Source organism: Paramormyrops kingsleyae, chromosome 2 (assembly GCF_048594095.1).
Source record: "Paramormyrops kingsleyae isolate MSU_618 chromosome 2, PKINGS_0.4, whole genome shotgun sequence".
NCBI lineage: Eukaryota > Metazoa > Chordata > Actinopteri > Osteoglossiformes > Mormyridae > Paramormyrops > Paramormyrops kingsleyae.
The window spans coordinates 22,409,660-22,694,640 of NC_132798.1; the positions used below are offsets into that span (position 1 = coordinate 22,409,660).

The 284,981-nt window shown below is 44.3% G+C and overlaps 10 protein-coding genes and 2 long non-coding RNA genes across 34 annotated transcripts; 9 read left to right on the forward strand and 3 right to left on the reverse strand.

Moving 5' to 3' along the window:
• Positions 1–11,303: 11,303 nt before the first annotated feature.
• Positions 11,304–15,110, reverse strand: rmi1 (RMI1, RecQ mediated genome instability 1, homolog (S. cerevisiae)). 2 transcript variants are annotated; one of them, XM_023803063.2, is made up of 2 exons: positions 14,811–15,110; positions 11,304–14,249 (listed from the first exon to the last, which is right to left on the reverse strand). In XM_023803063.2, the coding sequence occupies exon 2, from the start codon at positions 14,208–14,210 to the stop codon at positions 12,633–12,635; it is 1,578 nt and encodes a 525-aa protein (XP_023658831.2). In that variant the 5' UTR covers positions 14,211–14,249; positions 14,811–15,110; the 3' UTR covers positions 11,304–12,632. The 2 variants fall into 2 exon arrangements, with proteins under 2 accessions (XP_023658831.2, XP_023658830.2); XM_023803062.2 differs by having other exon boundaries at positions 14,535–15,109.
• Positions 15,111–15,182: 72 nt separating this feature from the next.
• Positions 15,183–26,964, forward strand: hnrnpk (heterogeneous nuclear ribonucleoprotein K). 4 transcript variants are annotated; one of them, XM_023803064.2, is made up of 17 exons: positions 15,183–15,293; positions 16,465–16,534; positions 16,628–16,739; positions 17,244–17,341; positions 17,419–17,475; positions 18,510–18,553; positions 19,558–19,630; positions 19,737–19,850; positions 21,003–21,131; positions 22,251–22,555; positions 22,897–22,950; positions 23,246–23,285; positions 24,557–24,572; positions 24,834–24,866; positions 24,973–25,040; positions 25,119–25,288; positions 25,919–26,964. In XM_023803064.2, exons 3-17 carry the CDS (start codon positions 16,679–16,681, stop codon positions 25,947–25,949), a joined length of 1,293 nt encoding a protein of 430 aa, XP_023658832.1. In that variant the 5' UTR covers positions 15,183–15,293; positions 16,465–16,534; positions 16,628–16,678; the 3' UTR covers positions 25,950–26,964. The 4 variants fall into 4 exon arrangements, with proteins under 4 accessions (XP_023658832.1, XP_023658834.1, XP_023658833.1 ...); XM_023803066.2 differs by lacking the exon at positions 15,183–15,293 and adding an exon at positions 15,312–15,390; XM_023803065.2 differs by lacking the exon at positions 15,183–15,293 and adding an exon at positions 15,351–15,480.
• A 132-nt stretch (positions 26,965–27,096) lies between these two features.
• On the forward strand, positions 27,097–30,965 carry qng1 (Q-nucleotide N-glycosylase 1). 3 transcript variants are annotated; one of them, XM_023803069.2, is made up of 5 exons: positions 27,097–27,704; positions 28,881–29,237; positions 29,443–29,699; positions 30,027–30,222; positions 30,601–30,965. In XM_023803069.2, exons 2-5 carry the CDS (start codon positions 28,901–28,903, stop codon positions 30,831–30,833), a joined length of 1,023 nt encoding a protein of 340 aa, XP_023658837.2. In that variant the 5' UTR covers positions 27,097–27,704; positions 28,881–28,900; the 3' UTR covers positions 30,834–30,965. The 3 variants fall into 3 exon arrangements, with proteins under 3 accessions (XP_023658837.2, XP_023658838.2, XP_023658839.2); XM_023803070.2 differs by having other exon boundaries at positions 27,097–27,669; XM_023803071.2 differs by lacking the exon at positions 27,097–27,704 and adding an exon at positions 27,714–28,769.
• A 223-nt stretch (positions 30,966–31,188) lies between these two features.
• LOC111839293 (kinesin-like protein KIF27) lies at positions 31,189–45,797 on the forward strand. 4 transcript variants are annotated; one of them, XM_023803060.2, is made up of 16 exons: positions 31,189–32,011; positions 32,360–32,560; positions 32,731–33,623; positions 33,820–33,963; positions 34,279–34,479; positions 34,613–34,791; positions 34,961–35,079; positions 35,525–35,725; positions 36,256–36,389; positions 36,529–36,708; positions 37,010–37,120; positions 37,844–38,020; positions 38,103–38,318; positions 40,597–40,803; positions 44,487–44,685; positions 44,822–45,797. In XM_023803060.2, the coding sequence occupies exons 1-16, from the start codon at positions 31,714–31,716 to the stop codon at positions 45,229–45,231; spliced, it is 3,870 nt and encodes a 1,289-aa protein (XP_023658828.2). In that variant the 5' UTR covers positions 31,189–31,713; the 3' UTR covers positions 45,232–45,797. The 4 variants fall into 4 exon arrangements, with proteins under 4 accessions (XP_023658828.2, XP_023658829.2, XP_023658826.2 ...); XM_023803061.2 differs by having other exon boundaries at positions 36,541–36,708; XM_023803058.2 differs by having other exon boundaries at positions 31,191–32,011; positions 36,523–36,708.
• Positions 45,798–48,547: 2,750 nt separating this feature from the next.
• On the forward strand, positions 48,548–58,535 carry gkap1 (G kinase anchoring protein 1). 3 transcript variants are annotated; one of them, XM_023803161.2, is made up of 14 exons: positions 48,549–48,660; positions 48,794–48,858; positions 49,432–49,460; positions 52,346–52,581; positions 52,906–53,064; positions 53,214–53,291; positions 54,915–55,035; positions 55,169–55,197; positions 55,276–55,428; positions 55,637–55,723; positions 56,945–57,008; positions 57,313–57,383; positions 57,467–57,547; positions 58,110–58,535. In XM_023803161.2, the coding sequence occupies exons 4-14, from the start codon at positions 52,354–52,356 to the stop codon at positions 58,137–58,139; spliced, it is 1,101 nt and encodes a 366-aa protein (XP_023658929.1). In that variant the 5' UTR covers positions 48,549–48,660; positions 48,794–48,858; positions 49,432–49,460; positions 52,346–52,353; the 3' UTR covers positions 58,140–58,535. The 3 variants fall into 3 exon arrangements, with proteins under 3 accessions (XP_023658931.1, XP_023658929.1, XP_023658930.1); XM_023803163.2 differs by lacking the exon at positions 49,432–49,460 and having other exon boundaries at positions 48,548–48,660; XM_023803162.2 differs by having other exon boundaries at positions 48,585–48,858.
• A 775-nt stretch (positions 58,536–59,310) lies between these two features.
• Positions 59,311–70,610, forward strand: LOC111839300 (ubiquilin-1). Its single transcript, XM_023803078.2, has 11 exons — positions 59,311–59,836; positions 64,326–64,477; positions 65,357–65,469; positions 66,362–66,624; positions 67,079–67,237; positions 67,552–67,753; positions 67,861–68,003; positions 68,185–68,268; positions 68,413–68,528; positions 68,950–69,124; positions 69,363–70,610. The coding sequence occupies exons 1-11, from the start codon at positions 59,717–59,719 to the stop codon at positions 69,513–69,515; spliced, it is 1,680 nt and encodes a 559-aa protein (XP_023658846.2). The 5' UTR covers positions 59,311–59,716; the 3' UTR covers positions 69,516–70,610.
• A 708-nt stretch (positions 70,611–71,318) lies between these two features.
• On the reverse strand, positions 71,319–74,121 carry LOC140585403 (uncharacterized). Of its 3 annotated transcripts, none has more exons than XR_011987374.1 (3): positions 73,666–74,121; positions 72,493–73,572; positions 71,319–72,303 (listed from the first exon to the last, which is right to left on the reverse strand). It is a non-coding gene; the product is annotated as an uncharacterized lncRNA (long non-coding RNA). The 3 variants fall into 3 exon arrangements; XR_011987380.1 differs by having other exon boundaries at positions 72,493–72,588; positions 72,895–74,121; XR_011987368.1 differs by having other exon boundaries at positions 72,493–74,121.
• A 2,726-nt stretch (positions 74,122–76,847) lies between these two features.
• LOC111839237 (uncharacterized) lies at positions 76,848–80,071 on the forward strand. The gene is made up of 3 exons (XR_002837064.2): positions 76,848–77,156; positions 79,502–79,538; positions 79,942–80,071. It is a non-coding gene; the product is annotated as an uncharacterized lncRNA (long non-coding RNA).
• LOC111839236 (IDNK gluconokinase) lies at positions 78,557–83,254 on the reverse strand. Its single transcript, XM_023802942.2, has 5 exons — positions 83,124–83,254; positions 82,722–82,752; positions 82,564–82,650; positions 82,309–82,352; positions 78,557–80,207 (listed from the first exon to the last, which is right to left on the reverse strand). Exons 1-5 carry the CDS (start codon positions 83,180–83,182, stop codon positions 79,865–79,867), a joined length of 564 nt encoding a protein of 187 aa, XP_023658710.2. The 5' UTR covers positions 83,183–83,254; the 3' UTR covers positions 78,557–79,864.
• On the forward strand, positions 82,646–146,177 carry frmd3 (FERM domain containing 3). 7 transcript variants are annotated; one of them, XM_023802936.2, is made up of 17 exons: positions 82,646–82,792; positions 84,175–84,302; positions 113,350–113,454; positions 115,781–115,823; positions 119,559–119,637; positions 127,167–127,264; positions 128,350–128,473; positions 129,799–129,886; positions 132,360–132,448; positions 133,043–133,106; positions 133,459–133,494; positions 135,008–135,096; positions 135,983–136,057; positions 136,403–136,471; positions 137,770–137,894; positions 139,365–139,412; positions 142,326–146,177. In XM_023802936.2, the coding sequence occupies exons 2-17, from the start codon at positions 84,198–84,200 to the stop codon at positions 142,973–142,975; spliced, it is 1,887 nt and encodes a 628-aa protein (XP_023658704.1). In that variant the 5' UTR covers positions 82,646–82,792; positions 84,175–84,197; the 3' UTR covers positions 142,976–146,177. The 7 variants fall into 7 exon arrangements, with proteins under 7 accessions (XP_023658704.1, XP_023658709.2, XP_072564126.1 ...); XM_023802941.2 differs by lacking the exon at positions 84,175–84,302; XM_072708025.1 differs by lacking the exons at positions 84,175–84,302; positions 139,365–139,412.
• A 394-nt stretch (positions 146,178–146,571) lies between these two features.
• On the forward strand, positions 146,572–163,332 carry LOC111839173 (uncharacterized). Its single transcript, XM_023802832.2, has 15 exons — positions 146,572–146,616; positions 148,032–150,120; positions 150,832–150,934; positions 153,201–153,283; positions 155,090–155,158; positions 155,352–155,413; positions 155,596–155,740; positions 157,751–157,914; positions 158,843–158,997; positions 159,303–159,380; positions 160,004–160,193; positions 160,467–160,594; positions 160,842–160,958; positions 161,923–162,030; positions 162,614–163,332. The coding sequence occupies exons 1-15, from the start codon at positions 146,590–146,592 to the stop codon at positions 162,768–162,770; spliced, it is 3,675 nt and encodes a 1,224-aa protein (XP_023658600.2). The 5' UTR covers positions 146,572–146,589; the 3' UTR covers positions 162,771–163,332.
• rasef (RAS and EF-hand domain containing) lies at positions 162,680–179,772 on the forward strand. 4 transcript variants are annotated; one of them, XM_072708030.1, is made up of 18 exons: positions 162,680–162,728; positions 165,080–165,392; positions 168,269–168,415; positions 168,641–168,731; positions 171,871–171,966; positions 172,249–172,326; positions 172,409–172,524; positions 173,021–173,089; positions 173,503–173,587; positions 174,630–174,712; positions 175,244–175,454; positions 176,126–176,260; positions 176,921–177,068; positions 177,339–177,420; positions 177,669–177,783; positions 177,995–178,114; positions 178,848–178,924; positions 179,175–179,772. In XM_072708030.1, the coding sequence occupies exons 2-18, from the start codon at positions 165,103–165,105 to the stop codon at positions 179,278–179,280; spliced, it is 2,049 nt and encodes a 682-aa protein (XP_072564131.1). In that variant the 5' UTR covers positions 162,680–162,728; positions 165,080–165,102; the 3' UTR covers positions 179,281–179,772. The 4 variants fall into 4 exon arrangements, with proteins under 4 accessions (XP_072564131.1, XP_072564128.1, XP_072564130.1 ...); XM_072708027.1 differs by lacking the exon at positions 162,680–162,728 and adding an exon at positions 164,535–164,825; XM_072708029.1 differs by lacking the exon at positions 162,680–162,728 and adding an exon at positions 164,747–164,825 and having other exon boundaries at positions 165,076–165,392.
• The last annotated feature ends 105,209 nt before the right edge of the window (positions 179,773–284,981 follow it).

The following is a 284,981-nucleotide window of genomic DNA, read 5'->3' on the forward strand; positions in this document are numbered from 1 at the left end:
CTGATTCCTTGACTTATAGACACCGCATCTCTCTTTCTATGTCCTCTTCCGCAAGGGCTGTGTTTTTTTCTCCTTCGCGTACATTCTGCTTTCATGCATTGCAAACGAGCAGAACAGGTGCAATTTTCCGGAACCCACATGACCCAGGTCAGACTTGCTGGCCACTCCCCGCGTGCATAATATCGCGTGTTCCATGTTACACACAGATTGTATGTTCTCAGGCATCAAAACATTCAGGTTGCTCTGTTGTCATGGTAAACCATGGGGTTTTCATTTTTGAGGGTGCTTTGGCTTTACCTTCAGTATAGGTCATAAATCAGACATCTACGCTTAGTGGCCAGTTTATTAGGTACATCTGCTTGCTAATGCAAACAGCAGATCATTCGGCTGCAGCTGAATACATACGATATGCAGACAGGGTCAAGAGGTTCAGCATTATAATAGCTCGAGCGTATTATCCAAGCCATTCTGAACTTGGTGGTTGCAGCATCTCAGAAGCAGTCACCCTCCTGGCATTTTCATACACTACAGTGTCTAAAGGTTGCAGGGAATGGTGCAGTAAACAAAAAGCATCAGCAAGCGGTAGATTTGTGTGCCAAAATATCTTGTTAATGAGAGAAGTCAGAGGAGAATGGCCAGAATTGTTAAAGCTGCCAGGTAGGCAACAATTGCAAAAATAACAGCTCAGTGCAGAAAGCCTTCGCTGAATGTACAATTCGCCGAAACTCATAGTGCTTCTGGAGGCAAAAGTAGGTCCTACTCAGAACTATGTGTACTGAATAGAGTGGTCACAGAGTGGTGGCCCTGGAGGTGTGTTTTTGTGATCTGGCCATGTGGGTTTACACATTTAGCGTATCTGGCTTTCTCCTACTGGGAGTTTAATGTCATGTGCATTTGAAGAGCACTGTTAGAGTTCTCCTGGTCCTCAATTTTTTTTTTTTTTTAATGAACATCATTGTACTAAAAGGCCATTACCGGCTGAGATCAATGTAATTATTAGCTCTTGTTGTTATTATTTTATTTATTTATTTGTTATTCACTGAAATATGTTCAGCTAATGCTCTCCCCTAATACCTCACCCCTTTGTATCCATATAGAAATCAATTATTTCATCAACATGAAAATTGTTTGGTATAATGCATTACCCACCTATGAATGCAATGCTAAGAGGACATCAGTAATTCTGAGATTTCTTTCGTCCGCAATTTTAAATAATTCTGATTTATTACTCTACTTCTTCAAGACATGGGCATCTTGATTAATTGATGATTGAAGCCAAAGTCTTAATGAAATGAATTACCTACATTATTTTGAAGACCTCTTGAGTATGATTTCCAGAGAAGGAGACTGGTGCCCATTACAGTGGGAGTGCTTGCTTTTTACTACATTAGAGGAGAAGAAGAGAAAGAGGGACCTTAGCAGATGAGAGGAAGAGGACAGAAAGTACAGACAAAACCTTTCTCTCTTGGATAGATCGCACCTTCACAGTTGCTATGGTCTCCTCAAGTGTTTACATCCTTCTTTGCAAGTGAAACAGGAGCAGAGCATGTTAATTCACCTCTTTGCTCCTCAGGAAGTGCTGACACCTAGACTAACATTTGACCATCAAGGGAGGACAAGAGCACTTGGCATTATTTACATCCCTGAAGAAAAACAAGGATGACCATGCCAGCAGGGTCCTTCATATCCCAACTTATTCTTTCAAACTGAGACAAACATGTTGGACTAGATGCTTGATTTGTTATTCTGATATTGACTTGGGCTGTTTTCGAGTTGGGGTGCCGGCTAATTTCTTTCTTAGCACTTAGATACATATTCCAGCATGAATGCACAGAGTTGAGAGCACCAGGGTTTTCATGTATTCGATTCCGAGGAAACCAGTAGTAAGACAAAAAAGCATGCAGTTGAGATGACGATAGAGAGGGTTGCATGGCGTCTCAGTGGGTAGCACTGTTACCTCACACATTCAGACAGGGTCCCAGTCATGTCTCCCAGGGGGGCTTCCCTTGAATATTTCTCTAACCTCACACGTCCTCTTTTTCTGCCTCAGCTTAGGTCTCAAAACCTTACTATGCTCCCGTGGCCTATTTTAGAGGTCATCTAAAAAAACCACCATCTGAGGTCTTGTTTTTTTGTTACTTGTGACCCCCTTTCTTAACTAGCCCAGTACGAGGTGAAAACTGCAAAACTGGCAACCCTGCTGCCTATTGACCTATTCTACTTGGGATAGGCTCCACCCCCAGCCCCCAGCCCCCCTCCCCATACTCTATACTGGATATGTGTTGCAGAAGATGGATGTGTGATCACAGAGAAGGAGGTGCCGTTATCTTCACAGAGACTTCGCTGACACAGCCTTGTATTATTATTTAAATATATATTTGAGTTTTCCTTACTTTTACTTACTACATTTTAAGGAGTACGTTTGGAGGTATTGATGGCCCTTTAAAACTAAGCAAATGAGGTTAACAAGGATTTCTTTGATTGTTCCAGCACGCACCTAGAAGCACTGCTTTTTTCAGACAGTTTCAGCCAGTAAAATTGCCACAGATACTGCTGAATTCCTTTCAAGACCATGCATTCCCCCAAAACATTGATTTATCCCTTGCATGAAGTACTATTAAAGACCTTCTGCCATCTTTGTAATCTGTAGGTTTAAGAGTATTGAGACCACCCTACCATCCACAGATTGATAGCCTTGTAGAACATTTTTGGTAATATGGTCTAACACAACAGTTAAGAACATAAGAGTTGAACATAACAGTTTAGCATAACAGTTAAACATGCCTTTTTAATATAACAGTTAGACGCATTATTATTATTATTATTATTATTATTAGTAGTATTATTAGAGGATATTGGGGTACTGAGGAATGGTTTTCTTGTGTTGGTTATGCATGTGGGATGACATCATGTGTATGACATCTTAAAGATTTTCTTTGTAAAGCAGAAGGGTTGTTTTGGTAAGGACATACCTGTACATGTGGAACAATCTGCCAATTATAAAAAATTGTGAGATTTAAGTACGTGATAAAATGTGATTACGTTTTTGGTTGTGCCAAAGGGGTTTATATGGAGTCAGTGTTGTGTCTTTTCACCGAAACCGGATGCGGTCAGAATTTTTACGAAAAGAGGAAAAATAAAATATGAAATGAAATGCTGAATTGCAGACAATTTGTGAAATCGTGTCCATCTGGATATGACGAAAGGCTCATAATTAGGCATATATATATATATATCCAGCCTGCACTGTCAGTGAGAAAACGATTAGCGCTAACAGATGATGTCCCTTCAAAGCCATGTACACCAACCATAGTGCCATCTATGAAGCCCATGTAGTAATCATACAATGATGAGTTAAAAGGCACCAGATCAAAATCACAGCTTAATGCCACAATCTACCGTTTTCAGCCATTGTGGAAAAAATCACCCCGTAAGCCTGTTTTGGTCACAGAACGTTTTATTTTCATCCTTGTTTTCAGTCATGCAGCAACAGGAAATTTCTTATAGGTTAGGCCTAATATCTGTATTAGACATAAGATTTGAAAAAATGAAGCTTTAAAGCAGAGCTATTTTTTGCAGATATTGTAGATATCTGTCCTGACAAAATGTGTGACTGGATGAAATGGCCTTTACATTATCGCTGTAGATTGTACGTCACTCAGGCCATTATTGACCTGTTAGTTTCAGTTAACTCTCTGAGTGTTTAAGCCTGAGTTCCTGAACTGGAGTTATAAGAAGCGACACACCAGAAACAAAGCTGGTTTGTAATCTAAAAGCACGCGTCAAAACAGGAGTGTCCAGTCACGGAGAATTCTGCATAAAACTTGACCAGCAACAAGCTGTAACTCAATAAGTCAAAAGATCTAACCATGTACGTTCAAATAGTCTAATCCTTTTCCAAATCCTTTTCTGCTTCCATAATTAATAACCCCAGGCTTTTTAACCCTCAGCCTGCTACGTAACTGAGATCAACCTAACCTCTCCCTTTGAATTGAGTCGGTGGTTAATTTGAAATACCATTTACCCTGAAAAACTGCAGCTTGGTTTAATGTTGAAGGGGGTTTAATGGTGAAGGGTGACGTACCGGCTAAAGGTTCCACCCAATGATGTGATCAAAGGACAGTTCCTTCTACTCACTAGCTAACTGTTTTGCACGATTATTGCCTCTGGGAATTTCAATCATTTTAGGACATTTTGATACAAGAATATAGAAATATTTTCTTGTTACCCAGAAGTAGCACTTTGCGTATTGCATAAATAGATTTCACTCTAAGATGCAAACAGAAAAGTGGAATGAGGCATTTAGGACATGGCATTCATCTTCAGAAAACCGTTTATAATATTTTCATGTGTGCTATTTGAGACACATATATTGTTTGATGTGGATGTTTCATCTTGACAAGTACAACAGTTTAATGGATCTTCCAGTGGAAGTGGTTAACCATCCATTTTTATTTAAAAATACCATCACCGGGAAAGCAAACTTTAGCCAGTTGGAAACAGATGCCTTAAGGAGGTAGTTTATTTCTTACTCTAAACTGCTTGGAAAAATCTTCAGGCTGACTTGTATCCTATACTGACTGGATAAGCAGTATGGAAAATGCATGGATGAAATATACAGACCATAAATGTCTCCAAGGAATACATGATTTTATCAGGGGAAAGATTACTGTAACTTCTGGTTAATGCAAACATGGACGCAGAGCAACAGCACACGTTCCCTTATTAGCAGAATCTCACAAAGGCAGCTAGAAACAAAATATTTTCATCGACATAGAAATTTACAACACCATGTTTCACCTAAAGAATAAATATGGCAGCACTTTCAGTGAAACTGTGCCTTTTATTTCACATTTTCTCAGGACACTGATGCAGCTTGGTTTGGTTTATTTAGAAAATTAAGGAGGGAAACAATAAAGGCAATAAATAACATACAAAATGTGTCAATGTGTGAACATTACTAGCATTGCCTTTTTTGTTTAAACATTAAAAATGACAAATACAAACAAAAGAGCCAATGGCCAACAAATTAATAAATAATTAATCACACATAGGAAATCATTTAAAAATTTAGAAATTACATTTCTTAGGCAATCTGGATCTATATACCATCTAATAATCACCTTAAATCACTGTTTCCCAATGCAGAAACCCAGCTCCTGAGCTGGGAGGGAGCTAAAGTGTGGACTGTCTAGCAGGGACTCGGAGGGAGCAAAAACATGGACTGCCCATGGGTCCCCGAGGACTGGATTGGCAAACACTGCCCTAAATGATTTCGCATGAAGACAACTTTTTTGTAGGAGGACCAAGTGACAGATGTTAGTGCACTAAACCAAGGTCACAGTACCACTGTGCTGTTATTTGTTTTAATTGAAATACAGCTGCTTTGTACATGGAGATTTTCTTAGCACTTAGATACATTGTATGGAAATAAAGAGATTGTATGGAATAAACTCCTTTTGCATTTTTGACATTAGTACCTTTGTAACTGTAAGTGAAAATGTTGCATTGTACTACTCACAATATTTACATATTTGTGCATTAGTTGAGTGTATAGGCATACTTGACAAGGCACCATCCATCCATCCATCCATCTACTCAGTACAGGATTGTCAGTAAAGTTTAATTCAGACAAATAGTTTGTCTGGAAATGTCAGTTTTTCAGATTCACTGTTATGTGAAAAATTAAGTGTAATTTCTGGCTTTACAGGGTCAAAGGGAAACCCCACTGTGCAGCCCTTGATGTGCGTCTACAGTATGTGACAATATATGCATAAAAACGAGGTGAAAATATCTGGGAAAGGGCTGGAAGTTTAAAGTAGTGTTTCTCAAACCAGTTATTTTGGGGATAATTAATTAAATATATCACTAAACAGAGGTTCTGTGTAATCAGTGCCAGTCAGCCCATTAGGGGACACAGGTGGCTGCCTTCTGAAGGGGTGCCGACTTAACAGCCGCCAGCACTATCCCCCAGCAAGCTTCGCTGCCGGCACCCACCCCTGGCCATGGGTGCAAGGAATATGTCGGGCGTGGGGGGGGTGAGGCTTAGCCAGGGCTCTGTATGGGCTTTGACCATGTCTTGAAATTGCACGTCCTGATTGATACAGAGAAGAGAGCCCTAACCTCTTGGAAATGTTGACGTTAAGAAATAGCATCTTCCACATAGTGTGCTGCTTTAAATTGACCAGCTGGCATTGACTAAGAAACAAAAGAAAACAAAAAAAAAACTTTTCATCACCATTGCAGCACAAGCGGCCAAAAGCAGGGAAGTCATTTTGAGTGACGCCGATTAGACTGCCAGTCAAATGACCTTTGTCAAGCCTAATTTCTCCCTCTCTACGCTCTTCCCTTCCTCTATTTCCTGATTACATGGTTTTCCTTTCAGGCTGTGGCCTTTTCACTCATATCCTCCTTCATGAATAAAAAGCATTAAGGAAGCCCATAAACACACTTAAATGCCCTGCTTTGCATTCAAAGCAGATGACTTACACGCGGTCTCTGTGTTATTTGTTTTCCGTGGAGGAGAAACGTGGGGAACGAGCCGCCTGCGGGGTAAGCGTTAGATTAGCAATGTGCATGCGTCGGAAACATCTCTCTCCGGCGAGGCGCTCGTTAAGCCCCCTGGATCCGACCTGTGTACAAGGTGCACACATATGCTGCTGTTAGCCTCATTGCACCACCAGGGTCACTCATTGGATGGCTGGCTGACTGTCAATCAATGCAGCAAAAAAAAATAAAAAATTACACACACAATTGCAATTAGCAAATACTGACCCCAGTCTACAGGCCAAACCTTTTATTCTTCAGGTCTCTGTTCTTATTAATAACCACTTATTTTTTTCTTTCTTGTTTAATTCGGAACGATATTAGGCTAGAGCCATTAAAACTATTCAGGGACCGAAGCTGTTGTCAGGAACGGAAATGGGGTTTTACAATTTGATCAAATTACACTCCAATGGGCATAAAAGAATGATGGATTCAATTCTGCTGACAGCCAGTGCCCGTGAAAAGTGGAGACCAGACTGTTCTTTTCCTTTTGAGCTGGCATTGAAATACATTTCTTCTGCAGAATATGTTCAAATTGATAATTATTTCATATAGAGTAAATGAACCCTGCTACAGTAACAGGTCAAAAGAGACGGCAGGGTTTTTTCAAAAACCCATTGTGAACTTGTCATCCTTTATTCTCTCTTTCGAGGTAATAGCCTCTTAACTCCTCCTGAGCTCGTCTGTGGAAGGAGGCACCAAATGCATTTGCTCTGTAGTTCTCACAGTTTCTCAGCAAATCAGCCCAAGCTCGCCACCTCTGAATGAAAGTTCCCCAAAAGGGCCGTCAGTGCATTATGCTGCCTTGCCTCATGTTTTGTTGCTTTAAAGCTCCTTGTCATGACACTTACTAGCATTTGTTATATACAAAACCTACACCGTGCAGCCAAAGCAGAAAGCGAGCAGTAAATACAGTATGTTATGTGAAACAAAAATGGAATAACTCACCGTATTTCTTATCGGTGAACCTAAATATAAGTGCACAAATTTATGCTAATGAGCCACAGAGTTTTTGAGTGGCGTCCTTCCGTATACATTAAAAGTGACTGGTGTGATTTCATGGTAAAAAAAAAGCCCATTTCCACAGCTGCTCGGTTACACAGAATTTCACAGGCACAAGAATGAGGAACTTAAAAAGCGAATCCAAGATAAAAATCATTGTAAACCCTCTCTGAACAAAGCCTACTCCAGCCAGAGAGGGAGGCGAACGACAGAAGCAGGGATATCCCCCCCAGTTTGAACAGCTAAGTGACGAAAGATATTGACGCTGACAAAACAGCATTCAGTCGCTGAAACTTGCATCAGTCAACAACATCCAGAAGGCTTCACAAAAGTATTTTGCTGGGGAGGGCGCCAGCACAGAGATGACACCTTAGCGATGCTACAAAAAATGTGTCAAAATGTAACCACATGAAAGCAAGCTGGATAGTTCTGTGCTAAACACCAAGCGTCATACTTGTAAAGGCTCAACAGAGCACATCAGCAGCACTTCATGTCGCTCAAATGAAAAGCTTGTTAGGATTGAAGGAAAATGGATGGAGCAGAGGACAGGGAAACACTGAAGGAAAATATGCTTTTTGTTAGCGGCATGGTAATTCAATACTCAAGGCTGAAGATACATTGAAGTGGCTCACAGATGACAAACGAAATAGCTCTGGAGTGACCCCTCCACCTTCACGTATGGATTTTCCTTAAGATTCTGCAGAAAGACTTGAACTGCCCCGTGTCCCCTGAGCATCTTGCAAAAACCAGAAAGGGCAAAAATCACACCGAACATAAAGACTGAAGCAAAAAAAGACCCGTGGCTTCAGTTTCTGATAGGGAAAAGGCCAAGTCGGGAGGCAAGAATGCAATCAGCTTTTCATTTTGTCCCTTATACATCAGCAAAAAATAACCCCCCCATTTAGAAATCTTCAGTTCAGTTAAAAAAAACCTGCTTGCAATAACTTCCAGTTCCAAAATCTGGACACTGTATAAGGACTGAATAATTCAGAAGGGCAACAGACATCACTCACAGAAACGGCTTCAGAGAGAATGTGGTGTAACTCAGACAAAATGCACCTCAAAATCAGCACAACATTGTTGTATCTCTTCTTATTCTAAGTTCATGTTCTCTCTAATTTTCTTAGTAGGCACTGCTATTGAAAACAGCTCATCTAGCTTAGTCATTCTCTTAATATGAACAGGATATTTTAGTGAAGCTGTTCTGATTTTTATCCATCCATTCTCCCATCACTTAGCACTCAGGACAAGACACGGGGGGGGGGGGGGGGACCCTGGATGCAACACCATACCATTGCAGGGCTCACATACGTACACAGAACTGCCCATTTTGCGTGAGTCTCCCCATCTGCTAAATGCAAATCTTTGAATTGCAGGCGCAAATTTGAGAGAACATGCAAATTCCTCACGCGCCCTGTGTGGCCAGCATTTACCCCATTTACTTTCCTATGGGGGAGACTATCAATGAAAACAAAATTCAAGGGGTTAAACACAGCTCACTGGAGTTAATTATCATACTGTAAATATGATTTTAGACTCATTTTATCACATTAAACAATATCAATTTCAGATCATCAGTGACACAGCTGAGCTAATAATTGATAATTGGGACATCACAATTAAATATTTATGTAATTTATCGACTGGAATATGCCATTCTGTACAGCTTATATAAGAATACAGGCCTGTTTTTTGTGAATCCAGGAGTAAAAAGGAAAAAAAAAAAGAAAACAGAAATTCAATGTAAGTTGTTTAATCACCACGAGAGAACAGCTCACATTTTGAGTAAGAGCCTGACTAAGTCACATGCAAGGGTGTATCTGACAGCCGTGAGGTGAGTATACGTTCTTGTTTTGTGCAGGGAGGACTCTGAAGCAGGGAAGCAATACACTACAATAAGCAACAAAGCATTGAACGTGAAATTTGCTAAAAGCAACGGTGCAACACAGTCACTGCAAACACATTTTGCATGTAGGATGTAACACGTTCACGCTATTTACATACAAGTTCAGCATCATCATACAAAGTATGACCCTTTCAGTATGGGTTAGATGGATGTGAGGAAATGCTATGAGGACAGGAAAGGCACAGTAATTTTGATCATTATTAACATTAAGCAATTAGCTTTAGAAAGATATGATACACTGACAAAATCTCCCAAACAGGCTGTTCAGCTGGACAGGTAAAAGCAGACTAATGGTTTTCCGCAGAAAAAGCACGAGCAGAGCCTCTCGTGTAAACATGCAGGAAATAGGTGCGCTTATAGCTGTTCTCGTTTCTTTAATCTAGACAGACAGATTTGGCTGAACAGACAACTACAAAGTTCAGTTATATTTCATGACCAGGCGCAAGCTTCCCTATTAGATGGCTAAAATCACATAAATTAGCCTTATTCATCAGCAAATTGGCCTGCGATCATTTTTTTCGGAGGATAGACCTGCAGAAAGTCCGCATCACATCATGCCGTGTATGCAACGGAAGCAAAACATCTGCCCTAAAAAGAACAGACCTTCATACCAGGATTCAGCTGAAAGCACAGTGATGAACAAAACACATGCCATGCTCTTCATCGCAATAAATAAGATAATTACCTAGACCTAGTTTCGTAGGGCCAGTTTTCCAAGTTACTTCTCCTTAATAGCTGTCATCCCCATGCGGGGAAAAATGAATCATGGAACCTAGCAAGAAAGTCCATTTGGAGAACTAGATGAAAGATAGCATTAGTGAATTTTCATTACCCTCTGCATTATACCACATAAAGAAGGGTTACAGAGATTAGTTTAGATGGCCAATGTATGCTTTTCAAAAAACCAAACACAAAAAAAATACGTTGAGAAATTAGCACAGTACTCTCCCCACTTGAGCTTACAATTTCGAAATATTTGCCCCCGAGTTAAATACCCCTTTTAGCTCTCACTCTGATTAGGAACTACAATCTCTAAAACAAGAGGCACATAAATTATTTTTAAAAAATGGCATCAATTAGGGGCCTTGAGTAGTTCCACTACTTCTGTAAGAATTTATTAAATTACACGTTTACAATTTCCCAAACAATGTTCTTCTCCGAATGCCAGAAAACTGCATAACAATCAGATTCCTTCCTGCTACGACTAAGAGCTGCTTTTAGTAAACACCATAATAAAGCATAACTCTGCCTTTGATTTTACAGTGCTTTTACGAACCACCATTTTGAACAATTTAATAAAAATGCAGAAACTTAGATTACCATTTCATATTAAATGAAAAATTAAGATCACGTTTGAGGAGGAAGCACAGTGCTGTGGTGCATTGTTATTGCATCACACCTCTGGGAGCAGGGTTCAAGTCTCCATCATGACTCCACGTGTGGAGACTGTGGACTTTGCGTTCCCTCCCTGTGTCATCATGGGGCTTCCTCTGGGTATTCTGGCTTTTCCCCCCACAGTAGAAAAACACACCAAGGATAACTGGAGTTTCCAAATTGCCCATAGGTGTGCATGTTAGTGTGCCCTGTGACGGGTTGGTGCCCCATCCTGGGCTGTTCCCTGCCTTGTGCCCATAGGCTCTGGACCCACCTGTGACTCTGAATAGGACAAGCAGTTTCAGAAGATGGATGGATCACATTTGAGTCCTAATAATTCTCTGGTAGTAGAACTATTGTTAATTGGAAACAACTAATTTCATTCCACCGATTTGCATTTTAAGTGTTTTTTTAAATGCCTGCCGTAATTGTGCCTTAAGCATTTGTTCTAAAATAATATTATGAGAAACAGAAGTTATATTTAATTAACATTTTATTATATAATGTTGTGTAAAAGCATACACTTAAATGTATTCCAGTAGATATGTTTAACAACATGCAGTGCAACGCATGCAAACTATGTACAAGGATGTGTATTGCAGTGACGGCAGTAAAACCATTATGCACTGTATTTCCTTGGCGACTTCTTCCCGGAGACCTGCTGAGTAACCCCAGTCTGCTTTTTCCATGTCCATCTGGGGATATAATTTTACAAGATTATGTGCTCTCACTACCTACCATTAGCCGCTCTTAAACACGGGGCAGGTAATTACCGAATAACAGAGTAATGAAATGCAACGCAGGTTACTAATTAAGATGTTGAACTTGATTAACAAATAATGAATTCAGACAGCGGATTCTAGTGCACAGGCACAGCTCTGCATGTCAATGAAGAGCGGCAGCATGGCTGCCCCAGAAGCATATCAGAAGGCAGACGGCCACTGGGGTCTGCGGCAGACATCTTCAGGGATAAGAGCTACGACAAAGCCGTGGAGGCACTGTGGTAACTCATCAACCGGCATATACCCCGACTAATTTTGCCATATTGCAGCTGCTGATTTATTAAAAGCTGATAGAAATGGGGAAAAAAAATGCAAAACAATGAGGTAGATTGGTAATTACCTTAAGCCAGCAAGAAAAAGCAAGATACAAAACATAAACATCAGTAATAATTCCAGAATACACTACCAAAATTTGCAAGACTACTGTAATATGACGTGACTAATCACTACGCAGCAAAAGTATGTATGTGTGTGTGTGTGTGTGTGTGTGTGTGTGTCGGGGGGGGGGGGGGGGATTCTTAAATTACAATTCTTAAATCAGCAGTAATCCATTCAAAATATCAAAAAATGTGTAACTGTATAATTAACAAGATGTTGTATTTACAAGCATTAGGCTGAGACCTTCTACACCTCTTCACGACGTCAGATAGTTTAGCTTCCATCATTTAATTACGGGAGTCCCTGAAGTGGCCACTCATACATGTGCAGAGTAATCAAAGCAATGCCCATTCAACCAGGGCCTCCCACTCTAAACAGAACAGACCTTGTGTATGAAAAGACAAACTCTGGCAAAATCAAACAATGAAAGTGTCTTGATGCATTTGTCCATCATTCACTGGTGCATCCAATTATTATTGCTCAATTACTTTTATTTTACAAACATCTTAACTTCTCACACTATTTATTGGTTATCGTCAAAGATCATACTTTAAAAACTGAATACAAATTTCAGTTATGCAAAGCCATCCCACGTGGCATACAATGAGTTAAAACCGAAGCCCATCTTATTAGATATGGGTGTTTTATGACTTCATCCTGTTCTTCACGCGATTCTCCAAGGCCCTGCTGTCTTGCGAGGAGGCCTCCTCTACCCTGATCACCTCCGCCTTTGCAGTGACAGAGTCGTACTCCACCGTCATGAGACAGCACATGTCGACTAGCTCCTTTTGGCAATACTGCAGCCCCGCAGTCACCTTTTTGCGCTGCTCTGGGTCCTTCTTTAAAGCATTCGACTGTGCGACCGAAAAGCCGATTAGACTGGCAAGAACACAGTCTGACAGATCGGCGTCCAAGTAATGGGAGCCGTCAGAAATGGTGACTCTCACCTGCCACTTTCCAGTGCTTTTCCGGAGGCTTCCCAAGAGTGTAATTATAAAAGCTTTCACTCTCACCACTTTAACTCCGGGAGTTTTATCCGCCCGCAGAACCGAGAGGTAAGTGAAAGGCGGTGAATCCAGGCCGACATCAACAGTATGGGGCATCCAATCTACAAAGGCATTTTCGGTAAAAGTGTTACTTTGCTCGCCGGTTCTGTCAGTCGGCGTACCTGAAGTATACGTTGACGCTGTAGCGGACGCAGGGTTGATGCAAGCCTGCCCAGTACTAGCTGCAAAGGTGGTGTCAGAAAATGGTTCATCATCAAACTCCTCAAAAGGAATATCAAAGTCTTCATCCAGAAGCTCCACTTGTGGGCAGTCGGCTGCTGACTCGACTGTTGTTCCTGACACTGAACCCTCCACTGACGAGACTCCCAGGTGTGAGCTATAGCTCTCTAAGGAAGGCACTTGGCCTGTTCCACTAGCAGCTCTGCTCCGGCTGCCGTACCCGCTTTCTGCAGTCACTTCCACACTCATCTGATGCTCTTCTCCTAAGCCAGCAAGAAGCTCCTCATCACTCAGGGTCTCTTCAGCACGACGTGGTTCGACCCCCTGCTCGCCATTTTCCTGAGGGCGTTCTCCCGGCAGGTGGAGTAAGCGGCACAGCACGTTGCCCTGGGAATTCTGCTCCAGCAAGTCCTCCACTTCTCCTCCAATCACTTTCACGTTCTCGGGCTTAAGGAGGAGCACACCGAGGCGACAGGCCACCGTTCCCTGAAGCAGGATCTTGGTGCCAGGATGGAGATTAACGTTCAGGAACGGTATTGGCTGGTACTCCATCCCCTCCAGGTTTTGAACCCCGTCAGTGAGCCGCAGCAGCAGCATGCGCGTTGGTTTCGACTCCCAGGCCCTCTGGGTGGCCTGCGTGTCAGCTGACACCGTGTCATTGGAGCATTCTTTTCCCTTCCACTGCTGCAGCTGGCTGTAGGCTGGCTGGCTGATGTCCAGCACAGAATCCATCTGAAGGCAATAGAAGCCGCTCACCTCCGTCTTCAGCACCACTGAGGCACGGTCAGGAAGAGTAGGATAGGAAAGGTCACGGAGGTCTGTGAGCAGCCACTGCTCCAGGACCTGCTGGTTTACTTCATTCTGGGACAAACGGGAGCTTCTGCTCTCCCCCTGGATCCAGTCCACACAGGCTTCCAGCCAAGAAAATGGCACCTGAATGTGCCAGGTGGATTTCAGCCATGCCTGAGCCCTCTGTACCATGCTCAGAGTGTCCATCTTCCGGTTTCACAGCACGTGATTTTTTGGGATCGATAACTGGATAACAAAAAAAAACCGGTACGCTCAGACTTTAATGAAGCACAATCTTTCTTCAAAAGTAAAAAAACTTCGACAATTAATATTCATACCATGTATGCAGCTTTTCTTACCCAGATATTTTTTTTCTGGGAAGGACATGTTTAATAATTTAACATACGACATAAACGACAAATACCAGACGAGAAATTAGCCTCGATGTGCAATTCATTAAATGCTGGTCAAATTCTAAATAATTTATAAAGACACCACAGTTATTATCTCTGGAGATGACCGATCTCGTACCTGTTTACGAGGCGTCGTGATGATACTGCTTGTCTTTTATATATATGATCGACAGTAGCCAGCTAACCGTGCATTTAATTATCATTTTGTGCCCAGTTGATATAAAATGAAAACATAAAATCTGTTGACAGATAACATGTCAGATGTTTTGCCCGTTTCTAATAGCAAAGTAAGTCGTCAATTTCTAACATCGCAGGAGTTGTTTACAAATACAGAGGAGTGATAATAACTACATGCACAATTTTTAAAGTAACAGAACTTAAATGAGACACTCACTACAACGCCACACTTCAACGCACGTAGTCTGGCGCCAAAGAGAACCGAAATAACGCGAGATTAAAGTCTGAGAGGCGTTACCACATTTTCTTATAGTAACCGCAAGTAAAATATCACTTCCAGCAGTTCGATAATGGTAGTTCTAAGGCAATGCTTTTCCCATCTGAGTTATGTAATGCAGCGAGTCAACGAAAATAATGTACAAAAGTACGTACACGAAGATCTAAATTGACTACCGTTTAAGAGTCCACCAAACTATAATTCAAATTTCCCTTTACTCATGTTTTCGATAATTGGTTGGTTGCTTTGAGTGACATGGGCTTCGTCCAATAATCTTCCAGGTTCGCCAGCAAGTTGCGAAATTTAGCCAATCAGAAAACAAATATACGCAATCGAGGCGAATGTATGCCCAGAATCAAGGTTGTACGTGCGCGATTTGGCTTATAGTTGGTTCGAGGACGGCAGATCGGGGTCTGCGAGCAGGTTAGTAGTATGCACTCTGCAACTTCATAAGACAAAGCCTATGGAAAAATTAATGAGGAATGTCCAGTCGAACGGGCCTTTTAGAATGCATTCCCTGGTAACAGCATTCTCTTAAAAATAATTACATCTTTCGAGGCGGATGACTAACCATTCTCCATCATGATAAAATTCTCGCCAGCTAGAAACGGTATGCACGAGACGCCATAACAGCCAGTCGGAGTACGCTGTGCCTGCTCCTTTATAAAGACGTTATTGCTGAATGATGTGCCGAGAGTACGAACACATTAAAATTACACGCGCCGAGTTGTTAAATACGCAGCAGGTTTAGCCGACGTATTGAAAAATCTGCGCAAGCAGTCGGCGGGCCTCCTGTGTGTAGCCGGGGATCGTCCCTCTTACTTTCGGTTTATATAAAGCGATCGAATGGCTTTCCCCCCGACTCGACCCGACTGATTTTTCACTTTGGAAATTGTAAAAGCGAAGTTCGCTCACTTTTGATGCCATACAGGGACGCTTAGGATCAGCGTTTGAGTGTCGCCACTTTTGTTTGCGAATAGCTTGGGCCTAGCGGACCGTGGTCCAAAACACCAGGAGTACGCTTTGTGGCCGCCAGAGTTCACCCGAACCCCCATTAGTCTGCATTATTCGGAGGGATGTGGGAGAATAGGTTTTAGTTAACGCGTCAATAAAACAATGCGTTGGCTTAAAAACGCAGATATGGCCAGTTTGCTCGGATCCATGTATCCATTTTATTAGCCGATTAGATAGACTAGTCACGGGATTGTCGTTTTAGTGGTTCCTCTTGGATTGTAATGGTAGAAATCTCGTGGGGAAAACCATTTAAACCTATAGGTTGCTTTTATACTAATTATCACTCACTACACGTTCACTGTCTGTCTGACACATCCACACACAGTGGTCGGTGATAGAGTAGATCGGTTTATTTGCCAGCTACAATTTTCAATGCGGCACCGATATTCAGAAGCAGAATCGATTAGAGCCGCTATTGTACTTTGCGATGTGAATGACCTCTGCAACAGGTAACCTATTGAGGTTTCCAGTACGAAACCATGGCGAAAGATGCTGTGGTTTTATTACCTTGAGAGAAAGCATAGTACACTAGAACACGGTGAATCTGAATGTGTCGTGATGATTTGATTGTCTCCAATAGGTTTTAATCGGATCTTTTGAAGACCTTTAACTCCGCCCTCGGCACGCCCATTTAAACAAGATAAATAGTGGTAAGCAAGCAGCGTCGCTCCAGTCTCCTAAAATGTAGTGAATTTCGTCAGGGGCTCGACATCCGCGGCGTCTTTACCGATGCTCTCCCACAGCAGGCTGACGGAGAGAGGAGTCCGGTTTCATATCAGAGCTGCTGCGAGACGATGGAGACTGAAATCGAACAGCAGGAAGAGGAGAGCACTTTCAGCAACACTGAAACAAACGGTGAGTCCCAGTGCATTTTTCTTTCACCTATAAAATCTTAATCAAATGGAGTCTTATAAAATTTTAACGTGGTTCTGTGGAAATGTCTAATTATATATTGGGGGAGGAATTAGATTTTTTTATATTTATGTAAATTTTCCTTTCTGAATAACGATTGTGGTTTTTAATTGTACAAGTGATTATATGCTTATATTATTTGCCCACACAAAATAATTCTGGCAATTTCTATCCTTTTATTCTGGTTATTAGGCTTTCTTAAGTCTTACAATTTCTTTGGCATTATTATTTCAGCACATTAACAGTATCCTGTGTTTTGATGCAGAGTAGCTGAATGCAGAGTAAATGAACTGCAGCGAAAATTCGCTTTGTAGACATTAATACTTCTATAGGCTGAGAAATGTCCATCACTGTGAATCGCCAAAGCTGTAGCTGCGTCAGTGGTGAGGTGGGCTGCCGCACGCACGTTGTTAGTATCCTTTGTCATGTAACGAGGCCGGTCCACAGGAAAGCGTCCAGCTGAGGACATGGACGAGAAGCAGGCGTTCAAACGCTCCCGCAACACGGACGAGATGGTGGAGCTGCGCATCCTTCTACAGAGCAAAGTGAGCGGCCGAGCCCTCCCCGGTGGCCACAAGCCTGGGCAGCGGCGTTTTAAATGTGACTGTTTCCCTCTTCGCAGAACGCAGGAGCTGTGATCGGGAAGGGCGGCAAAAACATCAAGGCACTGCGCACGGATGTAAGTATCTTGGGCCTGATTTTAGTTTTCTTTGACTTTTCGTTATTGGTATTATTGTCACTTTGTGTCCCTCCCCAGGATTGGGTTTGCAGGGTTGTGGGGTCCCTTAACAATCCCCTTAACAGACACTATTGCCCCAGTATCCAGTCAAACAAGATAATTTTACATTCACACTCATTGTCGGCTTGGCGTTAAACTTTTGAAATTAAGTTTTTGTTCTGTGACTTTTTCCCCTAATCTAGTTGTTAGAATATCCCACACAAAATGTTGCGAAACCTAATTCTGAATGACATCTCCACCATTCTCATGAAGAGGAATCCTCTTAAGTGAGAAGTTTTGACATCAAACTCATATGTGTAATATCTTTTCCTTGGACAGTGCTGGGGATAAAGAACAGGCTCCCGCATGCTTGTGCTGTGCACTTAGTCTGTGTACATCCTGAAATTTTTTCCCCCCAAGTTGTCCGATATGTTTAAGTTAATTCAATTTCCCTTTATGCTAGTACTGACAATGGCTCCTGTGGGTGGGGGTCATTTAACGACCGTGACCAGTTCCTTTGCCGCAAGCCTTGTCCTTATAGCCCACACTAGTGCAAAGAGTTAATAGTTGTCTCTGCCCTTGAGCAAAACGACAGTCTCTCTACAATTGGTGCTTCATCAGTCCATTATGAAATGTCTGTGTACACAACAGCAGTAAACGATCCTTGTGCATTCTTCAACAGCCTAAAGTTTCTCTTTGGAATCGTAGTGCTGAGTATAGCTTGTATTCAATTAAAATGTATTCCTTCTCCCCCTCTTCCCTCTCCTTTTTTTTTTTATTTATTTTTGGCCACCTTCCTCCGTTGCCCATGTACTGGATCGACATGCCCCTCCTGCGTTGCCCACCTTGACGTTGGCCCAACATCCGCCCCTGAACGCCCACCTGACACCCCGGTTGGCCATACCCATAAATGTGCCCCTCCCCAAACGGGCGCCTTACATGACAACTTGTGATTGATTGCCCTTGCCCAATGCCAACCTCCACGACCAATGCAGTACAATGCCAGTGTATCAGTCCCAGACAGCAGTGGCCCTGAGCGGTATGTCCCACCAGTTATTGCCTCACTGCCTGATTAGAACAGCCGACAAATGTCTTTTATAACCTGCCTTATGTTTCAGTTGAGTTACAGTATCCCCTTTTCGAAAATGGTGTTACTGTTCTGTTTTGATTTTTCTGTCTTACTCCCGCCCCCTCCCCTCCCCCCCCATCGAGTCTTTTGATTTTGAGCTTTTTTGTCGAAAGTTTACATATGTGCGACAGCCCGCGCAGGAAGACTATTTTGAATGGAAGGAGCGCAGCTTGCCGTGTCATGTGTCCTTCTGTGTTAATAATCATGAGTTTTTTGGGGGAAATCTCTCTCGCTCTGTCCTTGTGGCCCTCCTTGTCCTCGCCCACATCGCTGTCCATGACGTAAGATGCCGCTAGCGCTCTGCCCACTCACTCATTAGTCCTGCCATCTTACTTTCTCCCGTGCTGCATTCCTGTTCCGTTTCTCACGGGCTCCATCAGTCAGACGTCTGTCTACCAATCTCTCATGGCCTTGCTTCTGTCTGCCAGCTCTAAAGTGTCTTCCACCTGCATACCTTCCTGCTTCCCTTTGATTTTGTTCCTCCCCCCTTCCCTGTGAGAGGGCGTGCTAGTGTCACCATTGCGATGGCCCAAAACCCCGCCCTGCCCCCACCCCTCCTAATTGCCGGTGGAGGGATAGGACTGGAACTTTCAAATTCTGCTCTGTCAGCCGTATGATTTCTTTTTTTTTTTGCCCACTTAAGCCCTTCCAAGTTGCCCATCGTCCAAGGCCTGTCATTCGTTTTGTCAGATTTGAGTTAAGGCAGGTGCATGTTGCTAACTCATGCAGTGTATCAGTCCAGTGCTGTTGGGAAACCCCAAAGAGTCTCATCCTTCCAGAATGTTTAGACTTCTCCTTTGCCTTTGATTAGTTTTTTGTGTTTGAAAGATTTTCTTTTTTTCTTTCCTTTTTTTTTTTTTTTTAAATTTCCACTTCTTTGGCAATTGCATGGGGGAATGTCCTGGTATGTTAAGGATTCTGAGCATCAGCGCCGACATTGAGACCGTGGGAGAAATCTTGCTGAAGATCATCCCCACGTTGGAAGAGGTGAGGCTGGGGGGCGCGCCCACCCGGGGTGGTCTGCAGATGGGAGCAGCGTGGCTCTGTGTGAGTGCGCAGTGCATGGGATTGATTCTCCTTCTGGTTCCGACAGTACCAGCATTATAAAGGGATTGACTTTGACTGTGAGCTGAGGCTCCTGATCCACCAGAGTCTGGCTGGGAGCATCATCGGGGTGAAAGGTGCCAAAATCAAGGAACTGCGGGAGGTGAGGTGCCATCTCTGTGCTGGAAATGCTGTTTGTCGTGGGGTTGAGGGGAGTTCTTTTGTGTGAGATCACATGCTTCCTTTGCCACTTACTAGACGATTGCATTCATTAATGCTCAGTAGACTGACACAGGACAGATGTGCACAGAATTTGTCTCCATGCCAACTTTTACAAAAGGGTCAGTCGCATGACAAGAGTGAAGTGCTGCAGTGAAACTGGTTTTTGAACAGGTGGAGAGCTACAGTCAGGAAAACAGTTTTGGATACTGGTTATAGTGCGTGTTTGTGGAGCAGCCAGTCTGACCAAATAGAGAGGGCCTTTAATTATTATTAACTGTTAATTAGCTCATATTTGGCATTGATCGGTCAGGCACTCCATGACTGGTTTGGGCCCCGGCCTATTCCTGTTCCCCGTTTCCTATCGAAAGGTGTTGAGCTGGCCACTGCCAGGTTCAGATTATTTGAGAATTCAGTAATCGGAGTGTTCTGTATGCAGTCAGCTGGTGTCCCGTAATTTTCATGTTAAATGCATCTGTATTATGCATGGTGGTGTGCAGAACTGGCCAAAAAGATTAATACTACTGTTAAGAGTTAAATCCTTTCATTAGATTTAGACACTTGGTAGAAACGGTTGTCGCAAGTATCTCAAACTGTGTATCCAGTCTTTTGAGCCATTTCAAAAGGGGCACTTTGTAATTGGAACTGGCTCCTGACTTCTTGGTAGGGTTAGGGTGTGTTTGAACCATGTTCATTAGCGGGTTGCATGTGCACTGGGTGTAAGTTCTAGAATGTTTGGCTAGGCAAGACAGTCCCTTATTTCTTCTGGTAATTAGGTTTCCAGTGAAACAGCATAGTCAGGACCCCACAGCATTCTCATAAGTTCAGTTTTTTTCTCTATTTCTCTCCCCCTCCCCCTTTCTGTGCTGCTTATCTTTCATGACATTAGAAGCGGACAGTTTGCTCAGCTGCTAATGACTAATCACTGCTAACGATGTCTTCTGGTGCCCCGTGATGGTCTCGCAGGCGAAGTAGTGCATGTCACTCATTAGCGTATGCTAATGAATGAGGGTGCAGGTGACCTCGCACACGTCGCTTCCCCATGGGGGAGTGGGCACTGCACTCAGACCTTTCTCTTTTTGCCATCTGCCTCCAGAATACCCAGACCACCATCAAACTGTTCCAGGAGTGCTGCCCTCACTCCACGGACCGTGTGGTTTTGGTCGGAGGCAAGCCAGACCGCGTCGTTGAGTGCATCAAGATCATGCTGGAGCTGATCGCCGAGGTGGGTCAGGCCGTGTCTGTACCGTCAGTCACATAGCTGTAAGACCAGTGTGTGTCAACCTGCAGTCTGGCAGCTCTGTTTCTCCAGTGAATAGCAGTCCGATTAAGGACATTGCAGGTTTCTGATTGAACACATTTAAAAGCCATCGTGTACATATTGCATTTGACTGTGGATGCAGATGGTCACGGTCGGCACACGTGTAGAGCTTTATGAAGGGTTTTGAAGTTACTACTAGGTTTGGTTGATATTAAAGTGATGTGGTATAGTGTGGTATCTTGAAATCAAAACAACTCAGAATTTTATCGCCATGATTTCAAAATGGCGAAATATCATTGCTTATGAAAATGCTGTCAAAATACCATAGATCATGGTGCAAAGTACTTTTATAGGGAAACTTAATTGGGTGGAGACAGCAGATCTTTGTTTCTATGCTGATCTGTTACTTTACCGACTCTACACTGTGTAAAGTCATTGCTGACTTAAAAAATACTTTTTTTTTTAAAAGAAGCATTTGCCCTTTAAACCCTGTGTTTTGGCCCAGCTAATCAATTAGTTGATTGCTTGATCACATGCTTAATCGATTATCAAATTGATTTTTTTACAGCCCTAGTGCAATGTTAGGTTTATCACTGACAATGAGATCACTGTAAGCTTTGCGCAGAGTCAAATTTTTGTGAACTTACATGGTCAATAAAGCTCATCCTGAGTGTAGTTTAAATTTCCAATTAACACTCAACACTGCATCATGGAGTGTTGTGTGTCCCTCATGCATAAGTCCATATATAAATGCAGTAGTGCATACATTTTCTCTCATTTTGCAGGGGCAGCATTTATCCCTCTAGCAGTTTGACACATTTTATACCTGAACTGGGATGAATTAGACTTCTTATCAATATGTTTAACATTCCACCTGAGATATTGCCTCTTTACCATGAGTTAAAACTTGATGAATTTGATGAGCGGGGCATTAATTTATGCCCGATACATAAATGTCCATATAATTGTTTTTGCCTTGCTGATATCCTCCAGTATTCCTGCAAGATTCCATTTTCCAATGTAAATTTGTGGATTTTTCAGCAGTTTAGCTTTTCCTCATTTTTTTTTTCTCCACCGACACAGGCTCCTATTAAAGGGCGGGCTCAGCCGTATGACCCCAACTTCTATGACGAGACGTATGACTACGGCGGCTTCACCATGTTTGAGGAACGCGGCCGAAGGCCCATGGGTTTCCCTATGCGCGGACGCGGTGGGTTCGACCGCCTGCCCCCTGGCCGCGGAGGCCGTCCTATGCCCCCCGCCCGCCGGGACTACGATGACATGAGCCCTCGCCGTGTGCCGCCCCCACCCCCTCCAGTGAGGGGGGGCAGAGTTGGGAGCAGGGCTCGCAATCTCCCTCTGCCTCCACCCCCGCCCCCTAGAGGAGGGTAAGAAAATTTGCCCTTGTCAAAATCTTGTTAGCTCTTGCATGTACTGTAGACCCACCTTCATGTAGAATGTATTACGCATGCAGCATGTTAAAAAGGACGTTTTAAAGTATACTTACCATTTAATTACATTTTGAGCTTCTTATTGGCTCACTGTGGCTTCTGTGACCTTTTGCAGTGAGCGGGGGCAGTCGTTTCCTCCTGTGCTGAAATTAGTCTGTTAGTGCTGCTGATTGTATCACTGCTTCTCTGATCAGCTGTCACACTGACCCGCAAGTGTGGAGTCTTGATACGAGATGCACACTGCTGATTGCTGATTTCACTTTTGAACTCGCTCGCAGAGACGACCAGTATGGCTACGACAGTTATCATGGCAGTGCAGACGACAGACCAAGGTTGGTGGTTTTTCCATTCACAAGCCTTGGAAGCTGCCGTTTCAATAGTCTGCTTCTTTTTTTTTTTCCTGCACGACTGAAGAATATTTACTGCTCAGAACTGTTGTACAACTTGCATTTTATGGATATTGTCTTGGTGGGAATTATTGCCCACCCAAGTAGGTCTGCCTCAGTAAGAGTAACACTTATGTTGATCATTGTGTCTCCCGGGCTGACTTTGAATCATTTAATTGGGAGCAATTTCTGTAAGTTGTGTTAACACCACCCCCCCACCCACCCCCCCTTGTCCGAGTAGTGATCGAAGAGGGAGACCCAGTGACCGCTACGACAGCATGGTGAGTGATCTGCTGGTAACTGAGGGCTAACTAGATGGCTGTTGATTTAAAGGTGTTATTGAATTGACTAACTTTACAATTGCATTTTTGAAATGGTGCTTGTGGGAGCAGTTTCATCGTTTTAATTACTGAATATCTTTTGTTCACGTATTCCAAGTAAAGATTGTGGAAGCTGCTTTTTTGCAGTAGACCCTTGTCTTAGCCTTGATTTTGAAGTATGTTGCACAAGACTGCAGCCCTAATTGAACCTAACTGAATTTTTGCAAAAGGCACTTGGGCACACTATCAGCGTATAGTATTGTCTGGAAGATCGGACTGTATGAAGTGGGTCATTCTGGGAACTGGGCATATACTGAGTGGGCACGGAGCTGAAGTAGTCTCCTGCCTTGCGAGTGGAGACCATCCAATCAGATGCTGGGAATCAGGGCTCACGTCAATGAGAACAGATTCCCATCTGCTGTTATTGAGGAGTCTAGAGAAGCCCAAGAAGCGAGAGTCCTGCCCAGTTTTTTTTAGAACAATGCAGCCCAAATACAGCCCCTTTGCCCAGTCTATTCAGGAGAGCCCACCCTGCTCCCCTTCCCCAATGGGGTCTCTTTTGTAGTGGTCACTCACAGTACTGATGGCTCTCCTTCCCCTCCTAGGTAACAGTCACTGGATGTGAACCAATTATCTGACTCTGCAAAGAGGCACAATTACCCACGAGTCCTTTGTGATCTAATTAAACTGCATTTTAAATTCACCAAAGGGGAAAAAAATAGTTATTCAGGATTTGTTGCGGTTAAAATATAATGCATACCTATGAAAGAGGTAGTCAAGTACAAATTTGAGCACTTATTTTCAGTTTCCTTCAGAATGTGAAGGGGGGTGAAGCCCTGCTGACAGGCAGATGGCCGATTCTGCAGTCTGCTGCACTTTCACCAGGCAGGCTGTGGCTGCCGCTTGGCATTGCTAGGCAACAGATTTCTGATTTGTCCAGGGTAACAAGAAGCCAAATGAATACGTAGGTGAAAGCCATTAAGCAGTCCGATGAATGCCAGGCGCGTAGAGACGCTGGCCCTGGGGGAAGGCTGAGAGCCCCCTTATTAAGTTTCTGAAAATAAATTTAACGTGCTTATAGGCTTTAAGATGCACAAACAGCATCTCATCAGGCTTTGTTTACTTGAGGGTTTTTTTTTTTTGAAGCAGAAGTCCATGCATGCCATGTTGTTTAACGGAGTTTCTCCCTCTCTGTCTCTGTCTCTCTCTCTCTCTCTCTGTGGACCATGCAGAGTGGTGGTGGATATGGTGAGTTGTGCTTCAGCATCTTCTAAATTAAATACTTTAATTAATGGGACCATGTGTTCATGAAGGAAGGAACAGAAGCTTCAGTTCAGTCAACCTTTTCCAAAGGTTAACTCGTGGATGCTGTTTGCCAGAATGAGCTTTTTTATGTCACCCATCTCCCACTCAAAGGTTTTTATCCTTTTCCTTGTTTGCCAAAGCTGATTGATGTAGTTTTCATCTCTTTCCCCCCCGCCCCCCCATCTCCTCCTGTTGATGATGCAGATAACAGTTCGTCCTGGGAGCCGTTCCAGTCTGGTGAGTCATCCATGTAATTTCCAGTGTAAACGGCAGACTGAGGGAACAAATGGCTCGTCATACGAATGTCATTTGTGTGACCGTGTAAATGCTTCTTCTCTCCCAGGTGGGCGTGGGTCCTACGGTGACATAGCGGGACCTGTCATCACCACACAAGTGACAATCCCCAAAGACGTGAGTATATAACCGGGAGAGTGAGCACCCCCTTCAGCTGCATCCGGGGATAACGGTGTGCTGTTCCACTCACCATAGCTGGCGGGATCGATCATTGGGAAAGGTGGCCAGAGAATTAAGCAGATCCGTCATGAGTCTGGAGCGTCTATCAAGATAGATGAACCTCTTGAGGGTTCTGAAGATCGCATCATTACCATCACAGGCACACAGGACCAGATCCAAAATGCACAGTACCTATTGCAGAATAGGCAAGTGCTAGACGCCTTGTATGAGTGATTTGTATCTTTGCCAAACCAGTCTTTATCTCCTCCACTATTTTTTTATTTTTTGTTTTTTTGCCCCCCACCCCCCTTACCACTCTGTTTTAAACATTCCTTTAATGTCTTTGCTAGTGTTTACTAACCTCTTCCTTCTCTATTCTGGGGAAAAACTTCAGCTTTCTCCCTTGTGAAATTGCTGTGTGGTTTTTTTTTTTTTTTTTTTTCCCCAAAAAAAAAAAAAACTCGTTTTTAAACGATTTGATATGATAATTCGATGGAAAAGAACTTTGAGCACATGACGTGGGGAAAACGGGCCTGGTTCTGTGTGGAAGACTAGTGATTTTGTTGTTTTCAGTCCGATAAATTGACAACAAATCACAGTCTGCCATACGGCACAGGCATCGCCTCATCTGGGCCCAAACCGCGAAGCAGCATTTCACTCTACTAACCCCTGATAACAGCCCGCCCCCCCTCCTTCCCTCCCAGCTCCCTCCCTTACGGAAGACAGGACTAACGCTTTGAAATCTCCTGCTTGCTCTCTTTGGTTCTCTCTGATTGACTCTTGTGAATTCTCTCCTGTTTTATTTTTTTATTTTTTTTTTTACTGTTTTATTACAGTGTGAAGCAGTACTCTGGTCGGTTCTTCTAAAGGAGGAGAGTAAGATGGAAAACCGCCCTGCTTGTTATGACCCTGCTTCTGTTTAATGAGCCAACATTCCTCTGCTTTAGATAGTTGTTTTGTATTCAGGGCTCTGCCTCGATCTCATGTCCCCCTCCCCCCTTTTAACTCTCTGAACTTCAGCTAAATGTGTGGAGTTTCACAAAGAGGACAGTATCCCCCCCCCCCTCCCTTTTTTTTTTCTTCCCCTCCGTTTTGGATTTTGCCTCCTGCTGTCATTCCCTGTAAGTTGTGACTGACCTGTACCGTGTTCTCTTAAGTAGGTTAGACCCATCTGAACACTGTGTGAGCAGCGCGGCTGCTGCCGGCGGACTAAAGCCCAGCATGCCTTCAGTACAGTGAGCAGGACGTAATGTGTTAGAGGAGGAGCCCGACTCTTAAAGCCGAATGCAGGCGATCGTGCTTCCTTACGACTCTTTTCCTGGCAGTGTCTGAGACGAGGGGGCTGTATAAATGTAAATATACAGTGATTGTTTCTATGAATTTTATAAAATTTGAAATTTCCTTCCAAATTTGTCTTTGGTGCATCATAATCCAGTGTACTGATTGGACCAAATGGGGTTTGACATGGGCGGGCGGGTGGGTATTGCATCCAGACGCATTGCTTTGTATAAGGATGGAATACATTTTGCTGTTCACCTGTCTTTTTTTTTTTTTTTTTTTTTTAAATCTATGAATAGAAATATTTGTGCGTTGGGGGGGTATATCCCCCCCAACCCCCATTTCATTGTATGACTAAAATCTGAACTAAATCCGTTAACGAAACTCAAACTAGTTTTCTACATTTTATTTAAGCATTTTTAAACGTCTAGAATGTCCATTTGTGATTCAGGGAGCTAAACGTCTAGAGTGTTTATTTGTGATTCAGGGAGCAGCGTAGCCATCAGAGTGCCACATGTCCCATATGTTTGCAGAAGTTGACATTCCTTCTGAAACCCTGTTCAGTTTGCTGTCCGTGAGTAATAAAGTGAAATGCTACCTTTTACTCCACGTGCTTTCTTGGAACGCCGCGGCCATGCTTGACGGAGGCCATTTGTCCATGTTTCTGACGACATGCAGGATCTGTTAAATGTGCATCGCGATTGTTTGGCCGATGAGGTTTTAATTCTGTCCTTTGACAGGGTTATTCACGCAATGGGATAAATACTCAAACCTCCCTCCTTCCCCCAAGTCCAAAAAGCCCACCCCTCTCTCTGGAGGGAATTATTAAAGCATTATTATTTGCTCTAGAAATTACAGCAGTTTGTCACAGGTTAGATAAATGGCAAAACCTGTTATCTTGCTTACATAAGGTGGTTACATTTATCTTTGCGATCGTGGACCTTGCGTATTTTCACCCGGTAAAGGATAATGTTAAAATTAATGCTACCCACCTACACGTTGGTGGGCTTATGCCTTGTGCTCACTTCGGCTAACGGACAAAAATATTTAAGCTGAAAACAATCCAAATGTGAATAGAATTGGAATTTGGAAACTAACGTGGATAAATATTACACGCTTGGATATTTTCTAATGTCACAGTTACATGTACAGTCCGCTGTATATGTAGTACCGGCGATATCGGCACAATAAGGTCGTTTTCCATACCTCAGTTGGTACAGCACCTTGTTTACATGGGCGCAGTCCTAGCGGATGTTGATTGGCTAGAAGAGTGGCGACCCGGATGTGATATCGCAGCGGGTCGCAGGAGGTAAGTGTGGTGGGTGCAGGGCAGTCTCTCTTCAGGTACGGCAGCTGTTTTTGGATGCTTCTAGTCTTATACGCGGGAAAAACAAACAAGTTCTGTTCCTTTAAGTGTAACGACCATCGGCTTTTACTGTAGTGTAATAAATGAAATGCAGCTTTAAAAGGATTGCTTGACGTCCCATGAGCGTTTGTGTTAAACTTTGTCCATTTCGTTACACAGAAGCGTTCTAACACGGCTGGGTCTCTAAAGACCGCATATTACTGGGCTTTTCCGAAGTGTCATGACGTCGGTCCTAAATCTCTGCTTGTATATTTACTGCCTCCTGCTCAGCTGCGTGTTCTGGAAGCTGCTTACTTATGCGGTGTTAAAATGGCTAAAAACCATTTTCATGAGAAAAAAAATCACGAGGGAATATATACATATGCATCCCATAACACGAAGTTTGCGGACTTTTAGAAGTATTTATGTTTAATATACAAATAATGGACACTAATGCAGCAGCTTCCTTGACTGCACAAAGGTTAAGATCAGGTTGTTCTATAGAAGATAAGGGACCATAAGGACGGCTAATGCTTCTCTAACATCGTATATATGTGTTTTACTGACCTAAATGCCATTTGATAGTTACAAATAGAGTTTGTTTCCAATATATACAAGAAAGGTTTGGCCATACACTACTGGAATTATCAATGCAGGTGTATTTCTCTGTTCACGTGGGAAGAAGTCTTCGAAATACTATGGTCCTGTTCACGTCTGGTTGTAAAATGCGTCTTAGTCGATCGGATCACAAGGCAACGACCACCAAGACACATCGTGATCCGATCACTCGGACCACATCCCGAAGTGGTTTGGCACGCATTTGACCATATGTCTATTGTAGCATAAACGATGCATCCCTGACAGAGATATCACAATAATTTACCTAGCGGAGGTAGCGTAGGGAGTAAAGAAATCTGAACGCTAGTGGTCAGGTGCCCACCTTGGAGAAGCATGATAAAATGGGTATAAATGACGATGTGTATTGACTGTCCACTTGCAATCCGATTGACCAAGACCCAGTATAAAACCAAGTATATACCATGCATTTGTCTATTCTCTCTGAGGTAAGACTTTTAATAATTAAATTGTAAAACTACCACCAAATGTAAAATGGTCGTTTGTTTGCATCATCTGATTTATTAAATCTCATTACTGCCATCTTATGTTCTTATAAGGGTATACCCAAGTTGGACCAATGGATGTCCCTTTGCCTCCCAGAGATTCCGGGCGGTTTGTTGCAGAAAGGAGTCAAGATGTGTCCATTGAAGAAGAAGGCGTGAGGAAGATAGCAGAGATGCTGTATGCAATACGTGGGTCTCAAGGTTTTGCTCTGCAAAGCCTGAAGATGATGAATGCATTAACCCCGTCTTGGAGCACAGACCAGGCTATTCACTGGGTGTTTGTTGTGGACACCATGAACTTCTCTTTCTGGCACCCCATTGGGGAGAAGCCCTGCACCATTACCTATCAGGACAAAACCTACAGTGGTTACATGGCTTTGTGTGCAGCCATCACCAGGGCTATGGCGGAAGGTGATTGGAACCAATCAGAAAGAAGCTGATCTTCCATTTTTTCTGCGCTGTATGTGGCTGTCTGCCCTCACCATAGTGACCTAGGTCATGGTTTCTCCAGCTGGCCCTTGGGGACCATCTGGGGGTCTCTACAGACCAGTTTGAGAAACACTGCCCTAGGTGACAATGATCATAATCTTCAGTGGTCTGCTTTGACTTCCCTTAGACATCCCCATCACGGAGGCCTCGTACATGGCCAGCGTGACTCTGGATGAACTGAAGCAGATCCTGCGATCTGACAATGAGACACCCATGCCCATGATCGAAGAGAGGCACCGTGTCCTAAACGAGGCTGGGAAGGTGCTGCTGCAGTTCGGGGGCTCTGTCCGCAGCTTCATGGCGAAAGGTGAAAATGATGCAGAGGAGCTCATCAAACACATTGTGGAAAGCTTGCCATCATACAGAGATGAGGTGGTATTTGAGGTAAGTGCTTCCAGATACCAACATGATACCAGTAGGTTTGCTCGGGTATCATGAGTATTGTGATATTTGAGCTTGTCATAGTTTCATGTTCCTACTTTTTGCTTGGTGTTCCCACAACTTGCACTATGTACTTGTTAGGCGCCATCTTAGTCTCTCAGAGGCATATGGAAGTCCGCCACTATTATCACTATTATTACAGTTAAGTCAGAGCACCCTCTGCAGGGACTTAAGTAGAACCCTAACCCACCATATGGTGTTAAACTAGATAATTATTATTTGTCTTTTTATTTAAACAATCATCCTGTTTTTTTTTTTTGTATCCATTAGGGTAAAAAATTGGCCTTCTATAAAAGAGCCCAGATCCTTGTGGCCGATTTCTGTGTCATAATGGAGGCCAGAGGAGAAACCTGCATACCGAACATGCACCATCTAACCATGTTTGCAGACTACAGGGTCCCTCAGGCCCTTGTCCACCTGGGAGCGCTGCGGTACTCCGACTCCCTCATGACCACGCTCAAAGAGGGTATGGCCCCCCTGTCTGACCTCTGGTTTTTGTAAAGTGATACCTGAGGCTCAGCAAAACTCCAGATGAGAATCTTCATTTCAGAACTAGAGGTGCCTTGGAGATTTCCTCACCACCCCGTCCAAGCATAATTACCCCCTTATGTTAAGTGATTGGCTTTTGCTTTGTGCCTCTTTATCATGCATTCTCTAATAGTGACATGTTTATCACTTATTGTGGCTTACAATTGGCTTCACAATATTTCAATGTTACACAGTGTGTGTGAGAGAGAGAGATGGCCTGTCATTTTGACCTGTATTAATGCTATGTGTGCTTGTGTTCGTGTCTGTGTTGCAGACCATGTACAGGCTATGACTTTATTCTCTTTTCCCACACCAGGGTTACAGCTTCCCTCAGGAGACAGAAGAGAAGTGGAGATTCGAGGCTGTTCCATTTGGTGTGTGGAGAAGATCAGGACCCACTTGTGGAGTCTCATAGAGCAGAGTGAGGGGAAATCAAATGAGGACATTAATTCTGCTGTCATCGACTTCTTTCTGTGGTCATATGCCAAAGAGCACCACATGCAGATGGCGCACATTCCCATTCATCTCACTCGCTGCATTTATTACTGACAGACGCTGGCCTGCTGTCATAACACTGCCTTCATTACAAACAGACCCCAGATGGCTGCTAAGAACCTCCCCTCTAATTCCTTGGATTATGATCCATTTGCTCTTAGAATAAAACGTCTGAAAAGTTGGAAATGTGTCTTGTCTTTATTCTTTGAAGTATTTCATCGTAGATATCAGTGTGTACAGTGATGACAAGGTGAGCTCGTATAAATAGTCTGCATGTAAATAGTCTTTCAAAAATTCCTTTGCTGAGACCGCTGAAGACCTATCAACATCGGTAGCTCTAGAAAATGACTCTAAAATCGACAGCGTGGGGGCGCTGCGGTACTTTTTAAAAAATTCTTCTGAAAGTTCCGTCTTGGACAGAGAGGAAGCGCTCTTCTTGGCTATTCGGGCATTCGGGGGTTGCTAAGAGACAGGAACAACAAAAGCCTCGAGTTACACCGAAGAAAGTATGTTATAGCTTAACTACTGGCTATTTACAGTTAAATAACATTAAAGACTAGTAATATGAGTTGTTTTATTTAGAACTCCAAGTAACGAAGGCAATTAACAATATGATTTCTTTCAAAATGACAGTCATTGATCCGACAATACATCGTCGTTTGTAATAAATCGGTTATTGCAAGTTAACGACATCAGAAAACCGTAGACATGTGGCCGCTTGCAGCGCAGGAAAAATACGCCATGCAGAAAGGCAATGTCTTTCGTTTGACCACAAAACTTCTACAAGTTAGCTGGTAAATTAGGCAGATGTCATGGTGAGTTATTGGGGATTTTCAGCAAACCAGTTGATCTGTGGATTTCTGCCAAAATTCTGATTCCGGCGTTCTGTCATTCTGTAAAATAAACTCGAACTTTCTGAATAATAACTCGAATCATGGGGGAAATGAAGGTAAAGGTAGCGGTGCGAATAAGACCTTTGCTACCGAAAGAGATCCTGCACAACCAGCAGGTGTGCGTTCGTGTGGTGCCAAACACTCCGCAGGTCATTCTCGGGAATGACCGCACCTTCACCTTTGACTTCACCTTCGGACCCAAGTCCCAACAGGATCAAGTTTACTCCACTTGCGTTAAACCGCTGGTCACCTCTCTAATGGACGGCTATAACGTCACCGTCTTCGCTTACGGACAGACTGGGTCTGGAAAAACGTACACAATCGGAGGGAGCAACATTGGTGAGTAATTAAACAAATAATGTCTCATTGAGTAGATCATTGCAAAAGACCGAATAACGTTGAAGGTTTTAAAGACGAGTGTTGTGTTAATGCTGACTATGTCTAATTTCACTATGACATAGACCTGAATGCCTGTTTGCATAATTGCATCAAATAATCCATACAGTATGTCATTCTTTCAACTGCTTATGCAATCCAGGATTGAACAGATTAATGTAAAATAAATAAATAATACCAATACAATGAAAAATATTGGTCCAATGTTACAATATCCACAAAGCTGTGTTGATTATATTTCATTGTTTATTTGTATTCTGATCCTTGACATTGGATGGATTTTCTCCCAAGCTTCCTCTACAGAAAGCGAGAGAGGGATCATCCCTCGTGCCATTCAGGACATCTTTCAACACATTGCAGAGAAGCACAACTCAGACTTCACAGTGAAGGCCTCTTACATCGAGGTTTATAAGGAAGAGCTGAGGGATCTTCTGGAGCTGGACACATCTTCAAAAGACATGCACATCCGAGAAGATGAGAAAGGCAATACTGGTAAGACAAGCAATGAATCAGCATCGTGGTGGGATGGTAGCTGAGTCTGGTCTTATATATTGAAAAATGGCACGAATCCTTATTGAGAAATCACGGTTTGTTCTTGTTTGTTTTTTACATTGGTGATAGGGGTAGTAATGAGAGTGAGGTTGTTTTCTTGTTTTTGTCAGTGTTAGTGGGAGCACGGGAGAATCTGGTGGAATCTGTGGATGAGCTGATGAGTGTACTGCAGGCAGGGAACGCTACACGTCACGCAGGGCCCACCCGCGTCAACGACGACTCCAGCCGCTCCCATGCAGTCTTCACCATCTTCCTGACGCGGCACGACCCTGATGACGGCCGCACCGTGTCCTCCAAATTCCACCTGGTGGACCTGGCGGGATCAGAGCGGGCTGGCAGGATGGGCAACACGGGTCAGCGCCTTCAGGAGTCGGCCCTGATTAATAGTGGGCTGCTGGCGCTGGGTAATGTCATCCGTGCCCTGGGCGACCCACGCAGACGTACACGGCACGTGCCCTACCGCGACGCCAAGGTAACCCGGCTGCTGAAGGACTCACTGGGAGGCAACGCCCAGACGCTGGTGGTCACCTGCGTCAGCCCCTCATCCCACAGCCTCCACGAAACACTCAGCTCACTCAAGTTCGCTAACCGTGCCCGAGCCATCCTCAACCTGCCCGTGGTGAACCAGCACCTAGACCAGGAGCGGTTGGGGCAGCTGGAAATGGAGGTGCAGACACTACGTGAAGCTCTGCGAGATGGGGGGCGCACGCGCCCACCAGGGGGGTCCGAGCGGGCTGATGATCTGGCCAGGTGCCAGCAGGAGCTTCTCAAGTTCCGCAGACTTGCTCAGGGGGCTGTCCAGCTCCTGCTAGATCTCCAGGACTCCGGCTCGAATGGCGCCTTAAGTTCCACGCATAGTCGGCTCCTGCAGGAGTGGCTGCAAGTGTACAAGGAGGCGCAGAACCAGAAGTCCACCTCAGTGACTGGATCTCTGGAGAACACAGCAGTAGAGCCTTATCACATCACTATCCTGCAGCTCAGACGAGAGCTCAAAAAGTGTCAGGTACTTGTACCTCTGAGTGTTTATGGGCAGGTGTGTCTGGCTGGCTGGTGGTATTTGTGGGTCACTATTGTGATGGATGAACATGAAAGAGGAAAAGGTGGTAATGGGATTTAAGGAGTAATAACTAACGCTATATTTCATTGGTTTTTTAACTACTCAGTTTTTCTTCTGCTATGAAATCTTATCCTGCTTCTAGGATTCTCTGGCCATGGATGAACAGATCTTCTCCCAGAAAGAGTCACAGCTGGAGGTGCTGCAAGCTGAAATGAAACGACTGGAGCAGCAGAGCCAGGCATACCAGAAGTCCCTGCAGGAGGAGAGGAACAGGAGTCGCCTACAGGTGAGATTAACTTATAGGTGAGCTTAACAGCTCCTTGAGAGGGTGACAACTGGGGCATTGTGACCGATGTTTGAGTTTGACATTAGGCTTATGGAAGACCAGCCAGGCAGAGTTGTCAACATGTAGTAGATGAGATGCATAGATGGCAGAAGACCAGTAATATAGACAACCTGGTTGTAGTTATTGGATCACGGTCAGCAGTTCATTAAAAGATAATGGGATGGACATCAAATATTAGCTAAATGACGTTTTACAATATTGAACCTTATTGTGGTGCTGACTTATTAAAAATATTACATATTACTGATTTTTCAGAATGAGAAACTTGAGGAACAGCAGTTGTTGATCGATCGTCTAAGAAACGACCTTATGGCCTCCAGGACCAGGACATGCACCTCTGAGGCGTCAGTGGATGTCGGGGGCTCTGACCCTGCTGCATGGAGGCCGTATAGTGTGCCTTTGCTTAGTCAGCCACAGAGAGACTCGTGTGGCCATGACAAAGCTGGAAATAGAAAGGTAGGACCTTCCTTTACACCTGCAGATTTAGAACTTCAGCAGTTGATAAGATTAAGGGGGGAGACAGACAGGAGGCATTTCTGTCCCGAATGTATCTTCACGAGGAAGTGTGAGCTGATGTTTGTGTGTGTAGGTGCAGACCAGTCCACCAGCGTACTCCCTCGAGAGAGTTATGGCGGCCTTCAAGACCCGCAGCCAGCTGCTGTTGGCCCAGATCGAAGAGAAAGATGAGGTTCTGGCCCAGGACATTGGCTCTGATAGTGATGAGGAGGAAGATGACACAAAGGAAAAAGAACAGATCAAAGGTCTCAAGTAAGATTGCCAGGGAAGTGAGCCATTGTTCTCAATATACCTACTTTCTGTAGGGCTGTGAGATGGTACTGGAATACTTATGCTACAGGAAATTTGTGAATTACTTTCATTTGTATGAGAGTCTGAGTTTGAGCATCCAGTCACGACTGAGCCTCTGTCTCTGTGGCAGACGTGCGATGAACCGCACCTGGACCCGCCGGCTTAGCCCAGATGTGGCCTCTAGGAACAGGCCAGAGAGGCCATTGCCTCCTCGGTGGGACGCCCCTCCCCAAGTCCTACCCCCTGCAGGTGCTTTTACTTATTTCGTTTATATAGCCCCATCCTTCTGCAGTTCCTCTCCAGGCTTTCTATTTTGCTGTTTTGGGCACAGAAGTAGCCATGGAATAACAATGTGTCCACATCATCGGTGACATTTACCGCGTGACATCAGACGTGGACAAATATAACCCACTAATTTGGTTAATTCATTGGCTTTGTTTTGGCTTGACTGGGGACTGCTTGAGAGTATAAGGTAAATACCATTTATAATTTATAATTCTTGTGTTGGATGGATGGATGGATGGGTTGGTTTCTGGCATCATTTCTGTGCCGGCCAACCCAGTGCCATTTAATGTCTACCAAGCAGACTAACCAACTATGTCAGCAAACGCTACTGGTATACCGCAGGTGCTGTCCCCTAAAACAATGGTGACTTCACGTATGTCTCATCTTGGCCCTACCCATTGTCCTGTAGCAGACTACGATGCGAATGGCATTGGGCCTTGCAATGGCCTGCAGGCCACAGAGGAGCATGCCCTGAAGAGCACTGAAGCTATAAACCTGCAATGCTTGAGGGAGGCGGAGCTACGGTATGACCGTGCCCACCTGAGGATCAAGGAGCTTGCCCTCAACATCCGATTGAAGGAGGAGCTTATAAAGGAGCTAGTGAAAACTGGTACAGTACAAGCCTCTCAATCCGTCAGTGTACCCCTTATAATCTGTCACATACTTTTATATAGCATGCTTACACAAAGTAAGTCAAGCAGTCAAAATGTAGGATGATTTAGAAGCTGACGCATTTCTACATCGTAAGTCTTGCATAACAATATAAATGCTTACATACAAGTTCAAATGAATAACAAGTTTATACTTAGGGTTGCACATAACTGGTATGCAACTATGAAGCTGTGCAGCAATTTCTTATTGTATCAACACAGATATGTATTTATTGCGCTATGAATGAGTTCTTGTGTACTAGATATGTGCATCCCTGATTATAACTTCTAATAATGCGAGCTTGCATGTGTAATAACACACCTTATATGTTAGAAGTTGTTTGTTTGTATAAACGTGTAGCCAAGTCTGTGTGTTTCTGAGTTTTTCTACTATTGACCAGCGTGTATGTAGGTGAATTGTTCACTAGATGGTGGAGGAGAAAGAGGGATGAGTACGCTTGTGTATGTGAGTCATTTGTTTATGACCTAGGGAGCGATGCCCAAGCTGTGAACAGACATTATGCAATGAAGATCTCCCAGCTGGAGCAGGAGATCGAGCAGAGCAAGAGCGAGAGGAGAAATGTCAAGGAGGAGCAGGAGAACTTCCAGAGCCCCTCAATGAAGGTGAGCCATCCAACGGGTGCCAGCGGGGTGGAGCAGCTGTACCCGTGTCCCTCCTGAAGGAGGAGCTCTGAGTCTGTACCATTGTCCCTCCTGAAGGAGGAGCTCTCTGTTTAATTCTCTGTCCCTTGTAAAGGAGCAGTGTTTGCCACAGGCACTGGTGGCCCTGTCCTGGCAGACGGAGCGCAGCAGAGTGGACCTGGAGCGCAGCGTGGAGCTTATGAGGGAGCAGAGTGATGATCTGCGGCAGCAGCTGGTGGAGGAAGTGGAGAGGAAGAGGAGTCTGCAAGCACGCATCTCCAAGGACAAGCAGAAGATCAGGGTGAGAGATCATGGAGCACTGAAGGGCACCTGGCCTGAAGATACTCCCCTACTTTGTTTGTACTGTATAAAAGCACTTCTTTGATATTCTTCTGTCAGTATAAGTAACTCAGAGGGTATCACTCGCATCGCCAAGGCTGGGGATTCACGTTGCATGTTTTTCCTGTGTTGTGTGACCTTCTCCTGGGTACTTCAGTTTCCTCCCACAGAATCTTGTGGCGATTAAGTGTACTATCCAAATAAAGTGGCATAAAGTGCACATCCGTTGGCCTTGTTTGAATGTCTGCCGATAAACATCGTAGGAGCTCCAGCAGAGACACGGAGAGCTGGGGAGTGGAAACGCCAGGGAGGACACGGCTAGCTGTGACATGCAGCAGCACAGAACCAGCACTGCCAGCAACGTGCAGGAGCAGGTACGCAGTACCATGCTTTAAATCACCATTTCCTGGTGAGAATCAGCGGACAGGAAACCCAAGAACCTTGGGTAAGAAACAGGTTATATGCCTGTTGTGTAATAATTTGAACAACAAAGTTTTACAGAATCAAGTGAAGTGTAAAGTAGTCCAAGGCTAGACTTCTCCTGTTATATGAAAACATTTTAATTGGGTGTTTTATTTTAAACAATAAGTGGAGAGATTGTCCAGTGGTTTCTTTGTAATAGCATACCCCCCGACAATGCATTTAGGCTGTTTTCTGTGGTGTGAAGAACTTTTCCTGAATAAAACAAAGTTATGTTAGTGATAGCTGGATCGCTACACTTGTGGTATCATCTTGTAATTTGTTGGTTGGGTCTCAGAGTTGCCAACTCTCACATACCTGGCGTGACACACACGCTTTCAGTCCCTCACACTCACACAAGAAATCATGTGGCAAATCTATATTATTCCATTATAAATCTAAAATTAGCTACATCAAAAGCATTGGGTAGTTTGCAAACCTTACAGACTATTTACAAGGTAATGAAACTGTTACATACATGTAAATGCGTGTGCAGACTTTTCTCAAAATGAAAATCTAACTCTGGCCAGCTGACCAAGGTTGGCAACCCTGGGGTCTTCGCATAGATCCTCTGCTTGGGCAGTTCTAAGGCTACACCTCGCATACCAGAGCAGTAGATTGACTTCTCTTTGTCACAGAGACTAGAGGAGCAGCAACACTGGCTGGACCAGGCAGAGGAGAAGGTACTGCAGCAGAGGCAGACCCTGGCTGAGCTCCAGGAGGAGTTGAGTCAGAGGAAGCATATAGTCAGCTGCAGAGAAGCCTTCAGTCAAGAGAGGAGCCACCTCGAGATGAAGAAACTTCACTCCAGCCAGGTGAGATGCATTGTGGAGGCATTAGCGTGGAGTCCTTCTGGCCATAGCGGCAGTAATGCAGCACCTCCCCCTCTGTGATCAGGCCCTGAACAGGGACCTGCTGCGTCTGTCGACACGGCTGGCTGCCATGGACCAGGAACTGCAGGAGAAGACCGTGCAGCTGCAGTCCACATCTGTGGAGGTCAGGGCCTCCTTGTCCCAGGAGCTGGGTGGCCTGCAGCAGGAGAGGGAGCTGCTTCGTAGGAGGAGGGACAGCCTGGAGCAGAAGCTGAGAGATGGCAGCGTGCTTACCGTCGAGGTAAGGCTTGACCTTACCTCGTACTTCGTACTTTGGTACTTCGAGAAAGTACAAAAAGTCCGGTACTTCAAGGTGTTGGTTTTCTTTGCCGTAAAAACTGATAGCGGTGCCGAATGGCATCACAATGCGAAGCACAGTGTTAATACCAACATTGCATGTTATGCACATGCAATTCTTACTTTGCTAGTCAGCTAAATTAAAATAAAGTTGTTTTTTTTTTTACTTTCAATCCTATACGGAGATAATAGTGCAGAGGATTAAAGTTTTGCAAAAAAAAATATTTTTTTTATATATGGAATATGGAATCCTGAAATCTTTTGGCCTTTTTAAATGGAGCCTGATGCCTTTTCAGTGCCCCTCCTATAGTTACGACATTCCTCCCGCTATGTTGTACATTCATATACCTGCTTAATTTAGTCATGATTGGTCTTCACTAGCTGGCACACCATTATGATCTTTCATGCATCAAGGACTTTTGGGGTGTATGAGCAATACATGTATATTTAAATTCCACTGTGATTCCACTGTTCCCCTTTCCCACACTTTATCTGCCCGGATGAAGGCTTCATTTGCTTACTGTGTGTATTATGAAGATTTCTGTAACATGGCTGGGGGGCCTCACCCCTTTAGGATTTGAGGTTTGCATTTGGAAGTTCTCACTGCGTTGCTGGTATCTTTCTTGTACCCTGTTCTCCCTTCCCATACAGCCAGTCATAGTATCCCCTTCCCATACAGCCAGCCATAGTATCCCCTTCCCATTCATTCACCACAGTATCTCCTTCTCATACAGTCAGCCATAGTAATCCCCTTCCCATACAGCCAGCCATATTATCCCCTTCCCATGCATTCAGCTATAGTATCCCCTTCCCATACAGTCAGCCATAGTATCCCCTTTCTATTCAGCCAGCCATAGTATCCCCTTCCCATACAGCCAGCCATAGTATCCCCTTCTCATGCATTCAGCTATAGTATCCCCTTCCCATACAATCAGCCATAGTATCTGCTTCCCATACAGCCAGTCATAGTATCCCCTATCTATTCAGCCAGCCATAGTATCCCCTATCTATTCAGCCAGCCATAGTATCCCCTATCTATTCAGCCAGCCATAGTATCCCCTTCCTGTGCATTCAGCCATAGTATCACCTTCCTATGCATTCAGCCATAGTATCCCTTTCCCATACAGTCAGCAGTCACTTCATTTTGCTCATGTCAGCCAGATACCATGTGCTGACCCCCACACACATGCACTCACACACACTCAGATATCAAGCTTTTGGATGTCTCTGTGTGCCACATTGACCAGCACCCCCCCCCCCCCCAACTGCTTAACTGCTTTCCCCAGGCCAATCCCGTCATCCTGAAGCGCCCACTCAGCTTGGCTTTCCGCCATCTCCGCACTGGCTAGTGGGATGCTCAGATAGCTCCTCACCCTGCCAAGACACACAAACCTAAAGGGTGCTGTGAGGGCTTCACTCCAGCTTGCACTGCCCCACTGTCAGGAGCCACAAAGGAGTTACTTGCCTATCTGGAAAAACACAGGCTGGCTAGGTTTCTGTTGAATTCAGACATTTTCACCCTTGTTTTTAAGAGAAATGAGTTTTGCTTTTGGCTGAGTGGCCCTGCTTGCTCACCTCCAGTGTGTTCAAACCCTCATGATAGCCCCCCAGACCTTTTTCCCCACCACTTGCACCACCCCTCCCCTGTTTTGCACATTTGGTCTTCAGTCATGATTTACTGTCTGTATATATGTCCCAGATGCTTACTGGAAAACACAGATTCAGGAGATGTTCAGCTTTGTCTCTGATGGCTCCAGTAAACGCCACCGGCTATTTCATAGCTTATTTGCCACAGTTTTGCCTGCTTGTGTGCAGACAGTGACTCCAGCCATCTGCTGTTTTTTTTCTCTCTGAAGATCCAGTATGGTTGAGTGTATGAAATAATTTATATTGACATTTCTGGGAAGGACGTGGTTCAACTTTATTCCATTTTATAACCTGCAGTAAAAACTAAAAAGTTTAGACCTGTGGTAGGTAGCTGCACTTTGACCTGGTTCTCATTCTTCCTCCGGTATTTATTACCTAATTAAAGTTGTTATTGGGATAGAGAGTCACATGTTATGCCTTTCTAACTTTAGATAGACTGTCTATGTAAGGATGCTTTTTGAAGGTAGTGTCATTGGGGACATGCAGGCCCAGGACAGCCAAGCCCTGGGCCATCATGGATTTAAAAACATGGAGAAATCAGGTCAGCCGTGCCTGCGATGCCTTTGGCTCCACAGGAAGAGCACACATTCTTCCAGCTGGAGGAGGGATTGGAGGCTCTGGATGCTGCCATCGAGTACAAAAACCACATGATCAAGAGCGCTAAGAAACTGCTGAAGGAGTCGTCACAGACGATCTGCTCCAGCGAGGAGAGCATCATGGGAAAGCTGGGGACATTGTCCTATGCAGAGGTCAAGACCCTGCTACTGAAGTATTTCAACAAGGTGGGTGCTGTTGATTGTAGTTGACCTGCAGGAGGTCATATTTATGCATTAATCACTTCCAGTGCTGTCCTCTTACCTGCCGTATATACCATAAAGAACTTCCTGGAATCCCAGGCATGGTCACCTTTATACTTGAATGAGGTATGTTTCCTTACCCTGAAGTTAGAGGCCCGTCTCCTGACCACATTGCCTGGCCATTGGGGCGATGGCAGAGTAATACACTCTCACAGAAGACTGGTGCTAAATGCTAACTCCCTGCCCTTCAAAAGTCGGACACAGCATGCTGTATAAAAGCAGGTGTTTCTGGGCATTTGCAGAAGTATGGTCAAAATGTTTTTCTGTGGCTTGGAATTCACAGGTAGCTTTGTTTTCTTTAGTCACCTTTAAATGAAAAAAGCTGCCGTCCTTCAAGGTAAACATGTATTCCTGTATGGCTGGAATATGCGGAATTTAACTTGACGAGACTGCAGAGGGAATTCAGTGTATGTCACAGTATGTGGAGACTGGGGCTTCGCTCTTGGTACCTTTTGAATGTGAGTCTTAAATGTTTCCACGGAGGCTCGGCGTCGGTGCTGCAGGCGTCGCAGGTTTGGGTCACACCCCAAGTTATTTCCAGAATCTTCCACTTGGGATAATCTATCTAACACGAAGAGAAAGTTCAGTAGCCTACCGAAGAGCTGTAATGTAAAACTCTATACCTAAATAGTATAAGCAAAAAATAATGATGTTGGGTATTACAGCTAACAGCAGTTATTTTAATCTGGGTGAGATAATCCATGTTTGTACTCTAATAGACAATCAGGTGTAAAGTGAAATCACATATATTTAAAATTACATTGTAAATTACAGTTATTTACTTTTTTGCATTGAACCTCCTCCATCCATAATAATCCCGTAACCACTGGTGGACATGCGGGGGGGTCCAGACAAGCAGCATTTTCAGATGAGGATGATCTCCATCCCCACGGGTGTTTTCACATCGTTTACACATGTGTTTCCATACATACTGAAACAAGCGAAAACCTGTGTGATGTGGCTATTAGCCTACACTGGGCGTGCCCGCATCGACGCGGTGATCGGTGAATTAGTTTCTTTTTGTGCAAATACACAGCAGTCAATTTAAAAAGTCTCCGGTTGTGGGGCCTGAAAACTTTAGGGTAATGTGGACAAAGGTAAAACAGGAGACTAATGTCTGCATTTTAAAAAGAAACCGTATCAGTGTGGATGTACCCTCATACTAGCAGCGGAGCTAAAATCACCCTCAGGACAGACAGACAGACAGACCAGGGGGGAGGACACTTGTAGGGGATTCCTAACTGTCATCGCCAGGCAGCCAGGCAGACCAGGGGGGGACCGACAGACAGACAGACCAGGGAAGGACCGACAGACAGACAGACCAGGGGAGGACCGACAGACAGACAGACCAACCAGGGGAGGACCGACAGGCAGACCGACCAGGGGAGGACCCTTGCAGGGGATTTCTAACAGTACCCCCTGTGCGAGCTCCGCCTCTGAGCAGGATCTAATGTTACTCTAGCTGAGATAGCCAAAGTGCTTTACACTCACTCCCCTTTTGTAGCTAGCTAGTACTGCGATCACAAGTTTATCTGCATGCATGAACCCACTGAAGGGGAGGGATGAGAATGGAAAAAGGACGTGTGCTGAATGTGGGGGCGGGACTTGGGGGGTGACATTGCTTTCTGATTTGTTGGGTATCTCGATGGCATATGTTGGAAGGAACGCCAGGGTGTAGCACACGGAAAAAAAAACTTGCTTGACATTATTATGTATAAAATTGACAAAACAGGTTTATTCATTAAACAAAATGCTGTACCAGATTGTTCTGGCCCAATTTAATCACCCTTCATGGGAGATGATGTGCTCTATAGAGAAAAAAAAGGTGATGAAGTGTCTTAATGAGTGCCCTAGTAGAGTGAATGTGATGCAGTGCCCTATAAGGTGACCTTACAGTGGTCTAAGCGGCCCCTTTGGGTGCCCTTCCAATGGAAAAGGGTGCCGTTATGAAGTGCCCTTCTAGTGGAGTGAATGTGATGCAGTGCCCTATAAGGTGACCTTACAGTGGTCTAAGCGGCCCCTTTGGATGCCCTTCCAATGGAAAAGGGTGCCGTTATGAAGTGCCCTTCTAGTGGAGTGAATGTGATGCAGTGCCCTATAAGGTGCCCCTACAGTGGTCTAAGCGGCCCCTTTGGATGCCCTTCCAATGGAAAAGGGTGCTGTTATGAAGTGCCTTTCTAGTGGAGTGAATGTGATGCAGTGCCCTATAAGGTGACCTTACAGTGGTCTAAGCGGCCCCTTTGGATGCCCTTCCAATGGAAAAGGGTGCCGTTATGAAGTGCCCTTCTAGTGGAGTGAATGTGATGCAGTGCCCTATAAGGTGCCCTTACAGTGGTCTAAGCGGCCCCTTTGGATGCCCTTCCAAGGGAAAAGGGTGCTGTTATGAAGTGCCCTTCTAGTGGAGTGAATGTGATGCAGTGCCCTATAAGGTGCCCTTACAGTGGTCTAAGCGGCCCCTTTGGATGCCCTTCCAAGGGAAAAGGGTGCTGTTATGAAGTGCCCTTCTAGTGGAGTGAATGTGATGCAGTGCCCTATAAGGTGCCCTTACAGTGGTCTAAGCGGCCCCTTTGGATGCCCTTCCAAGGGAAAAGGGTGCTGTTATGAAGTGCCCTTCTAGTGGAGTGAATGTGATGCAGTGCCCTATAAGGTGCCCTTACAGTGGTCTAAGCGGCCCCTTTGGATGCCCTTCCAAGGGAAAAGGGTGCTGTTATGAAGTGCCCTTCTAGTGGAGTGAATGTGATGCAGTGCCCTATAAGGTGCCCTTACAGTGGTCTAAGCGGCCCCTTTGGATGCCCTTCCAAGGGAAAAGGGTGCTGTTATGAAGTGCCCTTCTAGTGGAGTGAATGTGATGCAGTGCCCTATAAGGTGCCCTTACAGTGGTCTAAGCGGCCCCTTTGGATGCCCTTCCAAGGGAAAAGGGTGCTGTTATGAAGTGCCCTTCTAGTGGAGTGAATGTGATGCAGTGCCCTATAAGGTGCCCTTACAGTGGTCTAAGCGGCCCCTTTGGATGCCCTTCCAAGGGAAAAGGGTGCCGTTATGAAGTGCCCTTCTTGCAGTGGGAATGTGATGCCCTTCAGGGTGCCCTTCTAAGTCAGAAAACACAATGTTTTCCGCTTCCCTTGTAACGGGGAGAAAAATATCTCTGACGACTTCCATTCCTGTGAAAGAAGTGAGATATGGTGCCCCACTATGAGATGCAGTTTCTGGTACATGCAAGAAAAGCAGGTGAACACCCTCTAGGTGTTCCTATGTGTAAGAAAATGTGACATCTAGCCTCTTCATCTTAATCAGGGATGAAGAATGCTTCACCATACATAGTGTACCATTCTATTAGTGGGAGGTGGGCATGTCATACTATAGGTGCCCTTTTTATTTTCTCACCCCTGCCTTGTCAAACACATATCTACATACAGTATATACCTGTATGTATCTAACTTAGAAAAGTAAGAACTGCCTCAGTATTCTGTTCCTCTTTAGTGTGATGTCACAGGTTTAGGGAGGGGGTGTAGATGGTTTGCCCTGTTCAGTTTCCTCCTACATTTTCGGTTGACTAGGGTGCAACATCCATTCTGGATCTGAGTCTCCTTTTCAATTCTCCTCCTTCCTAGGTGGTGAATCTTCGAGAGGCTGAACGAAGGTTGCAGCTGCGCTGCGAAGAACTGGAGCTGCAGGCCAACGAGCAGGAAGGTGTGGTCAGAGAGCTGGAGAGTGCTCTGCAGCGCCTCACCCTGGAGACCGACCGCCAGCTCACGGAGCAGCAGAGGCAGCACCAGCACAGCATGCAGCTTCTCCTGCAGGATTTCAAAGGTGAGGCCAGTTGTGAACATTCTGCCTGCATTGCTTTGTCTGTACTGACCAGTGGGAACCTTAATGGGACTTACTGGGATCTTGTACGCAAATCTTTTGCCCCTTAAAGTTAATCATAACCGCTCTTTGTATTCAGAGGATCAGAGCAGCAAACCAGGTGAGAACATGAAGGCAAAAGAGGAGAAGATCCAGCAACTGGAGAAGGATCTCTTCTTCTACAAGATGACAAGCCGTGAGCTGAGAAGGAAGCTGAAGGAGCTGGTGACAGACTCCCAGTCCCAGGCCAACCTCCCCGGCGAAGGGCGGCATCCCAGGCCAGCTGCTGACAGCCCGTCTAGGGTGTCTAAGGAGAGCAGAGGTGATGTGATTCCCGGCGTCCAGCTGCGGGGGCGCCCTGAAGGAGACGGAGGCAGAGGTGGGTGGGTGCGCGTTGGCTCGCAGGCGGAGCTGCTTCCATCGTGCCTGTCCAGTAGGCAAACCAGGCTGAAAGCTAGTGCTGGATCCTTCCAGGAAGACTCTATTGAGTTGTCCCGAAAAACCGACTGACCCAGTCTTGCCTAGAAGGTGTCCAGTGAGCAGTCGGTCAATTCTGGTTTGTAAGATGAGCTGTTTGATGTCCTAACTGTTGACCATGCACTTATATTTATGTAAATGTGAGCATAACCAGTATCATTAGCCTGTTTGTGCCACTAGTCTCTGGATGTTCTGCTAACAAGACTCATCTCCATGATGGAAGTCAGGTCAGTCACATGTTTTGCTTATACAGAGCTCCCAAGAATTTACTTCAACCAGGAGATACAAACTCTCACGGTCCCTCAAGCCACCGACACTCTTTCCAGGCCCATTACTGCTGTACCTAGCAGTGATTCGGTTAGGTTAACTCTTGCCCTCAATATTCTTCAGATCATAATCAAAATTGTATAATCTTTTATAATCTTTCTGTTTTTCCTCTGATGTTGATTTTTATTTATGAGGACATAATATTCTATGTGAGATTACTTTTCTAATTTAATGTGGCTGTACATATTGTTTCTTTAATTTATGCTATTTACATTTATACTTTTTGTAGAACTCATGTTCTTATAAAATAAACGAGTTGTGTTGTTAAAGCATGGTTGAGTACCCCTTCCCTCACCCCCATGGGGGTGAACACCATCACTCAGCCTTTAGCAAGCATCTTTTTTACACTCCACCTACTGAAGGATTCATTGATCAAGATCACATGCTAGAAGCCGCATTGTGTATTTCTCTCTAATCCCTGTATACACTCAGTATCAACAGAGAGGTGGAGGACCTAGAGTTCAGGTTGGGTTCTCCTGTGTCAAGAAGGGCTGTACTCTGATCAGCCATAACATGAAAAGCACCTGCATAATATTGTGTAGGTCATGCTTGTGCCGTCGAAACAGTTCTGAGACATGCACTCCAGTCCTGTACGGTGCGAGATGGGGGCTCCGTGGGTCTGACGTCCCATAGATGCTTGATTGGATGGAGATCTGGGGAATTTGGAGGCCAAATCAACACCATGAAAACTTTTACATATTTCTCAAGCCATTCCTGAGCAGTTTTTGCAGTGTGACAAGGTGTATTATCCTGTTGAAAGAGGCTCCGGCCATCGGGGAATACCGTTGCCTCATGAAGGGGTGTACTTAGTCTGCAACAATGTTTAGGTAGGTGGTACGTGTGAAAGTAACACACACATGAATGTCAAAACCCAAAGCTTCCCAGAAGAACAGAGTATGACACAGTCTCTGCTGACTTCCCTTCTTGCCATAGTGTATCCTGGTGCCCTCTCTTCCCTTGATAAATGATACGCACACAGACCCTGCTGTCCAAATGATGTAACAGAAAACAAATTTCATCAGACCAAGTTCTGACACTCACATGCCCATTGTAGGTGCTTTCGGTGGTGAACAGGGGTCAGCATGGGCACTATGACCGGTCTGCAGCTGCACAGCCCCATACACAGCAGGCTGCACTGCACTGTCTGTTCTGACACCTTTCTATCATAGTCAGCATTAACTTTTTCAGATATTCATGCTACGATAGCTCTCCTGTGGGATCGGGCCAGATGGGCTAGCTTTCATTCTCCACACGCATCATTGAGCTTTGGGTGCCCAAGACCCCCTAGCTGGTTCACCGATTAGCCTTTTCTGAACCACTTTCGTCAGGTACTGACCACTGCATACTGGGAACACCGCACAAGACCTGCAGTATTAGAGAAAATCTAACTGACACATCATCACAATTTGGCCCTTGTCAAAGTCGCTCAGACGCTTAAGCATGCCCATTTTTTACAGCTTCCACCACATCAACTTCAAGAACTGATTGTTCACTTGCCTAATATATAATGGCACCCTTGACAGATGTCATTGTAATGAGATAATCAGTGTTAATCACTTCACCTGTCAGTGTTTTTAATGTTATGGCTGATCAGTGTATGTGTGCTAGTTAAACTGTAACTGCAAGGACAGTAATTATGGGCCCATTGGGACCCACATACAATTATCTGCCCTGTATTCATGCCCCTTTGGTAAATAAAACATATTTTCTGGGTCAGAACCTAAACTTCTAAGTCCCCTCCATCAGTTACCCAGTCTTTATGGTATCATTCACAGGTTTTGTTGATTTCTTCTTGCCAAATAATGTTTTACATTCTCAGTAACAGGAAAATTCAGCAAACTTCTAAAACTGCTTTGCTAATTAACTTCCACTGTTTTTATATTGCGCTCATTCCGGCACAATCACCCAAAGCAGGTCTCAAAGATTTACCACCAGCGTTTGAGATTACAAAACCACAAGCAGGCAAAAAACAGGAACACAAGACAGAAGATCGACAACAGTGATGCCAGTCTTTATGTGGAGAGTGAATAAAGCTGCCGATTGACAAAGGAATGGAGATTTCATTGGTCTATTGGAGTGGAGAAGTTTGCAATAAAATGGTGGCGACTTAAAACACAAAGAAGCTATGAATTTGGAATCACGTAGTAAATTTAAAAAACTTGATTTCACTTCATACCACTTCAAGATTCAGACTATCTGGGACAAAAATCTAAATCAGTATCAAAATGTACCTTTATTTAAGATAAAATATTGGTCATTGTATTTCAACATTATTATTATTACATTATTTTATTTAAAATAATATTGTGCCAAATTTATTTAAGGCGTAAAGGGAAAATGCATAAAGATGAAGTGTGTTTGACATTTTACTCAAAGTGAGAAAATAGTATATCCCACTAAACTTACCTGTGGTGCTGAAGTTCCTCCCCAAGCACTCAAAATAACATGCATTCAAAATAACAGAGATGAGAGATGCGTAGAATGTCCAAGCCACCTGTCTTGCAAGTCTGTGTGTATATTTGTATACACCCTGTATGATGTATTTTCTCATTTGATTTGTCGCTTTAATTTAATATCTCTACATTAATCAGTAGCACAATAAAAAATGAGAGGAATTGTAATTCTATGAGGGGGGTAAATGTAATCAGCCAGTGAACAGCATAAAAACATTTGAAAAACAAAGGATAATTCCCTTCAGTTTCTGAAGTTGACGTGGGTGTTGATATAGGATATCTCACTGAAACTATAACCAGCAGGGTGAAAATATTCCGAAAGGGTGACATGACAGCTTCTCTTGCTGACTATTTTATACTTTGAAATAATATTAAATATAATGTTTGCATCCCTTCTTATATTCGTTGAGACATAATTTGTCCATATCATTTTATGGTGATCTTCCCGACAAATAATTACACAATGACATAATGATATACTTTTCTTCGTATTTTATTCTTAGTTTGCACAGCTCTCTTCGCCTTTTCCATTTATCTTCAGGCTCTTTAAGAACATGCCCCTCGTAACTATAGAGGCGAAGCACATGATCGTTGGGCAAACTGCTCTAGTTCTGAAAATCCCTCGCTGGTTTCTTTAGCCGCAATCTCCAGATTTGGAAGTTAGGTCTCACTTGTTAGACTGGTAGGCCTATATTTACTGTGCGATGTCTTTATCTGCGTATAATGAGGCAATTTCAAGTACAAAGAATTGCCTCCGTAATTCACATGTGTAATTATAAATAGAATGGTGACACTCGATCTTTTTGTACTTCAAGGCTGCCGTAGCTTCGCTGATTTTCTGACGTGACGAGGAGGCAACCGAGAGTACTTGACCAGCAAGGTAAACGGGCTCAAGTGGCTTTTAAATATAATGTTTATTACAATTTTAACACTCAGCGACTCATAATGCAATATTAGTACAATTCGATAATTCCGTTAATCTAAAATTTTATTCTCTTTGTAGTGTAATTGTCATTTACTGTACTTATTTTAGCTTGCTAACGAGTTAGCCTCGGGCATTAGAATCGCTGTTAAAATAAACATTCATGCGGGATCTTGAAGGTGTTGTAGTTGTGAATGTTTTTTTGTCTTCTTTTGCTATTGTTGGATGACAAGAAAGTATTTTATTTATGTAGCTACGCTGCTCCTTAAAACGTAATCAGTGAGAAAGATTGTGGGACAAATGTGTCCAAAGAAAGGGGTTCGGTGACTTATCAAGCTTGCTGTAGCTACTTCATTTCTAAAAAAAAAAAAAAAACTTTATTCTTCTGAATGCGATGTAACGATTACTAAAAAAACAAACTCCTATGTATTACGTGTTGATAAATGTAAACTGTGCACCTAGTTGTTAATACGGAAATGGTGGTGAAGTCATTCATTCCCACAATATATAAATTATTTTCCTTCATTTCAGTTACGCAAAAGGAGCTGCAATATTTTTAGGTATGTAAAACTTATAATCATATAACGCACGCTAACGTTCAAAAGTTTAGAATCACTATGGAATTTCATTTTTCAAAGAAGTGATACCTTTTTTTTATCAGTGATATTGAAATATAGCTAAGACATTATTAATGTGGCAAATGACTGTTACTGCCTTAAATAACTGATTTATAATTATTTACATATGACCACAAAGACCTATTTTCAACAGGCATTACTCCAGTCTCCTAATGGTAACTCAGCTCTTCCTTAATTAATCATATCCAAATGCTAATTGGTTATTAAACCTGAGTAACTGTTGGCACAGCTGAAACCTGTTATATTAAATAAAATATTGCTGAAGTCTTCCCTTGTGTTTCAAGATACTGGAATTCCTAGGATTCAATTGTGGCCAAAATGAAACCGCTTTCGTAAGAAACGGATCAGTCTATTGTACGAAATGAAGATTTTCACATGTATCAGACTGCCAAGAAACTTTCTTAAAAGTACAGGGTAAACTGGATCTAACCAGGATGGCAAAAAAAGTAGAAAGCCTAGATGCACAACTGCACAATAGGGTCCGGAGTACATCAGCATTTGTAGTCTTGAGAAACAGATGCCTTGCAGGCCCTGATTCAGCTGCTTTCTTAAACGGTACATATGACATTCCAGTGTCATCTATAAGAATGAAAAAGGAACTCCGGGTTGCTGGCTTTGGAGTTTCCAAGAAAAGCCATATCTTAAATATCCTCCTGAGACCCCACCCATTCATTTATGTCCATTGTAGTGGACATTTTATTTTTGCATCTATCTTTTCACTGATGTAAGGAAATGTATTTATTCCTGTTGTACACTAAAGAGGACATGCTGTGAAATTAAAAATAACAATAAATTTGAAAAAATCTAAATTGTAAGACGTCTTATTTCCTCCAAAGACAAATAACCTAAAATTGAAGGACACTTTTTTTCCTTGGGTCTGAGGAGGATATGGCAAATACAAAGAAAAGGTTAAAATTGGCAGAAGGACACGGACATTACATGGTGGGTAACTGGATGTAAAAGTATAATGGATGGATGATAGGTCAGCACTCCATCCTGGGTAATTCCCTGCCTTGTGCCTGTAACATCCATGGTAGGCTGCAGACCCCTGTGACTCTGCATAGGACAAGTGGGTACAAAAAATGCATAGGTAGGCAGAGTCAAAGCTTGCGGTGTTTGGATCTAAGAGGATAACAACAGACAGAGCAAATAAATAAATGCTGGAGAACCGCTTGATGCCTTCCATCAAGCATGGCACAGGAAACGTAATGGTATGGGGCTGCTTTGGAGCTGCAATGGTGGAGATTCACACAGAGTGCAAGGAATAATGAACCAGAAAGGTTATAGCTGTATTTTACATCAGGCCATCCCATGTGGCCAGCAGCTTATTGGTGCAAATTTCATCATGTAGATTGATGGTTCTAAGCTATGCAGAAGTTGGTCCCAGAGACTGGATTTTATAGTAGCTTCTGTGTAGTTAAGCTACTTTTGTTACGTAACTTGGTACATTTCTCTGATGTGTAGCTTTCATGTACCACAGATATATTTAATTGAATAACTAGTAACTTGGCTTATTACATTTTTTTTTAAGTAGCTTGTTCAACACTGGACATGATCACTAGATCTCAACCCTGTCAAACTCATCTAGGATGAGCTTCACCATAAGGTCAGAGGAAAAGTGCCCTAAAAACCAGTCACATCTCTGGAAAGAGCTAAGGGAGGCGTGGGTTGAAATTTCTTCAAGATAATGACCTTGAATTCCCATGGTCTGCAAAGTTGTAATTGCTGCAAATGGAGAATTCTTTGATGAATGTCAATTTGTTTAATGAATATAGTTATGAAATAATATATTGTCAGTTTATGATCTAATGCTACATTGGTGATTAACAGTAATAGTTTTTAAAACAGGAATGTTTATGGGTTCCCAAACTTTTGAATGTTAGAGTATATTACCAGCTCCTAACAAAACGAGGCTGTTTGTCAGATCACAACATAACAAATACATACTCTTAATTTTAATTTGTATGTATAGTTTTGTATGTTTTAAAATAGCCTTCTGTTCAATTACATGTACATTTTAAAAAATAACTTTTAAATTTTTAAATGTCAGTGTTTTTTGTTTGCTTTTATTAAGTGTATTGATTGTGCAGTCTTGGGGTTCAGTTTTTTCTGTTTTCACTTGTAAGTCAAGCATAACACTGCATTTAAGAACTTAAATCTGAATTTTAAAATCAGATCTGAATATTGAGTTTTTGCAGGACAACATAGCATATCTGTGATTACTTAACTGACAGTCAGTGTCATCTGAATCACCATTTGAATTTATTTTTAAATATAATTCATTTAAATTGCTAGTGTTTAAAAATAAACCTTTATCTAAATATATCCCCTGTCTAAAAATGATTTCCTTTGGGTGTATTTTGAAATAGAATTTTCTAAATGTATACTAATTTACTGGCAATTATAGAATTATTGCTGAATTTTAAGTTGAATAGTTAGTCAGTCACTATATAATTTCACCAAGGTGTATATCTTCTCCTCCTCATCTAAGTGAAATAGCATTGTCCTTTTTGCAGTAATGGTTACCTTGGATTGACCTATCAGTATTTACTTGGTGATTCTTGCCTTAAATTGGCAGTGAAACTGGTGAGCTCTGCAAATCATCAGTGTCTGCTGAATGCAGTTCTGCTTTTATTTAGTATTTTGCCACAAATTTAGCAAACAGTAGTGTGTTGGGATATCTATACTTTTTGATCTGTAATCTCTGATTTCTCATTAGCCATTATTGTTTTTTTTCCTCTCTCTCAAACGACAGTTTGGTTAAGTTGTGTGTTTTCCACTGGTGTACTCCACCCATACTCATCCAGGTACCGACATGGCATCTGCTGTGATCTCAGTTCCCACGACGACCTCGCGCTTCGCACTGCTGCAGGTCGACAGCGACTCTGATTCCGACTCTGAAGCATGCAAGAACAAGGCTGCCCAGGATTCCGGCAAGAGCCGGGCCGGGAAGGCCTCGGGGGGCAAGTCTGGCCAGGGCAGTGAGAAGAAGAAGGACAAAAAGAGGAAGAAGAAAGAACAGCAGCATAGTGAGGCTAATGAGGTATGGCTGACGGCCTTCTGTCAGAATATACATGCTGAATTAGAAGTGGAATAAGGCCTGACCAAAATGAATGTTGGTGAGATGAGTGAAGGGCATAAGTGACAGATCCCAACTCTCTAGTGCATTTATTGGCCCAGATAAACCAAAAGCCCACTTCTGACAGTCCTGTTTCCACCCACATAAGTGCTGAGAGCTGTCTACTAGGGTGCCAAGATGAGAAGTGGTACTTCACCCGAGTAACAATCCTGTACTCACTCCTTCGCCCTTTGTGCACTGTCAAGGGCTGCTAACTAGCTAACAGGTCTTTTCTCCTGTGGTTGACAGCTGAGGAACTTGGCCTTCAAGAAGCTCCCCCAGAAGTCGAGTGTGCCTCAGCCGGCGCCGACCCTGCAGAGCGTGGCCAGCGAACTGCTTCACCCTTCCGCTGGCGAGCAGGAGGCCCCACAGGAGAACTGGCAGCAGTGGAAGCAAAGAGACGAGGTGGTAGGTCCTGGGAAGCTTAGCCTCTGGGACCTCTGCAGGCCTCTGCAGCCTTGTGCATCTGCCGGAGGCGGGGCGGAGCTTGGCGAATGCCCTGCCTCCCACAGCAGAGCTGCCACCTCACCCATTGCTCTCTTTTGTGTCTATCCCAGTTAACAAGTGAACTTTATGAAGCAGATCTGGAAAAGGCCTTAATTCTGAGCAAGCTGGAGTATGAGGAGCACAAAAAGGTACCATTCCCAGTGGACCCGCCGTGGTTTCTGTTCCACAGCATCTCGTGTGAACAGTAATTGGACCTGCCTAGTTAAGTTTTTAATTCCATACAGTACACATGTTATAATGCTGTTTAATTACATGTGCAATAGGGGTATGAAGCATTAATGGCCCCAAGGCCATTCGATTTGATTATTGAAAGATTCATTTCATACATCCGATTTGATGCAATCTTTAATTTCTATGACAATTCATTTGGGTTAATTGATTATTTGAATATTTTGATAACCTAAATTCACACTTTTTTTTTTTTTTTTTTTTTTAAACTTCACTGACATTAATATTACAAAGAAACTGGTCCCAGAGCTTTTTTTTAAAAATAATTAAACTGGGAGAACAAGCCAGTGTAAATTGTCAAAAAGCCAACAACTGAACTGTACAGGAATAAAACAAAGTAAATAATTGCATGCATTATAAACTTGTCGCAGGCCAGTACGTCGAGAATGAGGTGGTGAATAAATAAAATGACATAATCCCTCATCCTCTATTACAGAAACGGCTGATCATCCAATCTCCATTATTTAATTAGTTCTGTCTTTAGCTATGTTACTGCTGACTTTCATTATTGATGAAATTTAAATATCGACTAAGATTAATACATTGGACTGATGCCGATCTCTTGATTGTTAATGAATATCGGCCAATACCAATTTTTATACCAGGAAATGTTGCATCTAACATTACTTCTTGCTTATCTAGTTCGCTGCCTCAGAAGTTTGACCCCTGCTTGCGCGGATAGCAGACAGACTTTTTTGCATTATAAAAAAAAGCATCATAGTGCAAAGATGATCTTAACCATTAGAGAGAGAGATCTGTGCTACCAAACGGGGGAGTTTCCTGAAAGCACTGTAGTGCGAAGATCATCACCGTACCACTAAAATACCACCCGGTAGCACTTCCTTTATGAGTATTATTGACCCATGACCTCTTCCCTGCCATCCTGCATTTGCAGTTTCACATGCCGGAACTGTTACTTTGATGAGTGTTAAAGTTAGAGTGTCTTTAAAGAGGATTTTGCCCCCAAACATTAAATTGCCACCTAAATAATCGATTCATCTTTATGCCCCTATTATGAAAACTAAAAATAAATTATTGTTACTTGAAGTATTCCCTGCCTTGTCCCAGTTCTGATTCCATGATCATTAACTGAAGCGCACGGTCAGAGTGCCTACATCACCTGGTGGCCAGCAGAGTCTTAAGTACCATCTGTTTGGCCGGTTGTGGAGTTGGAGGACCAGGTCCTGGATCTGCAGTGAGCTATGAAGCCTGAGTAGCCCCAAGGTCTCACGTGGCATGCGTTTTGTTTGGCCCTCCCATATTTGCACTCCTAAAGCATGATTGCCGTATGGAGCTGCAGTGTAAACTGGGTTGTATTTATTCACACTTTCAAGTTCCCCCGACCAATACAGGCTTTCAATAGACGTAAATGTTTTCATTCTAATGGTTTTGATTTGAACATCTAGGATAGCTTCTTGGAAGCTCATACTTTAGCTGGTTTAAGTGTGTGCTTGTATTTTCCTCTCTTTTTTTGAATGCCCCAGTCTGTGGTATTGGTGTTTTTATAAAGGCTTTATTTACAGGAATATGAAAATACTGAAAATACCAAAGGGGGAAGCAAGAGGGATAAAAGAAAAAATCAGCAGGGCAAGGACAAGCGACTCACGGTGTCTCTGAAGGACTTCCAGACTGAGGGAAGCTTTGGTGAGCTGAGTCGTCGCCTTACATGCTTTGTCTACTACGTAAATTCCTTTATTCAGAGTGGCTCACACTGCTGACAGGATTACGTATTTGTGGCATCTGAAATCTGAACACGAATTTGCAATTTTTATTTTAGATCAGCTTAGCAGGAGACAAGAAAAAGAGGTGAGTACAACGGGTCATGGCATATTATTTTAAGAAGAATATGACTGAGCAATGACAGTGTTCACCACCACCCCCCAGGAGCCGAAACCTGTGCATCCTGCGTCTCATGATGACAGGTTCTTCAACAAGCTGGAGGACGATGTCAGCAAAATCGTACTGAGGGAGAAGCGACGGGAGCAGTTCAGCAATAGCGGCAGTATGGAGGTCACCACCTCAGTGGAGTATGAGCCAGTAAGGGTTCCCAATGTAGGAGACCAGAACGTGGCGAGTAGGTCCAATTTGACTAATGCAGACTTGGCACTATTGTTCCAGTCTCAGAATAAATATGTCTGTATGTCTTTCATTGCTACTTAAGCCTTCAACCTTAAACCCCAGGGCAGTCAGTGATGCATTGTGTTCAGCAATTGATGTTAAGCCTAAACCATTATCCCTTTTTTAGGATGTAAGAGCTGAACAGCTAAAATATGAACTTGAAAAGAAAGACTTGGAAATTGAAAAGTTAAAGAAGGTCATTTCCCAGTGGGAGGTAAGGTTTCAGGACCACAGAAGCCTGCATGCTTTCCTCACCACATTCTCTGTACCCAACCCAATTTTCAGCTTTTATCTTTTAGATATAATAACAAAAGTTCAGCTTTGTTCCCACCAGTGTGTGGGAAAGGTCTTGTGTCCATGAGGATCTCCAGGAAAGCCACTATCCCTATTGTGCACGATCCTTTGGGTGCAATGTTTACATTACTCTTCTGTTACTCAAAATGGCTGTCTGAAATAACATTCAGGTAGAAACAGCACCATGTAGTTGTCATGCATAAATAAGCCTATTTTTAAAAATTTGAATAAGAACAAGAATCCTTTCCCTGCTGTGCTTGCCATGGTAGCTAGCATATACCAAATGCTGCATTGTATGTTTTGTACTGTAATACAATTGGGGAAAATACTTAGTGTTACCAGAACAAATAGGCTAAACATGTCAAAGAATTTTCAAATGATTCCATGTGCAAATTTGTACGTGGAGTTTAGTCGGCATACACCCCAGAAATCTGCTTGAACCACAGCTAGTCTGAACAGTGTCCCTTCAGATCCTTATGTCTTTAAAAAAAATAATTATCTAAAAAAAAAAAAAAGGCATTAAAATATCATTAAAGGCATTAAAAAAATCTTGCTACTATTACATTTGTGTCATTCATTAGTCAGTCACGAATAAATGATTGCTGTTGGTTTCACTTATGCTTACGTGGGCGGGATGGAGCTTCACATAACTAGCATGTTACCCAGTATGTAATATTATCCATCACTTTTCAGTAGAGGAAAGTGCAAATTCAATGAAAACTGGTTGGGTGACCCCAGTGGGGGTGACATGGTTGAAACCTGTTAATGATGATGAATATGAGACTTACTGTACAATGTGCATGAAGTTCTTCAAACTTTTGGAAGAACAATTGGCACAATTGGAATTAAGCTATGGAATCTGCATATGGGAAACATGAAACGGCCATCAATCTAAAGTAATGGATGCCATTACATGCTTTTCTTGCCATTATAGTTATTGATATAGTTATTGTGAAACTGACTTTAAGAAGTCATTAAAGACATTGAACTTGCCTAAACCTGCAGGTACCCTGGTACATTCTCCTCAGGCATTATGCAGCCCGAAGCACTACTCTGTATTCTTACTGGAAAAGATGTCTGATTTCCTGAGTGTGGTGGTGAGGTGAATGGGAAGGTCATCTCTTCATTCTGCTGTTTTCAGGTGAAATATAAAGAAGTGAGGGCAAGAAATACTCAGTTACTAAAGATGCTTCAGCAAGGAGAGAGTGAGTATAATGGCACCCGTGTAATGTCCTAAAGTATAAACATACAGCATATTTTCATGCTCTATGCACTTACATCACAATGGAAGTATTCATTTGAAGCAATATGCCATGTTTTAATGTCAATTAAATAAGGTCTAGTTAAGATCATATATACTTATTTTCTTAAGGACTTCCTAAGTATAATTTTACTTGGTGTGAAAAAAATTATTTGCAGATTGTTAAAAACATATGGTCTGATTGTTGCTCGATGTTACTAGTTCTGTATTTCACTGTAACTGGCTTTGGCTGAATCTTGTGTTTTTAGTGAAAGATAAGGCAGACATTCTTCTGCAAGTTGAAGAACTTTTGAAAATAAAGGAGGAGTTGTCTGCACAGGTATGTGTTCATTAGCTGTATGGTTGGTACACTCCATTTGTTTTTAAAAACAGATGAACACAGATTTATTTTTTGTTATTAAGGTATCATTATTGCACGCCTCCCTCGAACAAGAAAAGTCCAAAGTAAAAGGCCTACAGTCTGAGCAGCCAAAACACCATCAGGTATCGTACAAGTTCATTCCATGTTCTGTTTTCATGAATGGCTTTCTAGCATGGTGAGTGGGTGTGTATTCAGTTTTCACTCTTCAGATAGTAGGGTGATTGAAGGGAAAGTAACTGTCAGACTTTTCTGCATGTAAATTGGTCTTTTTTTTTGGTAATCAAGGCATCTAAAGTTAATTCAGAGTTTAGTATTGATTTGTTGTACAGAATCTGACTGTAATTTTCAGTAAAATATTAGCAAACTGATTTGATATACACCTCTTCCTCGATGTTGGTGCACTTCCTGTCTGAATTTATCATGCATTTCTCAGGCAGTTTGCAGCTAAGCATCCTTGAGAAAGGCCCTTAACCACAATTGCTCCAGGGACACTGGCAGAGTCTGCTCTCTGATCCTTACTTGTGTGTCTCTCGGGATAAAAGCATTTGCTAATTAAGTACATGTAGTATATCTGACAATATTCTACATTTCTTCAACTTTAAATGTGTGTTTGAACTGAAAGTATCATTCTACTGAAATGATTCAGGAAATGACTTGCTGAATATTTTTGTTTCGTTTATGCAGGGAAATAAGAAGGGGCAAAAAACCCTCTGAATCACCTCTTCAGGATATTCTCCTTTTCCCTGCCAGAACTTCTACTCTGTCAGGCTTGCCCCAGAGTGTAGAACAGGGCTACATGAGGATGCTGGGCCAGTGGCAGTCGGCCTTGTCCCTCAGTGCTGCCAGCCAGTGCATTAACTTCTGACTTGCTGCAGTGTTCTTTTTTTAAATGGCTGATCTAATTAAATATTTTTTTCCTAATCTTTATTAGTGATGTGTTTCTTCTCTAATCGATGATCAGTCTAAGCCATTGGCACTTGTATTCCTTTTTGTTCTCAAGTTTTGTATTTACCTTCAGGTTTCAGTTTGTTCTATTGCAATGTAAAATCTTGTATAATTATTATTTTTTTCCTTTCCCCTCCCCAAGATAAACTACTTTTCCAGTGTAAATTCTGTAGTTTCGAAGTGTGACTTTTTATTGTGGGGTTAGAACAGTAAGAACCTATGGATTGAAATGCTCAACAACATGTATTAGGTTAGTCCATGAAGTCGTCTTCAGTTAGCTACACTAAAGCAGCTTGCTTCACCTGGAGCTCAGTCAGGTTAAGCCTCTGACATAAACCAATTATCCATGTATTCTCCAAACCTCCTCCAGGCAGTTATGCCCCGACAGAAGCTGCCATTTGACTGAATAAGTATTGATGAGCACTGGTGTTGGCTGAAGCCATCAGGCTGCAGATGCTTCTGGCTTAATGCCAGGATACACTAAATCCTCTGTTTAGTTTATCAGGTAAAAAGATACACTAACAAATTCTATAGATTTATTGGAATCTGTGACTGAGTCTTATCACTGGTAAGTTGGGGGTAATGTGTGGCTCAACTAGTTTGGATTCTACCTGTTATTGGAAGGTCACTGATTCAGATCCTGCAGCTGACACACTAATACCCTTAAACTCCAGCTCCTGGGGAACTGCACACTGGTCAATTTGCACTAAGAACTGCAATTCAGAAGCACTTCATGTGGATTTTTTGACAAGCCTTAATACCTAAAATTAAGTTCACTGTGGATTTTCCAGTCAAATTAATACTCTGGTAACACTATAAATATCTGTACTAAATTTCCCGCAAAAGGGGTGGTTGCCGACACCGAGCGTCCACCGGGCTTCTCACGAAGGAAGTCGCGAGCCCAGTCTTCATTTCAACGCATGCGCAAAGCCCACGAGCGGGAGGGGCGGGAAACGTGGCCCTCGATTCTAGCAACTTCCTTCAGTACCTACGTCACTTTTAGTCGGTGGACCTATAGATAGACGAGAAGGTCTTGTTGTGCAAAGCACGCCGGGTTTTTTTATTTTTTATTTTATTTTATTTTAGTTTTGGACGAAATCCATAAACCAGTAAAACGTCAGTCGTCCAGACTCGCTAGCGAAGTTACCGCTGTGTTTTTCTTACCCATGATGCCCCGTTCGGGGTCGCAATCAGGAAGTACTAAATTGAAGTGATCAGTTTCGCAGAGAGTCAGCCGTAGCTTACGAAATTTGCTGCTTTAAACGCTTTATTCGGTCAACACTTCTCGTTAGGTCGGTCGGCAGAGGTTTATAAACTACATAAACACACACGCACAGGTTACGGAGATGGCGGACAGTGCGGAGACTCCGGAGCCCTCATCTGATCCCAAAATCATCAAAGTGACAGTAAAAACTCCGAAGGAGAAGGAAGAGTTTGCCGTGCCCGAAAACAGCACCATCAAACAGGTCAGTGTCGGCGGTATCGTGCCGGTCACTCATAACCGTAGACTTACCTTTTATGCGTAGGCGTGACAGCAGTGCTTTCGCCTGAAGAAACCGGTTTATTCTACTAAAATAAATAATGCATTTTGGGAGACATGCTGAGCGGTCACACGCCTCCTTGGCTGCCGGTTTAAAGAGACGGGCGGACGCCTATTCAAAACCCGCCTGCGTTTGTCTCGATTGGCTTTAAACTGCTTTTACATACTGAGATTGTCAGATTTCTGTAACCGGTACAAACTGCCAGGTAACGTTCTGGTTTGACCTCGATTTTCTTGTACCCTAGACTGTCACTTTTATCGATCATCGATAACCCGCCCTCTTGCTTGTATGAACCACCTGGTGTCCTATTGGAAATTCCCAAGTTCAGCCGCAATTTCTAGCTCTGCCGTTCAATTATCCAAGTGTATGTGTGTGTGTGTATATATATATATATATATATATATATATATATATATATATATATATATATATATATATATATATATATATAAAGAAGCATATTTATTACTGCGGACGTTGTGGAAAGCTGAAGCTGGGTACGATATTGCTGACTGTGCAAACGACATTACAGATTGTGTGTTAAAGGAGGAGCTCATGTGATGTAGAATGAGGCTGCTGTTACCCCAGCAAAAATCCGAAGACTTCGCGGGGGCCATGGGTTATTCAACAGTTACGGCGCCGTAACTGGAACTGCTTAAAATTTTATCAGCTGTGTTCGGTAATTTGAGCTGCATTTTTAATGAAAAACATCTTGTGAAATAATCTGGGTTTTTTGTGTATTTTCTGAGTAGTAACATCAATTGAATCCGCAGTTACTTAACAGTTGTCAATGCAGTGTTCCCTGTAACCAAGGGCCTAACTTTGGGTTGAGCATTGTCTGAGTCGTTTTGGTCTCCACCCATTTAAGGGGGTCCAGGGGGTTGTATTGGCTGGTTTTGATTATTGTGGGGGTTACAACCCCCCCGATCCCCCCATAATTTACACCCATACCTGTAACTGACCATAGACTAAGACAGGGGAGGGGAACGTGTTACGTGGAGGGCCGGTGTGAATGCAGGGGTTTGGGACCTCTCAATCAGCCACTAATAAAACCGTGGTTCTCAACTCCAGTCCTGGGGACCCTCTGTTATTGACTGATTGAGAGGCCATCCCAAAACCCCACACTAGCCCTCCATGGAACTGGTTGCCCACCTCTGGACTAAGAGATATGAGTCTGTGCTGGAGCCTGCTTAGTCCCTTCAGAGCTGACCGTTACGGAGCGTGATACTTACAATGGAAAAGCACATTGGATATCTAGTAACTCTGTATCAATTAAAAATGTTTGGTGATGTCATGACGAGTGCTGTCATACAGTGATGTGTCATTACAGTCCTTCTCCGTTACGTACCTTGGTTTATCAAGGGCAAGACATTCTTGTTCTCCCCTGGGAGTTTGGTGTCACCCAGCATGATCGTGTACCGTGTACAGTCTGTGGCACTCTGCGCATCAGTGATATTGAGCTTTACCTGTGCACAGACTGCTGGCCAATAAAAACCCCTTAGGTAGGTACAAGTACACACACCTAAGCTGTGGTTAATGACTGTTTTATGAAGTTGAAGGGCCTTCTTTGACAAGGCTTTTTTTCTTCTTAGTGAGAAGGTAGCATGTGATTGTAAGACGAGACACTAGTTTCAGTTTGTTGGGTAAAGGCTATCCTGCACCTACTTAGTTTAGGATGGCTAGGTACAGCTCTTATCCATCTCTTTGTGTAAACTCACAGCATCATCGCATTTTCACAAGTCCATCCTTACACCATACAGCTGGTCAGTCCAGAGAAGCTCAGGATAACCCTGCCTCTCTGCTGCTTTTGGTAAGAATGCCAGCGCTTACCTGCTTCCACATGTTTGCGTTTCTCAGAGCACACGTGGGAGTTTATCTGTGCCTCTGTCACTTGTGCTCAAGCAGCATGTGTTTGGACTTCTTGTACCATTACCAGGTTGTACGTCTATCCTCTTATTTATTCCAGATGTACAGAATTTCGATGTTTTTTTTAAGCACCGTCCAAATCCTGCTGCAAGAAATCTTCTGTCACTAAAACTGACAGACATGCTGTTGTGCTGACAATATTGATTCTTTTTTTTCCCCTCCCTCCTTGGTTATCTGTGGTAACCTTTCAGCTATAACAAACAGTGGTTTTATTGTGCTGATTATTATTTTTGGTTGTCGGAACAAAACGTCCCTCATCAGTTCAATGTTTTGTTTAAGAAAATATGTAAGAAACCATTGCTCCCCCCCCAAAAAAAAAAACATTGACCTGGCAATTTTAATGAGTATTTGATTTGCCATTCTGGTGGGATACTAGTAACTTATCTGTTTGTCACAACGCAGTTTGAAATGCATTTTCAGGCTAAACCCTGTCTAATGGAATTTGTTGTGGCTGTGAGAATCTTGCGTTATCATGGTCAGAAGAGGGCTTTCCATAATGAAATGTTGTATCCATGATGGAGGGGACAAGCTCTGAATCAATAGATGGGAACATTAGGTGACCATGTCCATGTAATGGTTTTGCACCTAGAGAGAGACTGACTAGAAGGCAATGTGTGTTGTAGAGAAACTGTCCATTGCTTGTCTATCCTTGGAATTATTGGAAATTCATAAAATAGTGGTTTCAAATACCCTTAATTTGTTGTTGCTCAGTATAGGGCTGCAACAACTAATTGATAACGTTGATAATATTTCATAAAAATAGTTGACAGCGAATCTTGTCATTCATTAGTTGCATTCTTGCGGTTTGTATATAATAACATCACCACGTAGTAACTTTAACGTTGATATGTTAAGCCTAGTTCATACATCACTTTTACGTGTGCCGTTACTGTTGTGGGCTTGTGTAGATGCTACATTTGTCTGTGGATGCAGACTGTTAGTCGGCACATACGCGCAGCAGTGATATTCTGCCAGACCAGCAGAGGGCAGATGTATTGCAACAAATACAAGCAGTGTAGTGAAATGGGTAAACTTTTATGAACAATTTTAAAGTTACCAGGTTTGAGCAGTTTCACAGTAACACGGAATACTGTGGCATTTTGAAAAAATCTTGGTGGGAAAACTATCTGGGACCCAACCAAGTTTTCAAAATGCTGGGATAGCGTTGCTGTTGAATATACCGTATCTTTTGGCATAAAGTACAATTGTTAGCAAGGTATATATGGCACAGACAGTGGATCTTTGTTTCTATGCCATTTTGTTGCTTTTAAATAGTGATTCTACACTGCATAAAATTTTTATTACAACTATGACTTAAATTCCTCTTGATGTTTTTTAAGCACTTTTCTTTAAATAGCTTTTATGATAAGCTATTTCATTCTGATTTTAGGTTGCCTTTTCAAGAACTGGCCAGGGACAACAGATGAAAATTACCCTGCAGAACTAATTCTGACTCATTTACAGTCTCTCTTTGTATTGATCAATGGTGCACTATCCCTGTAAAATAAATACTTAAAATTAATCCTGTGTTTTGGCCCAACTAACGGATTGGTTGATCACCATGATCACATGATTGATTACAAAATAATTATTTTTTGCAGCCCTAGCTCAGTATACTTTGGATGGTTAATTTGTCTAATGTTGTATTTTTCAATTTATCTTTGTTGAATTTAGAATATATCTTAAATTATTTTTGCTTTCGAACTCCTTGCACTGTAGGTACCATGAATTCTTTACACTTTCACTGGCTATTATCGTATTATCTCATTTATACAGAAAGGAGTCTTAACAGAAGCTGCTCAGGAAGTATGAAATTGGGTGCTTGTGTTCTGGCATGTGGTAAACAAGGCAACAGTTTTGTTCCTCCCATGAGTTCATGGCCTTGGTAACTGCTTGAGAAGAAATCCTTGTTGTTAGCCCCCAGAGGATCTGTGAACAACCAGAAGTTCTTTCTGAAGATGAATATGAAGATGATGAGGTGGACTGTATCTTTCATTTTGGTCTTCATGTCAAGCTGCAGGGCTTTCATCTTTCATGGGTGCTTGAACTTTGCTGTGTTCTGTTTGACCTCAAACTTACAGTATATGTCAATGTGTGCAGGTTAAATTCTTTATTGCTAAAAGAAGTGACATTTCTCTGTACCTTTATTGTCATTTTATTATTTGGAAAATACTGGTCTGAAAGTTTGCATACTTCATAATGGATGTGGTGTGGTGGGGATCCACTCAGTAGCAGTCTGGAGACCCTGGACTCTCTCACAGTGAGACTGAGCCGTTTCTCTTCTCCATCGGGATGGACCATACACATGTGGGTTAACCTGACCTCAAACAAAAACTGTGTGAGAACTGACCTTGTCATAATCTGTTTTTTTTTTTTTTAAGTTAACAAAATGTTATGGAACAGTTTTGAAAGTGTTTTGCCATGTGCTCCTGCATTTATACAGTTCAGTGGTTTGACAGCTGTCCCTCTTTTACCCTGCGTTCTGCAGTTTAAAGAGGAAATCTCCAAGCGCTTCAAGACACAGACCGAGCAGCTCGTGCTTATATTTGCTGGAAAGATCCTGAAAGACGGCGACCTGCTAACTCAGCATGGCATCCACGATGGGCTGACTGTCCACCTGGTCATCAAGACGCAGAGCAGGTAGCCTCGTCTTGAAAGATCAAGGCTGGGTCAACAGCAACACCACACGCACACCTGCATACAAATCTGGTAAATAGGCATAGCTGTGGAAAAGTTGCATACAGGGTTACGTTATGGTGGTATGTACACTATACGATAGGGACAGGCCCTAATGTATTATTTTAGTCTCAGAAAGGTGTGGGGCACAGATACATTAGCATAAAGAGTAGAGATTTGATATGTTACATGAATCCAGAATAGTGGCAGAATGCAGGGACCATTTCATAAATACATTCCCAAACCCTAGGAAGAGGGTGGGAAGGCGAGTCCCAAAATAACCCCACAGGCAGTGGCTGCATTTCTTGGAGCGTGTCTGTTACAGTTCCTTCATGATGTGGGCTCTAAATATAAGGACCACATAACCCAAAATGCACATTCACCATCTTTGTGCTGTTTTAATGAGGCGTTCAGCAGCAGGGAACGTGTCAGAGGAGCGATCATAATAGAATTTAGGCTTTCTCTTTGCTGGCTCTATCCCGAACGGGTGCCTTTGCCAGGTGTGAATGTGCCAGAGGTAGTCTCTGGCCTTGTAGGTGGAGGACGTGGGCCAGTGGCAGGAGCCCGTGTTGAACTGACCCATTTTCGGCTGCTGCTGCATCGTGCAGCCTGTTTCCTTCACGGCAGTGAGGTTATTTCATAAATGCCCGATTGAGAATTGTGCCATTTCCCCACTCAGACTCTGTCTTTCGGGGTCTGCCTGATCTGATAGGCGCTCTCAGAGAGTGATAAAACACTTGCCTAGTCTGAGCCAATCTGATTGAGCAAATGGAAAGCAAGTTTCTCTAGGCAAATAATGAGGATCAGATCGATTGACAGCTGTATTCTCCTGTCCCTGTGAAGGTCCCAGGAACCTTCTGCTCCTCCCCCTAGCAGCAGTGCATCTGTATCCATGGAGACTGGAAACGCAACAACCACCACAGCCCCCACTCCTTCCAGCAACCCCCTTAGTCTGGGTAAGATATGAAGTGCCTGCATCAGACTCTTCTGTTCCTGTTTTCAACGGGACACCCACCCTCTCTGCCGCAGGTTTAACCCTTTACCCATGAGGTCACTAAAGGTATGGTCACACTAGCGTGAAAAAACATTCACCCCTCGTTCATTTCCACTCTAGCTGCTCGACAGGACAGGCAGAAAATTCTTTTCAGGAGTGTGACGAATTTGTGGAGCGTTTTCGCTCAGAGTTCATTTAAAGGAACTTTGACCCGCAAGTTTGAATTGCTAAACCAATCCGATGTATAATGGGTGGAGTTGACTCCTCAAGTTCATAGAAGTGCAGTGGAGGACTTTTTATTTTATGTGCATTGCATAGTTATGACAAAGTTTTTTTTTTTTTTTTTTTTTTTTTTTTTTTTTTTTTTTAATGTAACTATTGGAGAAAAACACAATTGAAAAATTGAGAAATTTTTTAGACAGCTAACGTGTACTTGTGCACCCGTCATGTCAATCCCTATTTATAACACACCGCTAGCTAGCATGCTTCTCACGTATCTTTCCATACAGTATTTTCAAAAGTAACACTATTCATCCATTAATTGAAAATACCACGGTATTCCAAACTATCCAGCCACGCCCATTTTCACTTGACTTTGTGAAGACCCTTTTTTGTGCTTGTGTGACCATACCTTAAGGATGAGTTATTCATGTGTAGAAACCTTTGCCTGTCTAAATTTCTCTAGATACCAAGGACTCCACATGCTTTTAAAACGTTCATTGATTTTGAAGAAGTCACTGAGGATGCCTGCAGATGTCTTCTGTGTCTTACCATTGGCCTGAGTCGGGCCACAGGGTGTGCTGCGTATGACCGGGCTGGCTTCATGAGGTTAGCTCTGTCCTGCCGTCCTTCAGGTGGCCTCAGTGGGCTCGGTGGTCTTGGCAGCTTGGGCATGAGCTCGGCAAACTTCTCAGAGCTCCAGAGCCAGATGCAGAGGCAGCTGATGTCCAACCCAGAGATGATGGCTCAGATCATGGAGAACCCCCTGGTCCAGAACATGCTCTCCAACCCAGACCTTATGCGGCAGCTCATCATGGCCAACCCCCAGATGCAGCAGCTCATCCAGCGCAACCCTGAGATCAGCCACATGCTTAACAACCCTGATATCATGAGACAGGTAAACCGCCTACCACCTGCAGCTGAGTTTGCTGGGCGCATTCACCCGGAGCTCTTGGGTTTGTAGCATGAACTGTAAGGGAATGTATATAGATGAGCTTAACTCTTAAGCTCCCAAAGCATGATCAGTTGTTCTCAACCCTGCTCTTTGCTGCTGGGATATGTGCAGGTTTTTCAGCGTACCCAAATGCTTCAGCTCTCAATTGACGTGGTTCCTATGCTAATTGAACCAATCTAGCCTTCTCTCTCAGAACTGGTGTTAGCGGTTTAAAGAGAGCTGGGAAACCTGCACACACGCCACGGCCTGCCAGGATGGGGAGTGAGAACCACTGGTATGTGAGGCATGTTAGAGAGATTTGACATGTTGACTCACTCCTGAATGCTGAGACAGATTATGTATAGCATAGCCCTACAGGTCAGCATGAGCACTAATAATACGTTCCATGCCTTACCAGACCCTTGAGCTGGCACGGAATCCAGCCATGATGCAGGAGATGATGCGGAACCAGGACAGGGCGCTGAGCAACCTGGAGAGCATCCCTGGGGGCTACAACGCCCTCCGCAGGATGTATACAGACATACAGGAGCCCATGCTGAACGCGGCACAGGAGCAGGTCTGACACGCGCTCCCTTACAAACACGTTTGGTGTAAGGTTAGGGACCAAATTGCCTGCCTGAATTAGCCCGAGTTATTGTTGGTTATCCTCCCGGTGTTATGCTCAGGGCCACTTTGACTTTCAGTACTGGGTAGGACCCACTTTTGCCACTATATCTGCTTCAAGGGTAAACAAGATGTAGGTCTGAAAAAGCCTTTCTGCACACTTCTGTTTTGCTTAGCTATTATTTGTGCACTTGTGGCCTTCCTCTTAAGCGAGTCTGGCAATTCTTCTTTAACTTCTGATCTCTTAACATCATCTTTGTTGCCTAGTTTGGTGGGAACCCTTTTGCATCGCTGGTCAACAACTCCTCAAGTGGATCTCAACCGTCTCGCACAGAGAACCGGGACCCCTTACCCAACCCCTGGGCCCCAGCCGCTGCCTCGGCCAGCAGCACGCCCCCCCCTACTGCTGCGCCCCCCCCTGCCGCTGCACCGGCCAGCACCACGGCCATCTTGGGACCTGCAATGGGAGGTACATCAACAACCCTACCTTATAAAGCTTTTAAAAAGATTCTGTGCGTGGCATCGGAAACCCCCATTTATGCACCGAAATAAACTTTGTGTCGTATCTGCACCCAGCGGGGATGTTCAATACGCCGGGAATGCAGAGCCTCTTGCAGCAAATCACGGACAACCCACAGCTGATGCAGAACATGCTGTCTGCTCCGTACATGCGGAGCCTGATGAGCAGCCTAAGCCAGAACCCGGACCTTGCAGCCCAGGTGACGATGTTTCACATTGTCTTTGTATTTGTACGTAGACGGTCTCCTCCCTGCTGTCACCATCGCATTTACTCCAGTATTGTGTAATGCGCTCCTGCGTGAGTCCCGTATGCGCATGTGCTTGGAGCAGCAGAGGCTCTTCCCAGTGGCAGTGGTTGGTTACTTGGCAGGTGTTTTTCAGATGATTCTGAACAATCCCCTGTTTGCCGGAAACCCCCAACTACAGCAGCAGATGAGACAGCAGCTCCCTGTCTTCCTACAGCAGGTAATTGTTCCCGAACCATGAAAATCTCCCTCTGGAGGCCAGACGCCTTCTGCTCCACGCCAGCCGGCACGTCGTTGGCACGTGTGCGGGCAGGCTGTGCTGTGATTCCTTTCATTTTTCTCTTTCTGCCGCTGCGCCTTCTAGATGCAGAATCCCGAGATGCTGTCGGCGATGTCGAACCCGCGCGCCATGCAGGCTCTGCTGCAGATCCAGCAGGGGCTGCAGACGCTGGCCACTGAGGTACCAGGCTTCATGCCCGGGTGAGCCAGACAGTCGTGTGCTGTCCCTTGTTTGCTTCCCCAAAGCCAATACAATACGATACGCAGGTATTGAATTTGGACCCGACTGTTATTGTTGCTAGTGGTCCTTGTATAATGAGTTACTCTTAATGCATTCTTAAGCTGTGTTCAGCACTGTACTGAATACCCTGAAGTACTGGTGCACTGTGGAAGATACAAAAACTGTGGTTCTGGGAGCATTATTAATACTACAGGACCCTTATCGGTACGAAAGTGATCCAGCTGAATGGACTTTGCAGAGTGTGCTTCTTTAGACAGCTATAAATGATCTGTCCCATTATGCACTGTCTTTCACTGTTAAATGCAGTGGGTGGTGCTATAGCCTGCTTAGAAGCGTGCCACCTGTCCTCTAATGTCCGTGGTGGTTGCATTTTCCTATCAGGCTGGGAATGGGGCCCCTGAGCGCAGTCCTGGGAGGAGCTGTAGGCACAGCTGGCAACCCTGCATCAGCCCCCGCCTCAGCAGACCCGGGCAGCTCTCAGGCCGGAGCTGAAGCCAGTCGACAGCAGCAGTTTGTGCAGCAGATGTTGCAGGCCCTGGCAAGCACCAGCTCCCAGGTAAGGCGTGGGGTCCACCTGTCCCTATAATCAGTACAGCTTACCAGTGGGTGCGTATGTTTACCGATTACAATGTTCTCCCTCCTTGTCACAAAGCTGTATTTCCAGCCTGCAGCCCATATTGTTTGGAGACCACTGGAATAGCACCGAAGGCTGTATTCCTGGCATCATCAGTGACAGAGCCATTATATGGATGGATGGATGGACCCTTGACATAACACCTCTGTCTCCACTGTAGGTCCAGAGTCCAGAGGTCCGTTTCCAGCAGCAGTTAGACCAACTGAACGCCATGGGCTTCCTGAACCGCGAGGCTAACCTCCAGGCCCTCATTGCCACCGGGGGTGACGTCAATGCGGCCATCGAGCGACTGCTAGGCTCTCAGCCTTCATAGCCCCTGCCTCTGACTAATTTCACTTATTTTTTTGGATAATAACAGCTGCTCAGTCTCTGCAATACTGGTTTTCCAGCACCTCCACCCCTCAAAGTCACGATGCGTCTGTCCACTTGCATACCCAGATCTACACCCTTGTGAAAACTTTTGTGGTTGTTAATGAGCATTGGGCTGTAGTCTCTCATCCGGCTGGGGTCTGTCTGCCTGCCTCCTCACTCACTGCGTACAAACTGGCTGCATGAACCCAACCATAAAACCAAGGACTCGTGATTTTATTTGTCTGCCGTGTTTCCATTTCCGGTGTCTGCTCTCAGGCTTAATACAGTGGACCGACACGCTCCGCTTTGTAGCCTTTGGTAGGTTATATTCTGGGAAAAAAAGAAAAAAACAACAGAAAGTGGCTACCGCAGATTACTGCTGGCACTCATGAAGCTTCAGATTCCAACTGAATAGTTGAAGACTGTTTAGTTTAACGCTGATGTTTAGGTCCAGAAGCTCCAAAAATAGATTAGTTTGAGGTCATTAGCAGCAAAAAGATCATTTTAAAAAGTTCGATGTGCATCATATGAGGGAAGAATTCCAGCCTTTGATTGAAGGTCCCGTTAAAAGTCCCACGGGAAGATGAAATGTGTTTGTACATAAATGGCTGCATTCATATAGCCTGACAGTGACAGTCGTATGAGGAATTATATCCATTTTCCAGAACACCTGGTAAGAGGCTCACTTGTGTGTGAGTACTACTGCTTATCTGTTCATCATTGTAATTATCTAATGATTTAAGACAATTTGGGGGAAAAAACACTTCTGTTGGTGCGTGTGTGGTGATCATCCCATTATTTACAAAAGCCTCTGTTAAAAAAAAAGAATATTTGATCACAGCACACAATTCAGTTTTTAATCATTAGCCAATTTCTTCTGTGCACAAGTGAAATCTTAAAGCTATTTTGGGGGTGGCCATATAGATTGAAACTTACTAATGTGAAAAAGAAGAATAATTGCATACGTGTTACAGGCAATGAAGTTGTGTAAGTATGACTGCATTTGAGAAATTGTACAGAATAAACGGGACCTATCCCCACTGCGTGTACAGCGGAAGCTGCGTGGTGTCTGTCCTTCCGCCAGATGGCAGTAAACCAAACAAAATATGTCTATATTGAAAACGACATTGTCGCAATCCTGTACTAGATCAGCGGTTGTAAGATGGACAGAAATGTCGTTGTTCTGTTTTTTAAAACTAGCAACAATAATATCAACTTTAACGGAGACGGACCATTTATTCCCTAGATGTGGAATTTTTTGTTTGATGTCAGTGGACTGTATGTGTAGCTAGTCTGTCACCACTGCAGCCTGCTAATTTATGTGAGACCAATTTCAGCATCATAAACATAGACTGATTTCGCCATTCGAACTTTATCTGCCCCCCGGGGCGATAGGACCATAGGCAGCTGCCTTTATCTGCCCCTCTCTACAAGCTAAATACTCAGTATTTTTCACGCGATTGCAAACATGGTCATATTTAGTGGTACTAGTGACAGGCACACCCATATATACACGCATTTTAAAGTGCCTGAAATCCACACTGTAAAAAAAAAAAGTTGAGTTAACTTAAAATAATAAGGCAACCTATCACAAGCACTTTTATGAGTTAACTGAACAAACAGAGTCTGAAGACAAAGCAACTCAAAGTATTTTGTTAAAATCCTTAGTTCTCACAACATAAATATATTTGTTTACCTAACAGGTTGATCTATTATGTATTCATGATTATTTTCATAATTAGAATTTAATAAACCACAAAACAAATTTCTCTCTTTTTTTTAATAGTTTGTCCGAACACATTACAATACAGTCTACCATATGCCATACACGTCTTCTGCATTAGGCATGTTTGTAGAAAAATAGTACAGAAATGTTAATCATTGGAAAATTTGTAAATTATAAAAACTACCACTTTTTTCAACATAAATTGAAAGATGAGCTCCAAAAAAGTAATATTTTGCCCAAAAACCCAAAACAAACAAAAGTAAAAGCATCCGAGCAAAACCTCGAACCACAGTGTATAAAGCATTCTTATTCGGCAGAACAGCAAAGTACATAAAATCCAAAACAAGTATACGTCAAAATATACTAGATTCAAACACTGCATAAAGAATTTTGTATTATTTTGGCAGATCAACATTGAGAATACATTAACATCTCATCTGAATAAACCTCAAACCTTAGTAAAGTATGATTCATATACTGTATAGCATGAACTATTTTACTGCATGTAAGTGTATCTGAAAAAAAATAGCTTGTACCGCTACAGCCAGATAAAAACAAAAAACAAAACTCAAAGATTCAGTATTCTTTAAGGGTGCAAAGATTGAACCAAATTATACATTGTAATAAATCAGTATGTACTACTAAATTTTGATTGCAAAGATCATTGTCCCATTTGCCATAGCTCCAATAACATCCGCAAAATGGTCAGCTACAACAATTTTGATTTTAGTGACTGGACTCTCGCAGAGCAGGTATCACCAAGATCCATAAAGATTTTCTGAATGACTTCAAAAGTATATTTCAGTTCTTTTGGGTATTCCATATTGAGTGCATACAAGAGACCGAACAAGTAAGCAAAGGCTTCAGGCAGATCTGGAATTTCCTGAAGAACAATGGCCTCTTCCAGGATTATTGCATGGTTGATCACAGTGGCCAGTGAAGCAGGAGTGCCAACATCATCTTCAACCACAGTGAGGATTCTGATCTTTACACCTCTGGTGCTGCGGTCTTCAGGGTCAACGTCCTAGGAGATTAAGTGATAGGAGGGGGCATTAATTGACATGTAAACATAATTACTTATTGTTATTAGGGTTTGAGCAATGGTGGTGCTTGCAGCCCTAATTATTATTTTTATAATGTGCAAAGAAAATGAACAAATGTAATACTAAGCATGCTAACAAATTACAAATAAGGTATGAAAAGGGCAACTTACCAGACACATCTTGAGCAAGAAAGCCGAATTTTCACGCAGAATGAGTGGCAGTCCCTCAAGAGCTGCTCTTTTTCGGTGAGTGACAATATCACTGGCCTGAAAAAAAAAGAAAGTTTACAAAGGGAGCAGATGCTTTACCGCCTTATAAGTCTTATGGATTAAATGGATCTCAAATTGAGAGTAAAAAGGATCATTTGTGATTAATTGCACAGTGCTTTCACAGTGGGGAACAATTATATAGTTTATAATTATTATACAATTATTCCTAAAATTCACCAGTTCAATTAGATTCCCACACAACACAGACGAAAGATATGCAAACTTGCTTTAATTACCCTATTCAGGAAGGTACTTCAGTATTTTAAATATGTGTATTGTATATTAAAGAATCTTAAAGAGTACCTGGTCATCCAGCTTGTCCAAAAGTGTCTTCATTTCTGGACTACTAATTTGCAAAAACTTTTTTTTCCAGCCATTTCACATATTTAAAATGTGATTTCCAGCTAGCGAACTGTCTTGAGGTAAGTTAAGTTGGCCTGGATAGCCAGCGCCACAATACAATTTATTGGCCGTTTAGTCGAGGTAACCGAACGTCTCAAGTGATGTATATTGCCTGAATGTCACACGATGTTCTTGATATACTTAGTTCTCACTGTCTGTTCCACTGTTAAAACCGTTAAGAATACGCGCAACGTTTAAACAGTGCCGACAGGCATCCGGATAGACAGGACTTAAAGTTAACGTTATATTCCTTGTTTTGCAAATGCATATGACTAGCAAACGTCACGTTGAACTCATTGCAATACTCATGTATTTTTTTTTTCAATAAATAAATGACAAATTCGCTGTTCAAACATAAGCATTCAAAAGTCTAAATTAGTTAAAAAGCTAACATAACCCCGCAAGCAGCTACATTCGAATAGATAGTTATTTTGGGACACCAACATCCAAGCTTACACGTCAAATAATATAACTTTAAGTTAGATGATAATAAAAAAAGATTAATACATAACTTACCTATGATTTGGCAGAAATGCTGGACTGCTTTGAACCAGCACGCTGTTTCAAATCAACACTACACTAGTAAAACAGATTATGTAGTTAGCTTGGTAGCACATCACATATTAAATGAAAAAAAAAAGTTATTCGATCATGAAAATGATTGACACTCACCTGTAACTCGGCAGAAACAAGTGAATTGTTGGCACGATGCTGCCCTTTCACTAATCCCCGCAGTTGAAGTTTCATATTACCATGCGATTGGGCCAACAAGACGCAAACGCACGCTTTAACGCAAAACTAACATTTTAATGTAAGTTCAACAAAACATTTTTAGTATTATGCAGTTTTTTAACATTGAAGCAACATATTTGTTGAATAAACTAAGTATTATTTCTGAATATTTCAAACAAAAATATCTTAGTTCAGTTTACTTTTAAAACTTTATCTAGATAACTTTTCATAAGTTGGCTTTTTTACAGTGCAGAGCGGTTCACATATCATTTTTAAATTCGCAAGTAATGATATCGAAACGTTCACTGATGATCCGGAGGTCAGTTGGAAGGTCTCTTGGGGAGCCAGTCTGCTACGCTGGAGAGTATTGATTTAGGTCTCCTTGTTCAATCAGAAATTTCCGCTTTTCATCAGGGTTGGGGCCATTCCGCAATGCATTGATCAATTCCAGTCCAAATCTGGAAATGGAACTAGAGTTGGAAGTTTAATCTCCCTGAAATTCAAATTCAACTCCAATTCCCTTCCCTGTAGTTTTTTTTCCAATCCCAGCTCCAGTTCCATTTCCTGATTTGGACTGGAATTGATCAATGCATTCCGGAATGGCCCCAACCCTGCTTTTCATATAACTGCCCGAAGACACATTAATATACATCACTCATTCTCATAACTTAAAAGTAACTTTGAAAGCATCGTTAAGTCCTATATTAGGAATCGATCAATACTAACTTCATAAACAGCCAGCTGACCACATATTGAAACTATACATCATTGATTCAATTATTTGACAGCGGGGCTGCCAACTGTGATCAGCTGGCTGGCGTGAGATTTTCAATTTAGACAAGTCTGCATGCGTTTTTAGGTGTAACAGTTTTATTTCCTTGCAAATATATTTTGTAGGCTTTGCGAACTGCCCCATCGCTTTTGATGTAGCCAATTTTATAATGGAATAATACAGATTTGCCGGAAGATTTCCTGTGTGAGCGTGAGATTTAAAATGCGTGTCGCGCTAGATGCGTGAGAGCTGGCACCCCTGTGACAGAAACGGAACTAAATATGATGCATTTGAACTTTACTGACTGATGTAATAGTTTTTAAATTACTCAAACGATGATTACAAAGAGGACAATACACGGTTTATCGCCAACTATGAAAAAGCCGGCTGCCTTCAACGTTTTGCATTTGATGCATCCTATCCTTGGATCGGGAACCTTTATTTAAAAGAATTCACATCTCTTGGTCCAGCATAACTGGACATTTTCCCTCACTTAAATGTCATTTAATTGCGGGAAAATGTCCAGTTATGCTGGACCAAGAGATGTGATTTTATTGGTGGTATTTAGAAAGTGTCAAAATACTGAATTAACGATCAATTATCAGCACAATCCAAGTTCTAACAAGCTGACTCAACCAACTGGACGAATGACAGTATTGTTATTATTATTCAATTACGGTCAAATACAAGAAATTAAAGGCAAAAGTCCTACATTCCTCCTGAAGCAATCCAAAGAATTCTGAGAGAGGTAAAAAGCCCATTTATTTTAAGCCCATAGCAGTAAGACTGAATATTTCAAAGAAATACCAGTAGTATCATTTACAATATATTCTTCTCTGGCTGATGTACATCAGTCCTGGTCATTTTCTGATTTACTTTTTCGCTCTTTCTTCACGGCTGCTGCTCATGTCTGAATGCAGTGATTTAAAAATCCATGAAATGCTTTATAACTGCGTTCAGTGAGATTTCTATATTCATTTACCTTGCTGCGTTCTTACCTTTTAACTCATCTCTCCTTTCTACACATTTTTAATCACCAAGGACATCACTGGAAAAATATGTTGGTTCATAATGTTCTGAGGACACAAATTCTTATGTCTTGATTAGGCATACTATTTCAACAAATAATTTTCAATAAGTACACAATACATAGTTATAATACGAAATAGAGTAAAAGCATGTATTGACTTTTAAATGCGATGTGTATATATAACACTTCTGTGTGCCATTCAGACACTTAGCATAATTCTTCAGACCCTCCAAACCTTTAGGAAGATCCCCTGCATCTTTCTTACTCTAGACCACAGGCTGGTCAATGGCTAATGCTGCTGTAACGGGCATCATGGGCTGGTGTTAGTCTCCTCATCATTAACTTTAATGATGAAGGAATAAACCATGCACTCTCTAGCATACCTTGCAAAGTGAGGCTGTAGGACCTTCATATGGAATGATGAGAATATCAAACAGATATGTTCATTATGCCTTTATGATGTAATTACAGGGCACACATATCTTTCTGATTCCATATTGTGTCTCTTAATCACACAAACAAGCTTCATCCCAAAGGCTTTATTGATTTGTCACACCTCTGTTGACATTTGACTGGTAATCCTTTGAAGGAGAGCTAATCAAAAGACCCTTTTCTCTCCTGCTTGACGCAGAAGACACCACTCAGCAAGGCTTCCCCACTGCTCCTCAATGAATTGTCACCATTTTATTCCTACCACGAGTGTAGGATGATCTTTCTCTCCCCATTCAGGACAAATCATGTATGATCCCTGATCAGCTGTCATGGCACAAAGTGCCTGGACTCCACTAATACATTCATTTCTTCTAAGAACTATCTTCTGGGTTTAATTTTGAAGAAACTGTCCTGTTTTTCCATAATGTTTGACATCATAGCATAGACTCCATTGATTTGTTTGTACAATCATGGACCTCCAGGTTATTATTTTTTTTTTTATACCTGCATACTGTATGTATAATGAACTTCTTCAGTAAAGAGCATACAGAAGTAAGCACATGGTGAAATAACTCATTTGTTAAACAACTGCTTTAGGGAACTTAGTGGAATCCTGATCTGTAACTGATAAAAGCATTCCTCTTGGAACAGTGGATGAGGAGCTGAAAGAGTCAGTAAGGTCTGAGGCCAGCATCTCATCAACGTCTTCATATCATCATCATCATCATCATCATCATCATCATCATCACCACCATCACCATCAGTCTGTCCCAGGCAGTACTAAGCATAAAGGACACCCGGGCTGGATACCAGTCCATCAAAAATACTCTCCCCTGCTTTAGATTATTGACTTGAGATTTTCTCCTGCTTATTGTAATATTTCTTACCATTATGCTCTGTGGTAATCATGATCGTGGCTTATCCCTTACTAGGGAATGGCTCACAAATGCAGTGACTACATGGCTTATTAGATACTTTCATGTTATTCCAGCTATAAATTACTACCCTTGATGCAGTAGGTCTACATCCAGCTATTCGTCCAGTACAGGATCACATTCATTGGCCACTGGTGGATGCAGTTTTTGGGGAGACAAACAAACTGAAGCAGCACTTCATAGCACATTCGCTGGCTGCTGGATTTGCAAATCGGGTCAGTCCGCTCCGGATAACGCTTTATATCAGAGGTCTCCAACGCAGGTAAGTATCAGGGACAGGTGCGGCTCATCAGAAGCCAGGTAGGATGGAAAACCTATTGAAAATTAGCTCTCCAGAACTGGAGCTGGCAATCCCTGCTTTATATCATGATTGGTGGGCAACTGGTTGATTGTGATCGGCAAAAATTACCAAGGGGGACTCTCCGACCCTGTTGGCAGCAAAACTTACCGTCACGATTTGGTATTTTCCTTGCAAAAGTAGCTGTGATTGTGAAAAAAGGTTGGGCATCCGTGACCTATAGGGTAGCAGCAAACTGCAGTGTCAGCATGGAACACAGTTATAACCTCAGAACGCCATTGAATCACTGACCCTTGACGATAAACAACTAAGGAGAACAAACTACTGCAAAATCCGGGCATGAAACGCAGGGCAAAAAGCATATATTACAATAAATGAATACATCTCTCCATTGACTGATATTTTTGCCTCTTAGTTTGTCTGAAAACCTTTCATTAAAATTAAAATTCAATGCCAGCCAGCAGCTATTCACCTTGACCATAACCTTTGTGTTTTATTTGCTCATTTTCATTTTGCATTGAAATGATATGGTATTGTACATGAACTCTAACACTGCTTTCCGACATTCAATGTCAGCCCAACATGCTGTCTTCTCTCTAATGCCAGAGCACTGCTGTTAGTATATGGAGGACCAGCTGACATACACAGGTTTTACATATTTATGACAGGCTAAAGGAGCAATGAAAAGGCGGGAGCCTGCTCTCTGAGATATTACCACATGCTCGGCCCTGATTGGTTTACGTTTTAAAATTTTGCTGTTAAAGGTTGATTGATCTTGAGCACGTGCAATTTACTGAGATGGAAAGCAATGTAGTTAGGCTCCAGATAGGCTGCTGGTAGATTACCGTTTGAACTTGGAATCCTTTAATGGTGACTTTTACGGCACTGTGGCCGGACACCTGCCGTGTTTGAATTCCACCTCCACTGTGTGTGTGGAGTTTGCATGTTCTCAATCTGTCATTGGAATTTCCTGTCACAATTCCAAGATATAGTTAGGATATTTGGTGTCTCTAATTTGCCCATAGTGTATGATTGTGTGTGCATGTACCCTCTGGTTGACTGGCATCACATCCAGACTGTACCCCAGCCTTGTGCCCAGCCAAAGGTGGAAAGTTCAGGTTCAGAACCAAGATTTTGTTCCAACCAACCAGTTCTCTGTGACCATTTTCCATAATCATTAATAAAATGTATGGTAATGGTGAGACTGCTTTCTATCGCAGGAAGCTCAGGGCATGAGACAAGGCCGCAGGAACATGATCACACACCACAGATGATTCAGAGACACTGATTCACCTAACTGCATGTTTGTAGACTGCAAACACCGAGCTAGAGATGGGAATCAAATGCAGCCCTGGAGGTGTCACTATGCGGCATTTCACTGTATTACCAGTGAACCATTTATTTTGCGAAATGATATCATCCACTCCATCTATGCATGTTGCAAAAATAATAATAATATATATATACACACACATCATTTATGAGCCATGATGAATCTTGCCAACCAGGCCGTATCCAGGATAAGTTTTGCCAGCCCACATGACCACTGGCCCACCTGGAACCTGCAGGGTAATGCCAGATGGCCAGTCCAGTCAGGCATTATTGTACAACACAGATATAAATATTACTTTGCAAAACCAATCACAGCTAAAACAGGGCTGTACTTCCTCATTATATAATTTCATCCACTGGAGCACCTGTCCCGGGCTACTGGTAAATTTGATAAATTGCAAACATTACAGGTATCTCTACGAAGATTTGTTTAAATTGTACCGGAACATACAGGGCGTTGTGTGGCTCTGCAGGCTAGGAGTTTGTGTCTGTGTTTGGAAGGCTGCTAGTGTGAATCCGGAGTGATGTCACCACTGGGGCCTTAACCCCAGCTGCTACAGGGGCTGGCTGACTCGGCTTCCTAAATTCTGCATTGCTCTGGATAAAAGCAGCTCCCAAATCATGTAAATAAACATGCATTTTTAATATAATTGTATATTATATATTGATTTGTGACATCATTAGATTAAATGTGTAGTATCATTGTGTTGTTATAAGATGACCAAATGCCAAATAATTTCATTTTTGGACTAATACTGAAATACAAAACCAGTTAATCTTTTTGTAATACAGAGGTGGCATAGCAACCTTGTTTTACATGAACCCAAACCTTCAACCCACTTTTCAAAATGTAAACTGTAGTTCTGCATACTTGTTCTATTTGTACTGCTAATAGAAAACTAATTGATTATTCCAAAGTTGATGGGGACTCATCAGTATTTAATGCATGAGTATGATCAACTCTATCTGTGTCACAGGTGACTCCAGACTGTCAGCCATGACACATCTAACATGGTAAGAGAAGACAACTTTAGCGCAGAGTTCGTACTGCTGCCTTAGTTAACCAAACTATGATTTCAATGAAAGGGCAATTAAAAATGTACGGCATGTACTGCTGTTATACCTTCATAATACATTCCTTATGGTTGTCAGATTTAAAAAAATAATTATGGGAACCCTGTTAAGTGTGACATCACTGTAGCTTGTTTCTGATTGGTGCTCATCCTCATTGAAACAGGACACATCCAAAAACACTGCTTTTCTTTGCAATCACCAGCCAAAAAAAATCCCATAATTGCAGGCAGGCCATTTCTTGTGAGTGCCGTGCTTCTTGTACCTCTCTATGTTTGCAGACGAGCTGAAATGATCCTCTCTATCTGAGAGGAGACTTCAGGGATGCTTTTTTCAATGTCCACAGCAAAAGCATTCTCTACATCCGTGGGGGGCTCCAGTGCATCAAACTGAGACCTCAGCAGATCAGCGGACATGAAATGGTCCCTCCGTGCCGACAGCCGCTGGTGTATGAGCTGAAAGTCACCGTGGAGGAAGGCGAAGCAGACCCTGTCCACCATCTCATGCTGACACGCTCGAGGTTGGGGAGCGGATCCAAACAAGAGCATCTGTCTGTAGCTTTTCTTCAGCGCGGAGCATATTACAATGCTATTGGCCCCGGATGAAAGTTCTCTGTGCAACAAATCGAAAAATATACATGATTACAAATCTTTTATTCTACTATTACTTGTTATAATGGTTCTACTACTATTAAGTGTTTTAACAGTGCACCTAAATTATTTTCAAACACCTTTTAAGTAAATCTTTCAGTGAAACAATGTATCACAGACTACTAAATCATAATTAAAGTTATGATTACAACACCAAAGTCCTGAAAATTCAAAGGTATTTACAACCAACCAGAAGATTAAGGATTTGTCAAACCATGTTGACATTGTTACATGACTGCACTGTGTAAGCACTTCACGTTAAGCTTTATTACCAACACAGGAGATACAAAGAATCCCACGATAGCTTCAGCTACAGTAATTATAATCAGGCAGTAATGTGGACGCCAACAAGGGGAAAGCTCTGTGCAAAAGAAGGTTTTCAATGTGACTCATGGCTCCCGGAGGTACACAGGGAGGGCCAGGGTGAGGACTCAGAGCAGTTTAAAAAACCCCAGGCTAAGAACAATGTCCTGACAGTATGTTTTTCTTCTCCCTAATAAAATGTCCTTCAACGTTTGTCCCTTGAAACAACTTTGTAAGTCACATTGGATACAACAGTCTGCTTAACGAGTAAACAATAATGTAGCTCTGCATCTAGGTGCTTGCGAGGACATTGATAGGTCAGTGCCTGTGTGCACCACACCTATCCAGCATGAAGTGAAGAACAGCCACCTCCCCCGTGTCATCGCTAGGACAGGAAGTTCCTTAGCTCCTAGAGACATTATTAAACACAAAATCCTCATGCGCCACTTTTCTCATATTTGAAGGTCAGTTGAATGGCCACCCAAACCACCGTCAAAGCATAGCTCCTGAATGCTACGATTTGGCACCAGAAAGTGTACCGAGCATCAGCGTCTTGGTTCAGGCACTGCTCTTGACGGCATAGTGATGTTAGTAGTTTTAGATTTACAGAGGATGTCCCCTACTATGCAAGCAATCAGTCTTAGAAATCTTCCTTCCAACTCCTAATAATTCCAAAGCTGCTTGGCTAGAGGTGTTTAAGAAGCTATAACAGCTTTCTGACTAAATTGCTTCTTAGTAGTGAAAGATTTACACATTGCCCACAATATACGTTGGAGATCAAAATTAGAGAACAATAAATGAGCACGTGATTTTCCTGAAATACTGTTAATCTTCATTGATAGTGTCTTGCATGAAAATTGTGGGCTGACTGGGGGACGTTCACAGAGAAGGAAGCACATGTTGCTGCAGGAAGTTCTTATAAACATTTGGAGTCACCCACCATGTGGCTGTATTACAGGCCCAACTCCTGCTGCAGAAAACATCCTCCAAACCATGACGCTTCCTCCTCCTTCCATCCTACCTGACGACTTTACGCACTTTGGTTCAGTCTTTCAGTCCAGACTGCCTTCAATGGCGAGACACTGTATGTTGAGTCAGATCCTTACCCTGTTCAGCACTGAACTGGTGGGCAATTCCAGCAGCAGTGTTGAACCGATTCCCCACAGTGAGGCTTGGCATTATCCTGTCCTCTCGTGCATTTATGTAACGTGGACGACCAGCATTTTTGGAGGACATAAAAGAATTAGCGTCATCGATAGACTGCAATACTCTAGAAATCACAGACTTGGAACGACCAGCTTCTCTAACAGTGTCTGAAAGCGTTATCTCTATGGCCATCATATGAACAACCTGCTGTCACCTTAGAGCGCCTTGCCATCCTGCAAAGTAATTAGGACTGCTGCCAGATAAATAGGACTTGTCAGATAATCAAGGAAATTATCACCAGGTACTAGATTAACACCATTACCTGGGAGGTATCTCAGATGGTACTCTAATTTTGATCAAAGCTCTTCCAATTTCTCATTTAAATGTTTTTATATTGTGCTTCAGAATATATTTCAATTAGAAATATACTTTAAACACTGTCCTTCTATTCCAGTTAGGATACTCCAAATAAGTATGAGCAGTGCTTTTGAAAATTTGTAAACTATAGGTTGTTCTCTAATTTTGATGTCCACTGTGCTTCTAGTTTTTGCAGTAAGGACTTTCTGCACAGACAGCTTGAAATGATATTTACATATAATACAAATATATGTTACCTTTGGATTATGTCATGCAGTTGTAGCAACCACGGAGTCCTGTCCTACCGACACAAATCAGCAGTGTGAGATAAAATGCTTTTATAGGTCCCAGTCCTCCCAGTTTAATTAGAGATTTTGTATCTGATCAGGTGGTCGGACTAATTAAGTCATTGCTTGATTAAATACTGCCTTCTATATTCCTACTTCAAAGGCCATAACAATAAATACTTGATATGAGGTACTTAGTGAAGATGAAGAGAAAGTATTCTACACCTGGTCGGTAAGAGGTTCACCGCGGGACATTTTTTCTATGTTTTCTTTGGGGTGATATTCATCTCCTTCATATAAGGTCCATCCAAGCTGCAGAGACACAGATATGAGTACAGGAATTACGAATAACCACCGAATTCATTTTCTGACAGTTGAAATACCTTGTCTGAGATGTATTTCCCCACTGAGGACCTGCATCAAAGAACGCAACATGAAAGTTACACAGATGGAGGTAAATGCTACGCAACCTTTTGTTACTTGCTGGATGCCTACAGGCGCTCGTTTGTAGACAGATTGCAATTTGTTGTAGCTATGTTTGCAAACTGTAATTTTTGCAAATAGTAGCCTAAACATCAGCTATAACATTTTGATTAAAACAACTGCGTTAAAAAAATACGTAACAGACGGTAACGTTGAGATAAATGTCACCATAGTTAATGGAAACGGTAACTAATACATTACAGGTAGATCCCCTCCTCCTTAAAACTAACGTATTAAAATTTCGGAGGGCGACCTTATTGCAATCATGTCGTTTCTGTTACTTAGATAAATCGCCAACCTACTTCCCAGTCCCGGAAACTCCCATTATAACAAGTATCATTTTCCTAAACGTAGGGCACATGCAGCAGAGCCGCAATAGCAGACACGCGTCGCAGCAGCAAACATGGCAGCTCTGGTGCGACACTTAATGACGCAAAATCTAGAAGCAGCCGCTTTCTATTTAAAGCTGCAGCACACGCCTCTGGGGACATACATGTGTGTGCATTTTCAATTCTATGATTTATAACCTAAAACAATCGTTTTCAGTTATGTTTCTTAAACTGAAATAGTTTGAATCCGATCAGGATTTGGATTCATATTCGCGGAGGATATTTTGTGGGAGGACAAAGATAAAGGCATTTGTATTTAGCACTCAAACCGTTTGTAAAATTAGTAATTCGGATGGTGGCCGATCATCTCCCGTGAACAAGCATATTCGCATGATTTCATCCGTGCCCCCGTATATAGTACAGTATGGAGCAAACAACGACCCCCCGCCGTACCACCACAAGGGTCTGTGCGTGTCGATGGAGGGCACCTTACCTAAAAGAAGCGGAATTATTTGGCTGCGGAAAGAAAATGAAAATGATGTACAGTTTGTAGCTGTATGTAACAGAGTCATATGCTATATTTTATATGTTAATTGAATTAATAAAGCTATTTGAAATAATTGACTTATGATCCTCCACCCCACATTGGCAAATGCAATCAGCCGCAGAATTATTTAATTGAATTTCTGCTTTGGCATAATTCCCGGGGCATTAGTCCGTAGATCCCGTACCTTAAGTATCTTCTGAATTTAGAAAATGCTGGTGTCAGAGAACCATGTGTTTCAGGAATAAGTGAACGGGAAGCAAACGGACACTTTTCGTCTCTCGTCGAGGAAAGATAAGACCGATAGATAGGTACTGTATATACATAGGCAAGCGGACAGAGGGAGGGAATGAGTGAGCGAGAGAGGGAGTGAGCTTTCCCAGTCCAGAAAGAAGGCAAGGCTGCTTTCTCTCCCTTGCAATTTCACAGAGCGCTACCTCTACCCTTGCCTGTGACCGATGGCGTTGCTTTGTCATGTAGAATAGGAAAAGAAGGAAAGAAGAATGAAAATGCTCCGATTCCGCACTTCAAGCGTCCGATCCTTAAATCAGGAGATCCAGTGTACAGTGAGGCTGCTGGACGATTCGGAGATCTCATGCAGCATCCAGGTACTAGCATGTGTTTTATGTGATTTTCCCAAAGACATCCCTTTTAAGTATTGTTAGCGTGGCCTTTGAAACACCAGATGGGAGTTTCATTAAAAAAATACTGTGGACATCATGCTTGCTGACTGTTTGTAACCGCTGATCGTTGACAGTGAGCAGTGTAGCCGATGAGGGAACTTGATATTTCATAGACATCGCATTTGTTTTTTTTAGTAACTGTAGCTTATAAGTGTAATGAAATTCATTGATTTGTTGTCATAAAATTATCCGATTTGCAAAAAAAAAAAGAAAAGAAAAGAAAAAATGCGCTAAGAAACTTAGTCTGATATGTGTTCGACCACAATTAAATAATTCAATGATCAGAAACATTAATAATGATGCCAATATTTGCTAAAAAAAAATATTCGTTATGTTCTCGTGGCCGTAATTGTACATAGTGTTTTCAGGCCAAACTTAAATTTTAAAATATCTTACTTTTGAAGGAGATGATATGAAATCAATCAATCAATCAATCAATCTATCTATCTATCTATCTATCTATCTATCTATCTATCTATCTATCTATCTATCTATCTAATTTCACTGAAAGCTTAAGTTAGAAAAACTGATGGCTCTACAAACGAGTATGATGGTAATGTTTTGACCAAGGACCAAACGCTTATAATGGTGGTAGGGATTGGTTTAAAAGCAGTGAGGTTAATAAGTCGTGCAGTGATGTTGTGCTGGGATTAAGAAGTGAGTTTAAGTTTCTAAGCCGTAAACTGGGTGCAGTAAATGGGGCAGACGATATAAACTGTTTTGATACAATTGAAACCTTTATATTGATTGTTATGTGTTTGAAAAATAAGAAAAAAAACAAACAAATGAAAGATTGAGTATGACAGAAGAAAGAGTAAGATAATAGGACAAAATGCATGTGCCAAAGTGTGAGCATTTGGAATAAGTAGGCTATTTTGACTGCCATTGTTGTCCCAAAAGGCTAAGCGCGCTTCTTATAAGCAAAGTCAGGAAATATCGAATTAAGTGTCACAGCTGTTTTCATCGGGGTAATAATTTCATTATTCCAGGACTGAGATCAGATATTCCCGTATGATAACTAGTTACCGTTGAATCAGGGGATAGAGATGTCATGCTCCAAGCAGATTTAAAGTATATAATTCTGGATTTAACAAGATGTATGACCTCTGGGGCCTGAGCATAATGGACATAAGGTAGAATTAGATGCGCTCATTAGCAGTGTTGCCAACCATTGAAATTTTGCTCTCTGGTGAGATATCTGTGAGATTCTACTATATTTTCTAAAATTAGGAGTATGAACTTGGGGGGGGGGGGTTGTGAAGAGGGGGTGCTCTACGATCGCCATGTGACGTGTACAGACCAGGATAACTCCACACTTCTCCTCCCTCTGGCGAGAGTAGCTGTCTGCACATATCAGGCGGATTATGGCCTCCAGAGGGGACCGTTTAACAAACACATTCAAGGATGGTGGGTTGATGACCGATCCCCCCACCCCCAGTGCCCTGGTGTTCTTGCTTGATGTTGCGTCTGTTCATCAGTGGGCTCCACATGAGCCCGAGGGAATCGGTCTGGCCCGGCACCACCGGGAAGCCCCCCGGCCATTAGCCTCAAAAGACATTAGCACACTGACTCCTGCTTATTTACAGTTTTTCTCAATTTCTTTGGAGCATTTTGCAAATGACAAATAACATTTGCAAAACAACAAGCGTAATCCGCACACCACAGTGCCACTTCTGCACAGCAGAACATCATTTCCCATTGTTATACAGTGCTGTGTGGCGATTGTCTTGTTTTGAGATCTGAAGACGTTACGTGTACATGCCAGTGCTTCCTCTTGTCAGTGAACTTTACATACTATAATGTAGAGCCTTGCAATATTGAAAATGGTGTCTTTGCCATGACATGGAGTATCAGTTTGCTAATGAAAATGACCAGTCAATGACTAATGGAAAAGTGGGAACCAACTATGATTCAGGGGCTTAACACATGCTGGTAATATATCTAAGCATTTTGATGCTCATGGATACAAAGAGGCAGATTGTACTTTTCATTTTGTGGCACTGACTAATTCATTGGTGGAATTATTTGCTTTTGAGACATGAGCTAATTGTTTTGGGTAAATACAGCCTTTTGCAGCTAAACCAGAGTTTTGTCTGTATGCAGGAACTGTGTTGAGAAATGCTCTTATAGTCTTGAAGATGTTAAGTATGTTTCATGAAATGTGCCAAAGCGATCGAGAAAAAGTGTAATGGAGAAAGCTCCGTTTATTCATGCACCTTTTCAGGCCTTAATGCTATATTTATACACAAATGGGTTCCAATTTATATTTTAAGGTAATCTTCAAAGATGACAAACTCTTACGGATCACTATGGGCTTTTTATTTGATGTTGCTGTGGCTGTTCTGAAAGATTAAAGATTTAAAGGCTGCTGTGTACTGCGTAGTGATGGAGAGGCGCAGTGCTGGCCGTTTTAGTGCAGTTTTGCTGTTGAGATGCTCCTTTGCTGAAATTGGGATATAGGGTCAGGGTCAGGTCACAGAGGGATGGCTCACTATGAGCCTCCCTGTGTGTGTGTGTGTGTGTGGTAGGTCACTGTCCCTAGGCTGTGCCCTGCTGATGACACACACCCGCGAGTGTGAGATAGCACAGCAAGTACAGTCAGGCCCTGTCCACACAGTCCACACCTGGCGGGTGCCAAAGGGGACCCTGGAGCTCCTCTGCTGTCACACATGCTTCCCTTCGGGCTCAGAGGGCCCCCCGGGTAGAGCCCCCCAGCCTCCAGCTGGGCAGAGCCACGTGTCTGCAGCATCGTAACGTGCACTTTGGGTCGCAGGTTTAGGCGACATGGGCCAAATGACGCTGAGTGGCTGCTCAGTGCTCTGCCAAAACACCAAGGTTGCCCCCCCCTTCAGATTGAAAATGCATCGCAGCTATTTAGGCCAGTAATTAATTAACAACACTGACAATTAGCACACCATTGCAGCTAGGAGTTATCTTTGTTTTCTCGCTTAGTTCCTGTAGCTCAACAACCAGAGCTTTGTGCTAATAGAAGGCCATTGGTTTACAGGGGACTCACATAAATTGTAACCCTTCCCTCTACTGTATGTCTCTTTGGATAAAAGCCTCAGATAAATAAATTCCATGTAAAATGTTTCTTGAGAACAAATTAGTAAAATTACTAATAATTATATATTTAAGTGATTAATGAAGCGTGGGAGGAACCTTTTGTTGAGAGATTGAAAACTGCCTGTAGGATCGGTTGTAGTTCCCTATAAGGTATATTGTATTGCATTCATTTTGCTCGAATAACTGACCCTTCTTTGTTTTAATAAGTACATATTGTTTTCAGACAAGTGTTACAAGCCTATGGACTGTAAAATTTACATGTGAAGAAAAGTGGTTATTATTATGATCTGACTGTTAACACCCGCTGTGTTTTCTCATCAGTCATCAGTTTTCTGCTTTTTCAAAAATCACTTGCATGATTTTTTTTACGAGTTCTCCACATGTCTTTTGAGATCCACACGACTCCTTGATGCCCTGAAAAGGTAAAGATACTCGCAGGAGATCAGAAGATAGCACACCTTCCTGTCGCTCAGATTCTCCCGCATTATCTTCCACAGTATTCTGGTACAGCGAATTCGTGGAGTGGGTAGTTTATTTTTAACAATCGACCACACTGAAACACACACTGCAACACACACACAAACACAGACACAGATATATGCATGCGCCCGCTCACACAAACACAAACACACACAGACACACACACACACACAGACATTTGTATTCATATCTTTGTCGGGACCGTCAGTTCATTTCTTTGGGGAAAACTCTAATCCCAACATGACGACCCTAACCCCTACCCAGCCCTAACCGTAAGCATAAGTAACCAAACACAATATGGGACGTTTAGTTTTTTTGTGGCATCCACAGATTTTGGGGGGCAGTGGTTAGCACTGCTGTCTCACACTACTGGGACCTGGCTCCATGTGTGTGGAGTTTGCCTGTTCTCCCCGTGTCATCGTGGGGTTTCCTCCAGGTGCTCCAGTTCCCCCCCCCCCCCCCCCCCCCCACAGTCCAAAAACATACTGAGGATAATTGGAGTTGCCAAATTGTCCATAGGTGTGCGTGTGAGTGTGCCCTGTGATCGGTTGGTCCCCGCCTCCTGGGTTGTTCCTGTCTGTAGCTTCCGGGATAGACTCTGGACACCCCCGGACCCTGAATAGGACAAGTGCTTATAGCAAATGGATGGAATCACAAATTTCTATAAAACCTGAAAAATATGGTCAAAATAAGTTCAAAAGTCAAAATAGAAAGTTTTTATGACAAGGTGGGCACATTTGTTATCCACAATGTAATATATACATGACTACACACACACACACACACACACACACACACTAATGGCAGCAGCAGGACTACTGAGAAAGATGAAAATGAATGAAAGCACCAGTGAGCACTTTCATCCTTGTGCACACATGCTTTGCACTGCTGGCAGACTCACCCCATGCACAGGTACATGGACACGCAGATAATCGGCAGACCTTGACTGCCCTCACATGCCATGTTGGGACTGTGTACCTGGTCTGGCTCATACAGACACTCCTCTTCCCTTTCTGCATGGGCTGGTATAGCCTTATCTGTCCGCGTGGCAGTCCTCCAGGAGAATACTTATTCCACCTACAGATGCAGACCTGCTAGTAGTAACACCAGGAATGCAACAAGCGGGGGAATGTGTAATGGTCTTCGTAACAGAGAAGTCTGCCCCTTTAAACGGGTGTTTACATCACTTGCCTTCGTAAACCGAGTGCACATGTATAAGCACATTTGTAATGCATACATTGGACATACCACACATCTGTGTTGCGTTCATGTGCTCATACAGCACATCAAACTCAAACTGATCGCAGGCGTACATTCTCAAACCCTCTTGCATGTTTTTGCATGTTCAAATGTATGCATTTCAAATCGTTCCCTGGACGAACGTTCTTTAATGTGTCGATTTTGCAAAAGCCTCCCCATCATTCATTTTCAGTATTTCAAAGCAGGAAAATCCCTTTGGAAAGAGCTGATGTCTTTCATCATGGCAATTATTTAAGGGTCGGTAACAATTTGCTAACGGCAGACAGTCTACCTCGCAGCCTCACCGCTCCCGTCACGGGGACTCGATAGTGATTGGCTTCCTGTAGTTACGCCATTTACTCTGTTATGCATTCCCTGAACGTCGAAGGGCCAGAGGCCTCACCCGGAGCAGCTTTAAACACTTATTACTGCTGTGGGCCCTTTTTCCAGCTCTCTGTGGTGTGGATGCAGACACTGAAGCCAGCTTGTGTATCCGCAGGCCACAGAGCACCTAACTCACCTGAGTCCCAGGTGCTGCAGACACATTCCTGCATCCTGCTGTCTGAGACTTTGTACACATATGCTTCCCAGTGCACCCATGCCCTTAATAACACTTTTTATTGAGTTCAGCTTATTAATTTGACTCAGACTCATTACCCTACATGGCTTCTTGATTCATGTCCCTAATTTTGACTTCTGTCACTCTGACTTTGAATGTGTAGTTTTATTTATTCAGGGTTTTTTTTTTTTTTTTTACTGTCAGCAAAAAAAATGTTTAAAAGTGGGGGAATGTTTAGTTTTCTGTCATTGCGACCTTTGTTTGCTTTGGATTGGGAAAGAACTCTTATTTATGCACTGAAATGAAGAACAATTTATATAAATATGTCCAAAAGCAGGAAGGATATGCTTCCCGCTGTGACTGACCCATGAAATGTTAAACCATGGGTGCTGTTGAAACAGACGATGAGCTTTTTAAATCAAAAATGAATCAGGCACGTTGAGATTCAGGCCCAGATTTCTGGACTGGAATAGATTCAGTCAGAATTGACTTCTCATCTGCTGGCTAACCGATAACACCAAACAAACAAGCGGGATTTTACCGGCTGCCTTGTTTGTTTGGTTTAGTGTAGCGCTGTGATTCATAGAAAGAAAGCACCGGAACGGTTTTTCCTGAGGGAAGCCTGGAGAGAATACGCCTGTGAGTCTGAGGCTTAATCAATAATGGCCTTCTCTGCCCTTTAATACACTAGTGCTTGTTCCTTCATCTTCACGGGTGGCCTTGTAGACTGAACCCTGAGTAATGTAGAGAAAAAGCAGCTACACCGTGATGATGTGCTGTCCCCACCATATGTCTGCATCACGCCGCCCAGAGGTAGCCATGGCAGAAATGGACCTCTGAAGGCCTGACGGGGGGGCAATGCAGCACTCTGTCAGTCACGCCTTTGACTATGGGCAAAGGTCATGGGATCGAGTGGTATTTATTTTTATTGTGTAGTTTCAGTGATAGGTGAAAGCCAAGCTGTGTTTGTATATAATGTAGCAAGATTGTTACTAAAAAGGTTACTAGCTGCCATTATCCAGACAATCTGGCGTCATTGTAATTGCAGTTTAAAATATTTAACGGCGGTAATTAAAAATAGAGGGCGGAACTCTGCTGCCGTCAGTGAGCGCTTTGTATTGTTTTTCTGCCTGTGTTTTGTAGGCTAAAGACAAAAGGCGAAAATCATATGAATCTTATTAATATAAAGTCATCTAACTGGCAGGCGGAGCTGGAGTCGCGGAAACATCCGGATGCTGCTGTCCCCATCAATATAACGACACTGTTATTCTACTCCAGAAAAAAAAAGCTGTGAGTTATTGCTTCATAACTTGCAGTAAATAAAAACGTAATTAATGCTGTCTGCTGTTGGCCTAACCTGACCCCAGCCTCTGGATCGTCAGGTCAATGTGCTCCTAACTCCATTGGGCTTAATCAAAATTTATAGCTATTTCAGCTCCGGGTGGGTTTGACAGGGACTGGAGGGTCTGTTGGCTCGGGGCCTCCCATGTTCGGGATGAGAGTCTGGGCACGTTGCCAGCTTCCATCCTCTTGTTCTGGCTCTTTTTGTTCATCTGTGTGGTTTTTGTTCGCCGTACACCTGCGCGGTGTGAATGTGTCCACACTGAGATGAAAGAGAGCTCAATTCTGGCTGCCAAACCTCGTCGGTGGGGTTCGTGCAGATGGGGAAGACAGGGAGAGACGTGAGTGAGAGCGAGAGAAACTGGATTGAGTCCACGGCCCTGAACGAGTGGTCCTGCCCTCCCATGTCAGCACAGCAGCATAGACACATCCCCAACACCAGCCTCCACTGAGTCCTCCACGTAGGCATGCTCACCACCGGCCCCCCATCGCTTAAGCGCCCTCCCCTGCCACTCGTACATTGCTCTGCTTGTGAGCGCGCCGTTCTGGCCAGCTGTCTTTGCCCGACAGTCATATAGCCTGTGTCGTTTAGCCCCGTGTTGTATAGCTCCGTGTTGTTTAGCCCCATGCCGTTTAGCCCTGTTTCATTTAACCCTGTGTAGTTTAGCCCCGTGTCGTTTAGCGCCGTGTCATTTAGCCTCGTGTCGTTTAGCTCAGTGTAGTTTAGCCCCGTGTCGTTTAGCCCAGTGTCGTTTAGCTCAGTGTTGTTTGGTCCCGTGTCGTTTAGCTCAGTGTTGTTTAGCCCCGTGTCGTTTAGCCCAGTGTCGTTTAGCGCCGTGTCATTTAGCCCTGTTTCATTTAGCCCAGTGTCATTTAGCGCCGTGTCATTTAGCCCTGTTTCATTTAGCTCAGTGTCGTTTATCCCTGTGTCGTTTAGCCCCGTGGTGTTTAGGGCCATTTTGTTTAGCCCTGTGTCGTTTAGCTCAGTGTTGTTTAGCCCTGTGTCATTTAGCCCCGTTTCGTAAAGCTGCGCGTCGTTTAGCCTCGTGTCATTTAGCACCATTTCGTTTAGCCCCGTGTCATTTAGCCCCGTTTCATTTAGATCTGTGTCGTTTAGCTCAGTGGCGTTTAGCCCTGTGATATCTGGAGGAGCAACCCCAGAGTATCTCTGCTTGCAGCAGCTCAGACTCCGTGTCTTGCAGGTCATCACAGGACAGGGGTAACACTGATATTAATACGGGTGCAGCCCGTGCGGGAACATGGAGTCACAGAGGGGCTGATTTCATTGTAGACTTGTGCAGGTTGAACACATCACTTTTACAAGGGAATTTATGGGGAATAGCTGCTATCATTTAACGCTTTGAAAAGCTCAGAGCACAGCTCGGGCGAACACTGATTGTCCTGCATTGCACTCTGGGACTCCTTAGATGATCGATATTATACCCTGTTCGTCATTAGATTTTCCCTGCATATTATTGGGTGTCTATTCTCACTGTCTCACTGTTTGCAACTTCAGCTTCCCATTAATTTTTTTTTGTCTTTATGCCAGTTCTTTTGTTTCACACCACGGAGATTTCAAATTCAAAGTGACGTTCACATTCAAATACAAATTGAACAGCTTTTTAAAATTATAGAACATATATTTTATTAAAAACAGAAGCGAACACAGATGACAACAGCACTGTCATTTAAATGCTAAGACACTGTGGAGAGGAGTAGTGGTGAAGTTAATGCACTGAGAAGCAAAACATGGGTTTTGGAGTAGCGTTCTTAGACAGGACTGGACTTACTTGAGAACAAACAGAAGTTATGGAAGCTCTCTGTGGGGCTGGTGTCCCTTTGGTGTTACCTGTTCTGTCTGGGCCGACACACCTGTGACAACTGAGTGACTGCTGCAGTGCTGCCAAAACACTGCTTACACATGATCAACAGAAACAGCTTCGGAATGTACATAACGGAGACTGACAGACTGACAGACAGCCTGGGAGAGAGACAGACTGACTAGAAGACAGACAGATGGAAAGACAGAGAGACAAATGGACTGGAAGACAGGCAGACAGACAGACAGACTTGGAGACAGATTGAGAGACACAGACTGGGAGACAGATTGAGAGACACAGACTGGGAGACAGACAAGCAGACTGGAAGACAGAAAGACTGAGAGACAGACAGACTGGGAGAAAGACAGACAAAGTGATTGGAAGATAGACAGACATCTAGGCTGACCTCTTCTGCTGCAGTCCTGTCCTTTTCTGCCGTAAGGAATGATTCTACAGACGTTCGCTCCCAATATTCTAGAACGACAACCTGACCCTCAAATTACCTCTGCACTTGGGGTATTTTTGTTACTGTGCAGTGTTACGTTACTGGTATCGTTCTAATTTTTTCTATTTATATGATCCAGATGCCACACTCATGTTTCGTGAGGCTTTGCACTCTCCTGTTTAAGCCTATAAATAGCTATATTGCTATTTATATCCCTAATTCTGATGTCCTTTGATTTTTTTTTAAAGATGACTTTGCAGGGCCGTTTTGTTGGACTTCAAAGTGCAGTTAGGGTGAAGGATAAAGGAACTGACCCTGTATTTAAGGACTAAGGCTATTGAGGAGTTTTTTTTTTCTCAATTTTGTGACACGGACACGTAAAGTATCAACCTGTGACTGGACAGACAGCTTTGGGCATGTGTGTGTGTGTGGAAAAAAATTGGGTGTGAAGAGGTCATGTGACCTTGACAGTGATCACGCACCCAGTAGGCAGCTAAAAGACAAAATAATCATCGCCGGTGAGGGTGAAGGGAAGTGCTGATCTGTGCATTTGTTCACAGAATCAGCTTCTCCTCGCAGACCAAAGTGGAATCTTGGCCCGCTGTTTGTTGTTAAAGCTGAGCTGTCTCCACACACAGCCTATACACATCTCCACATCTCCCAGAAAATGAGCTCACACATTCACACTTCCTCACTCTGCCCGGCCTCCTCAATGAATGTTCACACTCCTTACTACATGCACGCTGCTATAGATAGAAACCTTATCAGTGGAGTATTTTCTATAATCATGTATAGTGGTAGGATCTCTCAAAATGAACGACTAGAGATGCACCTGCTTCAATATATACTGTAAATTGTTTACCTGTGTAAAATGTGTCTTTGTGCAGTTTAGCCTGTGATATGTATTTGTGTGTATGTATCCACTCACATGGTATGGCAAATGATTATCAAAAGCAACCCAGAATTAGGGGTTATTTTCCGCCATCTGTGGTAGATGTAAATACTGTGAGCTCCTGGGAGTGGGGGACCAAAAAGGATTCGACCACTGGGTCACATTTGAGTTGCTCACATTTAGGTGTCACATTTAGGTGCCACTGGGTCCCAGCTTACAGCAGGCTGCCCCGATACCTGCCTGATGACACAGCGGAACAAGGACCCTTCCTAGATATGCTCTTTGTGCTCTTTCTCACAGACTGTGTGTGACTCATGCACTATGGGGCATGAGAAATAACATGCCTCTTAAAGAGGAGAAAGAGACGCAGAAGCATAAGCGCAAGAGCAGCGAGCGACAGGTTATAATCCCCGAGGAAGTACTTCATGAAATCCAGCATCCCTGCTTCTATCCATCCATTCATCCGTCCATCTTCCAGCCACTTATCCCATCTGGGATTTCACCGGGGGGCTGGAGCCTGTCCCAGGCTGCGTAGGGCATGGGGGAGGGCAATTTGCTACACCGGATGCTGGTCCATCGCAGCGCCCACACACACACACACACACACTACGGGCACATTGGTGATGTCAGTTCACCTAACCGCATGTCTTTGGCATTCATATTCATTAACTTACGGGCAACTTTGTTAGCCATGAAGCCAAATGGAGGTAATCAGACGTGCAGCTGAATCAGCAGTAAACGATGGATGATATATGCTTCAATCTTTGATTTCATATGCTTCAGTGCGAGTGGCCCTGTAATTATTTAACTGTAAAATGTAATTAGGTAAAGTGAGCCTGCTCTCTCGTTGCATTGAGTGGATCTGGGTTTGCTTCTGTAGAGTCTAGAGTCAAGCAGCAAGCATAAGCTGATGGCCGACGTCGGTTTCTAATGTGTCCTGCTGGTTTCCACGGAGATGCTTTTTGGATGCTTTACACAGGGCTTTTAAGTCGGTTATATTCCCGTCTGCCGCTTAATGGACAGTGATTCAACCGGCAGCCCTGGATGGAGGCAGGAAGTCAGCTTTCCTGGAGAGCGGGACTTCCAGAGGCCGGTCTCAAGAGGAGGGGGGAGGAGGTGCTGTTTATGAAGCCTGATGGAGCCTTTAGGAAAAGCAAGGGGGTTGTTCTCGCTTTCCATTTGTTCATTCAGCCTGATATCTGAAGAGTCATGGTGTCAGGTGATGCCCAGGCCAGTGTAGCTCCCAAGTGAGAGCTGATGCATGCTGATGCATGAGTGTCTGGTGTGAGGTAGAAGGGATGATGCCCATGCAGATAAAGGCCGCCCGCTTCAAGCATTCATCAGTCAAGAGGCATTCTGAGTGATTATTATCATGATCATTATGCTTTGTTAAGGGTGACCCTCTTCAGTGTCATGGACTTAAATACATCCGATTATAGCAAAATGCATTTCAGAGGAATGGGCCGTGGTCATCAATATTCATGCATGCTTTATTTATCGCAGCTGCGTGCCAAGCTGTGTGCACAAGCGCGTGCATGCGATGCAGCTATTTGGCTGGCAGACCAGAGGGCGCAGCAGATCTTTGAATTATCCCGGCCTTTGATGTGGCTCCAACTTAGCGGCGTTTGTCGTTTTTTTGTCACGCTGGTATCCCAGGGACGCGGGCGCTGGGCTGTGTTTGTGTTTCAGCAGCCGATGGAGGAGGTTTTGGGGATTAGCTGGTCGCATGTCATCTCGATCGCGGCTTCTTAAGAGAAGCATGGGAGTGAATGGGAAGGCCTCAAAAATCTGTGCGTGCAGATTACCAAAATATGATGCGATGTGCCAAAATGTCATGTGATGTGCCAAAATGTGATGTGATAAAATGTGATGAGATGTTTTCACAGTGATGTTTACCTTCTTCTTGTTCCTTGCCCTCCATCTTTGCTACATTTCCCAGCACAAAGAGTCACGTTACTTTTTCGAAATGGCTCACTCATTCTTTGGGCTGGCATATTTTCATCTACAGTTATTTCTATTATTTCTTTGCCAGCTTGCCACCGGGGGAGATGCTGCTCAGCTCCCCGTGTCTGGAGGAAGCGACACAGAGATGCTTACACAGATGCATGCTGGGAGAATGTCTGCCCACACTCTAACTCCAGCTGATAGCTTGTTGAATAAAACAAAGGCTTCTGATTAAGATCAATGATTTAATGTGTGGCTGACTCGTCCCCGCTGGGGTCAGAATGCCAAAAAAGTATAGTTATTTTGGTGAGACAGTAAATTATTATGTGCTGAAATATTTATTTAGTAACTATTCATGTACATTGAAGGCTGCCAGTCAGCTTTCCCGGAGAACGGGACTTCTTGATGGGTTTGACATCATGTGTCCTTTTGTGCATCAAAGCCAGGAACAGCTTTGGCATAAAAGACCATTTCTGCATGTTGTTTTTCATTAAATACCTGCTGTTTGAGCGGCCCAGCTCCCGGAAAATGGACGATGGTCCTGATTTGTAACTTTTTACTGCTGTATTTGATTTCAGCTCAAGTGATGTTTTGCGCTCATGCGTTGCAACTATGCAAAGTAGATTTAAAAGCATTTGCTGTGTGAAAGACATGGTATTACTCATCTCCTAAAGCGTGCTGAGGTATTTTCCTGTCCCTCCATAAGCCTCTTTCACTTTGCTTCTGTGCAGCTCAGATAAAAGGTCCCAGCTCTGTTCTCCGTTCCTTCATTGTCTCTCCCTCTCTAAGAAGGCTGATCTCTCGCACGGGGAGTGAGATGTTCACCTTGTAGATGACCTGCATGCGATGGATTACAGAGTGCCTCAGATTAGCTCTGGATCATAGACCACTAATTTATGTTCCCAGTGCTTCATTGGTCCTCATCACTGAATGGCTTTTAATTGTTTTTTTTTTTTTTTTTTTGTATTACCCATGTTAAACAAGGTCATTGTACGACTCCCACTGACAGACAGAGTTGGCTCAGTAGGAGTACGCAGGACCACGACGGTACAAGATGTTCAGCAGGAATGTAGATGAACTCATATATATTGTCATTTATTTAGGAAGCTCATTTAAAAAATAGATGAGGAGAGAATGACTTCAGGCACTGTATGAAAATGTAGAGTTCTGTTATTGTATTTTGACTGGATTAAAACATGTCATTAAAATACAGGAGGAAGACCATGCAGAGGCCAGTGGGGGAGTGTGTTCAGGGAGAGGAGATGTGGCTATGAGGCCAAAATAGAGGGCAGCAATGGTTTCATCTGTCACACTGGTAATGGATTCCTACACTGGCTCTTCAAGCAGGCATAAATAGCTTGCCAACTACCTAAGACCTGTTTAATTATGTAGCAAAATTAATGTCAACGCACTTCCTCTGTCACACAGAGTGTCGGCCTTATAAGAACAGCCACATCGCTCTGTGCTGCTCGACTCTCCACAGGGATATTATTGTTCAGGAAAACAAAAACAAACTATAAGAGAACAATAAAATGACATACAAAAATAAAATAAAGTACAATTAAACAAAAACTATAAATATTGCTTCAGAAACTAGCAGACTACTCTCAGTTACTGTTTTGAAATAGTATTTAGCTAAAATGATGATTGTGATGACGACTGTGAGACGTAATGCTACGCAGGGAAGCATTTGTAAGAAGTCAGCACTAAAATTCAAGTCGCACTAAGTTCCTGCAGTGTGGAAATATTTCAAAGTGGTAAATGAAAGCAGCCAAACACTGTTTCATGAGACAGTAGCAACAGAGCCACCCGGAACATGCTTTGCCCAGTTTGATTAAATTACTACATAAAGTGCACTGTGTATTCCTGTAGGATTCTCTAAAGATCAGGCTGCTCAATCTGTCCCTAGAAATAAAGTTACTCAAACTTCACCTGAAAGTAAAATACATAAAAACTAAATAGAAATATACATTTTAAATTTTAACTTCTAAAAACTAACAAAGCCACATTGAAAAGTAACTTAAAATAAATCGGATTTCAGAGTCCTGAACGACTTGTACCTTTAAAGTAAGCTTTGCAACACTTCTAAATGTGTTCTCATAGTGCCGTTGTGTTCTGTCGTTCATTATTTATTGTTGCTAGTCGTTAGCCGCTGTACTTATACTCTTTTTTTATTTTACACAGTGAGCTTCAGGAAACACATGACTAAGAGTTTCTTTGAACCTTGAGTCTTGACTCAGTTAGCTAGCAGGGTCTTTGTTCTCTGTGGTTCAGCGATGACCTCCTGACTGGTATGCCGCCAAATTGCACGGTGTCAATGAAGAGTGTCGAGACCATTATTATAACAGAAAGGTTAAGCGTGGTAATTACAGCAAGGAAGCTGGCTGTACACTAATCAAATGACAACTTTACATGGGCCAAGCTCTGTTTTGTCAGGGGAAAAAATCACTTTGGAGAGATTATGTTTCCGTGCTCTGGAAAATGTTTCAAGGACTTCAATTACATTTTGTGTTTGGGTGAATGATTTTCAGGCCCATTCCCACCACCTGCACACAATCCTAGTCCAAATGAAGAAAGTTGTTGATCTGAGCAATACTGAACTGATATGGGCCGATCCTGAGGGAGGGGTGACAGCAGATGTCTGACCACTAGAGGGAGCATGCACCGGTGAGACACCTGCCAGGAGACATCTGGGGAACCCAGTGTCCTCCAGAAAAAATGAAAAACACAAATACAAACAGATAGAAAACGCAGCTGTAATGCTAGGGGAGCCCAAACTCTGCTGTCTTTCCTCCTGGCTGACGGTGTTTACCCAGAATCCCCGTGGGAGCCCCTCACAGCCTGGCCACCCGGGGCCCCATGCACTCATACGGCCCCTGCAGGAGGGCCTGCTTAGCTTCAGGCTGGGCTTCTGGCTGTGCGTGGGCTGCACCGCTCCTGTTGCTGTTGCTGTTTGTTCGATTCATCTTCTTGGACCTGCTCGCTGTGTACCCTCTGGGTAAACTAGTAACATTTTCACGGACTTACCTATGGTTTAAAAATATACCACAAATCCTATTCATAAACGATAATGATCACTAGTAAACACCAAAACCAGCTTTCTATTACTATCAAAGAGATATTTACTGTGTTCCCTAGTCATGTCACATCTCCCTCCATTGGAATCATTTAAGAGTCCCAATCCAGTATTTGTATTTTTATATACCAGCCACCAGCACAGACTTCCAGTACATTAACCTAAGTAAAACTGCATAGGAAAACCAGCCGTGCTGCTGTATTCCTTTAATCATTTATTATAATAATATACCAAAGTAATCAAGTGAGTTTAAAAATTGAATATGGAGTTAAAACTATCCAAAGCTAAAACATAGTTCTACTTAGAACTTAGAAGAGCGACTTTAACATGCACAAAAACAAATAAAGATAGGTACTAAGAATCTGGGGAAGCCTACATTCTCTATTACTAACCTGGGCTGCTCATACAATGCAGAATCCAATTACCCAGTCTGTGATTTTTTTTGCCATGTCACTGTCTCAAGGAGGCTTTCACCCCAGTGTTTCTCTGACTGACCCAAGCACTGCTCCCCGGGCGCTGAATTAGCTGCCCCCTGCTATGTCACAATGTCACTTACGGGTTAAATGCAGAGGACACATTTTGTTGTTGTGCACTGGTGTGTCACAAATGATCACTGATCACCAAATTCTAAATTCTGTGAGCATCAGTGCCGGTGCAGTTATATTAAATATGACCATGTGCTATTCCCACCGATGGGGTGAAAATGTTTAATTTCATAATAGGATTTGAACAAAAAATATCACTGATCTGATATGGCCCCTTAAAGCACGTGGTGCAGATCCTCGGCCAGCTACCTCAGACATCCACTATTTCCATGTATATCCACCCGTCGTGTACATTAAACCCCTGTCTTTCTAAGTGGCTCGATGTTCCAAGCAGAACTCGGTTTCCTCAGCTGCCATCTCTCCGTGCCTTTGTGTGAGGGAGGGTGTTCTCCGCTGTCACTGTTCCCCAAACCTTCCCCAAATAACCAGAGTCACCTGAGGACGCTCCTGAGAAATCCGTGAGACACCGGGAAATGGTTCCTGGATGCGAGACATTTATTTTTGGAAGGTGTAACCCAATACATTATATTAGATATATACTTACACTGGCTAGCTTAGCACAAGTGAAACAGCACACCTGTTTCTGGGTGCAGTGAAGCAGTTACTGCACTGTCATGGAAATGTTTGGACTGCTGTAGTATTAGGTGTGGTGAGGTATGAAAACAAACACAGGTACCGTGAGTTGCCGATGGGGCCTGGAATTAACGTCCACCAATCAACAAAAGGGGTCCAAGGTGACATTTCTAAGTGGTGGCAGAATTCCTTGTCATGTCCCCGTTAGTGGGGATGTCCTGGTGTGGGAGGGGGTGTGCGTGGGGGTGCTTTTCATCAGCGGCTGGTAGGTGCGTGCAGGTTGGTTCGGGGACCTCCTCCTCGCTTGGCTGTGGCTAGTTAAGCGAGCGGAGCGTGAGACCAGCTGTCCACAACCCAGCTACTGAACTTTGATAGGGGGCCACAGTCCCTGGTCCTGTAGCACATACAGGGCCACCTGTCAGGTGGGGGCGCCGTAACTGAGCAGGAGTCCCAGTCCCACAGCCCGTGACATTGTGATAATAACTATACTACCGCTATGATTGCTGCTATTACCAATCTAAAGAATAGCTAAGCTAGTCTTTCCCAATCCGGTCCTTGGGGACCCACGGACAGTTGGCATTTTTGCTCTCTACCTACTGTTGCAGGGAGCTTGGAGGGAGCAAAAACATGGACCGACTGTGGGTCCCCGAGGACTGGACTGGGAAACACTGCACTACAGGGTCACAGCAAGCCAGCTTGGGATCAACCCAGAACGGATGGCAGTAAATCGCACAGCATACGCGCACAAAGGAGAACAGCCGGTTTTTTTAGTGGGTTTTTCAACTGCAGGAGGAAATTTGCATAATGTGGGAAGAACACGCGGACTCCACAAACACAACGGAGGTGGGATTGAATTCCTTAGCCCTGGAGGTGATCTGCTGTACTTTGATTCACACTTTAGGGTGAAGCTTTATTGTGTATCTGTGCCACCAAACACTTTAGTCTTCCTATGGAGCAAAACAAAGCTCAGGAAATGCTTGTTCAGTATTGCTGGCAATGTGTCTATGTTATAGTCTTATATTTCCAAGTTCCAGGTAGATCTCTGTTCCTTCTTCTGCCTTCCAGCCATGCTGCCATGCCCTAGGGTGAAGGTGGGGGCATCTTCCATGCTGCTGTCACTGTTTATTGGACTCTTGGTGCTTTAAACCTTCCCCAAATAATCAGAGTCACCTGAGGACACAGTAAGCAGAGGATCAGTGAGATATCAGGAAATGTTTTCCGGATGTTATTTTTGGAAGACAGTAACCCAGTACATTGTTTTGGGTTAGGATCAAAAGAAAGTGCAAGAAATGCCCGTTCAGTGTTCCTGGCATTCGTACTGTAGTGTGGGAAGTAGCACGGTGGCCAAAGATGTGGCAAGGTTATTGGGTCATATCCCGGGGGGGGGGGGGGGGTGGCTTGCTGGCTTCCCAGGTATTTAACCTGCTTTTGCTGCTGTAAAGTGTCGTTTTAAAATGGGCACAGTTCTATACTGCTTTGGTAAAAGGGTCAGCAGTACCATGAAATGAGATATCGCCTTTTTTCCACCAACCACATCTAAAAATATATTAATACCCAGGATACAAATGACTATGTTTCAGGAATGATTAACTTTATTCTTGCAATGCATTATTGATTCATTGATTAATTGCTTTTAATTTTAACTGTTAGCAATCAATAATGTTCCTCGCTACATTTGGGGTTGATCACTTGGAAACGTCTGCTAACTTCCAGTATTCCTATTGCTCTGGTGGTTTGACTTTTAAATGTTATTGGCTGATAATAGTAGTGCATTTCTGGTTTACCAGATTTTGACCTCCTGGACAGTATAGGACCTAAAACAAAAATCTCTTTATTCAAACCCACTACTCGTACTCCTATAATGTCATATAAATACATAGAAATGTCACGGATTCTAGAGAAAGACCTGATTTCTTGCAACTGAAAACTGTTTTGAGCTCCATCTGCATTTCTGAGCCTCTAAACTGGGAGCTGTGGAACAGATCAAAGATGCAACTGTCTCCGGGCATAGTTCAAAGCCCACCATTGGTGGAAAATCTTACAAATTGTGAATTTATCTTTTCAGGCAATTAGCTGCTATCAAACAGACAACCTACATTGTGATACCTCCAAGTGTAGCTGGTTCTCATGGACTCCAGAGAAAAGAGATGGAAGTTTGTTTCTTGTTGATCTCAATGCTTTTGCATTATTTAGTCAACAACAGTTGTCCTGAAAAAGTAAACGGCACCATGTGCTGGTCCTTTAAAACAGTCTAACACTGAAAGCATACCTTGTTACTATGGTGAAAAAGTAGTTATCCCAGGTCACATGGTTATGTGATGCATAGCCGAGATGAAGCAAAAGATGGAATTTGTGTCCAGTGGATGTTTTTATCTACATCCCTCCATTCGTTCATTTTATGTGCTTTATGCTGAATGAAAATGCTGCCTTGTAGGGGCAGCGCAAACATCGGAGTGTGTGGTTTGTTCACGACCTTATTCACGGGACGCAAAGAGGCGTCTCCTCTATGTACACATGTCATCCACTTCCCCATAAATCAACCGTTCAAGGCCAGGGGCAGGGTGATGGAGAGGTGAAGTAGTGAAGAGGTGCAGTGAAGAGGTAGGAGTAACCTGTGGAGGCAGAGGTGATGCCTCCCCTTGTCCATCATATTGAAAGCACACTAGATGCACAGAGACAGACAGAGGGATACACGCTACAGTAAGTGAGGCAGCCCAGACTATGTGCCTTACAAAATCGCAAACCCATTCAGAAGATCTCTACAAACTTTTCAGTATGGCTTTGATCCAATGAAAAAAATTAACAGGTTTCTGCGATTAATCACAATTAATCACACCTAACATTACAACTTATAGTCATAAATATTTATATATTAAATTAATGTAAAATTAACACAAAGGGGAGTATATATGGGTCATTCTCATGATTTCATTACTGTAACATATAAAATTTCTCTAATTTTTAATTTTTATTTCATTAGTTTCATTTCAAGAACTGTTGATTTTGCCTCTTGGGTAATTAATCAGTTTTGTTATATTACCATTTACAGTAAAAGCTCGGATTGGGAGCATAATTCGTTCTGGAAACGTGCTCGTAATCCAAAGCACTCATATATCAAAGCAAATTTTCCCTTTAGAAATAATGGAAACTCAGATAATTTGTTCCACACCCCAAAAATATTCATATAAAAATGATTAATATAAAATATAAAGTAAAAATACATAAAACAAATTAACCTGCACTTTACCTTTGAACAGAATCATGGATGGTGTGAGGGAAACAAGAGATAGTGAAGAGGAGAGTCATTTTGTAGGAAGACTTTCACTATAACTAACGGAATCACTGTTATCTGTTGGCTCACTGGAATCTTTTTCTTTTTGTGCGAATTAAACAAGGAACCTATCCAATGACAGCCGCTTTTGCCTCCTTTTCGATTCCGAAAGGTGACATTGCATTGTCGTTAAACAGATTCATCGCTCGCACTGCTACGCCCTTATTCAAGTGGTGCTTTTCTACTAAATTTTGACTATACGAGTGAGGCACGCCGACTGAGACCGAGCATGGGAGACGTCGACTGAGACCGAGCATGGGAGACGTCGACTGAGACCGAGCATGGGAGACGTCGACTGAGACCGAGCATGGGAGACGATTACCCACAATCTCGCAGCGAGAGAGAGAAGAACCATCGGCTCAGTTGTGATCACGTGACGCTCGGTAGACAAAGCGTATACGTAATACTTGTATTGCAAGACCTCGCTCGTTTATCAAGTTAACATTTATTTAAAACTTTTGCTTGTCTTACAAAACACTCGCAATCCGAGGTTTGACTGTATTTTTTTTCTGCCACTTCCCCTCTCACGAACCTGTGTGCCGTGTCTCAGGATGATGGGACATGCCCCTGGATTTGCTGGCAACCTGGTTGAAATAAAACAGGGAAGGGAGTACAGTCGGTCGGCATGACTGGGCTGGGCGATAAATGCTTTTCCAGAGAAAAGTTAATGGCAGGCCGGTCAGGGACCAGTAATCTGCGTCCACATCAGCAAGTTGGCGGTGAGTGGGCGGCCGGGGAGGGGCTGTGGGGTGCTGCATTTTACAGCTTGAGTTATTATGGGGGCCGCAGTGGGGCATGGCAGGGATGGGGGTGAGCGGCACCTTCCTGTAATTCTGCATGGGCTACTGCTCTCTCATTCACATGTGATTAAGCTTTGTATAGCATTGCAACTTTTTGTAACAATGACACTTTGCCCGCTACAAAGCATTTTCATTGTTAACCCTCACAGTGCGTCCAGGATTCTCAGGTTGGAGTGTGAGTCTCGATAGATTTCGTGACAAAAAATGACTAGTTTCTAGAATCTTCTTTATTAAAGACCGGATAGGCAAGAAGGGAGGTGGTGTTGCAGTATACGTAAAAGAAAACTTGCAGGCAAGGGAACTCACTGATAAAAATAAAAATTCAGAAGCTGTATGGATCAAACTTGATGCTAAAGATTCAAATGGCCTAATTGTCGGGGTTTGTTATAGGGCACCTAATGTAGCTGTAGAGGAAAGCAGAATATTATATGATGATATCAGGATTATGAGTAATAAAAATGATGTGGTGGTTATGGGTGATTTTAATTTACCTGGGATACAGTGGGACACAGTCTCTGGCTCTTCTGTAAATGAACTTGAGATGGTGGAATTAGTACAGGATTGTTTTTTTACTCAGTTTGTTAATACTCCTACCAGGGGAGAAGCCCTTCTTGATCTCGTTTTTTGTAATAACCAGGATAGGATTGGAAAATTAGAGGTTTTAGACCCATTGTACGGTAGTGATCATAACATGGTTAAATTCGAGGTTAATTTTAGTGTCCGAAGAGCAAAGTCTAAATTAAAAGTATACAATGTTAGGAAGGCTAACTTTAATGGTATGAGACGGAAATTAGAAACTGTAAACTGGACAGAGTTAAATAGCAAAACAGTTGAAGAGGCATGGGAATTTTTCAAAAGCACATTGTTGCAAGTGCAAGAGGACTTCATACCTGTTTCCAGCAAAACTAAATCTAGGAAACGACAACCAAGGTGGTTTACTAAGGAAATTAAGAATAAAGTCAGGAGGAAAAGGGCTCTGTTCCACAACTGGAAAATAACTAATGATTTCAAAATCAAGCAGGAGTATCTAAGTCTACAGGCAGAGTTAAAAAATGACATTAGGCTATCAAAGAGGGATGTAGAAAGAAAAATTGCATTGGAGGCTAAGCATGACAGTAAAGGTTTCTTCCAATATTTTAACTCTAAGAGAGCACTAAAAGCTGAAATCACTAATTTGCAGGATAGTAAGGGCCTTATAATTGATAACGAAATTGATATGGTAAACGAGTTTAATGATTATTTTTCAAGGGTGTTCACAATAGAGAACACAAGTAATTTACCACCAATTAATACGAATACAGCATCGTCTATGACCAATATATGTATAACTGAGGTTGATGTGATACTAAGCCTAGCTAAACTCAAAATAAATAAATCGCAGGGGCCTGATGGCATCTTACCTTTAGTCTTGAAAGAGATGAGGGATATTATTAGCCAACCTTTGACTTTAATATTCCAGAAATCGTTATCTGCGGGTGTGGTACCATCAGATTGGAAGCATGCTAATATAACACCCATATTCAAAAAAGGGGATAGAAGTAATCCAGCAAACTATAGGCCAATCAGTTTAACTAGCATTACTGGAAAAATAATGGAAGCTATAATTCAAGTGAAAATGGTAGATTACCTAGATGCAAATAACATTATAAAGGATAGCCAACATGGATTTAGGAGAGGTAGATCCTGCTTAACGAATCTGCTTGAGTTCTTTGAGGAAGCTACAAGTGAAATTGATCACAAAAAGGCCTATGATGTGATTTACTTAGATTTCCAGAAAGCCTTTGATGTTGTCCCCCACAAACGGCTCTTGTTAAAGCTTAAAGCTGCAGGAATTTTAGGAACTGTGGCAGCTTGGATCAAAAACTGGCTAACTGATAGGAAGCAGCGAGTAGTTATTAGAGGCACTATGTCACAGTGGGCCTCCGTTTATAGTGGGGTACCGCAGGGTTCAATTTTAGGACCACTATTGTTCCTAATTTACATTAATGATATTGACACGAATACATACAGTAAACTGGTTAAATTTGCAGACGACACTAAGGTGGGCGGGGTAGCAGATACTAATCAAGCAGCAGAGAGGCTTCAACGGGATCTGGATTTAATTAGCGAATGGGCTGATACTTGGCAGATGAAATTTAACACAGATAAATGTAAGGTAATCCATGCAGGGAGCAGAAATATACAGTACAGATATTTTATGGGTTCCACTGAAATAAAGGTAGCTGATTACGAGAAAGATCTCGGTATGTATGTTGATGCTTCCATGTCCCACTCTCGCCAATGTGGGGAAGCAATAAAAAAGGCGAACAGAATGTTGGGTTATATCTCTAGATGTGTGGAGTTTAAGTCAAGGGAGGTGATGTTACACTTATATAATTCCTTGGTAAGACCCCACCTAGAATACTGTGTGCAGGTTTGGTCACCATACCTCAAGAAGGACATTGCTGCCTTAGAAAAGGTGCAACGAAGAGCTACGAGAATGATTCCTGGTCTTAGAGGAATGTCTTACGAGGAGAGGTTAGCGGAACTGAATCTGTTCAGCCTTGAGCAAAGGAGACTAAGGGGGGATATGATTCAGGTCTATAAGATTCTAACGGGTCTGGATGCTGTTCAGCCAAATGACTATTTCAATATTAGTCTAAATACTAGAACTCGTGGCCATAAGTGGAAATTAGCGGGAGAACATTTTAAAACAAATTTGAGGAAGCACTTCTTTACACAGCGTGTAGTCAGAGTATGGAATAGTCTTCCTGCTATTGTAGTGGAAGCTAAAACCATGGGTTCCTTTAAATCAGAGCTAGATAAGATTTTAACAACTCTGAGATATTAGCTAAGTTCTCCCCAAACGTGCTTGATGGGCCGAATGGCCTCCTCTCGTTTGTAAATTTCTTATGTTCTTATGTTCTTATGTTCTTAAAGCCAGAGGGCACTGCATGGATAAACCAAATAATTCAATTCTCAGTTAAACTGGCAAACATTTCATTAAACGCAGTGATTGTCCATCCTCAGAGACTCAGAGATCTGACGCGATAGCCGCTGCTTGTTTGGAATTTGAGGATTTTGTAACTCTTATCCCTGGAAAGGTTTATGGGAATCACTGATTACCGGAGAACACAAGCTGGCTTTGCGATTCCCCAACAATGAACTCCTGCTTCAGCTATTTTGTACCATCAGTGACCTGCTAATGACACTGCTACATTTTCAGTTGTATTGCTAATAAAATACCTGTAGATAAAAGGAGTGTGATTGACGAACAGGAAACTGACAAGGGACCAACTGAGGTGCAACATCGGCCAGCCACCAGATGCTGGATCCAGCTACACAGATGACAGCTTGACCATGAATCAAGATACTACTTTCCCCATCATCTTCAGGTTGAAATATCAAATTCATTTCAAGAAGAGAATAGAGATATGTTGCTAATTCAGTACTACATGGATAATGCAGCTGTGATAGCAGACTGTAATCTTCTGCTCTTTGTTCTCTGTCACGGCATCATTTATTACCGCTCCTTCTGCACCCCTAGCTGACATAGTGGTTGACAAGGGGGACCCAAAATTGTAGGGTGCAAACAAGTGTGGGTGCAGCCATCCACGCAGGCTCTCAGGCTGGTACTGAATAGCATCAGATCTGAGTGTAGCCAAGCCTGCTTTGTCAGTCCTAATGCTGTAACAGTTAGACTGGAATCAGCAGCAGTAGGAGAAGGTGCTGTCAGTGGTGGGTGGGTGAGTGTGGTCCACTTTGGGGGGGGCATGTCAGCCTGGCATCTGGAGAAGTGCCTGTCAGCTGTCTGAAACGCTTAACTCAGTTGGTGGCCTTTAGTCTCATGATTTGGTTTTCTCTTTCAACACGGTTATTTCATTTTCATCCGTCCATCATCCAACCACTTATCCAATACAGCGTGATGGGAGGGCGATCCCGGGAAGCACAGAATACAAGGCCGGGGATATCGTGTGTGTGACGCAAGTCCATCACATGGTGCACACACACACACACACACACACACACACAGGTTGGTAATTATATCTTTGTGAGGACTCTCCATTCATTTCTTTGGGGAAAACTCTAATCCCAACATGATGATCTTAACCGCTACGCAGCCCTAACCTTAACCATGAGTAACCAAACATGTTTAGTTTTTTGATTGAATTCACAGATCTTTGTGGGGACCTGAAAATGATCCACACAATGTCTAAATAACAGGTTTTTATGACATTGTGGGGAACATTTGAGGAAAGCTAGGGACAATGTATAAACTCTACAGGGAGGGCAGCATTTGAACCCCCAACTCTAGAGGAGGGGGCTGCAGCACTGATTTTTTCTTTTTTTTATTTCTGAAGAAAAAAGAAAAATACATAACTGACAGGCACATTTTCATTTAATTAATAATGACACTGTTGTGACAAAGTCATTGCATGAAGTGAGGAAACAATAAACCTCAATATCACCGACAGACAGACAGACAGACAGTAGCTCTGTTGCGTATTACGCCGTGTGACGTGTTTGAAGGGCATCTTTAGACAAACTAAAACATAAAAGAAAAAAATGCTGACATGTGACTAGGAAAGACTGAGCTCACAATGTTTTCAGAGTGAGGTGTCATCTGAAATGACAGGGCGAGTTCTTCGGGGCCGAGGTTGACACAAAGTGTGATAATAGTGACTTGGATGGGGTGCTGAACATTCTCAACATGAAATGGTGTGATTCCCTTTGTATGCTGATGCCAAGGATTTAAATACATAATGGATACTTTCATAAGAGGAATTTGCTGATGTGGGTGGCTGAGTGTGAATTTTTGACAAGGGATGATGACAACAATTTGTTTTTTGTCTCAATTCTTATTTGCGGATCTGTTGAGTGTAATGTCATCCAGTAGGAGATATTGGAAATTCAGGAATTAATGGGAGACTAGATAAATGCGTCCAGAGACAATTACAGAGATGGAGAGTTGCATTCTGTCTGCATAACAATGGTACTAATAGGGGACATAGCAAAGTCAACTGATATACAGTAGACTGTGTAGCTGTACAGAAAGTCTCCTGTAGGACCGTCTGAGAGGTATGAATTTAACTATTACAGAGCAGTACATGCGATATTCAGCTTGGCTAAGGATTCCATGGGATTTTGCTGGATGACAGCAATTATATCTATGGTCAGGACTGTTAGAATGGGCACACGAAAGAGGAGGGATGCTGATTGGTGACTCTTAGAAACAGGAAAGGGGGCCATTGCTGTGGAGTTCCCAGCTTTGGGTTCTGACTGGCATCAGGTTGCGGGTTCAGGCAGAGAGAGGTCTGCTGTGTGACTGGATGGAGCGCGGTCATGTTACCTTCAGGATGACCTCATACAGAGATGCCACACGGTCATGTTACCTTCAGGATGACCTCATACAGAGATGCCACGCGGTCATGTTACCTTCAGGATGACCTCACACAGAGATGCCACGTGGTCATGTTACCTTCAGGATGACCTCATACAGAGATGCCACGCGGTCATGTTACCTTCAGGATGACCTCACACAGAGATGCCACGCGGTCATGTCACCTTCAGGATGACCTCATACAGAGATGCCACGCGGTCATGTTACCTTCAGGATGACCTCACACAGAGATGCCACGCGGTCATGTCACCTTCAGGATGATCTCATACAGAGATGCCACGCGGTCATGTTACCTTCAGGATGACCTCACACAGAGATGCCACGTGGTCATGTTACCTTCAGGATGACCTCATACAGAGATGCCACGCGGTCATGTTACCTTCAGGATGACCTCATACAGAGATGCCACGCGGTCATGTTACCTTCAGGATGACCTCACACAGAGATGCCACGCGGTCATGTCACCTTCAGGATGACCTCACACAGAGATGCCACGCGGTCATGTCACCTTCAGGATGACCTCATACAGAGATGCCACGCGGTCATGTTACCTTCAGGATGACCTCATACAGAGATGCCACGCGGTCATGTTACCTTCAGGATGACCTCATACAGAGATGCCACGCGGTCATGTTACCTTCAGGATGACCTCATACAGAGATGCCACCCGTCCTGTATATATTTTTGTACACATCGTATCACACTACACTAGGGGCTACACAATATCCTCTGTTGTCATCTGGCTTTCATTCATTGCTTGTTTAGACTATTGTTAACCTAACATGCTCTGAGTCAGTGCCACTGTCTGATTGTGTGAATCGGGGTGACCATGTTGTGACAGGTGCTATGTAAAAATAAATTGCATTGAACTGAATTATAAGTGAAAAGTCTGAATAGCAAATTGAAACGCTCCATTCTCTACCCCTACTGACCCACATCTCCCATCACGTGTGTTGCTCTTGTTGCCATGGTGCTGTCCACACCGAGGGCAAACGGTGAGGATGCCGTCTGCAGACTTTTGCTGCTGAGCACTGCAGTCCAGGAAATTGAGGAGAGCCCCAGCCTTTAGGATAAGTCCATTTATTGCCCACTGGAATGTGCTGATCGATAAAATGAGATTAATGGTGACACTCTGTGTTCAGGCTGTGTGATAACGTCCTTCCATTAGTGCCAGTTTATTGTCACGTCAGCAAGGACGGAGACACTTGTTTCGAGACAGCGGTAAGACAAAGAGCCTTTAGGACATTCACGAACACTGTTTAAATCACAGTAACAAAGATGGACTACACTAAGCGAGGAAGAACAAAGCATTCTGGGATGCAGAATCACTTGAGTGTTACTGTGCCTGTATTTTGCGATTTTACCTGCCTGTCATGAATAAATTTCTTACTTAACTGCTTCTCTGTGATTGTACAGTCAGAGATATAGTGACTCACTCATATCATTGTGCCACACTGCAGGTTAACTTAAATGTGAAAGTACTGGTGAGTGCGAGGCGCAGCATCGTGGTTTAGTGGGTTCCTTGGAGGATCAAAGCCAGAGGCGATTCTAGGGTTTTTTAAGTTGGTGGCCATATCTGATATTGAGGGGGTAATCTTATTATTAGCCAATGATATGATTTGAATCGGTGAGTGTCAGGGGAGGGGCACTCTGGGGGCCAATCAGCTTTCAGCTCAGGCCAGTGTTTTTTCAGTGAGAAGATGTTACAACTGCTTTTGCTAAAGTGTCTATGAAATGCACTGAACACATGACTAGCAGTTTGCTTGAAAATAAACATCCATACCCTGTGTGTGATGTCCAGAGGTGTGTGAAGTCAGAGCGAACAACAGGGAACAATGGCTGAAGTAGGGAACACCAAACTGGGAAGCATGTATACAGAAGACTAACAAGGGACTGCCATGGTGCAGGTGTTTGACGTTTAGGATTGGGGATCATGAACAGGACACAGCTGGGAGGCAACAGCCGGGTTCCAGAGGACCAGCAGTGACCCCTGTTGGTCATACAGGGCGATGGACCGGACAGGTCGTGACACTGTCTTGCGTGGGTTTGCTCCTGCAGTCCAAAGAAATGCACTTAGGTTAAGCGGTATCTCTATATTGCCCATAGAGTGTGGCTGGCTCTGTCTGTGATTATTATGGCCTGACATCCGGTCCAGCTTGTAGCCCAGCCCTATATGCCCTGGGATGGGCTCTAGGACAAACCATAAGAGGACGGATGGGTATTCTTGAATTTTACATGCTCTAATAATAATCTCCTCGCTGTTCCACGGACCAGACTTTCCACCGTGGGCGGCAGGTCCTTCAGTGCCGTGGCCCCCAAACTATGGAACTCTCTCCTACAATCTCTCCGCGACTCTGCTCATCCTTCTCTTCCTTCAAATCTGAACTAAAGATGTTTCTCTTCAACTATAAAGGGACCTTGGGATTGTGAAAGGTGGCATATAAGTCTAACCTATTATTATTATTCTAATGAGGTAAAAGTAGGGTCAGTCTTTATTTGGTATTTAAGCATGCAGATTGCTATGGTGTTCCCCAATGCAATTTTAATGAGGCTCGTCTTTCCGAGTCATTGACTCCCGTCTCTCTGAGTGACTCGCTGTGCTGATGGTCAGTGTTGACGTCTCAGCTTTTGCTCGGGCGGTGTGTCCTCCGAGATGCTGACCTGTCACACACTCCACTCACTCGTGCCTCTTTGCTGCTTAGGCAAGCATCAGATTGGTCCACATCTGCCCTTCCTCACATCTACTCCTTTCTCCCTCTAAATGCGTAATTAATTATAAATAAATGTTTTACATTAAGGGAAAAGCTTTCAAAATGCTATGATAAATTTATTTGAATCCCCAAGTGCGCGTTCATTTGTACAGCATATACCAAGTGTAAGTTGTTAATAGTAACAGCTATGTAAATTATGGAAATGTAACATGCAATTAACTTCAGTATTAATAGTTAAGCCAGTTTTGTGATGTGCTCAAACTATTTTGTTGGGTCTTTAAAAATAAAAGTAAACTTTTTTTTTTTGTATATTGTAATATATATTGTGAAGCCTCATTAACCCTTTGCGCCAGTGGAGGTACATTATATGGTTTCTTTTCAAATATCCTGTCATGCTTTCCTTGAGACATACAAAGACGTACAAGCCCAGCTTGGCATCTGAGGGCAGGATGGGCCCTCATGCAGCGCCCTGGGGCCGTTTGGGCGGTAATGGGTCCTGCTCAAGGGCCCTACAGCGGCATCAGTCATCTGACCCTGGGATTTGAACCTATGACCTTCTAATCAAGGCCACACCCCCCAGATACTCCAGTAGACTGTATGGGTGATTCCCATTCACCATGAGAGTGTTGTGGACGGGTTTGCCTGAGACTCCCGGCGTGCCAGAGTGAAATGTGTTTGGGGGCAGGAAAAGGAGGGTATTTGAGGGTATGTCTGCCCATACCAGAGGCAGCCACTGATGGGTCACGGGGCTTGTGTTTGTCTACCAACAGAGAGACACCAAGGGCCAGTTCCTTTTGGATCACGTCTGCAACCACTACAGCCTACTGGAGAAGGATTATTTTGGCATCCGCTATGTGGACCTACAAAAGCAGAGGGTGAGTAGAAAGTTTGCAAAAATTTCATCTGTTGGCATGGAAACACCCATCACACCCACCATGCCATGAGTGTCGCCACCCAGTACGAGGTGCACTCCCAACAGCAATGGGCTGACGCGTAGCGGTAACAGGATGATGCCATTGTGTCAGCGGAGCCGGCATCTGCTGGGCTTGCTGTCTGGGGTGATCGTGTGCGTCTGCGTGTGCTGAGCTGATATCCCGGTCCGTCTCTGCCACAGGACTTTTCCTGAGATGCAAAAAACAGTCTTTATTCCCGTCAGAGGATTCCCTTTACTGAACAGTGATGTTTGATACAGTGTGCCCTACACTGGCAGCCATTGATTCTTCTCTCTGTTCAGACAGACGCTCACGCACACATAGTCTCCCCCAAATTTATTTATGCCGTTATTTCCCACCCACACTCAGATTCACATGGACAAGCTATCACAGGCTAGGTGTATAACACAAACATCCTCATCGATACAGGGCAGGCAGTGGCGAATGGCTTTACTCCTACGTTGAGATTCTGGTCACAGCCCACCCCTCCCATGTACCTCCAGAGCCACGACCCCCTCGCCATTTCCGTCCCTTCCATCATGATGAATAACTGCAGTCAGTTTCGTTGTCTGAATTCCCTCTCATTGTGAGGATTAGAGAGAGTTAAGGTATCATCTTTGGTTCATGAGTGATCCCACCCGTCTGTCTGGCTCTTGTATGGTCACACCGTTCGCCTTAATCATACTTACTCACGTACTGGTCACAAGACTATGTCCAGTTGTACCAGTTGTACCAATATCCAGATGCACTGCTCTTGCACATATGCATCCAGATGTCATTCTCCAGTGATCCTACCTCTTGATCCACCATGGAAACTTCATGGTGGCAGTTTAGTTTTTTTGCCAGGTTTCCATAGCAATAGCAATACCTAATATTGTGGATGAAAGTTATCCAAGCTTGAGTGTTTGATGACTAGTCTCTTGTCATGCAGATAACAGTGCTTTGATATGAGGATCCTGAAGGTAGTAGTACACAATGCACGGAATGTCACATGACTGCCTACTCTAATGTTTATAACACAATGTTTGTAACAGTACTTTATTCCTGAGCACTGGGGTTTGACTCAAAGCACTGTGTGCATTCATCTCACAGTTTAACAGTGTAGTACAGATGCTCCCCAGGTTATGATGGTCTGTGTTACAATATTTCGACTTTACGATCGGTAAATGTTTTTCACTTTCAGTATATTATTCAATAAATTACACGAGATATTCAACATTTAATTATAAAATAGGCTTTGCGTTAATTATTTTAACTGTAGGCTAATGTAAGTGTTCTAAGCATATTTAAGGTAGGCTAGGATGGGATGTGATGTATGTTAGGTTAGGTGTACTGTATCGAAATGCATCTTCCCCTTACGAAATTTTCGCCTTATGATAGTCTTATTGGAATGTAACCCTATCGTAACCTGGGAAGAGGCTGTATTTTATTCAAGCAGCTAACTTCAAAGAGCAAAGATTAGTAGGTGTGAAGGACTAGGGTACAATCTGGGTACAACGCTTAGCTGTCTCACTGGGGCTGGTAGTTGTAAAAGGAAAAAAAAACACAGATATTTAAATTATCAATGTCAGTGACAAAGGTGGTGAAAGGGTTAGAATGACCTCAAAATGTAATTCGCCTGATAATCAAAGCGTTCCTTTTCACTGCAATTTATCATTATGCGCTTAAACTTCAATGTGAACATTTTTTGTAATACAGTGGTTCATTTACATCTTAATTAGCTTTCATGGGAATTTTATTTTTTTTATTATATCTTTTCATTTGCTCATAATATCTTTCTCAGTGTTTGATCTTCTTTTGACTTTACCAACCTGCCTTTGTGGAAGCGACTCCAGAGTACAGACAGAAAGCAGTTCTTTGGTTGGAGAACCAAACCAACGACTACCAAGAAGCTATTAACGTAGTATTGCTTTTATACCTGCCTTATACATCTGTGAGGGCATGGGTGGGAGGAATGTTCTAGAAGATGTAGGTCTGGTGGAGCTGCGTTTGCTTCCGCGAGATCCTGTGAGGATGTTTGTCTGAAGCTGTGGAGTGTGAAGCTGGTAGTAAGACACCAGAAAGTGTCTGCATTCAAACTGCTCTGTGTTGATCAGCACCTGATTCAGAAGCTGCTGTGTGGAGCCCGGGAAGGCATCACAATTCTACCTAAGAATCCAAAAAATCAGGGAAAGCCTGCAGTTCCTGTACCTGTTGGGCTATCCCCAGTCCTCAGCTTGGTCCATGTGCTGATAAGTTCATGAACTGCCCTGTCCTTCTCTCCTTGCAGCACTGGCTAGAGCCCAACAAGACCATCACCAAGCAGATGAAAGGTAAGGGCCGTCGGCTGCTGTCTGGCTGTGTTTGATTGATCCGGAGCGGCTGTGAAAGCTGAGCTGCGGTGGTCCCTATCTCTGTCTGCTCGAGGGCAGAGGCACTGACAGGAATACAGGTGGCTGACTCATATGCTGCCATGCTTAATGCATGCCGGGCAGTTAGATTTCCCTCTACTTCATGCTTGTGTCTGACCTCATTACCGGTCACCCCATTGTGATGCTTCATCCGTGTGTATCGACATTACGTGGAGAAACCTGCCCTCTGTGAGTGGACAGTGTGAATAAGAGAGCAGCAGAGACACAATTAAACGGTAGCAGGCTGAGTCTGGCCAGCAGTCACCGCATGGGAAGCTGACGAGATGGTAACAGGCACAGGGAGAAAACACAAAGTTTCCAGACTCACACTGAGCAATCTGCAGCTTATTACCAAACCAGCCCACAATCATATTTATGCTGGAAATAAGTACCATTTCAAAATGCAGCCGCATTAATCAGTATGTTTCACCTGCCATAGAGGGAGCACCTTTTTATTAGAATGATTTAGAGGGTTTGATGTAAATGGATCAGAGGCTCCTTCTGGATTGACTAGGATTTAATAGAGTTACTTGTAGAATAAAAAAAAAAGATTTGACCCTTGGGGGGGGCTTACCCCCCAGTGAGAATGTGGGATGTACAGGGCATAAGTAATTAGAGAATATTTAAAGTATGTTGCACCCTGAGGGGGCAGATACCTTCGAAACACAACCACAAGGGCAAAGCCACCCACACAGAGAAGTTGGTGACGCTGAGGGTACTGTGCATCATGTTGACTAGGTAGGCTGATGTCAACATTGTGTTGCAGTGGGCTGGGTGACTGACATCTGTTTCTCTGTGTGTGGCATTTAATGATATAGGAAAGACCTCGGCATTATCAATCAACACTTGTTCTCTAACTTTAGAGAATACCTGTGCGGGTGTTAGCTAGCTCACTCACGCAACATAGTGGAACTATCACAAGTCATTGATTCCTTCTTAAACCAGTTTGGACAGCCATCAAGCTTCACAAACCAGTTTCCCTGCAGCATGTCTTTGTAAAAACCCAGTTGCCATGTGGAAAGAGAGAGTAAGCTGTACCAAGTCTTTGTAGGTTGTGTTACACTTACAGTATGTGATACAAAAGATCTGATACCAGACAAATGGCATGGGTGTATTACATTACGCCTGTGTAATGAAGTTATGAAATTTATGTTGTTTTTGCGTAAATGAATAAAAATGAGTGGGTTTAGGGAGCAGGAGGGTGAGAGAAGGGGGAGTTTTATGAGTGAGTAGGCATAGGTGACAGTAGGAATTAGGAGTGTGTGTATATCATAACCAGTCCTAATAGTGCAGGAAACAACGTGTTGTCTGTTCTTATAAAGAAAGGAGAACAGGACCTCTCACCTACAGTCCACAGCAGTAGGGTTTTTATATGAGGACCTATTACATTCATGCTTTTCCTCAAGGCTCACAAACATTTTCTGTCTTTCTTTATTAGCACTTATCAGTTTTTTTATTTTTTGTTTTGCATTTGTTCATTTTTGGTCATTTATGTGGAACCAGCACTACTGAAGTAAGTGAGCACGTCCATTTACACGAACACTCAGGCACACAGGAGTAAGTGAGCACGTCCATTTACACGAACACTCAGGCACACAGGAGTAAGTGAGCACGTCCATTTACACGAACACACAGGCACACAGGAGTAAGTGAGCACGTCCATTTACACGAACACACAGGCACACAGGAGTAAGTGAGCACGTCCATTTACACGAACACTCAGGCACACAGGAGTAAGTGAGCACGTCCATTTACACGAACACTCAGGCACACAGGAGTAAGTGAGCACGTCCATTTACACGAACACACAGGCACACAGGAGTAAGTGAGCACGTCCATTTACACGAACGCACAGGCACACAGGAGTAAGTGAGCACGTCCATTTACAGGAACACACAGACACACAGGAGTAAGTGAGCACGTCCATTTACAGGAACACACAGACACACAGGAGTAAGTGAGCACGTCCATTTACAGGAACACACAGACACACAGGAGTAAGTGAGCACGTCCATTTACAGGAACACACAGGCACACAGGAGTAAGTGAGCACGTCCATTTACAGGAACACACAGACACACAGGAGTAAGTGAGCACGTCCATTTACAGGAACACACAGACACACAGGAGTAAGTGAGCACGTCCATTTACAGGAACACACAGACACACAGGAGTAAGTGAGCACGTCCATTTACAGGAACACACAGACACACAGGAGTAAGTGAGCACGTCCATTTACACGAACACACAGACACACAGGAGTAAGTGAGCACGTCCATTTACAGGAACACACAGGCACACAGGAGTAAGTGAGCACGTCCATTTACAGGAACACACAGACACACAGGAGTAAGTGAGCACGTCCATTTACAGGAACACACAGACACACAGGAGTAAGTGAGCACGTCCATTTACAGGAACACACAGACACACAGGAGTAAGTGAGCACGTCCATTTACAGGAACACACAGACACACAGGAGTAAGTGAGCACGTCCATTTACACGAACACACAGACACACAGGAGTAAGTGAGCACGTCCATTTACAGGAACACACAGGCACACAGGAGTAAGTGAGCACGTCCATTTACAGGAACACACAGACACACAGGAGTAAGTGAGCACGTCCATTTACAGGAACACACAGACACACAGGAGTAAGTGAGCACGTCCATTTACAGGAACACACAGGCACACAGGAGTAAGTGAGCACGTCCATTTACAGGAACACACAGACACACAGGAGTAAGTGAGCACGTCCATTTACAGGAACACACAGGCACACAGGAGTAAGTGAGCACGTCCATTTATACGAACACTCAGGCACACAGGAGTAAGTGAGCACGTCCATTTACACGAACACACAGACACACAGGAGTAAGTGAGCACGTCCATTTACAGGAACACACAGACACACAGGAGTAAGTGAGCACGTCCATTTACAGGAACACACAGACACACAGGAGTAAGTGAGCATGCCGGGCTGATGGTTTCCCTGGGAACCAGCTCCATCCCTCCTATGAGTATTAAACATTCACTGACTGGTTTGTGAGCTTTTCGGTCTCCATTGGCTCCTGTTGTTAGTTTTTTGTAAATGGCCTCCTTTTGACTGTTTCCAGTCCACTGTATTTTCCTGCTGAAATTTGCAGTGAAAAGCACGCTTTGGTTCTCTAACTGTATAGAGATGATCACCTGTCCACTGGCTGAGGCAGTTCAATGTTCAATATTACCCCAAAGTTCAATATTACCCCAAAAACCTGCATATACACCGGCCCTTTGCGGATAAGATTGGCCACCGCTGATTTAGACAGTCCCTGAACCAAAAATGAAATATCCGTCACTGTCGCCATTTATAAAACCATCCTTAAGTGATGCCAATGAACAGTAACAAATTTATAAATCACTCATGTAATAAATTTTTATTTCTACTCAGAACAACAGCTAAAAGGAAATAGTATTAAAAATTAACTTGAGAATTTGTTAAGATCCAATGGAGTATTAAATCAGATCTTTTAAGCAAAATCTCCCTGTTTTATTGGGGAGGTGTTACAGACCTACTTTTGGTTCCATTTGATTGCCTCCAGTTTGAATCGATGCCTTGCTGCCTCTCCTTCTTGCCCCGCCCCTCACCCCGGCCCCCATTTTTTTGTGCTACAGCTCAGCCTCCGTACACCATGTGCTTCAGGGTCAAGTTTTACCCCTATGAACCAATGAAAATCAAGGAGGAGCTGACCAGGTACGTCCGTTTTCTCTTGGCACTGATGGCGCCGCCCCCCTGGGTGGAGCAAGGTATTACATTCTGGAAGTCACCATGGAAAGGGGCCAGCCTTACCTACAGAACTGAGTTGTGGGTTCGATTTTCCCTGTGTGAGTGGAGTTCATGCGGCGCCCCTGTGTTTGTGAGCATTTTCCAGGGTCTTCCTGCGAAGTTTTCCTCCCCACGCAGCCCCAAAACGCAAGGTTAGCTGGATCGGCCTCATAACTTGCCCCGTTGTGTGTGCATGTGTACGTGACTTTGTGTGCAGTTGTTTGCCCTTCAGCAGACTGCCATCCTGTGCAGGGTGTCCCCTGCCTCATGGCCTCTGCTTCCTGGGACAGGCTCCAGGGCCTCTGCGACCCTCTTCTGTATAAGTGCTTATGGAAGCAGGTGGATATTTGTATTGAGTGCTATATATATACATACAGTATATGTATCTGCCTGAAATTTCCGCAACGTGCATTTATTCTGGACAGCCTCGGTGTCCAGATGGTCACTGTGCATGCCTGCTTAAAGGGTAACACTTCACAGATGTCAGTTTGTGTTTTTACATTTTATATTTGCGGAGGAGAAGCATATGGAGGAAGAATTACGAGAGTATTAAAATGCACGTACGATGTGTATATATGTGTGTGTGTTGACTTTTTAATGGATGCACACATCTGTCATGTGCTTCGTAGCACAGGCTGACTGAGTCCCTGGACTTGATGAGTTCTGTAGCATATTCCTCCGATCTTACCAGTGAAAGTGTGGGGTGAGGGAGGATGGTGGGGACGTCTCCAACAGAGAGAAAAAGCAAAGGAATTTCAAAGGCTTGCTTGGGCTTTGGCGGCTACTGGTTATGGCCAGCGATCCAGAAATGAGCAGGTCAGTCTCAGGAGAGCGGCGGCAGCTGGCAGGATCCGCCGTCTCCGGCCGTGTGTAAACGTGGGCGTGGCCAGGTGGGCGTGGTCATGTGATCGTGGTCCTGTGGGTGTGGCTAGGTGGGCATGGCCCTGCGGCTGCCTCCTGGCCGGCTGTCCGACACGCGGGTCATGGAGTTCTGACAGTTGGCTGCTGTCCGAGATTCTTCCCGTGAAGAACTGCCACCTGTTCACCGCTCGGGGCGGCCGGTGTGCGTGTGTAAGTTTCAGCTAAGTAAACCAATATGCGCACAATGCACACATGCTAATTATACACTTAGTGCAATAAAAAATTAAACAGGTATAACACCAAACTGGATTATGTGATGTAATTTCCATTAGTGCTCAGTCTGCAGCACCAGAGTGTGAATATAGTGGCGGAGACTCCTTAGGAATGTGATTATAATTGTGAGTATAATTACTGCCGCATGTGCACCCTCTCAGGCACCCGCGCTCACGGACTGAAAGAGAAATACAGGCCGGTATGAGCTCCTCTTCCTTCTGGCTGCCCAGCTGCCTCTCAACTGCTAACATTTCATCGCTCAGTTCTAGAACAATTCATTGTTTGTGCTACAAAAAAATCGGTGCCGATCAGTGTGTCCGGGAAGCTTTCAATGTCCCAAACAAATGGGAGAAATTCCGGTTAAATATTGTCTGTGCTTATTATTGAACTTAAAATCAATTGATAGATAGGCTGTATCAGGAATGACATCATCACGGCATGTAGATGCATCATATTATTTATTGAAAAGTAGATGATTTCCAATAAAATAAGTCCCGTCAATAGACTCACATGTATAATGCAAAAAGAAATATTATGAAAGCCTTTGTTTTAAAGATTTTTTTAAAGAAAAAGAATTGCCTTTAGCTTTGGCCCTACATATTCTCAGATAAAATAAAGCAGAATAAAGATTATTTGCAAACAAACCAAAAATGCATGTATCATACCATTTCAATTATGGTGGCCTTTAAAATCAAATAAAAACTTTGAGAACAAACCAAAAAATAAGCATAACTCATTGCTCGTGTCATTTTACTTTTTACGCTTCTTTGCAGCAGTGCAGCATGCAGATGCTGACTCAGAATCGAAGCTGCCAAGTGTTTCTTCACAACTTGTAATGCACATAAGTAATGGTACGTGCTTTGTCAGAGTGAAACAAATACTGGTTGTGTTGTTCCACATATAGCTAAGCCTACATATTTATAATAAAATGAAGATTCATTTTTTAAAATAGAGGAATATGTGGAAAATTAATTTTAGCCTAGTTTAAATACAATTCACACCAGAGAGATTTATATTTGTTGGACTTCAACAGATCAAAGTCATGTAAAATCAAAGATCAAATCAACAGATCGAAGTCAAAGTCCTGTAATTACCAGGTAACAGAGCTATGGATCAGGCTACAGTAAAGCAGAGCATTGCTGAGCATTTCATGCTGCCGTCTCTCACCGTGTTACTGGGAGCGTTGATGACATCAGAGGTAACCCTTCACCTTCTTAACCATTGGCTGCAGCTTTCTGCTGATCTTTGGCCTAAGTGAGGCGCTGTCAGCGAACAAGCTGTTGAAGAGATCGATGAACCCACTAGATGCTGACGTGAGGGGGAGTGATCACGGGGGGGGGCAGGGGCAACAGCTTCTGCACATGGAGGATTATTTATTTCAGGTGGCATCATCATTTTGTTGTGCAAGCAAAGCCAATGTGAATGAAATTTCTCTGGTCTAGGTCACATAAACCTTACTGTGATCCCTGCTGTGCCTGTTTCTTGGTGGGACTTTCGATTTGAAGTGTGCGCTGTCCCCAGGCACGTCGCCCATGCCGCCTCTCTCTGAAGCTGGAGACGCTCTCGCCCCTGAATTTTTCATGACATGTAGGGGAAAGCAGAGCGGGCAGGCCGGAGATGGGACAGCTCTGCGGTAGGCTACCGAAATACCACGTGAGTCATGTAACACGCGTGAGGGGGGTGCGTGTGCCTCTTTAACTGAGCGACATCAAAAAGGACCATTAACACCCAAACTCAAAGAAAGGGAGCGAACAAACCAGCCTGAAGCCTGCATATGAACATAAGCTATGTCCAGGAGATCAGCCACAACCTCTGTTAACCTCTTTAGATCTATGCAACTGATCCCATTAGATCGGTCACACTAGGATCACTTTGGGTTCGGTGTTTCTGATGATCAGTCAGCATAGAAACTCAACTGATGAGTTTAGTTAAGTTCATCGCCCCAGGTTTCACCTTCACCGGGAGACCATGAGGATCATGTGTGTGCTGTGGTTCTTTCTGGCAAGACACATACACTGAGTGCCAGTCACATATATAGCAAGATCCATCGCTGCACGTTCATGACTGAGTGGAGGCTGCACTGTCTGTGTGTGTGTGTGTGTGTGTGTGTGTAAGGGTATTAACAGAATGTTATCAAGGGCACCGTGAGCTATCACGCTTCATTGGCTAGAGCTCCTGAAAAATATCCTCCAACCCCCCCGCCAACCCAGTCCCACCTCCGCTGTGCCCGGTGACCCTGTGTGATTTAGCGCTCCTCAGAGCAGTGGGCCGGGGAAGACGCATTCCCCCCGCGGGTGAGAAGCAGAGCTGGCTGACAGGAGCGATTCAGCGGGATCTGCCGTAAAGCCTGTGGCAAATTAATAAAAAAGGAGGGGGCCCGCTTGGTAATCTTTGGCTGAAACCAGCTTATGGGTGACCGGAGACCGGAGTGGCCCTTACCTGTAAATCTCATTTTATCCCACAGTCAGATTGTAGTCCATCCATGCAGACTCTTGGTGGGTGGGGGTCTTGCCAGGGTCGCAGGCTGTAGAGGTTCCATGGTCTCAGTCTGGGGTGGGCAGTCTTACCCACAAAGGACCGGTGTGTATGCAGGTGTTTGGGATAACCTTTAGGTCAGCTGTTCAAACCCAGGTTCTCCTCACATCTAGAACCATCATAACCATTAGTGATGGTACCTCACAAAGGTTCCTGTCCTTTTTTTTGCACTTTGGAATAAATAATGCCTTCTTACAGTGTAAAACATGTGTGAACCCATGCAGGTTTAGGATAACAAAGACAGATTAAGGCACAACCATATTTAATATTTAGTTAAAGGAAAATGTTCTGAAGGGTCATGTGAGATTTCAGTGAGTTTACATTGGTGAGTCATTCTTACAAGTGCCTTGACGTAGATCTGCTGTTTTGAGCCTCTATAAATAAGCCATTCAAAGGCCCAATGTTTTTAGTTGAATTGAAATTTTAATGCTCTAAAAGCCTGAGTCAGTAGCTGCCAGAATACCCTGTTTGTGGGAGAATGCTCCCTAGAAAGCAGGACTTTAAACATTTCTCTTCCTTAAAGGGGAACTGCATCATTGCTTGATGATTTTATACATCGCTCCCTGTGTTTACAGCGTCTGGAATTTCCTCGGCATAGTGCTTGCGTAATTTTTTGTTAGTGCTAAAAATAGGCTTGTTTGTGTTTTGTGTCTTGGCCCGTGGACAGCAGCCAGCAGTGTTATATAATTTGGAGGGAACATTTCGCCGAGAGGTACTTCAACCTTTTACGCAGAATAAAGAATTCACGAAAAACAATTTCAGTGACTGGAGAGAGGTAGCAAGCCCTTGTCTTTTATAGTAAATATGACAATATAGGAACATTTTTTTTAAATGATTTGGATTTTTGCTTGGGTGTGTATAGTATGTTAGACATGATTTTATGGCGAACAAAACTTAGTAGAGATTTCAGCAGCACAGAGTATGTATGGTATGGTCATATAAATAAAATGATAATGTAATGAATGATAATGAAATTAAAGGATGCTGTTCCTACTTCGTTGTTCATAATTGATTGTGTTTATAGGTTGTAAAATCAACTGATATTAGTGACACCTTAATAAAGATATTTTGCTCATGTATGTTCCCACACAAGGTAAGAAACCCTGAGCTGTGCATAGACACCCTTCCTTGGCCGACTGCTTATTGCTCCCCTTGTGTTTATTTCAGTGTTTCTGGTTTCTCAGACTCCTGGATCGCGATGAACTCTTATGTGACCTCTGAGTGGTTTGTCTCGCAGAGTCACTTAATCCTAACACCCAGCCATATCTGTGAGGTTGGAACTTCCTGGTGGATCCAAACACATCCTCTTTACTCAGGGACACAGCAAGCCTAGGCACTGTTGATGGGGGGGGGGGGGCGGCATTTTTTCAGGAAGCATGGCCCTCACAGCACTTGCCGCTGTAGCACTGCTCATCGTGCTGCTTACGTCCAGTGTACCCATCCCCATGGTAACCCCTACACCCTTTGACTGGACGCCAGGGAGACTGATTCACTGTGCTGACATATCTGAGCCTCCGTCTACATTGCTCCAGTTTCGGGAGGAGTTTTCCAGGCCTGACTGTCTGTTTTTGCAATTAATCTATTTTCCCTCACTGCAGTTTTTTCAATGAATTTTTTTTTTTCATTATTTAATCCAGTATTACAAGCAAAAACAAAACTATGTTGCTTCAACATTATCATCATTTGAGCTACTGTATATCAATGCAAATTTTAGGCTGACTTATTATTAGGGAAGGGACTGTGGAATCCTATGACCTCACTTCCTATGACCTCACTTCCTATGACCTCATTTCCTTAGGGGAATCAACTATTAAGATGGTTGATGCATTTATAATTGGGAACTACTATCTGTTGTGGGTGAGTGGTGATTAAATAGGCTAATCATTATCTCAGACTGCTGCGTCACTCCACAGCTGTGCATAGTTCTGAACTTTCCCTGCATTTTTATAAGGAGAATGCAGTATATATGTAATTTTAGCTACTTATTAAATATCAATATAATGTTTGGCAGAGTTAGAAAACCCAGGCATGTTAATCAGTGGTGGGTCTATTCTTTCTCGGGCCCCACTCTTAAAGTAACCTCCTAGTGTCATGACTGTTTGTGGCCAACACCCTGCCCCCCCCCCCCACCCCCCACCCCCCAAACCTTAGGGGTCCTATGCAAATGCATGGATTGAATGGTGAGAAACACATTACTCATGGTACTTGATATGTATAATGTAAGGGTGTTTGCTATTGAAGACAAGGTGCCAGACCTCCACGCATTGCTCACATTGCCCCTTGTAGCAGCTGCTCCAAACAATTAGTGATGTAACCGGGAAGCACACCTGTTCAGAGTGACATCACCTTCACAGCACCCTGACAGTGCTGATACAGCCTGAGCCAGCTGCTTACATCACCTACACCTTCACCCTTGGGTAATGTGTACGTCTGAGTTTTATTCAGGCTTTTTGCTGGTGCATGAGCTCTGTAAGCACCCTTCTGTGCTCTGGTCCCTTAAGAAATACGCTCTCGTGACACAGACCATAACCAAAACATGCTTTTATTGTGTAAGCAGTTTTTCATTTTGCTGTATATAAAGTATATGGTGGTTCAATTGATAGCACTGTTGCCTTAAACCTCCAGGGGTTAAAATGGGGGTTAATATTCCAGCCCTGCTCTGTGTGTGTGTGTGTGTGTGTGGTTTTGTATATATTACATTGTGGGGACCCTGATGCTTTTTACCTTGTGGGGACATTTTTTTGGTCCCCACAAGCAGAAATTCTGTTTTATAAAAGTCTGTGACTGCAATCATAAAATTACTGTACTGTGCTGTGTGAAAGATTATAAGAATTTGATTGACTGTATTAACACATTCTGAATACAAGTTTGCACGTTGATCAATTAACAGTCTGTCGACTTTTTAAAAAATTGCTTTGTCTAAAGGCTTTCCCTGTCTGAGTACATTAAAATGCACTTTACTGAGGCCAGAGCGCAGAGTGCTTCCGTTCTGAGGCTCTCCCTCAATCAGATATCGACCCTGGTTAAGAGGACTTTAATCACGCTGATCATTATTGTTTTGTGAACATGGTTATGGCCACCAAAGGGACCCTATCTGTCATATGTCTCCTGTAGCTCAACAAGTAGTGCATCGTATTTCTCTTGCAGAGGTTGTGTGCTCATGCACCAGTGAAGCAGCCATAAAAATTGTAACACAGTAAGTCACTTGGATTAAAGCATTAGATGAATGAAAAAAAAAAGAATATTGAACAAAGCATTTTGTGATGTCATTCAAAGCACTTGTGAGTGGCTCTTAATAATTGGAGGAAAATGGGGCCAGTGATGGGCCCCACCTCGCATGCGTCTCCGCTCCTCAAGTGGGGCTCAGATTGGTTGTCCTGTTACTATGGAGATTAGTCGGCAGACTGAGTCAGGGGTATTAGGCAGTGTATCTGCAAATAGTCTCCAGTGATGACAGGCTGCGTTTCGGCGCTTGTGACTTCTTCCTCATCTGACACGCATGCTGCTCCTGTCCGTAAAACTGACGATGAGTCATTGTGATGGAGTGCAGGAATGGAGACTTTCAGCATCGAATGGAGTTGCTTATTAATGTGAAATTACATGCATGACGTAGCTGGTGTGGCTCATATGCTATGATAATGATCTTTGGTGTGTGTATGCTCAGTCTCTTTGATGTGAATTTTAAACAACTGTGCTGTTCCCTCTAGTGGCCAGATTAGGTATGACCTGTATTGAAGGGTCTTGGTAAATGAGATGTATTACAGCTTCTTTTTGCCCTGTCTTTCCAGGTACCTCCTATACCTACAGCTAAAGAGAGATATTTACCATGGCCGCCTACTGTGTCCTTTCGCCGATGCAGCTTATCTCGGGGCTTGTATCGTGCAAGGTGAGGACCCCAGTCATGTTCCTGTTGTTTTATCCAAGAGCTCTAAGGAACAGGATCACACCTAATCATTTACAGCGCTGACCGCTCAGTCCAGGAGTACCAGCTCACACTGTTATAGCCCGGCTACAGAGGATGCATGCAGATTGAGCCTTGGTTCCCTAGCGTAACTTTCGTAGGCTAGGAAAGGCAGGTAGACCAAAAACTTGCATGTGCATCGTCGATCTGTAATCTGATTCATAGTGAACATGTAGGTAAGTAAGTAAGTAAGATTTATTTATAAAGCGTCTTTCACAGACATGTAGTCACAGAGCGCTGCACATCAAAATAAGATGAAAATAAAATTAAAAAGGAGTAAATGAGAAACATTAAGACAGACATTAAAATAGACAATAACACAGATGATAATACAGTTAATATCATTAAAAATATAGACAAAAGCCTGATTAAGCAAGAAAGTTTTAAACTGTTTTTTAAAAGAATCCACAGTCTGCCTAACGTAATTGTAGCGGGAGATTATTCCAGAGCCTTGGAATCACAGATTGAAAGAATCGATCCCCCCAGTATTTAATCTTGTCTGAGGGATGACTAGCAAATTATGAGCCTCAGATCGAAGAGCCTGCAATTGTAATTTTGGCTAACTACACCGGCTGGACATAATCTGTTGAATTGTTATACATAGTAATGCAAAGCATATATAATTTGTTCTTTAATTTTGTCTAATCCTTACTAAAAATACTAAAAATTACTCTGGGAAAGGGCAGAGAAAATGCAGTATAGCAGAAGCATGCCGACAGATTGTGGTTTATGAGTATGACAGAGGTATAACGCTTGAGTTGGATATGGGGCCTCAGCCCAAGAGAAGAAGGGCTTGTCTGAGAGGTTCTGCTAGGGAAGTCCGACTGGCCACCAGGGTCGTCCCCTTATCCATTGCGCCGATTAGTAATAAGAATGAGCTTTTATCTCTCAAACCTCCATTCCACGGGTTTTGATGTGTCCAGAGTGTGGGCAGCCACGTCCTTAGCGGCTAGGAATGAAGCTTCATATCACTGACCCTGGAATGTAATCACATTGTCTGTCTCCTGCAGCTGAACTTGGGGATTACGACCCGGATGAGCACCCAGCAGACTATATCAGCGACTTCCAACTGTTCCCCAAGCAGAGCCAGAAGCTGGAGAGGAAGATCATGGAGATCCACAGGAACGAGACAAGGCAGGCTGACGCTGACCTGTTAAAATCAGGACTGTCCCTCTCAGTTTACCCCATTTTCACCACAATGGCTTCAGAATGGTTCCAGAACCCTTCCATGCTACGTGCCCGGCTTCAAATGGGCATGACGGCAAACATGAGGGCAAAGTAAAGAAGCCTAAAGCATTGCAAATAACTGCATATCCAGAGGGGGTTGTGGAACGCCTACTGAATTATAAATGGACCCTGGGCACTGCATGCAGAGGATGCATAAAAACAAAGAATCATCCTGTTTAGTGTGTCGCGTTAGTGAATTCTGTCAGATGGAGTTCTGGACCCATAAATCCAGGTGGAAACATACCTGTTTGGCTACAGAAAGTGCTAACAAACATTAGTGAAATGGTTCTTAGGCCAACAATAGTGCAAAGATTGTGAAAAGTAACAGAGATGACGGCTCAGCAGGAAAAGCTGCCCCAGTCTGCCCCAGTGACACCGCTACTACATAGCCGTCCCCGTCACCCTGAAATTTATTTGCTATGAATGAGGCACATAACCAGACAGTGAACTTACACCCCTCGAAATATATTTCTGGTTGTGGGCCTGGCGATGACTTTCTGGTCACAAACGCGCAGCATTTCCTTTGAGCTCCTGAATTCTCCGCTTCCTCTGTGGTGCCAAACACTCAGGGGTGGTTCCAGGGGGGGTCAGGGGGCCAGTGCCCCCATGACAACATGTATGCCCCCCCCATGTGGCTCCCTAAATATGCTACATGGGTTTGAAATAAATGTATTATTATTGCTACTACTATTAGCATCATTTACATTTATATATGTGCACTAAAATTTTGTTCGCTGGGAACAGGTGAAACGCAAATGTAAGCACATTTTCTTGACGGGCTTGTAATGTGGCTGCGCCGGGTGGTCGAGTTCCTTCAGTTGGTGAAAAGTGAAGTTAATGACAGAAAAAAGCAAGACAGTCCAAACAAGAAATCATATTACAAACATCAGATATTTGTAAAAACTGTAAAATGCGACTGCAAAGCATTGCATAAATCTTCTTAATGCTGGCAATCCAGTGTAAGTAACACTTGGCGGACATTAAGGTCAAATGCACCTGGTCCCCTTAACAGAACAACTGGCCCCAGTCTGACCCCTGAATTGAAATGGTCTAGGTCTGCCACTGCATCTTTTGTGCTTTAATATTTGAGCTACTCACATTCAAGAAAGAACTTTTAGTCACGCTTGGGCTTCACTAGTATGACGGCATCTTTCTGAAAGCAGAAGGCCAGTTTGCAGTCTGTCAAGCAGCAGGAGCGTCCGACAGTGACATTTGGTGTCGTTTTCTTCCAGGGGCCAGTGCCCGGCAGTGGCTGAGATGAACCTCCTTCAGAGAGCGCACACGCTGGAGACGTACGGCGTCGACCCCCACCCCTGCAAGGTGACGCCTGCCTCTGCTTTTAGGCCTGTGATGGCCAAGCGTTTAAACTAGGGCTGTCAAAATTAACGGGTTAACGCAGATTAATCCATCATCATGATTAATCTGATTAAATTTTTTAAACGCAATTAGCCAATCTGCAGCGCAGACTGATTCAAAATCCCTAAAATGTCTCTGTCAACCCATTTCGGGCAGTTTTAGTGCGTTCCATTTGCCCTCGGAACTCGTATTCTGAGTCGGATTCCAGAGTTTTGAAGCCAGAAGTGACGACATGCACTCCCGTTTCTCGGAGATCCAAGAAATATCTCGGAGCACCACAGAGGATCCCGAGTTCAGAATCCAAGATGGCTGTGCCCTTTATCAACAGAAGGGAAAGTTGTAGTTTTATACTGTTTAAGCACTACTTCTCATTTGTGGCTCATTAAATCAGTCGCACACGCTATACCGTCCAACTTATCTGTGGATGTGTTGCTACGGAGTTTTATATGTAAAGCACCACGCGTAATGTGTTAACTGATATTGCTAACAATGGCAATTAACTGGGCTAGAATTGGACTTCATGATTAGTTGGGTTATTTGTCGGATTTACAGTAGTTCGTGCTAATTGTAAGCGAACGAAGATAAAGACCATTTAAACTGAGGTACCTTAAATCCGACAAGTTATCCGGCTAAGCAAAAAATCTTGCTTTTTGATATGGGTCCATGGTATTGCACTTCTGTGGCAGATGGAATGCATCCGACTCATGTTCAACATGTGGGGTTAAACATGTTAAGTGCATATATATTTCATTTTTTCTTGAGTCTGTTTGCTCATGCAAAATTAAATGTGATTAATATAGATTAAAAATGAATGATATTTAATCGTGATTAATCGAAATTAATCCACAGCAACCCTGTGATTAATCTGATTAAAAAATTTTATCGTTTGACAGCACTAGTTTAAACACAAAGCTCCTTACTTTGAAAATAAGGAGGTTCAAGCTGGACGTCAGCATCTGTGGACCCCAGACGAGCGCAACGGCTGTGTCTTTGTGTTTCTGCTGCCGTGACTTGCTGCTGATGCTGTAGGACAAAGCTCGATTTGCTCCTCCCTGGTGTATAATAAATCAGTAGGATTGCTTGATATGAATCAAATTATTGAACAAAAAGCATTATACCTGTCATGCTGGGTATCGGCATTACAGTGGTAATTTGCCATCCGGTCGAGGTCCAAGTTGAATTTGCTCATAAGAAATAATATAAAGGAATTCAATCCGTTCCAGACCCCCAAATGATTGCCTATTTAAACCTATCAACCTGCCTAACTAATGATAAAAAGCATGAACAATCAATTTAAAACTAATACACACATGAAAAAAGCAATAAATATGAAATAAACGACATTTATGAGCACTTTACCTGTACTGAGGTGAGCTGATGGCAAACTGGACGTGGAAGGTGGAGAGGAGAAGGGATGGAGGGGTTATTGTCTGGGAGGGGAGACACGTCTCAGTCCATACAAGTTTTAGAAGGTCTGTTTTGTTTTGTCATATTTTGAGTTTTTGGTTGAGTTGCGGCTAGATGTTTCTCAACCGACCCCTTCAAGATCCATATTGGTGGAGCTGAACGCGTTTTGACCCATACAAGTTTTAGCAGGATGGTCGAGTTCCAAGATTTCAGTCGACAGACCATCCAACAGGCATCCAAGTTGGTCGAGTTAAAAGGCGTTTGAGTTCCAAGGTTCTATATTTCCATTACATTAATTCATTTGGGAAATGCTTTTATCCAAAAGTGAGAAGTCTCCCACTGAACCACGAAAGGGACCACCATTGTGCATCCCATGTGCCTGAGAGAGTGACTCATCCATGTCGGAAGCCAGAGGTGCGGCTTCCACTGGCACGGCAGCTCCTCCTGCATCCACCTGCTTTTTCTTCCCTCTACTGTAATTCCGTGTTTCTCTATCCGGTCCTCAGGAACCCACAGACAGTCCATGTTTTTGCTTCCTTGGAGCTGAGAGGGAGCAAAAACGTGGATCGACTGTGGGTCCCCAAGCGCCAGATTGGGAAAAAACACTGCTGCAATCAAATTTGAAAAAAAAAAAGATCCTGCCCTTTCTTTAGCAAAACTTATTTCAGGATGCAAAAGGGGAGGTTTTGTATTGCACCCCAAAGGCAATCCACACTTCATCCGGGGGAATCAGGATGCATCAAGATCTTCAGGTGTGGTAGCTTGGAGCTAGAGGTGGTAGATGGGTGATATATGCAGTTTCAGTATCAGCGCTTGGATAAACGGATGCCAGGGTAGGTCAACTTTCGTTTGATTGCTCAAGGGCAAGAAGATATTGAGAGACGGTGTAGGGCTGGAGTGCTGTGTGGCTACCATGCCTGATATGCCACTGTTTTCTGCAGGCACGTGTCATGTGTTTCTCTGTTTTGTGAGAAGGAGACGTATTTTGATATAGAATGTATTTTTTCTTACTTTTTGGCTGTTTGTTTAGGACTTCACTGGATCCACTGCATTTTTGGGGTTCACTGCTACTGGCTTTGTGGTGTTCCAGGGGAACAAGCGGATCCACCTGCTGAAATGGTAACCTCTGACCTCTGACCTACAGCTCTAGAAAAAATTAAGAGATCACTCAATATTTAAAAAAAATCTGCATTTTTAAATCCTGGTTTAATCCTGGTTCTAGTGGCAGTAGGCTTCCAGACTCAAAGTTTTTAAGACAGCAGTACACAAGAACAAGCTATTAAGAAGCAGGAGACACTGGCAGTAACCAAAAACCAGCCAGGTAGAGGGCAGAAGCAACTTTCTAATGCCAGAGATGACAGGCAACTTATCCGGCAGTGTTAAGTGGTGTGAAGTGCACTGCTAGGATAGATAGGACTGCTAGGAAGCCTAGAAGCCCTTAAGGACCCATAAAGCCAGGAAGAAGCCCTTCATCAATGAGAAGCAGGGAAGAGCCAGGCTGGAGTTAGCAAACAAACGTATATTTTACACAGACACAGTTCCATTAACTAAGAAAATGCAACTAAAAGTGTTGCAGTGGTCTCTTAATTTTCTCCAGGGCTGTACTCTTATACACTTGGTACACACAGGTACTTTTGCTTATGTCTGTCTGTGGAAGCTGGTTTAGAAATAATTATAATGAAAAGCTGCCCGGCTGTTTTTTCTTTTTTCCAGGGCTGATGTAAGCAAACTGAAATTCGAAGGGAAGACTTTCTATGTAATTGGTTTGCAGAAAGAGGTACGTCAAACCGTAACTGCAGGAGTCCTGCCCGAACAAGCTTTCTCACACGGACGCTTTCTGACCTGTACTTGAATATTATTTGATATACTGTACCTCCTTGTTTATATAAACAAATGAAATTCCAGTGCATTTCCATCTTGTTTGCACTGCTGAGATTAATGCGGGCAGTTCTTTTTCCGTCCCTGCATTGCTGTGGCAGTGCTGCAGTGCTGTGGCAGTGCTGCAGTGCTGTGGCTGTGCTGCAGTGCTGTGGCTCCCGTGCCCCTGCCCTCTTCCCGTCTCACCTCGGCTGTGCACATGCGCGTCTCTCCGCTGCCGTGACTCAGGACCCCACTTGTCTGTGTTGCAGATGTCTTTGGCGGGCAGGATGCGGTGTAACCCGCTGGTGGGTGTGTGCTCCCCATCTCTGCACCCCTCCCCACAGCCCCCAACCCCCTTTAATTTTACGATAATATGACTGAAACGAGCGGAACTGTAGCGGCTCAGAGCTGTTGGCCTCTTTCGCTTTGAGAACTGATCACAAACCCCGTTATCACTGTAGCGGTATGTCAGTGAATCCTCCTCATTCCAGTGCTTAAGAATAATCCCTAAATGCATTACTTGTGCAGCCCAGCAAAGGCTTGACACCAAAGGCGGCACATAAGGCCCACAATGGAAACGGTGACGTTCCCCCGGTGTTTGGCCTCATGCTCCTGTAGTTCCTGCTCTGTCGCCGGCTTAGTTTCCCTCACCGATGCTCCGTCTGTGTACAGTTTACAGTCCCCACCCCATCCCTGTGCTTTTCTCCACCTCTGTGTGTCTCCCTCTCCTCCGTCCACCCGGAGTAGCACCCTTAAGGTGGCCCCGTTCGCTCTGTCTCTGCCTCCACCTGTGTCCCGCTGTCCCACGAGGTACAGCTGATGTTTCAGTTTCTCTTCTCGGTGTTTTGGTTCGTGCACGTTGCCGGTGAGTAAGAGGCACGCAATGCGTGCTGTCCCGCGTTCTTCCTGTAGGTGGCGCTCAAGGGGCCACGCCAGGCACCCATCACCAGAGCGAGCCGCTGCTTCCGGCTCTGGGCCAAGACCCGGGGCTGCTGGGGGCACACTGTTCTTTTTGAAAACCCCCCCAAGCTGGCCAAGAATCACGGGGCCTTTTCAAAAAGACCCCGACGGGCGTCAGCGAGACCCCTGCCCAGTGTGGTCAGGGCTTGGTGGTGCTGTTCCTCACGGGAACTGCAGGGGACGCCACCTAGCACAAGCGTTCAGATTTGCACACTCCCTGGGTCTGCACCTTCCCTGCCTCCTTTGACCCCTGCATGAATAACCATGACCCCCCCCCCCCCCAGCACGCTGTTGGATATGACTGGGGAGGGGGGGGTTCAGTGATTCTTCTGTTTGACCACACCCATAACCAGGGCTAAGTGCACCATGAGACACACAACCTCACACCAGGAGGTTAAACCCTCGCCAGGATCCACCCCCAAGCCCCTCCCACATCGAGCAGCGATTACTTTACTGCTAGGAGACCTGTTAAATCATCTATATTTGCATTCTGCAGCCATTGTGGGCTCAGGTGCTTTTCTCTGATTGATTTCAGCCAGCTCATAGACTCCTGCTTAGTCTGCCATCGAGCTGTGAGAATTCATCTATGGGATCATGTTTCCCCGCAGTATCGATGACTTTACCTCAGCCTCACTGAGTGGATAAATGTGATTTCTCTACCAGTTTCCACTTATCTGGCTGTAAATATGACCAAGCTTCTCAGTTACAAATGGAGGAGAGGTCCTTTGCAGCTTCCTCACCCCCGGCCACGCCCCCACCCCGAGACGAGTGTCCCTTTCCCAGCATGTTGCTGTGCCTCTCCCGTGTCCCAGTCTATCCACCTCTGACCGGTCTATCCTTCTGCCTCCATGGTTCCAGAAGAAGCTGGTGCTGACCTTTCACACGTCCACGCCGGCAGCCTGCAAGCACCTGTGGAAGTGTGGGGTGGAGAACCAGGCCTTCTACAAGTGGGTCCCTGTGGCGCTGACCCTACTTTAAAGACTCATGTTAAAATCATGTGCCTTTGACCTACACTTCCTACTTGCTGCAAGAGACCATATGGCTAAACTCATAGAAAGAGTCTGGTCCTGTAATAAAATCCCATGTTTTTATGTGAAGAGAGAGAGAGAAAGAGAGAGATGAGATGAGAGTACTCATTAGCAGTTAATATAAGTTTTGAAAAAGTTCTTATTCAATTAATATCAAAATTGCAGAGAGAAGACGTCTTTCATTAAAGTATAATCCATTTGCTTTTATCTGTTATCCATTCCTCCTGTCCTTTGGATCATGGGATGAGTTCTGGCTCCATATCCCAGGGATAATGAGATTACCTTTGTCGTAGTGTCCCTTCTGTGGGGCGTAATCTGGGACCCCTGATTCAGGAGCAGCAACCAGAGGCTTTAACCGCCAGGGTGGCTATTAAATTGCGCCTGTCCTCAGCCTGACATTGAGCGTCTGTCTGGTTGTTCCCGTCAAAGCCTTCCACTTAATTGGAGGCTGGTCCATCACAGCTCAGGCAGCTGCACAAACAGGCAGTGGGACAATGTCAGCGACCATATGACACCTGATTTACGTGAGAAGGACGCGGCAATGTGTTGGGCGAAACGGCCTTACTGCACAGCTAAATGCCAAATATTGTGATCGCTTTTTTAACTACACCAATAGCGTGAATTGCTATTGCTAATATTTATGCCATATTGGTCAGTACGGGAAACATATTGGTTAATGAGACATTAAACTTTTACTCATGTACTATCCACACTTGTATAGCATATGCCGTTGCTATGACAACATGACAATGAATTGTGCTTTAATTTAGTCTTATTTCTTAGTTTGTTGCTTTTTCTTTGATAGGTGTGCAAAGTCCAGCCAAATAAAGACGGTGTCCAGCAGTAATATATTTTTCAAAGGGAGCCGATTTCGGTACAGGTACAGTATGCTGTCACTTGATTTGCCATCGTGGTTTAGTGTCACCTGCTGTGAGATACGGAAACATTAAGGTGGCATTGTTTATGCAAATGTATGATAGTGTGTGAATTAATCACGCACAGTACTTAACACAGCTCCAGGTGATAGGCTTGTTACCCATCCATCTTTCAAGCGTTTGTCCTGCTCAGAGATATAGGGCATTTTATTATCATGTAAATATCATGTCATTTTAAATCGAAGCAAACTGAATGCTGAAGCTCCTTTCGTTTGCACTCACTGTGTTTTGCCTTGAAGGCCCTGCAAGTTTCTCTCATGTGATATCAGCTGTACCTTGGCTTTTTTCAGTGGAAAGGTGGCGAAAGAGGTTATAGAGGCAAGTTCTAAGATACAAAGAGACCCCCCTGAAGTGCACAGGTAAGAACCCGATCCCAAACCACCAGTAAGCCAACCCAGCACCAGCACTGCAGGACCAGGCAGTTGCCATGTGCTACCCCCCGATTAACTTACTCACAGTCTGGAACAGCTGGAGAGCTATGTAGAGGGTCTGTCTGTCTGTCTGTCTATCTGTCTGTCTATCTATCTATCTATCTATCTATCTGTCTGTCTGTTTGCCTCTCTCTGTCCACTCAGTATCACCCTCTATAATAAATGTTCCTGAAATGCCTTGCATTCCCTATCTGACTATAGTCTATAAAAGGATATCACTGGGAAACTCATAGAATGAACCTGGGAAACCATTTAGAGTAAAACAACAATGGCATGGCTTTCGGAAGCCAAATGACGTTTACTAGCCATGTAAGTTACAAGGAATTTGTCTCGGCATGTGACCTATAACAGCCAGCAAGCAGAGTATATATAAGAGAATAGAGACACATAAATCATCTCACAGAGAGTAGTTCAAACCAGCACCTGATAATAAGTTAAATGAATGAATTTGCAGTGTTGGGTACTGGGCCTGGCAGGGAACAGCTGAGCTTATGTGTAATGATGACATGTGCACATTGAGGCACGACTGAAGCATGGGGCTACTGAAGCACAGGGTGGCTGAGGCACAGGGCGACTGAGGCATGGAGTGACTGAGGCACAGGGTGACAGGCACAAGGTGACTGAGGCAGGGGGTGACAGAAGCATGGGGTGACTAAGGCACCGGGCAACTGAGACATGGAGCAACTGAGGCACAGGGCGACTGAGGCATGGGACAACTGAGGCATGGGGTGACTGAAGCACTGAGGCGACTGAGGCAGGGAGCTAATGAGGCATGGAGTGGCTGAGGCACAGGGCAACTGAGGCACAGGATGACTGACGTACGGGGTGACTGACACACAAGGTGACAGGAACAGGGTGACAGGCAGAGGGCGACAGATGCATGGGGTTACTAAGGCACAGGGCAACTGAGGCACGGAGCGACTGAGGCACAGGGTGACTGAGGCATGGGGTGACTGAAGCACTGAGGTGATTGAGGCAGGGGGCTAATGAGGCATGGAGTAACTGAGGCACGGGCTACTGAAGCACAGGGTGGCTGAGGCACAGGGCGACTGAGGCACAGAGTGACTGAGGCACAGGGTGACAGGCACAGGGTGACTGAGGCAGGGGGGCGACAGAGGCACTGGGGTGGCTGAGGCATGGGGCTACTGAGGCACAGTGGGCCTCACTGCCATCCCACCTCGGGGGAGAAGCTGTTCACTTTTGTTAAACTCAGCCCCATGTTTCAGGTCCAGCTTCAGCCAGAGCAGAAGCTTCAACTCACTGAGCAACAGGCAGCTGATCATGAACATGGAGCCACTGCTGCCAGCGCTGCCCTCCCCCAGCGAGAGTGAGGAGCCCTGCATGGAGCCTGGTAAGACTGTGCTGCCTCATGAGACTGAAGCTGGTCTTGTGCTTTTATAAGTGGTATTGTGTGCAGAATGTAGTTATTGAGCCAGTTACGCTGCGTTGACCAGAGCTTGGAGTTGTGCTAGACTTCACCCTAGAGCTATATTACTCACTAGCTACAGTGTAGCAGTGTAACAGTGTTACATACTACATACTCTGTAGATGTGTACCACACTATGTACAGTACAGTATAGCTGCGTTACATACTGGGTACAGTGTCACTGTGTTACATACAGCGTACATTGTACCTGTGTTGCATACTGGGTACAGTGTAGCTGTGTTATGTACTGTACTACATACCGTGTAGCTGTGTTACATACTGTGTACATTGTAGCTGTGTTACACATTAAGTACAGTGTAGCTGTTATATACTGGGTTCAGTGTAGCTGTGTTACATACTGCGTACATTGTAGCTGTGTTACACATTAAGTACAGTGTAGCTGTTATATACTGAGTTCAGTGTAGCGGTGTTACATACTGCGTACATTGTACCTGTGTTGCATACTGGGTACAGTGTAGCTGTGTTATGTACTGTACTACATACCGTGTAGCTGTGTTACATACTGCGTACATTGTAGCTGTGTTACACATTAAGTACAGTGTAGCTGTTATATACTGGGTTCAGTGTAGCTGTGTTACATACTGCGTACATTGTAGCTGTGTTACACATTAAGTACAGTGTAGCTGTTATATACTGGGTTCAGTGTAGCTGTGTTACATACTGCGTACATTGTAGCTGTGTTACACATTAAGTACAGTGTAGCTGTTATATACTGGGTTCAGTGTAGCTGTGTTACATACTGCGTACATTGTAGCTGTGTTACACATTAAGTACAGTGTAGCTGTTATATACTGGGTACAGTGTAGCTGTGTTACATACTGCGTACATTGTAGCTGTGTTACACATTAAGTACAGTGTAGCTGTTATATACTGGGTACAGTGTAGCTGTGTTACATACTGCGTACATTGTAGCTGTGTTACACATTAAGTACAGTGTAGCTGTTATATACTGGGTACAGTGTAGCTGTGTTACATACTGCGTATAGTGTAGCTGCATCACACACACATGCAGCTGTTTGGAGCCCTCTTGGGGTCCCTGTGAAAACTGAGCAGCTGGTGCTTCTCTGTGGATTCTCACCCCAAAGGCTCTTAGCAGGCAGCTTCAATCAGGGGTAAATATATCCCACTGATGAATGCTGTGCTGACAACATGCTAATGACCTGTCGGGTGACCCAGTGACATCATGGAAACTCCTTTCTCAGGAGGCTTGTGGTTAGCGTTAATGAAAACTCAATTAGCGGCCTTTATTTGGCTGGAAGGTCTCCACTAGAAGGACGTTAAGCGTGAGATGTTGCCGCCGTGTGACCCAGAAGTGATCTGATGTGAGTCTCTCTCTCTGCCATGTCACCCGCTCCTCTTCATGCTCTCGTGCAGCGGTGAAGCGGAGGCCGAGGACTCAAATGCAGTTTGGCAAGGCCAAAGGTACTAGATATATGGCAGAAACGCTTTGCTTTGTAGCGATCGATCAGTCGATGCTACAGCGCTTTTGAACACTCCACCCCGGGCCTTGCTGCAATCCTCCCCCCCCCCCCCTCCGGAAAGAGGGAATTCAGCTGCCATCCCTGCTTGCCTGTGCTGGAGAGAGAGTGGAGTTCCACAAGCTTTTCTCACCTTTCCTCCCCCATGCTGCTAACACCCAGCTTGATCCATTAGGATCGACTTTCCTCCGGTGTTGGGAGAGAGATTGTGTGGAGGATGGAGAAATCTGACCCCTGGGTCTCCTGGACTTTATCTGCCATCCCTCAGAGGGTCAGACCTCTCCATTCCGGCCTTTATAGCCTGTTCTGTGGCACACCCACACCTTGCGCACGTACAAAAACATGGTGCTCATAGCCATGTTTACGTTTCTGGTGATTCCCGGTTGACTGTGAATTACAAGCCTGTAATCCACAGTCCCTAACTGCAGATCTCCAAAACAGAAAACTGATAACAAGTCAATTATTTTTTCGCTTGCCTGTGTTTTTAAGGGAATTAAATTGTCTTGCAGGTGCATTATTTTGGCATCGCTTTTTGTAAGATTGTTATGAAAATGGGGGTGTTTTTCACTTTAGCCGAAACATCATTTCATTGCTGGAAGTCTGTTCCCCCTGTAGACCCAAATGCCGCCTGTGCTTAACACTGTGCCTTTTATTGGCTTTAAGCACAGTCCCGCCTGAGACATGCCAGCTTCTGTGATTCCTCCCTGTCATTGTTGATATGAACAGCAGATAACGGAAACTGTGACACTTCCTTCCTGCATTTCAGGCCAGTTCCTGGTACCCTGACAACGTTTTTTCCTGTTTACAGTGGCCCGCTTTTCTGGTTTATCGATCCATTTCTCTGTAAAATCTAATTTAATTTTCCAAATGGTTTGTACTAATACACATCAACTCCGCGTCAAGGAAGAATAATGGATGAAGACAACGAGGAAGGAGATGGATGGATGATATTTGCTGTGACCTTCTGGGACCAGATGTTGGCTGTACTTCTCCACTGGATCCAGCCGCTCCTTTGAAGGATGGGCTGATCTCACAGCTGCGCTCACCGTTCTCTGCTCTCGGGGGCCTGTCTCTCTGTAATCAGATGAATAATTATGTGGCCTCTGTAGCCAGGGGTATAAATAACACTGAATCAGTCCCCAAAGCCCTGTCTTTGGTTGCACTTTGAGGGGCCATTGCTGACATTTCATTGGTTTGGAGGCGCCGGGGCAACCAATGCCTGCATAAAAGCCCCCGTCGCGAAGCTGAGCAGAGCAGGTAGCTATGACCGAGGGTCCACAGAAGACGCCGGGCATGGTGGGGGGCCAGGAGGAGCGAGGCTGGCGTTGGGGAGAACGGGAAGCCATCATAGGGGACAGGCTGAAGTGTCAGGTGAAGATCACCACGCAGAGGAGCCTCCGGCTGTACCTGGCCAACCGCACGGCCCGGGATGTGTATGTGCGGCTGCTGGGACACGGGGAGCGCGTGTCCGGACCCGGTACGGTGCCCCAGGCCACACCCACCAGACCGTGTGCCTTAATGAGCGCCGCAGTAGCTTAGTGCTCAGCACGGTATTTACTGATATCAAGATAAGCCTTTATTTTGCTTGTGTTGAATGTGTGTTTAGTGTTATGAAAATGCGTACAATGTGTTTGAGTGATGAGTGATGGCTTAAAGCACTAGTGCAGTAAAAACTAAAGCTGCAGGTGACTGTCAGGCTGTGTTTCTTTCTGCGCGGCAGCAGTGCAGCACGGTGAATCACTGTGCCATGCAGGGGAGAGTGCAGTGCAGCATGGTGAATAACTGTGCCATGCAGGGGAGAGTGCAGTGCAGCACGGTGAATCACTGTGCCATGCAGGGGAGAGTGCAGTGCAGCACGGTGAATCACTGTGCCATGCAGGGGAGAGTGCAGTGCAGCACGGTGAATCACTGTGCCATGCAGGGGAGAGTGCGGCGCAGCTCCTGGGGGCCTGAGGAATGCACTGAAGGAATGTGGCGGCCTGTCCTGCTCTCTGCACACTGTCACCCAGATCTTCTGCCACTAGCACTTGTATTATCTGCTGTCATTCCCCCCCCCACCCTGATGGCCAGAGCTGCCTTTGACTCCAAACCAGGACAGCCTCCCCCATGCCAGCAAGATGTCCCCTAACTCTGGACCATCTGCCGAAGACTCCCAAGCATTTACGTTTCTGTTGCATTTTTGGCTCTGTGTCTGGGATCTGTGTCTTCTGCTTCCCAGTTTAGAATTTAACTAATCTTACCTTATGCAAAATGCTACAACCAATGTACAACACAGTTGTAAAATTTAATTCTATTTTTTTAAGTTGTTTTCCAAGAGTCCAGTCTCTAAACCCTTCAAACTTACATGAAGACCTCCAAAACCATTGTGGACTTTGGTTGTTTCCATAGCAATTGTTTCCTCATTTCCGAAGCATCTGTTTCTAGGGATTGTTGTAACCCTTGACCTGTTGCCACGGTTACAGTATTGTTTTCATCTTTGCTCTGACAACGGCAGGAGCCACATTGCTCCAGCGAGCTGCTTGGATTTAGCGCGTCATTTCATTGCATCATCCTAATGTTATATCGCCCTCTAACTGGAAACAGGTATATGGCTGAATTTTATGTTATAAAGCGGATTTATTCAAAGTATTTGCTGGGAAAATTGCACAAAGACACCTCAGGCTCTATGCAACTGTGAAGTAGCCTAGGGGAGCAAGATTAAGTGCTGCTGTAACCATGCCAACATGGAACAGGGGCAAAACAAAGAACAGAAGCCAAGGTCATTGGCTGTCCCTTAAGTGTCTTTGCAGTGCCCTCACAGTCCATTTGGGTCCTGATACTGACAGGCCCGCACCTCCCTGCTTCTGCCCTGCTGTAGGTCTGCTCGCCCTGAAGGAGTCCGTCCACTTGTCTCCCCTGAAGTTGGCTATTGTGTCACAGCCCGAGGCAGGGAAGGATGGGGCTGAGTGGGGGGCGGGAGACGTCCCCCCGTCAGAGGAGCGCATGCTGTGTAAAGAGGAGCGACGGCACGAGGAAGATGAGGAGGAGGGCTGTGACGCCCTGACGATCTCGGAGCTGGTGTACAACCCGTGTGCCAGTCTGCTGCCCACCCCAGTGGAGGACGTAGGCGGAGTCGACCTGCTGTTCGAGAGCCCCGTCAAGCTCCTGAAGGAGCTGCATGCTGACAGCGGCCTGCGGGACGAACCTGAGGGCGAGCAGGAATGTGAGGGGGCCCAGGAGGAGCGGGCGAGGGATGCCCCCCGGGGGCTAAGTCCACGGGCGGGGGGCAGCGCACCACTGGGTGCCTGTCTGCGCAGCCTGGCCCGCCTGCTGGCCTTGGCACTGGGCCTGCTGATGATCCTTCTGCCCCTGCTACTGCTGCTGCTCGAGTCCGACATCGACGTCTCCTTTCTGCGCGAGATCCGCCAGACGCCCGAGTTTGAGCAGTTCCACTACGAGTACTACTGTCCTCTGCGGCGTTGGGTCGTGTGCAAGATAAACATCGTCCTGGACAAGCTGGGGGGCTAGTGAAGGGGTGGGCTTCCCGGCAGCTAGTGGGGGCCGTCTGCATCGGGCGGAAATAAACGGGTTGCTTTCATTTCCGGGTCGTTTCTGTGGGGTCATTTTTAATTTTTTTTTCACACAAGCACACACACACTTCTAGAGCCACAGCCAGGCTGATGTTCAGCCATCACTGTTCTCGGGTCAGATAGCCTTGCACCAGCATGGTGGCAAAGTGCAGAAAACAGTTGGAGGCGGTCCTGAGGAGAAGCACTGACTGGGACACTGCCATCAGACGATGTTTAGTTAATAACCATTGTGTATACAGCAAATATACATCTAATTATGTTAGCGAAGTAATATTAATGATGATAGCAAAGATATCAGGAAAATTAATGAAAGGCCACCTTATTTAAAGAGTTGTTATGGTTACTCACATAGAAACACTTCCAGTTTGAAAGCAACTCAGTTTTGTCCTGTAAAAAAAGAGATCCACAGCCTATAGACATCTGTATATTTTAAAATAAAACTTTACACTGTTTTTAATGTTTTGTACATTTTTACGTGATACGAGTATTTCAGGTTTTTTTTTCAGTCAGAAAATAAAGGTACAGCTCTTTTGAGGGTACGGGCACTGTGGTCCGAGAGGGAGGTGGCACTGTGGGATTTAGACACAGCGCAATCTGTCGTGGTACGGATGTGCGTTGTTACGGAAGCCATTGTGGGAGACGTGCTGGATGTGTTGGAAAAATGGGCACTCTGTTCACACGCGACCCTGACTGTTTTACTTTTGGACGTTAGCGTGGACCGTGTGGCTGTTCCCTGTTTGCCTAGCTGCCTTTGGAAATGTCCCTACCTGTAAACATATAAAATTCAGAAAAAAGCAGGGCTGTACCCTATTTCCATTTTTACATGGAAACATAAATACAGTATAAAGGGGTAAGGGTCCAGCCTGGTCGCGTGAGCTCTGCCCTATGAGGCGCGTGTTTCACGGCTGAGGATAGACTCGCGGTCCGACCAAGAAACCAGCCTCGTTGTTTGAATTGCACTTTGCGCTGGGCAAGGTCGCGGCACAATCGGGAGCTTTGGATTACATGCAGCATTAATCACGAGTATCCTGAATCCTGTAAATCATATCAGTCAGACATTACTCTCAGGAAAGGATCAAGGGCAGTCGATTGATGTCATCTTTGTGTCAACGCACACAGAATATGCTCTCTCGAAACATATGCATTCGAAATCGTTTCCTAATTTACCCATTACTTCTTGTCTCATTTGTCCTTTCAGCTGGGTTCTGTTATTGCGGTCAAAGGTGGATCATCCTTCACTTGCGTGCAAGAAAGTTCATTCCAATGACTGCAGGGCACTTAATTGCATTGACATACTTGTGTACCTCAACCAGTCAGCCTCACGCCGTAGCACAGCCCCTACTGCAGCCGGTATGGGTATGTTCTGTATTATCACAACCATGTCGTCAAAAAAAAAAAAAAAGCGTCGAACATCTATTAAAGGTGGCTACCATAATGCAGCAATCAACGTGTCTACGTAGCATAAAACCAAAGTATTCTTTCAAATAAGGATTGCGTATGTAAATATGCATATTAGATTAGAAAACATGTCTACCTAATGGCGTTGTTTATGCTTTGAACCCTGTTTTGGTCACTGATATCACCTTATTGCCCCTCTAGTGTGTTGACAGCCTTTCCCTTTGAATTATTTCAGATTCTCGAATAAACAAGAAAAACAAAAAAGCCAGCAGACACTGTAACCACTTTTGTTTTGTTTTTGCACTTGTTTGTTTTTTTGGAACATACAAATAATTGAATACCACTGCATGGTGATTTTTCTTTCCTTTATTTCTCTGTAAAATGTCAGTATATGTATGTAAATACTGTAGGAATAAGAGTCATGGCTTATAGAGGAAAGTAGACCATCTTGTAAAAAAAGGAAAAGAAAAAGTCTATTGTGTCATCCCTCAAAGTAGTATAATGATGTGTCCTTCATTTCATATATATGCATGGCTTCTACATTAAATATGTAAATGCGCAAAATTGTATTAATCCGTTAAACTCAGTCATCTTTTAGACATAGCTAAATGTATCGCCCGCTTTGATGAATCCTTAGATCGCCCCTGTGAATTAATAGTAATTAATGTAAGCCTGAAACTCTGCAAGTCATAAGATTAACTGGGAAAAATGTCGACGTGATTAATGCCCCTTCTCTTATAGTGACCTAAATATGTTTACAAAATGGAAATATGCCATAGACTTGACTTTGCTTTGCTGTAATTAGTAAAATGACAGTAAGGGGACACCATAACCCCCTGCGGTACTATCACAGCTGTAGATTGTAGAATTAATTCTGCTATCATAGAATTTATATCCGGAAAAAGACCCAGGTATTGACAAAGTACTGAGGAGATTTCTAATTAAACTTAAGTCATATTGAAAAGTAAAAAATAATAGCTACATTTGTTTGATTCAATCTAGGTAACATTAAAGCCATAACTTTAATAAACATTAAATATTAAGTAAACAAGCATATAATGGAATTCGTTTTCAAGGGTGCCTCATTACATATAGCTGAATGTAACACAATGTTACCATTCATTTTATAGAACATCTGTTGTCCTTTTATGTTGCATGGGGAAATTAGCAAACAGCAGTGATACTGAGTTTATGTTTTTTTTTTCTCAACACCACATCAAATGCAGCAAAAATAACGACTCATACAGAACACATAAATGCAACCTAATGCTAAAACGTTATCACTGCTCAGAACAAAATAATTCTAAAAACAAGAATCGTTATTAGTTCCTACTAAAGTTTTTCGCATATGATCCGTATTGACATTATTCGATGAACAAAAAATAATGCAAAATCTCATTATGTGAAATTCGGACTGGAAGTGGAAAAAATAATGCTTCTTTGGGTATTTTGCTTGAACGGGCATTTACCGAGTGTGACGATTATGTAGGCAAACATAACACAATTTCTTTCTGTAATTTTGTGTTATAAATTTGTATTAGTTATTCTGTCATTTGATCTGTTCTAAACAACTCTGGGAGGAATTTTAAAAAAGTTTCCAATGGTCTAACCAGTGCAGGAACGTTAAGCCTTATGAACTTTGTAAAGTGTATTTTGAATGTTTGTTTGTTAAAACAAAAATATGGATCGTTTTATATGTTAGTACTGCCACAATAAAACCCCTAATTAATATATAATGAAAACTATGTTGTTTCATTGTTATTTGTTTTCCAAAGATTTTTTTTAAATAAAATGTGGATTTTGTTGTAATTTAATTCCATATTCCAAAAAACTATGCAATCATTATTGTATTATTTGTAAAGACAGAAAACTTTACATTTCACAATATACTTAATTAATTATTTATAAATCTATTATAAAACCGTTCAACGAAGGCTGCGTATCATATCTAAATACAATAACAAATACCAAAGTCCAGATATAAAAGTAATTTTCATTAATCTACCCGAGAGAAGCGTATCGGAAATGACTCTAAACTACTCTAGGAAATAGGTTACACATTGTACCCGTATCTCTCCTGCATGCGCATGAGTAAGGGCGCATGCGCAGCGTCGTTTCCATAGAGATTGGAAGGATGCAATTGACAGTGAGACCATGGCGCCAGCTAACAGAGATTCATCGGTATGTTATGCATATTTAAAGTTTAAATAAATCGCACGGCATTTAAACAGTTTTTTAGTTCATGCTAACCGTTTTAATTGTACGATATATTAATTCTTTGACGGAGTGTCTGCTTAATTATTGCTCAGGTTTGATCAGTGAACAAGCCTGCGGTTTTTTTTTTGCGTGCATGACTCAATGTCTGATATTCCACCCACGATATTAACTTAAATCATACTCCTGTGGCTACACTTCAGCTCAGTTTATCTGCAATTATATGCAAACACACACACACACACACGTTTGTAATTAGCCTATATCTTTGTGGGGACTCTCTATTCATTTCTATGGGGAAACTCTAATCGCAACATGACGACCTTAACCCCTACCCAGCCCTAACCGTAACCAAACAAAATACAAGGCTTTTGGCATTTTTAGTTTTTTAATTGCATTCACAGATCTTTGTGGGGACCTAAAAAATGGTGACCACAACATCAAAATAACAGGTATTATACTGTGGGGGACATTTATAATTCTCTCTCTCTCTCTCTCTCTCTCTCTCTCTCTCACACACACACACACACACACACACACACACTCACACACACACACACACACACACACACAAAGATTCATTCTTAATTTGCTTTCACATCTTGAAGTACACTTACACATGCTTTTGAAGTGTCTGGCCTGGAGCCTTTCTGAGGCAGCACAGGACACAAAGCAGGTTAACGCCCAGCATGAAATGGCGCTCCATCTTCACTCATTAACAAGGAATCACACTGGAATCTATTTAGCAGCATGTATGGGGAAATTAAAGTCTTGGGTTTTATTTTGAATATTGACAGCCATTTTAAGAATCATTGTTTTGTGCACCTGGTGGCTTGCAGTTCAACAATAGTCACGATGCTTAGCAATAGCCAGACCCATTGACACGTAACAGGTGGCTATACCATAACAGGTCAATAGCCACTGTGCATAATAGCAGGCACAGCCGGCGCTGGTTGAAAGCTTTCCTTACCCTGGAGAGATGATTTGCCAGATCATGTTCTTAGTTCACCCCATGACCAGGATAAATGGTTGGAAGATTTTTTTTTCACTTGCAATCCTACAAAATGTGCTGTGAAGCTCACTGCATACAGTTTTGTTAAAACTTGGTGACAATACGTATATTTTTAAAGCAGATGTTAAATAAAAATTCTACACCTATTCATGTCAGTTAGCATGATTTATGACCATTGCAGTAATTATCATGTCTTATGAATCCGCAAATGAGGGAAAAATTCTTTTAAAATCTGTGAGATGCTACTTATAAAGTCACATACTGGTTTAAGTACATATTTCTTATGGGTTAACGGACACATAATAAAAACATATTGGAGCGTGACTTCCCTAACATGAAGAAACATGAAGAACTTCTCTGTTGCCTTTAGGAGCTCACCATCCTGAAAGCAAAGGAGCTGAGGCCTCTACAGGCAGAAACGGCCTCCTCCACTGACAGCCCCAGGACTCAGAATCTTAAGTTCTTGAGGACAAAACGAGTAGAGTATTTTATTGGCACACATGAGACCATAGATACAACCAAAACACAGGAAACTATACTGCTTTCAAATTATGAAAACCCCTTGAATGGCATAAACCCCTTAAACTCTCCTCAGGACCTCTGTAGAGAAGGTGAAAGAGGAAAGAATGATCCGGACAGGCAACTTCTCAGTGACCCATGTGTTCCAGAACACCAGAAACTGAGGCATGTGTTAACCTGGGCTCAGAACTTTACTAGAGTGCAGGGGTCCCGTACAAAAACTGAAGATGAACAGGGAACTATCAGTACCCAGCAAATAGACAAAGGTTTTGAAGAAGAGCAGGAGCAGAACTTCAGCAGAACCTACACAGTTAGAGACACAGGGGAATCCGGGGGCGTGTTATCCACAATGACAGAAGAGTGTCAAGATGACCCTGCAAATCTATCCATAAGCAAAAGGAATAACAGTTCATATTCCATCCCCCCCAGCAGGCCACTGACCCAACATCACGTAGCCGCGCTCTGCCAGAACCGTGACGCTAGAGCTCCATGCCACAGCCCTATCCTTGCATGTAAACAGCACAGGAATCCTATTGGTGAAGATACGTTCTTCCACAGTGAGGACCAAGTGTGTTTTCCGTTTTATAATAAAGACAAGTCACGACAGGTATGTTTCTCCCTACATGAACCAGTGGACATCTCTGCTTGTGCTTCTCGTGGCGGCGCTGAGTATCATGTACCGAGGATCCCTAAATATCAAACTGTCGCTCAAACTTGCGACCTTTCAAATAACTTGTCTAAAAGCACACTTTCTGAAGGAAGGATCTTTGGAGCATCAGGTATGCTGGAGAGCATGGTCAGATGTGAAGAACAGGAGGATGAGGAAGAAGAGATGGCAGAGAAAAACAATGTGGTCACCTCATACCATTCCTGTAGGCCAACACAGCCTGGTGTGGAGAGACAGAACTCTGATTCCAAGCTTAAGGGTTTTTTAGGAGAAAAAGGAGCAGAGGTTCCTGCGTGGGAGAGCTCCAGCCTGCTGTATAAAGGCAATTGCTGCAGGCAGAATCAACCTTGGATGACGCCCTGTCACGTCCTCCTGGAGAGTCCTGAAATAAGACCTGGCAGCGGCAAGAAAGATAGAGAGGAGTGCCGAATACGAGACAGCCTGGATACCTTTCCATCAGCTTCAGAGTCCTCCAGATGCAGAGTCAAGGATGGTCCTGATTGTGTGGGCACATGCTGGTCAGATGGAAATGCTGCCTCTAAATACTTACATGAAGCATTGAGACCCCAAAAAGCCCGTCTTGGACTTTTTGAGGGAGAGTCTCACCACATTAGTAATATCAGTGGCATGACCTGCTTTGACAGATCTGGTCAAAACACTCATCCACGCTTGCATGTTCCACACAGCCTGAGTATTTATGAGGAATACCTACTCTATAAGGCTTGTATTGTTGACTATAAAAGACAGCAGGCCCTACAACACCCTCAGGTGTTCTGTGGGAGAGCCGGGGCTGATGCAGTACAATTACTCCCAGAACAATTCAAGGATACCACTGGCTGCCTCCAGCAGCATGAAGAGAACAGGGATATAGCAGACAGAGTACAGGATGAAGGGCACAAGGCTGAGGTTGACAACGTCCTTCAGGATGAAGGAGACACAGTGAAATCTGATGGAAGGCTGAAAGCGGGAGGAACACATCAGCTGGCTGGACTGCCATGTGTGGCAAACAGGGATGGGACAGGAATATTCAATCACGGGCTTGTTGGCTCTGTGGAAAACCAGTACCAGAATGCAGAGAGCGTGGCTGGATTGCTAAACCCAACTTCCATCCGTGAACCTTTGACTTGCAAGCAGACGGGTGGTGAAACTACTGTAATACCGATGTCAATTCTGTGTGACCCTGCGGAGGGCCTGGCAGGAAAGGCCTGTGGTGAGCAAGGAGATAAGGGAACGACTGCGAATTGCAGCACATCTGGAAGAAACAAATTACAAGGTCTTGTGTTTTTCCATGAGTAATATAAATACGATTCATAGTCACACAATTAAGCACCTTTCGATATAGCTACTGAAATAGTCCGTATCAATGTATAAATCATGTATAAATACGACTTGACCGATATTAGAGTTTCAAATCTTTTTATTACTGTAGCTAATTTTAAGTGTTACTTTTGGCATCCCCTGCATTTTGTCCTAACAGAGATCTTCCAAAGTTGCAAGTTAGAATAAGAAGTTAAAGGGGCAAAATTCCTACATGCAGTGAAAGAAAAGATGAATTTTATTAGAGCATCATCGTGGCTCAGTGGGTGGAGCTTTTGGCTTCACACTTTCAGGGTTGGGGGTTTGAATCGCGGGCGTGGAGATCCCCTCTGCCCCATGGGTGTCTCTCCAGCGTCCAAAGACATGCAGTTAGGCTAATATCTCTAAATTGGCCATAGTGCACTGTGTGTGTAAGTCTTTGTGATTTTTTTGTGTTGTTTTGTGCATGTCTTTGTGTCTTGTGTGGTTTTCTCTATATCCTTTAGTCTTTATTGTTGCTTTTTGTCTGTATATCTTTTATGGTGTTTTTTGTGTATGTGTCTTTCATGTTGTTTTGCATATGTCTGTGCATCTTTCATGTTGTTTGGTTTACGTCTGTTTGTCTTTTGTGTTGCTTTCTGTATGTATGTATGTTGTACGTTTTGTACATATGTGTGTCCGTGTCCAGGTGTGTCCCCAGGGCTACAGTCTAGACGGTATGGAGAGAGAAGACACTGGGGACGATCAAGCTTATCCTGGTCATCATTCAGCCATGGGCAGCTGTTGCCAAGGTGAGGCACCGGCCAGGACACCTGACAACCGTATCCTCAGTCAGCCACCAGTGAGCTGTATTCCTGGTTAACGGTGACCTCTCAGATAGCTCACTAAATCACTGACGGTGACGTATGTTTCTTTTACCTACATTTTTTATTAGCCCTTTAAAATTACATGAGCTGGATAATAATTGATATCAACATTTTTAATTAATAATAAATATTTCCATCCCACATGTTTGTACGAATATGTGTTATTCTGTACACAATGGTGTTAAAGAACAGCTTACTGTAACTACAAAACAATGTAGCGCATACATATTTCCTAATCAGTGTATTATTTTCAATTTTGAATCATTATACAAATTACAAATTATCTGACAAATGTCACATCAATCGATTAGTTCAGGCAACATACTCTTGTAATACAGACCAAAGGCAGTAGCGTATTTTGTTAACCAGTGCTATTTCAGTTGTACCAAACAGTGCATGCCTAATGCATACTGGGCAGGGAGCCTTTCATTTCCCTTGAGCCGGAGAGAGTTACCTTGGAGACACAATGACTGGCTCACAGGCAGCTGAAAAACACAAATATGTTTTTCTCTGTATCTGTCAAGAGCTGAGAGCAGCACTTATGTTCACACGTTACAAAACAAAGACACAAACAAACAATGCAGCGCCGCAAAAAAATGGCGTGAGCTCCACAAATCGGCTGACGGGTTGCGTTTGGACGGACCTGAGCTGTTCACATGGGGCAGAGTAGGCTTCTTATAAGCAATGAAGGCAGCAAACAGCACAGTCTGCAGGGTCATTGCCATGCTGCCTGTTGGTTGGGGGTCTGAAGCTTGATCCACCGCTGGTCTCCTAAGTACCTCTGTACTCGTGCATCAATCCACAGTTGCATGCTGGGACAGGTTGTTGTTGTAATTAGGGTTTGCTTGTCAGCTCACCTAAAGCTATAAATTACACCTTACGATAACAGTCATGTAGCTCTGTAGCTCAGCGTGTGGCTCAGTGGGCTAAGCCTGTATGCCTGTAATAAGAAGGTTGCCGGTTCAAACTCAGCATCAGCACGTCTGCGAGTCCTTGAGCAAGGCCCTTAACCCCCAGCTCCCTGGGTGCTACTACAGGTGGCAGTCCTTTGCGTACAGCTTACTCTGCAAATAACAAGTTGAGGGAGGTGTAAAAACAATTGCCCCACAGGGACAATAAAGTATTAATTGTTTACTATAGGTTGGCTGATCGTCCATAACCTTGGACACCAGTCAGCACTGTCAGTGATTTGGACCCGGACCTCTGCTGGTGTGACTCCAGACTGCTTCCTGCCATAAACTTGCTACTTTGTTGCCCTTTGCTACATTATAACCAATGACATACAATGACACCCTACATGCATCAAATATCTGTGTTTATGGAAAACCTCCCACACAGCTGAAAGCACATGGTACTAAATGTCATTCCGAGAGAGGGAGTCACATTAGAGATAGGTCCCATTTATAGAATTGGAACAGAAATTTCTTTCAGTCACGTACCCATTTCTTGTCTGTTCTAACTGATTCACTGTCAAGGCTCTGAAGTTCCACATCGCAACTGATGGACAACTGGAGTAAGTTGCCTGCCCCCTAGTGGTAGGATGATTGTAAGACCTTGTCGTTAAAATTTGTGCACCACAGAAGTGGGGCACACAGTAAAGAAGATTGGTGTATCCAGTAATATAAATCACACATTACCTGTATGTTTGATTTAAACCCTTGAGATCAAAATCCAATAGTGTGTCCCTCTATGTCACAACTGACAGAAAATTCACGTGATATAAGGAAGTGCTACACAGACAGTAGTAAGTTTGATTAAAAAGAGACAATTAACAACACCGAAAGGATATTAGACTGATATTTCGAAATATTTCATAAAACAAGACATTGCCATCCATACCGTGATTTTTTCCATGTGCTGTTAGTTTAAATAAACGAATTTCACATTATAGGAAGCCACGCAACAAACTGCTATTATTATGACTGGTATCACACTGCCATCTCATGGCACTTATCTGAATTGCAGAACTTAGACATTGTTACTTTATTCAGCACATATTCCAAGATGCTGCAGTGTAACTCGAAATTCTGGGGCCCCTGACAAAATGTCACCTTGAGCTCCCCTGCCCAATTGTACATATAATTTTCAGTATTCAAGGGCACCTGTCAAAAACTGTGACTCCTGAATCTGCAAGGGTATCCATGTCCCTCCAACAGCCTCACCAACCTGCATACCTGCTGTTTGACTACAGGTCTCAGGCTCGGAACAGACCTTCATCTCTGGCGGGGAGTAAGTCCTCCTCGGCAGGTACTCTAAGGCCTGGACCCCAGCATGGTGAGTAGCCACTGTTCAAATGCTAAGTTAAAAATAAACTTGGTCGACTTGGCTAGTGGCTTGAACCCATAGACATCAAAGTCATGGGTTTCAGGGAAGAAGCACTACTCATATCCTGCCTCCTCTCCCGCACACCCCCTCTCCCACATGCCTCCTCTCCGACACCCCTGCCTCTCCCACACGCCTCCTCTCCCACATGCCTCCTCTCCGACATCCCTGCCTCTCCTACATGCTTCCTCTCCCACACCTCTGTCTCTCCCACATGCCTCCTCTCCCACATGCCTACCTCTCCCACACACCTCCTTTCCCACACACCTCCTCTCCCACATGCCTCCTCTCCCACAAACCCCTGCCTCTTCCACATGCCTCCTCTCCCACAAACCCCTGCCTCTTCCACATGCCTCCTCTCCCACACGCCTCCTCTCCCACAAACCCCTGCCTCTTCCACATGCCTCCTCTCCCACACACCTCCTCTCACACAAACCCCTGCCTCTCCCACACGCCTCCTCTCCCACAAACCTCTGGCATTTCCACATGTCTCCTCTCCCACAAACCCCTGCCTCTCCCACAAGCCTCCTATCTCCCACACGCCTCCTCTCCCACAAGCCTCCTCTCTCCCACACGCCTCCTCTCCCACAAACCCCTGCCTCTCGCACACACCTCCTCTCTCCCTCACGCCTCCTCTCCCACAAACCCCTGCCTCTCGCACACACCTCCTCTCCCACACACCCCTGCCTCCTCTCCCACACGCCTCCTCTCCCACACACCCCTGCCTCCTCTCCCACATGCCTCCTCTCCCACAAACCCCTGCCTCTTCCACATGCCCCTGCCTCTCCCACATGCTTTCTCTCCCACACGCCTCCTCTCCCAAGCACTGCCTTTCCAGCATGCCCCCTCCATCATTTTTATGTTATAAATGTCAGCTCTCTTTCAGAGCTAATTTCAGACCTATCATCAGCCACGACGCAGGGCTTTGGCGTTTTCTGGTCCACGCCCACGGCTCTCCACCTTGTCACAGCGGCTTGCAAAGAGAACCCGCCTTTGCTTCTGTGGCTCTGGCTGTGCGCATGTAGCGGCTCAGGGATCATTGATTTTAATTGCCAGCATCAGGTGTGTGAGGACATACAAAGTGTACATGTGCAATACCCCAGCACTTAAGCACGTGTTCCCTGCTGCCGTATTACTGCAGGGGGCTCTAATCCTCTGGTATCCCTGTGAAGGAGATGGAAACCTGCCAGTCTCCCTCCTGCCTCGGTGTTACTCTTGCACTGACATTCGCAGCCCGGTAGAACACAGTGGAGACCTATCCGTCCCCTGTGCGCTGGCACTGCGCCCAACCGCTGTGGTGTAACTGGGTGGCAGCTGTGGAGATCTGCATCATAAAACCACCATTGTGGGCAAGCGGCCCTTTGAAGTCTCCGTGAGCGAAGCGGCCGCATTAGATGCGGACATGCTCATTAGTACGCTGCATTAGCACACGCTCGACACAGTGCACCTACCCCTGCTCTGAGTGATTATCATTTGGATCAGAGGAAATGAAGACAGCAAGAAAGGGCCCATGTTTGAACGTCTGCATCTCTTGCCGCTATTGTACAAACGCAGCACCCTGACTTGTTCTTTGTTTCCTAAGTGCAATGAAGAATAACCCTTAGGATTAAACATGACAGTACACAGCATCTACTAAGGACAGGGCATTAGTATTTACTAATACTGTTCCTTCTAGGCAAGGTGTGTGTGTGTGTGTGTGTGTGTGTGTGTTTGTGGGACATAACAATAATGAGACTTCTCTTTCACCTGGGTTTTCAGAGGACAGGCTATTGACGGCTGGAAGGGTGGCCTCTTCATTATCCTGCTCTCCTCAACAAAGCCACACCAGTAAGTGATGGATGTTCTTTTTATGACATCACTTCCTGTGCAGAACAACTCTTATGACTATGGTTGCAGACCTACATACTACCAAAAAACATCAGTCTGAACTTTTCTTTCTTTTTTTATGGCTTAAGTTTGATAATGAAAATTCAGTGTTCCTGTTGGCATCATTAACCAAACATTCTGACAATTTTTACAGAAGCAGAAGTACTACCTCCGCAAGCTAATAACCTTTCAGAGGCTGGAAAATGCACGCACATTGTGAGGCCGAATTTCTCTCTCATTCACATATCATCTTATTAATTAAAAAGTAAAAAGATTTGACCAGATTGCTGATATTTTGATTATGTGGAGATGTGGATTTCTCTGAATTTATATCAAATGCTGCATAGCAATGTGGCTCCGGTGCAGAGCTGTTTGTCATCAGTGATTACCTCTGGCAGACTGGGGGCAGCGTCTCTGTGCCATGGCTGTCCCTCCCTGATGAGCTGTGGATGTGCATCCTGTCACTGGTACAGCACAGCGACCTGGTCCGCCTTGCGACGGCCTGTCATCGACTTCGCCACCTGGCCCATGAGAAGAAGCTGTGTGAGGCTGAGTGGTCTAATGGCAACACATCTACAGCAAATCAATATTAAAACGGGAACATGCATAGCTGAGAAAATAAATGCGTTTTCTGTGTCATGGCTTTGGATGACACGACAACAATAATGATGGATGGCTGAAGTCATGAAGACAGTCAGTACGTTTACTTGCACATCTACGGTTATAGTTCGACTACGCCATTTAATTGGACTACTGTCCTTGTCCCAGTATACATACATGCAGGAGAGGGGAATCGATTTATTGACCTTAGTATGTCCGACTCCGCTACAATATGTGGCGATATGGCTCCTGTCAGCTTGTTAGTACTGGGCTTTTTTCCAGTAGACATATTACGTAACAGACGTAAAAAAATAATAAAAGTAATGGATAATAATAATGGATGTGTGGACAAATGAAGTGACACAAGCTTTAATTGCAATCTGGTTGGAAGGTGGTGGGAGATGCTCTATGAAGCTCATCTATAAAGCACCTTTGAGGAGTTATTGGCATGTTGAGTTCAGTGTACATTCAGCGAGTTTCCTACTCCTTCATGAAGTGGAGCTTTAGCACAATGTATAAAACTCACCTTGACTAGAGTCCCTCAGGACCAGGCCTGCTAGTGTTTGAGAAACCTGATTAGCACAGCGGGGAGGGCTAGATGTGTGAACGCAGATTCTAAGCAGTTGCTGGTAGTGTGTCCATATCCATTATCCATATTACCACCTGGCAGCTCTGCTGCGTCCTCCCACACAGAACACGTCTTAGCAGCTGTAACAAGCACTATGCTATTTTTTTTCTTTTCCATTTGAAAGCTTATCTAGCTGTGCTTATTTAATCTACCACAGCACTGACCTCAGGAGTCATACTCCCAAGGCCTTACGTCTGTGTTAAAACTGTGCCATTCCCCTTGGTAAGAGTCCACTAGGGGTCGCCTTGCAGCTCTGGTTGGCTGTGCAATCTGAGGCCACCTGGACCCACGCCTCCATTGGCCACCTGCCGGTCCTGAGCACATGCTCTGCTCTCATGACGTTCGTCCTCGGGGGCCGACACCTTGGGCAAACTGAAGAGATAACCATGGAGCCTAAGGCCAGGATGCATTCCCCTGCCCTGTTTCCGCTCAGGGAAGCTAAAGACAAACACAAACAAAGCATGAACCTCCTTAGGAAGCAAAGGTCAAAGGGATGGTCCTACAGCCACAAAGCATGAGAAAAACTGGTGACGCTCTATTAACTTTCACCTGGCTTCCGGCAGGCTTCAGTGCTGTTTTACTTCCTGTGAGTATTGACCTGGTTTTAGGCAGCATAAGTCAAAACAAAATTGAAACGCTCCAGTACACAGCGACGGCCCGAAACGGTGACGTTCCACTGACTCACCTAGTAGAGATGGATGCCAGATCCTCCTCTACGTCCCTCGCACTAATGAATGACTAATGAAGAAGATAAATCAAGAATCTCATGATGACTGATTTAGTCCACGAAACATGCCCCTTGGTGTCCAATTGGCCCTTACCGAATTATAGCTTCCAGGTGGACAGGTGTCAGCTAACATGTGTCTCTGAATTGCCCACAGTGTGTGATTGTGAGTGTGTATGTGCTCTGTGATGGACTGGCATCCTGTCCTGTCTCAGTATGCGTACTTGACCATACTTGTGTTCTCGTGTACCCATTTTACGCTGCCTTCATTGCCGAACACCATTTCCAATACTCAAGCAGTACAGAGGACATTAAAAAATCCCCAAATGTCATTCCCACCCCACCCAAATATCAAGGATGCATCAGTTGCATCCTCGCCGAATGAGACCAATCCCATGATTCATTGTGACCTAAGGTTGTTCTTGGAAGGCAAGTTGGTGAGTCCGGTCTTGCCAAGACCAGAAGTATGATTTTTCCGTTCACGGTGTAGAGAAACACCCCATGTCAGCCCTGATTGAAGTGTGTTCATTAAGGCTCCCTGGCAGAGATGCCTGCATAGTGAAAGTGATTTATTTTCAACTGTCACTCTCTTACTGTGCAGGGGAGGAGGTTCGATTTGAGGATCAGCCCTGTCTGACTGACCAGTTCCTGAGCAGTGTGGGTAGGCATGGTCCTCGTAGGCTGACCTTGAACAGGTGCAGACGTTTGCAAGTTACCTCCAGGGGGCTGGATGACTTGTTTGCACAGTGCAAAAACACCCTTCAGGTACAGTAATGCAAATGACCTCAGTGTTGAAGGAGTAGAATTTTATTTCAGTCCATGTTTTCAGTAATTTATAAACACATTCATAATGCATTCATAAAGCATTATAAATATGGCTATACATATTTAGAAAAAGGCATAACACATTATAGCCATGTTTATTATGCATTATGAATGCTCTATGAAGCTCTCATCTATAATGCACTATAGATATCTTGAATTTTTACAGAGGGAAAAACATGTTTATAAGAAAGTTCAGAGTCTTTATAGGGTGCTTATAGAGTTCTTATAGGGTGCCTATAGAGTCTTTATAGGGTGTTTAAATGTTGCTTATATAATCTTTATAGGATGTTTATGGATTGCTTATATGGTTCTTCTACAGTCTTTTTGTGTGTTTATATGTAACCTATAGAGTCATTATTGGATGTTAATTGGTTGATTATAGAGTGCTAATGGAATGCTTATAGGGTGATTATTGAGTCTTTATGGGGTGTTTATAGGTTGCTTAAAGGGTGATTATAGGATGCTTATGCAGTCTTCATATGGTATGAATATGGTGCTTAGCATCAGGAAGACAAGAATTAGAATCTTTCGGAGCCTCAACTCTGATTTCAACTCCAACAGTTTTAAAATGGATAGAGTTACCCCCATATAAATTCCCACAAATGGTCTGTTATGAGATGCCTTTTATGTAACCCTGGAGCAGAGAAAACAGGGAGAAACTGTTGTTCACGACAAAGACATCCATTGTCAGAGTGAGACCGCATGAGACCTGCACCTTTGGGCCAGTGCAGCCAGAAAACTCCAGCAGACAAGATCATAGAAGCCCTTTTGTAATGACCTGCTTTTGTGAAGAGCCTGATTTGTAATGCACCAGTGGACATCAGCAGCCGGATACAACTGAGTGAGACTTCTGATGGTGCCTTTTCAGGAACTAAAGATGATCAGCTGCAGTGGGCCTGGTTTCCACGGAGACGACGTGCTGCTGTCCTGCAGCCGTCACTGTTCCCACCTGACCGCTGTGGACATGAGCTGGACAGGAGTCACAGATGCTGGCATCACTGCTCTGGTCACTGCTTGTGCCAGGTAGGATCCTCTGTCATGCCACACATCCCATAATTGTGTCACACTGAGGACGTATTTATTAAATTGTGATGTACCTGCTGAATACATTGATCACTGGTAACATTAAAAATTATGCTTCAATGTAATGGATTCTGTCATATGTAAGAATGGCTACATCTTAAAGGAAGTCTTAAACTTAGTGAATAATTTTTCAATAAAATTTCATATTAATGCGTTGCTTCCCATAGCAACTTGTGAGAGAGGGTTAGGAATAACTCATCTCAAATGCTCTTTTTGGTGGCTTTAATCGTCGTCCATGTGTGTAGCCTGGAGAAAGTGGCAGTTAATGGGTGTCGAATGACGGACGAGGCCATCAAACTGCTGATCGGTAGACGTGGGAAAAGGTAACAAGATCTTCGCCGGGGCCGATGAGGAGACCTGCTGTCTCGCTGACACTGATGTGAAGACCTGAGCACTTCACCATAATACTAGCCGTCCATCTTCCGTAATGCTCGTCCAGTACAGGAGTGAGGAGCGAGAGCCTGGGTTTGGTTTCAACATTGGTGGGGACCAGAGCTCATGGGAGTTTTACTTCCACAAAAATGTTCTGAGGACAGATGGAAAATCAGATGTCTTAGTCTCACCTCCTCTAGTCGCTTGGGCCCACCTCCTCTACAATCTGATTGGTTATCTCTCTGAACCAATCATTCTTCTTTCTGCCCTCAGAACATTTTTGTGGAAGTTAAACTCCCACGAGCTCCCTGCCTCCCTAAACACATACTGTACTCCCACAATATTGGTAGGGACATGTCCCCACCATCCATCCCTAAATCTATGTCCTTGCTGAGGAGACTCTGGAACCTATCCCAGGAAACAGAGGGAATGAGGCAGTGGACACCAGACACACAAGAACACTTATAATCTATGTAAAGACACCACAGTACCATATATATGTTATATTGTCAGTCCCTGCACTGCATTGTGACAGACTTTACTAAATGCAGTAGGGGGGTGTCTGTAATTCCAGTCTCCGTAGACTGGAGCTGTTTGGCTGCCCCTCTCTCAGCACGGACTGTCTGAACACTGTGGCACAGAACTGTCCCAACCTGAAAGGTCTGAACATCGGAAAGATTCCAAAGATATCAAATTCCTGCTTAACCAACATGATGTCCGATCTCAAGTATCTGGGCTCACTGGATCTGACTGGACTCCATTCAGTAAGTTTCGAAGTCCATTCACCTCACACATTCCACGCAGGTATGGCACCTGTCACATCTCTGATGTGTGTGATTACTCATGATTTATTTGTGATTAGTGTGGATGTTTGAAAAGAACCTCACCAAGGTGCATGGGGTAACAGGGCAAGCATAAAAGCTTTATTGATGGTTCATGTACTCACAGGATGTGTGAAAAAAATGTATAGCCAGCTAATCTATTTGTTTCTTCCACGAGATGCATGAGTTCTGAAAATTGGTCGCACTGTGGTGCAGGTGCATGACCAGACCGTCCACCACATTGTCTGCCAGTGCCTGGAGCTGCGGAGCCTGACGCTGAGCTCGTGCCCCCATGTCACAGATGCCAGTATGACGGAGATCAGCACCTACTCCTGCTCCATTAGGTTGGGTATTTAGCTGTAAAGCTACTAAACCTCCAATCACTAATGCCCACTAACAGAGAGGCAGCCCTTATAAAATACCAGCTCCTTCATCATCATCTGAAAGGCAATCCTAACCAGTTAGACACCAATTCCTCCTTTCCCTGAGTGTGTGACAGACTTGCTTAGTTAAATATCTAAGGAATGTGATCTTTTATTAAATGAGCAGCAGCGTAGTTAATTGGGTGCCAGTCCTGTACCTGTTTTGCAGGCACTTGGATGTGAGTGGATGTAAGACGATAACAGACAGAGGGATCCAGGCAATAGCCATGTCCAGCCTCCAGCTGCAAGACCTGGACCTGAGCCTGACATCAACAGGAAGCAGAGGGTATGGATTTGTATAGACGGCACAGGGATTCACTACCTTGGGATTAACATCTGCCACTGGAAGTGATTAACTATCATTGTTGACACACCACAGCACACAGTGCACAACAACACAATGTGTCCTCTGCATTTAACCCATATGTGACATCAGAGTGGGCAGCTATTATTTATCACCTTACTGGGATTCAAACCAAGTGCGCTTCCCTAACCATCAGACCGCCACTGGTCTGCCATGCAGGTCGTAAAGCACAGAGGCTCCAGTTGCCCCAGAATACTCTCATTGTATAACAGTTTATACCCAGAGTCTCATTAATAAAACTTGTAGTAATGCCACAGCTGTCACATGTCACTAATTGTCACAGTTTTCATAGCCGCTAATTCTCACCTGTCATTTACCTGGAAAACTTTACTATTTCCAACCCCGTTATCACAACTATACAAACACAATGTGGCTTTAGACTGAAGGTGTAATTTCAAAAAGGTGTAAAGGGGGACGAGAGCTTGAAGCAGTGGCAGACAACAAATGGTTTATGTTCACTAAATACTCTGGGCATATGCATATTAGAAGACCCAACTGAGTGACCGCAACCATGGAGACCCCAGTTCAGTGTCTGTTCTTCTACCATGTGTTGTAATACAGAAGAACTGAGAACAGCGGTGATTTGTTACTATAGTAACAGTGCAGAATAACAATCATGCTTTTAAATTCAAATGATGTTTTCATTTCATGACTGCTTTCTATATATTCCTAAAAATGACCGACAAATATTTAAAAATACAGCTCTGTCAAATTATGTTCTATATACATGGTTTTGTGAATGTCACCTTCAAAAATATAGATGGAAACCGTATTTGTCATATAGAAAATGAGGATTTACATCACAAAGGCAGTGGCTCGTGTTTTGACCTTCTCAAGGCAGCAGTAACATTCCCAGTGAATATGAAACTGTTTCTTTTCACTGCAGTGTCCATCTCCTGGCAAATTACTGCTACAGGTACCTGAGGACAGTGAAACTGAGCTTTTGCTGTGTATCTCAGGATGCAGTCAGGAAACTCTGCAGACACTGCAAAAGGTAAGCAAACGACAGGCAGGCTGCGAATGGAACACGTGACACAAAAAGTCTAGCATGACTTCACAGGAAACAGGGTTCTAGATGCCGACCTTAATCAGAATTTATGAAGTTATGTATAGAATTATCAGCAACTTCAATTGTCTAAGTCTGCGTTTCCCAAACCAGTCCTCGGGGCATACTGGATAGACCCACATTTTTGTTTTATCCCAGTTCCCAGAACACCTGACCCAAGCAATCAGGAGCTCTAAATACCTTACAGGTGTGCTGGAAACTGGGATAAAACAAAAATGTGGATCTGTCCAGCGTGCTCTGAGGACTGGTTTGGGAAACACTGATCTAAATTGTAACATATGAGCCACAACCTGCACTGGGCCAACTGGCTTTACAGATGGATTTAACATAAGTGCATGATTTGTTTAGAAAGTTGAAACATTAACGGAATCTTTAAGGTATTAAATGTACTGAGGATGACCACTTACGAATTAGGACATGCTGCAGAGGAAGCATTGTACCAGTGAACCTTTAAAGGTTTTGAGGTGTAATTGGACAGAAATAATTCACCATGTTATCGTCATTTCCCCAGACTGAGGCTGCTGCATCTCTTTGGCTGCCATAACGTCCGCAACATTAAAGAGTTAAAGGAGATTAACAGGAATACTGAAGTGCAGTGTGATCGCTCAGACCACCCGGATAACAGGGTGCGTCAACAGGAGACAATTCAAACTTCATTCCCCAGCTGAAAGTGGTGCTTCATGGTTTCCACTGAAATACAGTGGTACCCCAGAACTCGAAATTAATCCGTTCAGATCTTCGGACCGAATCCTAAAAAGTTGGAGTTCTGATCGAATTTTCCTTATAAGAAATAATGGAAAACCAATTAATTGGTTCCCGGCCTCCAAAAATTACACCGAAATATGTTTTTTTTAAAGCATTTAAACACAAAATGAACCGGACAAAACAAGAAAAACATATACTGAACTAAACACATATAAGCACATTTATCAAATATTAGTATTTTTTAAAGTAAGAAAATAAATGTATCCAAGAATATGTAAAGTTAGAAAAAAAACAATGTGTCTTGCCCCAATCGTCCGCTCCTTCCGTGTGCCACGCCCCCTCGTTAACCCGTGTGGAATCCCTGAGTGATCAGCTGTTTCTGGTTGTTGTAATTAGTCCTGTATATTTAGTCCGTGTATATTTCAGTTTGTTTCCCCAGTCCGGTCATTGTATTGTCCGTCTGTGTTTTGCCTGCCTTACCTGTAATTAAACCCGGTATTCCCCGATACCCTGACGTCTGCGCCTTTGTCTCCGATCAGTCCAGCTGGGCATATTATTATAATGAAATGTATTCATGGTTTATTATTAATATTAAAATAATTAATAAGAAATCTTTATTTTTAAATGTATTTTATTATATAATAATAATTACTGTTACTGTCTATCATTGCCTAAATGTATTTTTACTGTCTAAATATATGTATTCAGCTAGTGTAAACATGCAGGATGCTATCACAGCAAATGCGAGGCTGAGACTAAAGCTTTACCCTTTGTTTCCGTGCGTACAAGTTGTCTTAGGTCGGCATTCACGGTTTGACTTCTGAGATTCAGATCGAGTTCTAGGTAAAAAAATTTTTGAACTTGTTGGTTCGACTTCTAAGAAATTAGAGTTCTATTGAGTTCGAGAACTGAGGTACCACTGTACTGCAGTATAGCTGCATGCAGGATTATTATGTGTGTGTGTGTATGTATGTATGTTGTAATTATACACCAAATGTTCCTACGATGTCATAAAAACCTGATATTTTGACCTTGAGGGGACATCTTTTCTGCCTTTAAAGAAAGAAACATTTTTTCTGTCCCCACAAAGGGAAACTAAAATATGTGTGTGTGTGTGCGAGAGAGAGAGAGAGAGGAAATGAACCCCGGGATGCTGATCAGGGTACATTTTAATTTTTACATTTGCTCATTGAACTGTGTTTCATTTTGAATTTTCACCAAATTATGGGGCACATGCTGCCTCTTCTGGGGTTAGTGTGTAGCTCATCAGCTTAAACATCACTTCCCGTCTAGAAGATCCAGGGTTCCACTTCCCAGAGTAATCATATCATTGCTGAGCTCCTGAGCAAAGCCCCTAACCTCAACTGCTGCATGCAGTAAAGCTGGCTGCCTCTAGCCTCCCTCCCCAAGCTGGTTTGCCTCGAAATGTAAATAAACACTTAAATCTAATGAAGATGAATCTGTTCCTTGTAGGTCATACATACATACCTCAATGCCTTTAATTAAAGAAACCGAATATATAATTTATACACTTGCATAATTCTGAATGCAAATTTTAAGAACAGATAAACACTATATTCTTATTTTTAAACAGCATTGGGATGTTAGATAAATAGCTTATACGTTTTCCAGTTGCAAAACATGTAGTCGAGCAGTAGCGAGATGCTACTTCCATCCTAAATTAGAAACGCAGGATTTTTAGCTACGTCCACATTAAAGAGAAATATTATTAAGACAGAAAACGTCACGTTATTAATTCTCCATGCATTAGTTAAAAAGTGATCGTAATATGATATCCCACACAATACTGTCAGAAAGTAGTTGCGTGTTAATTCCGGGTGGATGCCAGCGTAATGTTTACTTAGTTCATGCTTTTTTTTTAAAAGTTAAACAAGGCAGAGCGAGAAGCATAGCCTTGGTAAAAGGCACACACGCCTTATCCATATTAAGAGTAAAGCGCCACTACAAGCCAGCCGGCGGACACTCTGCGTCCCCTACGCTCCCGCAGGGACAGCAAGGTGACCGCCGCCTAACCTCCGATCAACTCGGTTTTTTCGTAAAAATCTCTCTCTTTTTAAGTTTTGCTAGAACTTTTAACTTAGTTGTAAATTCCTGTTGTATTTTCAAACCTGGATTTTAGACCGTGGAGCTGTTTTTTGGGGAGCTGCAATATCGGCAGTTTTGAATTTTGTGGAAACCCTGGTGAACTTCTAACGCTAAAATCCGGCATTGTGGTTTCCTCCCGCTTGCACTCCTTTCCTCATGGAGATAGAGGAGGACCGGGAGCAGCTGCGGATGCTCTTCCACGCCTGCGATGTGAATAACTCGGGGCGCATTGAGAAGGAGGACTTCCTCAAGGTCTGTTCGGAGCTCCGCGTCCAGCCCATCGAGGTGGACGCGATATTCTCCAAACTGGACGCCGACCGAGACGGAAGCATAAACTTCGAGGAGTTTAGCAGCGGCTTCCGCGGGGTGTCGGAGCTGGTCTACTTCGGGGGTATGGAGAGCGGCAGCGGGGACAGCTACGCCCTGGCGTGGGAGGCGTTCCGGAGCCGGCTGGGAGAGCAAGCCGCGCTCATCCCCAGGTGAAATGCCCCCAGACGGTGCCTAGGCATGACTATTAGCGCGCTCCTCGTCAATATAACGGTGCTCGTTATGTTTTTGTTAATTGGTAAAATTTACGTAGCTTTTTAATGTTTTAACTACAGATTTGTACTCTTTCAATAATATAAAATTAAGCCAATAGAAAAAACTAAACTATTTAGCTTATGTAAAATTATGATATATAAGTTTAAATATTAAATATTTTGCTTCCACCTCCAATCGAAGAAATGACGATTTACAGTCTATTTTTTTCACAGGCAGTTAACCGCCGTGCGTGTTTTATTTATGGGAACTTTTGAAGAAATGTTTGCTATTAAAATGGATCAAATTAGACGTGATGCTTGCGACATTTCATGAATGTCTCTACTGGGAAATAAGGATACAGGAAAAAAGAATCCACAAGACTGGCTTCAAACTCATACTTGTTAAGCATCAGAAAGTTGAATGAACGGCTATAAATGAAGATATAAGTAAAATAAAACAAGAATCCTTTATAAAATGGAGAGAGTATATGTAACAGTGCATGTCTGACATCCTGTTAACTGGCGGTGTGGTGATGGCATAGTCAGGTTTTAGGCTGTCCTTTAACTTTAAATGCACTAGTTAACTGTTTCATCTCATGAAACAGAGCAGTATTTGATGTCCCTTGTAGAAAGGATGCCTTGATTTTTCTCTGATGTTATAACTGCTTGAGGAGGTTACTTTGATGAATCAAAGATATGACATTTTCTTGCTAATAAAGGTACTGAAATGGTGAACATACTGTAACCATATTTGTTAGCAAAGAATATTGAGTATGTTTTTAGTAAATGTTAAGTGAGTAACATGCAAATGTAGAAAATTTCAGTGTGTGCAAAAACTTTTGACTGATAGTGCGAAGTATGATACTGTGTGCAACATATTACTATAAGACTTGCCAGCACACCATCCCCCTTCTCTTGTCTTTCACCCCCCTCCCTGAAACGAGTGTGCCTAAGGTGGGATGTCTGATATGGTGAAACTGAGTTTAAGTCTTATCAATGCAGTGAACAGGGAGCATGCTCAGAAGGCTCGGACGTGATTTTGATGCTTGTATGGTCAAATGTATGTCTGTATGTATGTTATGTATGTATGTATGTCATATTTTTCATGGTAGCGTAAAGTCATAACATGGTCCATGTATTTTTTTTTCTGATTTTCACAGGAGATTGTTAGTCTCAGTAGGAAACTGCTGTTGTGGGAAAGTGTAACTTTGCAGAAAATGTCAGAATAACTGCAGGCGCCCGATTAAGGTGTAGCTACTGTCAAACAGCATGCCGTATAATATTTCAGAAAGTTCACTTAATTTCAGAAGTGCTAATTATTTTAATCAGGCCACAGGTGGTGTAGGTTTTAGTAAGCTGGACTTAATAATGTATGGCAGCTTAAAGGAGGCTCTCTGAGGTTATGTTGGTGAGGAATGACTGAGGTCCACAGCCGAGGTACTCGAGTGCCGGACTCTGGTCCACATCCGAACCAAAACACATTTAAATCCGAATTGTGAGTTTCATGCCCCCAGTTGGCAAAATTAACTTTAAGTTTGTCTTTGTGTCACTGATGGAATTTGGATCTCAGGAAAAAAATCAATTTGCTTCTCCAGGTCTACATCCCTTTCTTCAGGATAAATATTAATTACTATAAATGGCCTATTAATTAAATGGCCTATTAATGAGCTGTATTGTTGGGTGAACATGCCTGCTAAGTTAAAAATGACATGAAAAACAATGATCTCGGAGGCGGTCTGCATTTTAGTGGAACGTTTCTCTGAAAATATTATACTGCCTGACTGTTTACAAAGATCCTGCATTCATCTCCACACACATCCATCCATCCATCCATCCATCCATTCATCTTTTAACCGCTTATGTAGGTCATGGTTGTGGTGTACGGGGGTGGAGGCTGCAGTTTGACAAAACAGTCTAATGACTGGAGAGGGTAGTGGTCTGTGAATATAGAGTCATTTAAAAATGACTGGATTGGAACATCTACCTACTGAGTCACTTTGCCGCTCTTATCAGTTATTACAGTTATTATTTGTATTATTGTTGTTCTGTAATATTCCTCCAGTACGGGCTTGTCTGCCTTTTCGTGGTAAGATGAGTATAACAGTCAGTTAAACTCTTCAGTCATTTTGCAAAGCTGTCATCTTCACCTACAGATAGACCTGTGGTTAAAGTCACACCCCGCCTGGTAAAATAACTTAAATTCCCTTTTTGAGGCTTTACTATTTAGACGGTTGTCATGGTGATAAAGCTGAATACACCAGCTTCGCTACAGTTGAAACAGTAGCTAATACTGGCTTGAGCTATTTGTATACTTTAAAACTCAACATGTCAATACTTTTAAGTGGTGAGGCAGCTTTATAAAAAACTATAACAGCCACTAAACAAATAGATAATACTTCATAACATGATAGTAATACAAGAAAAGATACAGGAAACTTCAGCCTGTTAAATGAATCATGAAGTCAAAGGCTTGTTACTTTTTTCTGTTTTGTGATTATTATATAAATATTATAGTTACAGGTGTTACAGGGAATTCTCAAAAATGTTTGACAGTTGAGTTGGTTGTTGGCATGTTTGCTTTGCCTGTTTACCATAGCTTGACCTAATTGTCCCAGTGCTGTAATTTCTGGACAAATTCCTCACAGTATTTGCAGTAGTGAATGACGTGCTGAATGTAAAAGATGCAGCTGTTGATGGGTGCATCATTGATCAGTGCTTCTCCCTGGGAATAGTTCAGATACATTAGCAAGTTAGATGACAGAGTAAGCCAGGTGATGAACTACAAGTCTCCTTTTAAGGCTGAATTTAATGTGATTCATGTTGTTGTGTTGCAGGGATGAACAGGCCGCCATCCTGTACCAGAACATTCACCTGATCGAGCCCAGGATGCTGCCTCAGTATGAACGGGTCATCATCAACTTCATTAGGGAGATCAAACTGCAGAACTCGGAGATGGAAAATCTGGCCTTGGCGGTCAAAAGGTAGGCATGCACATCACCTTATCCTGGGAGCGTAGACTGCAGGGCACCGTAATCCCAGGATGGGAGAACCCAGTAAACCCAGTTTGTCATGAGGCATTTGAGTACACAGGAAAACCTGACACTTCTGATGTCACAGCTGTGTACATGACTGCAATAATTTGAAATACACAATTTAAAAAGTGCACAAAACACATAATGAGCAAAACGTGTTTGCGTGCTCGCCAGAGCTCAAGACAAAGCCACCATGCAGCTCAGCGAGATGGAGGAGGAGATGGAAGAGCGCATTCAGGCCACGGAGAGCGCAGTGCGGCAGCAGGTGAAAGCGCTAGCTAACTCTGATCTGTCAGGCCCATGTGATTCTGCTCTGTGGGGTATATATCCCTCCCTAATGTACTGTATGTATGTTTTCATCCACCACAATGATTGGTTCAGTCTTTCTGCTGAGTCATATTTATTGAGTCATAAGGGAGTGTTGTTTTCAAGTCAGTACTTGCAGCCCAGTTTATTGTGCTGGAATGAATCAATCAGTTACTATACTTTAACTGCGTTATAACTGCATTATAATGCTGCAGTAGGAATAATAGTACCGGATGTTAACTAAGCTGACTGTGTGTTTGACTAAGTTATTCTAAAAGATGCTCGCGATTTGTGGGACTGACAGGCTGAGCGGCTGTTATCCGCACTAAAATGTTTCTGGCAAGTGGACGAGTCTTCCCCCTGAAGACGCAGCGACCGCTGATCTCCGTTCGCAGTAACAGCTGACTGAATCAGAGGGGCTTTGCGGCCTTCGCCTCTAACAGCAGAATGGCGTATATGGGATGTGTTGACTGAGGCTTATGTGTTATTAACACAGAATATGCCTCCTTACATCCTGTCACCATGAAGCTATGTTTCTAGGGCATTTGCATTTGCACTGTTAGAAGCAGGGTGTGGGGGTCAGCGCTGTGTTTTACTGGGTCTCAAAGCACGGCGCTTCTGACGGACTGCTGACAAAGTCGGAGAACGTTACTTATATTTGTTATGAATAATGGTTTGTGAAAGCGCTCAGTCTTGTTCAGTCTTGTTTATTTTCCATTAATATTTAATTATTTTGATTATTTTAGCTTGGTACCAGTGTTTACATTTCTGAAGCATGACTTGTGCTCAGTACTGCATAAGCAGTAAGAAGATGGATGGATGGATTGAAGGACCTTCCTCTGTAGCATTAGTAAGAGCTTCTCACTGGCTAACCAGTCCTGCGGTCACTGTTAGTGTTATGTACTGTAACTGTCTGCTTGGTGGTAACCTGGAATATTTGCATTGGAATAGCTGTTTGTTTTAGCTATGAATACGCCAACACCTACAAACCTTGGTGCAAAGACGCGCACACACACACACATATGCACGCACATGTAGGGTAAACATATCCTTATGGGGACCGCTCATTCATTTCAATGGGAAAAATGCTAACGCTAACTATGACAACCTTAACCCCTACCCTGCCCTAACCATAACCATAAGTAACCTAACAAAATACAAGAGTTTTTTGCATTTTATTTTTTTCATAGCAATCACCGATTTTTATAAAATAGAGTTTTCCCTTATGGGGACCAGGAAACCGGTCCCCATAAGGGAAAAAAAATGGATATTTATCACGTTATGGGGACATTATGTCCCCATAAGGATAGGTAAACCCGCTCGCACGTACACACACACACACACACACACACACACACGCTTCTGTTATATATCCGCTGCACCCCATTACAGCCTTTTTTATTTTTTTCTCAGTCGAATTATATTTGGAGTTCTTTTTTTTAAAGTTCAATAAACGCATAATATTTCTATAATAAGTCAATGAGCAATCGTGTTAAGTAATTGTGATCTCAATATTGACCCAAATAACTGTGATTATTATTTTTGCCATAATCGAGCAGCCCTACTTCAGGGAGATATTAACTGAATATGGCAAACAGTCTCAGTGGTGTGATTGAATATGTTATTTATGGACTTGCTACAAGTTTGCTTTTATTCAAGGATTCAAACAAAAACAGCTGTATTGTCATTTGTACTAGTAAAAGTACTGAGTACAATGAACATTATGTACTTGCTTAATGGCTTACTTGCATGTTTTCTGCAGAAAGACACAGTGTAACAATACATAGGACAAACACTTAACATTTTAAGAATCTGTTGCAGTTCTTTGAGAATATGTTCCTTTAATTTTGGAGCTTCAAATGATAATATCTTTAATAATTAATTATGTAGATGATTTAATTCTTTAATTAATTGGTCACAAATGTCTAACTATTGATGAAATGAAAACTGCTAATAATGAACACTCATTAATTGTAAATGCAAGGACGAAGTATTTAGAAACCTCTGGTCATTTTTTTCTATTTCAGTTATTCCCCAGCTGGGAAATGAATGTGAAAATTAAAAATTTGATATAACATGACTTTAATTAAAATCTTTTGGTTTTAATTGATTCTTTCGATCCATGGCTTAATCAAGCCTAATTAGTTAATTAAGAATTTAGCTTACAGCACCCAGCATAAACGGTGAGTGCCGTAAGATGGGTAGATCTTATAAGGAATATAAAAATTAGATTTAATTAATAAAAAAATCAGTCTTATTGTCACATTGTTAACCGTGAAATTGTTCATTAAAATGAAATTTTCATTACAACAAATCTGTATAAAAAAGTATTCATGCTTTAATGAAATGTGGCAATACATGATGGTAATTTTAGAAGTACAGCAATCAGATACTGAGAATAAAATCCCAGTGATGTTATGTTATGTTATGTGACAGAATGTAAAATCGGGTTATAACATAAAATGTACAGCTGGTCTGTTTATTGTTTATAGTACATCTCCATAGAAACGCCCGCGTTCCTTTGTCACCCGGTGAGTCCTGGAACGTTTGCAGCAGTTTGTTTAGTGTTTTATTCCTGCCCCTTATCAGCAGATGCTGTTTGCTTGGCAGGAGACCTACCATGACACAGCGTTGCTCTGGCAGGCTCTGGGGGCTCTCCTGAGTCCCGGCTCTGTGACCGGCTGGGACTACGTCAGCTGTGTAAATAAATGACGGGATGCAGAATTGTTGTAAGCAGACTGTTGCGAGAGTAATTCATTTCTAGCCCTTTCAGGCTTTGTAGGTGCCTTTGGTGGCTTTCATTGTATTTATTTTTAGATTCCAGTGGATCTGCGCTTTTGGCTTATGTGTGTGGTTTCATAGAGCTCTAAGGGGTAGGACTATGGTAACATGAGAGGATAATAAGATTCAAATGTGAAGCTTCAATGGTCTTTGCTATTCATTTTTTGCAGTTTTGCTTATAGAAATGTTTGGATGGTGTTTAGTGAAGGAGGACCTACAGTATAGAGACATTTCTAAGATTTGACCGTGCAACTCACTGATCAGGTCTTGAAGGGGAGGAGGCTCTCGGGTTTGTCACTGATGAAGGGTTCCCACAGGAGGCCAGGAATACGGAATCGGCCCTCAGCGAGCTGAAGCGGCAGTACGAGTCCGAAGTGTGTGAGCTGCAGCACAAGATCCGGAAGATGCAGAAGGTACGAGCAGGCGTGCGTCAGGCTGCGTTGGGTGACGTACAAGTGAAGAAAGTTTGATGTCAGAGTGCAGGGTCTGCTGGCATCCAATGCCTGTATGATACACATCCTCTGTTGGCCATGGGATTCGAACTCACAACCAGATACTGGCATTCATCCCTAATTAAATTCAATTCAGTTTTATGTGCAAGCCAGAGGCACCACACGCCGCCACCTTTTCTGTGTCTGTCAATCACCGTTGCTTTGGCGTGAGCTCACCGTGTAAGAACTTCCACTTCTTCTCAGATCGAGGAGCAATATAAGAATATCAGCCTGAAAGATGAGGCCCCTGGACTGAAGAGGAAGATTAGTAAATTAACCCTGGTAAGGGCTTCCTGCGCCTCCTCACTGCCACACGTGCAGCCCTGCGATGGCGGAATGTTGATTTTCTTTTGCGTTATTTTAGGAGAATCAGCAGCTGAAGAAGGAACTGCTGGAATCTCACACAAACATCGCCTTTCTGCAGAGTGAACTCGACAGTTTGAAGAGCGACTACACTGATCAAAGCCTAAACTGTGAAAGGTTACTGAATAATTAATTACCTAATAACTCATAAAAGAGCTTCTCTTGTGTCTGCTGTTAGGACAGTGTTGAGATTTCTCTCATGTTTCACTGCTGGACGGGTCAAAGGTCACAACTTCTGGTTTACATAATTTGCACCACACCAATTGCAAACAAGCGAATTGTCTAGTGATCCGTCCACCCAGCTGGGCTGAGCACGCGGGGCCGACCCGTCAGATTATTCCCAGCCCGTGTGACGTCCTTCTGACACGCTCACCTCGGTGGTAACAGGATATCCTGGACTGATCTCAGCCGCACAAAGAAACTCACGAAAAGGGGGCAGTTTGGCCTGTTGTTGCCTGGCAACCCAGCCTGGGACAGAAGATTTAAACTGTGTCACTAGATTTGATTACATGTGGATGGCCGAGGCTGTCTTTGCTGTGACTGCATTCCGCCGCACAGGTGGGTGCCTGCGTGACACAGAGCCCAGAGTGATGGATCTTCTCTCTCTCTTCAGAGACGAAGCCTTGATGAGAGGCTACACTGATGAGAGGGATAGCCTGGAGCGACAGATTGAAATCCTCCAGTAAGTTTGGTCGGATGTTCAACAGGAAGTGCAGCTAAGTCTGAAACCCACTTGGAATGCCTGTCTGCTATTGTAGAATATGACATTGATTTTTGTTGGATTGCCAAGACATTCCTAGTTGACTGCGAGATCTTAACTGAGGAAACCCCCTCCTGCCTTTGGTACCGATGAACCAAAAGGGATTTCCTCACCCCCACTTGGTCGGGAAAATCTACAGAGGGGGACAAAAAAGTTACTGATTTACTCTCGGTACTTCCCCAGAATATTTTCTTTGTAAAAACCGCTGCACACTGCTACCGTACAGTATTTGGAGACACATTTTTAGGCTTTTTTTGTCAGTTGCTGATAAAATGGGATGAAAGATTTTTTTTACTTATTTCATCTTCAGTTGGTATTCCGTCTGCTCTTCTCAGGTCGGCAAACAGGAAGCTTCATGACAGCAACGACGGGCTGAGGACCGCCCTGGAGAACAGCCTCAGCAAGTACAACCGCAGTCTGGTAAGGCGGCCACGGAAAGTGCCGAAGGGCATCGGTGTGCTTCTGCTGCCATGAGGGGGCCTGAGAGGATGCAGTGCCCTCTAGAGGCCAAGTACAGTTACAGAAGCGGGAGTAGCAGCAGCTCTCGGCTTTTCAGTCGTGTTCATTTAGGTTGGTGAAAATGGAAGTGATACTATTGTATCAGTCGAACTCACTTTATAACTTCCTGTTGCTGGCCCATCTGCGTCAACCCCCCCTCCCCCCCCCACCATCGTAAAGGTGTGCTGGTGAATAAGTTTAATTTAACAGTAATAGGCCTGGCAAATAAATAATCTCCCTTTTATGTAAGCCTATGAAAGCCTATGTAAGCTTTGCTTTCCCCATTTCTTACCTCAATTAAATCAAAGACTTATGTTCAAGGATTCCTGTAAAATGGAAACAATGCACTTTTTAAATTGTCTATTATCTTGGCGACAATTTTTTCAGGAAATATCGCTCCATATTCTTACAGGTTTTTTTTATACAATGAATATTGTGTTGCGGGGGTGTTAGATACATTTTTTTTCCAGTAAAAGAAGGAAGGGGTTGAGGCTGTGTGTTTTCTTAGATATTAATGCAGCTTTATGTAGATGGATTTGTAGGCGTGCTTTACATTCTATGCATCGTGCCACAGAGAAACAAATTCATTGATTTGCTCAGAAGAATTGTTGAGCATTTTCATGTTACCCTTAAACTAGGAATTCACAGTCGAGGTGTGTGTGTGTGAGTGTGTGTGTCTCCAGTTAAGCTGTTAATGTGTTAATTATTCTTAGAGCAAAAACATGGTCCTTGGGGTTTTACTGTGTCACCGCATTGTGTTCATTGTGTTACCACATTCCACTAGTTCACAAAATCAATTGATAACGTGTGTTCATGAATTTATAATGCAAAACAGCAGAGTATGACAGGTGCATGAATTAAGGAACTAGGAATCAGTGGTGTTTGTTAATTGCTCTTACTACGGCAATCCAGCAGGATGCCGGTTATTCTTAACAAAGAACCCTTAAAATAGCTTCTGTCACAGCAGGTGCACAACACCTCACCGGGGAGCACCATCTCCAGGGCCAGTCCCAGGTTCGCCGGCTGCCACTCCCCCTGTTTCGACAGGTAGGGGCAAAGAACCGGGAGGGCGGTGGGTACACACACACACACACACACACACACACACCATACACAAACGCAAACACACACGCACAAACACACACACACGCACAAACACCCACACACGCACGCACACACACACACACACACCATACACAAACGCAAACACACATGCACAAACACACACACGCACACACACATTTGTAATTATAGCATTGTGGGGACTCTCTTTTCATTTATATGGAGAAAACTCTGATCCCAACAATGACGACCTTAACCCATACCCAGCCCTAACCTTAACCATAAGTAACCAAAGTAAATACATTTTTAGTTTTTTGATTACATTCACAGATCAAATGGTCTTCACAATGTCAAAAAAACAGGTTTTTGGTCCCCACAATGTAACACAAACATAATCCACACACACACATACACACACTTTCAGAACTTGTTACGACCTAACATTTGGGTTGTGACCCACAGGTTGAGAATCAGGTGTAATGGGTGATTGGGTGCTGGCTGTTGCCCCCCCCCCAGGTCGTCTCACTCCTCCTACCAGGACGAGGACTGCGATTCCCTGGCTCTGTGTGACCCCATGCGCCGGCCCAGCTGCGAGAGCTGCTTCGACAGCGGCCTGTCCACCTTGCGTGACTCCAATGGCTATGACTCAGAGGCGGACGTGCGGAAAGGCGCACACAGGCCGGCGGGAACGGCTGAGAGCCTGGCGGGGGATGCGTCGGACATGGATGTGAGGAATGCAGCCATTGCACACGTGTACTGCATGCATGCATGCAAAATCACGCAAACACTCCATGCAACTAAGCAGATTGAACATGGACCTGAGGATGCGACCGCTCGCTCCATAAGCACAGTGTGCATGCATGCCAAAACCTGCGAGCACACACGCAAGCGCTTTACGTAAACAGACGCGGGAGCCAGGCAGACCCCCGCAGCCCTGAGCTCACGTTCAGATCAGTCCCTCTGAAGCCTGACCTTCTCTTGGCTGCTTAGTTTCTCTCAGAGGTATTACCATGACCCCCCCACCACTCTGACCTTTCAGCTTCCCCCCACCCTTAATACACACGCACACAAATCTCCACATATATCACCCCCCCATGACCTTTGAAGTCCACTGGGCATTTCGCATCTTACATTATATTCTCTGCCTTCTGTATGCTTCTAAATCAGGGCAGGTCTAAAGGAAACATTCCCAAAAACATCCAGAGTTATTTACACTGTTTACTGCACCAGCTCTGTGTTGTGCTGTTACCTGGACCTTTTCAGTCGACCCCTGCCGGCCTCCTGCATGTATCCAGCTGTTTTTGGCATGAATTGATATCTTTGCTGCCCGGGTGATGTACTGTAGGTGTCAGGCTGTAACCGTTTCTGACAGGTGATCACACTGATGGATGTTTCCAGGTGCCGGACATTCAGGAGGAGGCAGCGTTTGGGCCCAGGGAGGCGTCGGTTCTGGACTGGAAACCATCAAACCCCATCAGCAGGAGCAGCTCCGGAACCTCAGCGCGGAAGTGCCTGTCCGCCATCTCCGCCCAGGTACGGGGGGCAGAAGCAGATGGAGGGAGGAGAACATGCGAAATGAGAGGAGTGGGTACCCACTTTGCCTTACAACATCAGGGCAGGGGGCTGGAATTCCTTCCCCCGCTCTGTGTGAATGGAGGTTGCAAGTTTTCCTCATGTCCTTATTCGGGAAAATTGAGTAGAAGATGGCAGGATGGTTTGCACTCCGAAAGAATCATTGAAGGCTAAACATGCATGGTGACGTGCAAAGAGGAACTCCTGTTTATACCCTGTCTAACCATTAACCAGCCTCCTGAAAACTATGTCATAGATTAAAAAAATTAGAAAGTTATTCCAAATTATTCAAATGAATTAATGTCAGGGCTCCAAACACAATATATCTCTTGCAGACTAAATTAAAACCATGATGAAATGAGGTGAGCTCAACATGCCATGAGATAAAGCATCATCTGTTAGCCATCCGTCCGTCTGTCTGTCCATCCATCCATCCATCCATCCATCCATCTTTTAACCACTTGGTCATGGTTGCAGAGGGGCCTGGGGTCTACATTTAATTTTTTTGCAAACAGTCCCTTCTGTTTTGGTAACCAGAAGATAATGTGTCATCATTCTAGCATCATTTGGAGTGTCTTGGGGTATGTGAGTTCCCGGCTGTGACCTTTCTTCTTCTTGCAGGATGACAAGGAAGAGGACAGTTCGAAGTACATGGTGTCGGATACTACATACAAGATCGTCCTGGCGGGAGACGCGGCCGTGGGAAAGTCCAGCTTCCTCCACCGACTCTGCAAGAATGAGTTCAGAGGAAACACCAGCGCTACCCTGGGTACAGGCTGGTCAGCACGACGCCACACTTGTTAGCTTTAACGAGGGCCATGCTAATTACTTCCTGTATAAAGGGCCCATTTTGCTGCTGTGCATGTTGTAAAGTGGTCATCTAACCGAATGGCAGCTTCTGGAGTTGTGTTTTATGTGATTTAGTCCTTCTCGTGTTCTAGTTCTTCTGTATGATTGACTTCACAGCACTTGCGTACTTTGTGCTCTGAGTTTTATGACCACATCCTTATGCCTGACCTCTGTGCTTGGGGCTGGTCAGGTGTGGACTTCCAGATGAAGACCTTGGTGGTGGACGGAGAACCGACAGTCCTGCAGCTCTGGGACACTGCTGGACAAGAAAGGTCTGAACCTGCAGGAATCCCACATGCGTAATTTGTGTGGGGCTGTGAATTCCTTTTGTTTGGTGTGGATTTGTTGGTGAAACACAGTGAACTGATTCCAGGATGTCCTTTTTGGAGCACATTAAGCAGATTTGGTAAACATGAGAACAGAAGTCAACGTGATGCCTGTTTTTTTATATATAAAACTCTCTTCGAATCGTAGTCAGGAATTTCAGTCGTAAGTATCTTTCTGTTATGGTATATTTCAGGTTTCGGAGCATTGCCAAGTCCTACTTCAGAAGAGCAGATGGTGTGCTTCTGCTGTACGATGTCACTTGTGAGAAAAGCTTCCTGGATGTGCGAGAGTGGGTGGACATGATTGAGGTAGTGTGTCCTCTCTGGTCTCTGTGAAGACCTTGTGCTTTATGAAAGACCTCATGCCTTCGTAATTGGCAGGTTCCAGAGTGACGTCACCTGTCATCGTCACAGTGCCTAGCTTTACTTCACTAACACAGAGAAACCTCATAGCTTTCTTATTGTTTTTTTTTGGCACGGTAATTGTCCTCATTCAAACTTCCGCCATCTTTTGGTGCAGGATGTGTCTCACGAGGACATTCCTATCATGCTTGTGGGAAACAAGGCAGACCTGCGGAAGCAGACTCTGGAGGATGGGATCAAATGTGTTCCAGCCAACTATGGGGAGAAGCTGGCCATGGTGAGGCTTCATGGAAGCAGCTCCTGTAAAGGAGACACTGGGAAACACTCCGCTGGGAACATGTTCCACCTGTAGAACACTGAGTCCTGTCCCACATCCAATGTCATTTGTAAATGATTGAGGTGGTTTGGTGGATTGTTGGGAAGGATTTAGGGTCTCATACCCCCTGGGTTGGGGGTTAGGTTCCTGTCTCCACGTCTTTGAGTGTGGAGATAGCATCTTCTCCCTGGTGAGGTCTGCGTGTGTCCTCCAAGTACTCCTGTTTCACCCCACATCCCAAACCCATGCATTCAGGCTTGTACATCAGCTGGTGCCCCATGTTGGCTTGGCATCCCATCCTTCATGTTCTGCAGCCCTGCCCCTTATACTTCCTGGGATAGACTCCAGACCCACCTCACAGTCCTATGCTAGAGTTATGGAAGACGGATGTAATGATTGAAATCTTATATTGTTAATTGGAAGAGTTATTTATAGTTTATGCCTCTGGTTGATTCAGAGATGAAAGGCGGAGGATACAATGTGTCTTGATCTTTAATAAAACTCAAGCCTCTACCTACAATTGAGGTCAAGTCCTCAGTATATTTTCTGCAGCTCCAATAACCATGATCACACGGGACACACCTCGGAAGCGCTCACACTTTTGACCTCTGTATTTTAAAAATCGTGGCTACGGCCCTGATAAAACCTCAAGCTGCGGTCAGGTGACACCCATCGTGTTCTGTGTTCTCCGCAGACGTACAACGCGCTGTTCTGTGAAACAAGTGCCAAAGATGGTTCCAATGTAATCGAAGCGGTGCTGCACCTCGCTCGGTAAGGAGTGGCAAATGTGCATTTGTTTCCTAGGTCAGTGTTTCTCAACCCGGTCCTGGCAACCATATGGTCCATGTTTTTTGCTCTCTCCCAGTTCCCAGTAACACTGGGAGAGTCTAGGGGTCTACATTGTCCTAGGTGATTGACCCAAGAAGAAAGTAAGAGCAGATATTAGGTGCAAGTTAGTAGTGGCTATCCTGGGCTAAGCAGAATATTGGCTCGACACATTCTGTTATTTTTTTCCCTTTAGGGAGGTGAAAAGACAAGTACACAAAGACAAGGATCTTGTTTCAGTCACAAGCCTGACAGGAAGTCACAACAAAAAATTGTCCAACATCAACTGCTGCACGGCATAGAGCGACGACTAAGATGGCTGTCCCAAATCCTGTTCCAGCAGAAGACGTCCACATTTCTACACTGTATCTCCTTACTTTCTAAGCAGGCAGAGTGAGCAGAAGGTTTGCATTGTTATGCTTTCAAACAAAAGCGTACAAGGTATTTCCTGGGACTAGCAAGTAACCAAAGTCAAAACAATTGTTTTCACCAACTAGCATAAAAACAACCAGGCACCTCCTCCTTGTCTTAGCTTGCCACGGCAACTGTATTTTACCATATATGCACTTCTACTATGATGTCATAGATATGCTGGGGGTCGCTTATGATGTCAGAGTGATTGCGTGTAGTTTGTACTGGGGAATAGCAATTGTGCCTTTAGTCACATCAGGGATACTTAGGTGAGGCACCCAAGTACTGTTGTCTGAAAGAGTACTGATTACTGAGTACTCATTTGGATACCTGGATATTCTGTTCTGTTGTAAACTCAGATAAACACTGGTGTCCATACATGGCACAGATCTCTGGCATGTTGTAAACTCAGAGGAACACTGGTGTCCACACACGGTGTGGATCTCTGGCATGTTTTCACACATAAGAACTGGCTGCCAGCCACATCGGACACCCCCTTGGGTACTCAGTGTTTCTCCAGTGCCGTCTGCGGATTAGAGCGGGCCGTGTCTGGAGTAGGTCTTGGAACAGGATTCCAAAATAAACATGTCAGCTCAGAGGAACACCTTGCAGATGCTGCGTTTGTAAGCTCTGCAGAAAGCGAGTGTCCTTGTTGTCGTGTGCCGCGAGGTTTCGGTTGTGCAGATGTGACAGATTTAAGATGAGCCTCTGGGCTTTGTACGGAAAATGAGCGGAAAAAAATGTCGCAGCCACTTTGCCTGGGGAGGATCCCCAGGAGCAGCTCAGCCCACCCAACCTGGCGCTGACTCCCATTGGACCACGAGGCACTGGGATAGGGGCTGTTTAGCTGACTTTGGAGGGAGCTGTGACAAAATGTGGGGTGGTGGGCTTCAGGACCTCCTGCAGCGTTTCCATATTTCTCTACCCAAATGAGGTGGTTGGCGTCACCAACTTTGAAATTTCCTCCCTCTAGTGGTGGGAAAATTAAAATCAGCAACTAGCTTTTTACACAAACCTATAGAAAGGTAGATTGTATTACACCTCGACTGTAAACTTTGGTTCTGTTCTGTTAATAGTCTATTTACATTGTTAAATTATATGTGAACTCTATGCTAAATTGTTATTGTTAATAATACTATTATTAAAACGTTAAGCATATTTAATAAAACTACCATCTGATGTTGCTGGTGGGGGTGACACTGATGTGGGTTTCTTTGTCCAGTAGAAACAGCAACTGTGTGTTTGATCCTCAAGCCTGCAGTAACAGGTGCATGCAGGGGTGCCGCTAGACATTTTGGGCCCCATGAATGTATATCGTATCGGGCCCCCAACCCAGACCAATACAATTATGTTCAAACTTTTTAAGGCCGCTGCCACTCAGGGGCCCTTGGAATCATCTTAACCTGCCCTCATTCACAGCCCCCTCCCTTAATCAGGGTTTTCTAACACAGGGCACTTAGGAAATATGCAGTTTGTTCCCTTAATTGAGATTGCGAACCCCAACATAGACCGCTGAAATCTTTGGGCCTTTTTGACACTCTTCATAATCGTCATGTCAGGGACGTTATTGCTGTGAGGAGAGGAGAAGGCATTTCTCACTCTTCATGTGGGCTCTATAAATCAGGCCTGATGGGTGGGAGTGTAGCCTGCATTGGGGTTTTAATCTGAGAGGTACTCAGAGGCTGATATTTATTGGCCAAATACAGTAAATAGCCAATTGTTGACTCTAAATGTTTCATTTTTCAGGCTTTCATTAGATATGATGTATTTTGTGTCAGATTTTGACCCCTGCCTGAGGATACTGTCATATTCCCTATTCCCAGTAGCTACTCACCAATTATAAACAGGAAATGTGTTCTGGTTCTTCATTGTAGATTTTATAAAATGCACCATCATACTTTATATTAATTGTGTGTTTTAAATTGTTATTATGACCAGTGAGGGAGGTCGGAAACAAATACAAACGGGATCGTCATCCTGCATTGCTGAAGCGCCTCAGTATTTGCCACAGCTGTAATCATATGTGCGATTCTCAGTTTTTTACCTGTTTTTTTGCAACGTAAAAACTGTTTCTTGGAGTTAACACATTTCAGCATAAACTGTTCTTGCAGGGTTAAGAATGAACCTCCTTCCTCCTATATTATCTGTTTGTATAATTCCTGTTTGCATAAGATCAAAAAGTGGTACTTTGTATTAAAAATGTTTATTGCAATTAAGTAGTTACTACTATTATCTAGATTAGTGTAGTACAATAGTGTAACTGATCTAACCTTCCTTATGGAAAGATGTAGCATTTACAACCAATTCAGGTTATAATTTGAATTAGAATGACCTTTGTTCAGAAATTCTTTAAACATTAACACTATTTTTGACTGCTTTTTATTTTCTCAGCATATTTATAACTATTACAATAGTTGACTTGTGAAATGGGCCATTACGCTGTTAAAAGCATGTAACAGCTCATTCTTCTTTGTAACCTCATTGAAAGTGCTAATATTTAATGAATAAAGAATAATATGTTTAATAACTTCAAGAACACATGCCGTCATCCGTCATAACATAGAGCTCATTCCTGGGGGGGAGGGGTGTCAGTTTTTGTCAGTTTACACTTTGTCTCACAAGTCAAGTGATTCATTAAAATTATCACTTAGGCAGAAAATTACACGGCCTGTGTTTTGCAAGTATAAATGCTTCACTGACTGAAAATTGACTGAGTGAATAGTTGACACCTGAAATAAGTCCTTTCTTCAAGGAGAAGGATCAGATTAAGACAATATGCTTCCGTGTTCTGTGTGACCACATACTCTAAACATGTTCTTGGGCGGGTTCCCTCAAATTCTGCAGAAATGACTCTCCTGGGGCTGACTTAATGACCAGATTCCTTATCTGTCACTTAGGACACACTGTACCAGAAGGCTAATGTGGGAAAATGCAGTAAGTGGTTTCATGAGCAGCTCAGTCGGGGGAGAAGCTTCTGCAGCCATTCTGGAGGCACCATGAGCTGTGAGATCAGCTGGCTCTGCTGGGGCAGCCACCCTGCTTTATTTGGACAAGTGGTGCCATTTATCTCGGCAGCTGCTGCAATCAGGCGCCCTTTACTTGGCATGCCAAATGAGTGTTCACATTAGCGAGTTTTTCAATGACATGTCTTAATGATATAGTCCTTTTGGACCACATTATGAAGAGTGCAGGTTTGGTTTCAATACTGATTTGGACCAAATAAACCCCTCGCCCCCCTAAACACACACTGTACTTCCACAATATTGGTAAGTACATGTCCCCACCATCCATACCCAAATGTTTGCCATGGAATATTATTTATGCATGTGTCCTTATAACGGGACCTTTTGAAAGCCTACACACATAATCTTTGCCGAATTGCATTGTTTCTGCTCTGGCTGAAATGATTAATTAATTAATCAATCACTAAATTCATTGACATATTCTTAACTCAGCCCTGAGGCTACCGTCTGTTCCCTCCAAGGTGCAGAATTTTGTCACATCTTCAGAGAATGACCTCAACTGCAATTTCACTTGTGTGCAGCTCTATAATAAGGAAGTGCGTTGGCAAGATTGATGATGCTGAGTCCTCCCAGCCAGAACACCACTTATAAATCAGTTTCCTTCCCAGCGATGTCCTCCTGGTACCTGTTGAGTCATTGTGTCCTCTTTACTCACATTACTTTACTGGTATTGTATTGCATACCTCCATTGTTACACCTGTCTATTTAATACACACAGAATACTGTGTATGACTGATTACTGTCACATGGGGGTGGGGCTGCTGCTTGCTAAGATGACATCCTCTCAGAAGATGGAGATCTAGGTGGCCTCCTGTGTCATCTAATAGGGTTGACCGGCACTATATTAAATGTGCTGACAAAATCCATGTGCTTAGTAATTAACTTGAGATTGATACTGACCTCTGAATTCCACTTTGGTCTGCAAGTATCTAAGGGTCTTTCTTCTCAGTAGACTAGACTTGAATGATCAAAATCAATGAATAAATCTATCATTTGACTGACCATGTTGTCGTCTGATGTGAGTGATATTATCTCAAAGATACGAAGAACTTGATCCTAACACTGAATTTGAGCTATTGTGTGCACAATGCATGTTATTTCAAACTGATTCATCTTAATTAATACTTTAATCACATAATTAAAGAGCAGTCAATTACAGAAAAATGACTTTGTTCATTCAGATCCAGTTAATGTAATTGCTGAAATTGTTCCTGCCCCTTCTGTTTGTGACAAAAGAAGCTGGATACTAATTAATAATGGATGAGAGTCATGGAGAAGATGAAAAATTTTGTACAAAAGTTACATATGAGGAATTCCTAATATCGCTGAAATGTATCTTTTTTTTGTATTCCTTTTTTTACTACAACAAAATTATTTTGCTTTACAATTATAAGCTTTGAACAAAGTATGTATAATTTCTGTTATTTCATTACTTAATTGTATAGGTTGGAAAAGTCTCATGAAATGACTGTGAATTGACTTACCATTCAGCATGTTTGTCTCTAGGGATAGAGATTTAAATCCAATCCGCGACTCTTCGTATAGCAGTGGTTTCATATTCTCCTCCTGGACTCGTGGCTCTCCTATACCTTGGGAATGTACAGCCCAGATGAAGTGGTAATCTATCCTTGTACCCTAGTATCATTAGCTGGGGACTGTGTCCCCGCAGCTTCTGTGTGACCCACTGAATTCCACAGAGGGATCCTCTGCGGCACACAACGCTTCTCCGATGTCGTGTCATGGCTGAAGCACATCAAGCATCCATCCTGGTAGAGGAGTCTCTCTGAGATGTGAAGTCTCGGGGAATATTCTCTCTGATGTGAGAGACACAAAGCAGTCTGAGGAGAACCTTGAGGTCGGGTAGCATTGTGTGTAACTGTCAAACAATGGACTATGACCATTTCTATTCCAGAAGGTGATTTAAAAATAATGTAACTTCTATTTAATATTGTGGGACATGTAAATTTAAGGGAGATGGGGGGTAAGATTAGTGTAGCACTAGCAGGGCAATATTCTGCGACGCAGACTATTAAAATTATGCCTCGGACAGAAGACCATTGGTACACTGACTTCTGCAGGAAGGAGACAATGAGGATGACATATGGGGAGTGATATCATACAAAATGCATAAAACGTCTACCTTCCTCAAGCTCCTTTCTGTGGTAGGATGTGACCATCCTCATCCTAGCCTGGCCTGCACCCTCCTGTGGTACTTCAGCTTTCAGTTTCCCCCAGTGGGAAGTAGTTTCTATTCCCGAACTGTGTGACGGCTGTGGAATGAAGTCTGAGCTGAGAGAGGTGAGTTTTTCTTTTGACAAATCTTATAAGATATTTCATTTCCTCTGTTAAAGGAGGGATGGCGCAGTGACACACTTCAAAGAGTTGTGCAGTGCTTACATGCGGAGTCTGCATGTTCTTCCCATGTTCACATGCATTCCCACCTCATGCTAACAGTTACTAGATGATTACTGAATCTCCTCATCGAAAACCCATTTGCTTATGGTTATTAGACCCAGGGGTGTACAGTAACGAACTACAAATGCTCTCGTTACTGCAACCGTTTGAGAGTTTGTACTTAAATAGTTTGAAATAGGTGCAATTTTACTTGGGAACATATAAAGTGAGTTAACAGTACTTTATACTGCTCCACTATTTACCCAACAAGTGTGTCTGCTACTTCCCTCTTAGCCTACTGATTTTACTAGTTCTGTTTGATGGTTCTTTTGACTCCATCAACAGGGATTGGGCTGTTCATTCTCCGTAGCCAAACATATCAAAGCGTGCCTAAAATCAGTGTACTAGCACTGCGGGTTGATTCACGAATCATTTAACAGCGTCTAATAATCATGGAGCTCGTGGTGGGAGTTGTCTCAGCTTCAGAAAGAGTGCATCCATGGCCGTTCCTTTGAGAGCTTTTCAAAGTCAAAGCCCTGAAGGGTAAAAGCATCATCATGTTAAATCAGCCTTGCCTTCCTAAGCCTGTTAAGATACCTGCATTCAAGAACTCGGTCTCCAGTTTAAAAAAAAAAAAACATGTAGAGGTAAGTCTTTTATCTCATGCCCTTAATATGTCATTTCAACCTAGCTAGCTAGACTTTAAAATGTAATGCTATTAATTTTATTTGCGGTAGAAGTTTAGCTAGCTTGGAGAGCTAATTAATTTATTGTAGGCTAATTACAAGGCTGTCCCCACAATGTGATAAAAACCTGTTATTTTGATGTTGTGGGGGACATTTTTTTTTGGTCCCCACAAAGGGAAACTCAATTTTATAAAAGTCTGTGACTGCAATCAAAAAACTAAAAATGTCAAAATCTTGTATTTTGTTTGGTTACTTGTGATTTGTACTTGGTTTTGTTCCTTGTGCCCCTGCTTGTGTTTTTACTTGTCTGTAATTCCCCAGCTTTAGATTCTGTTTCCCTGTTTCTTGGTTAGTTCTTAGTTTCCCTGTTTAGTTCCTTTGAGTTAATTAGTTTCACCTGTGACCTGTTTTCCCAACCTTGTTGATTAATCTCACCTGCCCCTTGTTAGTCTTGTTACCCTCCTGTATTTAAGTCCCTGCCTCTGTTTAGCTCACCAGTGGTTTGTTGATTGTGATTGTTGGATGTTTGTGAAGTCTAAATGCTTACCTGCCCTGGGTTTTTTTTTTTTTTGTGTGTGTGTGGTGTAATTAGTCTTTCTTTATCCCCATTTCCTTTTGACCCCCCCCCCCCCCCCGTGGTCCTTCATTTTCCCAGTGTTTTCTGTTTTCATTAATAAGCCCTTTCTGTCCTGTGGTTTGTCCACCTCTGTTCCCCAGCTGTATGATGCCACGCCTGTGCACCAAATATGACCGGATCCCTGACAAAACATGTATGTGTGAAATTGCACACATCTAAGCATTCTTATGCTCTTTCAAGGATGAAATGTATAAATGTGGTTAATGGCAGTTCTCTTTGCATAATTCTTAGTCAAAAGCCTCCATGGTCTGTTTCTGCCGGCATGCGGGACAGATGCGCACAGGTCTGTGTGGACACACAAATCTGGAGGCCCCTGCTCAGGGTTGCGGTCGACCACACAGTCCTGGCTGATAAAAAAAATTGTATCACTCAAGCATTGGGGTCCCTTGTGGCTATGCGGACCTGCAAAGTAGGAAAAAGCCTTTATTCCCACTTCAGTAGTGTCTAGGAAAGGTATTATTTTACCTGGAGTACATTTTTTTGTAAGTAACAGTACATTTACTTCAGTAGGATTTTTCAGTGCTTTTCCCACCGTTGACTAGACCTGGTTCCATCTCTTAGCAAAACCCAGTAGATTTGCCAGTGCCATCATGGTTGCTGAAAGGAATGTGTGTCTTACTGAAGTTATGCTATTTCATAATGATAATCTGGGGTGTCTTGGGCACTGGCACCCACAGCCTTTTCAAGGACTTCACTCCTGGGGTGTTTGACGCAGTCCATTTCCATATCATCAGCAGAAACAGCTGCATATACTCAGCTACACAAGCATTGTAACATGGACTTCCATTGCTAGATTTTGATCCACTGTAAGAATTTCCCCTTTGGATCGTGTAATTCTTTACCTACGTCTATGTTGGGGGGGAGTCTAACTGCATGTCTTGCCTTCCTTGAGGCTGTTCTGAGAATTCTGATGGTTGAGATCTTTACAAGCTTGACTGTTGGCTGTAGGGTGGTGGATTATGGATTTGCTTAATGAATGTCACCTATCTTCCAGTCCCTTATGCTACTCAGCCTTCCTGTGGGGCCTGGAGCCTATAACCAAAACAGTGTAGAGCATATTGCACAGGTACACCTTGGACAGGATACTAATCCATCACAGAGCACACAATACAGGCCATTTAAAGATTCCAGTTAGCCTACTGTATGTCTTTGGCTTGCAGGGGCAAACCACAGCATGCAGAGGAAGCCTGCATACACAGAGGGGAGGGGCTACTCAGAGCCCAAACCCCGTAGGTGTCATACATTGAGGCACATAATATATTCAAATAATTATTCATTAAATTTGTAAATCTTAAGTAGGCTATGCCAGTATTACATACTTAGCACACACCAAATATTAATATATATCTAATATTTCACAATATATTTTAGTAGTCATTATTATAATCAAGTATTAATGTATTTCATTTATTTATATTATATTAATTCTTGAAACACGTTATTTACAAAGTTTTACTCCAAAGAAATAAAACCCATTATAACGGATAAGCAGTTACGCAATACGATTACTTTGTTCAATATATGATTTATATCATAAATTGTATGAATTATTACTGATAAAGCCCCAGTGTTAAGCTGTTATGGTACTTTCTAATTAAAAATGTACTCCTCCTTTTTTGGTTAACGGATGCCAGATGAGAAGTGTTGTTTTCGTGCCAACTGCTGCGTAGCTTTTTTTTTTTTTTTTTTCGCTGTGCGGCAATTAAAATGAACTTGTAAATGCCATTTAATCTCTCAAGGATGCGCCGCTGAAAGTCTCCCACTGGCGAACGTCTCCATCTGTTTACATTGTCACGTGTCTAATGAGCCGTATTGAGTCATTTGTCACAGTGCAAAGCAAGGGGGAGTGGGATATTTTAATTATACAAGCCAAATCTGTGTCAGGCAAGGTTAATGTTGGTAATAAATTTACTAATGCAGAAGGACAAATTAAACAATCACTTTGAACGTTGCACCAGCTGCTCCGCCCGGAGCACAGCAACGCTCTCGTAACCGTTTTATGGAGGGGGATTCTGCTGCAGGATATTTCCCTTTGCGGTGGGATAAGCGGATCTGCTTCTTAACGCACGTCTGAGTGTCACGGTGCTGACGGGACTCAGTAAAAGTTTAGTTAACATTCATACACTATGGTTATAATGAGCTGCATCAGAGACGGCTTTGCAAGCTCATGACTTTTCATGGATTCCATTGTTTAAAGTCTACTATTAACGTGTACGATGGTATAAGGTCGTCTATGTTCTTGTTTGACATGGTTCAATAGGAGTCTTTTGTCCAGAAATTATTATTGTTACTATGATGATGATTTGCAAGTGTTCTGCCTTGAATTTACTCATATATTGTGATAATCTAGTGGCTAGGTTCTGATCACAATCGTGCCTTGATGTAGAGATCGTCGAGATGGAAAGTGGAAAAAAACAAATGTAGCATAACAGCAATTGGAAAGTTGAAATTTGTAGTGTTCTGCATTCAGTCTATCTTGGACTTTTCTCCCAAAGTGGTTGAGGAACTCCATTGCCTTACGGTGGGACACGCATTGGTCGAGGCCCTAAGCCTGAAGGTACATCATTCATACAGCAACACCCCGCCCCCACCTTCCAAGCAGAGGATCACGTGGGTTCAGGATCCCCGAGTCTCCGCACTTTCATCACAAGGCATCGCACCAATAAATTGGATTCTTGTGTGCTGGAACTCGGGTGCAATCCGATATAATTGATGAATCAAGGAAGGTGTAGAGCCGAAATGGTCATTTTTTTCTGAAAGGTTTCATGGCGAAGAACCGTTCTTATTAATCCGACAGCTGCCCTTCAGAACAGGACAGCCACAGTTAGGCTCGAGTGCTTTTGAAGAGTGGTCGATGAACTCCAGAAGAGCAATTACTTGGCTTGCTATTTGCTTCTGGGGTGCACCTGCACGCGCGCACACACACACATACACATTAACACGTGCGCCATGTGGCATGCGGCTTTCAGTCACCTTTTCTCCGTGTTTCTTGCGGTCTTAGATAACAGACTCAGTGCACTGGTGCCGCGCTTGTAGAACCAAAGGTTCCCAGAGCAGCGGAGATGGTAACGAAGGCAGAACATCCTTTAAATCTTCCAGACACGACTGCTCCACGCACCAGACCAGAGCGATGGGTTGAGATGGGGGGAACAAGGGGGTGTAATGAATAAATATTACCTTTTAATAGGCGAGTGAGCTGGAGGTCACCGGAGTTGTCAAGGAGATAAAAGCATTATTTTTGCGTCAGCGGATCCCCGGCAAGCGGAGCGCCCCAACACGTGGGCAAATCAAGCATGCGCAAAACTGTGCCGGGCTGCTTTAAAACGCATACTGCAATAAAGCACTCTGTGACTGTCAGTTATAATTATACCCTAGATTATCAGCATTATTTTGTATTGTTTTGTATTGCTATATGGATTATTCATGTACAACTGACAGATGTGCAGATGATGTCATGATTATCCACAGGGATAATCCGGTGAGCTGCCTATCATTCGGCTGGAGAGGACATTTTTGTAATTGGGGGATCGGAAAGGTTGGAAAACATTTTTTTTTTGGAGATTATCATGTTGGTCAGTTCGGCAAGTGTTTTCTGCCCCGAAATGCTACAAAAGCTTTGATTAATGCAGCTTATAAACTGTAGCATAACACTTTAAATCAGGTTTCTCCGGTACAGGAAAATTTTAATTATCATTATGAAGAGGTATATGTAATTTTAATACTTAATTCCATTTTAGCATTAAAGAAGGTTCATGTTTTTCATCAGTTAATGCACTGTAGCTTCAAGATAGCAGGAGATGGTTTGAGAACTTATGTGTTTTATACAAATTAGGCCTATAGTAAATATTTCCTTCTAGAATTTTATTACATCTTATTTGAGTATGAAATAAGCTGCATATGTGGCAATATATAAAATAGCATAACAGAGTTCTGGACATTACTCATAGGTAGGTGACTGATTCAGAGATGGAGCAAAGCATTGTTTGGAAAGAAAAAACACTAGAGGGCGCCATTGTCACGCAATGCCGTTAGAAGCATGTAGCATTAGAAAAACCATGAAGGAGGTATATGATATAATGTGAATGTGACTGTCGTATCTCATAAGAATGGCTAACCATCATCATCAGGCACCTGAAATGCTGTCGCACAGCCAGGTCCACACTCCCTGTCTCATACTGCCTATTGAGTCAGGTAGACCGATGTATAATTCTGAGGCTGTTTATACAGCTGTGAATAGTGATATACTTTAATCTTCATTACAATCACTGACAACTACTCCCCATCTTTTAAAAAACGTGGGAGTAAAATACTATCAATGAGATGAGTTCAGTGTTCCAATTTTTACTCTTGGAGTGGATTGGGATCATAATCTGAGGTGTCTGAGAGACTGATCTAGGAACAGTTGATTAACAGACTAATTTTCTGTTACTTCCCAAATCTCAATAGACTATAATGCTTTGATAATAAACGGATTTCAATTTAAAAGACATGCAGTACATTTATAATATATCATTTTGATGCAATGAAATGTAATTCAAAAAGATTGAAGAAAGATCTTTGTTGCCTGTCTTTGCTTGAGCCCAAGCATTCAGCCATATAAATAAATGAGAGCCCAGTGACAGACAGGTGAAGGTCCAATCAAAATGAGCTATCTGCCTGGTGTTCCATGCTGGGCAGGCTGGAGGCGGGCCTTTGACTGCCGCTCAGTCTGACAGACTTGTCTGGGTGATGTTGCCGAGTGGAAGCGAGCCGCTCTCATCCTCCGCTGTGAAGGACGGCTGGAGCAGCGCACGTCGTATCTCCCGCTGTGTCAGAGCCGGTTCCGCGGCGAACTCATCTCTGCGCATGAGAGAGCGAAACTGACAAGAAAATTTCAATATGGCGGTAATCAGTCTGGCAGCTTGACGCCCTTACCCTGGGTGTTCTGTACCCAGGCACTGATCAAAGATCCTCAAATCATTAGTTTCTGCCCCGGGAACAAAATATCTCTCCGCTCCCCTCCTGAGAAGGGGAAATCAAGGAGAATCATGAGAAGGCAGAACATCCTGAGCTCGTGTGAGAGAAAATATAGTGGAGTGTTCCGGAATGGGAGCCGGGCCTCCGTGCGCTGACATTGAAATGACATCGGAGGAACCCGCCGCTCTTAAAATGCTCCTCCCTTAATGGCTTCTATGACAACGGAATTTCAATGAAACCTGCGGAGATATTGCTCTGTCCATCTATTATTTTACACCATGATTGGGGCCCCTAATGTGACCGCCGCATATATCCGCCAGATGGCTTTTTGTTCCCTTATAAAAATAAAGGGGTGTCTTGCCCCTGCTAATGCTGGTGAGGAAGAGGTAGATGTTGTGGTGGATTTAGCACAGGAACATGTCATCGTTGCCGGAAAAATAAGAAGATACATCGCATTAACGGGGGATGTTATCTTGAGCAGCCTGTACTGTAAGGCCTTTTATCTGCACTGATTTGCCGGGGTTATTCAGCAGGAGATCCTCCGTGTGGCGTGAAGGCCCAGGGACCTGCGGCATGATGAAAGGGCGATAGTGGCGCATCAGCTGAGAGGAGGCGCCGCAGCAAAGCTCGACAGAGGCAGAGCGCCACGTGCCGGGAGCCACGGGCCCCTATGCGGTGAGACGGAAGGTTCTGGAACGCACGTAGGCCTGCTCATGTTGGGGCGGGGAGGGCCCTGCCAGGAGCGATTGGACCTGCTGTCTTTACTGCACGCAGCCAGGGTGGGTAAATATCCAGACGGCGTCAGCACAGCCAGCCGACGAGGGACGCTGTGCCTGATGTACTGCCGTACCCTCCAGCTCCTCCGCTAATGCCGCTTCCTCTCACCTTGCTGTTTTGTCTCCCCTGAGAATAAGCACCATATCAAATTAAACAGGCTATTCTGACAAACTCGCCATAGAGTGCAGCGGCACAGGGAACAATTGATTTACATTTTTAAACTACTGCTGCCCCCCTCCTTGCACTGCCTGCTCTATCGTTCCATCTCTCTCTCTCTCTCTCTCTCTCTCTCTCTTTGTGGTGTGCAGCGAGCCACTAATAGGCCTCAGCGGTAACTGGGCCACCCAGATGAGGCGCATAGGTACGGGAAATCAATCCCTGAGTCAGCCCTGCCGTTAGACTCCCTCCAGAGGGAACAACTGAGGAGGGGCGGGGGGGGGGGGAGAGAGAGAGAGAGAGAGCATGGTAGGAAACAATTCACCACCATGACAAGTGTATCGCGGCCCTCTTTAATCCCGACAAGATCCCGCTCCACTGAGGCAGACCCCCCTCTGTGGGGTACCATCCTCTGGGTCCCTTCAACAGACAAAGGGGACCCCCCACCCCATGCACAGGAGCAAGATGGAGTAAGAAAAGACAAAAAAATAAAGCCAGCAGGGGCTGACAGGGGCATGGTTTGACATCTGTGTGTGGAATTTGTCCTCTTGGGCTGGGGGCGACAGAGGGAGAGAGAAGGATCAGTGAAGGGGAGTGGGTGAAGAATGAGGGAGGGGAAGAGGAGAGAAGAGAGAGCGAGTAAAGGAGCAGGAGAAAGGCAGAAGGAGGGGGGAAGAGAGAGTTAAGGAGAAAGAGGGATTAGGGAGGGGGGAAGAAAAGGGAGTGAAGGACAAAATGAGGAGGTAAGAAAAGAGATGGAGAAGGGAGGGGGGAAGAAAAGAGAGTGAAGGAGAAAGATGGAGAAGGGGAGAAAAGATCTAAGGGGAAAGAGGGAGAAGATAGGAGGGGAGAAAAGAGAGTGAAAGAGAAAGAGAGGGAGAAGAGAGGAGGGGAGAAAGTGAAGGAGAAAGAGGGAGAATGCAGGAGGTGAGAAAAGAGTGAAGGAGAAAGAGAGAGAGAAAGGAGGGGTGAAGAAAGAGAGCATTGACCAGTTCAATTTGAGTGATGCATTTTGAATTTCCCATATGAGTGGGCTAGTAGCACAGTGAAGTGCTTGGTGCTAATCCAGAGACATGGCAGGATCCCACTCAACTGACAGCAGAAGCAAAGACTCAATGCCACTGTTTGTCCTGTGGGTCAAGTATTGGGTGGTTTGGAGGGGGCCAAGCAAGACCATGGAGAGGAGACCAGTGGATGGCACTTGGCACATGCTGGTAGACACATACCAGGCACTATTAAAGAATTTAGGCTTGCATTTTATGATAGGACTTGCTGGTGGGCTGGGACCTTTATTCTTTGACCTGCCTCCCATACTTCAAAGAATGATGATGAGGACGAAACCCACGGACATGAGAGATCAGGACCCTGTCTGTCAACCAGGAAGCAAATCTTCCGGCAGACGGCCACCCAGAGAGTCCCCAGCCCTCCCCTCGCCATTGCAGGTATGACTGTAACCCTTTAAGACCTTGGGCTGACTTTACCGCGTGCGCCCAGGTGTAACTGCGTCCCCCGCCCCCTACCCCTGCCCGAGAAGGCACCATCTGCCACAGAGTTCTGTGAGCTGCTGAACAGCTCCCCTGGGAGGCGTTAGCTTGCCCCCCATCAAGGGGGGGGTGACTTGTAAACAAAAGAAGTTACTAGGGTGGGGCTGATAAAATATGGGCCTCTTAAGACAGCAAAAGCCGTCTGGCTCGTTACTAATGAAGCCGTTCGGCAGCCATGTGGCCGGAAATTGCCTTTTGGGAGCGTGGACAGTGTTCATGTACTCATGCCGGGTGCTGGTGGCATGACGTGTGCTGTCCTTCTCTGATGATGGGACTGTGCTGGTAGCGTGATGTGTTCAGGCCTTATCTGAAGACCGGGCCTTCTGCTCATGCCTGTGCTGGTGGCGTGACACATGCAGTCCTTCTCTGAAGACTTTGGCCTTTGGTCTGAAGGCATAGCTGGTGCCGTGATGCGTCCAGGCCTTCTCTGAAGACCAGACAGTGCTGGTCGTGTGATGCATGCAGGCCTTCTCTGACGACGGAACAGTGCTGGTGGTGTGACATGTGCAGGCCTTCTCTGAAGACCGGACAGTGCTGGTGGTGTGATGCATGCAGGCCTTCCCTGAATCCCAGGGCTTCTGCTGATTTGCTCATGCCTGTGTTGCTAGCGTGACATGTGCAGTCCTTCTTTGAAGACCAAGCCTTCTGCTCATGCCTGTGCGGTTAGTGTGATGCTTGCAGGCTTTCTCTGAAGACCAGACAGTGCTGGTGATGTGATGCTTGCAAGCCTTCTCTGAAGACTGGAGAGAGCTGGTAGCCTGACATATGCAGTCCTTCTTCTCCGGTGCTTAATTTAAAGACTCAAAACCTGCCAGCTGCTCCACCTCAGGGGATCCTGCACCAAGGTGTAAGCTATACAAATGGGTAAAATGGGTTAACTGGATTTGACAACAACAATAGTAATAATAATCCATCTTCCAGCTGCATTTCTAGTATAAGGCCTGGAGGTCATTCCAAGCAGCACAAGGGGACACTTTTGTCCATCACAGATCACGTACTCTCTCAACACACACACGATTTGGCCTTTTAGAGATTCCAGCTCACCAAACTGCACTTTATGGACTGTGAGGGAGTATAGAAATACAGTTGTTTCCTCTTGCAGTATAAAAACATTCAATTAGATGGACTGGCATCTCTCAGTTGCTCATAGTGTGTGTATGTCATGCTTCTGTTAACCCTGCTTAGCTAATCAGATGAATAAATGGATAATAAGTCATAATGATGATGAACACAAGACGTGGCAAAACAATAATGGATAAATGAAGACACGTGTCTGTCTTCCTGTTAGGAGTGGGGCCCAGATGCTTGCCTATCGACGCTGTCATTATGAACCTGTCTAGGTCCTGTCTAGGTCCTGTCTAGGTGTTTGGCTGTCGTGGCCTGCTTAGGATGTTGCCTCCGTTTGCTGGCCTCAGAGCAAACATGATGATGGCCGCACAAGGGAAGATTCCTCCTTTTAAATATTTATCTAACCTCTTCCTATAGCATTTGGAAGAGAGCGCGAAGAGCAAATATTGGGTCTCAGGAACACGCAATGAAATGTTAATGAAATGTTGACACAGTGGACTGAAGATCGCAAGCGGACAGGCGACAATTTTGAAGGTGCGGCACGTCGGGGCGGGAGCGATAAACGCCGCTGGAGCAGCCTGAGCGAGACGCGGTTAAAGCCTCGCGATCGAAATCGCGTCTCCACTTTCCCTGGGTGTTCCAGGGTCCCTTTCGTGTTTGCTTTGCGTCCGATTACATAAGGAGGGGGTCGCTCCTTTAGATTGGAATACAAGTGGACTGAAGAGAAGTTTGCAGATATGAAAAGTCACGTGGGGAGGCTGCAGGGAGGTCTGAATAAAATTGTGCGAATGATACCAGGTCACTGGCTGTGTCAGGAAATGAACGTGCTGTCCGACTCCTCCTCGACACGGCGGTACGTTTGGGGGGCATGCAAGCGGCTGCCTTGTCCGCCGTGGTGAATGATTCCCGCAGATGTGCGCTTGGCAGTGTTTGTTGACTCAAGAGGCTGGAACACGTGAGCACCCCTCCCCCGCCATGAAGCTCAGACAGGAGGTTAGCGAGGAGGCGGCCTTAGACACAAGGAACTGCGGCTGGGCCAGAGCGGCCTGCCGTTTTTAGGACGCCGAGGAGGCCGTGAGATCGGCTCCTGCTGGCTTGACTGGGCCGTTTCTCCTCCTCCCCTCAGCAGTTAGTGGTGCACAAAGTCTTAGTGTGCAGGGAGGGAAGAGCTGCTCTTTTACCGTGTCGGCAGGCGGGCAGGTGGGTGGAGTGGAGTGGAGGGCAATCTGCCGGTCCGGCGTGAGCGATGGCCGGCCGCTAACGGCTGCTCATTACCCCCCCTCCCCAACCCCCCCGCCCTGGAATTGCAGTCATACTTTATGTTGGCAGATGCGTTTCCCTCCAAATGCGGGCAGAGCAGACAGAGGTCATCGATCACGCCCCTCTCCTCTATTACAGGAGAGTTATTGCGTGTGCGTGGGGGGGGGGGGGGGGGGTTGAGCATAGCAGCAGAGAAAACTCTGCACACCTGGACGCTGAGGTCGCTGGGTTGCGGGGTCAAGAGGTCAAGGCTTCTCCCATATCTCCACAGTCCTGTTTCAGCGTTACTGTGTTATGCCTATGAATGCACAAATAAGCAATAATTCATTGTTTTCTATTTGTTATTATTTTAAGAATATAAAGATTAGTTCTTATATCTTATTTATCCTTTGCCATCACTAGATGGATTACACATTACCCCTCATTATCCATCCATGTTTTGTGAGCCGTTGCCCAATGCAGGGTCACGGTGGGCCAGCAAGGTCACGGCACGAGGCCGGAGACACCCTGGGCACGACACGTGCTCACACATGCACACACACGTGCAATTTCACACGTTCAGCAGTTTTCCAGTTGCTGCCTCACCTGGATGTGTATTTTTGACCAGAGGGGGAAACCTGTTCGGCAGAGGAACATCTGTGCTCTGGGAATCGAACTCGTAGCCACAGAGCTGTGAAACCCCTGGTCAAATTTAATGATTGACATAATATTTTCTGACATTTGTATGACTTTTTGCTTCATATTTGTATGGATTTTTACTGTCAACGAGAAAACCTCACCGAAGAATATGGAAGCCTTTGGTCCCAAGATGTATTCTGACCCAGAATGTGTCTTAATGCCAATAAGCATAAATATCAATTCATTTCACATGAAGCAGCTGGACCCCCTTGTATCCCTAATTTGGACGGGTGGGCTGGCTTTGACTTGGGGGATGTCCTCACCGTTTAGGATGGGGATCCCTGAAGCACGTGCATGAAGTTACAGATAATTTCCGCTCCTTTGCCTTAACGAGCCCCCTCCCAGCAGAGAGGCGCTCCCATGGTCCGCAGTGCCGCTGTCACTCGTGGTGGGGGGGGGGAGGGGGGGCTGCCCATGAGGCGAGCACAAATCACCTCGCACGCTAATAAATGGTGCTGTCGGCCGGTGTTTCACACGCCGTTGGCTTGATGAATTTCACAACAAGCGGATGACACCTGCTGACATGTGGGGCCCTTTCCCATTGGCTGCCGTAGCCAAGGCTGGCATCGCTCTGATGGATGGGCTCTGGACAGCGGCAAGTGTGTGTGTGTGTGTGTCATGCTCTGTGTTTTCACCTTGCAAGTGTGTCCATGTCCTGCTCTATGTTTTCACTTTGAATGTGTGTGTGTGTGTGTGTCCTGCTCTATGTTTTCACTTTTGCATGTTTAGGTTTGCCTTTGTTACCATGACTGTTTCTCTTAAACCAGGAGTAAAGTTAGCCTAGCATCTGCTAACTAACCCCCCCCCCCCCCCCCACCCCCACCAGACCATTTCCCGCAGTAACTGCAAAGGAAGAGGAGATAAAGGGAAGACCCGAGAAAAAAACATGTCAAGAGACTCTCTCGAACAACAAGAGCGAAATATGGAGTGCTCCTGCTAAAGTCGAATCTAAAGTTCAGTTCAATTTCACGTGTTCCCCTTTTGCACAAAGCAATTTCGGCACGGTGACGGTTGGACGCCCATCACATGCGGCGAGAGCGGCCGGAGCAGCCGAGCGGGGAGAGAGAAAGGGAACGATCGGACGGCCAGAGCACAACAGCTTCATTACGGCTCGCGCTTTCCGGGGGAATCTATTGACAGCGTAAGCGCACACCGCCATGCGGAAAACTCGATTGATGAACTGGCCGCCCGCCGTGCCACCCCCGCAGAGACAGGCGGCATTGGGGGGCGGGCAGGGGCTGCATGAAATTCCAGGGGCAATGAGTTGCTGGGCGGGGTGGTGTTGGGGTGGGTAGATATGGCCTGAGGTGGGAAGGGGGGTGGAGGGGCGCCGATTGGCCACGATGTATCACTGGCTGTCTGCGGGTGAGGCATTGCCCAGGAGTGGGGCTCAGGAGATGCCATAGCAAAGGGCATGGAGGCCTGACTGAAGTGTGACTGTCCCCACCGCAAGCATCCCAGAGCACGCCAGTGCTGATGGGCACGTCCCCAGACTAGCACACAGATGGGCCCAGACCCCAGATCAGCTCTGAGCTTGCTGCAGTCAACTTGTGATTGGGGTGGGGATCTCACTCTCACTGGGCATCAGCAAATCCATCTATAAAGTCTTTCATTTAATCAACACTTCCTAAAACAGCTGAAGTTCAAAGAATAATTGCAGTTTTATTTTTTTTTTTATCTAACTCTTCTATGTATAGTAAATTAAAGAACAACAGGCAGTATTTGGTCCTTTTAACAAAACATTGTGACCATTCTCCTCCCCTCCATTCTATTCTGTGCCCATGTGACTGAGGCATTCTAAACACTGTGTAGTAAATCATATCGAGAGCTTGAGATAATACACAGAGGTTGCTTTTAATATTTGATGGTTTCGTCAGTCAGCGGGGGTGCAAAAATCCCTCGAAATGGGAAACAGTCCATGAAATGCCAAGACAAACAAGCGCAGTCGTGTATCTCCTGTCTGCTGCCGCTTAATATTTTACGCAAGATTTGCCTTTCAATTACACCTGGCAAGGGCACACACCACATACCCCCCCACATTGCCCCTAATGTGCCTTCAGTGCGATTCTCTGAGAGGGAACGACACGCTCCACTAAGGAGAGGACGCGGAAGGTGTAGTCTTCCCCAATGGGTTTCTACTTCTCCATGCCATGACTGCAGGACACGTCATTGTCCTCAATCAGGCTGCCTGGGGAGAAAACACTGCTGTTCACGTCAGGAATCAAATTTGATTTCTTTGAGCATTTTGAAATTGCCTTTAGCCAACGAAGTCCCTCCCTCCCTCAGCCGGCGCTCGGCGTAATCGCCGTCGCTTGGCGAGAGCCAGCCGATGATTGGAATCCTGCACTCCAAAACGGATCTTTAATAGCCCGTGAAAATAAAACAATTTTTATCACTCACTGCACGGAGGTGCCAGGCTGGGGTGGAGCCTCGTGGCGGTCTGTAGGTGGCTTTAATCACCGTTCCTCAGGCCTCCACCCTGCCGGTTTCCTAGACCTGCTGTCTGACAATGCACCACCACCAGGTAGGGACCAGCACCTATCAACTACTCACTGGTGCTCATGGAAGTTTTACTTACACAAAAATGTTCTGAGTGCAGAACAAAAAATTATAGGTTCAGAGAGATAACCATTTGGGACCCACAAATCAGATGTCTTGGTCCCGCCTACTCTAGTTGCTTGGACCCACCTCCTCTACAATTTGATTGGTTATGTCTCTGAACCAATCATTTTTCATTCTGTCCTCAGACCATTTTTGTGTAAGTAAAATTCACATGAGCCTCACTGGTGGGCGTCAGCTTGGCGTACTGAGCTCTTCTCAGCCTTTCGCTGGGTCAGGGTGTGACATGGGCCGTAGCAGCTGTAGCCCTGATCCATATGACTAATGCAGCCTTCATGTCCTACCCGGAAGATCTGACTAGGGAGTTTGGAAATCGTAAGTACAACATGAAATGTGTTCAAGTGGTTAAGTCAGAGCAAAACTGGGACGATAAGAAAGCTACTTTTTGTTTTCGCTGCATTCTTTGTTCTTCCTACGCCAAAACGCATTCGTGGCATTAACTGAACTTTTCGTAATCCCTTACTCAAGCAGCAGGTAGCTGACCAGCTACATATCAAATACTGAGACAAAACCTATCAATTGTTTTCACACTACACCATTTATTAACAATCTCCTCAACATTCAAAACACTTTATTACAGTTTTGTAATGACATAAAATGACATAAAATTTACTACTTTCAAAATAATTTGCCTTTCACAGTGGGGCTGTCCATGATTGTTGTAATGACACACCCCCAACTGAGGAACTCGGGGCTTACAGGAAATCGTGTGTTTCCCACTGATAAATACAACTTTGTAGTGGTGTTCATGTGCTCATATCATCTCGTATTTACAATTTTTCTGACATGACTTGAAGGCAGGGTAAAGGACATCTGGCCCCGCCCATAGGACTTAGGCCACGCCCCAGTTTGACTCCCACATCTTGCTCGGTGCTGTTCATCCAGTCCAGTCTGCCTCCTCAACTTTGCCTGGCTTTAGCTCGCTGGAGCCGAGCCCGGGCTGGCCCTCTTAGAGGAAGACATTTGAAGCGGGCCATTACTCTCTCCGAGCTGATTTTCAGGGCCATTTGAGCCCCATCCCATTGACTGTGGAGGAGCTAAGCACCGCTGTCCCTTCCTGTCTGCGTGGGGGCGGAGCAGGGTGAGCTGGGCGCACTCTGCCTCCATACTGCCGCAGGCCTCGTTAGATACAGTAATCACAGGCAATTAGACAGCAGGTAAGCGATGGAGGAAGAGCGCACAGATTGTTCCCAGAGACCATGGCATTTGTTGCAGGTTTTTTTCCTTATTTTTTTTAAGCAGCCCCTAAATCAGCCGGACTGGCGGAATAAATGACCGTCTATTTCAGTCTTGAGCTGCAGCTTAATTGGGCCCAATTAAATGCCGCTGCAGCTCAGGAGTGAAACAGCTCATTAAGCGTGGTGCATTCGGGCCAAGATCAAAGCCAGTTAGTATGACCTGCAAACTAATTAAACTTTAAAATGTGAGCTGTTTTTTTTCCCCTTCTTCAATCCATTTAAACTGTTATCGTACTCTGGAAAACAGGAGTACACGTAATTAAAATTAATAATTACACAGTAGCTCTGAAGGTTAGCAGGGGTCCCTGAAGCACAGCGGCGGCATCCGTGGGGGGTGGGGGGTGGGTGGTATATCTTTGGCGGGGGGCACAGACATGGTCTGTGAACATACCAGTGGCTCAATAACAGGAAAACATAGGGGGCTACACACTAAGTAACAGACAGAAAGCACATCACTAAGTACACACTTTGGCCAGCAGGTGGCATAGTCATAAGGGAAATAAGCTGGGTCAAAAAGTGACCAAGGGATTGCAGTTTTAGCTGCAGGGGGTGTTTTCTTTTCTTCTAGACTCACTAACACTTATGTAAGTCGGATTTACCCCCCAATAACATACAAGACACCTTATAGCAAAATAAGCCAAAAAATATGCTAGCGATATATGTCCTAAACAACAAATAAATGTTAAGTCAGACTATGTATCTTAGATATTATTTTTTTTGCATAAATCCAGATTTACATAAGTTGGTTTTATAAGTTGAGTGCCGCCTGGATTCAGGTTAATAAAAAATATCCATTTATGACCTGGGGTGAGTTGGGAAGCCACACTGGGAAGGACATGCCACATGGCGGCAGTGTGTGAGGGGTAACTCGTCTCTCACTCGTTTGCAGTGCCTGAGGGGGTAACTCGTCTCTCACTCGTTTGCAGTGCCTGAGGGGTAACTCGTCTCTCACTCATTTGCAGTGCCTGAGGGGTAACTCCTCGCTCACTCATTTGCAGTGCCTGAGGGGGTAACTCCTCGCTCACTCATTTGCAGTGCCTGAGGGGTAACTTGTCTCTCACTCATTTGCAGTGCCTGAGGGGTAACTTGTCTCTCACTCATTTGCAGTGCCTGAGGGGGTAACTCGTCTCTCACTCGTTTGCAGTGCCTGAGGGGTAACTCGTCTCTCACTCATTTGCAGTGCCTGAGGGGTAACTTGTCTCTCACTCATTTGCAGTGCCTGAGGGGGTAACTCGTCTCTCACTCGTTTGCAGTGCCTGAGGGGTAACTCGTCTCTCACTCATTTGCAGTGCCTGAGGGGTAACTCCTCGCTCACTCATTTGCAGTGCCTGAGGGGGTAACTCCTCGCTCACTCATTTGCAGTGCCTGAGGGGGTAACTCCTCGCTCACTCATTTGCAGTGCCTGAGGGGTAACTCGTCTCTCACTCATTTGCAGTGCCTGAGGGGGTAACTCCTCGCTCACTCGTTTGCAGTGCCTGAGGGGTAACTCGTCTCTCACTCGTTTGCAGTGCCTGAGGGGTAACTCCTTGCTCACTCATTTGCAGTGCCTGAGGGGGTAACTCCTCGCTCACTCGTTTGCAGTGCCTGAGGGGTAACTCGTCTCTCACTCGTTTGCAGTGCCTGAGGGGTAACTCGTCTCTCACTCGTTTGCAGTGCCTGAGGGGTAACTCCTTGCTCACTCATTTGCAGTGCTGGGCTTGAGGTCGGAAACTAAAGTGGGAAGAGTGCCCATTTGGTTGTGCCCGTCGGAGATCAGGTGCCGGTTCTCCTTTGAGTGAGTGGAATTTGCGACAAACTAGACCAGCATCCTGTTCAACATTTTATTATAAAATAGGCTTGCGTTAATGAGTTTTTAGGCTAATGAAAGTGTTCTAAGCATGTTTAAGGTAAGCTAGGCTAGGCTGTGATGTTTGTTAGGGTAGGTGTGCTGTATTAAAATGCATTTTTGCTTTACGATATTTTTGCCTTACGGTAGGTTTATCGGAACGTAACCCCATCATAACCTGGGGAGAGGCTGTATATGTAAATGTATCAGAGACATATTAACCTTTCTCTGAATGCAAACCAGTATTTTCTCCATTGCTTGTGTGGTTTGGTGTGCTGAGTGTTTGGACACAGCCTCAGGCTTGGCTATTAGTGAAGGGACAGTACACATTTTGCTAAGCACAGGTTTCAGCTTTAACCCTGGGCAGCTTGCTGTGTTTGAAGCACTAGTCTGGATCACATGGCAATAACCAGTTAGTGAAGTAAGGGCGCTCTGGTTTTTACTGTCATGCACTGGTGCCGGGGGAGATCCAGACAGGCCTTTCTTCAGATGGACCACAGCCCCGTTTCTTAGGCCCTGGGTAATTGCCATGCTTTAGCCGTGCTTGACCCCCGCGGTGACTCCGGAGAGGCGGGCATTCCGGAGTACTGTGGTGGGAACGGCCGCGAGGAAGGCGGCGAGCCGGGAGAGGGAGGCAGGCGGGATGAAGGAGGATTAGGGTAGAGACCTGCGTCGGCCGAACAAGTAACTATCTGTGCAAGGGCAGGAGTGTATGGCTTTAGCTGCAGCTAAATCCACCTAATCCCAGGGAAGATTGGTGTACTCCAGAGCATTCTGGGAAAGCAGATCTACCCAGAGCGGTTCTCACTTGCTCTTAAAGCTGCCCCCCACACACTGCAGTTCTGAGTCTGTTCCTGCACCTCCTTTTGACGTCGATGATGTCGATTCATCCGTTTAAAATATCAATACTTCTGGCCTCTCCTTGCCATGTGGTCCAGCCTGCTGTCTTGTTCCCTGCACCCCACCGCGTTCTGGCCAGCACTCTCACTTGCTAAGATGACAGTTTGCGCGTGTATTATGGTGGTTACTCTCGATGCTGCTCCAGAGATCTGCGAGGAAACGCCGGGGCTCACTCTGCCTTCTCATGTGTGGCCTGTTTGGTCACCATGACAATGAGCCACAGGGCATTACTCCAGGTAGTATTGCTTCAGTTCTTTAAAATGAGAGAGAGAGAAAAAAAAAAAAACACAAGTGCCCGCCCCGCTGAACACGCCTTGCTTGTTCCCTCGGAGATAATTTCCAGGACTGCGGGGACGTGGAAACGAGGAAAGATAAATAGGCCATTATATTCTAATTACAAAAGTACACATAGGTGCTTCCTGGTCCGGGCCGAGCACGCGCGCTTCAATTACGGCCATAAATTGTGCTGATATGAAACTCCTGGGCCCAGTTAAACTTAAACGGAGATGACGGCACTCGGGAGGGTGGCGAATTAGGATTCGGTTTTATTTTAAAGCACCCTGGTGATCCATTCTGCCTTTGGCACACTCTATGGAGAAGCGCCCCCCCCCCCCCCCGTCGTCCTCCAGCACCGCGGCACGTTGATGTCTCCTGCTGATTTAGGGTGTGCCTCAGCCATGTCTGCCTATCTCCTCTCCATCCCATTACCACCAAAGTTTTGACACATCCTCTCGTCCTCCTTTTAAACGATGGCTCTTCACGGAGCAGGTCCTATGTGTTCAACCTCGGCTTTGGTTAAACAAACCGAGAATTGTCAAGATCTCCTCGACGGTTTGTCCCCTGCCCTTTGGTAACAGGAAATGGGATAAGGTAAATATGTCCAAGTTTCATTTTCAGCTTTTCGTGCTGCAAACCATAGGGCATCCATTCATCCAAACACTGCGCACAAGGAAACACTTTGGATGTGACACCGGTTCTTATGGATGTGACACCAGTCAGTCGTAGAGTTCACGCACAATTTTGAGACGCACAGCTGTACAGTATGTCTTTGGACTGTGGAAGGGAACTGAAGATTCACGGGGCGCTGGGGACCTGTAGAGGTAGGATTCAAGCATCCAACCCTGGAGATGTGAAGCATCAGTACCACTCACTAAGCTACCACAGGACATACTGTAGCTTCTTAAATACATCTAAAAAACTGAAGTGGACTCAAGACCTTGCGTTTAGCATGCTAACAAGTCCCTAATACTGCTCTCAGCCATACTGCAGCTAATATTCTATCTATCTATCTATCTATCTATCTATCTATCTATCTATCTATCTATCTATCTATCTATCTATCTATCTATCTATCTATCTATCTAACTATCTATCTATCTATCTATTCTATACAATATACTATATAGCCAAGATTTGGTGTGAAGATATGAGTGTGATGTTTGATATAGCGCCTTCGTCCTCCACTACTAATTTAAATAGCTGAAGTTATACGTGTCGGGTAGCATGGGAACATGGATAATCACGGGTGCATCTAATGTGTGCTATTTATTATTCACAGCCCATTTGCTCTTACTGTCCATGCAGACTCCTTCGGAGGTAACCTACAGCATGGCCATTAATCCAACCAGCAGGAGATACAGGGAGGAAGGGGGAAGTGACAGTCGGGATCAAGTTCTGCGATTATTAGGAAATTGCTTCAAGGGTTTTCCTTTATCTCAGGTAACCTCTACGCTCTTGTCCTCCCCTCTCCTCAGTCACAAATGTCATTTCCCGCCGCACAGCTCGCTCACCATACGAAGGCGTGCCTTAAGCCCGCCCTAAGCTCCGCCCTAAGCCCCTCCCTAAGCCACGCCCCCTGCTGGCTATGCACGCCCACTTAAGGCTTTGCTGATGCGAGGCTGTACCTTTGATGTAGAGTTGCTCTGAGCTTCATCTGGGGGGTCAGTACCAGTCACACACACACACACACACACACACACACACACACTCTATCCAGAGACCAAGCCTTGGTTCTTGGTTAGCTTTTATCAGCTTATCAGTATGCGACTAGTGTTATGCCTAACAGCTTCTCCGTGGAGAATGAATTTCTCCAACCCATCAATTTCTCATCCCCTGGGAGAGTGTGAGAGGGTGGGGGCAACCTTATGAACTGGAATATGGGGCAAGAACGCGACCGTTCCTCTGTACCTGCCATATGTAGCCTGTAATAACAGAGACACGCTTCCTCAGCTCTGTCAAGCAAACTTGATGGCAAGGTGATGCTGGAGACGCCTTAGTGCTGTGAGGGAGCCCGATGGAAAATGGTGCCTTGCTGTGTAACTCCACAGCTAAACAACGCGAAGCTTCTGGAAGCGACGCGAGCCGCCTAGCATGATCCGGGGGGCCATCACATATCAAACACTCTCGCCACCTCCAACGGATGAAAACAAACATGCGGGGGTGATGTGGGGGTGCAGCTTCAGGGCTTGTAAGAAAAACTGCTCGTGTTGTTCTGCCTGCTCCCCTGGCCCTCATACTCCTACACTTTGTCTATTTCAGTCCCCCCCCCCCACCCCCACCATGCCATGCAGAATGGTTTCATACTGTGAAATGAAAGGATTTTTTCCCACAAATCTCATCCTTTAAATTGTCTGGCTTCCAAGTGTAATACTTGCAGGCATATGTATTAAAGATGTAACGAACTAAAGGGCTATTTAGCTAAATTAAACATGACTATTTATAATAAATGACTTGTATCTCAATTGACTGAGCAATAAGTCAATGTAGTGCAGGAAATACAAGAAACTAATCAGGCCGGTGGCAATCATCCATCATTAGGATATATATATACATACATATATACTGGGTGTATGTTTGTGGGTGTCAGCTCTTATATGGAGCTGGAGAGCACACACACCTCATTTGAGCATCACTTGGCTGAAGAAGTTTAATTTCTGTCAGATTGAAGGCCTTGTCCTGACTGTAAGACTGTAAGTGTTGTTCAATGCATCCTAGGTAAGAATATGATGCTATATAATGATCAACAAGGTAGATCATACAGTTAGTCAGTTGTGAACATCTGTATAGGCTGAAAGTTGGTTGTCAGCAATTCCTGTTTGTGTGAGCCCTCTAGGTACCCTCTCCTGGTACCCATTCCAGATTCCAGGTACCATCTCCAAGTACCCTCTCCAGGTACCCTCTCCAGGTACCCTCTCCAGGAACCCTCTCCAAGTACCCATTCCAGATTCCAGGTACCATCTCCAGTTACCCTTTCCAGTTACCCTCCCCAGGAACCCTCTCCAAGTACCCTTTCCAGTTACCCTCTCCAGTTACCCTCCTCAGTTACCCTCTCCAGGTGCCCTCCCCAGACTTCAGGTGTATTGCACTGGTACAGATTTTGATAATATAAATTAAATAGAAATCATTCCAAAAATCAGCCCCTATTCTGGGGTTACCACTTCAGATTACCAGGCCACGTTAAGGAGATGAAATATTAAGAATACAAGAGAAAGGTACATAAAATTGTGATCTCCATCCATGTGTCCATGCTGAGTTTGGAGCCTGTCCCAGGGAGCTGAAGGCAGAGAGCAGGGGACACTCTCATCGCACACGCAGGCCCAATTCACACATGCCGGTTCTCCTAATTGCATGTTTATGGATTGAGGAGAACGTTGGGATACAAGTACTATTTTGATTCCATGGCGGCTCTTTTCCATCTTATAGTCATCATCTACACATGTGACACACCGGTACCATCCATGGAACCCTCATTGCTGATTTCCATCACATCACCAAGACGAGGCTGTAATAGATACATACCCTCCTCAGTGGGGAACCAGCCCCCCCATAATGGGAACTTGGAACATCAGAAAATTCTTATTTCCGTCTCTATTCTCAATAATAGGGCTAAATTGAGCACTGGATGAAAGAAAATGCTTTTGAGTTATGGGCAGCCTTGCAGAGCCCAAAAAATAAAATTGAAATGAAAAAGTATTTCTCTGGCAGAACGGGAATTGTCCTGGGGGCACAGACTGAGGTAGGCTTGGCTGAGCCACATCTCGTTAGGCTGGCAAAGGAAGAGATGAGTCTGCATGTCTGAGGACAAACGTGCTGGGGAATGGGGGTCAGGCGTGGTGGGACGCCCCAGGCAGAGCTCAACCCAAGCCATGGATGACCACCAGTGTCTGAGGACAAACGTGCTGGGGAATGGGGGTCAGGCGTGGTGGGACACCCCAGGCAGAGCTCAGCCCAAGCCATGGATGACCACCAGTGTCTGAGGACAAACGTGCTGGTGAAGTGGGGGTCAGGCGTGGTGGGACGCCCCAGGCAGAGCTCAACCCAAGCCATGGATGACCACCAGTGTCTGAGGACAAACGTGCTGGGGAATGGGGGTGAGGCATGGTGGGACGCCCCAGGCAGAGCTCAGCCCAAGCCATGGATGACCACCAGTGTCTGAGGACAAACGTGCTGGGGAAGTGGGGGTCAGGCGTGGTGGGACGCCCCAGGCAGAGCTCAGCCCAAGCCATGGATGACCACCAGCTGCCCGGCCGCAGATAACCCTTCCGAGAGGCTTTGTCCAGAATAGATGAGCCGTGTTGTTTACGGGTCAAGTTATAAAGCAAACCCCCCCCCCCCCCCCCCATACCAACACCCCCCCCCCACCCCTTACTGACCTGCCAGTTTGTACCATGTGAATATCACAACATGTATCTGTGGTTACTCCAGGTGACCCTCCCCCAGGGTTAGATGGTCCCCCCTGCGCACCCCCCCCCTCCCCCCGATCAAAGATAGCTGTGAAGTTGAAGCAGAATATGTACCGCAGAGGTGGGGGTCCTCCACCTAACAGTGGCTGCACAGGCGTGATGTGAACTGACATCACTTTGACTTATTTATGCATTCTGCATTATTCACTATTCCCCTTGCGGGGATATTTCTAAAGAGTGTACAAGCGGAGCAGACAATATTTCTTTGACATAAAGAGACTGGCTTTCCCATTCCGTGTTTCCCAGCCTTTTAATGGTGTCACCTTCGCTTTGAAAAATAACATCACATGGAAGGACTTATTAAATCCGAAATCTTTCCGGCTGGATGAGAATCATCAGATTCTCCTGCCTGCCTCTGGGTGCCTTCCATGAGTGCACTGATCCTGGACACAGATAAATCACTGTCTGCCTGCCGCGTCTCGGGATGCATAAACAACCCCCCCCCCCCCATGCTCTGTCTGATGTTGTATAGGTGATAAAAGGCCACGCTTGATTGGCTGTGACTCTGTGATTACCCTCCATTCAGAAGCCCTTGCCGCGAGGAGACGAGCTGGGCAGCCGGCAGCAGAGGGACAGTGCGACTGGGTGCTGACATACCCATACAGTGTCACATTCAGAGACGCACACCGACCCCGGGACCCCCTCTCTCCTGCACACGCACACTGCAGAGCCGTGTTCCCTCACGCAGCGGGATCCGCGGCCCGCCTTCGTCGGCGGCTCGCTGGCAGGCCGTGTTGGCGCAGGCTGAGGCTTGTAGAATCCCTTCACGTCAAACCAAAGCCAAACGCAAATCCATTTATCCGTCCATCATCCATAGGCACTTATCTTCGCATCCAGAATCGGTGCCAACAGTAAATTAAAGAAGCAAAAAAAATATATATAATAATAGCTGGAACAGAAGTAGGAGATGAGGCCCATAAAGTGACACACCCAAGCCATTAAAGTTACTGAAGACACTCCAGCAGAGGGTGAATCACTGAGAAGAAAAAAGCGGCAATTACCAAAGGAGAAAAGCCACCCGGTGACCTGCCTTAAATATCATTCCACCTTTTGTTGGCATTATTGACGTGATCCTGGATAATACTGCGGGGGCGACGGAAGCAGACGCCGTGCCTGGTGACCGGTATGCTGGGAGCGCAGTGCCACGCTAAATGCTGCACTGTCATAGTTTCACTGTACACCGTGTGCCCTTTGCGCTGTATATACTTGGATACAGCTGAAGCTTTATTTAAAATGGGTTTGTTGCTGTGCTAGTTACCTCCGTTGACTCTAAGGGGGCTGGACCGGGTCGTCAGCATAGAGGTAACGGTCCCCTTCCGGGTCGTGATCTGTGGGACTACACAGCAGCTTACCATAATTAGATTAATTGGGTTTGCCCCCCCCCCCCCCCCCATGCCAAATTTGGACATGCCTCTTTGAAGGCGGTAATTTCTGAATTCCGGCCCCTTTTGTTGTATATTATATATTAGGGTGCAGGAGTTGTAGACACGGTTTATAGTGCTATGGTCTGGGGAGGAGCCAGCTTGGCTCCTGGGGAGGACTGTGCTGCAGTGCACATTCTGCGAAGGACCCTTCCCAGGTGACAGCTTCCAAGACACCTCGCTAACCGCAGGGGAACAATATGTCAGCACTTCAGTCAGGAAGGTAGCCTTACACCCAGTACTTTGCTTCCTCCCTTTCTGCTCCCCGAACCGCTCACTGCATATCGACGTGCAAGACTTTTTTCGACACGTCCCCTCTCAAACACCCCCTCCTACGCCTCGTCCTCCCTCCTCGCCCGCCTTCAGCCCCCCCAGTTAATGAGTGTTAAGTGTGTGGGATTCTGCGGCTGCGAGTGATTGGCTGCCAGTCTCTGGCTCTCCTCTGCAGGGTTTGGCCAGTTAAACACACAATTAACCCTCCGTTGACATCCCTGACAGATCTAATCTTGTTAATAACCAGCACATGCCCAGCCCAATCATCTTGGGATCACAATGAGTAATGATTACTTAAGCAGCCAATTTATAACTTACAGTGAGCTTACAGTGAAATACAAGCTTTTTTTTGGGGTAGCTAAACTGATGGAACCGTGCTGATTAACATCGGCCCTTGTTTGTCGGTTTTTAAAGCCACAGAAGTCATTGTAGTTATCGATCTCTTCGATGGGCGACGTGGCTTGGCCTCAGGACACGCTGGCTTGCCTCAGAGAGGAGGATGTTGATGTCGTCGTGGGGATTGACCTTGATGGGCCAACGGCTGTGCCCACCTCCTGCCGCAAATTACCATGGCTGGGAGAACGCCTCACTTTCCCCGCCGCATAGCAATTAGCTCTGACAACGCTCCCCGGCAGGGATGGCAGCACTTTTGGCAGTCGCGTGATTCTCCGGCCCACTGCCGAGCCCCTCCAGAGAGTCCGCCTCCTGGTCCCCCTCCCCGGCGACTGCTAGTGCAAATGCTAATGTAGCATGTCGTGCATCTGTGCTCTTGTGAGGGGGTCAGAGGAGGGTGGCAGGGGGGGTTAGACTCACTCAGGCCTTCACGAATGCTCAGATCTTTGGTGCTTCTGCAGTGGGGAAGTTATATGACTAGCGTGTTCTCTCAGACTTCCTGCATTTTTGCGAAGGGTGTTATTGAAAGGGTGTCATTCAACAATGGAAAATTGTTTTATTTTGCGATGCGATAACTGTGACTGACAATCAATGACATCTTTCAGTACCTCAAATATAAAGGTTCTGATTATTCAATTAATTATGAATTTAAACAGCTTTCTTGAAATGAATGCTGAATCACATATTAAGTGCCACTCGTTTGGTGATTAGCACAGAGGGATCTTTGGTGACCATTTGTTTAAGTTGAGCAGGGAAGGCCTCAGGTGACGTGGGGGAGCATTTCCTGTTCACGCCGGAATGAGACCACAGTCATTAACGGCACATCGACCTGCTGGCGTAGGCGTGATGTGGGGGGGCAGCCGTATGTGGCCACAGGATGTGAATAATTGCCATGTGATGCACACACACCGTTGGGACTGAGGATGGCGGCCGTGTGGCTTCGCGCTCCACGTGGCACGCGTGGCATCGCACGCCTGCGCCAATCCTGCCCGTGCGGCGTGAAATTTCACATTATGACGCGCACTGGGCCGCGACCTAATCGCTCAGTCGCTTTCCGCGTAGGTAAACACACCTGGCAGAGCTGGGGGAGCAGCGGTAACCTTTTCCGGACTTGATAGCCTCGTGTCGTGGGCTGTTATTAAAATCACATTCAGTAGCTGGGTTAGCAGACAGATTTGCTGAAAGCCAATCGCATCATGTTAAAAAATTGTCGACGTGTACAGTTATGGGGGTAACGCAAGTTCTGTCCTTTGTTCAAGGGCGCATGAGCCACCAGGAAAGTGTAGCTTATTTGTCATGCATCCAGTTCCTTAAACACTACACCGTCCATTGGCCTGTCAAAGGTAAATGTTACACAGGAGGAAATAGCATGTAAAAACAAGCCATTAACCAGATGAAATAAAAAAACAGGGTTGTTACTTTGTATGATTTGCACAATTAACTTACCGCTTGAACGAAATTCACCCTGATTCTTGAGGCTCAGGTGCACATGTTGTTAATGTTCGGCCTTCAAGCTGAAAGAACACTAACACTGACGTAATGATACAATACTGCGGCAGTTTTATTTGACAAACTAGAACACAACAAAGGGCATTAACATTAAACAAAGAATGCTTTGGGCCCAGTTTTTTAGGGAAGGTCAGCTTTGGGAAGATCAGCTTTCCAATTTTATAGGTGTGGGACCTTTACCATTGGCCATTCAATTAATGATGCTTATGACATCATCATTTTCATGCTTCCACCAGCAAAAATAACAGCCAATCACATTTTATAATTATATCAGCGTGCATTAAAATTAGTTTCAGAGTTGAGTGTGTCCTTCCTTGAGTACACGTGCAGGTACATCCGTGACAGGATGGGGGGGAGGAGGGGGGGGGCTGCTACAACTGCAGCACTCACTCTGCTGGTGGGGGAGCTTCTGAACGGCACCATTCAGCCACACCTTGCACCCACATCAGCTTGCAGCCATCTCCACCTTAGTCTCCACCCCAGTGCCCTTCTTAAGGTAATAAATCCCATAATCCTCATAACCCCGAAACACAATCCACTTATTTACAAAGCAACGGAAGAACATTATGAGTGATGACAGGTACCGTAATCTATGCAGTGAAAAGATCCCATATAGTATAGCTGAAATCTTTAGGCCTGTCACAGCCCCTCTTCTTGAATCCTGTACCTGCTGTCATCTATGAACTTCTGCCCTTAATTGACTTCTGGATCTACTTCTGTTTAAGGCTCCATGCTCGTCAATGCCTGCTGTTACATCCCACAACAAATGCTCATACTCCCTATCACTAAAACACAGCCAGCCAACTGGATCTTCCCCATGCAATCTTCCGCTTCTATTCTATTTCACGCACGGGAGCATCAAAACGATTATTTCCTAAATCTTTAGCTCTCATATTTCTTTCACTGATGACACCCCATCAGATTGAGGTTCAGTATGAGATTAAAAACATGCATATCTATTAAACTGCGATATCCCAGTCAGTTTGTGGGTCGGCATTTGCTCAGAGCAGGGTACGTGGGCAGGCTATTTTAGGTCCATTATGGATTCACACAGAGCCCCCTTGATCCTTAATGAGACATCAACACTGGGAAACGCGCCCCTATTGGGCCCCTCCGTATTAGCGGTGATATATTGAGATGGAATGAGGAAACGCTCAATCCCGCACCCCAGCCGACTTCATAAAAAAACCTTCCGCCAATTTAACACCTAAATGCCTTTCGGTGGCTGCGGCAGCCTGTACCAGCTGCCTCATGAATCATATTACAGCTATTGATCTCCCCCCAAAAGTAGGAATTGTTATCGGGGAGCCAATGACCTAGGATGATATCCCATTGATCACTGTAAGAAATACCTCAGGAAGCTGTTTTTAATCTCCACGCCCCTCCGCCAGCAATTACTCTTTATCCAATGTTGAGTAATGGCTTCGCTCTCTCGCCCTCACGATCGATGCAGTATTTACCACTCTGCTGTGGCCTCCTCCTCGCTTACCGCGGCCACTCCTCTCTCCCCCAGCCTGCCTTTACCCTGTGTTTACCGACGCACATAAATTACCACTTCGACCTTTAAGTACGGTGACAATCGGGCAAAAGCACGGGAACACACACATGTGCACTGATGAGCTTGTGCACAGGCAAAAGACTCAAAATTAAACACGTCTTTGTCAAATTACTTCCTTTTTCCATCCTAACTGTCAGGGGATTTTTATGAATGTCAGTTCAGCATGTCACATATATAAAAAAACAGCCAGCCGTTTATGTATTTTTATTGCATGTTTAAGTCAACCTGTGCTATACTGTATATTTGCTTTTGGGCCACATTGCATTTGCAGTTATGACAGTAAAACGCTACTTTCTGGCCATAATCCATGCTGGTGATTATGCGTGATAATGTAAAATGTGTCATTTCAGTCTTACGCTCAACATGGCTACCTCTCCGGTTTTTATCTCAGCATAGTCTCAAGCAGTTTCTCACAAGGGCAAACGTCACCCAGTTCTCCCCGGTGAGAAACTGGTTATGAGCCAGTTTTCGGAAAATTAAACCCACTCTTTTGTTTTGTGCTTGCCCATGCAATTTAAAGTCAAAGTATGCATAACAGGAAGCTTCTGTTTGTTTAGGATCAGCAAAACCGAGTTCATTCTGAATATCGATGCTATAAAGAATAAGGGGGAAAAAAACGGCTGTGAAACCGAAGCAGGTAATCTCGACTTGTTGGTACACCTGCAGCATAATGGCTTGATTGATAGATATTTCAGACATTATCCCTTAATAACACATTCGGGTTCATGAAGTTCCACATAGGTGTATCTCTCAGGATTGATCTGTAGCCTTGGGCTCTGTCTTGGGTGGTGGCACTTTCGCTCGATGAAGGCGCTTCTGAGAATTGTTCAGTGGCAGCGCACTGCAGAACACGCCGGACTCCCACGGTCACCCATTCACAGGAAGCCAGTGTGTCCTGATCGCAGGCCCCGCTGGCCGCTGCTGGGGACGTCACCCACCCATCCCCTGACAGCCATGGCCAGCACCGGTGACGCGTCTGACAGCTTCGGCACCATCTCAAGCAGGATCAGGACGAAAGATCATGAGAAAATGCTCTTTATGTATTATACACACACACACACACACACACACACACACACACACACGTCGGGTATACCTATCCTTATGGGGACTGCTCATTCACTTCTATGGGGATAATGCTAACCCTAACTATGACAATCTTAACCGCCACCCTGCCCTAACCATTACCATAAGTAACCAAGCAAAATACAAGAGTTTTTGCATTTTTAGTTTTTTCATAGCAGTCACTGATTTTTATAAAATAGAGTAGAAAAAAAAATGGATATTTATCACGTTATGGGGACATTGTGTCCCCATAAGGATAAGTATACCCGCTTGCACGCACACACACACACACACACATTCTGTAATATCTCTGCAAGCAACGTACACAAAGCAGATTGACTTACAGGGGCACAAATGCAGGCTGCATACTGACATAGTACATCTCAGACACCTGGCTTTTGACATTCAGCCCCAGGATGTCCTGTCTGACATCAAACACCAGCATTATGCCATGATGAAACGGCCCAATGGACTGTTCAACAAAGAAAAACAATCTGCACATGTCCCAAATATCACTGCGCACATTTCAGGCACATTCCAGCCCTGATACAATCCTTATAATACAGCACATTTAAAATAACCTTACATATTGGATCGACATAACAGCTCTATTTTTAAAAGAGTCCATTTTGCGTAATACGTGGCGTTCCCTGTGCCAGGAAGAGCTATATTTTAACACCTCTGCACCGCATGTCATTCTGTGGCGTCCTGTCAGAAGGCAGGACTGTTCCATCCGGCCCAGAGCAGGTCTGTCCACCGCTTGGAGAAAAAAATCCAGAGCTGATGCCAAAACGGTGCCCCTGTTCCAGAGAAGAGGCCATATTTCCTGGGAGAAAGTAGGTTTCGGATTCTGCCTTTCAGACCGGATTGATGAACGACTGGAGGGTGACTGTAGGTGGCAGCAGCTGATTGCGGTTGGGGCCGCTGCTGGAACGTGGCAGTAATGAGGGCCCTCGACGAAGGCTGCCAGGAGTCAGAGCTCTCTGAAGGGAACGGCGTCTCTCAGCAGCCCAGGCCAAAGACTCACTCAACGTGTTTGTGTCACGCACCTTCCTGCTGACAGTTCAATTATATGGCTGGCGGGGTAAAGCGTCTGCCCTGAGCTTCATACCTGACACCAAGGTTTTTGTCTGTCCACGGCTGGTGAACTTGTTAGTCTGTCATTTGATATGGACCAGTGACAAGTTTAAGAGAGAGGGAATGCGGGGGGGGTGGGGATGGGGGTAGTGGTGTCTCAGTGTCCTCTCTCTCCCCCCTCTCTCTGTCTCTCCCTTTTTTTCTCCCTCTCTTTCTCAGTTCGGATGACTTGATTGGTCTGACAAAAATACACGCCGCAGCTTGTATGACAGAAAGGCAGCTATGGAAGCAGAACCAGCCGACACTAAAACAAAATGTCTGAAGGGATTAAATGTGTCAGGTACTAACATTTCCCTCCATGGCCCTGCCTGGTGGTACTGCTCCCCGGCACTAGTCAGAAAGAGGCGGAACGTGAAGCTTCTTCTCTGGTTCCCGCCCCCTTGAACAGATGCGGTGGATATCTGATGCACTTTTGGTCAGACTTTGCTGTTGCATTCCCCACAAGGAATCCCAGGACACAAAATCCACAAGAATTCTTAACTACACCATGGAAGCACCACTTTAAATTATAAATACAATGTTTCCTTCCTCTGTCACTTTCTCCGTTCTGGATATGATAAATAGTTACTTTCACAGTAGTACGCTACACCGCTGGTCCTCTCGCAGGACTGTAGAAGAGCTGAATAAATTAAACAAAATAAATCAGCATTGTTCAGGGAGGATATTCCTTTATATTTTTCTATTGTGTTTCACTTGGTTCTTTGCCATATATACAGTAAGAAACCATAATCTGGTCTGGAAGCGAGTCTGTCCTTGATGACCAAGATATGAAATACAGGCTCATAATATCTGTATTTTGTCCCTTTGTTGTTTCTTATTATGTATTATATCAGATGGTATGAGGTACAATACGGCCATTTCCCAAATTGCTATGTCTAGATGGAGCCCAATAGCATTTGGGTTTTCCTGTTGTTTTTGGAATAGCGGGAGGGAATATGGCTGGTTCACAGTTATAATTTTGGTTAACCTTAATTTGGCAGGGCTCTATCAAGCTGTCTATCAGGACATCTTGGTTTTGGAGGAAGTTAATGCAGTAAATATTAGGTCTAGCTGCCTTTGATAACTCCATTGGGTCCTTGAATTGTGGTATATTTACTAAGGGTCAATAGTTTAGAAGCTGAAGTTTTATTCTGTATATGTTATTATTGCATTTTGGGGGGGAATTATGGCTACTGTATGCATCACACACTGATACTTTATGCTCCGTGGCACATTTGGAAAGTGTTATGAATTTTTTCATGCATAATTGCTCTGGACTTCTTTCATTCTGCAACTTTATTGCTGCAAGACACGGTTGGGTAAGATGCAGTCATACTCACTGGTACTCTGTTGCTGCTTTCTTCCTACAATAAATTGCCCATTATATGCATGTGCCATATGCTGGACTGGTAGCCCTACCATAGTGCCCCTCACTTTATATACTCTGCTTGTGACTCCCCTGCCCTGTGTTAAACAGATGGATGGGTTTGAGACTACAAAGTGTTTTGGCCCCAAGGGCATGTCATGGACACATGTTTAACACCAACTGCAGGTCTGCCTCGCTCCTCCACCCTCTAATCTTGTTGTAATGATATCTTCAACCTTACCCCTCACATTATGCTGGAAGAGATGCATCGACTGCATCTGTCTAGAACTGTCTGACAAGCCGAATAATTATTAGTTTGTCACCCAGATGACTAACAGCACTCTTAATTTGTACCTGAGCTTGAGCACCCTCACACTTTATACTGCCGCGATCTTTTGATGTATATACCCTGATGCCCTATAAATATAACTAAACGTAACATAGAAATCTTAAAGGTTTGCAGGTTTTCTTGAGGCATTTCCCAACAGTTACATGATGTAAACAAAGTCCGACGCTGTTTTTAAATGCTGAAAAATTATCAGCAACGTCATATGTGGATACAATCAGTCAAATGCCATACGATTATTTAACGGTGCAATACATCCGCAGCTCGTTTGTGCATGAAATGCAGGTCTGAGCAGCTGTTCCAGCTGCAAATTGCTGCTTGTTTTCAAGGCTCCAATTAGAGGGACAAAACAATTCGACAGCAACTGCTGCTCAGTGTAATTAGATTACAGCAAAGCATAAAAACAATTCCCTTGAGTGAATGAAGATGAACATAAAAAAAAAACCCAGTAAAATGCACAATTTGCTTTTCAGCTCATTATATAGCCCCTCGCCAGTGTGATGTGATTTAGTCTCTTCATTCTGAATCATCATCTGCCGAGCAGCTCATGAAGTGTAACTTTGTATGACGTCAGCTTTTTCCTGTAATCACGTCAGGAGGCACAGAGACTTGCAGGAGGTGCTTTATCCTCACATCTCATGTCATGTTTTTTTTTTTCCGCCCACCACCACCCCCCCTCTTCGGAGGACAACTTTATTTTAAATTAAAGTTACAGTTGTAAAGATATTCAACCATGGTTGGGGCTTTTGTTCCCCCTCCAGCTATGCCCGTGTTTGTGTGTTTTGCTGGCGTCTGCGTGGATGTCCTCCGCACGGTCGTATCCTCGGTGTTAGCGACACACATGTGAAAACTAAAGGTTGTGGGTTTAGAACTCAGGAGGGATCCGGCTGTTGTTCCCTGGAGCAGAAAAACTCAGGTGTGAAAAACAGCTGTCTAGTACAAATGGATCGAATCTGAAGTCACTTCAGAGACAAGCTTTCTCAAGTGCACTCAGGGCTTTTAAGACAGGGCAAGAGCAAGCAAGAGGAGGTTTTCTAAGGGCCACCAGCGTCAAAGCTGAGGACATACTTGACGGATTTTGTCAAAGGTTTTTTTCTAAATGGGCAAATGGGTACCTGCTTACGCCCTCGTCTGGGCTGAGAGATGCCGAAGGACTTGTGCGAGTTGGGCTCTGACGGTCATCACACTTGACCGCAGTCGTCACTCTTGTCACCTCCTCGCCTGTCACACCCCCCTGACTCACTTTAAGAAGTCAGAGAGGAAGATTACAAAACATGCAATTGAAAGAGACCGCCCCTAGCTATTGTGCGGATCCACGTTCATGAATTTTATCTACAAATTAATTAAAAGCATTACTACGTCCTGAATAAGACTAATTACACCTAGGATCATGGTCTGGGAGATGAGGAGCTCCAGAGTGCATTTCCAGCCCTGCGGTGTGTTACTAAGACCATAGCCATAGATAGGTGCGGCTGGGTACCTTCAGCGCCCCCCAGAGCTCAGGAGGGGTCCTGCAGGAAGATGTCAGAAGAGCATTTGGGGCTGGGACAGCAAAGCGGCAGGGAAAATTATGGGAGCCACTGCAGAAAAATGACATTCTGGCCAGGGAGGCCTGACAGGGTCGGTCTACAGCGTAATGCTTGTTTAATTCCATTTGATTAGCCTGTCTTAGCTTGACGCCGAGCGGCGGTACGGGATAAGCGATGTCCTTCAGCACGCCGTGCTGGACTCCTGCTGCGGGGCAGCCTGCCTTCCGCTCTTATTTCACTGTTTTGCTGCTAATGCTGCATGTCCTTTCCCCCTCAGCAGATATTCCATTACTCATGGCGCGGATGTTACAAAAACTTGTAAAAAAAAAGCGTATTCGACAAGCCGCCTCACTCTCCGGCTCTTTCTGGCTTTAAGTGGTTTACAGTCGCCTCCTTCCACAGTCCGTAACAGTGTCACTGCCTTTGTCACCACTGCAATCATCCATTACCTACAAAGTGCAGTATCACTGGCACCCAGTACAGGTGATGGGATATGCCTGGCACCTCTGCTAAGATCTGTTTGCCCCCCCCCCCCCAAACCATCACCCCCTTGTACCATAAGGAGGACTTTACCAGGACTTGTGATACATATATTTGTATGTACCCCTGTGCTACAGTAATATCTGGGTACATATATTTATACGTATTTACACACATTTAAGTGCTAAGTCATCTCCCCCCTGCTCCCCGATTGTGTCTCAAATTTTATGATTTGGACAGTATGACTCGGCACTTAGCCAGCTCTCTGATTTGACTCTCCCTGCCGGCCCCTGGAGGATGGGCTCCCCCTTTGAGTCTGGTCCCTCCCAAGGTTTCTTCCTTCTCGGGCTTGCTGACTGGGGGCTTTGGGTGGGGATGCGGTAAAGCGCTTTGAGACGATGTAATGTTGTGATAACGCGCTATACAAAAATAAATTTGTTGTTGTACTGTAGAGTTATATTTCCAGTGCATAGGTGAGGAGTTGGACTTTTAAATCCATCACCTGTGGTGTATTTTAATATGAGGTGAAGCTGTTTTTTAAAGCAGGGCTAATGCATACGCAGGGGATGTAACTGCTGCGGCTGTCTGCTGTCAGATATGAGTGACCTTTTCTCAGGGACACGGTGGGCGTCAGGAAGAGCACAAAGTGCCTCTTGTGGTGAGCTGACAGGTATACAAAGCAACCTCGAGCTGGACCCACAGTCATTTGTCGTAAGCTGTGGAATTAAAAAGTACACAGAAGGACGCTATTTGCACAGGGGCCAGCAGGTCTTACTACAGTGGCTTCTTTATAGACAAATATTGACCAAAGTCATTGTTGCCTTTCGGAGGTGCTTTTTCCTGGATGGCCCCAGTGGGGGGGCGGGGCCAGAGGCGCTGGCTGTGTGGCGGCTGTTTACATAGGCCTCCGGTGTGTATGCGGCCCAGGAGTGCGTGCTGGGACAAAGACCTCTGACCCCTTGAGTAAAGGTTGACGGACAAAGAGGGGCTCCGCAGCCAAAATAACGGCCCTCCTGCCAGATGTGCCTTAGGAGAAGCTTGTTCTTTGAGGATCACTAATGAGGACTGTAATTATATGTTTGGTTAAGGGAGAAAATAACCCGAGGCCGGCGATGGGAAGCATCCGGAAGCGGATTCTGCTGCTACTGGGACGCTGGCTGTAAAAGCTGTTTCACTAAGGCCCAGAAGGTCTGTGGGCTCAACCTCCAAAAGGGTCATTTGATTGGTCCTCTGCAGCTTAGAGATGCAGGTTATTTGATGTCGCAATGAAGGTCAAGCATTAGACTGAGAGCACAGTATGCTATCAAGGGAGGAATCTACCTCGATGCTGTTAGTACTCACGGCACATATTGCCGAGCAGGCTCTATTAATGGAAACTCGACCCTTGCCGTGGGTTAGATATCGGGACAGCCTTCACTTCTGTCTTGCCACAAGACAGACCCATAGGGACCTGGAGTCTTTCTGCCAGCTGTCTATGCTGAGGAGGCATTTTATCTTGTAAATCCTTAAATTTTACAAAATTCATATGCTGTAGTTCGAGGATGGGTCAGGAAGTAGCAGGTATAGTTGTTTAAGAGCAGGTCTCATCACCGAAAATACAATGAAATCCGAGGAGGTGAACTGCTGTTGGCCCTAAGACATGGGCTTATAAGAATATTCAGCTTTTATCCCGCTGCACAATTGTGTTTGTATCTCTGTGAAATAGTCTTACAGCAGAATTCCCACTTAGATCGCACAGGATGGGGTTGTGATTATCCTTTCTACAGGTGAATAACTATCTTGTGAAAATCAAATTAATTACTCTGGAACAAAGTGGGATTTGCCTGAGCCACATGGTGGCTCACTGGGTAATGCAGCAGCCTCACATCCTGAGGCCTGAGTGTTTACATTCCACTCCTGGTCCTTTAGCTTATAGCATCTCCCAGCTTCTCTCTGGTTTTCTTCTCCTTGTAGCGGGTGATTTGGCCTTTTAAAGTGTCCCCTAGCGTTGGACTGTGTTGGACTGGCATCCCATCCTGGCTGTCCCCTAATACAGATGATGCATAGAAATATTCTTACAAAGTAGGGGTGTGCAAAGCAGCCGGTATTTGTATCTGTATTTGTATTTGTTGAGGGGGGAAAAGTATTTGTATTTGTATTCGTATTCGAGTAAAATTCAAAATAGGCGTAAAAATCCAGTTTTTTTGCGTTGCACTTCTAATTTACGTTATAGTGTAAGTATTCTTTAATTATATCCATTATAATAATTATGGATATGCAGTAGACAGAGTAACTTAAACGTACCATATAACTCCTACAAGTGCATCCAATTCGACACAACTACACAAGCATTGTTTTAACCTTTTTAACCAAACGTTAACGTTACTCTGTCAACAGCCTATTGTCTAAATTACCGAGCTAACAGAGCTACGTAAACAGAGCGAACATGAGAGCACCTGACTGCAGACGTCAATAATGCAGCGTAATGGAATAATCTCCCGATCAAACTCCGCTTCCCGAAAGTTATAAACTGCCTCCGGAACCCAGTTAAGGTACAAAAATCTATTCAACAAAAACAGTGATACAGTTAAGTCTTTTTTCGCTCAGCCGAGCCTTCTCTGTTGCTGTGTGGAGCAGCCTGTGTCAGTCACCTCTCTTACTCTCCTCCCCCCGACTCCTGAACTCACTCACTCACTCACTCATCCGGGCATGCACTGCGGTCTCAAGAGGAAACGCAGCTTTTTGATATAAAGTTTTTCTTGTTCCCGAATACAAATATTTTTTAAAGTATTTGTTCGAAATAAGTATTCGTAAAAAACACATTATTTGTGCCTTTCCGAATACCGTATTCGGGTTCGGCTCCACCCCTATTACAAAGTATACCTGTGTTGTATTAATTACCATATCCTTCTTAGAAGTTACCCAGGTTTATGAGTTACTGACATGGCAGAATACTTAGGTAAGCAGCAAACTGACAAAATGCTTAAAAGATTTGAAGTTTGATAGTTTTAATTAAAGAGGCAGACACAAAAACCTAATGATTTCCAAATAATTCGGCTATCTAATGGGCAAGTCTCCTGCTGAGTAGACGATCATTCATGTTGGTTTTTGACTTAATTTAGGTTTCAGCCAAAGATAAAATCGCTGTAACAGCAATCCCAATGCTTTCCATACACAAATACCAACCTTCTGCAAACATTCTTTATCGAGAGAATTCTTTTGATGTTATATATGAGCCCAAAGTTATTTTAATGATTGACTGGAAAGTAGTTCCAGAATGTTCTCCTGGCCTTTTGGTGTAATGCAATTTCGAAAGACCCGTAAATCTATATCCAAAATCCTTAATGTTTTCAGGCGGGGAATTCTGCTTTCTCCTTAATGCGATTTGGGAGCAGCCGTGTCCCATGACATGTGTGTGAGCCGGTGACAGTCTGCTGACTTCCCCAGCTCCGCATCCAGCCCGGAGCCGAATAATCATATCCAGAGCGACTGGGCCTGGTCCCTGCGGGGAGTATCATCTGACATCAACCGACGCACCCCCTCAAACGTTTCCAATGCCTCGCACCAGCCGTGGGGGCCAGTGGCCAGCTGCGGGGGCACGTGGGTGGGGCGTGGAAAGACCCGTCCTCTCCCCATCACTGCTGTCTCCTTACACCCCCCAAGCCCGCTCTGTGCTCGCTTTGACCATGCCATTTATCCACCTTCCGAAATCTATGAAGCACATGCTCCTCCTCATTCTCAGGGGGCTTTTTATACCTGGCACTGTACCCAGGGTAAGCAGTGGCATGAAGAAGAGATCAGTCTGGACACTGCGGGACCCCTTTACCATCTGCACTTGGTGCAGCCCTAAGCTCTATAACACCAGGCTTGAGTCATTAGGCCTCGTCCGTCTTCCTTTGGCAGGTTGTAATACTTCCGGACTCCAGAACCCCTGTAATCCCCAGGCTAAGGCAGCTGTGAGTCTCCCCCATCAGCATGACCAGGGCCCTGGGGGCGGTGCTGGCGAAGGCAGTCCCAAGGTTGCATCCCCTGCTTGTCTGCACACCGCCACTGGAATTCCCGAGCTCGGAAGGTGGCGGCTCCCTGCAGTCTGTGGATGCAGGGAGGCAGATGGATGGCAGGAGGGCCAGGCTGAGCCTGCAGTGATGGAGCTCCGGGGATCTGCACCTCCTGACTGGACTCCCAGGGTGGTGGGCGCGGGTGGAGCTGACCTCCTGTCTGCTCCTTTGGGTGATCCTGCTCCTCTGGTTTTTATTTACATTCACAGCGAGCACCTTTTCCAAGGCGCCTTGCACACCCCGATACACTGATGCATTTCTATGGTTTTATGGAAGAAAATAAAACCTGATACTTCATTGCGGTGTTGGGACAAGGTCAGATATGGTGATCATGGCCGCAGCCTCACTCCCTGCACCGGACCACAAGGACGGCCATGGCGTCTCCCATCGTACCTGCAACATGTGGCTGCCGTGACAGTTGCCGTAAAATAGAGGCAGGCCTCTGGCAGCCTGCCGGGGGCACAGTGCAGTATATCGTAAGGGAGGCTAGCGTTTTAATTGGCTGGTAAATTTAACACGGTCGGATTGCATGCTGTCTATCGCCAACGCAGATGGGGGCCCGAAATAGACTCGATGAACGTCAGTCACATCGCCCAGGTCCCCGGTGGGCAGAGTCAGGCCTCTGGCCAGGCATCGATGACAACATGATCGCGGCAGTGACAGCCCCCGTGTTCAGGTACAGGCTGTTTCAGGTAAGCAGCCTAACACTAGGTCACTTGTGGTGTATTTTAATGCCCCTGTATTCATGTATGGGCCGGTTCAGGTAAACAGCGTCACGTTAGGCCCCATGTGGTATACCGTGAGTGCCCCTGTGTTCAGGTACGGACTGTTTCAGGTACACAGCCTGATATTAGGTCAGCTGTGGTGTATTTTAATGCCCCCATGTTCAGGTAGATAATGTGTCAGGTACACAGGCTTTAGTAAAAAATTTTAATGCACCATATAAGTGAAGCACCTTGACAATCTCTCAATACGTCTTTTTATCCTGATATTACTCATGTTACAGTGAGCTCAGGCAAGATGTACTTCACTTCCCTAAATAGTAAAATAACGCTGACCTTGAACTAAACGCTTTGATATAGTCACCTATATTAACTTAACAAAATAATTAATTTAATGAAAATTAATTATGAAAAATAATTATTATTATTATGTTATTATGTTATTATTATGGGTTAGAGTGGAACATAGCCAACAGTGAGGCTTGAATTGGGGAAGCAATCTTCTCTAGAGCTTTCCTTTGTACAGCTGGGCCACTCTACACACACGGCTACTGACAGCCCTAAGACAGAGAGCGGCTTCGTAATCGGCACTGCTATCATATTCAGATTGAGGATGGCGGCAGAAAGTCGCGCGGAATGAAAAGACGGGAATCTACTGGAAATTAAGGTCAAAAGCATCTGGAGACTGCGGCGGGCGGTCAGGCGGCCTGAGCGGCGGAGGCGGTGTGGCCAGGCGACCATGTCCACGTCTGTAATTAACCGAATTACGCAACAGCAGCCTGACATAATGGCACTGCACACATTTGTTAGCCGCTTGCCTATTTTTTCCGCACGTTTTTCCAGAATCGAAAGCATTTGAACCATTTTAACTATTATTTATACAATTTTTATAAATATTATAATTGTATTGGCGTGACCCTGTGCCGGATAAGCGGACAGCCTACATGGGTGGGTGATTATAAGTGCAGGTAATTTATTGTTGTGTGATTTATGATGGAAAAAAATTGTAGTGAAGAGAAGAAAAACTGAACAGGATGGTGATATTTTTCCCGAAAGGACACCCTCTTTCCCCCCCACCCCCCAGGCTTAAATTAATTCAGAGGGCCAGTAAATCGCTGCTCCTTCTGGACGCTGTTTTCCTGCTGTGAGTTTTATGGGGCACGCTCACCTTCACCGGCACTCGCCGGCCGGCCTTTTGCGCGCGCGGTGCAGCCCGTCCCGGTGGCCCCGGGCCGGACCAGGGGACGCGTCTGCCAGAACGCTCAGGCCGCCGGCTGCCGGCGGCCCACTGCGGCCGCATGTGGAAGAACTTTATTTCAGTGGAGGGTTCGAAACGGGAAACCATTCATGTGGGCGCATGACGGGGGAACGAGGTGGGGGGTGTTGCCGGGACTGCCAACATCAATAGAGTGCTCTGGGACAAACCCAAGAGGTCGCTGAGACATGTGTACGCTCCCGCTCACAAATGAGCTGAGGTCACGTGCCCCCCCTCCCAACCCCCCATTCTTAATCTTGGGAATTTCTCTCTTTACAGAGCATCGTATTTCACACAGGAAATGAGGCAGGATACAACAAACAGAAATCACCGAGACTGACAGGCCGTATTGGGCTCACAACTGCCTATTGACTCTAATTGCTCTCCGAAGGCCCCTGGCTCAAGGTAACTGTTGATTTAGTTCAGCTGTTTTAAATCAGCTCAGGGAGGCCGTGCGGGCAGACAAGCCTGGCTGCATTACATTTGTCCCGCTGGGTCCCTCAGGTATAAATATCACGCGGTTTTGCCCTGGAAAAGAGTGCGGCCCCTCCCCGGCCGCTCTGGGCTGCTCCCACAGCCGAGCCTTTCATGAGCGATGGCCTGATATCCCCCCGGTGACGACACGATGACAGTTTCTGACAGAATCAAAATAATATTTCTGTTTGGGGCCAGCGGACAAAAAAGGCGATATTAAGCCGTGACGACTGTAGTTTGTATTCTTTCTGTTTTTCTTGGACGTTCCCTTGAAAAAATAAACACTCATTCCACAGCTGCCATTCTCAATGGATGCTATTAATCCCCTGTCTTCCTGCCCGTGTGCTCACATTTAAAAAAAAAATAAGGGGGCGTGGTGGGGGGGGGGGGTGTGAGGGGGAGCACACGTGAATGATTTTAAATAGCCGTTTCCTGACTGGAAGAATGGCTCTGAATCAATTGCGCAGAGGTCGCCATGGCAACACAGAGCCGATAGCACCCAATCCAGCGACGAGTAGCAGGCGGCCGGCGATTAGTAGCTGGTGCGTATCTGTGAGATAAGCCGCTCAGCACGAATTTGTAAGTGAAAACTTGTTTATGCCTCTAGGAGCGGTCTATAGTAATTAAAACGAAAGTGGACATATGCGCAATGAAGGCAATAACGGCTCAGTTTCGCTCGGTCTAGGCTTGATTTGCCTCATGTATGAAGTTAATTGGAAGCCTCTCGCCCTTTGAAGGTCAACAAATTAGATATTCTACTGCCCCGCGGCCACCAATCACAGCAGCGGCGGCAGCGTAATGTGCTGTGGAATCGCTGTCCGTAACCTTGCCTCTCGTGATAGTTAAGGACAAAACACCCAGGCAATGCATTAATGCCACAGGCAACCACACATACCTATGTATACATAATCAACTTCTCATAAACATTTAACATTATGCATAAACTGACCTGCAAGGACATAACTTTATATATGTTACTGATAAGTAATATACTGTAATGTCATGAAATAGTATATAAATATTATATACTAAAAAAAGGATATCATGTTGGTAAGTACACAAAGGAAACACACGGTATGTAAACAGCTGGTTGCCTGGCAGACAGTAGTTAAGTTAGGTTGCTTCGCACAAACGCTCTACTGCTGGCGCAGGCTTGTGTGCTAATCACACTCTCACTGGCTTTCTTTCCATCCACAGAAGCTTCTCTTGCTCACCTTTGCACTTTAAACTTCTGCTGAGCTGGTCGGCCTCCTGATGGATTATCACGGGATGCCTGACAGGAGAAACACCAGCTTCCTCTCATGCCCTCTGGTATTTTACCTGGCAAATATTTTACCTGGCACGGTGCAAACACCTGAAACTGAGAGCGCCAGGGGAGTCGGCTGTCCCGGGCACACGCCCCGGCTCGGGGCTGCCCGTGTCAGTGCGCCGTGCTGATCTGGGGTTGTGATTTCAGATCGGCCCGCCGCTGATCACTGGGCAGGGGTGGGGTGGGGAGGGGGACTCGATAACATTGTGGGGGCCGCGTTTGTTTTTAGCACTCAGCGTGTTCTGTTGAGGAATGATTAACACGTTGGGACAATCCTGCCTAAATTAGATCAGGGACCTCGCTGGGCTCAAAAAACATTATAGCCCCCTGCCGTCACTCTTTATGGCACTCCACGGGAATCATTGGTTTGGAGATAGCTTCATGAGGCTATTTCAATCATAAATACTCAGAAAGAGTAAATGAGTGTGCTCATGATCTCAGACCCTGTGCGGCCGAGCACAGAACCGGACAAACATTATGATGTAATGATCTGACGTCATCACCTGTCTGAGGGCAGTGGTTCTTTGTGTGAAATCCACAAGATCGATGAGAGTCATTTACTCCCAGTGGGTGGGGAGACGTAGAATGATGCAGCCAAGCCATTTCTGCCCCCACCCCCAGCTGTGAGCTGAGCTGGTGGATGCGCCGGGTCTCCGTTTGAGTGTTCGGGGGGCACGGGACATGTAACAGGATGACTGGGCCGGGGGACGATGAGGGGGTGAGCGACTCATGGTGTGTCTGAGGACCTCTGGCCTTGTTTGGGTAGTTAAATAGGCCAAATCCTTCCTGTGTGGGTTCTACCTTTGGCTGTGATGTCAGCAGCGGTGCAGAGGCCTGGGTTTTCTGCGACACTTATGGCAGAATACACCCCCATGGGCACATGCAGTCAGTGCTGGTACACGGGATGGACTTTAATTGAAGGAGAAATTTAAAAACAGTAGAAAATCCACACCATAGCAACCATACAAAGCAGGAAAATGCTCACAGGCGAAAGTGGGGTCTGCACCCAATCCCACAGGCTGGGAGGAGATGCGGGCCACCGACCCACCCAGGATTAGCGACGCGAAAGTTAATCTCCATCGGTGAGCCGGGAGCAGGGGGGCAGCGTGGCAGTACCAAACCGGGGATGCGAACGACACACTCAGGTGGATCTGAGATGATCTTTGTGGAATTTTGTAATATATGCTGTGATATTGCTGCTCCAGCAAACGCAGCCTGGATGAAGGGCACTGAGGCGCCGCCAGTCCCTCCTGCGCTGGCTGAGAAGCCCCGAGGTAATGATACCATCACTACCAAGGTCGGGCAAATGACCCCACCTACTGAATCACGCGCGTATGGTCAAGAGTGAGCTTCTGGGTGTGTGTGCATGTGTGTGTGTGTGTGTGTGGGGGGGGGGGGGGCGTTAATGAGGCCCCTTTTTTACTGACCTCACCTGCCCAGGCTCCAGAGTCATGTTCTGTTGCTTAGACCACTACCTCACCCAAGTCATTCCCTCATTCACCCACTCCCTCATCCAAAGCACTCCCTCCCCAAGCCACTCCCTCCCCAAGCCACTCCCTCATCCAACCTACTCCCTCCCCAAAACAATCCCTCACCCAAGCAACTCCCTCATCCAAGTCACTCCCTCCCCAAGCCACTCCCTCATTCAAGCCACTCCCTCATCCAAAGCACTCCCTCATCCAAGCCACTCCCTCATCCAAAGCATTCCCTCATCCAAGCCACTCCCTCATCCAGCCTACTCCCTCCCCAAAACAATCCCTCACCCAAGCAACTCCCTCATCCAAGCCACTCCCTCCCCAAGACACTCCCTCATCCAACCTACTCCCTCAGTCAAGCCACTCCCTCCCTATTGTACTATATTGTACAATACAATAAACTATAAATTATGTGTGAATATGATTTCTTTTCTGTACTACATTACTGTACTCCCTTGTCCTATACTGTAAAACTACATTATGGGAATGTAATTTCTCATTTCTGCTCTTCATCAACTCTCATCCCTTTTTCTCAGTGAATTTCCATCACAGTGCCCCCTCCCTCCTCTTCCTCTCCACCTCCCTTTCCTCTCTCTCCTGTGAGGCATGCTGATTCTTCAAAGCCATCAAATCACAGCACAGATAGGACTCTATGCAGCGGCACAATGAGGAGACGATGACAACACTGATGCACAGATATCCCCCCACCCCCCCGCCCCCAGCTACAGGTGATTTACCATCTCTGGCCTCCCCCCTCATGCATCAGTACACTCCTGTGGCTCAGGGGGCGTGCACGCACCTTTCCGCAGGACGGACGTGGATCACTGGCGCTTCTGCTAGATCTGATCTTCCCTGATATAACTTTCGTAATCGTGTTCAGATAACGAGAAGTAAAAAAAAAAAAAAAAAAAAAACGTCCTTAGGATTATGGAATCAAGATGTTGCAGAATATGATAATAATAATAAAATTTACAAAAGGAATAGATTTGTACGAATGTAACTATTCTTTAATCTGCTTTTCAGGGAACAGAAGTGATTTGTGTTAGACAGTATTGCATTACACTTTAATTTTGTTCCCGGAGCGGAGGATTACGGGGCGGCATTAGATAGCACTCAGTGTGGATTAGCAAGACCGCCATCCGGCTCCCTGGGACAGAATTCATCTTCCCCCCTTTGGCTTTGATTTCTGTCTTTGGCTGCCATGCTCCCCCCCCCACCTTCGGCTGCCCTCTTCAGACCCCATTGGCTGCCATGCTCCCCCCCCCCCACCTTCGGCTGCCCTCTTCAGACCCCACTGGCTCCCATGCCCCCTCCCTGTCCTTCTTCCTCCCCTCCACTCCACTCCACACCACACACACACATACACACGCACACCTCACAGACACACACACACACCACACATACACACAAACACACAGATGTAGCTTTTTAATGAAGACAATGAATTTGCTGGGAGGAGGCTCCCATTTAAACCTGTGCTCCTTCTTGTGACAGTTCTGCTGTGTGGACTGAGGCAGGGCTGCATTATGTTCTCTCTCATTAGTAAATGGTGCGTGGCAACATTAAACAGAGGGTCATGCAAAGGTAAAATGAGGAATAAGTGCCCTGGGCTCTCTGTGAGGCTGTCTGCGAGGCTGTCTGCGAGGCTCTCTGCGAGGCTCTCTGCGAGGCTGTCTGCGAGGCTCTCTGCGAGGCTGTCTGCGAGGCTGTCTGCGAGGCTCTCTGTGAGGCTCTCTGAATCTTGGGGACGTCAGCTGGCCGTCATCGTCGCAAAGGGAAAGGATGTGGCCACATGGAGCATACCAGAAGGTTGCTAGTTAAAATCCTGTGGACAGCAGAGTAATCATGCCACCTTCAGGTCCTTAGCGAGGCCCTTAACCCGAATCTACTGCAGGGGGTTCTTCCTGGTGAGTCACATGGGATATGCGAAGAACTCCTACGCTCCACGTTCAAATGGCGAATAATGTGTATTACCCTGCATGGAGTGGAGGTCAGGGCAGGATGTAAGCGGCCCGCCTCCCCCTGCTTTGGTGGAAACGCCCCCCCACCCTGCCAAGTTTTTCTGGAGGCCGCCTCTTTAGCGAGGTGCTAATATTCCCCACCACCTTTCCGAGCCGAACACTAGAAACCACGAGCAGGGAAAGTGTACAAAAGCACATATCAGACTCTTTAGTTCCACTTAACCCCTAACCCTGGCGAACGTGGTAAAAATGTGTTAAGATAACAACGGCAGGGAGCGAGCTGTAAATTAACCTTTTTTATTCGCCAAAAGATGGGGTGGCTGTTGAGCCCACTCAGATTTTATGTTCCGTACTTTACCGCCGTGCGCGCGTGCGTGTGGATCGGCAGCTGGAGGGGATGGTGGCCCATCTGCGCACTGCAGTCGCCCTGCGTGCCGCTTCTGGGCCCTCCACACGGGCCGCGAGGGCTACAGGGGACCGTTATCACTGCTGCCGCTCCCGACGGCCCCCGGCTCTGCCCGGCATCCAGCAGGGCCCTCGCATGCAAATCAGCCACTGCTGCGATAACCTGCACTGGACCTGCACATGCAGGAAGCCTGATTACACCCCCTCATCCCAGCCGAGAGCTGCCGGCAGAGACGTGTCATACCGGGGGCCTCTGAGGGCCCCAGCAACTTGCTAATTACAAAGGGTGGAAAGTCAGGCAGTGCTTTTTGTGGGGGAGGCTGGGATACAAACGGCTAGACGGTACAGCCAGTAGAGGCTCGTAGGAGGGATCGGGAGCTGCACAGAGATGACCTGAACGTGCAACCACACTGAGCCACATGCAGATTACATGACCTTCAGCACATTTCTTTGTGCTTACACACACACACACACAGACACACATACATAATGTATATCTGAGCATGGTTATTGTGTTGTTGAAGCTTCCTGACTTTATCATTTTATCGGTCTTATTTACAGTAAAAACAGACTTTAATCTGGGTTCTTATCATTTTAAACCCTGTCTGTCTTAAGCCTGTTGAGCATTACCGTCCATCTTGTAAGCTTGTTTATGACGGGTTAGGGCAGGCAGAGGCTTGAGTCCCGAGTCGCCTTGCAATGGATTCACTTTGAAATGCACACTGAGTAAATGAACATGCCGCCCTCCTGCTCGTAAGGACTTGGCTGAGTTTTAGCTGTGCAGAGGAGATTACTGCGGCCTTTGGAGATCTGTCGTGAATTCTTTATCGTGTCAGTTGTGTGCTTTGTAACGCAGCCTGCCGATTGCAGATGGGAATATCAGCCCGGATTTCCCGCCTAGCTTTGCTGGACCTGCTAAGGTAAATATTGTCCATCTGTAAAAGTGACAGGGAAACAACGGAAATGTGCCGCAGGGTGACAGACTTAGTGCTGGAAGCTGCAGTGCTTAATGATTTTTCAAATGTTGTAAAAAAGTATTTTCTTTACACACACACACACACAAACACACACAGATTTTTAATTCTATCTTTGTAGGGACTCTTCCATCCATTTCTATGGGGAAAATTCTAATCCCAATATGACGACTTTAACCCCTACCCAGCCCTAACCTTAACCATAAGTAACCAAACAAAATACGAGACCACCAACATATACCTAGGCACCTAAGCAAAGACACACATACTTGTACCTGCCACCCACACACACACGAGATTGCAAGCAAACACCTATGAATATGATGGTATTTATATTTTGACTGCTTCTCTTACTGATGAGATTCGTAATCTTATCTTTACAATTTCCTGTGCTTTTAAATTTGTCTCCTGTTGACTAAACAAAACGTAAATACAATAATTCAACTCCACAATGTTTTTCCTAACTTTAGTCCAAAGCTCATTGTGTCTTCAATCATCTATTGCTGACAAGTAACAGCTCAGATTTCTGCTGTAAATTAATGATGAAGTTTGCTAAACAGCCCTAGTTTAGGCTGCCACCAGTGACCTTTCTTGACCTGACTCATCTGCCTTTAGTAAAGTGTGGATATACATGAAAATAGCTGAACTGAAAGGATGCATGTGTACTTTATACCAGACCTAGCAGGCATTGCAGTCTGGAGGACAGAAAATCCTTTGCTGAACTATGTCAGTAGGACCCCCAAGTCGCTGTGGCTGGCATTTTCAGACTAGCTACTACTTACAGTAGGGCCCTGTTTTGTATCTGATGCAAAGTGGCACCAGGCAAGATGAAAGTGTCTTTGCTACAATGAGCCTGATGTCCTTTTCTCACCCAGCACGCATGTCGTGTAAATAGCACATGTACTGTACATTTGCCCATCTGAGCGCCCGTGGGCATGTCTGTCTTAGAATGAGGTGGAAAGAGATTGCACATTTGAACAGCAAAAACTATTTTAAGGGCACATAAACAAGATGGTAACATGCACCTACGTAGCCGTGTGCACAGACGTACACTGATATACACACAATGATGCGCAACAGCGCACAAACATACAAAAGATTAAATATAAAAAGATTACAATGTGAAAAATCATTAACGTGTACATTGAAATATTTTAAGAAATATGTCGCAATGGTTAGTCTCTGGTTCTTCAAACATACGAAAGTTGTAGCAATGGCGCAAAGAAAAGAAGCAAATAACGTTAATTTATATGGGAAAAATAAGTGTGTTCGCAGACCCAAAAATAAACTCACATAAAACAAAAATTAACAGTAACGTATAGTAAAAACAGAAATGATATGGTAAATACACAGTGTATATAAAGCAGAAACAATGTATCAGTGTAGTTTCACTTGCCAGAATCAATTCAGTCATGCGTTACTTAATGACAGGGATATATTCTGAGAAATGCGTCGTTAAGCGATTTTGTTGTGAGAACATCATACAGTATACTTACATAAACCCATATGGTATAACCTACTACAGACCTAAGCTATATGATATAGCCTAAATAACGATAAAAAATACATGAATCAGTAACATAGATGTTTATTACCAATAACAAGTATTATGTGCTGCGCATTATTATATTAGCTATACTTTTATACAACTGGCAGTGCAGTACAGTAGCTTTGTTGTCACCAGCATCACTGAAAACACGTGCGTAACGCATTGAGCTACGACATTACAACAGCTACGACATCGCTAGATGTCCATAATAATCTTATGGGACCACCGTTGTATATGCAGTCCGCTGTTCACCGAAGCGTTACACATCGCATGACTGTTGCTGATAAACAAACACTAATTGTTATTGTCTTTCTCCTTCTTTCGTATGTGTTGTCAGGTGAATGTTCGTAAAGTGGAGGATACCTGTATTTCACCTGCAACAATGTTTGCAATAACAGGTCGTCGATATCCAAACATATGCGTATTACGGATTTTAGTGCAGTTGTCACTGCTGATTTACTTGCACTTTCAGTGAATGTCAGTGTCGTCTGGCCCTTTGAAACTGAGCACACGCGGCCCTTAAGGGCCAGACTTGTGCCCAGTGTATGATGACACTTCGCTGCATTTGTCACAACAGGCAAAAGGCAAGCGCTTCCCATTGTGGAGGCTCACAATGAAAAGCACTGCCGACTACCTGATTTCCCCTCACTTATTTTGACATGTGACATGAAATATGTAGTTATATAGTTTTATATTCACCCTTCCTTAAGCAAGCGCTTACATCCTTGGCCGTTAGGGATATTCGTGCTGCCTTTGCCATCATTAGCTGGGGACTCACGACAGTGACAAGGGACTTTTAAAATGCTAACGTCCTTCCCAAAGTTCCAGGACAGGATGGTTGTCTATTTTTCTTTTATTCGGTGGAAACTTTTGTCAATCTGGGACATAAATAATAGTTTGATAAAATAACAAAAAAAACATATCACTTAACTTATATAACTTATTTTCTCTTTCCCGCTTTCCACAAACATATCAGTCACTTCCCTCTTCTGCAGAGAAATGCAATTTTCTGTCCGGCAAATCTGGCATTATAATAGCAATCCACCAAGGTGCATATGCACCTGACTCTTAAAGGGAAAATGAGATGACTCTCTCATTGGTTAACAGCATGTTACGCCCCAAACAGACCCATGATATATTATGAGACTTTAGTACAACCCGTTCAGACCATGTGCCTGGTGCAGAGACTATTGCTGTCTTCCATTTACCTCGGAAGTCTGGAATCGGGGTTGACTTCAGTATTATGAAACTTTTTTCTTCCTTCTTTGCACCCAGCTTAGAACCTTCTGGTCCTTAAATCAGAGACCAATGGCAGGAACCAAACTGTAATTGTATCTATTGAAAGTTTTCAAGTGTCAACCTTTGCTTTGCCTGATCCAGCCTCCTGCATGAACCTCTCCCACAGCTCCCAGTCTGCAGCATCCTGAACTAAGCAGCAGTCTTGTCAGTCACGATTGAGAGACTGTCTTATGCGCTTAACATCTGTGACTGGTGATTTCCACATTTGTACACATTGTCTTAAAAGAGTTTCACTCAGTTGCCTGTGCTGCTATTATAAAGACCTTTTTCAGTATTGAAGCACATTGCACACTCTTGCCGTAAAATGTGTATTAAATCATATATAACCAAGTAACTGACGCTGGAAATACAGCGGCTGGTTAAACCTCACTGTACCCACCATGTCATCACTGTGACCAGGAGTTCTGCACATGACTATGTGTCATTGGGGGCTTTAAGTTCGTTTCCATGTTCGTGCTGGTGACCTTCTCGGCGTGCAGAAAGACCTCTCAGTGTAAGGGACCCTTTGGGAGGATCTCACAGGCTATGGCAGAACTCACGCACACACACACACGCACATGCACACACACACACGTCGGGTATACCTATCCTTATGGGGCCCGCTCATTCACTTCTATGGGAAAAATTGCATTTTGGGGTTAAATACTAGCGGCCCCCCCGCTATGTCATATATGGGTTAAGTGCAACGGACACATTACATTTTTCTCTTCACTTTTAATTTTAGTTACAAGGGGCAACATTTAGAAGATGCTGATCTGATTATGGCTATGTGTCTCAGATACCCTGTCTGTCCACAGGACGAGGAGGGCTGGTGGGGATGAAGCCAGAGGGTGCCTCGGGGGGGCTGTGGACCGTAGCGTCTGTCCTTGGACCATTAAGGCTCTGGGCCCTTGACATACGCGTGGCATAAATCTGCTGGAGGTTTCCCGGGGTCAACAGTGGCCGGGATTAACTGTCTTATACCAGGAGTTATTTAAAGTCCAGGAGCCCTGTGAAGCTTTTTTTTTGTTTGCTTATTTTGCGTGGAAATATTAATGATATTGATGATCTGTGTCTAGATGACCTTCACCTCTCAGTCCAAAAGTTTAGACAGTATGATTTATAGGAAACTGGATGTTTTGTGATATGTATACACACACACACACACACACACACACACACACACATCCATCTTCCAACTGCTAATATTGGTCGGGGTCACAGAGGGCCTGGAGCCTATCCTGGGCAGCACTGGGCACAGGGCTGGAGTACACCCTGGATGGGATGCCAGTCCATCACAGGGCACGCACCCCCACACACATTGGGCAATTGAGAAATGCCAATTGGATGCATGTCATTGGACTGCGGGAGGAAACCGGAGTAAACCGGACTAAACCGGAGTACCCAGATGAAACCCACACAACATGGGGAAACACAGACCAAGAAATCTGAGTCCCCAAGCCTGGGCCACCCACTGACCCACAATGCCACCCTATAGGCAGCTGGAAGGGAACGTAAGCACTTTTTAAATCCTATTGGTGTGTTCGCATATATATATATATATGCACCATATCCAATTGAGTGCCGGCCCCCACAGTTAGCCTGGAGTCTCTCCCAGAAAAGCCAAGCCACCATGTACAATTACACTATGTCCAGCAATTTAGAGACACCAACCCAACTAAACTGCATGTCTGTGAACCTGCACTAAGGCCAGATGATTATACACATTGTCACCCCGGCTCCGTGACAGTGAAAGGGAGCTTGTGGACGTGACAGAGGCCCCCACAGACGGGAGTGGCCCCCCTGCCAGGTATATATGATTTATCTGGGATCCTGGTGATCTCTCTCCAGGGGGGGGGGGTCGTGTTCCCCATTACTTTAAGTGGGTCATCTGCTGAGGGGACGCTCTCGTTACGGCACATGAGTCCTGACAATGTGACCCTCAGTTCAACCAACCCACCCCTCCCCCAACAGATCCATTGCGGATTGCGGACAGGACACAGAGAGCTGCCTGTTCGTGTTCAAGGAAAGGAAGCTTGGGGGGGGGGCAGAGAATCCACTCCATCCAGAGCCCCGTGGTGCTGCTGGATGCCAGTTGCGTTAGCAGGGCTCTGAATTATACAGGCCCATCAAGATAAACACAATAAAACCCCTCAATCAAATATTAATGGGTGGATGTAAAAGCCATTGTCCTTGACTGCTTTTAAAACAATTGTAGTGACGCTGCTGTGATTTGCTCTTCTGGAAGTGGTGAATTATTAATGAGTGCTATTAAATAAGTGCTTACATCCTCTCTTAGCTGCTGTGGAACATGCAGGGTTAATGTAACAGAGAGCTTGGTGGTTCAGCCCCTCGCCTGTAGGGGGTGGGCTAGTTCACATCCGTCTCAAGGCCACATTAATGCAGCTGTGCTGCTACCAAGCAAGAGTTCATGCAAATGGAATAAATGTTCACTGTTTGAGCCGCTATGTAGAGCACATCTGGTCGGCTACCCTTTCGGCATGACCTTGAAAACAAACAAGCAGCGAACATGCACACAAACAAAAAGGAGGAACGTTTGTTTTCTGGTCCAGAATAAATGTTGCATACATTGCTGGAGACTGGCCTCACGATGTTAGGGGAATCTGGGTCCTGCAGTAGCACCGGAAAAATGGATTCATATTCGTTACCACAGCTTGCCCTTTTGCCCTCTCTGCCTTTACATTTGGACTGTTCAAGAGCTTGGCACAGTGGGGGGGGGGGGGGGGGGGCAAATGGCAGTGGGATGGGAGCAGGAGAACTCCCTGTTAACACTGCTAGGGTGACTGATGCCGCTACCGATAATAATGTTGGTATTAGCAATGATATCCCAGCATGCACAGCTCTGCCTCCCTGCTTCCGATTACCCTGCAGTTCAGTGCAGCAGGGAAACACTGCGTTTGTTGTTAGTTATTCCGCTTCCGGAACATCACTCTGACCATTGAACATTTATCTTTACCACCTGCATTTCATGGAGATTATAAGTTAGATATATTGTCCGTTGTTTTTTTTAGTTTTTTTTTAAAAGATAGACTAAACGAAGAGGATACCAGTAGCGGCCATGCATGAAGAGACTCACACTCCTGTGTGAAACGCGGGGAGCTGCAAGGTTTGCCGGCCATCTCTTGTGAGAAAACAGAAAATGTTTCTATTCTCCCTCACACAAACAGCGCTACGCAGACAACTGTAACCGGTGCCGCCTCACAACAAAATCACAGTACAGTGGGATTTTCAGTTTCGTTTCCTCAGCTTCCTCTCTGCCGCCCCCCTTTAGTCACAGGCCGTTCCCTCTGGGTGTGCATGCCTAATACCCCCCTTCTTAACATCAGCCTCCAGATAAGAGTGCGAAGGCCGCGGGCTCGGAGTCTGGGGCCTCACATTCATGCGGCTGTAAGCGTTTTTATCAGCCTATTGTTCTGCTGAAAGAGAAAACGGCTGTGCTGGCTAGATAAACAATACTCACACAAATGTCATTATGCCCCCAATGAGACGCTGTGATGGAAATGAACAGGTAATGAAAAGCTATGGTCTGTGACGGAATTGAGGCTAACGAAGCTAAATTGCGGCTGCGTCCGTTCCATTAGCGCACTGAAGCCCCTTATAAAACCAGCCGAGTGGGGCCTAAATATTACTGCGGCAGCCTCCCCGTCGGGGCGCCCTGCCCTTGCTCTCCTCTCTCGCCTAGTCCTTCATCACGGGCCACTCTGCGACCAAAATGCCTTTCAGACACGTAGCAGCTCAACAACGACGTGTTCCAGGGTCAGGCCCCGCCTCCTGTGCCGTGATTGACGTGTATGGGAGCAATCAAGCACAGACCACAAATGGGCCGGTCAGCTCTGCTGTTTCAGCCAGATCCCATAAAAGGAAAAACAGAAAGTCTCAATGACAGTTACATTTGTAAAATTATGCCTGTCTTAGTGGTCATGTGACTTTGAGCCTGTTGCCCATTGGCCCTCTCCAAGTCATGTGTGCGGTCATGGTGCACTGGGGTGGTGGGGGCTCATAAGTAGGAGAGCATGTTCATTGGGATTTATTCACCATGTTCCAGACACTAAGAGGATGCATAAAAAAAACCTCTCAACCCACATTCTGGAACCGCAAGCAAATTCCTTCGCACCCCACCGCCCCCCCCCCCTTTCTGTAGGGCATCTGGAAAATAAGTGTCTGTTTAATCGCATCTCAGCATCACGATAACCAGCTGTGGCAGGTAGCACTTGGAAATGTGCAAGCAGCCATTTTCCCTCTGTAGATGTACACAGTGCCCCCTGACAACCTGCCCCCCCCCCCCCCGGGGATTTCTCCGTCCTCAGAAGCATGATTCTTAGTAGCCGCCCCCCCAGGTGTGCCTGCCTGCACCCAGCACCGAGCTCCAACCCTCCACAATGACATCGCCGCCCCTAAGCTCCGCCTCCCTGTGGCCCAGCTGGTCTCTCCATGTTTATAAACGAGCTGCTCTGTGTTTCTGCCTGAGCCCTGAGTTTTAAGCGCACCGCTGTCGCTGGGGGCGAAGAGCGGGGTGAAGGATTAAGCATGGGTACCCGCCACGAGCGAGGATAAGGCTGGTATGGGTCAGAGCTGGCGGGATGTCCCCAAAGGGCCAGAAAGGCATTACTCTGGATCCCGGCTGCCATCCATCTCAGGCACTAACCCCCGAGGTCAGCACACACACCACTGCACATCCACACACACACAGCCACACACTTTTTTACACATCACCTGGTACCTGCCCTATCCTCGTAAGTAAAGATTATGGACTGTCACGCACGGTTGATCAGTGTTGTTTGTCTTTTGTAACACTGTTATGAAACAGGAGTGATTGAACCTGTGACTGTCTGAAGGCCTGCATGTCTGCACCATAACTGGATGGGGGACCCCAGTGTCTGTGTGGGGGGGGGGGGGGGGGGTGGTGGGTGCGGTTATATCCACTTTCAGCACTTTGAATTAATGCCCCCGCTCATCACTGTGACTGAACAGTCCCGTCTTTGAAATAAAATTAAGTATGCTTAATAAACAACAGCAGAAAAATGGTACCCTTCCGAGAACAAATTTAGACAACACCATTCTTAATGAATAATAAGAAAGTAATTCGTTTTTATATAATGTTTACTAATGGCCTTATGTAGAGGTTTAATAATTTGTGCACATGGCCAGCAGAGGCCTCATTAGCAGCAGGGGATAATAAGGAAACAGCGGGCCGTTTAAATGGCAATGGCAGGCCTGCAGGGAAGGCGGAGCCCATGTGGGCGGGGCTAGCGAGGCACCAGCATAATGCATCTGCCGTTACGCATGCCGCTCCCCGCTTCCGTGCTGTCACCCGGCGGTGCTGGGGTGGGCCGCTCTCCCAGGACCAGGTCCGTTTCGTGGCGAAACACGGCAGCCAGCCCCACCGCATCCCCCATAGCACAGACGTATATTTACGATCCGGGGGCTTAATTAAAAAAATGGGGGGGGGGCCTTCTCTATCCCCTAACGAGACACCTATAATCCAGTGTCAAGAGCCGCGTTTTAATCAGCCATTTTATATGGAGGCAGTCCCAGATCTGTGGGGCATGAGAGCACGGTGTCCTCATCGGGAAGATGAGGCGGCAGCGATGGGGAAGTGGGGGGAGGGGGGGTGATGGATGCCTTTTCCTTCCTCACCTCATTACCGGCGGCCCCCCATCCATCTCGTAAAGCGTGGTGATAGAGCGTGGGACGGCGCCGTACATCACCGTGACTCCAGCTGCTCGCCCGCGTCCGTCGCTGAGAGCGTCGACTTTATAACTCGCGTTTGGGGGAGCTGAGGCAGAAAAGTAGGCTGACTGCCCCCCCTCCCCCACCCACCCCCCACCCTGCTGATAGCGGAGCGCTCCGCATGCTTATTGCCGAAATGTGGCCTTTAATAGTACCCTTGGCAACATCAGTCGTATAAGCCCAGTGATGCCTTATTCTTTACCCCCCCTCCACACTTTTTCTGTTCTCTCCTCTTTCTTTCCCTCTCCCTGCCACCAGCCCATCCCTCCCGGCCTGGACTGCAGATAGAGGCACCCGTTTCCCTTCCCGTGATCGATGAGTGCCACGGCCATGAATGACCATAGGAGTCCACAGACCTCCTGGCTTCTCTTTACGCTATACATGGAGTTGGATGGTCTCTGGTCCGAAGGGGCTGCTCTGGGCTCAGTGTGATCGCTGGATAAGATGGACAAATCTCAGCCATTCACCCCCATCACAGGGTGCAGGATAACAGAAACCGAATCATCAAGCTCACCATTCAACCAGACCACACATTAAAATAGACCACACATTAAAACAGACCACACATTAATACCCTCAGCTGCTCTTCAGTAAAAGCTCCGAGTAAACATGCGAATAGGTCACTCGCAATTCAGTTGCAAACTTGCGGTCTGTTGGGCCCCCGTGCTCATGATTTATATTCCCTGTGTAATTTTAAGCAGCGTGGGTCAATTCATTGCCATCTCAATGATGCACAGAAGTACCTTTTCCTGCAAAGCATGTCACAATAAGCAGCTCTCCAAGGACAGACCACCTGTTAAACAGGAACGCTGTTCAGTGGATTAATTAGGCATGGCGAGACCATTAATTCCGTAGATGCTAATCGGTAGAGGACACTATAAGAGGCCAGCCCCCGATACTCTCTCTCTCTCTCTCTCGCTCTCTCTCATGACTCACTGGATGCGCACACAATATCGCAGAGGCTCTGAAGAGCACCCCGGCGTTTCAGCGGCTGCAGAAATCAGTCGAGCCACACGATCAGCCTGAGTGTGAGCACACGGTGACCTCTGACCCCCACCCAGGACGTGCACACAGCACAGAGAAGCCGGAGAGATGGACGAGGCCGTAGGCAGCACTGGGGCAGCTGGTCCCCAGGTCGCTTTGTCACCTGCCGGATTAGCGGGTGCCTTTCTCCGCGGGCAGGTGTCCATCAGGCAGTTAACTGGCTTCTGGGCTGCTGGCCGTCTGGTTATGCTTTGTAAGCAACCCCCCCCCCAATATTATCCTACAGGAAATTACTTCCTCCGGACATTGAAATGTTGTGATGCCGTAACATGCAGAATGGACTGTGACCGATGTATTTTGCCACGTTTGTTGCAGCATGAACAGGACACGAGGAGGATGCAGGACATGTGACCGTTTGAAAAAAAGTGGGAGCAATAATGCATTATGTGTCAGCTCCTTCTGGTCCAATTAGAGCAGCCTGAACATCTGTGCTGAGGTCACTCAGCCCTACGGCACCAAACTGGACCTCCACCTGAACTGCCAGAGTCGCATCCTTACAGAGAGTGGCGGAGGGGTTGACCCTGGGGAACCGGATCAGGCAGCAAACAAGCTGGTCAAGCAGAGTTGGTAAATTCACCTTTCTCTCAGATGACATTTAACCCAGTTTCCACACTTTTGCTTCCAGCTCCGTTCGTCTTTCTCTCTTTATTATCACGGAAAAGCAAAAAAAATATCGTCCGCTGTTAATGACCCTCTTAAATCTACATATTTGCAAATAAATGCAGTGCTTTGTGCAGGCCAGGCTGGAACATCAGGCCAGCAGAGAGGGGAAACCTTGGCTGCTCAACATTTGCTCGCGTCCTTATTATTCATGTTAATAAAACTGGGCTCTCAACAAAGAAACAGAAGTGTGTTTGAGAAATACCTTCATTTTTTTCATGACCTTTATAAGCATAATGGATCGGTTCTTGGCATGAGTAATTCAGAGAAACAGCCCCGCAATCTTTGAGATCAGACCTTACATGCTCTCCACAAAGATCCAACACAAACGATCGCGTTCCAAGACGCTGACTGGTGCAGCCAGCAATGGGGTGGCGGGGGGGAGCTGGAAATGGGTTATTCAGATGTTACCTTCCCGCGTGATCTCATAATTCACTGAGCAATTTGAAGTAATGTATTTCTGCTGTGGCGTGGTCTGACTCATGTATGCATGAATAGGGTAACCCGGGACCGTAGCTATCCGTAATTGGAAATGCGTTGCCTTTCATCTTTTTTTTGTAGAATCACAGCTCGATCCCATCAATGTTTTATCAGATTTAGTCATGTGGACCTCGTCCTCCATAGGAACAGCACATTAATCTTTAACCGTTACTATCTGGAATGACAGAGCCTCTGTCAGATTCAGCTACAAGACCTAATATTAAGGGGGAAGAAATCTTAAAAGGTTGCTGTTTCATTCAGATACAAAACTACTTACAAAGGAAATCTATAAAAGGGAGTTATGGAAAAGCCTGTTGTATCTAAACGCCAACAGCCGCTCTGTCTTTTTCTTTAGCTTCAGACGTGTTTGTGACATTAAATAATGGTGGCTGTATGTCGCATTAATGAAGGTCAGTCCCTTGGCTGAAGCTACATTTCGTTGAAGAATCTAAGGCCACGCTACACAGATTAGGAACTGAGCCACATGCCACTTGTATTATTCGGCTTCGCAGTGTTTTGTCCGGCGGTGACAATTTAATAAAGGCGAGTTATGCAGGTTTTATTATGAAATAGTTACAGTGAGATTCTTAGAAGCAACTGACTTTTCCATTTAATGGGAAAGGTGGTCAGATCACAGGGGCGAATGTGGGATCCAGTATAGCTGCAAGATGTCGGCTCAATGGCACTGTGTTTAACTGGTAATGCTTTACATTAACTGCACCTTCATAATGCCTTTATAATGCTTTTGTAGAACATTCACAAGCAGCATATAAGTATACCATAACATCCTAACATACCTTAACAGTTTTAATATATATTGATAATGCTTATATGATAATATCATGTGATAATATGATCGTAACTTGTGAAAACATTCAAAGCAAGAAAAGTAGAAAACTCAGGTGTTTAGATTTCAGGCTTAATCTATGCCTGTGATTATCACACAATCTGAGGGATTTGGGCCTATCTCTTTGATAAGATTGTTTGTTACATTTAATTGGGTAAATGTTTAGTTTTTTTTTTGTACAGGCATGCTGGGTTTGACCATGTTGGTCCTGCTGCCTTATGCGCATTCCTGTCTGGTCAGTTCCCAACATGGACTAACTACCGTGGAAGGTGTTTGTCATTTATCTGAACTGCTTTCTGTGGTGATCATTCTTGACTGACACGACCATCTCCAAACATTTACAGTGGCGTGACTTTGAATCCCAGGAAGGCGTCTGCAGTGTCTGAAGACCAACAATGATTCAGTGAGGCCAGAGGGGACTGGAGTCTGCCTGGGGGATGACATCATCACACACTGGCAACCACATCATGAAAAAAAAACACAACGGACTTCAGGAAGTATGATACAAAACCAACAAATAATTCCAAAATAACCTTCAAGGCATTTCAGCAACATTCCTATTTGTGGTAAATATTAATTTACTGTTTACAAATTTCTTTTTCCAATTAACTGACAATTATGATGAGGTAATCACATGTTGTTGCATTTTTAAATTCTTGTTATGTTATCTTCCCTCAGCCAGACACCGAAGACATTTCCATCCGACTTTGTTTGCGTTTCCACCTCATTAAACATTACAGTAACACAAACAGATTGCATAGTATAATTTGCAGAGGAGGACGCCAGAGCGGGATTCCTTGTCGTGTGGTTTGTAGGACTGGTGTATTCCCTCCCAGTACCGCAGCAGTGAGTACTGTTTTTATAATAGCTTTATTAGAGGCTTCAAACTTCAGAAACTGTGGGCACCAAAAACATCTCTTGGTTTAAAGCATTTGACTCACATGACAAGTAGACTTTCCTCGAAAAAAAAGGCCATCGACATCAATTACAGTTGAGAGTTACCATAAATACCGCATGGCTTCCCCAAAGCCTTAATTTTCACTGGCTGTGAGCTTGCGCTGATGTCACACGCCCTTCAGCTGACTTGTGGGGGCTTGTAGGACAAAGATGTCGGTTGTGGGTGATTGGAGCCAGGAGGGAATAGCTTCAGGGTCGGCATGACTATGTTCCATCTCTCCATGAGGCAGCTTCTCCCTGTTTCGGTGGTGTCCCATATTATGCCTGGCCGGAGATTATTAATCTGTCAGATGTGAGCTGGGAAGCGGTGTGCACCACCCAGACCAGGAGAAGGGACTCACAAGGTTCAAGTGTAGGCCACGAGAAGCCCTGGGGGATGCCTCAGATTCCTGCCTCGTTTGCTCACAGAACAAGCGTGAGGACAAAAGTCTGTTTTTAAAAACAGTGCTCACACCATCAGCTTAATGGGAGCTTGTGTTGATGAATCAAGCTCAGTTTCCTAAAACCAGATCCAGGTTTCTATCCAGCTCTGGATAAAATAAGGGAAACACAATAAGAAATCCTGTTGACTACCTAAATCCTGTGTTCGCTATTTCTTTACCCCCCCCCCCCCCCCAATTTGTTTGGGTTGATGAAAAGAACAGTTTACATAATACAGCCCAGAGGCTATATATCAATATATCTCCAATGCAAGCTTTTACATCCATAATGGATAAATAAACACAGAGAGATGATAACAAACACTGTAGTACCACAGAATTTATGAAAGAGTTTATTAACCATAATACAAAGCACATTGGACAAAGGGCATTTCAGAAGTTCTTCACTGAACTGCAGAAAATATTTGTGCATTGGACCATCACAGGATGACTCAACTAAGAACGCTTTGGTAACAATATCATCATTATTATTATTCTTAGGTGCTGTCAGGTTGATGTCAACTCTTAGCAGCCATGAAGGTGATACTGTCAGAATGTCCTGTTTTTTGAGTCATTAGGCTTCCCAGTGGCATATTTATTGTTATGATAACTGAGTTTGTCCATCTTTCTGGTGGCTAAAGTCTTCCTGTTTTACCTCACATTTGCAGAACATTAGTGCAATATGCCTAAAATACTTTCTTATCTGGTCATTTGTCCTTCTAGTGAAAGTTCTGGCTTTATTTGATAAATATTCCATTAGTTTGGTTGCCTTGAGTTGCATGGTCTTTTTAAGAGTCTTCATCAGCAGTTCAAAGGCATCAATGCTCTTCCTGTTTTGCTTCTTCGGTGTCCAGCTTTCACATCCATAAAGGGTTGTGGAAAATACCATGTGATTCATGTTCTTAGAAACACATCAGGCCATCTGAAAATGTATTTTCTAGGTCCTTCATTGCAGGTCTGCTTAGTGCCAGTAAGCAATCGTCTTGACTGCTTGATCCTTTGTTGCTGGTGATTGTTCTGAGGAGATGAACACTGTCTACAGCCCCTTTGTCTTCACCATCAACACTGCTGCTGATTCTGTGGTCATAACCTTTGTTTTCTTCACGACAGCATCCTGTCTACCTCAACAGAAAATGTGCTTGAATCTTCAGTGTGTGTTGTACTGTGCATTCTGTAAAAAAACCTTATAGTTTTTGCTAACTCTAATAACAATACTAAGCTGTAGTATTAAAATGCTACCATGTTGGAAAACAGCTTTGACAAAATAATACTCTCAGAGCTTAAGGCAGACAGGTTTCCAAAATGAGTTTATTTTGAGAGCTGAATGGAAACATCACAATCGTTTTTTTCTTCCAGCTCAAAGTGCACTCAGATGATCTGTATGTATGAAGGATGAAAAGACACATTTTATGCGCAACTGCAAGCAGTCACATCCTGTGAGGGACCCAAACCAGAGTCGAGTCAATGATTTCATTTTCTGTTTCATGAACACCCCACAAGAACCGAAAACAATGTTAAACCCCTGTCAGTGAAACTACAAAGCCCCAAATTGGAGTTTGCTTTTGCTGACTTTTAAAGCCAAGGACTGGTGGTTTTGGAGTGTTCCCAAAACCCCAGGACTCCTGTAACTTATCAAAACACATGGTGGCGTCATGTGACCCCAGGCACATGATGGCAGACACACTTTCACACAAGTACATTTGTGCACAGAAGTGCACTCCAACAATTTCCGTGGATTAGAGGATACCAAACAGTCTATCCTCTGTTTGCTTATGAGTGGAACCTTTCAGGTGGGAATTTGTTTCCTTCAGGACCAAGTGGATGCGCTGTCTGGCACATGGGCTGACTGTGCTGCGTTTTGAGTCATTTTGGGTAAGAGATTCCGCTAACATAGGAATGAGTCTGCCTGTAATGTTTTGTTTAAAAGTGCTGCTAATGTTCCAGAATTTAAACCTCCAATAATTATGCTGACAGCACACTGACGACCCCAAAAATAAGGAGAGAGTGATAATTACCAAGCTAGCAACTGGCTTCAAGCCAGACAAAATGTGTGCAATGACGCTGTTAATGAGCGGCCTGAATTCAGACTTGACTTTACCCAGAAGCTCCTTTGGAAGGATGATACAGAAATGAAGAGAATGCTGAATCATTAAACATAGCCTGGATTATGGTCTTGATTGCAGATACATGCACATCTTAGAAAAATGAGATTTCACTGCAACATCTGTTTTTTTTTTATCATCAAGAAGAACTTAGCTGAAGGTTATATTCAACAATGCACACCCTTTAATATATATGCATTTCTTTGGCTTCATTTTATCCTTTTCTCTTGTGGTGTAACATCTCTTCATACTGACGTGTGTGAATCCCTCAGCTTAAGCTCGAGCTCATGATGCCAGCCCTAAGTCAGGCTTAAATAAAGCTAATGATTGTTCACACTGTCGGAGGGGCACCTTTTAATGACGAGAATTTCACATGTGTGTGGCCCCTCCAGAAAGAGCTGGAAATTTGCTCTGGAAAAAAAATAATCTTTTCTCTGAAGAAATGATTATAGTCACCAAGTCTCCCTCTATCCATCCACACACACACACACACACACTGTTCTCTGTTTTCCTTTGTCATTATCCTTAAGGTTAAAAGACTGTAATTTTGAAGTTGACCTAAACGACACCGAGCGAAGCTGACTCAGCAAATATACATTTAAAAAGTTACCAAATGCTCCTTTACCAACACAACTGGATTAGTTGAGAGTTAAAGATGCTAAGAAATCTCGGCATGTACATCCTGCATATCTAATAGGTGCTTTCAAGCCACAAACACAAATCAGAAGAGTGAGATGTAAATTAGCCACACAGCAGAACACTATGGTGCTCCATCTCAACATCGCTTTGTATCCATCCCTCTACGCTCTGTTACTCCCCCAAGGCGAGAAAAAAAAATCCTTAATTTATTTATTTTTTTCTCTTTTAGCAGTTGCCAAAAAGGTAAACGTCTGAAGTGGAAAACAGAAACAAACTATTATCATTATCACAGTAGGCCGACAGTGCAGACCTCCTCAGAAAAATTAAAAGCATCAATTTGGAACCACAGGACAGAACTTTTAAAAACCTGGAATCAATCTCCAGGCTTCCATAACGCCCCATGGGTGATCTCCTCTTTGCTTTAAAATCGATCTTTTTTTTAAAATTCCGTCTACACCTGTGGCTGTGCTTCTTGAACACGCTTCTGTACCCATTTCTCTAAATATACATGTAGTGCATTTCAAGAGGTTCGAAAATATTTTTTTTCCTTCTTCTCAATTCAACCGCAAACCCCATATGGTGGTTTCCTGTCCTTTGTTTTAATTTTTATGGATCGTTATTCTGTATTTTAAATTTTGATTTCTTCACTTCTGCATCTTTTTGCTTTTGGTTTCTGTCATCGTAAGAATGCTGTCCTGTACCCAACACACACAGGCACACACACGCAGCCCCTTAGGCAGCGCAAACTTGTCAGTAGTCATAACAACACCGCCCCCCCCCCACCCCCTCTCCACTTATGACTGTGTTCCTCATGGTGCTGGTGTTAATTATGAAGTATTTGTGGTTTTGAATACTGTTGTGGCCTCACCATTATTTGTTCCTTCAGAAAAATCCTAATAAAAGATCCCAGGATTTTTTTTTTTTTTGAATCCATTAATCAGAGGTCTTAATGTGAATAGAATTAGCCCCTTGGGGAAAAAGGCTTGGCACAGAGCGCTGGGGTTTTATTAAAGGGCTCCAGCATGCCTGGACTGCAAGAAAGGGCCCATTAACATCAAAAGTAGGTCCTCATATGGATTGAATTAGGTCACTCATCTTCATGTTGCATTTTAAAATCTAATAAACTGCAACTTGTGATACAGCTATGTGCTCTAGATCTGATGTGCTGTGACTGAAAAACATGACCTATGTAGCTCATGCTGCACTCACTATGTGCACAACCTACAAGCTGCAATATTGTGCATACAATGCATGCTGCATTTATGCAGTGCAACATTTGCTTATGAATTGCACCTCAATGGCGCAATACAGCTCCAGTCCAGCTCTTGCTATTGTAGCCTGCTGGTCAATCTAGGGACATACTGGGGCTCAACTGTTTTTTATATCCTCACTTTTTGTATGAATGTTCTTTTAAATTTATGACAAGGGGAAGCCATTACGATATATATATGAATCTATGGTGTAAATGGGCCAGAGGAATGAGCCTTGCGAGACATTGCAGCTTTCTTTATGGCTGCCGGAAAAGTAATCTGCTGTACACGCCTACCGCCATGTTTGTTTGTGCCTCATGTCGGAGGGAGGGTGGGGGGGTGCCAGGTATTTAGCGTCTGTTTCATGCTGGAGCACGTGAACGCCAATGGAAACCAAATACAAGACAGGGAGATAAACAAATAAGAACTCTCACAGCGAGATCTGTCTGCAAAGCAAATAGCGCATAAGTTATTTCCCACAGCGATGCTGAATTTGGGGTAAACAGCTGAAAGGCATCAGCGATGTTGTTTTCCATCCCAAGTCACATTTGGTACTTGAGTTGATTAGTTGAGATCAGTTGTGAAGTAAAAAGCGTGCTTCCTGTCAGTGAAACCATTTAATCAATAGGTGGTAATGATTTTGCATTTATTTTGGATTTTCTCATGATAAAAGATGATAAAAATGTATTTGAAGGTTCATTCCAGAGGACATAGCGGATTAGAAGCCCTCAGAGGGACATTTAGCATGCCTTATGGAAGGCTGGAAGCCACTGGCAAATGACAAAAAAAATAGGAAACTAAACTAAGCTGATCAGTCTTGAGTCTTTTTATAGAAAGACGTGTTTAATCGTGGGTTCTCAGCCAATAAGATAGGCATGGATGAAGGACTGCCAGCCCTCTAATTTGGTTAAGAAGGAATGAAGAAACTATTCCTAGAAGGAACTGTGGAGTATGACCCACAGCAGATGGGGAGCAAGGCATGCAGTCAATTAATATTTAGCAATTCAAACATGTAAAAGGTACCAGCTTTTCCACAAGTGTCAGGACTGCTAGAGAGATCTGTGTGTGTGTGTGTGTGTGTGTGTGTCTGCGTGGGGCTAAAACCAGCGGTGCATTTAAAAGCATGTGCATTCCCGTAACGCTCACGAGCGATAGTGATCATTGAGACTCCGCTCTGCACATGAGCGGTCAAGGCTGCCCTTCAGAAATGGGCAGACTGGGGAGCAGAGACACGTGGGCGGCTGCCTTCGACATTCTGGGTAGCCTGTTTATTCAGATGCCCCATTTCCTTCTTTTTACAGCTTGCTGCCTGTTTGCCCACCGATAGCTTGTGCCTGAAATGATATGGATCTGGCTCCCATACTGGTGCTAAACCTGCGGGTCTACGTGGGCGTCTCCCTGACGGCCCTCCCAGGATGCACCAGTAGATTGTGCCTCGTCCTGACTTCTGAGCTAGGAACTCGGAAAACACATGTTGCATCATTAAAACCATTCTGGTGGAAACATATAGGTGGAACGAGCTACTCAGCACGGAGGAGCATCCTGAAGCATTTTTCCAAGATTCCAAATGGAGGCCCACTCAAAGCCCAACCTACCCCAATTAAACGCCAGCCTTTATAGCGCATTTTGGAAAGATGCATTTTATAGACTCTGTTCACCACCCAGACAGAACCGCAGATTAATACGCGACCATGCAGGAAGGGGGATAAGGCTTCTTGTTTAGGTGTTTTTCATTTAATCTTTTGATTGCGCTGAGATGACTGGAGTCTCCCTTGATGGCCGTCGTCTTTTTCTCCGACCTTTGCGAAGTAAAATAAAACACGCTCCTCTCTCAGACCGTGTCCTTGACCAAACCTCTGTTACGCACAGCAAGCATCTTTGTAGTTTATTGCCACTGCAGGGCTGTCGACAGCGTAACTGCACAGTGTACACATCAGACGATCAATTTGCTTTTTATACTTTAACACGCATTTTAAGAAGGCCTCGTTAATCACTTTATGGTGAATATTGCAGGCATTTTATTAGCACTGTATTTCCCATTGCCGAGAGTGTAGGGATTTCTGCCTGCCCCCCATCCAAGGCCATTAAAGGAGATGGGCCCATTTTTTATTTTTTCACGGCCACCCAGTCTTCGAGGGCCCGCTGCGAGTGCCTCGCCACAAATTAATTTGGATGCTGCGTTTTCCACGCACAGCGGCGGTAAACAATGTGACCAGCAGCAGCCTTCCACATTTTACAGGACTAACCACTTGCGGAGTCCCAGCCTTTCGGCTGCATGCTTAATAATAACTGTACCACTATTTTGGACTCGTCAGTTTTGAAACGGTGGTTTCGGAATAGCAGTTTAAAAGCCTTCCGTCTGGTTCGAGGTAAACTAGCCAGCGGCGGGCCTGACTTGAAATTAGCAGACACCCAAGTTTATCCTGAGCTGGAGGCTTTTCCAAGTACATCGGCTCTGTCAAATTTTACTTCGGTTCACATAGGAAAAACAAATCTATAGCACCGGCCTATCAACTTGCAATTTGTAATTTTTCTCATTTGGGCTTTCAACATTCGGTTCGAATTTAGAGAAGAAAAAGACCTCAGAAACCAAAGTCACACAATCTCCAAAAAAGCTGCAAAGCTGTTTCAAATTAGACTCAGCAACTTTTTAAACACATTAGCAACAAGAACAAGCTGTCCTCCTGTTAACTGGCCTTGCTTTGTTCTCCATGGTGGAAAATCTCACTTTAACTGCTCTCAAATGCTACTGCACCAGCTGCTGCCCTGGCATGCGATTAAACACGCTCTCAAATCTCTTTCCTTTTTCCCCCATTTTAAAACACAAATAACACAAGTGCCAAAAGCCACAAAATCCTTTCTGGAAAATTCCTTACACTTCTTCCACAGGGTTCCTGAAAACCTGCAAGAAATCATATCTCAATTCGAATTGGAAACGCACGGTTCATGAAATTGTTTCAGTCCTCCAAGTTTTTTTTTTGCAATTGGGAAATGAACCTATCATGGGACTACAGGCCAAATTCGAATAGGATCGGACCGGAAGTGCTGGCCATTACGACATATTATGACAACAGACTGTATCTGGCCGATAATCACCGTGGTGAAAAAATAGCTCACTCCATTACAGGGAAAATATGCCACCTGGACTGCATTTTGTTCTGGAGTCTGTGATTTACAGCCAGTCTCCATTCTTTTCAGAGAAATCCAGTCAGGAATTGTTTTAATACAGATTAAACCAATTATATGCTGAATAACTGGAAAGAAAGGACATTTCCAGGGACAAAACAGTTGATTGAAAAGGTTTGTGTTATTTGGTACAGGAAATAAATATGTGCTAAATAAATGACAAGATATTAAGATTTTATAATGCCAGGGCAAATCTGATAGTATTATGACTAGACAACCGAAGCATATTTTCCTTGCGGTGTATGTTTGGAGCATGATGTCAGTTTTTAAAATTCTGCAGGCACCGCTGACAATTACTGCAAGGTAAACACAAATTAGCGTACTATGTATCAACTGTAATGTGGTACTGCACTCACAAAAGGAATATCAGCGTGAAACGGGATGGGTTGCCTGGTGTTTTCCTGATGTTAACGTAGATTGATCTTAAATGTACTTTTTGTGAGGAGATGGGGGGATTTATTCAAAGGAAAAAGAAAGTTTTCAAGACAAACACCAATATGATGAAAGGGAAAAAAGAAATGCAAGAAGTCCTTCTTAAGAACCAGGTCTCTCTGTGTCTTTCTCTTAATTCCAGCTGGCTCATTGTAACAGCTTTTACCATCTGAATGCAATTAATTAAGAGAAGTCAGCAGGCTGTAAGGGCTAAAACTGTATAATATATGAGAATGTTCCTTCAGCTCACATTACATACCTGGTTCATACCTGTGAATGTGCTCATGGAGCAGCAGGTGAAATTAAGCCATTTGCTTTGTCTAGCTATAGAGCCAACTGAAAAAAATCACTGATAGTCAGGGAACTGTACTGTTTACACATTTTATGTGATTCATATAAACCTAAAACTGTTGCTTTTGGTTTGAGTCAGTGAAGCAAATTTGTTTTTTTAAGGCACATATATTTAAATCTCCTGGTATTTTTACAACAGTAACTGAAAAATTAAACTTATAATGTATATATATGTATGTATATATGTACGTATGACCATTTTATTACATACACCTGCTTGTTAATGCAAACAAGCTACTCCTCGAAACACTGATTTATGTGGCTGCTACAGACTAAATGCAACACACAGAAGAAATCGAGAGCTGCACTTACTGTTCAGCTAAGCAATATGCCTGTTCTAAGCTATTCTGAACATGGTGTGATCTCCTACATAGTTGTTCTGTTCATCTCAGAAAGAGCCACCCTCATAATATTTTTATGCATGTCAATTTGAATCTGTAGACTAAGCTTATATTCCATGGTCATGTGCACAAAGCTGATCTCTAATCTTACCACACATCCATATAACCCAAGATCCACTCAGCAACCTTCCTCGATCCTTATCCTGACCACCAGCAGTTCAGATGCACTCTGGTATCATGGAAAGAGCACTGGTATTGCCTGTAGCTGCATTTGGTTTTATTCTGTGGTAGCTCTAGACAATACAGGCTACAGTGCCCGATTTGGCTGATTCATTAGACAGGCACATTCCACTGCTGCATCCTGAGGAGACACAGCCTCTGTTCATTTCCACATCGAAGAATCCCTTGGTTTCAGGGCACCCCTGGCTCAGTCTGCATGACTTAGTTAACTTCTGGAATCAAAGAGAACTACTGGCATATAGATCCTGGTCCATCCCTGCCATAGCACCCCCATAATATCAGTTCGCCAAGAGTCCACCCAGAATATCAATTCGAACAACTGCAGTAAGGCTCAGGTAACCCTTGAATCCTTAAATCCTTTCCCATTCCATTAGCCAAAGGACTGTAACCTTCTTCCCTGGACCTCTCCTGTGCAAGGTCAAGTAAATCCACTGTTTCAATCCGAGTCTGAGACCATGTACCAGTACACTAAGGGGAACTTCTCCCTGGGAGTTATCAGGCCATTTATGTCTTTGACTGCTTCAGGATTTTTCCTTGTTGAATACAAGGATGAAGGTCTGTAGTCCTGCATAGATGACTGGGCTCTTAACAATATAATAAAGTTTTGATATCCTCCAAATCCCCACTGTTTAGAAATGAGGCAGAACAACTAATACCCTCACAAAGTTAAACCTTTATAGTGCTTATGACCTTATCAGCAAATCAATGGAAAACAACATTTATCACCATTAGGGAACAGTATGAGAGTCAGGTCATGCCACATGGGCTTCCTAATTCATCTTCATTATTTTTATGAATGAGATCTTGCAAAACATGATTGATATATCATATATCTAATTCTGTATATTGACAATCTCCTTATTTATTGCCTCAATAGCTACCCACAGGGATCACATTAGCCAAGTTCTGCAAAGACTCAACATGTAAGGTAAGGCTCAAAAGTGTGAGTTTCACAAAGCCACCATCTTCTTTCTGGGATATATTTTAGACCTGGGGGGAGTCCAAATGGATCATAATAAGGTATCTGCCTTTTGCCATTGGCCTGAACTCATGACTGTCAAGGAGCTGCAGTGCATCTTAGGCTTTGCAAATGTGTACCGAAGATTCATTGGAATTTCACTACAGTCACTGCTCCATTGACCTTGCATGCAGGGCTGCTAAAAAGTTCCTGTGGGACTTGGAATGGCAACTCAAGACTCCTTTCACTTCTGTGGTTGAGCTTAAGCAACTTGACTCAACTCTTTGATTTTTGTCAAGGAGGTGGATACCTCAGAGGTGAATGTAAGTGCCATTTTGTCCCAACATTATGGCTCATCCGCTAAACTCCTCCCGTATACATTCTATTTTCAGAAGCAGATATTTCCTTGCAGAGACAAATTATGATACTGGGAACTGCTGACCATGAGATTGGCACCTAAAGATCAGAAGCACTGACTTGAATGGCCAGCTAATCTTTTTCACTAACAAAACCTGTAATATATCAAAGAAACGTAAAGAGACCAAAGCCTTGCCTGGCCTGGTGGACCCTGTTCTTTATTTGTATTTCCTGGGATCCAGGCTACACCATGGCAGACACCCTTCCCCGTCAATTTGCAGCATCTCGATATCCTGCCGGCCCTGAAACCAAACCTCCTTCAAGTGTGGTGGGTCCCGTTTGATGAGTACCAGGCACCCATGCTACAGAGCTTGAAGTTCTGGTGGCCGTATTTCTCAACTGTGTTCAGTCCGAGACTCCATATACTTTATCAACGGGGATACTTCAGCCCCCATTTATTCCTCCAAGACCATGATCACATACTGCAATGGATTTTATTACATATGTTTCCCTCTCAGACTGACTTACATCTGTCCTGGTAGCTGTGGATAAGTTTTCTAAGATGTAATGTATAATACCATCTTCAGTTCTGCTGAATGCAGTGGAATTAGCTGAGTCTTTGAGTTTTAGTTTAGGTTTTTAAGTCTTTGGGATTCCATTAGACATCATCTCAGGCCAAGGCTGCAAATCTCGAGAATGGAAAGCATTCTGGCCCTGCGGTGTGCTGGCTCCCACCCAGGGTTGGTTCCCACCAGCGCCAGTTGCAGTTCCTGGTGGACTGAGAGGACTATGGCCCTGAAGAGCAATAATAGGTCACTTCCAGTGTCATTCCGGACCCCTCCATCACCACGGATTTTCTAGCACGCTCACACCAATTTACCTGCTCCTTTCCACCAAGTGTGCCTGCTGGGAATGGAAGTGAATTACTGTCGCACCCGAATCAAGCATAATGTCCATTCATCTACACGCAGTCTGTTCCTGCTCCACCTATACTAGGCACACTTCTACCTCATCAATTTCGTTTTCATTTTAATCTTGTGAGCTGGATTTGGTGATTTTGCTGTGTTGCTCTAATCAGCTACTGTATGTGACCTTCTGACTGTGTTTGGAAAATAGATTTTGTTCAAGATTTGGATTCTGTTTTCTCTTCTTCTAGCTATACCCGTCCTATGACCTACAACCTGTTTTTCACCACAACTTTTGGAAATAGTATTCTGGAAAATATGCCTAGCTAACTAACACTACTTCACTTGGGTCCTCTCCCATACGATCATTACACATTGCAGTATTTAATGTTCACACTAATGGGGTTATGAAAAAAAATGAATTTCTGTGGTTGAAAACAGCTTATTAATGGGAAGGGTCAAAGGAGAATGTCCAGACTTATTAAAGGTAACAGGAAAGCAGCATGTGCAAAAATCAGCTCTGAACAACAATAGTCTGCAGAAAGGCTTCTCTGAGCACACATTTTGTCTACCCTTGAAGAGGTTCTGGAGGCAAAAGTGAATCCCATATTTAAAATATATACCTCTTTATGAAATGATTCAAATAATGGGGCAGCACGACGGCAGAGTGGTTAGCGCCCATGTCGGTGTGGGGCTTCATCCAGGTGCTCTGGTTTGCCCCCACAGTCCAAAAACATGCTGAGGTTAATTGGAGTTACCAAACTGTGTATGTGTGCGTGAATGGTGTGTGAGTATGTCCTGTGATTGGTCGGCACCCCATCCTGGGTTGTTCCCCGCCTTGTGCCCTGTGATGGGTCGGCACCCCATCCTGGGTTGTTCCCCTCCTTGTGCCCTGTGATTGGTCGGCACCCCATCCTGGGTTGTTCCCCTCCTTGTGCCCTGTGATTGGTCGGCACCCCATCCTGGGTTGTTCCCCGCCTTGTGCCCTGTGATGGGTCGGCACCCCATCCTGGGTTGTTCCCCTCCTTGTGCCCTGTGATTGGTCGGCACCCCATCCTGGGTTGTTCCCCTCCTTGTGCCCTGTGATTGGTCGGCACCCCATCCTGGGTTGTTCCCCGCCTTGTGCCCTGTGATGGGTCGGCACCACATCCTGGGTTGTTCCCTGCCTTGTGCCCTGTGATTGGTCGGCACCCCATCCTGGGTTGTTCCCCTCCTTGTGCCCTGTGATTGGTCGGCACCCCATCCTGGGTTGTTCCCTGCCTTGTGCCCTGTGATTGGTCGGCACCCCATCCTGGGTTGTTCCCCACCTTGTGCCCATAGGCTCCAGACCCCACCCAACCCTGAATAGGACAAGCAGTTACAGAAAATGGATGGATGGAAATAAAACATAAATATGAAGCTTTATTTGACTTTATTAAACAGGTTACGGTCATACAGCATTATATACCTTAATTTATGTAACACGATGGACTGCAGCAGCTGAGGTCATCATCCTATGTTAATGAAACAATCAGCTTTTAAAATTTAGACAAAGTATTGTCCCTGTTTTAATGACTACGATCACGGCTCTATAAATAAATAAGGTTTCATATAACATATATCACAAAGTTATATTTACAGACTCTAGACATGTCTTTAAAAAAGGGTGTAAAAAAATAATTAGACTTTTTTTTCTGTGACAACATGTTGATTACATTTATTAGCCACAACTAAGAGAAGAAAAATTGGCTGCTTGAAAGGGGCATATCAGAGCGAGTGCAGTTCCTGCATTCTTGTTGGCTTGGGCCATCGGTTGTGGCTTTCTTTATTGCTAGCTTAAAAAAACGAAAACTACAGTATTATGATATATCGACACTCTGCATTGCAACACAAAACCCCCAACACATAAAAGTTATTTAAATATGTCGCTAATTCAAAAAACGTTTCTCCACCCTTTCATGTTTGACAAAGAATATCCTGGAGATTTACCGACGCAAGTGTAGGATGCTTACGATTTCAGCGGTTCTATATATAAACAGCTTAATTCAATCCTTATGAGCTATTGGCAGTCAAAGCATGCATTTTTTTAGAGGTTAGCTTCTCTTGTACCATGTTTTTATACTGGATGACAATAACAAATTGACACATTGGCCCTGGAAACTAATTATAGATCAATACCCATCAAACACACACACGGACTCACACATACACACGCACGCACACACACGCACACACACGGACACACACACACACACACACAATAGCCAACTTAACCTATATCAGGACAGTCTATAGTACTCATTGAATGTTTGGATCAACCAATTTTTGGAGCCGTAGAGAATAGATTTATCAGCTGTCAAGTCGATGCCAAACCAGCACAGACTCTTAGCAGCCCCACTACATTGGCTTGGCCAATACCATCATTTTTAATGAACTTCTGGGAATGTAAGGTTAGGATAAGAGATGAGGAGCAGATTGTAGGGAACAATCGCGCCAGAGCAGTTTCTCTTTGCTGAGGTACTACTGGGTTACTACTAATTTTGATCGGTGCTATGTAGATTAATATGTGTGTAAGAAAGGAATTCTGTCAAGAAATTCATTAAAGAGCATATTGATAAATATCCAGCGAGGTGAATATGGTAGCACAGTAAACACACGCAAACACACACACCAGACACCCCCGAGTGCTATAACGAGCAACTCTGTAGCGTAAATAATCAGCCAAGCGTATTACACAATGATTACATTGCATCTAGAAAAGTGAGGGTGCTTTTGCAATTTTATGACCTGACAGAATATTTTATGAAGACAAACTGTTTCCACATTTTAATATGTCTATATTTTGCCATCGTGGTATTTAGATTTAATAAGACATTTGTGCGACACTGTTGCGATGTTTGGTCTCCGTAGCAATGACTCCAGTAATGCTGCTTCAGAGAAATATTTTCAGTCAGATCACAGTGATTTCCGCCTTGGGGATTTATTTGAATAAATCAGACAATGTGTAACCTTTGCATCCTGCCAAATTACTCCAAACATGCCTTCATCTGCCAGTGTAATCAGTTATTAATAAAGGTTAAACCCAGACAGCTGAATTAAATGAATGGATTTCATAGTGTGCTATTCCACTTTCTCATCTTATTTTTAATCTTCCCATCAGCGGCTTTAGCCTTGACAGCTGAGCTTTGTTTATTGCTGGAGTTGGAGGCCTTTTATTCGCCAGATTTATCTGATGGCCGAACTCTGTCAGTGCAGGAAGAGTGTTTTCATTTAATATGTCAGTCATGTCTTCATATTAATAAATTTGTATCTCTTGCAATAGCCAGACAGCCTGTCCAGACTTTCTCGCGTCTCAAAGTCATATTCTGACCTTTATAGACTTTGGTCACAGCTCTCACTTCATTTGTGTGGTTCAGGGCAACTGGGACTGATGGCAGAAAGTGAGCACAGACATGTAATATATACTGTGGTGTAACATAATGCCATCAGACACTGGCCGACATCTCCCCATTACACTGCAATGAGGAACACTATTCAACTTCATGTTCCTTACTGAGATCACAAAGTAGTAAAAGTATTTTTATATTTCAGGCGGTCCATGTTTAACAACTAGACAGATATATAATGTTTATAATGGACCCTTAGCTGGAATACAAGATGAGATGGTAGGATATTGCTATTCAGTACTGGAGCTGCACTTCTTATTGATGCTTGTTGGGGCTTCTCTTCTCGAACAGTTAAATTTAGCCCTTATTCTGGAAATTTTAGGGCAGGTCCTTCTGCGAAGTAACCCTACATATACCCGATTAAGAAACAGGTCTGGTTGTTGTCACAGGTACCAAGGTACTAATGTGCTTTGTCTCAGCTCGGGATAAACTGGATTTAATTGGCTTAATGCTTCTCGGTGTCACTGGCCTCTTAACAGGTGCTCCTGCCTGGGGAATTGGGAACATCCTCCAAAGAGGTAAGCTAATAAAGGCCACACCCTAATCTACTCTGAAGCACTTTAGCTTTGAGAAATTGTATCCAATATAGATCTTCGAGCTCTGCCAAGGTACTTTAAATAGACTGCAAACCTTCTGGAATTGTGCACAATCCTTTTACTAGAACCCAATTTGCCTTATTTACCTGAAGCCGACAAAAAGCCGACATGGTTAGTGCTGTATTCATGACATATTTACATTCATTTTCAAGATATAGTCTCTGGGTCTAGGTATTCGATTTAGTGCTTGTGATGACCTAACTAATTTCAGAACAGTGCTTATCGTGGCTTTGTGTCAGGGGACAGCAAGGCAATATCTCAAACACTCCACGTGGATCGTCACTGTAATCAGCAACATTTTTGCCATGGCACTGTCATACCAAGTTTCTACGCCGTCCTAATTCCCTCCCCCATGATATATCCCCCTTAACGCTGTAGCGAGAGTTCAGTCAATAGAACAGATTGACAAATGTTTTTGTAAAAAGTGTGTTTTCATTAACTATTATTGAGAACTCGTTTGCATTTAGCGTAATAGTACAACCAACATCTTTTATTGGATTATTATTGTATATTTTGCTTGATAGCGATAAGTTTTATCGATTACAACCGCATATTTGGCTGGATAGGAATTCTCACTGACATGTTTCATTACATTACTAATGTATATTTAGGTTCGATAGCAACATGTTTTATTGGTTATTACTTATATGAAATATGTTTATGAATATTTTGAAAAGGTATGTTTTTATTAATCATCATTAAGAAATCATGTACATTTAGCTTGATAATACAACCAACATTGTCTTCGATTATTAATGTATATTTAGCTGGATAGTAATATGTCCAATTGTCTGGTTCCACCGCAGCAAGAGTTAACATCAATAAAAGACGTTTACAAATGTTAGCTAGAGCTGCCAAGGTCAGGCTGGAACATTGTGTGGTATAGGAATGGAATAATCGGTATAAAAATTAATGTTAGTTTTGAGTTATCTGATTGGATCATAACAGTCATGTATAATTCTGGGTTAGGTGTAGATGTTCCTTGTAGAAATCATTTGCACGGTCCCAAAAAGATCTCAGACATGAATCATCTGGTGAGATATAGCAGGATATTGGATACAGATTACCTGGTGGGATACAGAAGAATGTAATGTTGGTTGAAAATTATCTGGTGAGACACACCAAGATGCTGGGAATGTTGGTATCATCTCTATCTTACAATAAAAATGACTTGACTTGTAGGACACAGTAGGATGTGGGGGCTTGGATCATCTTTTGGGAGACAGTAGGGTGTTGGTTTTGAATTGAAGTACTGCAGTACAACAGAGTAGTACGAATGTTTTTTTTTTTTTATCTGATTTCAACAAGACTTGAGATTTCAAGATACAACATTGAATCCTAGCTGGGGAAAATAACCTTGGTCTACTTGTTTTTGTAAACCTGCTCTGTATAATTTGTTACATATGCAATCATTAAATAGTTCTGAAACACATTCTGAGGTCTTCACAAGGCCAGACTGGAGGTAATCGTGCATTCCATTTGCCTCGGGATCCGATTTTTGGGTTCCAATTTCACGTCACATCCGCTAAAAACTCAGGAAAACCGAGTCGGATACGTTCCATTTGCCACAGAAGTAGCAAAACCATGGACTCATATGGAAAGCTGGACAACTTGTCGGATTTAAGGTACCTCAGTTTAAATGGCCTTTATCTTAGTTCACTTACAATTAGCCCGAACTACCTTAAATCCGACAAATAATCCGACTAATTATGAAATCCAATTCTAGCCCGGTTAATTGGTAGCCATTGTTAGCAATATCAGTTGATAACACATTATGCGCGGTGCTTGACGTATAAAACTCCGTAGCAACACGTCCACAGATAAGTTGGACGGTATAGCGTGTGCGACCGATTTAATGAGCCACAAATAAGACGTAGTGCTTAAACAGGATAAAACTACAACTTTCCCTTCTGTTGATAAAGGGCGCAGCCATCTTGGATTCTGAACTCGGGATCCTCTGTGCTGCTCCGAGATATTTCTCGGATCTCCGAGAAACGGGAGCGCGCATGTCGTCACTTCCGGCTTCAAAACTCGGAATCGGACTCGGAAGGATAAAGAAGATCATCCCATTGAGTAAGGTCAGCTGTTGTTTATGTTTAAAATATAGGAAGCCAAAGAGAGGTAATCATCCATCCATCCATCCATCCATCCAATGTAAATCCCACAATTTTCAGTTGGACATCATGATTGTCATACTCATGTATGTCAGACATCAGCTGCTTGATTTACATAGTCCCTAGAATTCATGCAAGTAGCACGAGCCACAAAAGTTATCACAACTGTAATACTGCCTATTGAATGTAACACATGTTAGTCACATCATTAATGCAGGTCACCTGACTCCATCTATACTCTCATATACTCTCATACTGCTATAAGTATAAGGTGCTTTTTGGTATAAAATGCATGTTAAGAACATACACATGTTTGAATCAAAGGAAAAATCTGAAGCAGTGTATAGTAGTAGTTAAGAAAATTATATTTTAAGGCAGAGTCCTCAGTGAGGATCAATTTATCTAGGGCATCAAAATAAAAAAAACTTTTATATAAAACGTATATATTTTTTCATCAGCAATTGCATGGAAGTTTGTCCGTATTGAACATTGCTGGAACTGCAGCCGCCCAATATTAGTTCCCAAATATCACATTAGGCAATTCTTCACGTGTTTTCCTTTATTTCATTCAATTTCACTTTTACTGTATTTCCCGCAGCTTCAAAAAGGGTGTAATCTTTACAATTCATTAGACGTGGCCAATGAATGCCAAAAAGCAAATCCATCCATCCAACAACTGCTCTTTCAGCCACTTCTCCTATGTAGGGACACAGAAGGTCTGTCACCACATTCCAGGCACCAGATGGCATGCAGCTGGGTATCGTCAGGATGCCAGTCCATCACAGGGCATATACACATCAAATGCTATGGGAAATATAGACACCCTAATTCACCTCACTGCAGGAAGGAACATGAGAGAACCCCAAAAGGGGGAGAACATACAAAGCCCCCCCACCCACACACACACATACAGATCAGGGACAGGACTGAAACCCCAGCAAAGTTGCGGAGCTACCCACTGAAGCACCACGGTACCCAAAAATTAATCACAAGTTCCTATGGATGGCATGAGGCTCACAGGCTAGGTGTGAATGGCTGTGATCAGCAGGTTGCTAGTTTGAGTCCCCTCCTTGGCAGAACAGAGGCATATCTCCTGGGCCCTTAGACAAGGTCCTTAACCCTTTCCCCCTGAAACCCTCCAGGGGTGCTGAATAAATGGCTTGGACCTTCTTTCAGCTTTATTTGTGTGTATGTCTCAAGGACAACTAGATGGGATATTTGAAAAGAGACATTCCAGGCTACCTGTACTTGTGCAAATGGTTTAGAAAGCAGTATTTCATTCAGATGAAAAGGAATTCATATCTGAAGTTCTAGAAGTCACTTTTTACTACTAGGCAAAACCAATAAGATGAGGAGGGCCTGACTTTTTTATAATTTTTTTTTACAAAAGCTGAACACTGGACAAAATCAAAATAGGCAAATACTGGAAGCAAAGTTTTCTGATTGAGATGAGTTTTGATTGCTGGTTATTCTTGTCAAATTCTACTGGGAGTTATTCATCAGCAGCCAAAACTATTTGCAGTCAGACCTGTAACAATTGGCAGACAGGAGATGAAGGAACCACAACAGATAGTTTGTACTTTGTCAAAGTGTCTCTTGGGACTGTGATCTTTATCTCAATGGACTTTTCTGAGGTGTCAGAATTGGCAGGAGGGCATGGGCAGACTTGGGCCCTGGGGGTGTTAGCGGCCTCTTCAAGCTTCCATCAGCAGCTCCAAACCCCAGTGAGAAGGGCCAGGGTGGTGATTGCGCTCTTGTTACTGGAGGAAGTAAACAAGAAAATAGATTCCATGGCACAACACAGCCTCTTTGTGTCTTCCCACTGGTTTGACTGGAGCACGGCCAGCCCCGTTAAAAGAACTGGCGGCCTTTGTGTTGTGTCTCCACTCTCTCTCTTCCTCTCTTTCTTCCTCCCTTGCTCCCTCTCCTCCCATTTGCCAGCTCCCGCTCTCCACATATTTGTGTTTCGGGCCCTTGGATGGAAGCTCGCGCCTGTGTTTATTGCCAGCAGAAGACCCTTAATGGAGAGACACTCTGAGAAACACAAGCTGTGGTTGATGGGCCAAGGTTGTTTGACGGCGAGAAAAAAAGCCACTGGCAGGATTAGTCTAAGTGCTTGAAGAGCTGCGTTGTGTGAGTCAGAGTGCCCCCCCCCCGCAGCCTCTGCTGCTGACAGCCGCTTGAGGCCGAGCTGATTTTTGGCCTCATGGAGGGTCCCCTTGCGGTCAACGAAAAGAGTGAGAAACAGCGATAAATGGTTTAACGTTGAGATTCAAATTAAGGGCAAATTTTGAAATTGCACTCTTTCGTCACACGTTAAACGTTTTTTGTTTTTTTTATCACGTCTTTAGTTATCATCCTCAGGCAGGTGAAAAAAAAGAAAAAAATCAGGTGAAGTGTTTCAGCATGGGATGTTTATCTCTTTAATTAGCCTTTTTTATCTCTACCTTAGTGTTTTCGTTCGAGTGAATATTGACGTAAGCTGAATGGCTCCCAAATGTGAGACTTAACGTATTATTTTCCAATTCAATTAGGAAAAAGGGACCAGCCAAGTCTCCTATGAAATTATGCAGGCTAATCCACTGCATGTATATTTGTATTCAAATTTTTTTCCAGAACTAAGTGTCAGCCACTGTCTCTGTGCTCTTAAGGCGTTTGTTATAGGTGTAGCTGTCAGTCTGGTGCGTTTTGCATTATTACTGACCATCTTTATCTGCTGATATCATTTATACTAATTGTTCGACAGTGCAATCTCAGCATTTGTCCTACAAAGGATTTTCATCTCCCTGGTATTTTCCCAGCAATGTCTTTTTTTCTGTTTATGTCTTCCGCAGTGGTTTTTCTGGAGGCTGCTTCCCTGCTCTGTTATTAATTCATCCCACACAGTTTAATTGGGCAGGAATGGGGTGAACCTGACGAACATCACAGCAGCAGAAAAAGCAATCATTCTCTGGAGATGGAAATGTGTTTGATGTCTTACTGTGAAACGCCTATTTCTTTTCATTTCTGGTCAGTGACATGCATAATAATTAAACCTTTATTGTCTTTTTTTTCTTGCATTCCGCAGAGCTGGTCATATGACCCAAATGTTAATGAGGTGAAGCCTAAAACTGGGATTGGCTGGTGAGGCTGTGGGCTACGGGCAGATAAGTGGGCCTTGATGAGCACTTAACACAACTTCAGAGAATCCCCCCCCCCCAAAAAAAAAAAAAAAAAAAAAAACTGAAACGGCATGAGAAAGTCTTGTCAAATCAAGCCTGATTATCATAGAATGCTGGGGGAATTTATAATGTGTGTGAAATTAATATGTCCCAGTACCACCAAGGCTCATTGAAACACATCTGTGCAATGCACATTGCTTAAATCACATAAAACGGAGGGGGGGGGGGGGGGGGCTGCTTTGGAGGAAGGAGGATACTGTGCGTTTCAGTTTATCAACGATGACGATAATCACCCTCAGTGTTGCTTAGGGGTGATTCCATTGAACAGCATGTTTTAATTATTGTAAGGACAAGGTTAGAAGTACTGTGACTAATGAAGTCATTTAGATAATAAAGTGCCTCACTTTTCGGGACGAGTAGCTTGGCGTAAAACAATATCCAGCAAAGCACAATTGCAAGGCAGCTGGTCCTTTTTGTGAGTCTCTCTTAAAGGGAAGGCTTCATCGAGACTGCTCCGTTTGCCCTTGCATACATCCGGTGCCTGTATTGGTATCGTGAGCAGAGTGTAGGGGAGTATGAATGCAGTGGAGCAGGATTGACGAGTATAGTCAACCAGTGAAGGAGTATTTAGCTCTGTAGCTACTGTAATGGTCCCTGTTATGAATGGTGACACTGAGCAGTAAGTTCTTGTTTGGACGCATGCTGGACCTGACCCGCGTGCTAAACGTGGACTGAGAACGCCATAACTGCCCTTGGGAGGTATATCTGTCCAATGCCACGGCCCCCCCTTGGCATGTCGGTGGGTAATGCATGATTGCCATTGCGGGCAGGAGGTGCTTTGCTGGATTAGGCTCACTTCCAACATCTCCCTCTCCCCTTTCTCTCCCTTTCTAAGCCCACACTGGCATGGGAACGGACTTAAGACCCCCAGACCATTGGGATTAAGGGTTGAGTCCTCATGAGCCGTGAATGCAGCGTTAAACCCCAGTATGAGGCCTCGGTCCCCCCACGTTCCCATCCGTGTGTTTGCCTCATTTTGTTTGTGTTTGCCAATTTCTTTCCTTAGGAAGACCCCAAAGCCTCCTTTATTTATTCTTGCTGTTTTTCCTATTAAATTTCAACGGAAAACAAACCTTTATCTTTTATCTCCACTCCTTCCCTTCCAACATCGAAAAAAAATATAATAATCTGATTGTAGTTTCATATTTTCCTGGGTGTAATCCTCTTTGATCCTGGCATTGGGCCGCCCCAAAAGGCCCGCTTTATTGATTAAACGAATCGGGCTGAAAAGACAGGTTCCCGGGCTCTTTGATCAGGCCTGATCTGGCGTGATCCGATCGCTTCGGCAGGACATGGGGGAATTAATGGTAAGCGGCTTTAGCACAAGTGTTTAATAACTTGACACAATCTCCTTACGGCTCCAAGCTGCTCTTGTTCCCATCCTGTTCGTCGATACTTCCCCCGGTGAGAAGATTGGGCGCTCCTCGTGAACCGCGGGAAATTCTCGATGTGTTGTGAAACTAATCGCTCCGGAGCTAGCACATAAATAACACAAAGCCCCCCTGTGAGCGCTTTTGCCACAGAGTGAAGAAGCCGGCGGTAGAGGGGGGCCAGGGGACCATGGGGAGACAAGCATTGTGAAAAAGAAATGTCAGAGAGCGATCAAAAAACAAAAATAACAGCAGCTTGTTCACGTTCATTTGCCCATTTACTCTCCCAACATCTCCCATGTATGGATTCGTGTCAGGTGGGGTGTACCCACGTCAGCCCCCAGAGCCTGGCATTGTTGCTTTATTCGGCTCCATGCATGCACACGGGATGCAAAAAGAAGGCGTCTGTTACAGGTGCCTGATTTAACACACCCACACTCCCGCGCCGCTGCAACCTTTCATCACTTGCGGGCCTGCCTGACCGACTGTATGTGCGATTACGCAATTAAGGTGCCTCCCTTCTGACTGCTCTTTGTTCCTCATTGATTGCGTCTCATGAAACACTTGTTTAAAAACAAGCCCAATAAAGCCGCTTTCTACCAAAGTGCAAATATTTAATGGAGGTATTTACAGTCTCTGTGAGGAACCACTCAGTGCATTTGCATGAGGACTGGATGAATTATTTACACATAATTAAGCCATTACCTTTTCTGTGCGGTTATTCACGTATAATTAAACCTGCCTACAGTCATTACTTCCGTCTCTGTGATAGTTGAATATTCATCACCGCTAAAAAAATCATCTGGGAGTGGAGGCTGCCCAAGGTAGTCAGAAATAATGGGGACCAGCCCGTTCCACAGCATAGCGTGAATCTTGCTCTCTCCAATTAGCCTGGCTTAGGCAGAATTATGTCAAACCATTCGCAGCTGTTCCCAATCCACAGTAATTGTTGGTGTGTATTATCTTTGGAAGTATTTTAGATTAGCTCACTCACCCTTGCAAATATGTCGAAAACCCTGATACATTTCCTGCACACCCAGGACGCCAAGAAATCTCCACAATTGGAAAACCCATCCATCTACCCACCTTTGGTGCCGGAGCGGTTAATCGGGGGGGGCAGAAAAAATTACTGATGGGGCTGATCCTAATTGTGGAATGGAAATGTGTATCGTCTCCCCCCCCCCGAGGGCTGGTCCGGGTTATGACATTACCAGTCATAAACCCAGTCCTATTGCAGCCCTGCCCATCTTTCATAAGTCCTGATGCAGTACATGGTCGTGGTGACAATGAAAGCTACTCCGGAATGCACAGGCCACAGGACAGAGGTCATTCTCGACAGGATGCAAGTCAAGGGCCTAGACTGGAGTATGGAGTGGAGATATCTCCTTACCGATACTGTAGGACTACGATGTATTTTTAAGGGGCAGGGGGTTCTGGGCTAATTTGGTCTCTACCAGTTTTGAAACCAAACCTACGTCCTCGGTGCCAGAACCCCAGGGCACACTGAGGTCAAACACTCCGGGCACCTAATCACCAGGCAACTATTCACCAGACTGCATGCTCCTGGCCTGCAGGAGGAAACCACAGCACCTAGCAGAAAGCCACACAAGCACAGGGAAAGCGTGCTAATATCAGAAACACACAGCTGGATCCAGGAATCAGACCCACAGCTACCCTCTGAGCTTCTGTGGCCCTACGTGGGATCATCCATTTATAAATATGACTCTAATATAGGCTTAATATGCCTGGAAACAGCTGATACAGCAAAAGAAGATGAATGATGTTTTGACATTTTGTTCAGTCGAGGCCAGCTAGTCACTCTTAATGGTAATTATATAATGAATTTTATGATCTATTAATGTCTTTTCCTGTGTTACCCTCCACCTTAATTGACATATAAATTCTTCCCGATCCTCGGCCTGGTGACTCGTTCAGATTTTGCTGGCTTTAATTGCAGCTGAGCTCTTAATTAATTGTGCTAATTGAGTCATACCAAACATGAGCTACACACTATTATCATGTGAAACCATTCTTGTTTAGTTTTGTTGAGCTGACTTTTGTGAAGGAATACCTGCAATGGTGAGAAAATATAGGTTAAAAATATTATGAATTATATATGACTACTATTATGGTTATATATGGATAGTTCAAATGAACGTTTATTATTTTTTATGGTCATTCATGGCACAAAACAATTATTTTACAATGACCTAACCTAAAGATTCTTATTTATTAAATATGAAGAGACAAAACAATGACAAACACTGACCAACACTTATTTTTAACATGGACTGCACAGCATATTTAATTTCTGCACCAGCTCAGCACTCATTATTTAAGAGATCAGCTGGTGCAGAGGCCTTCATATGCTGTGGTCCTGTAAGGCTATAGGCTAGGAAGCCATAATCTCCATCAAGAAAAATGGGGCCTTTGCTTTATATAAGTGTCCTTTTTTAAGATATTAATCCTGTGTAGTTTTTCTGCACAGGGATGCTTTGGCGAGATTCCACTCAGGTGTCAAGGTTGTTGACCCTCTTTCCCATTAGTAGAGCATGGAGGTGGAGCTGAGGTGGGCGGGGCTAGCTTGCAGTTATAGGTGACTTGGGACAAGAGGGACTGTGGGCTACTTATGCTTAGAGAATAAAACCACTTTGCTAAGGTATGATTAGTTGCGCGGGGATGGTCTAAAAACTCACTTCCTGAATTTATGTCAGGGACTTCAACAGACTCGCACATTTTAAAAATAAAGATTATTATCCTGGATTACGAAGCCAATGGCAGGCAAATGAATCTACCGTTAAGAACCCACCACCTTGAGGGTGGCATACATAATTAATGAATGCCAAAAATAAACGTCATTATGAAAATGTAATAACTGGATATGTCTGGTTGATAAATCGGTGCAGGAAATGTTTAACCAGGCTTACTCTCCTTGAGCACTGTGCTCTTCTGGGCTTGTTTATTGGGGTTTTCGTGTAATTTTCTGTTGTAACGCCGCGATACAGTGTCATTGTAGCACTGCCGGTAATGAGGTCGGTCTGAAAAGCACTGTATCTCATAACTGAGGTCATTTGTATGCATTTCCTTCCATGTATAATTTGTCCTGTGCCCTGCCATTAAACTCATTGTGTAACAGTACTGAGGTGAGTGGTAGGATTCAAGAGAATTTGTGCAATAATCCAATGAATGTGAGTGCAGGGGGCTGATTTTACCACACAAGTGTCCCAGAAAGTGTCTTATTTCTGTAATAAAGCAGGAAACCAGATCGACCTGAAATGAAGGAAGCAGAAAGAAATCTGCCAAAAATTATTGTTTTTACCCCCTTCAGCAAGAGCCCAGTAATATTATTTTTTGGTTTCACTTTTATCAGACCTGTATATAATTTAAATATAAATCAATAACTTAGGGCCAATGAAAACTAATTCCAGATTAGTTACAACTGTCTACATCAAAGTCAGTAATATGCAATGGTATATAAATTTAAATTTATAACATAAAATTTAATTTTTTCCCAGTGACTTTTTCCTTTTGATAACATGGGATTCATTTAACTTCATAAAAATGACTGTGCCATTGTGATCATTTCTCAGCTTTTGTTCAAACGTACATGCCCTGGAATTGCGTCCGTATACGGCGATATAGACGAGCTGTTATTAAAGTGTGTAAATGTTTTAAATCATGCGTGTCAGGATAGTTAAAAAGCCTTTATACCTCATGCTTCCTTACAAGTCCCTGAAGCGCCACATTCTTCCGGAGCACTCCTTCCATGCCTCCTCCCGTTCGTCCCTCTCCTTCCAACACTGACGCTCTCCCTCATGCATGCACAATTATATTTGCTGGAGGTGTATTTGCTCAGCATCGTTAATCATTTACATTTCCAATTAGAACAATTACCCGATGCTTGTTTGTTTGTTTTGCTTCTCCCTGGTGTAGAAGATGTATTTACACCATGCTGTTACTGCTCCTATTGACTTCCTGTCTATTGAATTAATTGAGCACCAATTAAACGTGAGACCTTTTTTTTTTCTTCTCCTTGAATGTGGTTTTCACGTATTGTATCACCTCTCTGAAACAATATTTCACAGCTGTGAATCCTGTCACAACAAAGACAGATATGCTACACAAAGTGTTTTTTAAACACATCATGTCTACTTCAGAGACAGACACTTGCAACAGTAATAAAAACCTTTAATGGTGTTTTTGTCAGGCTGCGGTTCACAAGGATAAGCAGGCCTTTGTTGTCTGAATAGCCTTCCCAGAGCCACTGTTGACACAGACACGTGTTAGACGCTGCCTTAATTCCTCCCCCATCCAGCCTTTCCAGCGCCCAGCTGTGATTTTTACCTCAAGGTCCTTATCTGCCAAGGCATTAGCTGCAACAGAGTACAGAATAACAAACAGAGGGATTATAAATATGAGATTACGTCAGCGTTCAAAGACGCTGCAGAATGCCGCTGCAAGCAGGAGCCTTGGCTGGAAAAAGTATGAAATGCAAAGTGATACCAGGCCTGGATTCACCATCATGTTCCTTTTGAAATGCGAAGTGATACCGGATCTGGATTCACTGTAATGTTCCTTCCGAAATGCAAAGTGATACCGGATCTGGATTCACCATTGTGTTCCTTCCTAAATGCAAAGTGATACTGGGCCTGGATTCACCATCATGTCCCTTTTAAAATGCGAAGTGATACTGGGTCTGGATTCACCATCATGTTCCTTCCGAAATGCGAAGCGATACCAGATCTGGATTCGCCATAATATTCCTTCCGAAATGCGAAGTGATACCGGGCCTGGATTCACCGTCATGTTCCTTCCGAAATGCGAAGTGATACCAGATCTGGATTCACCATAATGTTCCTTCCGGAATGTGAAGTGATACCGGATCTGGATTAACCATCATCTTTCTTTCAAAATGCGGAGTGATACCCAATCTGGCTTTATCATCACATTTATTTTCTAGTATGAAAATGTAATGTTTTGGTAATTTACAAACATGAAAAATGGATAAAATGTGTATTTGGATTGCTTTCCACTGCTGACAAACACTCAGAAGAGAGATGTGTGTATTTTTTTTAACTGTGCTTCATCAGATGGGTGTTGTATCTACTTTTCTTATCCATCAATGCTGTTCCTTCTGTGTATGATGGTTTGTTGTGCCCGATGTTGCCACAGGAAAACAACACACAGAACCAAAGGTTCTAAGGATGCCCAGATGTAAATGCATTTCTTAGAGTTACATTTATTCCTTTTATCTGTCACTTCAGTCCAAAGTGACTTACAGCAGAAGAAAGGCTGATAATTTATGTGTGATTCTTGGGATTTGACACAAATCTCACATTGTTGAGATATAGAGGCACAACAGGAGATACCAGCGCTGAGGAAATAGAAGTGACTAGAGGGTAGAACCAATCTGAGTTCACGCTCCTTTTGCAGACACTTCTGGAGGCTGTTCCCTTGACCTACTCCCTACACTGTAATGTTAAAAAAAAGCTCTACCCCTAAATCTCAGGTAATTACGGTAAGAACAAAAGACTGACAGAGTGGATGGACTGCATCCACCAAGTCAGGATGTCTGGCTGTTGAAAGTACGCAGTGAGAGTGAGGAGCGTGCTCTTCCACTTTCCATTTGTGTCTCACTCATTCAGTGGCACACCTATTGAACCGCACAGCGTGTTAATGTTGCAGCAGAACATGTCTTCAGCATTCAGTACAAGGATGGAGTGAGTCCTTGAGTCACATTATTATCGACAGTTTATTTATATAAAATAAAAGCGGCAACAAAGGTGCCACACTGAAAAGAAAATCATTCCGTAAAAGTGGATTTTAACAGATGGGAAATAAAGTGTTGATTTTACTAGGCTGTAAGTGTTATTTTGGCTACAGTCCAGTGCAGTCATTTTCAGATTTTTTTCCCGTCGTTAAGCACATGAATGCCAATGAGATTTCTGTGTACAAACAGGTGTCGATTGGACTTTTTCCTTATAAATGCACATCGGTCAGTGGTCAGAAAAGTAGCAGTCAGCCTCGTTTCTGGGTTTCTGGTGTCACATCATGTAATTTCTTTAATTAATTAGAGTGATATGCATCGATTTGAGGTACACATGATGATGAGCACTACTACTACTATTATTATTATACTACGACTACTATTATTATTATTATTATTATTATATTATTATTATTATATTATTATTATTATTATTATTATTATTATTACTGGTTCACTGTGTGGGCCCCACAGTGGACTGGCATCACATTCAGCCCCCCCCCCCCCCCCCACCTTGTGTCCTATGCTTCCTGGAACTGACTCTAGCCCCCCAGAGCACCGTATCAGATAAGAGGGTGAAAAATGGACAGAGGGATTTTTTTTTTGTCGTATTTATTGATGTAATTTCAATGCAGCTATTACTGCGGTACTGCCTCTTAAGAGCAGCTTGTCAGCAGGCACACACATGCCCTGCCTCTGTAGGGCAAGTTTGAGGCTAGGAAGAGGTACATACACACACAGCTGTGAAGAGATGGGGTGCCAGGTGCTCAAAGGATTATGGGATTTCTCAGTGCAGGTAATCCTAGTAAGAACATAATAAGGGTAACAGAAGAAGAAGGTCTGTCCATAGCACTCCCCCGCAGCCTCCCTCACTGTTTGATGATCATTGATCTGGTGAAAGCATTTTCTGTTCAGTCCCTCTGACCTCACACTGCATGTGTGTGTTTGCATCTCCATGTGTATCTGTCTGAATGCATCTCTGCGTGTGAGTGTGTCTGTATGTGTGTGGCCAGGGAGCTCTCTGTGACCCCTTCCCAAATTCCAAGCCCCTCATACCCGTCCCAGAGTTCTGCTCCTGGCGATTCCTTGGATTCTGGCTGCATCCTGATCTCTGGCCTGATCCACGAGACCTAGTTTTTCAGATGTTCCATCACTGCGATCCCATCAGAGATGTTTTAAAAGTCGATGAAGATAATTACACCGAGGTCGTCCAAAGGCACAGTGAAGAGGGAGTACTCCTGACTTTCGGGATGCAAGTAGGAGGTCAGGGTGAGGTGAGTCTCTCTCCTTCCCCTGCTATGTTTAACCCCAACCTGCTTTTGTACAAAAATCCAATGAGATTGATTTAACTGCATTGCAGGCTACTTAAGGTCTTAAAAAGCTTTGCATCTTAGCTGGTCCCCGATGGATTGCAGATCAGGTGACACAAAGTAAAGTGGCAGCCCAAGCAGGTCAGATAGTGCCCTGGCGCCTTGGCACACCTTCTGCCATGTCATTTGATTATGGCTGACCAGCACTTAACGCCCTCATTAACTAGTCATCATTTCAGTTTTCCCAGCATCGCTGAGACGCTTAATACGTACTGTAAACTCCAGGACCTGCACTGTAGTGTTCAGGATCTAAAGGTCTTGCCTGTTCTCGTCCTCCACAGTCACTGTCTTCTGCCCCATTATGAGATCAGCTATTTAGCAAGTTTCTCCTATAAATGCAGAAAAACAGCTGGTGTTTGAATTTGTTTGCGATAACTGATAATACTAGTTTATTGAATGATGCACTGAAGGATTCCAGCAACCTTAAACAAAAAAATTACACAATAACATTTGTTTCCATTGCTGGACATTGACATATTGTTGTTTGTCATGCACTAGCAATTAAATCTATTCGCCTTCGTTAAATATTTTCAAAAGGCCCGGGGCCTGCCTTCAAAAGCAACATCAGCAGAAGACACTTGGCACAGAAAGGTACATAAATGCAATGCAAGCATGGCTCAGATCAGCTTGATTTTTATCTGTAAATATTCCTTGCAATAACCCTCAGCACTCATTCTAATTTTTACCCTACAAACACCATTGATCTATCTAGACATTGACAATGTCTTTGTCCTTCACACATTTTTCTTTTTGTTTACTTCAGAAGTTTCATTAATTATTTGTGAGAACTTCAAAATAACGCACGCATAGACAGGGGACGTGCTTTAAAGAAGTGTTTACAGATTTAAAACTGATGAGTTCAATAGTTTTTTTTCCTCTCTAGAAACAATCTTTTATATGGCTGGATAGATTTGCAACTGCATCACACAAAAAATAACGATTTTTTTTTCTCTTTTTCAATACTTTTGTGCTTAAAATTGAATGAAAACACATTTCAAAGAGAATGGGCAGATCAAGCAGCATACATTAGCCAGTTCTTTGTTTCCCCGCGTTTCCCGCGCTTTAAACTTCTGCAGCGTCTGACTCTGTGCCGTCTTAAAAGTTGCAATTTTCCATTCCCTTTCAAGAGGAGCCTTTCAGAAGTAATGAATTGACAGAAATAAACACTTTTTATTGAGTGGTACACCACGGGATTTTTTCCCCCTACCAAAGCCAGACATTTGAAGACATATTTTGAGCTGTGAGCAGCTTGTGAGCATGTTGGGCTCCAGGTGTCTGTACATGCACCTCGGCGCCGCGTGGTGTTCAGTCCGGCTTTCGGCACCTCAGCGCCGCGTGGTGTTCAGTTCGGCTTTCGGCACCTCGGCGCCGCGTGGTGTTCAGTCTGGCTTTCGGCACCTCGGCGCCGCGTGGTGTTCAGTCCGGCTTTCGGCACCTCGGCGCTGCGTGGTGTTCAGTCCGGCTTTCGGCACCTCGGCGCCGCGTGGTGTTCAGTCCGGCTTTCGGCTCTCAGTGGGAAACCGTGGTAGCCATCAGGAGTGTGGCCATATATATATTTATATATATACTTTGAACACACACAGGTTCGTGATTATATCTTTGTGGGGACTCTCCATTCATTTCTATGGGGAAACTCTAGTCCCAACATGACGACCTTAAGCCCTACCCGGCCCTAATCTTAACCAAACAAAATGCAAGACTTTTGGTATTTGTCGTTTTTTCGACTGCAGTCACAGATCTTTGTGGGGACATGAAAAATGGTCCCCACAGCATCAAAATAACAGATTTTCATCTCATTGTGGGGGACATTTGGCCCCCACAATGTAATATAAATCTAATCCACACACACACACATATTGTATATATATAATATTGTGCTGAAGTCCTAAGCAGTCAAGGAAAATACTTAAGGCTATGTATCTGTGTTGCTCAGAAGTAACATTTTAATATTATGTATGCAAATAACAAGTAACACAATGAAATTACAGGAATGTCTTCTGTACTGCCAAAAATGACAGATTTCTTGGTGGATGGCTGCAAGGAAACCTCCCTTAAAGGAGGTTAAAGGAGTCCGTCTGTGAATTTGTTCAATTTCAACACCAGCTCAGTTCACGAGTTAAATTAATTACTTAACTTAATAACTTAAATAACTGATGAGGTCTTCATCAGCCAAACATGGTGGTTTAGCAGTTGAGTTCAGCCAATACATGAGTGCATTGGATGGTTACTAAAACTACTGGGGTGACTTGAGAGGTTTTGAAATTCAAAAAGCTAACTAAGCTAACACACTTTGACAGACACAGAGTCATATTTTTACAATATAAGACTCCTCTGTATACTGCAGCTTGTGTGGAGTGTCATGGTGTAGTGTGTATGGAGCTTGTGTGGAGTGTCATGGTGTAGTGTGTATGGGGCTTGTATGGAGTGTCATGGTGTAGTGTGTATGGGGCTTGTGTGGAGTGACATGGTGTAGTGTGTATGGAGCTTGTGTGGAGTGTCATGGTGTAGTGTGTATGGAGCTTGTGTGGAGTGACATGGTGTAGTGTGTATGGAGCTTGTGTGGAGTGTCATGGTGTAGTGTGTATGGAGCTTGTGTGGAGTGTCATGGTGTAGTGTGTATGGAGCTTGTGTGGAGTGTCATGGTGTAGTGTGTATGGGGCTTGTGTGGAGTGTCATGGTGTAGTGTGTATGGGGCTTGTGTGGAGTGTCATGGTGTAGTGTGTATGGGGCTTGTGTGGAGTGTCATGGTGTAGTGTGTATGGGGCTTGTGTGGAGTGTCATGGTGTAGTGTGTATGGAGCTTGTGTGGAGTGTCATGGTGTAGTGTGTATGGAGCTTGTGTGGAGTGACATGGTGTAGTGTGTATGGGGCTTGTGTGGAGTGACATGGTGTAGTGTGTATGGAGCTTGTGTGGAGTGACATGGTGTAGTGTGTATGGGGCTTGTGTGGAGTGACATGGTGTAGTGTGTATGGAGCTTGTGTGGAGTGTCATGGTGTAGTGTGTATGGGGCTTGTGTGGAGTGTCATGGTGTAGTGTGTATGGGGCTTGTGTGGAGTGTCATGGTGTAGTGTGTATGGAGCTTGTGTGGAGTGTCATGGTGTAGTGTGTATGGGGCTTGTGTGGAGTGACATGGTGTAGTGTGTATGGAGCTTGTGTGGAGTGTCATGGTGTAGTGTGTATGGGGCTTGTGTGGAGTGTCATGGTGTAGTGTGTATGGGGCTTGTGTGGAGTGACATGGTGTAGTGTGTATGGGGCTTGTGTGGAGTGTCATGGTGTAGTGTGTATGGGGCTTGTGTGGAGTGTCATGGTGTAGTGTGTATGGGGCTTGTGTGGAGTGTCATGGTGTAGTGTGTATGGGGCTTGTGTGGAGTGTCATGGTGTAGTGTGTATGGGGCTTGTGTGGAGTGTCATGGTGTAGTGTGTATGGTGCTTGTGTGGAGTGTCATGGTGTAGTGTGTATGGAGCTTGTGTGGAGTGTCATGGTGTAGTGTGTATGGTGCTTGTGTGGAGTGTCATGGTGTAGTGTGTATGGAGCTTGTGTGGAGTGTCATGGTGTAGTGTGTATGGAGCTTGTGTGGAGTGTCATGGTGTAGTGTGTATGGGGCTTGTGTGGAGTGTCATGGTGTAGTGTGTATGGAACTTGTGTGGAGTGTCATGGTGTAGTGTGTATGGTGCTTGTGTGGAGTGTCATGGTGTAGTGTGTATGGAGCTTGTGTGGAGTGTCATGGTGTAGTGTGTATGGAGCTTGTGTGGAGTGTCATGGTGTAGTGTGTATGGAACTTGTGTGGAGTGTCATGGTGTAGTGTGTATGGTGCTTGTGTGGAGTGTCATGGTGTAGTGTGTATGGAGCTTGTGTGGAGTGTCATGGTGTAGTGTGTATGGTGCTTGTGTGGAGTGACATGGTGTAGTGTGTATGGAGCTTGTGTGGAGTGACATGGTGTAGTGTGTATGGGGCTTGTGTGGAGTGTCATGGTGTAGTGTGTATGGAACTTGTGTGGAGTGTCATGGTGTAGTGTGTATGGTGCTTGTGTGGAGTGTCATGGTGTAGTGTGTATGGAGCTTGTGTGGAGTGTCATGGTGTAGTGTGTATGGAGCTTGTGTGGAGTGTCATGGTGTAGTGTGTATGGGGCTTGTGTGGAGTGTCATGGTGTAGTGTGTATGGAGCTTGTGTGGAGTGTCATGGTGTAGTGTGCCTGTTCAGCTGGGGTGATGGACACTCACCTCTTCAACCTTCCTGAGCTGTTTATCTTCTCCTGGTCTGATGATGCGCATCGGACTGCCTGCTCCTTGTCGATTGTGTAAACGGGAGGTTGTGAATGACTGTCCACCACTGCAGGGTCATAAGATATCACCATGCCCTTCCTTGCTCATGGCCCTACCACACTTTGGTGAAACCCAATAGATAGAATGCATTGCTGTTTGGTTTTGCTGCCATGCAGTTCACGTTGAGGGGTGGCATGATGACTTAGCAGCCTAGTCTTACATGTTCAAGGTCAAGGGGTTTAAATAGCTCCTTTGCACCCGGTCCTGGTGTTTGTATGAATTTAGTCTAATAGTCCTCAAATACATGTGATGAGTTAAGTGGTGCCTCTATGCTGGTCTGCCCCTCTGAAGGCTTGCTGTGCTGTCTGGGGTCTCCCTGATCTCTCAGGTCGTTATTATCTCGCACTGGTTAAGTGCTTATGGATGGACTTTGGTTTTACTGACTCATTCAGTCAGATTATTTCATTATCTCACGTTTAATTAACGTGCCTCTGTACTACATTTACCGTCTCGTTTACCTAAGAAAGTGGAGATTTAGCTGGCAAGCACAAGGCCCCTTTGATAAGTCTGAGGGACGAGAGGCTTCGGGAGTTCATTAACTGTTAAAATAAGCCTGGTACACAGGCCGCGCCGCGAGGAAGCAAGGAAAGCGAAGGCAGGCCTCGGGCGCGGTGAGGAGCGCCGCACAAAGATGCCTTTGATAAATGGAGCGGGGCTTTGGCTATATTATTCTTTCTTCAGCCTCATTTGTGTTCATTTCGCTCGGGGTTGTTTGTGTATGTTCCGATTCGGTCAAATTGCCCACAGGTGGCCAAGGTTTATTGCCCAGATTTTGTTGGCTTTGCTAATTAAGATGGTTGAAAAATGAGCTGAGTCTGGGCCAGATGGAACGAGAGCAGATTAAAGGGGGAAGTGTGTGTGGTCTGCACCCCTAATTTCTCCACATTCGAGGCAGCCGGGATCCGGCTGAAATCCTGTGGTTTAGGCTTGGGTAGGTTGTGGGAGGAGATGGGGGGGGGGGGTTCTCTTTCTTTTTCCCAGACAAGACTGAGCAGCAAGTCACAGGGTCTACAGGGGCTGCGCGATTCACCAGCGAACGGACAACACGGATCCAGAGTTCGGAGCTGTTCCAGAAATCTTAATGAGCTCCTCAATGGGAGCGGCGGCGATCCGCATCGGAAACAATGCCGCTACATATGTAAGCAAACAGCCACCTTCCCCCCGCCCCATATCTAATCCACATGGAAAAACCAACAGAACGTCTATTAGGCATCTGGTTGCGATTTCCCTGTTAGGACAGAACGAGAGCACATGCTGCCGCCTTTGAAGTGAGCCTCAACAAAGACATAGCTGATGAAACGAGATTTTCTGGGGGAAAAAAAGAAGAAGAAGCAAACAGAAGACTGCCAATGTGTCATTTCCATAAAGTGTGATTAGGGCTCCGCAAGTGTTCCAGATTTATTCCCACTGCTCTTCTGCAATATCTTATTTTACCTTATAATGGGAAAGTGCCAGATATTCTGCATGTACAATCTCATTGCGCTTTTGCTGTGAAGCTGTTTCTCCAGATCCCCACTGGAATTCTGGGAGCAAACTGGAGCTTAAGTGGCATCGTGACTTGTTATGGTTAATCGTTTCATTCACCAGATTTTTTTTCTCCTCTTACTCATCCGAGGTCCCACATCATATAAAAACAAATTTGTGTTCAGAGTTTGATAATTTTTCAATGGATTTCAGAGAATTTTTCAAAGAAACTTTTTGTAGTGGAAATTAATATGAAAAATGTAAATGAATAACAGCTAAACTGAATTTGTTGAATTGTTTCTGTAAATTTATGGCTATATTTTTTTGAAGTTTTTTTTTGTATTCTTATTTTTACTTATTGTTGGTAATTGTAAGTGTAAATATAAAGAAATATAAGTAAATACAAGTAATGTAGTATTCTGTTCAGTCATACTCAAAGCATGTGTGCTCTGAGCAAACAACACACAAGCATACAACACAATACTGTGCCGCAAACAAGATTGATGGTATTTTTTCATGGACCCGTAAGTTTTCTTCATGACAGTATTCTTAAGTGCAACCAATCAATTGTCTTTGCTCCCCCTTCCTGTCCTGTGTGTGGTCTACATGGTCATAATCAGGACCATTTGGACCTGGCGTTTGATCTCCTGATCAGTCCATTGGGAGATATCTGCATGGCGCAGTGAGTGCCTCCTCTGTCAGTGCCATTGCATTCCTGCTGCACCGAGGGGGATGAACCCAAGGCCTCTCATCAGATGTAGGTCGGCCTTGCCTGGCTCAGTCCCAAAGTGATCCAGACTGGCTGCCCCTGCATGACCAAAAGAGAAACATGTCCTGTGCATAGGAACCACTTGTTTGAGTTCACCATGGGGTGATGTACAGGGTTGCTGTTGAGTGTGATGTGTCAGAGAATAGAGTGTTGATTAGGAGTGTTAGAGAATACAGTGTTGATTAGGAGTGTTAGAGAATAGAGTGTTGTTAGAGAATGATACAGAGTACAGTGTTGTTTAAAAGGAGTTCCTGCAGCAGACTGGTTCTGGAGCCATGGTAGGGATGCTGCAGTGGATGACATGCCAATCAGGGATGGATAACGACAGACAACTTCTCATTTTCCTGTACAGCTCATTGTTTTTGTTTCAGTTCATGCACAGGGAACACCTCTCTGGCTTTCTCTGATTTGTTTTCTGGTCATTGTAGGCAAATGTTGTCCTTGAATAACCTATTAACCAAATGAGAAAGGAGCATCTCGGCAACATTTGAAATGTCTGTTTGGCTCTTTTTGCAGGTGAAATCTGCCGCAGGATGGTTTCAGTTTGAAATCATTTTGAAAATGTGATACACTTTGTCAGGCCAATCTGCTGACTCACAGGGATTTCGCATCCTGGACGTGGCGAAAGGGGACGGCGGAGCCAAACACAGGGATTGATCAGGAAGGGGCGTGACGGGTGCTTGTGTTGAGGCAGGGATGATAACAGGGCAGTATGAATTCTATTTCTCAATGGACATGCAATAGGAATCTCGAAATGGCATGTGCTGGCAGCAAAGGATGCACTTGCTGAAGAAACAAAGAGCCAGTTCTTTCAAGTTGCAACTAATAACATTTCCTCTGAATTATGCCGGATATCACCCTGTGATGAACTATATAAACTTAACATCCTTTTTGTTTGGAATTTCCCATTGGGATACCACAAAAAATATCAAGATTATAAGATAGCTACTTAAATATATTTCATGGATCGTATAATGTGCACCACATATACAGTTATTACTCCAAATTGACTGTGATATTTATTTTAACATACTATATCCTACAATATACAAGTAGAAAAAACACAGGTACACTGCAGTAGCATTAATTTATTTATTTATACGTTTTGCCTGTGTATTAACAGTGCACCCTTTATTTTGCATTTAAAGGTTAATATTCTTCATTCAAATAAATGAAAGTGAAATGTTAAGGAAGTTACTACTCTGCATGGTATAAAGAAGCTTTTCAAACTATTTGTTTTGTGTCAGGTGGGTCTTCCTAGTTTGCATGCCCCAATGCGAACTTTATTAACTTTATAAATATTACTAACTCATGTGAAAAAAAATCATCTATGTTCTTTAATCCAGTTACTCAGGCAAGAGTGAAGAAAGTCAGATTTCTTCCTTAAATAACATCTCCAATGCAGTCTAAAGTAAGTCAGGCTTTGGTTAAAATAACAAGTCCTTTTTTGTTTAAAAACACCTGTGATTTGTTTAGACACTAAATTCGAAAAGGATCATATTTGAATAGCAAATACGTGTTGTTGGCACTGTATATACGACATACAAAACAGACAAATGGCCTTTGCTTGCATCCAAAACAATGAAATTAGAAGCAGCTATGATCAATGAAGAATGTAGCTATTTGCGAAGGAAATGAAGCTGAATTGCAATGAAATGCAAAATGTCTCTAGAAGACAAGACCCGAAGGAGCATAAGAAAATGATGCAGGGGAGCGAGGTCACAAAATGGAGATTTATAAATATGCCGCTCATTGTCTCTGACACAGAGGGCACTAGGACAATCACATAGCTCTGTGTTTGCTACCGGCTAGCATTCCAGCAATATTTTTCTTAGCATTATGAGAAGGTTTTCACATCATGATGCCAGTTCAAAGCAACAAAAGGAAAGTGTAATGTTAATGACAGAATGAACAAATGAATACATTGTAATGTCTGAAGCCTCAGATGTATTTGAAAGACGCAGCTCATTGTATAACAATTTTTTGATAAATTGGAGTAGCGGACACCATTATGATTATGTCCCCTGCGACGGACCACTTAATTGGGTTATTAATATCTTAATAATCCTTCCCAGCAATGGCATTAATAACTAAAGATTTTGATCGAAATGAACAGATATATACTTTGCTGTCTGTGTAAAGAAAGCATCCATTTTTTCTTTTTGTGCTAAAATGTTACACTGATCTTACCTGGTGACTCTGCCTTGGTGCTGGACTCAAGCACCATTGACCCAGACTTGGCCGCAAACCCAAGTGACTTATAGTCAAGCTCAGTAACTAAGGCGCCCCCTGAGCCCTGAGCCAAATGAATGGTTTTTCTGCTGATTTGTGAAGTGCACGTATTGTGGGAAGATTGTTGAAAGAGACCTCTGTTTGTGTCTAATGATGGGCATATAAGAAAAAGACAGCAAAGAAGAAAATACTGCCATAGACCTGCTGTAGAAAGATTAATAGTCTTCAAACGCTGTGATATTTTAGTCCAACAGACCTAAGCTCTTCAACAAGGAGTGTAGTTCTGCCCTTCACTACTGTTCATGTACGATGTGTATTTTTATTTAAAGAGTTTAAAGCTCACGTGAAGCCAAAAAATAAAAACATATAATTATGCTTAAAGATGCCAACATCAAAAGACACTAATTACTAAATATGTAGCATGATGCACAATCTATAGACATTTTACTACTTCAAGGCACCTCTATAGAAAATCTTTTATTCATAGTAATTTCAGGTTATTTTTTTCTCTCTGAATGAACTTTGTTCATATGCATCTACCCAAGAAGCCATGAAGACATGAACTTAGAACTAAAGTATTTCTGATAATGACCCAACATCCTTCTGTTTATGCCTTGAATAAAGTACTTATATTTATTCAATAAAATGCCTAGCGGTTTGGAAAAAGAAATAATAATAATAATAATAATAATAATAATAATAATCTTTGTAGGGTTAGTTTCTGTTCCAGAAATTTGATGAATGTTTACCATCCATAATAATAAGCATAAAAGGTGGTCAGGATGAAATGCTTGTCATGAATTTGGATCACTGTGTGGAATTTCTGCTTTCTTACAGTGGCGACACTTTAGCATGCAAGACGGCAGCGAAACCATTAGTGCTGCAGAATGGGGATCTCTGCTGCTGTTTTACATGCTTCAGAAAACAAATCAAAACATTTCCCTGCAGTGCACACAGGGAAAAAAAAAGTGACAGTTTTTGGCTCAATAATTCAGTAATGTGCACTTCATTAATTGGCAAGCTGAGAGCGTAGCCATGTTGGGATATTTTTTGCTAATATAGAATAGTGCAGCAGTCTCGTGCGTACAATGTGATGCAATTATAATGGAAGTGAAAAGCGTTTGTAAAATGTGATGTGCTGACAGCCATAGTGCAATTATGGACAAAAAGTGAGAAAAATGCTTATGTGAGCCTTTGCGGTGGCTTGTGCACCAACAGCCCTTATTGACTTAAAGAAAACACGGTGCGAATCGTGGCAATTAACCATGTTAATTAATCTGAGCCAGAGCAATCTATGATAAATCCTTCAAAGGTTCCAGTCCGTGGAACAGAGTCCTGGGTTGTCAAGTCAGCTGGGGGGGGGGGGGGGGTGGTGGGGCGGGGCAGTGGGGGTGAGTCGTGGGTGTGTAAGAGGCAGTTCAAAAAAAGGAGCACGAGGGGGTGATTCACTAAGAAGAACCTGTCGCTCTTAATGCACAAATGGGTCATCGACAAGAGAGACCGCTTACTTGGGAAGGATTTCCATAAATCCCTAAGATAGGGCTGGAAAGGGGCCTCACACTGAGGTGCCAGGGGCTTAAAGCAGAAATACACGCTTTCGTGAGAAAGAAGAAAAAAAAGGTTGTTTCCTGTGATTCCTTGCCAGCTAGGAAATTGTAACACCTGCTTTTGTCTATCCCCCAGAACTGGGGGCAGTTGTTACTAGGACCAGAGGGAGTTGTTAGTGACCTGCATTTGACATATGTGACTTGGACCGCAGACAGAGAAAGGAGTTTCTAAATCCATACATCTGCTCTTCCAACCTTTGCTACCGGAGGTGAAAATGGCACACCTCAAAGGAGGGGGGGGGGGGGGGGCACTGAAAAAGGTGGAAAGGTGGTCATGGTCTACCTTCTGAAGAATAACCCAGAAAGACAGACGGCTTCCCTATCAGTATGTGTGTTCCGGTCCAAAAACCTTAAACAGGTGGTTTAGATGAATTAAAGGCATCTTGCAACTATCCAGTTGGGGGCATCTGAGTGAGGTATCTCTCGAGGTGGGCAGTTTTACATTCGCAAATAAAAACAATGGGGGGTGGGGGGGTAGGGGGGATTAGGAGGACGGGGTGACATGAACATCTAGATATTTGCAAACTGTCACTTTGAAAAAAAGAGAGGCAGCTTTAAGAAGCTTATGTTATTATAATGTATAAACAAGATAAGGCAGGGAAGTTGAATTGCGGTATTTGGTCTAGAGGGACGTCTTTCACGCTCAGCTCCGCTCACACTGGCCTTCTCCAAACATGAAAGAAAAACCTTCAAAAAGTAGCAAGTTATAGATATTACACTTAGAATAGATATTTATACCTTATTAATCTACTCAAGCCTATGCTGCTGAACCAAAAATGCCCACTCTATCGATGTTTCTTGGATAGCAGAAGATGTTTTCTGAAATGTAATTTATTATACATGTGAGCAAAGCTGAGCAATGGTTGTTTTGGCCATGTTTCCCTCCACAACAGCTACCCATCTGCTTTCCACCTCCAGCACAGAAACTCCCCCTGAGGGCATGTGTTCTGACCCTTGACCCTGCCACATCAGGTTGGCCGCTTGGTCAGTTTTTTTACTTCCCAACACACCCGGGGGTCCCCTCCCCCATTATGAGAGTATCCATCCTTCTGTCTGTCTGTACAAGTTCATCTATATATTATTTGCTTTCTTTTTACTACTCTTGCATCAGATTTCCTTTAACAACCATTCCGTCAGATTTTCCAATTTATAAAAACTGAGACTGAAATAATAATTTTCGATAAATAAATGCGGCTCTATTTTCTCATGATGCATTTATTTTACACTGTAGAGTTAAATTAACATATAAAGCGTAATTCAAATTATATATTATTCATTTTATGGCATAATAACCATAATATATTTAAAGGTAATGCGTACACTCTTTGAATGTATCAATTAAATGTCGCTGGTGACGGGATCATAAAACATCTTTTTAAAAATGCAAATGACACAAGAAATTAGTTGCTCACAATTA

What these genes read in the sequence shown, in the direction of transcription:
- rasef (XM_072708027.1), top strand. Translation starts at nt 164,597, where the DNA reads ATGATATCCCACACAATACTGTCAGAAAGTAGTTGCGTGTTAATTCCG. An exon ending in CAAGCCGCGCTCATCCCCAG is followed by an intron (nt 165,393 to 168,268) that starts GTGAAATGCCCC and finishes GTTGTGTTGCAG; the next exon opens with GGATGAACAGGCCGCCATCC. An exon ending in AAACACCAGCGCTACCCTGG is followed by an intron (nt 177,069 to 177,338) that starts GTACAGGCTGGT and finishes GGGGCTGGTCAG; the next exon opens with GTGTGGACTTCCAGATGAAG.
- LOC111839293 (XM_023803058.2), top strand. Translation starts at nt 31,714, where the DNA reads ATGGGGGAAATGAAGGTAAAGGTAGCGGTGCGAATAAGACCTTTGCTA. An exon ending in AATCGGAGGGAGCAACATTG is followed by an intron (nt 32,012 to 32,359) that starts GTGAGTAATTAA and finishes TTTTCTCCCAAG; the next exon opens with CTTCCTCTACAGAAAGCGAG. An exon ending in AGATGAGAAAGGCAATACTG is followed by an intron (nt 32,561 to 32,730) that starts GTAAGACAAGCA and finishes TGTTTTTGTCAG; the next exon opens with TGTTAGTGGGAGCACGGGAG.
- hnrnpk (XM_023803064.2), top strand. Translation starts at nt 16,679, where the DNA reads ATGGAGACTGAAATCGAACAGCAGGAAGAGGAGAGCACTTTCAGCAAC. An exon ending in CAGCAACACTGAAACAAACG is followed by an intron (nt 16,740 to 17,243) that starts GTGAGTCCCAGT and finishes GCCGGTCCACAG; the next exon opens with GAAAGCGTCCAGCTGAGGAC. An exon ending in CTGGGAGCCGTTCCAGTCTG is followed by an intron (nt 24,867 to 24,972) that starts GTGAGTCATCCA and finishes CTTCTCTCCCAG; the next exon opens with GTGGGCGTGGGTCCTACGGT.
- gkap1 (XM_023803163.2), top strand. Translation starts at nt 52,354, where the DNA reads ATGGCATCTGCTGTGATCTCAGTTCCCACGACGACCTCGCGCTTCGCA. An exon ending in AGTATGAGGAGCACAAAAAG is followed by an intron (nt 53,292 to 54,914) that starts GTACCATTCCCA and finishes CTTTATTTACAG; the next exon opens with GAATATGAAAATACTGAAAA. An exon ending in GCAGGAGACAAGAAAAAGAG is followed by an intron (nt 55,198 to 55,275) that starts GTGAGTACAACG and finishes ACCACCCCCCAG; the next exon opens with GAGCCGAAACCTGTGCATCC.
- LOC111839300 (XM_023803078.2), top strand. Translation starts at nt 59,717, where the DNA reads ATGGCGGACAGTGCGGAGACTCCGGAGCCCTCATCTGATCCCAAAATC. An exon ending in ACCCTGATATCATGAGACAG is followed by an intron (nt 66,625 to 67,078) that starts GTAAACCGCCTA and finishes ATGCCTTACCAG; the next exon opens with ACCCTTGAGCTGGCACGGAA. An exon ending in TCCCTGTCTTCCTACAGCAG is followed by an intron (nt 68,269 to 68,412) that starts GTAATTGTTCCC and finishes TGCGCCTTCTAG; the next exon opens with ATGCAGAATCCCGAGATGCT.
- frmd3 (XM_023802941.2), top strand. Translation starts at nt 82,667, where the DNA reads ATGAGTACAGGAATTACGAATAACCACCGAATTCATTTTCTGACAGTT. An exon ending in CGGGGCTTGTATCGTGCAAG is followed by an intron (nt 127,265 to 128,349) that starts GTGAGGACCCCA and finishes TGTCTCCTGCAG; the next exon opens with CTGAACTTGGGGATTACGAC. An exon ending in GGATGCGGTGTAACCCGCTG is followed by an intron (nt 133,495 to 135,007) that starts GTGGGTGTGTGC and finishes CCATGGTTCCAG; the next exon opens with AAGAAGCTGGTGCTGACCTT.
- rmi1 (XM_023803063.2), bottom strand. Translation starts at nt 14,210, where the DNA reads ATGGACACTCTGAGCATGGTACAGAGGGCTCAGGCATGGCTGAAATCC.
- qng1 (XM_023803069.2), top strand. Translation starts at nt 28,901, where the DNA reads ATGGATGTCCCTTTGCCTCCCAGAGATTCCGGGCGGTTTGTTGCAGAA. An exon ending in CACCAGGGCTATGGCGGAAG is followed by an intron (nt 29,238 to 29,442) that starts GTGATTGGAACC and finishes GACTTCCCTTAG; the next exon opens with ACATCCCCATCACGGAGGCC. An exon ending in GAGATGAGGTGGTATTTGAG is followed by an intron (nt 29,700 to 30,026) that starts GTAAGTGCTTCC and finishes TGTATCCATTAG; the next exon opens with GGTAAAAAATTGGCCTTCTA.
- LOC111839173 (XM_023802832.2), top strand. Translation starts at nt 146,590, where the DNA reads ATGGCGCCAGCTAACAGAGATTCATCG. An exon ending in ATCGGTAGACGTGGGAAAAG is followed by an intron (nt 159,381 to 160,003) that starts GTAACAAGATCT and finishes CTGTAATTCCAG; the next exon opens with TCTCCGTAGACTGGAGCTGT. An exon ending in ATCTGACTGGACTCCATTCA is followed by an intron (nt 160,194 to 160,466) that starts GTAAGTTTCGAA and finishes ACTGTGGTGCAG; the next exon opens with GTGCATGACCAGACCGTCCA.
- LOC111839236 (XM_023802942.2), bottom strand. Translation starts at nt 83,182, where the DNA reads ATGTGCCCTACGTTTAGGAAAATGATACTTGTTATAATGGGAGTTTCC. An exon ending in GGAAATACATCTCAGACAAG is followed by an intron (nt 82,651 to 82,721) that starts GTATTTCAACTG and finishes GTGTCTCTGCAG; the next exon opens with CTTGGATGGACCTTATATGA. An exon ending in CTGCATGACATAATCCAAAG is followed by an intron (nt 80,208 to 82,308) that starts GTAACATATATT and finishes TTTGTTGCACAG; the next exon opens with AGAACTTTCATCCGGGGCCA.